The sequence below is a fragment of the Ostrinia nubilalis genome, chromosome 8, assembly GCF_963855985.1.
Source record: "Ostrinia nubilalis chromosome 8, ilOstNubi1.1, whole genome shotgun sequence".
Classification (NCBI taxonomy): Eukaryota; Metazoa; Arthropoda; class Insecta; order Lepidoptera; family Crambidae; genus Ostrinia; species Ostrinia nubilalis.
This window is the reverse complement of record NC_087095.1, coordinates 14,823,427-15,111,784: the sequence shown is the minus strand read 5'-3', so window position 1 is coordinate 15,111,784 and position 288,358 is coordinate 14,823,427. Positions and strand designations below refer to the sequence as shown.

The 288,358-nt window shown below is 38.0% G+C and overlaps 16 protein-coding genes and 1 long non-coding RNA gene across 32 annotated transcripts; 6 read left to right on the top strand and 11 right to left on the bottom strand.

Moving 5' to 3' along the window:
• Positions 1 to 7,288: 7,288 nt before the first annotated feature.
• On the top strand, positions 7,289 to 44,908 carry LOC135074008 (V-type proton ATPase 116 kDa subunit a 1-like). Its single transcript, XM_063968306.1, has 14 exons — positions 7,289 to 7,426; positions 11,036 to 11,169; positions 27,509 to 27,676; positions 28,081 to 28,404; positions 34,672 to 34,848; positions 36,172 to 36,384; positions 36,648 to 36,798; positions 37,123 to 37,496; positions 37,692 to 37,801; positions 37,898 to 38,025; positions 38,766 to 38,983; positions 39,826 to 39,997; positions 41,788 to 41,992; positions 42,587 to 44,908. The coding sequence occupies exons 2-14, from the start codon at positions 11,053 to 11,055 to the stop codon at positions 42,711 to 42,713; spliced, it is 2,484 nt and encodes an 827-aa protein (XP_063824376.1). The 5' UTR covers positions 7,289 to 7,426; positions 11,036 to 11,052; the 3' UTR covers positions 42,714 to 44,908.
• A 2,213-nt stretch (positions 44,909 to 47,121) lies between these two features.
• LOC135074010 (katanin p60 ATPase-containing subunit A1-like) lies at positions 47,122 to 59,327 on the bottom strand. 5 transcript variants are annotated; one of them, XM_063968314.1, is made up of 9 exons: positions 59,259 to 59,327; positions 58,360 to 58,623; positions 52,265 to 52,500; positions 51,500 to 51,978; positions 50,193 to 50,372; positions 49,740 to 49,882; positions 49,232 to 49,341; positions 48,527 to 48,653; positions 47,122 to 47,638 (listed from the first exon to the last, which is right to left on the bottom strand). In XM_063968314.1, exons 2-9 carry the CDS (start codon positions 58,527 to 58,529, stop codon positions 47,440 to 47,442), a joined length of 1,644 nt encoding a protein of 547 aa, XP_063824384.1. In that variant the 5' UTR covers positions 58,530 to 58,623; positions 59,259 to 59,327; the 3' UTR covers positions 47,122 to 47,439. The 5 variants fall into 5 exon arrangements, with proteins under 5 accessions (XP_063824384.1, XP_063824381.1, XP_063824382.1 ...); XM_063968311.1 differs by having other exon boundaries at positions 58,360 to 58,661; positions 59,185 to 59,318; XM_063968312.1 differs by having other exon boundaries at positions 59,185 to 59,318.
• Positions 59,328 to 59,923: 596 nt separating this feature from the next.
• LOC135074268 (venom allergen 3-like) lies at positions 59,924 to 66,012 on the bottom strand. Its single transcript, XM_063968553.1, has 8 exons — positions 65,818 to 66,012; positions 64,903 to 65,055; positions 64,192 to 64,288; positions 62,960 to 63,089; positions 62,617 to 62,707; positions 62,316 to 62,478; positions 60,733 to 60,812; positions 59,924 to 60,283 (listed from the first exon to the last, which is right to left on the bottom strand). The coding sequence occupies exons 1-8, from the start codon at positions 65,956 to 65,958 to the stop codon at positions 60,008 to 60,010; spliced, it is 1,131 nt and encodes a 376-aa protein (XP_063824623.1). The 5' UTR covers positions 65,959 to 66,012; the 3' UTR covers positions 59,924 to 60,007.
• On the bottom strand, positions 61,095 to 61,960 carry LOC135074269 (uncharacterized). Its single transcript, XR_010257793.1, has 3 exons — positions 61,520 to 61,960; positions 61,316 to 61,444; positions 61,095 to 61,241 (listed from the first exon to the last, which is right to left on the bottom strand). It is a non-coding gene; the product is annotated as an uncharacterized LOC135074269 (long non-coding RNA).
• Positions 66,013 to 67,746: 1,734 nt separating the features above from the next.
• Positions 67,747 to 82,975, bottom strand: LOC135074005 (sphingosine-1-phosphate lyase). Of its 4 annotated transcripts, none has more exons than XM_063968298.1 (11): positions 82,647 to 82,975; positions 81,979 to 82,116; positions 81,518 to 81,733; positions 80,996 to 81,204; positions 78,730 to 78,963; positions 76,331 to 76,540; positions 73,667 to 73,787; positions 72,883 to 73,000; positions 71,862 to 72,008; positions 70,183 to 70,303; positions 67,747 to 67,929 (listed from the first exon to the last, which is right to left on the bottom strand). In XM_063968298.1, exons 2-11 carry the CDS (start codon positions 82,112 to 82,114, stop codon positions 67,807 to 67,809), a joined length of 1,635 nt encoding a protein of 544 aa, XP_063824368.1. In that variant the 5' UTR covers positions 82,115 to 82,116; positions 82,647 to 82,975; the 3' UTR covers positions 67,747 to 67,806. The 4 variants fall into 4 exon arrangements, with proteins under 4 accessions (XP_063824368.1, XP_063824365.1, XP_063824366.1 ...); XM_063968295.1 differs by lacking the exon at positions 82,647 to 82,975 and adding an exon at positions 82,476 to 82,632; XM_063968296.1 differs by lacking the exon at positions 82,647 to 82,975 and adding an exon at positions 82,482 to 82,632.
• A 6,448-nt stretch (positions 82,976 to 89,423) lies between these two features.
• On the top strand, positions 89,424 to 97,890 carry LOC135074004 (ras suppressor protein 1). The gene is made up of 6 exons (XM_063968294.1): positions 89,424 to 89,621; positions 90,109 to 90,399; positions 90,488 to 90,570; positions 91,484 to 91,598; positions 92,882 to 93,014; positions 96,834 to 97,890. The coding sequence occupies exons 1-6, from the start codon at positions 89,471 to 89,473 to the stop codon at positions 96,919 to 96,921; spliced, it is 861 nt and encodes a 286-aa protein (XP_063824364.1). The 5' UTR covers positions 89,424 to 89,470; the 3' UTR covers positions 96,922 to 97,890.
• On the bottom strand, positions 97,220 to 107,624 carry LOC135074003 (nuclear envelope integral membrane protein). Its single transcript, XM_063968293.1, has 8 exons — positions 107,332 to 107,624; positions 106,845 to 106,969; positions 106,319 to 106,538; positions 105,768 to 105,934; positions 104,776 to 104,991; positions 103,395 to 103,519; positions 100,885 to 101,046; positions 97,220 to 99,151 (listed from the first exon to the last, which is right to left on the bottom strand). Exons 1-8 carry the CDS (start codon positions 107,414 to 107,416, stop codon positions 98,983 to 98,985), a joined length of 1,269 nt encoding a protein of 422 aa, XP_063824363.1. The 5' UTR covers positions 107,417 to 107,624; the 3' UTR covers positions 97,220 to 98,982.
• A 936-nt stretch (positions 107,625 to 108,560) lies between these two features.
• On the bottom strand, positions 108,561 to 203,546 carry LOC135074014 (myosin heavy chain 95F). Its single transcript, XM_063968319.1, has 25 exons — positions 203,355 to 203,546; positions 166,851 to 167,043; positions 164,549 to 164,622; positions 162,553 to 162,682; positions 161,644 to 161,808; positions 159,251 to 159,513; positions 158,064 to 158,213; positions 157,255 to 157,511; positions 155,605 to 155,762; positions 154,642 to 154,806; positions 153,854 to 153,977; positions 146,991 to 147,093; positions 146,366 to 146,563; positions 145,738 to 145,962; positions 143,473 to 143,680; positions 141,754 to 141,995; positions 126,275 to 126,387; positions 125,462 to 125,569; positions 124,859 to 124,996; positions 122,130 to 122,222; positions 118,372 to 118,492; positions 114,250 to 114,367; positions 113,057 to 113,248; positions 110,590 to 110,741; positions 108,561 to 109,531 (listed from the first exon to the last, which is right to left on the bottom strand). Exons 2-24 carry the CDS (start codon positions 167,035 to 167,037, stop codon positions 110,590 to 110,592), a joined length of 3,684 nt encoding a protein of 1,227 aa, XP_063824389.1. The 5' UTR covers positions 167,038 to 167,043; positions 203,355 to 203,546; the 3' UTR covers positions 108,561 to 109,531.
• On the top strand, positions 176,359 to 183,325 carry LOC135074266 (piggyBac transposable element-derived protein 4-like). The gene is made up of 7 exons (XM_063968552.1): positions 176,359 to 176,495; positions 178,347 to 178,421; positions 178,498 to 178,611; positions 179,576 to 179,650; positions 179,727 to 179,840; positions 180,152 to 180,255; positions 180,425 to 183,325. The coding sequence occupies exons 3-7, from the start codon at positions 178,502 to 178,504 to the stop codon at positions 182,257 to 182,259; spliced, it is 2,238 nt and encodes a 745-aa protein (XP_063824622.1). The 5' UTR covers positions 176,359 to 176,495; positions 178,347 to 178,421; positions 178,498 to 178,501; the 3' UTR covers positions 182,260 to 183,325.
• On the top strand, positions 189,544 to 190,059 carry LOC135074273 (uncharacterized). The gene has a single exon (XM_063968555.1). It carries the CDS (start codon positions 189,544 to 189,546, stop codon positions 190,057 to 190,059), a length of 516 nt encoding a protein of 171 aa, XP_063824625.1.
• LOC135074265 (myophilin-like) lies at positions 200,194 to 200,892 on the bottom strand. The gene has a single exon (XM_063968551.1). It carries the CDS (start codon positions 200,834 to 200,836, stop codon positions 200,273 to 200,275), a length of 564 nt encoding a protein of 187 aa, XP_063824621.1. The 5' UTR covers positions 200,837 to 200,892; the 3' UTR covers positions 200,194 to 200,272.
• A 3,272-nt stretch (positions 203,547 to 206,818) lies between the features above and the next one.
• Positions 206,819 to 231,725, top strand: LOC135074007 (FK506-binding protein 5). Of its 6 annotated transcripts, XM_063968299.1 has the most exons (26): positions 206,819 to 207,003; positions 217,191 to 217,373; positions 217,980 to 218,120; positions 218,369 to 218,401; positions 219,681 to 219,863; positions 220,146 to 220,289; positions 220,482 to 220,664; positions 220,910 to 221,041; positions 221,114 to 221,428; positions 221,615 to 221,929; positions 222,017 to 222,331; positions 222,412 to 222,600; positions 222,677 to 222,817; positions 222,902 to 223,222; positions 223,301 to 223,483; positions 226,680 to 226,811; positions 226,898 to 227,221; positions 227,351 to 227,539; positions 227,654 to 227,791; positions 228,035 to 228,130; positions 228,519 to 228,833; positions 228,907 to 229,063; positions 229,153 to 229,319; positions 229,402 to 229,728; positions 229,802 to 229,981; positions 230,056 to 231,725. In XM_063968299.1, the coding sequence occupies exons 1-26, from the start codon at positions 206,841 to 206,843 to the stop codon at positions 230,241 to 230,243; spliced, it is 5,154 nt and encodes a 1,717-aa protein (XP_063824369.1). In that variant the 5' UTR covers positions 206,819 to 206,840; the 3' UTR covers positions 230,244 to 231,725. The 6 variants fall into 6 exon arrangements, with proteins under 6 accessions (XP_063824369.1, XP_063824370.1, XP_063824372.1 ...); XM_063968300.1 differs by lacking the exon at positions 218,369 to 218,401; XM_063968302.1 differs by lacking the exon at positions 228,035 to 228,130.
• Positions 231,722 to 234,300, bottom strand: LOC135074013 (2-acylglycerol O-acyltransferase 2-like). The gene is made up of 5 exons (XM_063968318.1): positions 234,108 to 234,300; positions 233,690 to 233,915; positions 232,957 to 233,400; positions 232,462 to 232,661; positions 231,722 to 232,127 (listed from the first exon to the last, which is right to left on the bottom strand). Exons 2-5 carry the CDS (start codon positions 233,905 to 233,907, stop codon positions 231,970 to 231,972), a joined length of 1,020 nt encoding a protein of 339 aa, XP_063824388.1. The 5' UTR covers positions 233,908 to 233,915; positions 234,108 to 234,300; the 3' UTR covers positions 231,722 to 231,969.
• A 727-nt stretch (positions 234,301 to 235,027) lies between these two features.
• LOC135074012 (2-acylglycerol O-acyltransferase 1-like) lies at positions 235,028 to 242,149 on the bottom strand. Its single transcript, XM_063968316.1, has 5 exons — positions 242,017 to 242,149; positions 237,645 to 237,872; positions 236,785 to 237,228; positions 236,235 to 236,434; positions 235,028 to 235,784 (listed from the first exon to the last, which is right to left on the bottom strand). Exons 1-5 carry the CDS (start codon positions 242,058 to 242,060, stop codon positions 235,627 to 235,629), a joined length of 1,074 nt encoding a protein of 357 aa, XP_063824386.1. The 5' UTR covers positions 242,061 to 242,149; the 3' UTR covers positions 235,028 to 235,626.
• Positions 242,150 to 243,160: 1,011 nt separating this feature from the next.
• On the bottom strand, positions 243,161 to 244,633 carry LOC135074264 (uncharacterized). The gene is made up of 3 exons (XM_063968550.1): positions 244,216 to 244,633; positions 243,628 to 243,967; positions 243,161 to 243,405 (listed from the first exon to the last, which is right to left on the bottom strand). The coding sequence occupies exons 1-3, from the start codon at positions 244,436 to 244,438 to the stop codon at positions 243,249 to 243,251; spliced, it is 720 nt and encodes a 239-aa protein (XP_063824620.1). The 5' UTR covers positions 244,439 to 244,633; the 3' UTR covers positions 243,161 to 243,248.
• A 792-nt stretch (positions 244,634 to 245,425) lies between these two features.
• On the top strand, positions 245,426 to 265,584 carry LOC135074009 (set1/Ash2 histone methyltransferase complex subunit ASH2). Of its 4 annotated transcripts, none has more exons than XM_063968307.1 (11): positions 245,426 to 245,524; positions 245,631 to 245,766; positions 245,840 to 246,018; positions 246,177 to 246,324; positions 246,757 to 246,953; positions 258,216 to 258,430; positions 259,171 to 259,348; positions 260,936 to 261,092; positions 263,678 to 263,801; positions 264,350 to 264,604; positions 265,350 to 265,584. In XM_063968307.1, the coding sequence occupies exons 2-11, from the start codon at positions 245,678 to 245,680 to the stop codon at positions 265,452 to 265,454; spliced, it is 1,647 nt and encodes a 548-aa protein (XP_063824377.1). In that variant the 5' UTR covers positions 245,426 to 245,524; positions 245,631 to 245,677; the 3' UTR covers positions 265,455 to 265,584. The 4 variants fall into 4 exon arrangements, with proteins under 4 accessions (XP_063824377.1, XP_063824378.1, XP_063824379.1 ...); XM_063968308.1 differs by having other exon boundaries at positions 245,455 to 245,479; XM_063968309.1 differs by lacking the exons at positions 245,426 to 245,524; positions 245,631 to 245,766; positions 245,840 to 246,018; positions 246,177 to 246,324; positions 246,757 to 246,953 and adding an exon at positions 255,217 to 255,357.
• A 237-nt stretch (positions 265,585 to 265,821) lies between these two features.
• On the bottom strand, positions 265,822 to 266,787 carry LOC135074262 (bolA-like protein DDB_G0274169). Its single transcript, XM_063968548.1, has 3 exons — positions 266,660 to 266,787; positions 266,358 to 266,560; positions 265,822 to 266,051 (listed from the first exon to the last, which is right to left on the bottom strand). The coding sequence occupies exons 1-3, from the start codon at positions 266,709 to 266,711 to the stop codon at positions 265,902 to 265,904; spliced, it is 405 nt and encodes a 134-aa protein (XP_063824618.1). The 5' UTR covers positions 266,712 to 266,787; the 3' UTR covers positions 265,822 to 265,901.
• Positions 266,788 to 288,358: the final 21,571 nt, after the last annotated feature.

Genomic DNA, 288,358 nt, shown 5'->3' with positions numbered 1-288,358 from the left:
TGAATACTTTTTTACATGCTCAAGAAAAGATACACTATTATTATACTTTTTCATGCCATAAAGTTCATATAACGTATTTCGACTTTTGTATATTCCCTTAGTAGCCCAGTCACTAAACTTACATTTGGTATTTGGTTTTAATGGCTTTACCGTAAAAAATTTGTCATGTTCGGTTTTAATACATTCGAAAAGGTTATTGTAAAGAGCATCTGGGTCTCCCTGCACATACGGGACTAAATGCAATTTATTTTCAAGATTAATTTTAAAACGTTCTAGACGACTAATGGTTACAGGTCTACATACGGCATTTTTATTACTTTTATTATTCAAATTATTACAAATAAATTCTACTTTAATACCACAGTGATCTGACGTAAGATTGTGTATGACAGCTTTATTGTCAGGGACACAGCTAGAGAAAATATTATCTAGACAAGTAGCTGTGGTTTCCGTAATTCTAGTTGGTTCCTTAAATTGACTAAACAAATTAAATGACTTAAAAAGGGAAAGTAGTCTTACAGAATATGATGATGAGCTATCTAGTAAATTGACGTTAAAATCTCCACAAACTAAGACCTTTTTGTTGCTGTTACAAGTTTTATTAAGAGCATCCTCAATAGCCGCTTCAAAAATACCAAAGTCCCCAGAAGGGGGTCTATACACACATACAATGATGTAACTCTCAAGCTCGACACAGGAAATTTCGACAACACGCTCAACTGATAGCCCTACTACATCTTTGCGTTCTTTATATCTGATATTATTATTCACAAATATTAAGGAGCCTCCGTGAATGGCCGACTTCCTAAAAAACGCGCTACTTAACTGATAATTATCTATATGAAAAGAGCTTTCATATTTCTTTAGCCAGTGTTCAGTAATACACATTACATTAATATCAAAACTTTTTAAGAATAGCTCTATTTCTAAGACTTTGCTGGCCAAGCCTTGAATATTTTGATGAACAATCTTGAATGTTCCGGGCTTGGCCTTTGTCGAGTGCCTCAGTTTAAACAACTAGTAGTAGGTACAGTCATAATATTGTTACTATTTACATACTGAGATATCAAATTATTAGTACCCTGACTATGACCAGTTTTATGAATATAATTACATTTAATATTGTATGCAATCAATGAGGCTAATTTATTCTTCATTTTTTTAGAGAGATACATTGTATCTACAGTCAACTTAAAGCTAGAAATAAATTTATTTATGTCAAGAAGTAAAAGTGCGTCGCTATGACGATAAGTCAAGTTATACATAAGTATATTTAAATCAAATATGTTCTTGTTTATCTTATTTATATTATACCCTGAATTTACATAGGGTAAAGTACACAAAATTATCTTACATTTTTTTATCCTATTTTGCAAATCCAAGAGTTGGTCAATATTCTGAATTATACTCTTTTTATCTACAGAGTAACTATTACCATACATTATAATAACATTAGAGTTCTCATCTAATTCTTGGTTTTTACCAATTTCGTAAATTATCTCTGTCAGAAACCTGCCTGGATAGCAATAATTCAAGACTTGTGTATTCAAGTGCTCCCTGAGCATAGAACCTACCCCCTGACCAAGCTGATCAGAATAAATATAGGTTTTCCCTCCATTACCGGTATCACTAATTTTTTTAGACAAGGCAGTTTCATTAGTTTGGGATTCAGTGACTAATATGTCCTGCGCCGGCTCAGTTTGAATAGACTTTGGTATTGTAGTGGGCTGAAGGCCATTAATACAGTTACAAGACTGTTTTTTTGATAAGGTCTCAAAACGCTCAGTGTTGTAATTACATAGGTCAACAAGTTTGGATGTGGCCAGTACATGTTCATTGATTTGTTTCTGTGCCATTTCATATCGAGATTTAAACTGATTAAGATAAAGTTCCAAGTCATCTATTTTCTCATGTAAGATCAAAGTATTATCATCATACAACTTTTTGTTTTGTTCTATTTTTAAGTTGTATGATTTAAGCTTTTCTTTTAGAAGCTTAAAGCTTTTATATTATATCATATTTTATGAAGCTATTTTTATTGGTTTAAAAATATAAAGTCTCTTGAAGTTTCTTAACTACTTAACTTAATAATTAATTGAAGAGAGTGTGATAATGCATTTTTACATTACATTGTTTTGAATCCCACAATTCGTAGTATCAAATTGTCGAAAATGTTCAAACATATTTTAAAATCGGCTTTTACCCGTGGTCCCCCCAACATGTCCCCCTGGTGGGTCCACGGGTAATTTTTTTTACCCGTTGTCCCACCGTACTGAACAGTGTTTGCCAGTGGGTCTAAAAAAACCGTTTGAACTACTACTTTGAGACTACGTCAGACTCTTCTGGCGTAGTCTACTAGACTACACTGCACTCTCGCGAGGACTCGAATGGCACACGGGAACTTAGAATGTAATAATGGTAAAAATATAACACCGTATTTCGAAAATTCTGAATGTAAATCCGGAACTTTACAAATAAGATTAATAAATAAAATTCCACTTTCTTATCAATATAGGACTGCAGTTATTGCATATAATTGCCCTATTACGCCAATGGCTGTGCTATCGTGTGATGAATAGGTAATATTTTTGCAATGTAGTGTAAAAGCCTATTAGTTCTGCGTGCACGGTGATAATATTATTCCTGTTGTTTGTATTTATATATATAGTCGACCGTTTGGTGTAGTGGTTCGAAACGGACTACTATTCCGGAGGTAGCGGGTTCGATTCCCGCACAGTACAAACATTTATGTGCATGAACATATTTGTTTGTATTGGACTGGGTGTTTTCTATGTATAATAAGTATGTATTTACAAAAAAAAAAGTATTTAAGTATGTTTATATCCGTTGTCTAGTACCCATAGTACAAGCTTTGCTTAGTTTGGGACTAGAAGCACAGTGTAAAATGTCTAAGGATATTTATTTTATTTTATTTATTTATAGTTCTACCGAGAAATATTTCCCTGCCGCTTTGACATAACGATGAAGATAGATCTATCTGCCGAGTATAATTAGAGAGACAATTTCGTCGTACTTTCACGCAGGATACGGAAGAAAATGATAAAACTCATTAAAAAAAACATTTATTTATGCAAGTAGGCTTTAAAAAGCACTTTTACACGTCCCAGTATTAACTCTACCACCGCTTCAGGACAATAAATGGGCCAGTACTGGGTTACCCTGGGTACTGCTAACCCTGGGCTGCACCATCTGACTTAAAGGCTGGGTGGCACCATCTTAACTTCAACAAACGTCAACAATCTGTCAAACTCCATACAAAAAGCACCGGTCATGGTTATATTTATGGCTAAAGTATGGTGTTAACTATGACAAATATCAAAGGTCTGTCAAACTCCATCCCAACTACATTTGTTTATTAACACCGTAATAAAAACACAATCGTAATAAAAGACTGCGAAAGAGGGTAGACCGATATTCCTGCCCATAACATCTTACACGCAAGTTTCCTCAGTTACTCCGTGACCATGGCGCTTGCAACAGTGCCGAAATATCAGAAACTCAAAATTAAGGTACATACATGGTAGCAATCCCGTAAATAATTATCATTATTTTATAATAATCGGTTTTAATACATAGTTACTACGGTTAAAGTTAAGGTCACATCAAAACAATACAGGGAAAACTATAGTTATCAAGCATTTCGAAAAAATAAGTACAGATAAAACAGCGGAACCTAAATAGATATTATGTACTCGAAGTATACACGTGTCTAAAGAGGTTTACATTAAAATTAATTATTAATAACCTTGTATTTCTATTACCTAAAATTAATTATTATAACCAAAAATACTTTACAGTGTTGCTATCATTTTCCTGTAAACAATTTGATAGGTAGGTACTGCGGCATTGTAGTTCGCCCAAATTTTATATTTGCTTGCTTAAAATGTGCTTTTATGTAGTATGAACATTATCAATGACCCTTACTTTTTGTTGGTAGGAAAAAGATTTGACCAAAGAAAACCTGTGATTATTACTCTCTTATACATATAAATACTAGCTTTCCGCCCGCGGCTTTGAATTTTGTCTGTCACAGAAAAACTTTATCGCGCGCGTCTCTGTTTCAAAAACCGGGATAAAACTATCTTATGTCCTTTCCCGGGACTTAAACTATGTCCCTGCCAAATTTCATCAAAATCGGTTCAGAGACAGACAGACAGACAGACAGAGTTACTTTCGCATTTATAATATTAGTATACAGGGTGTTAGGTAAATGGGTATATGAGCCGACACTAGCCCATGTTAACATGGGCATATAAATGATATGGTGAAGTCAGAAAATTGATATCTTCATTTTAATTATTTTAATTTTCATACAAATCGGATTTTATAAAATTTATTTTGTAGATATGTCTAAAAACATGTAGGTGCTTTTATTTAAAATTCACACTGTTCAGTTAACTCTTTACTAACAAAGTGTGCTTTGACTAAACTCATTAGGAAAGTGGGGCATTAGTAGCGGCCTGACACGACCCATATTTTAAACTATGCAGCTAGGCAATATAGCTTAATGATGTCCTACTTTGTAAAAATCTAGCGCTTTTTCAAAACATATTTTAATGAGGGCTATCGTTTTAGCGCTCACCAGTTTGCGCCACTGTAGAGTAAGGTCCTGTTAATCGCCAGGGGTGCCAACTGTTAAGTATAAAAACGATAGCCCTCATTAGATACATTTCAAAATTGTTTAATATAGGTATGTAGGTAATTCTATCTATACGCCATAATGAAGTCACGTATTATATGTATGTCATGTATAACTAGTGAGTTTTACCCGGAATATCACTTTAAATAATAAATTTGTCATTCTAACAATTACCTCTAATGAATCACATTGTCCAAAATGACGCTTTTAAGATTCTTGTAGATACTTGGCAATGATTCAATTGTTAAACTGACTAGTATTAAAATTTTGTTTCGTTAATACGTAGAGTAGGCGCACACCGTTGATTTTTAGTTGGCCGATAGTTGTGCCCGATTTTAATTTGTATGAAGAATCGGCTAAATCGAATCGGCATAGTGTGCGCACTCCCATACATGCCCATACTGATCAACTGCCCAACTAAACTATCGGCCGACGAAAAATCAACGGTGTGCGCCTACTCTTACGCCCATAACATACAACAGAATGTAAAAAATATTAATTAGTTCATTTTCAAACTATTGTTGAGCTATAAAAGTCTCTAAGTTCAGTGTACCTCTCGGCAGTAAACTTTTCCAACTGTCTCCAAAGCACTGTTTATCAGTTTATTATATTGTAAAAACTGAAGAATAGTTTCAGGTTATTTTACACCTAATAAAGCTGAAAAATATCGTCCATGTGAGTGACACACTTAACCTGGTGCACGCAGAGGTCAAATGGTAGGTCAATTAGACCTCGCTCATGGACTAGCATAGAGTCACCATGGCTTGCATAAGATTCTGGCCGTTGACATTCTGTATTGGTGGATTAAAATTATGATGGGATAGTATTCGATTCACAAAGGTGTTAATTATTCGTCTACACTCTACAATATGGGTTGATAACAATCTAACTTGATCAACTTTATAAACTGCCGTAATATAGGTATCTGACATGACTCTACGTGTATTCTTTAGTGCTAACATCATAGTTGCCATCTATTTATATTATTTGTTGGTCACCTCTGGTAATCCTTTAGTCATTTTTAGCTGAAACATAAACTTGTCAGGATAAACGATTACGTGATTTTGAAGTTCCATTGTGTGTGATTCGAGTAATATGAGATGTCGATAGCTGAGTGCTCTTGAAGTCTAAATTAAAGGCATTGAGATATTATGTACTAAATCCCGGTCTGTGAGCACTTAGAATTTTGTCCAATGACCCCAAGCTATCCATCCTTATCGCTCGCGCGTAATTATATTGCTGTCACGACTGTGCGACGGGCGCCCGCAGTGAGTGTGCGAGCGCGACAGCAATAATTACGCGCGAGCGATAAGGATGGATAGCTTGGGGTCATTGGACAAAATTCTACGTGCTCGCAGGCCAGACTATACTAATATTACTTCAATGATAAAAAGTACTTAATTCTGTTAACACACCCCGTGTTCAAAGATTTACCTAATAAGTATCTTTACTCCTCTTTCTTTCTCGTAGGTATTAGATGATTTTATTACTTCTACAGGTATTCTATCAAGTGCCATTACTATTTCTATCAATCTTTGATAACGCTTATCATTATAGTTCATCAATCCCCTGCCAGTTGCCAACATAGAAGCGGTAAGACAATATTTATGTTAAGAGCATTAATTAACCTATCGGGCGCTCTATCCTATAATAGATTTCAAATACACAACCAACCAACCATCGTTCCAGTTTGTAGGATTTCTGATATCGATTTGTATAGACTCTATAGATACTCATTCACTCATCCATTTAGCACATCAAGCAAAAGACTGTAGGATCTTATGTGGTTATAATAAATGCTTTTTTCCAATGAAAATATAATTAGTATTTGTTGTACTGTTGATACTACTTTTATCCTTTTAAATAATTTCGACTAAATATGTACTAACGTTTTATTTTAATTATGTTTAGGTAAAAGAGTATACAATTAAAAGATAAAGTTGCGTCATTCGTGATATTAAATAAGGTAAGTTTTCCTCGTTACAAAATTTAGGCATACTTAACGTTGTGAATGTATCTTTTTTAACACAAATAAATAGTTAATACACTCAAACACAGTCAAAGGTAAATCCCCTATTTGGATACATATACATTTTAAGAATAAGAAGACCATAAAATTACTAAAAGATCATCAATGTAAACAAACAAACATAACTTATAGTATTGTATACGAGTAACTGCCTTTAGCTCTACATTATTGAAAGCTCAACTTTCATCACATATCTTTTCATTATTAATCACTACATAGTATAAAACTAAGTCACTTTCCACTGTCTGTCCTTGTGTATGCTTAGATCTTTAAAACTACGATCTTTTAATAGATAGAGTGATTCAAGAGGAAGGTTTTTAAGTATACTTAGCACCCGTGCAAAGCCGGGGCTGGTCGCTAGTGACATTATAAATAAAATAAAGAGCTCATTGATAAAATTACGGGGCCATTCCCACCTCTCGTTTCCAATGCTACTAAAACTCTTGTGTAGCCAATTTAAACGCCATTAGAGCTCCCAGGGGATGTTAAACTGTCACGGAACCAGTGACAAAATTGTTATTAAAAGTTTGGATAGTTTAATAACCAAATGCACTATCAATCCTGTGTTTTCATTAATCTAGATTGTCAGCGAGCGTTCGCGCGTCGTCCACCGCAGTCCGTGTGTCGCTCGCCAGTAGCGCAGTCGTGTATTGTTAGGCGCGATGCGGGCCTGAGTTCATACGAATGCAGTGCACATAATAGTGTTTACTATCGGATCTTACTAACACCAAAACAGAGTGAGTATATAATTAGATTTTTTCTAGAAAACATCACAAGATCTGTGTTGTTCGCAAAGATTTGTACAGTCGAACTTTAGGCGATTTCGACAAAAGAAGTAGCGTAGAATGTCAACAGAACCGATGATAGAGTTTAGAAAAAGTTTAAGGTTTATGGATTATCGGAAGGAATCAATGGGGATTCGGGACAATACTTTTGATAATCAGAGTACTATTTGGATGTGGTCCAGGTATAAAAATACAATGCCTAGCGTGTCGTCTCAGTGCAAGACTGTCTGGGTTTAGGGGTGTGCACTTTTCTTGCGACTTTCCTTTTGCATAAATTATTAATAAACATTCAAAAATTTTAAAAAATATGACTAAGCATCTGATATAATAACAATCGAATGATTGTTGTACAAATGTATTTGGCAATGTTTGATTTCATTGTTTACACCGACTGTTGTATGCACATTGCTAAAAGTTTAATATTAATAACATTGGCACTTTTACTGAATAGTAATTAATTTTAATATGAATAATTTTGCATTACTAAATACACTCAATAGAGTATCAGTGCGGTCAAGGTATTAATATTTTAATAATAAACACATCCAGGCCTTGTAAATAGATGCAGGCAAAAATTTCCACTGTGTCATTTGTGTGTTTAGTTCAATTGGCTTAATAAGACGAGCTGTATTTGCCAGCTACCACTGTCATTATATTATTTTAAGAGCATGCATATTTTTATGAAGCATATCCATATTAACAGTACAGTCAAAACAGTATGGTTTGTAAAAAAAATCATACTTATTAATGGTATGGTAACCTGCATCCCTGAAATTAAAACAGTTGCCTACGATTCTAATCCACGCAAGTGGAGCCGTAAAAAAGATTAGTATTTAAATAAAATGTAAAAAACTCTATTTACATGACACAAATCGCTTTCTTAATGTCATTTGCCAGACGACGAGCTTTTACATGTATAATAATCGCCGGCGCATTTCTATCAGGGTCACTGCCGTCGTTATTTATAAACAAACTCGCTTTTGACAGCCCTGGGCGGCCGGGTGACGCGGATGACACTATTTGTTGTATTGTAATCACACATACCTAACATTCACACATATTTTTGTATCAGACTGAGCGGGCTCGGGTCACTGTCAGGCATAAAGATCTTTGACGAGTGTATACTGTAGTTTGGTGGCAATACAGTTAGCATTCTTAACTATTTTACTGAGCATTCTTTCAGTATATTAATATGGGTCTTCAGTCGTACCTACCTATAAAGAGTGTTACATTGGTTCTTGCGTGATTTTGGACTTTTCCTTCTATATCTGTCTTGTGGGTAAGCAACCAGGGTCACAGAGGTCATCATATGTTTTTAATCCCAACATTCTGAGCTGCAGCTTTTCAGTATCGTATCTACTTCATCATCATCATTTCAGCCATAGGACGTCCACGGCCTGCATCCAGCGCCGTACTTTATGGGGTCGTCGGTCCACCTTGTAACGTTAGTTGATAACATACATAATTAATATTTCCATAATGAACCAAACAAGATCTTAAGGAAATTTTACAGTATCCTTTAGGAAATAGTTAAACACTCCTCTTATCGAAAACATCTACCAACATTGTTGAAGGCTGGGTTGCACCATCTTACTTTAACTTTGACAATCGTCAAAAATCTGTCAAACTCCATACAAAAAACACCGGTTATCGTTAAAGTTACGGTCAAAGTGAGGTGGTGCAACTCACCCTAAGAGATTACTAGTTACTGAACACAATCAATTAATGAGTCGCTAAAACAATTGCTTACGTACATACCTACCTACTGGATACAAGTGGGTGGTAAGTCCCACTTACTGTAGACACATGCATAAAACGTGTAATTTATTTGATGTTATCACTTTATGACCTGTCTAAAGAATGTGTTGATGTCGGTAAAATACTCAATTACCAAAAGAAAGGGAAAAACAATTACAACTTTCACTGTGATCATTAAAATTGAAAAAGTTGTATGTAGTTGTCAACAAACAAATGCTCTACTCCAGGGATGTCCAAACTACGGCCCGCGGGCCATACCCGGCCCGCCACTACCATCAATCCGGCCCGCGACAGCTTAAGACTAAGCCAATGTTTGCATGTGGGCAGAAAAAATAAAATGGTAATGGCCCTTGCACCATACCGAAAAAAATATTATGGCCCCAAGGCTTCAAAGTTTGGAGACCCCTGCTCACTCCATTGATGATTTTAGGCCTTGTTTATATCGGCAGCTTCGGTCACACATTTTTATGGGACAGGAGGCAAACAAGCAGACGGTTCACCTGATGGTAAATGATTACCGTCGCCCAAAGACACTGCAGTCCCGGGTACATAAAACCTTAAATTTTATTCTCAGCATGAACATTGATCTCATCACCAAGTTGACATTATTCTGCCCTTCCAAACTCGTTCCTCCTTTTTCCTTCAAGGTAACAAAAGGTAGCTTATGTCACAATCCCAGAACCAAAGTAGGTATCTATAGAATCGTAAAAAAATAAGTCAACTGTGAGCGTGGCCGCGTTTTTAATACTTTTTTATCCATTGGATAACGTTTCATTCTCGTATAATGAAAAAATATTTATATCATTAACAAGGTAATCGTATAATAATAATGTACTACAAGGAAAATTTTGTGTGAAATTGAGATCCTGTTTTACGGTTAAAGTTTTATTTCGTGATCACATGCTGACAAATAATTATATTATTAATTTTAAAGCATTTCTACTGATACGGGTGTTAATAATAACAAAATTAAATAGGTACCTATTCCATATTATAAGGAAACAAGAATATTATTTGGGTATTTTGTAACTAAATGAACTGTGTTAATAATACTTGGGAAAGATAACCTTGTAAATTAATATTTTGTGAATACAATTTTAGTTCATTATTACGTTATAAGTTTTCAATTGTTAAAATTATTGTAACCAGTTTTAAGTATATAATAAACCTACTTAACACTTCTAGCCTGCAGCTTTACCCGCGTGAATTTCGCTATAGACTTATCAAAAACAATATCATATCATATCAGAATGTATTTATTAGCATAATTATGTTTAATCAAGAAAGTTTAGTAGCCAAAATAAAATATTACATAATAATATTTAAAGTAAACTACTTAATTAACCTAAACTAAACCTAATTTAAAAATAAAAAATAAAATTAAATACAAGGCGTATAAATAAAAATTTCGTTTAATCCGCTGTCTTAGGGGAAGGTGCCCAGAAGGCTGGCCACATTGCCACGCTGGATGGCCAGGCTAATTCTTTGGCCAAGGTATAGGCCAGCCTTTGGATCGTAAGATGCCTCAACTAAACGTTTATCAGAATGGTGAAAGAATCGAAATCGGTGCAGTAATTTTTTAGCTTATATTTTGTTACAAGCATATGGGTATTTCATCTTTATAATATTAGGTGGATTGTATAAATTAGAACGTGACCTTGTTAGTGATAATTTTAAATAAATAAAACCTACTATTAATTATTACAATCAATATTTTTTATGCATGACAAGGTAAATGACCGCAAAAGTGAGATGCAATCTAGGAATATAGCAATTTTCTTTAATTTTTTGTTGTTCTTTCAGGTTCACAACTCACCACCATGGGGGCGCTGTTCCGGAGCGAGGAGATGGTGCTGTGCCAGCTCTTCGTGCAGCCCGAAGCTGCTTACATCTCCATGTACCAGCTGGGGGAAGCAGGCATCGCGCAGTTCAGAGATGTGAGTTAAAAAGCCATCTTCTACGCCAGGTGTTCCCTATCTTTTTAACCCCGCAGCGCACTTACTTCAGTAATATATAACGGCCCTACCTTTTGAAAAAGATACAGTCGTGAGACGGGCGGGTAAAAACATGGGAAGGGTAGGGTATCAACGATTTTCAAGCGCTATCGCGACGTAAAGGATTGACCTGCGCCCCTCTTTATTTTTTACGGCACACTAGGACACCGCGGCGCACACTTTGGGAACCCCTGGTCTTCACTGAATCTTTAGGCCATACGCTGAAATGTTAGGCCATACGATGAAACTTTAGATCACACGCTGAAATTAGGCCATGCGCTGAAACTTTAGGCCACACGCTGTAACTTTAGGCCATACGCTGAAACTTTAGGCCATACGCTGAAACTTTAGGCTATACGCTGAAACTTTAGGCCATACGCTGAAACTTTAGGCCATACGCTGAAACTTTAGGCTATACCCGGAAATTTAGGCCATACGCTGAAACTTTAGGCTACACGCTGAAACTTAAGACCATACGATGAAACTTTAGGCTATACGCTGAAACTTTAGGCCATACGCTGAAACTTTAGGCCATACGCTGAATATTTAGGACATACACTGAAACTTTTAGGCCGAATTCTGTAACCATCGTCTACGCTGAAGTTTATAAGCCATATTCTGAACTCATGGTGAAATATGAAAGTATCATTTTCATCGTCACTTAGCTCTACCCTGGTAAATTTGAGAGGCGTGTGTCCCCGCTCTTTAGCCGAAGGAAAAAGAAGATTGGGCCAACACTGCCTACACTGTTCAAATGGGTTGGGGGACTGCGGTGTTCGAAGTTGTTCCTTTTGCGACATTCACGCATAGAGTGAGGGTGATCTTATTTTGGATGCTTGTTCAAACAATAAATTTTAATTCCGAGGTTCTAGAAGTAGAATCAATCCTAAACTCAATTTAGTGTTAAGCAAGCATATCCAAGACATTTATCGGTTGAATCTAAATTAGATTCAGAGGCCAAACAAATAATAGAATATTTTAGCAAATGGATATTGGACATGTTAAATTCGGCCAACACGTAAAACATCTCGTGTCTCTGTTGAATAATTTTACATGCATTAAAACAGTTGAACTAGTATAACCTTAATATAAAATAGTATGCATGCACACGATTGATTCATTTATTTATTTAGTTGGTCCCATGACTTGAATAAAGTCACGTGAATAAAGAATGATGAAGGTCGTTGAATATTATTTACATACCGGTTACTTTCGACTGTACTCGTATTCATTACCTTTTGTTTTTTTTGCACTGGCCAGATTTTGTTTTGATCCAAAAATACATTACTACGATGTCTTAAGTTACTCATATGACGTGTACTGACAAGTAATAACTGGTCAAAGTGGCATTTTCCAGCCAGAATGTTTGCTTCTGAGGGCTCCTGACCCTACCTCTATGAGTCTAAGATAACGATCATCATTGTGAATTGTCATCAGCACATCATCAAAATAATACCTATTACAGCGACATGACATAAATATTATTAAATAAATAATAAACCTTTGGACAATTTCACACGGCGCCAGCCCCAAAGTAAGCAACATTAAATGCTTGTGTTATGGGTGCTAGCTTAACGGATATAGGTACTACTTAATATACTTTTTAAACACATACGACATACATATTATACATAGTAACGCCGCCCGTCACAGAAATTAAAATAGAACATTTCAATTTCTGCCCGGCTGGGAATCGAACCCGGGATCTCTCGGCATAATAGTCCGTTCTGAACCAAATCCCTACACCAAACGGCCGACATGATGCTTATCATGATGCAAACATGCAAAATGCGCCCAACTACCCAGCTGCTAACATACAAGAGGGTTCAGGCGACTGGGACCGCTACATAACAGGAACCGCGGTCCCAGTTGCGTAATTAGTTTTCATTTATTTACCACCCGTAATTTTAACCACATTTAAATCTAACTTGATTTTTCTGTTAACTGTCTTTTAAGCTTATCTAAGCTATGCAAGGCGACTGGGCGAGCCACGGCGAAACTAACTGAAGTGCGTGTTTACACATGTCTCGGTCAATTTCCCGCATAGTGTAACTGCGCTAATAAGATAAAAAATATTTGCGACCGTGTTTTCATCGTAACAACATCACAAAGCATGAACCCCATTTTACCCTAAACCCTTGTCGTTTTCGCGAAGAGAAAAAGTTTCACGAAAATGCCAATAGATGGAGCTGTTCGGCTTTAGATCGCGGTATCATTTGATTCTTTCCTCCAAGCTTAATACATCTTGTCTTGATACCCTCGATACAAGATAACTCGATCCTGTATATAGGATACGACACACTGATATACGTGAAAATTTTTTGAAGACGTATCCCTGGCATTTATGCTGGTTATACGTCGCTAAATACCTATTGGTAATAAATAAAATAAATAAATAAATTGTTTATTTTATCAAACACTAATTCTGGTACATCAAATAATTTTTTGTTAACAATAATTGTTGTTCTGAGTGTGCGATCTGGAGCCTAAACTAGGGCCACCCTGTATTTCAGGCCTCCAGATCCCCACTCGCGGATCACAATAAGATCTACGTTAAAGTTAAGTGGTAATGTTGTTACGAGCACTAACGGAGTGAGTACCCAGTACTTTATGATCCCTGCAACCTCATAGGCTATGCTCGGAGTTTCCCTGCGTGATGAATCAGAAATGAGGAGATCCGCAGAAGAACCAAAGTAACGAGTGGGCGGGGCACATAGCTCGTAGAGACGATGGCCGTTGGGGCAGGAAAGTTCTCGAGTGGCGACCACGGGCTTTAAGACGTAGCGTGGGCAGGCCTCCTACTAGGTGGACCGACGATCTGGTAAAGGTCGCGACAAGAGCCTGGATGCGGGCAGCGCAGGACCGTTCATTATGGAAAACCTTGGGGGAGGCCTTTGTCCAGCAGTGGACGTCATTTGGACGAACGAACGAACCTCATTATACAACGTCTTTATCCATCGACTTACTCATGAAACACTGTCAATAATAATACCCAAGAGTACATTATTTCAACCACAATACACTCATACCTAAACCAGTCACTAACTTATTCGGTCCATCAATCACGTAGCCCCAAATTAAAAAAAGCTTGTACTGTGGTGACTAGATAAAAGATAAGCATACATTAAGGGATCGATAAAATATCATACTTTAGGTATACATAAAACTATATGTACTCATAGACATAAAAGCACATGACTCTAGGATTAAGTGCTTTTGGATTATCACATAGGTACATACATATACACCCGTATTCACAAACGTTGCTTGCTTAAGTAGGTAAAGCAGCAAATCGAACGCACAGAGTTGAATAGAACTCTGTGATTGGTTCGTGTGTCACCCTGTCCGTCCACGCGCACTGTGACACCTCATAGTAATGTTTGTGAATAATACGGACGTTAGTTACAAGTAAGTTTATTTGATACTAGTAGGATTGGAACCCACACGTCAGCTGGATTTGTAGTCATAACTTGTAACAGATGATAACTGGCAACCTATATGAACTTTGCCATAACACAATATCAAATTAATGGCAAATAGCCAATTCCCCTGGGCTTTCCCCAATCAACAAAAATTGGATCAAATCAGTCTTTATAACCTTGAGCTTAAGCACTAAATTGTCATCAGTCACGCATAAATACTTACATTACTTACCAAATATAGAGGTATTAAAAGCGTATCAGGAAAATGCTAAACGAGTTTTGGATTTTGTGCTCATTAACAAATATGTGTCCAAACACTAAATAATAAATGTGTTTACTGCTGATTTAGGTACAGTATCAAATAACTAAATGTTCCAATTAGCAAATGAAGAGTACTTTTCCAAACATTTTATAATACCTAACACAAGCTTTTAATACGAGTGTACATTAACTAAAGTTCGCGTTGTATCTACTCTATACCAATATTATAAAGAACCCCTTATTACAAAAAGTTAGATTCTAGTTGAACCCTGGTTTAAATTGACATTTAGTGTGGAAATATAATTGTAAACCAGTGTTCGTCCCGGGTTTACCTTTTTTTTTTGTAATAAGGGGGAATTACTTTGTTTGTTTGAACGCGCTAATCTCAAGAACTACTGAACCGATTTCAAAAAATATTTCATCGTTGGTTAAAAACGTGATCCCTGAGTGCTATAGGCTATATAATGTACCACAGGCGAGGCCGGGGCGGACCGCTAGTTTGTAATAAGAATAGAGAGGTTATTACTATAATTACTATAATTTTTATAGCCGTCATTGTCATGCTGAATCCAATTGAATCTACTTTATTTCGTCGACGAGTTAATCATTATACGAGTAATTCTTTTAATTGGGATAGATTAGACGTCACTGTGTGAGTAGGTTTTGTGCACCTAATCTCGCTCAGTCCAGTAGTGATAGAACAGATATACATCATCATCATCATCATTTTCAGCCATAGGACGGTTAAATAGGAATTTAAGCTATGACTATGAAAACGACACTAAAAATCTAGTACCTAAAACAGATTCAATTCAGTGAGCTATATCTTTTAATGGATCATCCTAATCATACCAATTATATCCTATTACGAAACCGCTACTGACAAATGACGGCGACGGAGGCCAGCCAGCTGTTAAGTGGAAAAAGCACCGCTTTGCGTGAGATATAATCATATAGAGGCTCCTTAAGAGCAAAATGACGATTTGTAAGAACTATTTATTAGTCTAAACAAATAAAGAAATTTTGACTTTGACTTTGACTATATATTTCTGACTGCTGAAAACTGAAGGTTCGAAGGTTCTTCGAAGGTTCTTCTTTATGGGTGACAACTGGCATTAATATACCGAGGGAGGAGATATAACATGAAAAGTATGTACATACAGTGGAAAGAAAGAAGAATAGCTCAATTAAAGTGGGCACCTGTGGTGGGACATGAAAAACTGTCGCTTATAGTAAAAAGTAAAATAATTTAAACAATACTATGCAGAAATGAGATAAGATCAGCGATTTACATATTTCTTTAATCATTTCATCAACTGGAAATACAAGACACCTATCTAGTTGTCTACTAGACTAGAAATACGAGTACACTGCTTGACACGTACAGGCCTTCTTCATAGTAGCAGCTACTCTAGGCCGTTTACATCCTAACTAGTCTAGTTAGTCCATCAGTCCACCGGGTGGGAAGACTACCTTCACTGCGTTGTCCAGTTCATGGTCATCACCCCAGACCTGATAAGAACGTATTTCTGGTCATAGATATTGTTTATCTCTCCCAGTCATACCTACTGGAATATACAACGAGATTATTTGATGCTTCGTAAATTCCATGAATCTGTGCTAGGAATAGAACAAAACCTACGAATTCATCATCAACATCATCATTTCGCCCATAGGACGTCCATTGCTGAACATAGACCCAATGATTTCCACGACAGCCGGTTGGTGGCGGAATGCATCCAGCGCATTCCTGCTACCTTTATGAGGTCGTCGGTCCACCTTGTGGGTGGGTGTCCTACGCTGCGCTTTCCGGTACGTGAATTGAAACCTATGATTTGTCGCTAAATAAATATTTGAAAACTAATACTACGTTTGGTTTGGTAACTAAAAGTTCCGTACAGCGATACGAGCTCACCCTTTGACCTCTGCCTGATAAGAGTGGATATCAGACAAATATTACGCGACCCCGATAACGTTACGTAATGCGTTTGCTATGCTGCTCAGCTGTGTTTGTGTGCAGTAGTCCCATTGATATCTTTGGTCCTCTAATTGCAACTCTAAATATATCGATGAATAGGTCCCGGTTTCCATTCTCGCGTGGAGCTTTTATCAGCCCGAATGGTCTGGTGCTTAAACCTGGTTCGATTCAAATAATCCCTAAAAAGTATAAAATAGGGGTTTTACAACCCAAGGCTACATTCAGGTTTAGTATAAAGTTCTTTTTAACAAGAAAATGAAAAGTACTTTAAATTCAACTTGAATAATCCAGGAATAAAAACAATAAAGTAGTTTTTAAGAGCATTTGGCAGTAGATTTTAAGAAAACTAAACTAATGCGTAACTGCATTAAAAGAAGGGTACCTACTATATTGATGACATACTTGACTTATGGTCCTATGTCCCCTAGATGGGGCAGAGGGCGTCCACAACAGTCTTCCATCGCGTTCGGTCTTGAGCTATGTGTTTGATCTCGCTCCAAGTCTTGCCGACCTACTATTGATGAATACTCGTAGAATATAATTTACTAAGTTATGATGGAACTACTGGGTGCAATTTCTCAACTATGCCTGTGCATTTGCATTCGTTCAATAGAAACTGCCTGAGGATAAAAGGATCGTTATTGTATAAGGAGGTGGATGAACTACAGTACTCATTGTGTAAGCCACCGATAGTGCTATGATAACCATTATCTCTTTTAAGTGACAGTAATTGTCTGTTATTGGATATGTTATAAGGAAATGCAATTTTATGTTGTAAGTCTGATGGTTAAGAATTAAATTGCATTATATCTTTGCAGGACTGATCAATATGCTTTTTAATAAACTCGTTACCAGTATTTAAGCTAGGACCTCTGGAAAGAAAGCTACAGCTCTCTACCCATCAGAAGAATCATTATTCTTTCCCGTTTTCACCATCAATCCCTAATTTTTAAGAGACCCCTATGAAAACAAAATTTATGTTATGTTTATGGGGTCACTTAAAAATTAAGGATTGATGGTGAAAACGGGCATAACACTATCGATTCTGTTAAACTGCGTATCTTTTTTTTTTTTTTTTTTATGTGATAGGAGGCAAACGAGCAGACGGATCACCTGAGTAATATAAATATTAATCTTGCTAAATACCTTTCTAGCAACGATTGTCACGAAGTAATTGGTTAGGTAAGGTAAGGTTCACAATAATATAACGACAAGCTAAACATATAGCATCTTTAGGTGCGGGACTATTCCCATCTCTTGTTCTCACCGCTGCAACTTCTCCGTAGCCAGGATTTACAGCTTAGCAGCCATTAAAAACCCAACCAGTGAAGGTCAAGTTTGTACCGGGGAAAAGTTAAACAGTCATTGGACCCGTTATCAGAACATAGGAGGAGTTTTCAGCATCTTTAGGTAGCTTTTCGCAAAAATAAATGTACACCTGATGTGCTGTGGTCTTAAATGTTTTTTATCACTTCAATGAAAATACAATAACAAACAGTGAATAACAGAATGCAATTACACTCGTACAGACATCTCGGGATCATAAAACTGGATAAAACGACCTGTTTTGTAGTACATGCACGTTAAGACAACAACATGCCCCACTTCTACTGGCAAAGGTCACTGCCGTAAGGACGTCTGATAACCGCTAAGAGTGTTCTCTATTTAGTACAATCGCCAGCGCATGAAGCTACACATGACAAAATTTAAATATTTTGAACCGTATTCCCTAGATATAAAATTAAAATTAAATAGCACAAATTCTACTAACAAAATTAATTAGTGTTTGTTGTCAATTAATTTTGAATCTTACTTTAATATGTTTGAAATTCTTAACGTATTAAAAAAATGCTATTTTGTGGCAGGTTGATGTACGGTTCAGGCACTATGAATGAAATTGGGACATGTTTTACTCATATTTCTTCTGTTTTAATTTATTTCAAACTTAAAATTAATAAGTTTAGTTCTAGAATTAAACGAGGTCACGAGAAGTTGAGAGAAATAATTTCTTGTTTAAATCATTATCAAGTCAAGATACTAGCATACAATAATACCAGTACCTCTATTACGAAAAACTTTCGAGTTCGTTTCGTTGCGTATTCAAAGTGTCATCGAAAAATTTTGTATGAAAATTTAAACAGCGCCCCCTAGGGCGGCTATAATATAGGGGGCGCTGTTTAATTTTTCATACAAAATTTTTCGATGACACTTTGAATACGCAACGAAACGAACTCGAAAGTTTTTCGTAATAGAGGTACAGCTCTTCTTAGACTGAACAAACGAAACATTGTAATTACTGTGTATAAACAATAATCTTTAGTTTGGTTATTGTTTGTGTACTATTGTAGCTACGAGTATTAATAGCGACGTTTACTTGATAGATTTTGACTTGGTAGATGTCAGGTATACTAACATAAACACAATAGAATGTGAAGATGATTTGATGTTTCTTACTCCTTCACACAAAAACTACAGGACGGATACTGTTGAACTGTGTATTTTAAAGCTAATAGCACATAACGTCATAATCGTTAGTTAGGGTATGCAGTGACTAATAATTATTTATACTGGACACTTGGAAAGCTCCAAACTTAAAAAAACATAGGTAATTACTGACAAATATAACTCCAATCTAAATAAAATCTATAGGGCCAATAAAGGATCTATTTTAAGCCCGCATTCATTTGTTTTTCTGACGGTTCAATTCGGGGCTAATTTTAGTTTATAGTTCACTCTTCTAGGGAACCGGGACGTCACAGCAGCAGATGTTTACGATCAATCACATATTTGATGTAATGACACGCTTTAAGAAGTTCAAACACAGACAATACAATGTTTAAGCATTAATTGCTTGGCAATATAAAAACGCACCAGATTAAGACGTTTATATCTTGGTTAGAAATAGGTTAGGATTGACTGATAACTCAGAAAAACTTTATAGAGTCGATCAATCAATCCAAACGTATCGTAATATTATGGAACTAATACAAATTATTAAGTTTTATGACGAAAGTAATAAATATGGCCTAAAAAGGAAACTATAACCTCTGTGTATAATGCTACTTTTTGTAACTTTTGCATATTAATACAAGCATTATGTAACTTTTTTATTATTTATTTATTTTTATTAATTATACAAAATATCTTCGAGATGATGATGAAAGCAAACAAAAGACTATTTTAATAAACAACAATGTCTTTTTAAATGACAAAAAATAACTCCTCAAATAATAGGGATTGGAATTCTTATTTATTTTGATTAATTAAATTAGGTGGTATCTCCCAATGACCTTTGGCAGGATACCAGCATCATACAAAGTTGCAAGTTGAGATACATTAACTGCGGTATTAGCAATCAAACTGGCATTCCATACGCGCCAAGTTTGTCGTCAATCAAGTCTTTAAACGACTTTCATTCAGTTTTAACAGCAATAAAATTCATGATCAGTGTTTTAAAATATTAAACTTTATGTTATGTGTCATACAAAGGCTATAGGCCCCGTCCTCTGAATATTTTATTTATTACCAAAAGTATAAAATTGTGATGAGTTCTACATCCCATAAGGATCTTAGAACTCTATCACCATTATCCTAACCAAGGGAAATTTTATTCCCCATACAAAATTGCATACCCTATTTCACCTGTTAGTTTTTCACTACAAAAACTATTGGATAACCTGAAAGGCCGGAAAATCATTTCACAGTATCTAGGTCTACAAAGTTTTCACATTCATAATATTGTCATGAATCAGCAGAAATGTTTAGGCCACATGGGACGCCAGAGAGTAATTTCACAGTATTCATAGTTCATAAAGTTTTTGCATGTACGTAATATTAGAATTAATTAGTACTTAATTGCTTGAGCCAGATATTTTGGCTAACCTGGAAACCAGCAAATCATTTCCCTTGCCTACAGGATGTTTTATTTGCGTGAGCGCGCCGTCATTATGCACGCTGGGAGTGTCAAGTTCGTGACTCTCCTATTGATTGGGCTTGTGCCCTAGATTTGGGCCTTCCCGTGTTCCTTGCGTGACACCATTTTTGGCATTTGAGGTGAGTTACCTTATTGTCTCTGTTGGCGCAAAGATAATAGCGATGGAGTTTTTACAGGAATGAACTACAGGTACGTACTTTTTTAAAGAACTGGACGTGCCTGGAAATGTTGGTTAAGGGCGCGTTTCCACAGCAATCTAGTTGTACGGGATCTGGACTGTCGTGTGAACACACATAATCATCATCATCATCATTTCAGTCACGTCCACTGCTGAACACTTCCCCCAATGACTTCCATATCGCATGGTTTGTAGCGGCTTGCATCCAGCGCCTTCCTGCTACCTTTATCACTGACATAGTATGTTTGAAATTCTGATTACAAATTCGAATGGATCGGTATTTTGCGGGATTTACCGTAAACGGGATGTTCGTGTGAACGTATAGTAGAAACGGGATCCTGCAAAAAACGGGATATTACACAGATAGAACAAGCCCTAACAGGTAGGTAGAGTTTTATCAGCACTAGAATGAAGTATTTTTTTATTGGACGTGACTGGAATCTTTGATTAATGTGATCTATTCAATTGTGATCCCCATTTTAGTCAGCAGTACAATGCAATTTCGAATTCTTTTTCGAATCATTCGATAAACGATTTAGTTTATTCGAGGCCGTTTCGTCGTCGATTCGATTGAGTCAGCCTGATACAATTACAGTCAGTCAACATTATTACAACAGACTTATAAAATAAGAAAAAATAAAAATAACACTTTGGTGGATAGTACAAGTTAAGAATTTACATCCCAAATGTCTCTGCTTATTCACATACATTGCCTATGGGAGTAGTGTCAATGTAAAACGAGTAAAAACTATGGAGTCTATAGGCGTTCTGTCGTCATCCTTTACTACCTGAACGCCCGTGGACGTTCGTTCGTTCGTTTCAGCCGAAAGACGTCCACTGCTGGACAAAAGCCTCCCCCAAGGATTTCCACAAAGACCGGTCCTGCGCCGCTCGCATCCAGGCGCCTCCCGCGACCTTCACCAGATCGTCGGTCCACCTAGTGGGAGGCCTGCCCATGCTACGTCTTTCGGCACTCAAGCCTACGCCCGTGGACGTTACTGTCGATCAATGTGATAATACACGGTATAATATTGAATCGTAACATTGTTTAAGTATTGAGTTTTACACCAAAAATAAGTCTCTGTCTGTCGTAAGGTGACACACACAATAGGAAAAACATTGTCGTGAATGTGACCTTTGAATATAGGTACCTACATTGAATCAATAAATTATTCTCACATGGAAAATTTTACGAATCTGAGGACCGTCTGGATTATTGATTTGTGTGACTACGTCAGCTGCGGTTGCAAGTAAACGTGGCTGGATTTAAAGAGTTACACCACTTATGCCCGTTTTCACCATCAATCTCAAATTTTAAGTGACCCCAATGAAATCAAAATTATTCCTGTTATGTGTTACCATAGGGGTCACTTAAAAATTAGGGATTGATGGTGAAAACGGGCTTTAGACACCCACATTAGAAGAAGAAGAGAGAGAGAGAGAGAGAGAGAATAATTTAAAAAATTCTAGACATATACGCTGAAAAGCAGAAGTAGAGATTTTGAAAGAGACGTAAGCAAATATCAGAATGGAGAGCCATAAACTGAGACTTACTAAATGCGAAACTGCCTGTGTCGTTTTCACACTTAAACCACTTTTTACCCGACTGCACCAGAAAGAGGATTATGTTTTTAACTGATGCAGATGAAAGGTATTGAGATAGTTAACACAGGGATGAACATGGGATAGTTTTATCCCGTTTTTAAAAGGGTACACACGCGCGAAAAATGTTTTTAGCTAAGCTATAAACAAAAGCCGGTTGTAAATGTTTCAGATGTGAACCCTAATTAATTGTACCTTCGAAGTTTGGTTCGTATTTAATTCAGGGCACTAGTCGGCAGCCGATAGGTTAAGGTCACGGCGCTCGTTACAAATTCACGAAAACTTTTTATTGACAGCTCTGTTTGTTATGTTAGTACTTTCTAGAATGTGACTTTGATTGATTGCTATTGTAGGCTATTGTAGGCCCAGGTGTACGGGAATTTCGATCGCTGAGTAAGTGGCGAATAAAACCAATTTGCGACTTCAAATAACTATTGCAAATAGATGGGTATCGAGCGCGTTAGTAAACTATGCAAGGGAGCTCTGATTTATTTGTTAGTGCATATAGTATTTTGGTAATAAACAAATAAATAACATCAATTTGGTATCAAACAGTAATAATATTGAAAAGTACTCAATATCTAGAGTACTCAACTCTAAGAAACAATTTTGCGTTTAGTTAAGCAAGATACCATAATTATTGGAAACCAATAAAAGGACATATAGTATAAAAGATAAGTCTCTCTCTGTGCAAATGTAGGATCAAGAAATTCACTTATTAGACTAAGAGCTAGTGAAAGCCAGACCTATGTCATTTTATAAAAGCTGAAAGGTCGTCAGCGTATTCTGCCAATTTACTTAGTAATAATTAGAAGTAGTTTCCTCATCAGCCAGACAGTTTTGACAGTTCCAACTCTTTGCCAATCTTTTTAGGGTAGCTGCTAAAGTCACGATGACCCAAACTTCGTAATGCACCAACTTTCATACCTATATTGAGAGCATACGCTGACACTTTCAGCTTTTACAAAATGACGTAGGTCTGGCGTTCACTAGCTCTTAGTCTATAAGTATAAGCTAATAGATAGAAACTGCTTCACTTTAGAGGTTAAATCACTTAGGCTTGTTTACCCAGCTCTACTACTCTAGCTAAGTGCCACAATTTTGGCAACTAGAATACAGACGTCCAGGATTCCTTCATCCGGTGATGTCGTAACAATCTGTTCGCCTTCGCTGGGCAAAGACCCCGTACAATAGAGCAATCAGTGCGTCCGCTCAGACGGTTATTACCACTGATCCACTGCGGTAAAGTGAAGGCTAAACGTGATAGCAAACTTAAAGGGACTCCTCGCAAGGATTTAGATCTAAAGCAGTTTTCGGGTCCTAACGATATTAATAGAAATAAAAATCGCTTGCTGTATAAAAAAATAATTCTCGCCTCCTAATTACAATAGATTCTAAGATACGAGGTAATTGTGCGTTCACGGTGTCCCAAGGCGAGTGATTCGAGCCGATCGGTGCCGATGATGACGCTGTCATCACCAAGGGACCCCTTGGTTACGTTAGTCGTCGTTTGCCACCAGCACGTCTCCTTCCGCGTTTTGTTGGCTATATGATGATATTATCCAGTAAAGAAGTATTGATACAGCCTTAGGCAGTATACGTTTTTTTTAATTAAGGTTTGTTTTTTGCTGGTGCCCAAGAAACAGTTTTCTTTAAGCTTTGAATCGTAACATGGACCTCGTACAATAGAGCAATCAGTGCGTCCGCTCAGACGGCTATTACCACTGATCCACTAGTACTGCAGACAACACGTGATAGGTACAAAGGGACTCCTTTCAAGGATTAAAGTCTAAAGTGAAGATTTTTGACCTGAGGAATATCTCGACCGGGATCTCCAAGAGAATTATACGCTTTGTCACATCACAATAATGTCAATGTCATCCCTCCCGTGCCGCTACCATTCTACCTCAGACACTGACTGAGTGCTAGACCTTTAATAACAAAGTCCTAATCAATTCAGTTTTAAGCATTTGATTCCATACTTACCTATTCTCGTAAAATACCATACACTTTATGGACCCTTTTTATCCAGCTACGTGTCACGAAGTAGTTAACAGCCCTCTGATAAATCCTCCGCTCGAATATATTTTTTTTTTATAAATCTTTACAATACAACACAAGAAGTTATCAGAATAATAATATATGTACAGATAAACAAAACTTTATGGAAATTGCCATATTTACAAAACAGTTAGCAATCTCAAAGTATTCAAAATAATATCCTTAAGTGTTTATCGAAGACGTATCGAAAGCGAAGGGTTTGTAAGCAATGATACGTTACAATAATATTAGCCGACGGGCTCGGCCGCCGCGCCCATTGTCAAGAATCACTCTAATGTATGGAGGAAGACTCCAGAAACTTCTAAGGAAGAATAAAAAACGTAGGTGCGGATTACAAAACGAAGCCAAATATGCGTTTTAAACTCAAAGGTGACTGACTGACATAGTGATCTATCAACGCACAGCCCAAACCACTGGACGGATCGGGCTGAAATTTGCATGCAGGTAGATGTTATGAGGAAAGCATCCGCTAAGAAATGATTTTACGAAATTCTACCCCTAAGGGGGTAACACGGGATCAACGCGTACGAAGTCGCGGGCGGCCGCTAGTTTCAGGTATAAGGTAAGGATCGGTTGAATTACAATATGTCTACCGCAATTACACAAGGTAGACAGATGACCTCATAAAGCAGGAAGGCGATGGCTTCAGGCCGCTAGCAACCGGCCAGTATGAAAATCATTAGGGAAGACCTGTGTTCAGCTGTGGACAACAGACGTCCTATTGGATGAAATGATGATGATGATAACCAATCAAAACAAACAGAATTTTGTCTGAGATTTCAAGTTTTGGGCGTTGTTTCGAAATCTGAAACCGGTAATCTGAACTTTTTTCTTTATAACTAAAAAAGTAAGTGACCATACTACACTCTACTCGTATGTTGCTAAGGACTGGATTAAAACCGTTTAAGATTTCCCACGCATTCCAATGTCATTTTAAAGGCGATCTATTGAGGTCTAAAGTCAGTCGGCCGCTAGGAACCTAATAGTTGTAGTTACAGTCGTATATCACTCATTTGAGCACTGAAGTTATTGTTTTAATTGAAACGACAATGAACTGCCCACCATCCGGCTCGCTGGTAATAGGTTTGTTTGTGAAAAATGTTTCTGAATGAAAACTGCTGGAATGCCAACCTTTAATGAGCTGGCATATTATGTAAGACCATTGGCGTGTCTAGGGTTATTTTTCAGGGGTGTCCTATAGGTATATACTAGCGGCCGCCCGCGACTTCGTACGCGCGAATCCCGTTTTTCCCGCTAATTCCCGTTCCCGTGGGAATTTCGGGAACTCCTTTCTTAGTGCACCTCTACGGTACCTAAGCTACGTCCCTTCCAAATTTCAAGTGCCTACGTTTAGCCGTTTAGGCTGTGCGTTGATCTGTCAGTCAGTCAGTCAGTTTCTCCTTTTATATATTTAGATAACGTATAACGGCAACGACTATCCATAATATAAATGTTTAACGACGAAAAAGCTGTCCGAAATGTCTCAATCAGTATTACATATAGCCTTTAGAGCACGTTGTAATAAAAATACTAATCGGACAATCGTTCTGGAAAAAAATCGTTGATTTATTTTACTTAATGCGATGGGGGGCAGAAAAGTTTTCGAGTGGCGACCACGAGCCAGAAGACGTAATGTGGGCAGGCCTCCCAATAGGTGGACCGACGATCCAGATCCAGGCACCTGGATGCGGGAGGTGGAAATCCTTGGGGGAGGCCATTGCCCAGCAGTGGACGTCATTCGGCTGAAACAAACGAATGCGATGCCATCAGTTTGAAGGCCAGTTCCGGCCTACCCGTGTGGATTTATTATTGTATGTTTTGCGCAAATTTAAGCCTGTTCAAACCCAGTTAGAATCCTCCAGTCCGGGCATGAAATATTTATCATTTGTTCCGCTAACGCGTCCAGGGTCGGGCGCAAAGCTCCCTTGAGGCTAGATCACTACGCCATTGACAGAACACGTGGAAGGTAGAGTTTGAATTACAATGGATAGTACGTCATCGTGCGTAATAGTGGCATCCTTATCGAATATAACAGTCTATTTTCGGTGTAGGTGCGGGCGCCATAAATACGAATTGACATTTGTGCTACATTTATTATGTCGTTCACATAAACTACGGACGCGAAGCAAAACGAATAAGTGGATTTTGATAGGGAAGAATGACGCCTCGGTTACGCCATCGTTGGATATTGTTTATTATTATTGGATGTTACTACTGTCTTACTACAATCAGTTCTGGCATAGTTTTACTAACGATTCCTACAGTATCTACACACTTATTATTTCTGTCACCTTGAATTAAAAAGTAAACTTTATTTTAAAGATATGGTTTTATCAAATCTTTGTTTAATGTTTATTTGTAATTTTATTGGCAACCCATGGTCTACAGAAGATTGGTTTCTTTATTCAATTCGCACTTTCTCCATTACATTATCTGTGTCTCCTTCCTTTACTATATGTTTAGTGCTTGAATCAGTCAGTGCCTAAGACATGAGAGCGGCACGGGAGGGTAATTTTGTGACGGTCAAACGTCAGCTAACCTTCAGATTTGTATGCACTGTCACGTCATAATATAGATGACCCACGCTGAACTGTCCCACCATACTCAATGACAGGGGGGCGCTACCATCGTTCAACTATATGGTTTCCAACATGGCAAAAATCGGAACCAGCGAGCCGGTATTGACGGTGGCGCCCCGCTGTCAATGTCATGGATAGGACAGTTCAGTATTTTGGAACTATATCAGGTATCGCCTCAAATACCTCAAGCACTGAGTTAAGCTCTAGGCCAGTTTTTATTTAGTTATCAAATGTGTGTTGTAGTTCAACAAACATCTTTGTCCTCAGCTGAACCCCCACGTCAACGACTTCCAAAGGCGCTACGTCAGCGAGGTCAGACGATGCAGCGAGATGGAGAGGAAGCTCCGGTGGGTCAGCGGAGAGTTGCCAGAACCACCTCCTCCGCCCAAGCCTGGCCCTCGGTCGCTCAGTCCGAGGGAAATCAATATACTTGAGGTAAAAGAATCATTGGTCTTAGTAAGCTAGCGAAATTATAAATGTCAAAACCATCTTGCAGATTACACATCCCAGTAAGTAGTTCAAAAGTTCACACATGGTTTGTATCCCAAAAAAGAAACAAAACTATAAAAATTTTAAAAACCCCCGACACGAAAAGCTTATGTAAGTCAGACCCTTTATTCAGATCTTAATTTTTTATGTCACATTATTCTATTAAATAAGACCTTTCATTTGATACCCATTTTGAGGGAGTTGTTAAAAATATAATATGTTCCGACATTTTGTGGCGGCGGCCACCTTAGTCCGATTTTCATCAAACATAGCTAAAAACACTCCCGACTATTTCACCTTTAAAAAAAATCACCACTATTTCACACTTTTCAATTTTAATTGACTTTCAGGAAAGAATAGACTACATTGAATCAGAAATCCAAGAGATCACCAGAAACGCACAAAACCTGAAGACGGATTACTTATCCCTGATCGAGCTGAAGATCCTCATCGAAAAGACGCAGACCTTCTTCCAAGACCACTCAGCCCAGAAGAAGATTTCCACGTCTGTTGCGATATACAACAACGAAGCTCTGGGACACCTGGGGTTCATAGCTGGTGTGGTCGCGACACCCAGGGTGCCGTCTTTTGAGAGGATGCTATGGAGGATATCCCACGGGAACATATTCTTCAAGCAGTCCCAAATTGATCAGCCGTTGAAGGATCCTGTTACGGTGAGTTCTACACTCGCGAGCAAAAGTATGGAATCACTTACATGAAGTTGTTTCCACGCGATCTTGTGTACTAACGAATTTGTTAGTAACTAAAAAAGTAGCACCATTTTAAAGATTAAACTTTTAACTTTAAATTGATACCAAATTCATTTAAATCACACCGGTATTTAAAAAGATATCCCGGCTGATGTGAAGAAGTAAGAAAAAAGACATGTACCAACTGTTTGATACGTCGCGAGTTGCGGCCTATTTACCCCCTATAAAAGCACGTGTTTTCGGATTTTTGCGTTTACACGTTGATCCATACACATCTCGGCTTCTTTTGACTTTACCTGGGATTCTACACCTTCAAAAGCAGCACAAATCGTTGCACTATTGCAAGAAGGGCTAAGCCAGCGGGCTGTCGCACGTCAGCTCCACATAAGCCAGTCCTGGGTTTCAAAAGTTTTAAGACGCTTTCGGGAGACTGGTGGCTTTATCCCGAGACCAAGTTCTGAACATTGCCGGTGCACATCGCAGAGGGAAAACCGTTTTTTTCATGTCAACTTCTCTACGAAATCGTCATTTGACTGGTATCGACGTCCAGCAAGAGCTCAGAAATGTTCGTAGGATAGCTGTTAGAGAGTGGACAGTTCGTTTAAGATATGAGCAATAAAATTTGACTCCAAAAAGGCCTGCCACAGGCTGGAAACTGACGGCAGGTCGCCGACAAGCACGCTTTCAATTAGCTCGCACTCGGAAGGCAAGTAATGGAGGCGAGTTTTGTTATCCGATGAATGCAGACTGTTTTTGCAGTGCAGCAGTCGAAGAGGTCGGGTCTATAGACGGCCTGGGGAGCGATTTGTGCAGTCCTGGTTCGCTAAAACATTGGCTTATGGGGGTGGCTTGCTCGACTTCCCATCGAGATGTGTAGGAGCAAATTGAAAGCGTGCTTATCGGTGACCTGCCGTCAGTTTCAAGCCTGTGGTAGGCCTTTTTGGAGTCAAATTCTATTGTTTATATCTTAGACGAACTGTCCACTTGCTAACAGCTATCCTACGAACATTTCTGAGCTCTTGCTGGACGTGGATACCAGTCAAATGACGATTTCGTAGAGAAGTTGACATGAAAAAACGATTTTCCCTCTGCGATGTGCACCGGCAATGTTCAGAACTTGGTCTCGGGATAAAGCCACCAGTCTCCCGAAAGCGTCTTAAAACTTTCGAAACCCAGGACTGGCTTATGTGGAGCTGACGTGCGACAGCCCTCTGGCTGAGCCCTTCTTGCAATAGTGCAACGATTTGTGCTGCTTCTGAAGGTGTAGAATCCCAGGTAAAGTGTCAAAATAAGCGGAGATGTGTATGGATCAACGTGTGAAAGCAAAAATCCCAAAACACTTGCTTTTATGGGGGGTAAATAGGCCGCAACTCGCGACGTATCAGACAGTTGATACATGTCTTTTTCCTTACTTCTTTACATCAGCCGGGATATCTTTTTAAATACTGGTGTGATTTAAATGAATTTGGTATCAATTTAAAGTTAAAAGTTTAATCTTTAAAATGGTGCTACTTTTTTTGTTATTAACAAATTGGTTTGTACACAAGATCGCGTGGAAACAACTTCATGTAAGTGATTCCATACTTTTGCTCGCAAGTGTAGTTGTATTACCTACACTCAAAAAGTTTTCAGAAAAAAAAAGATAATTTTCTGATTTCATTTTATGAGTCAGGAATGAGGGCTATCGTTTTAGCGCTCACCAGTTAGCGCCACTGTAGAGTAAGGTCCTGTCACTTGCTATTAGCGAAGACAGTGGCACCAACTGGTGAGCGCTAAAGTGGTAGGAGGACTATCGCATTTGCACTCATCAAGATGGCGCCACTGTAGAGTAAGGTCCTGTCAATCGCCAGGGGTGCCAACTGTTAAGTATAAAAACGATAGCCCTCATTAAATACTCGTGTGTCTCATACTAACGTAATGTTTCATAACATCGTAAGGTTTGTCCCCGAACGAACATTCAACCATCAAAAGAGTAACCTTGATGACACCAAAACCTTATCTTTTCAAATAATGAAAAAGGATCTTCACGTGCCTTTGATTCTGACCTTCATGCCTAAGATAAAATATGAAATATACCTACTAAAACTTTGGTCGGTGATAAACCGACGAATTTCGATATCTAACAATCTACGCGAGCAAAACTGCTAACAGAAACTAGTCTTGCGTAATTACCCAATAATTTCCCTTCTAGTCAATTGCTCTAGCTAGTTCAATTAGTTACGATCGTTTTCTAGGAATTATGGCGGTCAACAAAGGGTTTTTAGATGTATTTTGCAACCGACCTTTAGTATTTCGTTTTTTTAAGAAATTGTCAGTTGATTCCCTATTAATAAAACTGTTGTAAAAATCTTAGAGGGGTTAAAATAGAGATTTTTCTAGGTTCCTACGCTTTCCTTCCTTATGCTTGTATCTGTCACCGTAAAATTGTGTATTCCGTTAGATTATAATTTGACGTAGTTAGATAACAATCTAACCTAACCTAACCCACTGTTAGTTTACAATCTCACGCGTAATATTATAAACTGACAGAGTTCCCAATTTCACGTTGACATATCTATCTCTACACTGAAATTCACCAAAATTGGTTACAATTTTAGGATACAAACGTAACAGACAGAGTTACGCCTAATTTCATTTGTGTGAATTACATAAAGTGTTGCCAGTATTTTACTTGCACCTTCCATGAAATTTTAATATATCAACCCCAGCTTTTACGTCGACCTTTGGCTGTGTTGACGAACTTGTAGAGGCCATTGCCCAAATATGCGGCAAATGTCATCGCCACGAATATAGAAGCCATACTCGACACGCCACTCCCTGATGTATTTGACTGGTATATTTAGAAAGAAATATGGAAGGTTATGCCTCAAATACAGATAACCATTCTTTTTTGTTGAAAGTTAAAAATTCCACACCAAAACAATAAGTAGGTAATTAACATAACATTATTTATTATCATTATGTCACAAGTAACATCCTTAAATTCAAATTCAATCAAATCAGACTTCCAAAATACAACAACAGACTGATTCCACATAGGTAACGAAATCTCTGCCCTGACCAAGAATCGTACCTGGCACTCAATAATGTCTATGATATTCAACTCGCCACTGCTCCATCGCGGCATCGACCTGTCACAAATAACTGATCATTAGCTCGTTGTTAAGCCTAAATGCTACACACATAGGGTGTTATTAACTACACTGGTAGAGCTCTTTAGTGTTAATTGCCTCCTCTTGATTACATCCAAAGTCGTGTTGTTATCTTTTGTCATCACAACTTCAATAAAATTAGATACATTGAGCTTCAAGAAAGAAGCCTGTTACTTTATAAAGTATCGCTTTTTGTCAGTACTTATGTAGAAAGTGGCACTCAGGCCTAACAACACTTTAAACTCAATAATAGATTCTAAAAACAGATTTGGTTAAATACATGAAGATGCCCTGGAAATGCATCAAGTTGGGAAGCGCTGGACACAGGCCGCTACCAATCGATCAACATGGAAAGCATTGGGGGGGCCTATGTTCAGCAGTGGACGTCCTATGGCTGAAATGATGATGATGATGACATCAAGATGATTCAACTGTTCCTGTAGATTTTGATTACACTTAAAATATTAAAGCCGGGTCTCCAGCGCGTGTCTTGCCCTATATAATCAACAAAAACATCTCAACATTCAACAAAATTGTCTACAAAAAATTTTGAATGTTGACATGGTTTTGTTGATTGTGTAGGACAAAAGGGGGTGTGTTCGGGAAAGCCTTCGAGTTGCAATAGTACCTTAAGTTTACCACCGTACTCTCTTTATTAAGGAACACTTCCGCTCTGATACATCGTTTGATAACGACGTTTGATATATCTACAATACCACGTTCAAACATAAAACAATTCGTAATAGTGCTTCCATTCATTCTATTCCATTCAATAATTCAATAGAACGCCGACATATCGTCATAACGTCGAATCGAATGCCGACATGGTGTCAAGGGTTTGATTCTAAAAACATTAACTGGTTTAGTCATCATGCCAGAATCATCCAAAATCATGATTACGCACAACAATCTTTCAAATGCATGCCAAAACTAAACAGCAGATAGTTTATTGTGCTCGAAAATAGTTCATGTTCATCATTAATATAGATGTGCGTCAAATTGTTTTATGTGGTACATAAACGCGGCCGTAAACCTTTGTCTCCGCGATATGACTATCAGTTATCACCGGCCATCATCACGGCCTAATAACTGTAGATAAATAACTAAAACTAGCAAGCAAACTAGTCCAAAGCTAGTAATAATATTAAAAGCTAAAATCTAACCACTCATATTGTAAACTAGGGACCCGCCCCGGCTCCGCACGACTGCATTGAATTTATATGTACCTACTGATACACCTTCTTCTTGAATCACTCTATCTATTGCTGAATACCTCATTAAAATCCGTTTAAAAATTTAAGCAAACAGACAGCGAGAGTGACTGTTTTAAAATTCATGTAGAGATTGAGACATCCCAACTAATATTATAAATGCGAAAGTAACTCTGTCTGTCTGTCTGTCTGTTACGCTTTCCCGCTTAAACCTCGCAACCGATTTTGATGAAATTTGGCATAGAGATAGTTTGAGTCCCGGGAAAGAACATAGGATAGTTTTTATCCCGGTTTTTGAAACAGGGACGCGCGCGATAAAGTTTTTCTGTGACAGACAAAATTCCACGCGGGCGAAGCCGCGGGCGGTAAGCTAGTATTGGTATAAAAAAAGCTAAACAGCATTCTAAAGCTGGTAGAAACTACACGTATTTAAAAAAAAACAATGAACGATTTCCAGTAAATTCTAGTCCTATTTTATGTAGTTTATAACGTTTAAAATGTAATGCGTATACGCACCTACACGTGTTCTTATCTAATTTAAAAATAGGTCAACAGTATTCTGCAATTTGTAAGGTGCGATCAGCTGATTTATAAGTGTTTTGCTGAAAGCAAATCCATTAGTGTAAAGAAAAACAAAGTCTTGTACGACCGACTTCTCTATTATATTATACCAATGGAAGGTTTCCTTATGCCAGAAACAAACTGTTGAAAGACACAAACCTAATTCTTAGGTGGCATGCCATAGAATAGCTTTTAACCTTGTGAAATACAACAAGGTAACATCGTTTTAACTCTTACTACTCTGCCTTTAAAGAACATATTTCAGCTGTAAAAGTCATTGAAGTTCTTCAATCGGTAGACGCAAAGAAATCATAGAAAACTGTTGCAAAAAAAAAATACGAACTCTAGTATAAATTACGATATAACAAAAAAATATTTGGGCAAAGCCCGCCCGACCTTCACCTTACCTAGATAAAATCATCAAGTCTAAAGTTTAGGCAGAGAAGTTGTACAATTTATTTATAGATCTTAAAACGTTCACATGTACTTAAGTATAGCTTACTAAAATGTCATCAAGAGTACCAATTCCGAACTAAAATCATTCTTTTCATTCTAAAAGTTGTATTCCAGCAGTAATTGCCGTATCAAACGAGTATTTCTATGTCAGCTCCGTGATTACCACATTGATGGTACCTATCTGTGGTAAGATCAAACGTAGTTATTAAAACGAAATCAGTAGCAAGGGGTGAGAACGCCACAAACCCTGTATTATGCGGTGGCGGGAAAGGACATGTGGTAGCCGGTCGTTGCCCTAAGTTTTTTATTGATTTTTCTATTCGTTAACTACTTGGAGCTTTTGTAAGCTCGTACAGTTAGGCTGGAACGCTTCTTTGTATCAAATCTGGTACTTAATGTTTGATTTAAAAATATTATTTGTGGGAATTATAATTAGTAAATCGAAGTTGTTTTAATGATACTACGACTAGTCATTTGCTGGTATTAGTGTCGGTCTTGTTGTTTTTTAGGAAACGATCAAACGATCGTTTCCTAAAAAACTCTTTAATTTTATTTAGAACTTTTTATTATTTTACTTTATTTAGAATTTTATTTTATTTACTGTAATCATGGGAAATGCCTTTCTTCCAATAGACTAATAAAAACTTTTCCTATAAACTTTTCTTAACTTTAAATACGCACTTTATTGTCGACTGACTGAGGATGACAATAAAGCTAACGAATAGTGATATTGTGAGTGATATTAGGACAAGCACACTTAACGGTTAGGGTAAAAAAAAGAATAACAGTCACTGATAAGAACTTGAGACGATAAGTGTTATTAACTTATCCATCCTGACCTTTGTTTCCAGGGTCACGAGCTCCAAAAGACAGTTTTCGTGGTGTTCTTCCACGGGGAGCAGATCAAGCTCCGCGTGAAGAAGGTCTGCCACGGGTTCCAGGCCACGCTGTACCCCTGCCCTGCCACCTTCAAGGAACAGCAGGAGATGCTGGCTGGCGTCGACACCAGGATTAAGGACTTGAAGATGGTATGATTTATAGTTGTACATAAGATCGTTCGTTTCAGCCAAATGAAGTCCACTGCTGGACAAAGGCCTCCTCCAAGGATTTCTACAACGACCGGTCCTGCGCCGCCCGTATCCAGGCACCTCTCGCGACCTTCACCAGATCGTCGGTTCACCTAGTGGGGGCCACACTACGTTGTCTGGGCCGTGGTCGCCACATATCTGCCCCATCGGCCATCAGCTTTATACAGTACTAGCTTTCCGCCCGCGGCTTCGCGCGCGTGGACTACATTATCTACATATTTTACGGAACCCTATTTTTTTCCAAAATAAAATTTAGCCTATGTTACTCGTGGATAATGTAGCTTTCGAATGGTGAAAGAATTTTAAAAAACGGTCCAGTAGTTTTTGAGCCTATTCATTACAACCAAACAAACAAACAAAGTTTTCCTCTTTATAATATTAGTGTAGATGATGTACGAACCCTTCATGAAAGCTTGTTATGAGTGGGTTCGTGGTCCTAAAGATATAAAATTGATCAAAATTCCGTCGTTTCTTAGCCTTATGAATAACTTTTATCCATCTATCGACTATTGCCAACTTTTCCATTCATTATCTTAGTACCTACTTAGGCATATTTATGTACATAGCCACAATAACAACTTAAAATAATGTTATCCGAGTGCAAACTCAATGTTACTAGAAATTTGTAAATACGAGTATCTTGTAAACAGTTATAAAAACTATGTAGGTATATCATTTACTCGGTAACTGATGACCTCATGCCATTTACTTCAACTGCTTATGATACCTTGACTTTCCACAGACTGCAGACTTTTTGTCGGCCGATAATTTAGTCAAGCTGTTAATCAGTATGAACATTTTTAAAAGTGCGCACATTACACCGAACTAGTATCGACTTTTTTTTATTCACAATGAGGAAGCTCTTGGCCTGTATCTCACCTGATGGTAAGTGATGATCAGGCCGAAGGTGGAAGCGAGCTTCACCCGGAATCCTCAACCAAGGAGGAACTGGCTATCTTACCTCTAACTGCCGGAACACAACTATGCCGTTAACATTGTTGTTATGGCGACAGACTTATATAAGATGGTGGTAGCTAGCCAGGCGGACTTAAAACAAGTCCTACCACCAACCAAACCGAACAGAAAAATCTGCCCCTATTGGGAATCGAACCCGGGACCTCTGCGTCTGAAGCAGGTGGGCTTACCACTAGACCATAGAGGCGTTTGACCTTCACTGACTGATTTAAATTAGAAGTAGACCAAACTATCGGCCGATAAAAAGTCTTTAGTCTACGGGGGCTCATATCCATTATCTGTTTCAAGGTTCTAGAACAAACGGAGCACCACCGGCGACTGGTCCTGGCTAACATAGCAAGAGACATCAGCACCTGGATGGTGGTAGTGAGGAAGGAGAAAGCCATCTACCACACTATGAACATGTTCAGCATGGATATTGTGAAGAAGTGTCTTATTGCTGAGTGCTGGGTGCCGAAACGGGACATGCCTTTGATGCAGAAGGCGTTGGACGATGGCGTGGTAAGAATTTTATTTGAAACCTCTACAGTTTTAAACAATAAAGAGTTTACTACAGTTCAAGTACCTACTTTAGACTCTCTACTAAGATACTACTGTAATCTAATTAATACCAGTGATTGAATACCTTTACCACAGACAATTTATTACCAGCCTTTACCAAGTTTTTACTTAATTTAAAGTAGTAGGTTAATGCAGAATGAATACATAGAATAAAATGAGTGTTAATTTAGCTTTATTTTTAATGTACCTAATTAACATTGCAGAAAGCAAGTGGCAGTCCAATCCCGTCCATACTGCACCACGTCCCCACCAGAGAAATACCACCGACGTTCAACAGGACCAACAAGTTCACTAGGGGCTTCCAGAACCTTATCGATTCCTATGGAATCGCCAGCTATAGAGAAGTTAATCCAGGTAAAGTATATTCCATTGTCCGACGAACCTTGTTTAGTTTTCTCTCAAGTTCCAGTAGTTACGGGACTATTTCCACCTCTCGTTACCGCCGCTGCAACTCCTGTATAGCCAGGATCTACAGCTTGACCGCCAATAAAAACCTAACCAGTGAAGGTCAAGTTTGTGCAGTGGGAAAGTGACTTGTCATTTGACCTGCAAGAAGGAATTTGAACTTTTGACACTAGTTTCACTCTATCTTTCTCCAAAGCTCTTCAACCATTAGAGTCGATTCAATTTATTTATTCTAGTTTTAACTATGTTCCTACATTTTCTTATCTATTTCAGCTTTGTACACAATTATAACATTCCCATTCTTATTCGCCGTAATGTTCGGGGACGTGGGCCACGGGCTCATCATGACAATATTCGCCGCCCTCCTCGTGATATACGAAAAGAGATTCGCGAAAGTGAAAACAGACAATGAAATATGGAACATATTCTTCGGTGGTCGGTACATTATACTTCTGATGGGTATATTCTCAATATACACTGGCTTGATATACAACGATTTTTTCTCGAAGTCGCTCAATATTTTCGGTAGCAGTTGGAAGAATGTGTACGACGGTGAGACATTAGAGAACCATAAAAGCCTTGCTTTGGACCCAGCGGAGTCTTACACGCAGTCTCCGTATCCTTTTGGATTGGATCCTGCATGGCAGGTGAGACAATCTTGCCCTATGTGTAAAAAATAACTATTCATAAAGCGGCTTTTCCATGTTTTTAACTAAACTAATATCACTCCGCTAGACATCCCTAGCTAATTTCTCTTTGGCGGTGGAAAACGGCCTTTATAGTTCTTAATCTCTATGTAATGTGGATGACGTCATTGCATTAAAGAAATATTTTCTTTGCAGTTTGCAGAAAACAACATTATATTCCTCAACTCCTACAAGATGAAGCTATCAATAATATTCGGAGTGATACACATGGCGTTCGGGGTGACATTGAGTGTGGTAAACTTCAAGTAATTAAGAGTATTCATAGAAATAGACTTAGTCGTGACCTTTTTTATTGTTTCATCGGTGATTTGGAAGATTAACCTTTTGGTTTTATATTACAGCTTCTTCAGGAAGACAGAAATGATATGGCTGCAGTACATCCCACAGATACTATTCTTGTTGCTGCTGTTTTGGTATTTGTGTATATTGATGTTCATGAAATGGACCATGTACTCTGCGGTGGCGACAGGTGATTATTGCAAACTCTTTGTCGCACTGCACTTCTCAATTAACAAGAAAAAAATCAACCCCGTGATTATTGTTGTTGTTTATACCACGGATATCTTAAACAAAAACAACAAAACACACACGTTAATTTCCAGACAGTAATTTGACCATTTTATTATGCCAATATCTACCAACTACTAACTGCATAGTTATAAAAAGACTGCGCATATTAAAAATAGAGCTGCAATTAGTATTTGCATACCACAACGTTAGAAGCCCCAGTGGAATTAAAAAGGAGTGCAGTCACGCAGGTTCTCTAGAGACCTTTGGGCTAAGTTGTGTGATTGTTGCAGTCACGAATGATTATACACAAGTAAAATAGTATCCAGAACTTACTGAGTAGTGTCTTATTATGCATCTTTTGCTATGAATGGATAATTAGATGGAGATTTATTTGCAAGAACTTCAGTCAAAAGGTTATTTTTCCTGCGAGATAGGTAAATGTTAGCGAGGCCTTCATTTGAATTTTGCATACATACCTACCTACTTATCACATGTAGGTGGGTACTAGTATGCAAATGTTGCAATGAATGAGAAGAGTGCATTCAATTAAAATATTTTATTTCTCCACTTATAGGTATTCGTACCTATTACCATTACACACATCTAGTTAAATGTTACCAGACCATACTTGACAGTGCAAAAAAAAAACAGTTTTTTAGAAGTCGTGAAAACAAACTTATGAAACCTCTTTATGTCCAGACCCAGCTTACGGCACCTCCTGCGCCCCGTCTGTGCTGATAATCTTCATCAACATGATGCTACTAAAGGAGTCTGAGTCAAAGGCACCCTGCCACGCGTACATGTATGATGGCCAGGATGGTCTCCAGAAGACTTTCTTGGTATTCGCCCTATTGTGCGTCCCGGTGATGCTGTTTGGGAAGCCAGTGTTTAACATACTGGCGGCTAAGAAACTAAGAGTGAGTGTGATGAGGACATTTTGCGTCCATCAGTTGGCGCCACTAAGGTCACTAGCTATGTAGTGGCGCCAACAGATGGACGCTTTACAATGGTTCTAATCCTGGTGAATGCAAATAGAATAATCCTGCTACAGCTTCAGCGGTCACCAGATGGCACCAGTGGATAGCCCACTAAGAAATAACAGGACTTAGGCCCTTTTCACATGTTCCGGTTGCCGGCTAACCGGCGCCGGGTACCCGGTGGTGAAGTGTATGGGCATGCCGGATTAATTACGCCGGAACATGTGAAAGCTACGTACCATGCCTATACACTTCACCACCGGATACCCGGCGCCAGTTAGCCGGCAACCGGGACGTGTGAAAAGGGCCTTACTCTACCTACAGTGATGTCAACTGGTGAATACAAGTCCATCAGTTGACGCCACTATTATATTAAGGTCACTAGCTATGCAGTAGTGGCGCCAACAGATGGACGCTTTACAATGGTGCTAATCCTGGTGAATGCAAATGCAATAATCCTGCTACAGCTTCAGCGGTTACCAGTTGGCACCATTTTTAGTTTACCCACTAAAAAGTTACAGAGCATTACTGTGCAGTTATGTCAACTGGTAAACGCAAATACGGTAGCCGTAGCCGTAACTGATTGATTCATTATTGTATGATTAGTGGTTCATGTAAAAAAAAATCATGAGTTTTTGTAAATTTTGGCTGTTCTGAATCTCAGTAATTACCTACTTCGTTTTGCGTCTAAGTTTTTGATGTACGTTAACGATTCAATATCAGAATCGTCTTTATTTCATTATAACTCAAAAGTCTATTGAGGTGTATCATATTTTTCTCAGAACTATCGGCAAGGGGTCGAAAGCGGTGACGTCACGCCTGAAGAGGAGCCGCAAGAGGCAGTGGGGGAGATGATGATCACGCAAGCCATCCACACCATCGAGTACGTGCTGGGGACAGTATCGCACACCGCCTCCTACCTGCGGCTGTGGGCTCTATCGCTGGCGCATGCTCGTGAGTTTACTATACTCAACATCAAATAAATCGCACCTTCCGCGACGCGAATTTTAAAGATTTTCTTCTGACACAATCATGGTGCTCTAACAATATTGGTGTTATTTGAAAGCCCAATAAATATCCTTAAATTTAATTTCCTAATAAATGATTAACATATACCATAAATGTGACTTGAAAAATGACCTCACTTTGGGCTCACCTGTGGGATCAATTAGACCAATTTTCATGGTTATAAAACCAGATAATGACCTCACGTGTCCTCTTTAACAGATGGATAACGATTAATCCCAACTTAACAGTTTTATAGCCATAAAAGTTGGCTCAAGCGTAACTACCTATTTTTCGAAGAAGTGACTCTGGATCCTACTAAAGACACATTTTTGGGGTAAAAACCTTTCCTTTAATGAAATTAAGTTTAGAACTAGGCTTTCAAATGGTACCAATGTTGGTGGGAAGTGAGGATGCATACTTTTGAAAAGTGCTTGTTGCGGGAGGTGCGATTTATTTGATGCCGAGTGTATTATCATTTATCTTGTATCCAGTGATAGAGAGTTGATAACTTTGTTTTGATTTTGTTTTAACGAGCTGACGGTGTAACGGTGTGGGAGAGGCTTAGTGGCTGGTGATGAAAAATGTGTGGTTTTTTATTTTAATTTTGTTTCTCTTTTTAGGGTTCCGTAGCCAAATGGCAAAAAACGGAACCCTTATAGATTCGTCATGTCTGTCTGTCTGTCCGTCCGTATGTCACAGCCATTTTTTTCCGAAACTATAAGAGCTATACTGTTGAAACTTGGTAGGTAGATGTATTCTGTGAACCGCATTAAGATTTTGATGCAAAAATAAAAAAATATTGGGGGCTCCCCATACTTAGAACTGAAACTCAAAAAATTTTTTTTCATCAAACACATACGTGTGGTGTATCTATGGATAGGTCTTCAAAAATGATATCGAGGTTTTTAAAATACTTTTTTTCTAAACCGAATAGTTTGCGTGACAGACGCTTCCAAAGTGGAAAAAAGTTGGTCCACCAAAAAACATATGATGTACTACTATAAAAACTACCAACGAAAATTGTTTTGACGAGATCTAGTAAGTAGTTTTTTTTAATACCTCGTAAATCGTAAACCGCTTATTACCGCATAATCTTTCATACAAATAACTTAAATTAAAAAAAATAATTAAATTCATAAATCAATGGTACGGAACCCTATGTGCGTGAGTCCGACACGCACTTGGCCGGTTTTTATATCACTGCACCTACCTATGTACGCTGTATTACTGTGCAGAAGACTGGCACCGGCTGAAAACCAGCGCTGCATGGACCTAGTGCCGTACAGCTTACGCTGAGCCGGATGCCCTTGTCACCTTATTCTTAATAGTTAAGCTGTGTTAATGTGTTTTTTTTTTGTTATGGTGACAATAAAGGTTTATTTATTTATCTCTCAACTCAGGTTCTAGGTTCTTCTACCGCGTGGGACACGTTACACGTTTTGTGTCCCTTTGTGTATTTATAGGATAGTTTAGATCCTATTGAACATACTAATTGTTGTTTTGATAGAAGAATCGAAAAGGAGTCATCCTATGCACACTGCTTAACAAGAACTTATGAACTTCTAACGTCGGTTTGTGGATAAAAAACGTCCTACATAATCCTACATTTTAGGAATCCCTATGTGGTTTATAATTCTGAAAGTAGTTTTAAGCAGAATACATATCAAATTATTTTCCAGGTCCTGTAATAGCTTAGGTATTCTACAGTTAATCTGGTAACTTATCTTAATTTCCAGAGCTATCAGCAGTGCTATGGCAGCGGGTGCTAAAAATGGGCATGGCGCCTCTGGATTCCGAAGGCCAAATGCTTAGCATTGGCTTCTCGATACTGCACGGGATAAAGATGTTCGTGATCTGGGGCGTATGGGCCTTCTTCACGCTGGCCATACTGGTGCTGATGGAGGGACTCTCGGCGTTCTTACACACGCTCAGGTTGCATTGGTGAGTGAAACCTAAGAATTTACTGTTTGCTGCTTTGAAGATGTTCGCAATTGTCAGAATTTTAGGGGTTCTCCACACTATAACAACTGTATTGATCCGAGGGTTAGTGTTCTTCCATACAATCTGGTTTTTACGTTTTTATTTTACGTTTACTGCCCTTCAAAGCTATACCTCGAAACTACTCAACCTTACTGGATGGGTTTCACTGGAAGTAAAACTGTTACAGAAGTTGCAATCGTGGTAAGATTATTATGTCCCGTTTTACCACTGTGTTTCTGTTGTCCCCATGATTTCAACACCAGAAAGATTGATCTTTTTTTTATGCTAGAAAAGGCAGGTATTTGAACCGCAATCGCACCTGATGTTAATTGAGATGCAGTCTAGGATGGTACATAATAATGCTGCCCTGTAAGTGCCTATTCACTCTCGCCTTGAAAAGGCCCGGATTATAATGTTCAGGAAAGACAGATCGTTACTACCTATCTACGTTTTCTTCTAAAATGTAATTGATAAGAACATAAGTAGATAACGTTAGTAAGTTACACTAAGTTACAGCGGTCTTTCGGTCCTACAGCTTGTCTTTCGTATTTCCAGGGTGGAGTTCATGAGCAAATTCTACGAGGGTCACGGGTACGCCTTCCTGCCGTTCTCCTTCTCAGCGATGCTGGAGCATGACGAAGATGAGAAACCCTCGGAAACCAACGGAGGCCCGCCGGAGTGACGCGGCCCTCCACGATATATCTCTAGCAATAATTAAACCAGTATCATCGAGTAAATTTTCCAAATTAGTTAAGATTAAGTTTGGCCAGAATGACAGAGGAATAATGGGGTCATCTGCAGAAAGAGATGGTAGCATTCAGGTAACCTATAAAAGGTACCTAACTAACGAATCTTTGCGAGTCTACACTAAAGGGCAAAATGAATCTGTAACAGAAGCAATCTCTTCAAAGGAACGCAAAATATGTAAAAATATGATTTGAAAGATTTCATTTATTTTAAATACATACACTGAAATAAAATGATCATGGTTAAAGGTCAACCCTCCACTTGCGGTACTCGCAAATTGGTAGATGCAAAAAATATTTTAAGACAAACGTATTTTTCTATTCAAGAAATAAAAGTCAAAATAGGCAAACTGGTAGAGTTGGAAGTAAGTATACCTATAAGATGACCCCTAAGAAACTGTAAGTAATCGATAGTGTGCTGTTGAGTTTAGATTAGAGCAAGTGTTTGTATTTTGAAATTATCGTTAGTACGAGTACATATTGTAATTTTAGCATTGTGTTCAATGAGCGACATGATATTATAGGGTTACATCTAATGACGCACGCCTGATAGAAAAATACAAGTGATCATATAAATGAATAGTTATATTTTTGTGCAATTTTAATATGTAATTTACAAGAATTTAATAGTGCCTTTATCAAATCAAGTGCTTTTCATCACATTATGTGGGACTCCGAGTAATCCATGTAGCAGGTAGCTTTCCCGAAAACCTCATGCGAATCATATTCTAAAGCCAGAACGCACAGATGAAAAAGAAATAGGTAGATATAGCTAAACCTAACGATGCAAAAATGAAATAGCCACACCTGGACCCAGCCAGGTAAAACCACTAATGCTGAGTTCACACGAATGTACAACACTTCAAAAAAACAGGAGGTTCTTAATTATTCAGTTATTTTTTTCCGTAAACTCGTCAATGAGAGGCGTAGTTTTAACGTAAATATGTAAACAAAACTATACTCAAATCAACATTACGCACAAAACATGGGCTACTTTTTGTGATACTTCATATTTTGATGAACTCGTTTTTAATATCGAGTCAAATATAAAAATATTCATTGATAAAAATCGTTTACGATTTAACAGATTCTTTGCATCTGAAATCAAGCCGAACCACAAGTAAAGAACTTCCTTCATGTACAGTATCGTGTGAGCTCAGCTTAATCTGAATGATTTTTTGGCTAGCAATATGATAAATGGTATTGAGCAATTGAACATGAGTGAATTGCATTAATCTACGTAATTTTTGTCAAGGATGTAGTTCGTAAAGGCATGATCTTGTGATAATATTCACATTAATTAAAGCTAATTAAAGTCACACACAATAGACTCGTAAACTGTAATGTAAGTGAATTGTTTAAACTAATATAATCGATAAGTTTAATAAAATATTAATTATTTTAATTTAATAAGAGTTTTTGTTACAATATTTTATTATTTCTATAATCGTTTAGCCAAAGAATTGTGTTTAAAGCGAGTTTGTTGAAGTTATTTTATGTAAATAAAATTTAATTGGTGCCTTTATATTTATAACAATAACAATGTAGTTCAGATTAAGCTTGTTCCTGGACAAATCTAAATTGTGAGGCTGAGTGATTAATAATAATACTTTTGTAAGGAATGTTTCTAATAGGTAACTCAAGTAGTAAATAATGATTTTCACAAGACAAAGATAATCCAACAAAACGCTTGTTTTTATTTTTTGGTACCCAACAAATGTTTTTTCATTCTTTCTAAAAGCCTCTAAACAAACTTTTGTTATAAGAGTGTTTTAGAGGAAAAATTGTATTGTAAATTAGATGCAACATAGTTTAAAAGTTTTGATATAGTCTCTCTATGAAAACTTTTGCACTTTCACATCATAATAATAAAAATTATGAAGAAAATCTTTGCATTGTGATTGTCATTAGAACGTCACTGAGGATCAAACTGTGTCTTTACTAAGAATTTCTACCACATATCATAATAAAAGAAACCAGCCGTAAACCTTATGGACTTTATTGACTTTATGTAGGTACACGATATCAAACCGCACATTACATAACAATTTACACCGGAATACGCAAACAGACAGAATAAATTACAACACTAACTTTACATCATTCCTCAATAAACGAGTTTTACCGATAATATTGTTTTTATCCTAATTAAACCCAGCAATTTTATACCAAAACAAAATAAAAATAAAGATGAAATGATAGCAATTATATTAAATGAAATATCATAGTACATTATGGTGACATATTTGTCTATATTTTATAACAGACAAAGCATAAAGTGATAATTTATAAATATTGAAATGATGAAGCTGTTGCTAAATTAATTAAAATATAAATTGCTTAAAGTATTTAACTACATGAAATCCAAGCAAAAATATAGTTTTAAAATATATTCGTTACTTACTACAATACTTGCCATTACGAGTGCTATACTTTACATTTACTGTTCCTAGCAAACAGGTGCTAATGAATAACTACAATAAATCCATCAGCATACGTGCTTCGATATAAAATTCAGTATAAAATCACTATAACGTTAACCCTCAATAGTTTTAATCTATGTTCTAAGCCTTCTAAGCTACTAGAGTAATTCACAGTCGTATACAGTGTGAGTCACGTTAAAGTGTACATATGAAAATAGATAAAACTAGACCTATTTTTATCGACAAAAAAGAGGTCAAAAAAATTTTGAGATTTTTTTTTAATTTTTTATAGAATTTTTTTTCTTCCAATTACTTATTGTAAAGAAAACGTAATAACTTTTAAACTAAGCGGTATATCCTGATAAAATAAAAACAGTAATAATGCTAAATAACAGGCGATACTAAAAAAATACATAAAATACACAAAAAAGGCCAACAAATAATAAAAAATTATACTTTTTGATAAAAATCTGCTTTAAAATTCGTGTTTTTTTGGTTATTTTATAAATTTATCCAAAAAATGCCCCTATAACAGGTGGTTTTTATTACTTTGTATTATTCTCTATCGTATTACATTCGTAAAACCAAAAATCGCATGTCTCTATCCCTATCACAACGTTTGCAATGATCGTTTGAACTAAGCCTCTCCGGGCGCGCCATTCAACGGTTCGTTAACTACGAAACTGAAAATGGCTCTAGATTTGTTATTTTGATAAAGAAAAGTTAGATTTCAAATAAAAACAAAAGATTTCTAAGTAAAATAAGCATTTTAGTTAAAATTAAAATTGTCTCTAACTGTAGCGGAGAATAATGTTGTGGCAGGCCTTTGTTCAAACGATCATAGCAAATGTTGTGATAGGGATAGAGACATGCAATTTTTGGTTTTAGAAAGATAATACGATAGAGAATAATACAAATTAATAAAAACCACCTGTTATAGGGGCATTTTTTGGAGAAATTTATAAAATAACCAAAAAAAACACGAATTTTAAAGCAGATTTTTATCAAAAAGTATAATTTTTTATTATTTGTTGGCCTTTTTTGTGTATTTTATGTATTTTTTTAGTATCGCCTGTTATTTAGCATTATTACTGTTTTTATTTTATCAGGATATACCGCTTAGTTTAAAAGTTATTACGTTTTCTTTACAATAAGTAATTGGAAGAAAAAAAATTCTATAAAAAATTAAAAAAAAATCTCAAAATTTTTTTGACCTCTTTTTTGTCGATAAAAATAGGTCTAGTTTTATCTATTTTCATATGTACACTTTAACGTGACTCACACTGTATAACAATTTCAACCTTATTCAATCCACTTTTAACACAAGAATCTTATGTTCAGTCTAAAATCACTAGTATTCAAATCACCAAAGTGTTCACTAAAATCTTTCTGAGTCTTTTGGAGCATCTACTTTCTAGAAAAAGGCTTGTTGGAATGTTAAATGTGTAAGATAACAACGCTGTGACGTGAGACCCTATTAATATCAAAATGCTGGTCGTCAATGATCAACCAACACGCGTGGCTTAAGAATTTGTCCTTTATCTTGAGAGAAGACCTAAACCTTCGTCTTGACTGTTCAAAGCAACTGCCACCCCAATGATTTAATAAATGTAATCCCACCGAAAACATTTTCATGTAAAATGTTGCCAAGACGAGACCATGATGGCTTGCATTGTGAAAAGGTAAGATCTGACGTAGAGCTAATTTTCTAAATCAACAAACAAACTTTGCATCTTATTCAAAATATTTGGCAAAGCCGTTTTGCTATCAACAAGAAATTATTCTACCAAACCAGTTGAAGAAAAAATCATTCCAGAATTCAACATTAGAGACCTAAGCCTAACTAACTATAGTGATGTAGGCTGACACGATGACCTTTTCGCTAACACATTGTAATTTATCATAATTACATTGTATATTATATATTATATATATAATTGATAGAGATATCAATCTCACTAAGATAACCTCGACCTAAATTTTACCCAGACACATAAAAAACTTAGACAGTATTCTTGATATTCTGATACGAGCGCGATCGTTTTTAGGTAGTCAAGTATCAAGACTTTCCCATAAAAAAACCTTGAATTTTATCAGGACTCACGTCAACAGCGCATCAACTATGCCCATCTAAACATCCAACACAGGTAACGTGACCTTTTTGTTCGCACAATGTGGTAAATGCTCCTCAAGCGTTACGTAGCTTTCGTAACAGCGCTCGCAGCGCTTTAGCTCGCCGCTAGGAGCACCCGTGCCGCTGCATCCAGCTCGTGTAGCGGGCTACGTCAGCCTGGGTGACGGTACGCTGGGTCTTCTCCATAGCGGCCTCCAAGTCGTTCATAGAGACAGGCGCTTCGAGCTCGGAACGCTTCAGCTGACGGATCTGGTCAGGACTCTTGCCGGCGATTTTGCGACGCATCGTCATCATTGCAGCGTCCCTGGAAACAAAAGATAAATTAAAACGCAGTATGCAATGTTTCAGATAAGTTTAGAGGACCAAGTTCCTTTAAGAAGACACTGCGAACGAGACATGAAAGAAAGTACAGCGCTACTGTAGATCGACATAGTCATAGTAGAATCACAGAATAATAATAAGTACTATGTACAGAAGTTTTACTTCGCGAAGGTATTTAAAAAAATGTATGCTCAATGTCATTAACAATATGGTGTAATTTAGCTTGTCTCAAGAGTCAAGCAAGTTTGTCAGAAGTTTTGTTGACAAACGTCAGTGATCGGTACTGCGCCGAAGCTATAGGGCTGACTTCGGTAAAATGATGTGACGTGAGGTGCCAATCTGCAGAAAATGGCGGAGGAAATACATTATTTAGCATGAATTATCATGAATAATATTAACTACTTATTTACCTCTCAGTGTCTTCAGGCAACTTAAAAAAGTACATTCTGTGTTTTTATTATTATTTAGGCAGTTAAATACTGCACAGTATTTAGTACACCATTTTCTTTATTTTTTTCCATCATACACAAGAATACGCGTGCGTGAGTCAATGTTCGCTCGTATGTGAGGCCTTGTCGAATAGTACTTTTGTAGGGGGCAATCGTGCGTGTTTTGTTTTCGATGTAAACTCGCGGAGATGAACAGGCCTGGTAGAATCGTCAATCATTATAGTTAAAAAGCTCTATCAAATGTTAACAGGACATCTGTCATACTCTTAAGGGACCGCACACTAAAGCTTCAGCCAAACCAACGCGTGCAGATCGCGTCGGCGATGGCGATCACTGCGCGTTCATATGCCATTGACAGGAGGCGCACATTTGACTTAAAACGTCCAATTTAAAAGAGCCCTTAATCTATAAGATTGTCTCACCTGCACAGATTGCAAATATCCGAACCGCTGTACCCATCGAGCTTCGTAGTAAGATCAGCGAAGTTAACATCGTCTGCCAACACTACTTCTCGAAGACACAAGTGCAATAGCTTAACCCTCGTCATTTCTGTAACAAATACATAAGTACAGATCGTTTGACCCCACCATTCTTCCGCTAATGTTTGTGTGTTATCGGTACACGCTAAATTATCTATGAGTGCACACGCATACTACAATAATGACGCTTGGATTGCTTGGATCAAACTCCCCGCACGTTTCCCTCGACCAAAAATTGGTGGGGAGCGTCTTCGTGGATGAAACAATCTATACAGATACACTGTACAGTCAAGGACACATCAGACTCATTTTTGTTCTAAAATAGCACCTAAACAAATACATAAGATGCCGCAGCAGGCCCCCCATAAGGTGGACCGACGATCTGTTGAAGGTCGTTGAAAGAATCTGGATGCGGGTAGCGCAGGACCGGTCGTTATTTATTTTATTTATTTATTTTATTTTACTTTATTCGGAAAACAAACAGTGTTAATTGACTTATTAACTATCTCAATATAAAGCTTTACACCAATTATATGTTTAATTATGGAAATCATTGGAGGAGGCCTTTGTCCAGCAGTGGACGTCATTTAGCTGAAACGAACGAACGAACGAAGATGCTACAGTCTTTATTAGAGATCTTACACATACCATCAGGGAGACCAATGTATATCCTCTTCTCAAATCGCCTTCTGAAAGCTTCGTCGATGTCCCAAGGGTGGTTTGTAGCCGCAAGCACCATTATTATTTTGTCTCGATTACTGGAAAAGAAAAGCTAAATTAAACCAGTTCTAAAGACTTGTACAAAACTTGCGTGTTAACTAAATCAAAGGTCGTCCTTCAGCAATCAGCTAGATGGTGATAGTGATACGCTACGCCGCCGCTAGAAATGTTGTGATGTTTAAAAGCTTATGTATGTTGTTACTATTGTAACCGGTTTTGAGACAAATAAATACCTTTTATCTATCTATCTATAGTTATTTTAAATAGCTGTCCTCTCTAGGTTATCTGAAAAAGATCGCTTCATAGCGCTTAAATTGTGCAGTCTCTTTTGTGTACGCGTATTTTTACTTTTCTTCTTTTGTGTTACCACACAATTATACCAAAGTGCTTATTATTTATCTATTAGTTTTTAGTATACTTTAGTTTGTGATCTTACAAAGCTGCCGCGAGTCCATCCATCTGTATCAGAAGCTCTGCCTTGAACCTGCGCGAGGCCTCGTGCTCCGAGTCGGCGCCTCGCACCGCGCACAGGGAGTCCACCTCATCCAGGAATATCGTGCTTGGGGCGTAGAAGGCTGCCTAGAAAACGAAAATAAAAATAATTACATTGAGTTCCTATTATTATGAACCCTTAAAGAGTCTGAGAAATTAATGTGACCCGAGTTTCTTGCACTGCTTCTTCTCAGACCTGGCCACAGTTTTGAAGAAGGGTTACAAAAATACTGGGATATGTAAAAGCTCTAATTAAATTGCAAACAAAACCATGCACAACTATTGGCTAAACGACCTATTCAGGTCGGTGTTTTAGTTAATACATGTTTGCATTATCTATAATCTTTTAGATTTAAACTTTACCAACTAATTGAAACTTTGTTATTGGAATAAATACCATATCAAACAAAAGCCGGACGAGTTTTTCAGAGTCCCCTCTGTACTTCGAAGTGAGGGTAGCTGATGAAACGTTGAAGAAGGTAGTCTTGCACTCAGTGGCGACCGCTCTGGCTAACAAAGTCTTCCCTGTTCCTGGAGGACCCGTGAGTAGCACGCCTTTCCACGGTCTTCTAATGCCCTGGACATTGAAAAATTGGATTAAATTAATTTATCAATTAAAGATAAGCATGAACATAAAGTCAAAAAAGGACAACTGCCCCATGTCATAAGTAGCCAGGCATAAGGTCTTCATAACGTCCATTTGCGACGACAGTATGACATTTCCAATTAGATTAACGTAAGAGTTGTCACACTATCGTCTCAAGAGGACGATGAGCTTTTCAAACAACTGTCACAAGTAAGATGAGGTAATAGTTACCGCTTTGACCACTGGGTGTGACAGCTAATAAATAAAAATAAAATATCAGACAACCACAATAACGTATTCTTCGGATTTCATTAGGACATTATAGAACAAAATTACTTTCGTATTTACTGTGTTATTTACAAAGAAAATTACCAAAGATCCGTTTGATCTAAATAATAATAAAATTATATAAATTCGTTTTTTGGTACTTCAACGAAAACCTATCAAATATGACCGTGTGCAACTAGCTAAAGACGCTCAATTCAAAAGGTAATTACAGTAACACATTAGTGATTACACTGACCTACTTTGCATATACGTTGGACATGTAAAGGGTTGTTTGAAACACTTTCAAGAAAGCCAAGCAAGTCCTAAAGGAGTAAAATGTCAGGACGATTATATCGCTCACGCGAATCTCCAATTTAAAGTAGGCTAATTCTGAGTTTGGTGTTACCTTTGTGGGCTTGGCTTTATTTGAGTAATCATGCTTTACGAGACTGTGTGCACTCGGCGTAAAAGTCCCTTATCGCTAGATATACAAATATTGATAAAGGTTATTTTACATCGGCTACATTTTGAGACGCAAGTTAGGTAATCACGTCAATGACACCACCAACAATTTTTAGGCTTATGTGAGGTCTACCGATAACCGAAACCTTGACTTTCCAGTTGGGTTCAAAATACAAGCTTATTCTTAGTTTCAGTTCTCCAAAATCAACTGTTCTGTTATTTGACATGAATAAAGGATATTTATTCATTTGAAAATAAAAATGAGTCACATAAGAGTCCATGCTATTCTTGTATCATGTGATTATTACTACCGAGAAGCTACCCATTACCTCAACTAGCAATTTCGAGTTTACAATTATCTAGTTAGTGTAATGTTTTGAGACCATTACCTTAAAATAGTCCGGCATCACGAGTGGCAAGACCATAGCTTCTTGCAGCACGGATTTGGCATCATCCAAACCAATTACATCTTTCCAACGAACGTCAGGGTTCTTCTGCAATATGTCCCTTTCTAGGGTCTCTACTAAATGCAGCTCGTACCCCGTCGCATCGAAAACCTTCTCATCTCTTTCCAACACCGCCACGTCTCCTTCTGTAGGTATATCGGTTTTTCTAACAGTGGGTTTTATCGGTATAAGGTGCCTCGCCCTACCTCTGGGCATGCGGTCCACCGATCGACATTTCCTACCGCTTCCTACTGAAGATGAAGTGGAGGATGTCTTCCTGGAGACGATGGAGGGGAGAGTGGGCTGGATGTTGGGGTCTCGACGTCGCAATGTGCCGGCCCACTTTTCTGTCGTCGGGTCATTTTGCTTTGAAGTGTCCATTGGTTGTATTTGGAAGGTGTATGCTTGTGTTGGCTTTACCACTGAAATGAATGACCTTTATTTAGTTTCTGAATATAAATCTTCAGAGTTTCTGTCACAATAGTTTCCAAACACAATATTTTGTGTAAGATAGTAAAAAAATGGATCCTAGAAGAACCTTAATCAAAACAAATAGTTGACCCACGCACGAGGCATGGTAATGAAGAAAAAACAACTGACTAGAATATTGTGCAGTTCCTTATCACTACTCAACTCATGATATAAAGGTTCAACTCAAAATTCTTTCACAATCAACATCTCTATCACCTGTTGATCTAATTATATTACCTTGTGTAGGGGGATGCCTAGTGCCATTCGCCATGTGTGTATCCGGAACGTTCTGCTTCGCCCTCTCTCTCCGCACTTCGCTCCGTTCTGTCCTCAGGCCATCCCTCGGAGGCTCGTTCTTGTCTCTGCCATCTCCACCACGCCTGGTTGACATCCGCGCGAAGCCAAATGGTTGCAGGCTCTCTGACATCATGCGGTCCATCATCCGGGCCATTTGGTGGAACCCTGACGATGGGCTGGAAAAAGTTTGAAAAAGAAGATTACGAAGGCCAACACATTATGGTAAAATGTTAATGGACAGCAGGAACAATATAGCGTCTAAGGATAGATGAAGAATATAAGATAAGCCACGATAGCCGAACGGTGAAGGGGTCGGACTGGCTGACTCGTGATCCGAGGAACGCGGGTTCGGTCCCCGCCGCCGCTCGACTATTGTTGTGAGCTCACTCGTGATACAAGCTACGTGATCTTTAAAAAAAATCTTATTTTTCAAGCAAAGAACTCCTTGAACTTATTAAATAATAAATACAAATACTTGTCGTACTTTGAGATGCATAATTAACAAAATACCTTTGCTCCAAATCCAATTATGTATTAAGAATTACACCCGTGGTTTAGATCATACATTGGGCCAGGACTTTTATAATAAAAACTATTATGGAACATTTTGAAATAAACATAAGTGCACCCACAGGCAGAAACAAGTCTTATAATTTTCAGACCTACGAATACCACCTACAAGTATAAACTTACATGTCAAGCGATCCTTGACTCTATTACATTTAATCACTTTCATAGCTCGAGGAAAGCCGTGATAAGAACACTATTAACTATAATGACGTTGGGAAAAGTATTTTCATTAATCATTACGACCACAAAAGTAATCAAATGTAGATAATGTGATAACATTTCTGCTACGAAATGCTACGAGACTACGAATGTAGTTAGTTTATTGTGGCTAAAGAACTGAACTCATGCATGAAGGTCCCGGGTTCGATCTTGGGCACACACAAAATTGGTGAAGAAATAACCATAAAGTAACAACATAGCAGTAATATTTACAGTAGTTTAGCTTTAACAACGTTTGACAATTAATAAAACCTATCCCCTTTTTCAAATCTATAGGAAAAGACTTTGAGAAAGATGTCCATGTCAGCAGGAACCGAGCACATATCTGTACCCACATTTCTATTCTCCTTAAATGAAATTAAAGCCAGAGGGGGTTGCTAGTAGTAACAATTTCCTTTTTGTACCTTCCTACAGATAGAAACATTTGTAGAAAACTTGTTCGTTGACAGTTTTCCTGATAACCACCAAAATAATCTATCATCTTTGAGCATCTGAAATGCTACGTACCCAAAAAACGGATCATGCTGGAAGTACTGTCTCAGTCCCGCCACGTTGGGGATCAACGTATCACCGAATCCAAAATCCATCCTGAGTCTCAGCACTCTTCTGACTTTTGCTAAGAACATAAGTAATTGTTTGTGTGTAGCATTCAAATGGAGGTCACTGTAGGTCACGGAAACATAATTTCTCAGGTATATAAGTATGGAAAGTGTGTCATTACTTTTGTTGAACCGGGCTGGAAAATATCGTGTGCTATTTGACAGGTCTGTTATGGTGCGGTTGCCATGGCAACGCGGTTGCGGAAACCGACCACTGACCGCGGCAATGGTTGCGTACGGCCGTACAAACTTATCAAATTTTCGGTCAAATTACATTTTTGTGATTCAACACCTTATTTCTTATGCAATAAAGCTCTTGGCCCCTTCGTCTTATAGAAGTTTATATTGGTGTTTGGATGAAAGGCTCTTGACTGTTCTACTTTTTTTTGACGTCATTACGTTTTATTTATAATGCGTTTGTTACATGTTTATTATTTCTTTAATAATGAACTTAATTTGGGAAAAGTTACAATTTAAAATAAATAAAATCTATATTACAGTACAAAAGACATAAACGAGCGCTAAAACAATAAAAAAATAACTTTCAAAAACGCAATTGAGTTTACCTACGCAAGTTGCAAATAAAAATCACGAAAAATCAAAATGATTACTTAGTTTTATAACTTTTGAATAGAATAAATGATAAAATCTAAAATAAGAACCTCTTGAAACATCGGATCTCATTCAAACATGTACGAGAGGTCTCAATCTTTTAAATTAGTGAGACTAATGGTTTCACATTCACATTCACTGAATACTTATTAAGTACAGTCCTTGGTCCAGCAGTGGACGTCTTTCGGCTGAAACGAACGAACAGTTGTATTATTTTTTATTCAATATTTTTACATAGGATGCAACTGTTACTGCAAAAGTGTACAGCCGAGAGGCATCTTAACACGTCCTCTATCATCTATGTGGTGAATTCCATATCTTGGGCACATACATCTTACTTCCCTCGAATAAGTTTAAATACCTGACCTAACTAACGTGAATCATCAGCGATATTTCCGCCTGAAAAACGGCTACACTGTTGCCAGGTACATCGTTGCAAATTGCTATCAGAGGTCAATAACTATTCCACATCGCATCGTCACCTACTTTGCAGCTTGCAAACTTCGACTTGCATTGGGGTAAACGAACCTAATGTTTACCAGTTGACGGAAGGAGGGTAGAGGGATGTGGGTCAAAGGTCGATGACTAGACACCATGAAAGGTCATCGACATACACTACTTTCCATTCATTCGATATGCAATCGATTGAGATTAATTGCCTTAAGATTATTGGTGTTACGGTTATGGATTGTTTCTAGCTAAATGTTCTTAACTAGTTTATGAAATTACTAGTTATTGAAGACGCTGTAATCAGGTGACATAAAAGTAACGTTTCCGCATCATGCTTGTAGAATACTTATCTAATAACTTTAAAACTATGTTACTAGACAGGTAAAGTTACCAATTAATAACCTAGTTACTTAATTTGTAACAATTACGTATTCTTACGAAAATGGGAAAGTAAAGTAATTAGAAATTGTAAGTATTTGTAACTAAAATGTTGCCAAAAATGAGGGGACAACTATTATGTTTTCCATTTCCTTTTGCAGATTATTGTTTCACAAAGTTCAAGTTTGAATACGAATATCTACAAAGGTGATAGAAAAAAATTATAAAGTTGATCTAATAGGTTCTTGAATGAGTATTAGCAAGACTGCTGCTACAGATGCCAAATATAGAAAGCGACACTCCAAAATTATGCTAAACAATTACAGTGCAGAATCCTTAAGCAGGATAACCCATTTAAAAGTCGATTCGTCTTCAGAATCATGTCAAAATCAATTTAGCAGCGAGGTGAATGAATACGAACTCCTTAAAACAGTTACGCCTACAGGACAATTTGGTTTATTGCGAATTGCCCACTCCCACGCAGGCGTCCATGGACAGTCAGTCATCTCTATAAAAACAACGTCTTTGTGATAATAAAATTATTATTAATTGGAGTTTATTGAATCAAGGATCTTGGCTGTAGTGATGCTATTCTTACGGAGCTTAGGGTTAAAAGCACTGCTAGACAAATGTCCAGGTTAGGACAATAACTCGCGGCTCCGTTTCCTAAGGCTCCCGAGGACAGCGTCGGGTTTTAGTGCATAGCCTTCTAGCGGGAAGAAACCCCGATAGGATACTTAGACCGGAATTCTCCGGACAAAACACTTCTCGACGGAAAAAACTAAACCGACTGAATTTAACGTACATGCTCTCTTAAAATTCGCTCTTAGTCTTTTGAAACAAATGGATAGACAACTGGGTAACAAATGCTATATTACCTACCAAATTACTAAAAATATAAGGCCAAGTAAAAGAGTTGAAGTAAGAACGTACATTCTTATAACAAACCTGATTGTATTTAAGTACATCATAAAGACATTGTCTGAAGTTTTATGACCATTTGTCAATTATCATTAATGTGGGTCGGAAACATTTACCTCGTTTATGTTATTGATGTTATGAGCCTCGAGATGAGTCATGCCCGTAAGTGCCCTTTATGCCTATTAATGTATTATTGTAAGGTTTTTGGACTTATTTATCATACAAAATACCAACAATAACTTGACAAAATACACATTGAACATATATCGATGTACGAGTACGAGTCCTGCATTCCCGTTGTCCCCGTGATTCTTGTCCCCATGACGGGGACAAAGGGAATTTAATAAAACAATAAAAAATACTTTCTTTTGTCCCCATTAATAAAGTGGACAATGGGAAGGAATTTCTGGCGTGCCGTTGTCCCCATGATGTTTATAGTCAAACGATTCTGAAACGTGTACCTAATCTCCTGCTAAATACTGATTCTCATTTTGATCAAACTGAACATTAGAGATATTACCTAACTGTTCTTTTCCATGCCTAATTGCCTATTGTATAATTATTAATACTGACGGGATTGCTACCATGTACCTTAATTTTGAGTTTCCGATATTTCGCCACTGTTGCAAGCGCCATGGTCAAGGAGTAACTCAAAATTAAGGTAGGTACATGGTAGCAATCCCGTCAGTAATAATAATTTGTTAGTGACCATGAAAGTTTAAAACAATATATTGCCCACTGTATGTTTTAACTAATATAATTTGTACACATGGTAAAATATTGAAACGCCATTTATCATAGCTTTTGTTAGTCACGACAAACGTAAAGTCTAGACCAAAATATGACTGTACCCAGTCATTACAGTCCTAACTCGTTATCAGAATGATCTATGATGTATGGTGGTTAGAGTGGTTTGTTAATAAACCTTGATATTCTAGTGGAGGAATGGTGCCTTATAGAAATGATAATTTATTCCGCTCTGAAAGTAGTTAACACGCCTGAAACATGTTACTTTTAATAAACAAAGTCAAGGTTTCTTGGTATTTAATTGGCACTTGAACTAAAATTGGGTTTTAATTCTTCTTTCTCCAGCAGTAAAAATGTCTTAGAATAGATGAGACAGTGAGATATATTATGAATTAACTCTACCCGACATATGAAAATGTAGAGCTTTGTCATTTGCTTTATCCACTTAGATAGCACGAATATTTTATTTACGAAAATAAATAGGAAGGGTAAATAAATAGGTTATTTTGTCCTCCAAATACCAATATAAGTACTTATCTCTATCTCAAATCAAAAGATGTATGAGGTATGTGAAGTCGGATGTTTGTAATTATGTTACACTCTTACTCGTATGTTGATAATGATTACTGACTGTTTACGAAGTCCTAGAAGGAGGGCGTGATGCTACTGCAGATTACAGCTTCAGTAAGACCATATTCTTCGGAGCTAGAGACGGCGTTTACAAGTACTACAGTACTTAATATTATTCTGTGGTACTACCCAGATTCACTATTAGCGAAAAAGTACGGTCCATTTAATTCTAAATTTCTCCTATTTATACTGGCATTATTCTTGAATAAAATTTATACATAACTTGAGATTATAAAAAGACCTCGCGTGCGATGTCAGTCTGTTCGCGAACTGCTTTATGGCCTACATTTTAATAACGAAATTACAAAACAAAAATAGCTGAGAATGATAGATTAAGCCTTCTTGACCTTATAAGCCGTTTCGAATACTTAATTTCTTACAATTGCGTCATTGTTTCTTTTACTATTTGTTTTCTATTGCCCTTGTTTACTTTTGTATGTTACACTAGCTTTCAGCCCGCGGCTTCGCCCGCGTGTAGTTTTTCGGATCCCGAGATTACCCCTTACAATTTAACAAATATACAAACACACAAACTTTACCTCTTTATAATATTAGTATTGATTATATTGGTATGAGATCTTGCCGTTGTGCTAAGGTACATAATATAGGCGAACCTAATATTACCTACAGTTATGTGGTACACGTTACACCTTTCGTTTGTTTACCTGAATCATGAACATGCGTGGGTCACGTCTTTTTTTCATGTATAGCGTGGTTCTAGTTTTATTGTAATAAGCTATTCTGCAATACAAGAAATTAAATAGTCATTTTGTTTCAGCTCCTGTAATTCTACCGATCCATAAGTCCATCAACCATACAATACCACGGTCTCGCAGTTTTTGAGGACTCAGCTCAAAGCCTGATGGCTTTTTTGGTAGACCAAAATAGAGTAATTGATCAGTATCTTACCATCCCAGGTCCCAAGCGGAGTGGAAGGCAGGATGCGCGCCCATAGCTCCTAGTGGCACTCCAAACCCAAACTCGATCTTGACGTCTTCCCCCCTCCGGGCACCCCACGACCCTCGGGCTGTCCCCTCACGAGGCTCGCTGGCCCCACTTTGCGATGCGTCATTCGTCATTAGGACGAATTCGTTCTAGACTGTCTGGTGCTACATACATGCACGGGTGCTATTTGATTACTAATTCCAGTTAGTATCAAATGCTAAGTGCTGTCTTTGAAGATTTCAAAACAGATTTGTATCTACTGAAATCTGACGCAAGTAACTTTAATTTAACTATTTATTCTACTACCATAAAACATTAATCCATTATATATACCTACTTATTATTACTTAGGAATATTCGAAGAAAATTTTGGAATAACACTCCAAATTGAACAAGGTTTTTCAGCTACTGAAACTGAATGCATAACAGTAGCTTATGATTCCCGTAACTTCCTTTCTGCATTGATTAACAATTCAATATTATTATTATTATTTCAATAATAACATATTATAACAATTCAAATGCCATGGTCACACAAATCCAGTCAATCAATGTCAATAGCAAGGACACCCGTAGCGTGCAGTTTAAAATAATTTCACTACTACTGAACTTATTTCTGCTTAATTAGCATTCCCATAGGAAAAATGATATATGTTGTCTATTATAGGTAGTATGTCCTCTATCTAAAAATAATTTATGAACTGATAAAACCCATCATAAGAGTCCCAAATTACTATTGCGTCAAAATTAATTTTAACAATTAAAACCTAGATATTTTAACAGACACACCACACAATTCTACTCATCCAAAAATGCACAAAAAATACTGAAGCCCGTGAGTTGAATGCGTTAAATATATTTACAGTCGTAATCCTATAGCCGTCGTGCTACGAAGCAGCGGTGCTACGAGCGAGCGGCCGGCCCGCGTGTCCACGACTGGCGGACGATGACCGACGCGTCGCGACGCTTATTACCCTTCTGGGTATGCCCTAAAAACCTTTTCAGCGTTAACGTAGACGGTAACGTACACACTTTTTAATTCGTCGCTGCTTCGAACAAAGCGCTCGTGTGGGGTTATCTTTCATGCATAAAGCTTCAAACAGAATTAGTCACTGTAATTAATATGAAGACTAGACTGGTGCATTACTTAATTGGTTTTAGTTAATTTTGCATATCGACATGGAAGTTTTACAGAAGGAATGCTTAAAAGTATTATGTAGAGAGATGTTTGAATTTCTCATTACTCTTACTAACGATACAAGGACTCATAAATGTTTTTATGCACCTGCATACGTTTTACACCTGTAAACTCTATTAACATATTAGGTTTTGAAATGAATTCAGGTCAGCTGGTAGAGAATGACTTATGGCATTAAGCTCGCCTTTTTGTACTGAACATTGTTGTGTGTGCAATAAAGTCTTTAAATAAATAAATAAAATAAATTTGTATGATATTTGTCTAAGTACTTTTTCCATAAATGGAATGTTGTTTTAAATTTTTCAGAAGTATACAAATTAAACTACAATATCATTTTGCCAATATTTATACAACTTTAAAATAAATACATTACAAAACACTAAACATAACAAAATACAACTATGTAATACCAAACTAAACGCACATTAACAAGAACTCGAAGCTAAACCAAACGTACGAAACAGCCAAAGAAACTCCTGAAGAAGTACTACTGCCCAGTATTTCGTTTTCGTAGGGCTTCAGGTAGGGCATGTACTTAAGCACCATGTTAAGCATAGGGCCCCTGTCGGTCTTGTTCTGGTCCGAGCCAGCATTCTGTACAGCTGGTCTATAATGTCTAACAGGATCTGGAGGCTGCGTGTTGTCTAATATGTCTGGTGGTGGTGGCACATCTCGTAACTCGCGACGCACCTTGAGAAATGGTAGACCATTGTTAGCTAAATCTTACTACCCAGTGATCATACTTATACTTTAAATTCAATAAATTGTTATTATTGTTATTGTTATTATATTATCTGTGCTTATACTAAGTATGTAGGATTAGAAATCTGCTTTTTAATTTAACAGATTAATGTAAAGTTGAGTGTAAGCGCTGGACGCAGGCTGCTCTACCAATCGATCAACATGGAAAGCTTTGGGGGAGGTCTATGTTCAGCAGTGGACGTCTTATGGCTGAAATGATGATGATTATGATGAATGTAGAGTTGCCTAAATGGTAAAATTGAGCATATTATACTGATGTGTAAAGAAAACATTAGAATAGAAAGTATTTATTTGTCTCAAAACATTTATTTATTACTATCAGTTTGATTTTTTTGTATTACTAGGTAGGTACTTATGTTAATTATAACGAGACTTACCTTCCCTGGTGTCGATCTGATCTCTTCGAGGTTACGCTCCATGCGATCCAAAGCTTCCTGTATCTCTCGTACAGTTTCAGCTGTTAACAAATTGATAATTTAGTAATTAAAAATGTATGACTGTAGTTCAGTTGGGTGAACTTCAAAATTTTACTTCTGAGTACATCAGATTGTTTGTGAAGAATTTCTTTTTGTTTGCTCTTCATGGCGCAACTTGCATTTAAAAGTTTCTTCCTTATACTTACGATCGGTAAGATAATCTTCATCTGGCCTCAAAGTGGAAAAAATGGCTGTCTCATTCATATTCCTCGTGATGTTCTTAAAGTAATCATAAGTCAGTGCCACCCGTTTGTTTGTGTTTGTGTGTTCTGTCAAAGAAAATCCTGAATTTTCTTGGCTAACATCATCGGACAAAGAAATATGTTGTTGCATCATAATTTCAGATGAAGAAGTTACGCTCTGTGACTCATCAATGCTGCTTGAATTTTCATGCTTCTCTGTTATATTTTCTGTGGAAATTACCCAAAATTAGCTTCTCTACAATTGCCATATTCCTTAATCTTTGGTACATTTAAATACGTACCGTAATTCATATTTAGAGATTCTGGCAAAGACGTTAGGTTTTCGTCTTGAACATCTAGCAGTGCATATTCCAAATAAACATCACGATCTATCTTTGCATGGTCTGGACTAGGTATATCTTCGTGAGGATCTGCAACACATGATGAGTCAATTTAAAATAATTGTTCAAGTGCTAATTTACTTATTCTTGATCGAAACAACTTACTAGTGTTTTCTGGTGGAGAATGAGTTCCAATATCGTTTAGTTCTTCAATATTGTAAGATTTTGGACGTCCGATTAAAATAGCTTTCTTTACAGGCTTGGTGACAATGGTGACATTATTCACAGCTTCTTCTATCTTCATCAAAAACTTCGTTGCATTTATAAACTTATGCGCATCATTTTCCATAAGTTCATTATCTATATGAACCACGTTCTCATCTAAACCCAGTGTTTCTATAATATCTCTCTTATGCACAACATTTTCGTAATGAGGGGTGGTGATTTTGTTATCCATTGTAACTACCGCTAACTTGGTGAGATACAGCTCGTCTAGACTTCCCAAATAGTTCAAAATTTCATTATCTTCTATTTCTAATACTATACTTAACAGAACATGGTCTTCTAAACTCATTGTGCCATCAACATCAGTAGATGCGTCCAATTTGCGTTCTGGAATATTCACACTTTCTTTGGATATATTTCTCATTTCGTTATTTTACGCAAAATTTTAGTTAAAAAGTTACTTAGGTATAGCGGTGCATTTATTATATTAACTTACCTCCACGTAGTAGGTATTAACTAGATGTCTAAAATGTACGATGTTCAAAGTCTAGGCAATACACCTAACTTGTGACCAAATGAATTATGGATGCCTGTGGTGCATACAGGTAATTACTTATGTGAAAAAGTGCATTAAAATGTACAGGTAAGTAGAAGTATCAACCGCCTGCCTCAAAAAGAAACTACTGCCACTAGCAACAAACTGACAAAACTACGTAGGTCATTTGATAGCTCTTACGAAAGTTGCAGAGTGTAGTCAATTCTGGGTCAGGCATGGATCGCGCGGGACAGGCAGTGGCGGGGGCTGCTGGGATCCACAGCGCCCTGGACTGCACGGGGCCCCGGGGCGCGAAGTTGCAGACCAACCGCTCTACGCTCCTCAACCGTCCGTTCAATTCCGACTAAAAATTCGTAAGATATATACTTATGACAATATTGCAGTACTTAAGTACAGATCTATGAATATCAGATGCCCTCATTTGAAAAACGATGTCTCTTGGCCATTTTTGACGAGACTATATTCATAATGATTGACTCACCATAAATCTACTCCGACCACAACCGACCATGTAGCTTCTTGCCCAAATCATTTGAGCGAAATCGCCGTAGAACGTGACGTTGCTCATAGGGCTGCAAAATTGAAAGCAAGCACTTCAAGAAAATGTTAGAAACTATCCATCTTATTTGTAAGCCACGATTGCAAAGAGACTGATGTTAAAACAAATAGAGAAATTCCAGAAACTGTCCATCTAGCCATTTAATAGCCATAGTATCAGAAAGTTTGAAGATCAAGAGCAATCATCATTTGTGTAACTCGGAATCTATCTCGATCCTATCGAGTGCTTTCAGGCACACACAGTACAAACAGGTATAAAAACTAACATCATGTAAGAAGTGACGTTCCCCTTGTATAAGATGCTCTGCATGTACCACATGTCGACCATGGACTCCACGCGAAGGCCCGGGGCTTCCCCGACCACTGACGCCACGCACTGCCCCACTGTAGTCGAATCTGGACATAAAGATAAGAGACCGTAACCGTAATATTATAACCAGTCAGTGCAGTAGTGAGTGATTGTGAGGGAGTGACTAGGAGTGCTCAGAGGGAAGGAGTGAGGGAGTTCGACCTTCGTCTAAGGGAGGGTTTTACATGGTCAGACGTATGGAGATCATTAGACTGACTCATAAATAAAATATGTTTCATTTATGTAAGGTAAACTAAGAAGGGGCATATAGTACGCAGAACTGACGGCCGATGGGGCAGCAAGGTTCTGGAGTGGATGCCACGTACTAGAGATGAGACGTATTTACTAGAACAGATCCACACACTAGGTATTTTACAGTACTAGGCGGCACCTATTCCAATTTTTTAAATACTTGATCCACCTAGTATTTTATAAATTACACGATTTCCGACCTTATCATCAAAGTAATAGAGGTTATTATTGCGTAATCCGTAGTCGTGTATTACGCGCACCTAGTATTTCTCGCTAAGCTTATGTGCGAACGTAAAGATTCACTCCGTCTCTGTCTGACCAAACAAATTTGAGGGCGACGAAGCAAACGCACACAAACGTAGTCAAACCATATTCATGTAAATAAGAAAAAATATGTAAATATTTTTATAAACCAAATTGATATCTTTTAAATACGCCAACTTTTAAGTTGACAGTCCTAAGCCTGTTGAAGTATGAAGGGAGGAATTATTATTCAATTTCAAATTGCATTATTCATACTACGGTTGTATCTTTAAAAAAAATGTATTTTAAAGTCATATTACGTGGATTAGTCCGCACTAGTCGCGTCAAGTATGCTAAATTACTACGTACTAGGTGGAATAGGTATTTGGATCGAGTATAAATAAATACTAGGAATAGGTGCACCTAGTATCAAATTTACCAAGTATAACCCATCTCTACACGTACCGTAAAGCGCAGCGTAGGACGTCCACCTACAACGTGGACCGACGACCTTATAAAGGTAGCGGAGAGGCGCTGGATGCAGGCCGCCACCAACCAGCCATTGTGGAAATCGGTCAGCAGTTGACATCCTATGGCTGAAATGATGATAATAATGATGATGAAACTGAGAAAAGATTAGGTGATAATATTTACAGAGGTCTCTACAAGCGTCTCGCTCGTCAGGCGTCCGCGGCGGCCGGCACTGGTCAGCCCACCGCTGGGCTTCACGAGCCAGTTCTTCCACCCAACGCTAGAAGCAGAAAAGTGTTAGAAACAATCAGTTAAGTAGTTATTACTTAGAAGGTGACGGTAAATGTGTGAGGTTGATAAGAGTAGTCTGAAAAAAAAGTATGTAACGGAACTTTAAACTTGAATACAATTAGTTATGTTTATGTTGATAATAACTTATGTTTTTGTTGATTAGTTAGTAAGAATAATGGATGGCTCAATAAAAATATTTTTTATTTTTGATTTTGAATTCTCTAGCCGAATTGACTCTAGCTAACAGTTTGCCTTATACCCACACGAGGACTCGGACGCACGATCCAATATGGACGGAGCGCGCGCGATTAGTGCGCGGTGCATAGTCCGGCTATGTACCATGTTCCAGCTACTTATTGATTCATAAAATAGAAACGGACTAGGAAATGTAGAGCAGGAAAGCCTCCCACTAGATGGACCGATGATCTGGCGAAGGTCGCGGGAAGCATTTGGATGCGGATTGCACAAGACCGATCCTTGTGGGGAAGTCCCTAGGGTAGGCCTTTGTCCAGCTGTGGATGAAAGTACTTTATCCAGCTGTGGATGGACATCATTCGGCTGAAACGAATGATGTTTGTTTATATGCTGGAATATGAATCGTACCAACTTGAGCATGTTCCCAGCAGGAGGCAGGCGCCGCAGTCGCCCGCTCGCGGCCTCGCTGCGCCGCCGGTTTAGTCGCGCGACTACCCGCACTTTCTCCTCGTTGGTGAGGTGTGCGTCCATGTACCCTCTGCATCTTTCGCTTGGGCCGGGCTATAGCATCAGTGAGCTTTAGATTGATTATGATGGAGCTACAGAAAACTAGATTTCATCATCATTTTCTGCCATAAGACGTCCACTGCTGAACACAGGCCTCCCCCAATGATTTCCACAAACTAAATTTGAGTTGCTCCAATTAGTTTCCAATTTTGTAAGGAGCGAAGGATTACACATGGGATTTAAGTTCCCTCTTCCTAAGATATGAGAGAACAACATTGCCGTGAACTAGGATTTACTACTTTCATACCATCCCAGCCCTAATTAATTTGATTCTCTAGAGCAGGGTTTCTCAATTAATGGGTCGCGACCCAGTGGTGGGTCGCGAGCGAACATTGAGTGGGCCCTGCCTGTAGAACGACACACCACCCTACCGATCCAACCGCTGGGCAGCGGGTGACAATTTGTACTTAAACTTTGTTATTTAAAAAGTCCTATTTTAGGTATATTGGTAACGGTTAAATTTCTTATAGGGTCCCGATTTTGGGAACTTGTATGAGATGAGTCGTAGCCCAGACAACTTTAGGAACCACTGCTCTAGAGAGAAATCTCGCTACATGGTACCATGTCGAACCAATGGGCCAATGGGCTCCATTAGGAAATACGATTCTGCTGTACTTTAGAGCTACACATGTGAGACAATGCGATGTTTTCTGGGCACAAGGATATCAAGCTGGACGTCTTGTCTACCTATACCGGAATTCCTGATTAGGCTGCGATATTTCCCTCCATATTCATACAAGCTGTTTAATTACTCACCTGAAACTGACAGAAGGTATGTGCATTGGTATGCCCACACATCTTGGCAGCGCAATAGTTGACGGAGCGCTGTGCTAGTAAGCCTTGAGCGAGGACTGCGTTGGCGACCAGTGTTAAGACCAACGCGACCGCCCACCGCATCTTCAACGGTTAATTTTGCCTAGCATTTTTACTTTGCGTTCACTTGCTCTTTGATTTTGATAGGTGACTTTGTCTGAATGACGTCTAGAACCGTAGAGCACGGGCATCAGCATAGTAGATAATCTTTTGGTTAAGGTTGTATCTATGTACGTAGTACTTATTATTATTCTGTGCTATGATGCCCATCTGCTTTTCTTATAGCTTTTCTTTGTTGTCAGTGATCGTGGTCATGGATCATGGTAATGGTAATCCTATAACACAGCACCGAACTTTGCCCCTCTTAGCCCATAAAACGTAAATTATACCAGCAAAGCTTATCAAACCCATTGTGATATTCACAAATTCAAAATAGAATCATACCAGTTCGGTTTAATCCATAGTTCAATCCAAGGTTCAATCAATAAAATATAATGTCATTCCCCATTATACATGCAATGCACATTGAGCTGTATGAAAAGTCCCTCAATCCAGGTTGTTATCAAGCGATGTTCCCACTATACAAAGTAGCACTAAGTTGTGAATTAAATCAAATAATAAAAACATACATTTTAAGGAATATATTTATTTTAATTAAATAACATCACATATTAACAATCAAAAAATAAAAATGTTTCACAAATATACATATTATTATAGCAGAATTCATTGAGCTATTCTGAGCTAATATAATCGTTGCGCGACTATTAAATGCATAATTATCATAATTGCATATTATTTACAATACTGAATACATAAACTGATTTTATGATCGACCTATTTTAATAATATTGATAATCCTTGAGTTAAGGATAGTTAAATACAAGATTAATGCCCGCTTTCACCATCAATCCCTAATTTTTAAGTGATCCCTATGTAAACAAAATTCTTGTTATGTTTTACCATAGGGGTCACTTAAAAATTAAGCATTGATGGTGAAAACGGGCATAAGTCTACTCAATTATAGACTTATGCTACGCCGCCACTGAGTCCACTTATGAAAAGTCGTTATAAACTAACATGAAAATAGTTATATCCCAAGAAAAGCGTGAAAAATGGAATTAAATTCCACTGTCAATAACAACCTTAAACACCACATCTATTTTGTATTAATATTATCTTGAATATCTTCAAGCAATCCACCTATTCAAAATATTTGTACACAAAGAAATATCAAATAAATTGTAAATATAAAAATAAACATGAAACGACTCGAATGTGTGACTTTTATCGGTGGCACTGTAAAACAAATTAATTTGATTTGTGTGTGGCACTTTCGACTAGAAAACTTTACAAAATATGTTTACTGTACTTATTTTATATACTGGCAATCACACAATACAAGTGTTACAATATAAAAAAATATAGGTATTTAAATTAATCGGTATTAAAAGTAATTTTGATGAAAGAATAATAAAATACAGTGGAGCAAAACATAATAATAAGGTTTAGGGATCGATTACAATTTGAATGTATACCACGCACGAATTTTAAACAATAGAAATTAATATTTACTTACTTGTACTACCCGTTTGCGCTAAGTTTGCCGGTCCGTGGAATGCGCGTCCCCTTAAACGCAATTAGTTAGTGATTAAACGTGATTAAGCAATTAAGTGTTTTATTTTACGCAAATACACAATTTTTATCAATATTAATAAATAAAAAATATTTTCAATACAGTTTGCTAGTTATAGACGCTTTCCTTCGAGTGACGTCATATCGCCAGCGGCAAACTTATCGCGAACGGATAGTAGGTATATACAATTGTGATATCTTAAATTGTTATAGGTACTAGCCTTGTTTTATTTGTAAAATAGTTACAAATATTTGTGATTATTTAAAACGCTTCAATAGGAATAGTAGTGGAATGCTTTATTTCTTCGCGTCTTCCTCAGACTGTTCGGGCAGGTAGTACATGGAGTCGATGAAGTATTTGGTGATGTCAGATACGAGGCTTCTGTCTGATATCTCTTGTGCGACACCGTAAATGGCCATCTGGAAATATTGTGGGTATGATTAATACCAGTGTTTTTCAACCTTTTTCATGACACGACCCCCCTAGTATAAAAAAATTTTGGCGACCCCCCGACCGTTCACTTTTTTTTTCATGCATTTTATAATGTTGCAAAGATGTTTGTAGGGACCGAATACTTCAATCCATACAACATTTGCATAATTAGATTTCGGAGTAATTTGTCTTTATAAGTTTTTTTTATTGAGGTAGTTTTTACGACCTTTCGCGACCCCCCTATAAAGGCTTGAACCGACCCACAGGTTGAAAAACACTGATTTATACAATAAAAATTAGAAGTTCGGTTCCTACCTCTTCGTATCTGTGACAATAACAACTTATTGCTTCAACAACACCAACGCGTTGGTGTGGTTGAAGCTTATTTGAATAGCATTGTCAGATTAGGGTTAATTCGTGGCCTTCTCAGAAAAACATTCAGGATTCGCCTTGTGCCTATAATTGAATTTTTGCTAGAAATTTTTCGACTTAAAAATGATTCTACATTATTTAGAACTCATCAGCTGCGATTGCTTGAGTAAAGCTTGCTTTTTTGTACACTCGCTTATTACAGGGTGACTTTTGTATCAGTATCCAAATTTTAATATAATAATCTATGAAGCGAAAGACAAAACACATATTTTTTATTTTTGTATCGTCCAGTACAAAAATGTCAAAATAAAGCACCCAGAAACAGTCTGAAAAAACACTTACACCGTGGTCACGGCTCACTCGCTTACGCACGCACACACGTACGCGCCTGCCCGCGCCGCATTTGATTCATTGCGATACGATTTATAAGTTGTCGATTTTCCCTTCATACTTTCACGGGCTTAGGACCGTCAAAATGCAAAAGATTTCAAAGTGGTAATTAGTTTTAATTAAACAGACTTACTAATTTATGGTAGAAAAATTAAATACCTACGACAATAATTACGCTATCAAAAAGAAAATAAAATCACCGAGAGCGGTAACACTACTTTTCTTGTGTACCTATTCGGGGGTATTTATCGTTATTTTCATGTGCAATAATTGAGATTGCTTACCAAACCTACCTAACCTAACAACAAACTAACAAATTATGAGTAGTTATTTTAATAATTGCCCAAAGTGCATACCATTTTTCTCCAGACAGACTTGCACGCTTTTGTACATTGTCTTTGAGTTTATTTAAAACTACAGTGTCATTTCGCACTTCGCGTCTCGTGTAGGTACTTACCTACTTGCTCGCGGATCTCGCTTCAGTTTGCCGCTAAAATCGTTCACCGGTTTGGCACTGTTGGGTTTAGTCCTTGGTTACGAAGTCGAGGTATTCCTCTGGGCCCGGTTCAAACTCTCTCCACTTAAAATGTAGCACCGAATCATTTCATAACACTCGCGCTGCGAATACATCGTTACGTTGACCGCACGACGGAACGATCGGCGCGCGCAGAGATGCGCGCGTCTCGTAATGGGTTGCGCGGGCGACTGATTGAAGCGCCGCGCGGCCAGGCCGGCCGGTCGAGCGTTGCCACACGTTGCCAGCTCTCCGCTCGACCAGCTCTCCCGCAAAATGTTTACGCGCTAAGCGCGGTAACCACACTACGTGATTAATTGGTTAGGAAAAAAATAGTTGATGTTAAAATTTGACCTACCTATTTTTTATTAAAAATGTCATCTATAAACAATACCTAATGTCAGGAAAAAATTTGGATACTGATACAAAAGTCACCCTGTATATTTTAAGCTTATAAACTTTCTTCTTTCCTACACTCCCCACGCTAGCCGAGCGGTTTGGGGTCGCTTGATGTTCGCATATTTGTCCCTTACGATGCTTGCATAAGTGAAGCAGCAAATCGAACGCACAGCGTTGAATAGAGCTCTGTGATTGGTTCGTGTGTCACCCTGTGCGTCCACGCGCACTGTGAGACCTCATAGTAATGTTTGTGAATACGGGCGTTAGAGAGCAACCAAGGGAAAAGTAGGCGTGGTCTACTTTTTCGCAAACACACAACTAGTAAAGTCCGGTCGCCGAGCAGATAGAATTTTGTCCAATAACCCCAAGCTACCCATCCTTATAGCTTGCGTGTATATTTCTGTCGCGCTCGCACACTCACTGCGGGCGCGCGTCGCACAGTCGCGACAGCATCATAATTACGCGCGAGCGATAAGGATGGGTAGCTTGGGGTCATTGGACGAAATTCCATCTGCTCAGTGACCGAACTTTAGCTATAATGTTACAATAAACAGTTGTATGTTACCTTTCCCTCCACAGGCCCGGAGGAGGTAGTAAGACACTCGTGCGCAGCGCTGCGTACGTCGGTCACGAAGCGGGAAGCCACGCCTTCCGCCGTGTGTGCGTGCGTTATGCAGATATGGATGCTGTAGACAAACAATAAAGTCAAAATTAAAATTTCTTTGTTTGTATAGAGTCTATACATTTGTTTGTATAGCAACATATGTTGCTCTTAAGGAACTTCTACATGTCTCATAAACTTTTTACCCTACCAGCGCTTCGAGACCAACATTTGGCAAGTGCTGAGAAGAAGCGCCGCAACAAACTCAGTCATCACTGTCTGCCGGTTAATATAAATAAATAGAATAATTAACTTTTAAAAAAAATAAAACCGACTTCAAATGCGTGAACACAAAAAAAAACTAAAAATTGAAAATATTGCGTATAAAAAAGTTTATCCCCAATTTTCCACCCTTGGGGGTGAAATATTTTCTTCAAATTCGCATGAAACCACCCTTTTGATAATACCTATTCAACAAAAAAATAATCGTTCAAATTGATTTATAATCGGCGGAGATATTGCGTATAAAAAAGTTCATCCCCAATTTTCCACCCTTGGGGGTTGTTTTTTCTATTATTAAATTTAAATGGGACCACCCTTGAGGTATTACCTATACGCAGAAAAAAGATTTGTTCAAATCGGTTCATAATTGGCGGAGTTATCGCGTAACAAACATAGAAAAAAAAAAAAAAACATACGGGTCGAATTGAGAACCTCCTCCTTTTTTTGAAGTCGGTTGAAAAGCAGTAGCAATATTACTCCTGTTACATTACAAAAAACATAATCTTCATTATCATGGTCCCTGCTAAAAACCAGCTTCAGCAGCTTGACAACTTGTGCAAAAAATCTGACAGGATTTTTGCCTCTTCAGCATTCTTAATTTTAGTAAAAAAACTAGCAACCGCCCGCGACTTCGTACGCGTGGATCCCGTTTTACCCCCTTAGGGGTGGAGTTTCGTAGAATCCTTTCTTAGCGGATGCCTACGTCATAACATCTACCTGTATGCCAAATGTCAGCCCGATCCGTCCAGTGGTTTGGGCTGTGCGTTGATAGATTACTATGTCAGTCAGTCAGTCACCTTTGAGTTATACATTTAGATTAAGAATATTTGTACCTAAATGTAAAATGTATTAAGTAATTCTATTATATTGTATTCGTTAACTAATAAATAACTAATGATTTCTTTCTTAAAGAAGAGAAGTCTCTCTCTATCTCATTGTTTATTTCTTTCATTGCCATTGTTTATTCGTCGTATATCGTCGGCCGTTTGGTGTAGTGGTTCAGAGCGGACTACTATGCTGAGAGGTCCCGGGTTCGATTCCCGGCCGGGCAGATATTGAAATGATGAATTTTAATTTCTGTGACGGGTCTGGGTGTTACTATGTATAATATGTATGTATTTAAAAAAAAAAAGTATATAAGTAGTATATCCGTTAAGCTAGCACCCATAACACAAGCATTAAGTTGCTTACTTTGGGGCTAGCTGGCGCTGTGTGAAATTGTCCAAAGATTATTTATTTATTTATTTATTCTCACCCAGAAGGGCTTGCCGTAAACATTTTTCTCTCTCTCTCTTTCTCTCTCTTTCTCTCTCTCTCCCTCTATTTTCTTTTTCTTTCTTGCTGTAGACATAAACACTCACCCTGAAGGGAACTGCAAGGCGTTCATACTCCATCCTTTCTTGTGCAGTAATTCAGCCAGCTTGAAGATGTCGAACCTCTTCGAGCCGAAAGCGATGACGGAGGTCGCTGGTTTACCGTAAATGAAGATGCCTTCGACTTTGCGTAACCTGTGTTTAAAAATATATTAGAATTTGCTTTTATCATGGACATTATTGCAGAATGAGAGTGTGGAAGCTTTTACATTGGCGTGCAACATTATTTTTCTAAATACAATAATAATACAAAATAACTATCACATACTAAACCCAGATAAAGTGAATGAAACATAGCTTTTGGTGAGCGAAACTTCATGAGAGTAAAGTTGCATTGGTATTCGCTAGTTTGTATCTTTGTCTATCCCAATAGAGACGGTATGGGAATCCAATTTAGGGAAATAAGTTTTTAACTTCACGACCATCGCTATAACACTAAGACCAGTCGCATAAGACCGAGTAAAAATTAATTTCTAGAGCTACTAAACAGCAAGTCGACGAATTCAAGTTTAAAGCTTCACAAGAACGTCACGGGCGTTATTTCACTTATGCCCATTGACTCATCTCATCAATGGGAATGCGTTGAATATTACCGAGTGTTCACACACTTCACATCACACGATTAAATAACACAACTTCCGTAGGCTGATAAAAACTTTATTAAACCAGTTATGCAAAACACCCTATAAAGTCCGAAAAAAATCTAATGTTAGCGTGAGTCAATTACGGTTCACGGTCAACGCCATCTATTAACGAAAATTGGAACTTAGTTCCGTGCGGGGGTGGCGCTACGAAAAGCGCAAATACATTTTATTTTATCTTAACCTTTGGCGTGCTATTGAGCCGCGCAAAACTGCACCCCCCAACTGCTACGGTTTTCAAATGATGTTTCAAAATGACAAAGTAGTCTTGTCTTAGATCTGAGACAAAGCAGTTGACAGAGGTTGCACAGATATGAGACAAAGCATAGGAATCTAAACACCGAGCAAATAGATTAAAGTGAACTCACTCCTGCTCCACGTATCGTGTGGTGGTGATAATCTCATCGGTCATTTGCACGTAGCGCGTCATTCCCACGTGCATCATGGTCGCCCAGCACGCCGCGATCAGACCGCCCGCGCGGCTGCCTGCAAAGACAACTAGTTAAAGAACTACCCTACAATAGGGATGTTTCCTGGGTAAAAAAGCAAGTTTTAATTAGTCCGTCAGTTAACTTATCAAAAAATACTCTACACGTATTTTTCACTTTTTCAAACTAATGAAAATTTAAAGAGATAAAGCTCGCCAAAGTTATAAGAAGAGGCCCGTGACGTCAATGAGTGCATAAAAGTGCCGCACTTTGTGACGTCGCGCGGAACTTCAACGCACCATAACTATGTAATTATATGTTAGATTGACAAATAAAAATATGTGTCCAATATTTTTTGATATTAAACATGACGGACTAAAAAAATTTTTTTAGGAAACTAGCCTAGTGTTAGTAAGCTACCCACCCTACAATAAAGTCAACAATTTTAGCCCTGAAATCTCTTTTTTCAATAGGGTAGTTGAGACTCCAGACAATGGGCGCTATCGTTTTTATACTTAACTCTAGAGAGACGCTATCTTGATGAGTGCAAACGCGATAGTCCTCTTACCGCTTCAGCGCTCACCAGATGGCGCCACTTAGCTATAACCCTCATTCAATAAAGATAGACTTCGCACGTTATCGGGACGACACCAAGACATTTTTAGGTGACGAATAATACCTTATAATTTTAACGCTACGCTAGTCCCTTAATTGCTAAACTCACCGTTGACAGTGGGTGAGCCGTATACGCCGCCGGGCCAGTCGGTCGTGACGGTATACTGGTAGTGCCGGTATTCCGGTTTGCGGTACAAAACCACTGAGGTGCCTTTTGGCGCATATCCGTACTGAAAAAAAAGTAAGTAAATTTTAATGACGTAACGTGTAGCGCTGATTTCACTGCATCTAATAATTAACTTTTAAAAAAATAAAACCGACTTCAAATGCGTGAACACAAAAAAAAAACTAAAAATTAAAAATATTGCGTATAAAAAAGTTCATCCCCAATTTTCCACCCTTGGGGGTGAAATATTTTCTTCAAATTCGCATGAAACCACCCTTTTGATAATACCTATTCAACAAAAAAATAATCGTTCAAATTGATTTATAATCGGCGGAGATATTGCGTATAAAAAAGTTCATCCCCAATTTTCCACCCTTGGGGGTTGTTTTTTCTATTATTAAATTTAAATGGGACCACCCTTGAGGTATTACCTATACGCCGAAAAAAGATTTGTTCAAATCGGTTCATAATTGGCGGAGTTATCGCGTAACAAACATAGAAAAAAAAAAAACATACGGGTCGAATTGAGAACCTTTTCCTTTTTTGAAGTCGGTTGAAAATTGTCTTTCATATCAACCAAAGAACATGCTTTGCAGAACAAAGTCCTTCCCCAAGAATTTCTACTACGTCACGTCCTGCGTAACGCTCGATTTCTACATGGGCACATCTTGTATGTAGGGGATTCCGATATAGTAGATATAAGGGAGGAACGGTTTTTTGTCTCGCCCATTGCCAGTTGTTTGACAATTTCGTCCTCTCTGGTTGACGAGATCTATAGGAAGACAGACTCCTCATTCCTGATTCGATCACGTTAGGAGAAATATAAATTGTATCATCAAAATAACTCAAAATCATGCAAAAAAAATGTATCGATACTAACGCAATCGGAAAGATAAAACGACAGTAGGTGGCTTACCTTATGCGTATCAGCTGACATGCTACAAACGCCAGGCAGTCGGAAATCAAATGTTGGTATATTATGGTGACCTGCATGTTCCATAAATGCACGAAGCCTCCCAGGCACGCGTCTACGTGCAAGGGGAACCCGTACTAGAGAGTAATGTCAGACAACGCCGCGATGTCAGACAACGCCGCGATGTTAGACAACGCCGCGATGTTAGACAACGCCGCGATGTTAGACAACGCCGCGATGTCAGACGACGCCGCGATGTCAGACAACGCCGCGATGTCAGACAACGCCGCGATGTCAGACAACGCCGCGATGTGAGATATAGATGACCCACGCTGAACTGTCCCACCAAACTCAATGACAGGGGGGCGCTACCATCGTTCAACTATATGGTTTCCAACATGGCAAAAGTCTGAACCAGCGATCCGGTATTGACGGTGGCGCCCCACTGTCAATGTCATCGACAGGACAGTCCAGTATTTTGGAACTATAACGTCGTAATGTCAGAAAAGGCCTCGATCGATGACGTCATCCATCGAACCGTAGGGGAAGTTATCCCAACTAATATTATAAATGCGAAAGTAACTCTGTCTGTCTGTCTGTCTGTTACGCTTTCCCGCTTAAACCTCGCAACCGATTTTGATGAAATTTGGCATAGAGATAGTTTGAGTCCCGGGAAAGAACATAGGATAGTTTTTATCCCGGTTTTTGAAACAGGGACGCGCGCGATAAAGTTTTTCTGTGACAGACAAAATTCCACGCGGGCGAAGCCGCGGGCGGAAAGCTAGTATTACATACATGTAAGAACCTATTATATGCATGTACCTATCTCTCCTAGAGCTGATGGCCGTTGGGGCAGAAAATGTCTCGAGTGGCGACCACGAGCCTGAATACGTAGTGTGGGCAGGCCTCCCACTAAGTGGACCGACGACCTGGTGAAGGTGACGGGAAGTACCTGGATGCGGGTAACGCTGGACCGGTTGTTGAACTCTTAGAGGAGGCTTTGTCTAGCAGTGAACGTCATTTGGCTGAAACGAGCGAATTTATCTCACCTTATGCGTATCAGCTGACATGCTACAAACGCCAGGCAGTCTGAAATCAAACGGTGGTACATGGTGACCCGCCCGTTCCATGAACGCCGCCACAAAGCCTCCCAGGCACGCGTCTACGTGCAAAGGCACGTCGTACTCAAGAGTAATGTCAGACAACGCCGCGATGTCAGACAACGCCGCGATGTCAGACAACGCCGCGATGTCAGACAACTCCGCGATGTCAGACAACGCCGCGATGTCAGACAACGCCGCGATGTCAGACAACGCCGCGATGTCAGACAACGCCGCGATGTCAGACAACGCCGCGATGTGAGATAACGTCGTAATGTCAGAAAAGGCCTCGTTCGATGACGTCATCCATCGAACCGTAGGGGAAGTTATATTACATATTATGTAAGAACCTATTATATGCATGTACTTATCTCACCTAGAGCTGATGGCCGTTGGGGCAGAAAATTTCTCGAGTGGCGACCACGAGCCTGAATACGTAGTGTGGGCAGGCCTCCCACTAAGTGGACCGACGACCTGGTGAAGGTGACGGGAAGTACCTGGATGCGGGTAACGCTGGACCGGTTGTTGAACTCTTAGAGGAGGCTTTGTCTAGCAGTGAACGTCATTTGGCTGAAACGAGCGAATTTATCTCACCTTATGGGTATCAGCTGACATGCTACAAACGCCAGGCAGTCGGAAATCAAATGTTGGTACATTGTGACCCGCACGTTCCATGAACGCCGCCACAAAGCCTCCCAGGCACGCGTCTACGTGCAAAGGCACGTCGTACTCAAGAGCGATGTCAGACAACGCCGCGATGTCGTCCATCGTTCCGTAGGGGAAGTTCGGCGCTGAGCCTACGATCTGGAAGAAATTGTTGATACGGTTAACACTTTTAATGCGGCCGAAACGCACTCATGCGATCTTTAAAAAAATACATCTGATGAATACAAATTACATTAATTAACATTTTGTCGGCCGCTTGGTGTAGTGGTTTGTCGGCCACTTGGTGTAGTGGTTCGAAACGGACTACTATTCCGGAGGTAGCGGGTTCGATTCCCGCACAGTACAAACATTTGTGTGCATGAACATATTTGTTTGTATTGGACTGGGTGTTTTCTATGTATAATAAGTATGTATTTACAAAAAAAAAGTATTTAAGTATGTTTATATCCGTTGTCTAGTACCCATAGTACAAGCTTTGCTTAGTTTGGGACTAAAAGCGCAGTGTAAAATGTCTAAGGATATTTATTTATTATTTATTTATTAATACACACAACAGTAGCACATGATATATGAGGGAAAAACTGGATTACGATGCTTAAGAGAAAGGAGAAAGAGAAAGCAAGAAGACCCATGGTGACGAAAATCATGATGCTGTTACTTACTACGCCTCTACGAGTAATACACAAATACCGTTCTGATTCTCCCAGTATTTATTTGACCAAGATAGAAATTAATAAGTACCTACCTCACACATTCACACTCTTCCTTCTGTTTCACACATCTTTACGTTCAGTTTCCCACTGATCTCCTACATAATTAATTAAGGGACAATATTATTTGATCCTCTAAAAACTAATTGATCTTTTTAATATGTGCACTTTTAAAAATAAATGATGTATTTTATTATATTTTATCTTTATATTAATTATTGGGTCTATATTAGATGATCTACGGATACATTATGAATGATCTTCATTTAAGGTAACATAATATTTATGTTTAACATACTCTTTTAATATTTGGTAAACAAAAATAATATTTGATCCTCTTTTTTAGTTATTGATCTTTAATTTTGTTAATTTGATGATTTTTATATCAAGTTTGCCTTTTAATATTGATCACCTAATAAATACATTTCGATCTATGTATAACTTAACTTTAAAATATATTTGATCTAACTAAAAATATTATTGGTTAATATTTTTTAATTAAAAAATATCTTTTAATTTACGCGGTACTTTGTGGTTGAGTGACAATCGTCCGTCATTGGTTACTGAGTTATCCAAGGGCTTAGCGGCCAATAACCAAGCAGAATGGTACATTGCCATGTTTGTTTAAATTACAAGCTTTGCTTAGTTTGGGACTAGAACTAGAGGAGCTATGTAAAATAATTTCTTACTTCTGTCATCCCTGAACCCGACATCATAATTTTTACCTCTTTATTTTTTTTCAAATCGCAAGGTTGATTTTCTCTTAGTATACCGATCTCGACCGTGATCAGTGACCATAAAGTCATCTGTCAACGGGTCGATTAGACACGATAAAAGCACTAAACGATATTTGTTTACTTTTAGTGCGACATCGGGTCGTAAGGACCTGATAAGTTTTTTTTTCCAAATATTTACTGTGTTTGACGAAACAATTGCAAAACAATAATATGTTTCTTTCGTACTACTGAAAAGACCGAATATATCCATCCCGCACCAACGCATCCAGCACCTAAGGTTAATTCGACCCGATAACGCAGTGTGAACGTGTTAAGTATGCTTTTTTAATAAAAAATAAATCTTTGAACATCAAGTGCCTTTAAATAGTTTCCATCCTTTGACTACAACTTAATAAAAATAAGTACCATAACATAATTATTTTGAAGATTATTTGATATAGACAAAAAATAATTTATACAAATCGAATTATTTAAAAAAGTATCACAATATTGAATATTTGATGCTCATTTCTTTTATTTTTGAGGACCAACAAGTAACGATCAGATATAATTTTTACATCTCAATAATTTTTTGCGTAGTTCAAAAGAGATTAAAATATCGATCGATTTCATTTATTTTATGTCTCAAAAAAAGAGGATCAATCATTAAAATAGATGACCATTTAGATTTTTTTAATTGCCGTTTTTGCTAATTTAAAAAGATCGTTTAAATACATGCCATTAATTAATCCATCATCCATAATAATCTTCATTCTTATGGTCAATAATCAGGATGGTCCATACCAGACAATTTTTTTAAGCAAGACGATTCAGACTCCGCCAGAAGAAAAACACCTTGGAAAACTAATAATGACGTGAAGTAATATGTTCCAACACTTACCAAGCAGGTCCTCCTGCCAATGGCCCTCTTGACCGCCGCGATATCAACACACAGCGTCTCAGGGTCAACTGGTACCGACTTCACAGATAATCCCAGGTATTGCGCAGCCTTATCAAAGGCGCAATGGACTGTAGTGGGCACCACTATCTGAGGGTTGGATATGCCCTTGTTGTAAGCGTAGTCTCTGAACGCTTTGCACGCCATCATGATGGATTCTGAACCGCCTGTTGTGACCTGGAACATATTTTAGCAATAGGTAAATAAATTAATAAATAAATATCCTTGGACATTTTACACTGCGCTTCTAGTCCCAAACTAAGCAAAGCTTGTACTATGGGTACTAGACAACGGATATAAACACACTTAAATACTTTTTTTTTTTGTAAATACATACATATTATACATAGAAAACACCCAGTCCAATACAAACAAATATGTTTATGCACACAAATGTTTGTACTGTGCGGGAATCGAACCCGCAACCTCCGGAATAGTAGTCCGTTTCGAACCACTACACCAAACGGCCGACAAAGGTATAGCTGTTCGATGTATATTAATGTAATATGTATACCTAGATGACAGCACATACATTTTTGTTGCACCTATTAACAAAATAATGACGCCCGAGACGCATCGAGCGTGACCTTGACCAGTCTTATTATCTACCAAATAAGTAGGTACTTTGGCTTTGTAACTGTGAAACTGTATGTGTCATAGAGTGTACATTACAACCAAGAAAAAATCGAAATAGCTCCTTTAAGACTATGCTACCCTGGTAGGCTAAACAGGAGGATTAAACATTACTTCAACATAATGTTTAATTTTTGTTGGCAAAGTATAGGTACACATGCTCATTTAGCTTACTCCCCATTTTGAGAAATCCCCATTTTGCGAACTCCACATTATGAGATTATCCACATTTTGAGAAGTATACTTTTTAAGAAATGTATTAATTATGTGTGTGAATTATGCTACTAAAGGAAAATACTCAGTGTGACACTGACTTTATGTACTTTTATTAAAAGGGGATTCTGATTAACACACGAGTTCACGGGGATCCCCTGGGGGATCGGGTTAGGGGATCCTAGTGGACGACATGTAAAATGCAGAATATACGGATGTACCAATTGACTCAATCATTACTATGTAGAACAAACAGGGCTTCTATTTGCTCACCGAATTTTTCTGGTGACCCTAAAATTTCGATTCATTTCCAAAATAATTTATTTGATTGACCTAAACTCAGACAAATATAGGCATAAAACGGTATTTAATTTGATTACAGATTTAATTATGGATATCAAATCATTTATCTTTTTTTGTGATTACTACTAGTGTGAAAATTACACAATATTTATTCATTATAATCTTTGCTCATTAGAAACCTAGATAAAATATCTTAATCTGACAAACAACAAGTCACCGAAAAAAATTCACAGTTGTAAAGAATGAGCGAATGCTCATTAGCATGTAAAGAAGTCACCTTGAAAAAGAATGGTTTAAAGAAATGGTTTGTAAAAGACTCAACATGGTTTTACGACAATGTTTTATGTTCCAAAAGATAATTAAAAGCAAGTGTCTGAAAAGCGATACGACTAAGTATAAATTACAATGGGCTTATCAACCATACAAGATTCGTTAGGTATTTTCTTACTTAACCAAACAAAAACATAAGATATTGTAATTTACTTAAATAACATATTTTTAAATTATTTATCTACCAAGCACTGCGTGCTTATTTGACAAAACAATTTTGTACATATTATTATGTAACAAAACAATAATAATTATGTATGGATAAATTCTATTGTAATATTTTTAAACTAAAACTCTGGCTATGTTATTTATACTCGTATACAGCTTAACTAGGAGCTTGTATTTTATACCTAGCAATGAGTGAGATTGGGGGAGGCCTATGTTCACCAGTCACTGGATGTCATATGGCTGAGATAATGATGATGATGATGGTGATGATGATGAATGAGAAAGATACCTGGCAAATGGTATTTTAAGATTTGTAAGGTAACTGCTTAAGGCAGGAAAGTTCTTTAGTGGCGACCACGAGCCGGAAGAAGTAGCGTGGGCAGGCCCCTCCACTAGGTGGACCGACGATCTGGTGAAGGTCACGGGAGATGCCTGGATGCGAGCGGCGCAGGACCGGTCTTTGTGGAAATCCTTGGCGGAGGCCTTTGTCCAGCAGTGGACGTCTTTCGGCTGTAGTGAACGAACGAACGAAGGTAACATACATCAAGTACAATCCACTCACCGTCCCACAACAGTTGTCGTCTCCATGGAACAAATTGGCAGCCATGCGCACTATTTCAGCCTCCATCTTGTTTACCCCAGGGAATACATCTGAGTGCAGTGGATTGGTGTACGCAGACAGAGCGTACGCATCGCAGGCGACTTTGGCAATCTCTTCGTTGGTGTGATACACTGCCCCGGACACATTGCCGTTCTTCCAGTCATAATTACCTGGAACGGTAACAATTATCTTTAAATTGTGAACAACGGAATAAAGTTTTAATTACTCAATCAACATTAACCTAATTAGAAATTCACCAATTGTTAAATATTTGTTGGTTAGAGCTGTTTCCCAATAAGAGAAAGGTTGTGGATTCAAGTCCTGCAGTATCGTTAAAGTTATAAATCAGGTTTAAAAGACATTAGCGTTATAATTGCAACAACAATTTACTTTAAATAGTTTCTTCAAGTTTTATATCTAATGGAAAATTACAGCTAGTAATTTAATAGACTAACAATTAAGCAGCCCTTATTTACTTCTTACCTAAGCTGAGGTGGTCTCTGACTTCTTCAGCCACTTGCTCAGGACTCAGCCCAGTAGCCGGCAGCTCTCTCCTAACCGTGACACCAGCCAAGCGTTTGTTGACGTCCTTTCGGAAATCTTTATTGATTTCTGCCATTTTCTTCTCTATAGTCTTCCTCACTATTGGTAATTGGCGCAGCCAATGGAAGAATTGTTTACGTAGTCTTGTGGTGGGGCCTAAAACAGAACGTAAAAAGTTTTAGATCATTAACTAAGGCTGGGTTGCACCATTTTACTTTAACTTTGACAAACGTCAAAAAGCTGTCAAAATGCATACAAAAAGCACCGGTTAACATCAAATTTACGGTCAAAGTTGGGTGGTGCAACCCAGCCTTAGTTGTATAATAATTTAGATAACTAATGAGGTAATTATTTCAAATCAAATCATTTGAAAAGTATAGGAAAACTGATGGAATACTTACTTTCTTTGGCATTGTAGAGACTGTGTGCCCAAACTAATGCTAGTATGGAGGAGGCGGTCATAGTTACGATCTGCCATGGCTCCTTCCCTTCGAAAAACCGGTTTACGGCTTTCAACGGCTGCGGACGCTCACTCATGGCTGCAACATTAATAACGGCAATAATTAAAAACTGGGACTTCTTTTCCTTAAATAAAAAAAAACCTTATCTAAACTTAAAATGTAGAATAATTTTACTTCGGAAAAAGTACTAAGTACGTAACTACAAAAGAATAGAATTATTCTAGTCAAATGTTAACAAAGACATTGTTACACAAAACAATAGCTAAACTAAAGATGTTTGTCTAATGCCCGTTTTCACCATCAATCCCCAATTTTTAAGTGACCCCTTTGAAAACAAAATTCCTGTCATGTGTTACCATAGGGATCACTTAAAAATTAGGGATTGATGGTGAAAACGGGCATAACTTTGCTGAAAGGAAAATGCATGAAAATTTTACCTTTACCTTTACAGATAACAGTGTCATGAAGTTCCTTAAACATTTTAATTTATTTAACTAAACTAAAACGAATTTTTAGCAGTCCTATTTACAGCAAAAAGTGCGAAGTTAACTAAGCACTACCTAAATAAAGGTCGGTGTATAATTAGTGCTAGTGGAGTTTGAACTTACCTAAGACAATCTGATTAAATATTTACACAAAATGAAATCTTATCTTCTATCCCTCGATCAATTCAGCTGTCAACCAGGCACATAATCTTGATAATTACCAAGATACTATTGGCCTCACTGATACAAAGAACACGACAACAGACGCGTTATGAGTCTGCAACGCGAGGCTCACTAATTAAAACAAAGGCCGATTAAACATTAATGATGATAACAAGAGAACGCTATACAGATTAATTAGACAGGAATGTTTTTAACGTGAAATACCTACAATACAACTCGATTTTTCGAACTCGAGCTCGAAGATCGACTCTCGGTCGCCGACACAACAAACGTCACTTTTCATAGTGATGTGACATACTGTTTCACTGTTTGTTACAATACGATAAAAGTGTGCGCTGATTATTTCCGTCGTCCCTGACTATACGAATGAGTATTACCTATGGAAAAGTACATTTAAATGATTGATTGTACAGTAGGTCTAGACAAGTGGCACTTTTTGATCGGAGCGAAAATTGAATCTGTTCACGGAGCGGTGTAGGTAGCTCCATACAAAAAACGGCCTTTCGTTTCGACCATCTTTTGACATTACAACTGCACAGAATAAGTAATAGTACCAAGGACAACTTTTACATTATGCGGGAAATTAGCCAAGTCAAGTCTTGGCTTGGCTAATTTCCGCATAATGTAAAAGCAGCATTTATGTTTTGCCACTTGTCTAGGGGGCAGAGGCCGGCAGAGCTCTTGGAGTATGAGTATTCTTTGGGGCAGAGCCCCTCTTGAGTCAAGTCTGAGTTGACCTTTCTTTTAAATAGTTACTTACTGACTAAAATGGGACTGATAAGCTTTTTCAATAGTTTTTAACCGACATGAACAAAAGGAGGTTTCTCAATTCGTTTTGTATGTATTTTTTCTTTATCAACACAGAAAAGTAATATTCGCTTTAAATCTGAGAGCCTTCACCATCACCACCAACTTCTTTTTTTTTTCTCAATAATTTTAATTTATTTGTCGAAAGTTATACATATTTTATGATTATCGACGTTGAAATTGGACACGCAATGGCACGTCCCAACTTATGTCAAATTTGACATAAGATAACGCATTCATAAAAAGCGAATGCGAAAATCTGTCGACCACCAATAGAAATTAGGTACTCATAGATTTATCCAATGAAATGTAAAACACAAAATAAATGACCAATCTGCATTGAGATTGAAGTACGTAATACAATCAAAAGCGTTTATTTAATAAAAGCGATAATTACTAATCCATTGCTGTTAATGTCAGGAACAGATACGATTTAACTCCATTAAAGCCTGCAATGTACACTGATACTCTTCACGATACGCCTACGCTTGCCAGTGGGTAGACACTTCTCATACAAAAACTAGTCTCTATATGTAGCAATTGATATACAACCTTATCCCTTAAGCAATAAAGTGCATTTTGGATTGATTTCACTATAGCAGGGGAACCCGCGGATCAATACCACCATACTAAAAATAATTGTTAGTGTCCTTATGTTGGTAGTATTGTTAGTTTGACAAATGAAAAAAAATGTCTGTCAATTGAGTTTGAGTTTTTAACCGGCGAATTGATTCGTGTGAAGTTATTTTCTCAGATTTGGTGCAATATTACTGTAAATAAACTTTTCTGTCGTTTACGTTGAGTTGATTAAGTTCCTCCGTATCGGGCGTGATAAAGTTTGCTGTTCAGTGTTATGTTTTTTGTGAGATAGAGACTCTTTTAAATAAGCTGTGTTTCAACTTCTACAGAAGTTTAAACTCTTATTTACTTTTCTGTTTAATGGGTATGTTATCTACTTACTTGAAATATTAGATCTATTACAAATCTATTTTTCATTAAAAACAACCCTATGTGATGAAAATGTAAATGTACTTTCAAAACTGGTAAATGCATGAACCAGGGCATTGACACTGGTTGGAGAGAAATTATAGGCTTTGTTTAATTAATACCTATTTCATTTTAGGCTTCTACTGATAATGGAGAGTAGAAACAACAAGAAGTGCGTTATTTGTAATAAGAGGCGAAGTCGTGGTGGATCACCCTTACTTTTGAGTAGGTTTCCTCTGGATTCTGACCGGTGAGTTTCTAATAACACTCATTTATTACAAGATAATTTTACTGATTGTGTAAACTTAAAGGCTGGGATTAATATTTTTAATCATACAGTAAATAACCATAACCAATTTTTAATTTCAGTATTTTGTTTCGTACTCTGCAAATGAATTGCATAACAATACTAAAAGAAATTAGTTGATGAATAAATTTCAGTTTGTTATTCTTTTTCTTTTCTAATAGGTATTTCTTATTTCAGTTGTCGAATGTGGGTTAAAAATGCTGGCTTAGAAGACTTAGCATATGTACCTATTGAAAAGTTACACCAACTGAAGTTTGTTTGTGGTGGGCACTTCACTCCTGAATCCTTCAATGCCAAAGGAACTCGGCTGAAGAACTCAGCTATTCCAACACTGGAATTGAGCAATCCCATCTTGCCAGATGAAGTTTTGACAGAGTTTCCTCTTCATGTAAAAGACTCCAATAAAGAAAACCTCAAGACAGGTATGATGATGACTTCAATTATTTTTTTTAAATTTAATTTACTATCTATCAATTTTTCTGAATTATTTAGATGTCTTAATTAATTTTCTTTGGTTTCCAAAACAAACCAACCGAATGCAATTTAACAAGGTTCTTTCTTTGTAACCACAAACATGTGTTGTATGCTTATCAATAAATAATATATAATTTCAATTATTAATAATATCTATACTTTGTTACAGTTCTTTATGATCATTCATATTGCATTCCAAAGAAGTCAAATCCAGTTGAACGAGGTATGTTTATCTAAAATTATACTAATAATATAAAAAGGAAATATTTAATTGTTTGTTTGTATTTGATCGGCTCCGTAACTCGAAGCCAAGATAGCCTAAAGTGCGGGTTAGAACCCCACAGCTTGAATATTGTAGTAAACCCACTCGTAACACAATTTAGCTTAGAATGTGTGTTGAGTTAGAGGGACTTTAGTAATTTGTGTAATACAAATTCTTCAAAAAAAGTACCGGACCAATTTGAAAAATTTTAGGCAATCTACATTAATTAGCCAGGTCAGCTAGTTTAATAATATTTATAAGCTAGTAATTTTTAATGTGAGCAAGACATGTACTAGACTGATTGTACCCTAAAGTTGGGTAAGAACATGACATTTTATTACCCAATTCACATTTCATTATCTGCTTTCAGTTCCCCTTACAACTACAACCAAACAACTAAATTCAACATGTTTGGGAGCTGTGGATATACCAGATTCTGGTATTTCTGCGAAAACAACTTTTGAACCTCTTCCTTCTACTTCCAATGCACCAGAACATATGACCTATAAACCCATTACTCATGGTAAGTGTACAAACTAATTATTTACCTTCTAAAATATGCCTTCCCTCAAACTAAAGAATGCCACCCTGGATGCGTTCTGCAGTCTGCAGTCAGGTCAAAATGAACTTATATGTACAACATTCTAGGTTTCTGTACATTTTATATTAATGCGATTTGACCGTGCGGATACGAACAAAGAACGCAAAGCACACGTGACTGATTGCCTTATCACGACCACTTACAGATTGTCTTGACATACCCGCAGACCGCATCCAGAATGCAGAACATTAAAACCTCTAAATGCCTTTAATTTAATATTATGTCATTGTTATTGAAGGTGGGCCCACGCTTCATATTTTATGAGAAGAGCTATCATTATCCTGTCTTTGCATTTTTTTAAAACTTGATAATGATTGATTGATTTGGAAATAATATGTTTCATAAAACAACAAAATAAATTTTAAACTAATTTGCATATTTATAATATTTCAGATGATAAAAACATTTGCCATCAAGATGCACAGGCAGAAATATTAGTCCACAGACCTAAGAAAAACATTGAAATGAAAGGTAAGATAAAACATACCTAATTTAAAAAACTAAGTAAAATTGCTGATTAATTAACCAATATTCAATTCAATTTGCTTTAATGTTGTTTTTTTTACTAATGGAAATGTTTTTATTACAGACACTTCATCAACATTTACAATTAAAGAGAAGAGGCTTTGGCGACAGTTACAAAATGCAAAAAAAACAATAAGGAATATAGCGAAGTCAAGAGTGAATTTAGACAAGTTAGATTCGGAAGTGCTGACATCGTTAGTAAAGGATGTAGTGCAGAATAACAAAAAAAAGTCACAAGGAAAAAGGTGGACTTTAGCCAACAAAATATATGCTTTGGCTATATTTAAACGGTCCCCTAAAGCATACCGCTATATGCAAAAGCTGTTTACGCTACCAAGCACTAAAACGCTCCAAAGGATTTTAAAAAATATACCAATGGAGCCTGGTATAAATAAAAATATAATTGATATGTTAGAGGCAAAAGCATCAAGTATGCCAAAGGAAAATAAATATTGCTCGTTAATATTTGACGAGATGGCGTTAAAGAAACGGATAATTTATAACGAAATTGCTGATAAAGTGGATGGCTACGTGGATTATGGAGAGGGCGAGAACATGGGACGAGAAAAGAAAATTGCAGACCATGCGTTAGTGTTTATGATACAGGGTGCTAAACATAAATACAAGCAATATATTGCGCACTATTTTGTGGAAGGCACAATATCAACAGCAAAACTGGCAAAAATTATATCGGACATCATCAAAAAATTAAAAGAAATCGGATTTATGGTTCTAACAACAGTTTGTGATCAGGGATCTACAAATATAGGAGCTCTTAACATGTTAAAAAGAAACTGTGGACAAGGCATAGATAGCAACTTTTTCTCTGTAAATAATGACAAAATTTTTATAATCTATGACATCCCTCACTTGTTCAAATCATTACGAAACAATTTCTTTAAAGTGGAAATATGTCTTTCGATGGAAAAATTGCACAATGGAGGCATTTGGTAGTTGCAGAAGAACACAACAGAAATTTTTTAAATTTTAAAAAACTGAATAGTACCATTGTAAATCCAACATTCAAAACTAAGATGAGGGTGAAGTATGCTGCGCATGCTCTGAGTAATACCGTGGCAGCTATTTTAAAAATGATGGCATGGAAAGAAGTTTCTGATTGCAATGATACAGCATTTGTGATTGAACAGTTAGATAAACTATTTGATTGTACAAATGGTCCATCATCTTTAAATGACGTAAAGAAAGGGATCCGGGAAAATGTTTCCACATCAAGTAATCACATTGAGTCTTGGACCTTTTATACTGATAAGTTAAAAACCATAAAATTTATAACAGCAGAAAACACGATACTAAAAAATGTTAAATGCGTAAAGGGATATCAAATATCTATCAAATCCTTAAACGATATTTGGGAAAAGTTAAAGAATGAAGGGTTTAAATATATGAACCTTAGACAGTTTAACCAAGACTCTCTGGAAAACTTATTTGGAATCATTAGGCAACACAGTGTAACCAATAGAAATCCCACTATCACGCACTTTACTGCAGCGCTTAAAACAAGCATGGTTACTGGGCTGAAAGTGCCTCATAGCAGAAGTGCTAATTGTGAAGCAGACAACAATAAACATATGCTGGAATATAAAGACATTTTAAAAACTAATTTAAAAACAACAGAAATAAAAATTAATGTTCAAGATTCCACAGACACTGAATTTTATCCTGTGTTGTCTATCCCGGACCCTGAAAACTTAGAACAGCCCATTGAAAATTTGTGTAGCCTTGAAAACCAACCAGTAGTATATGTAAGCGGGTATTTAGCTGCCAAACTATTACAGAACAGTTCTTGTTTAATTTGTGAAGAGTGTTTGAGCGTGAAAACTCCTGTTGACAATGATTTGTATGCATATATATCTCTTCGCGAATGGTGGCATGATAAAAAAAGTCTCGTTTATCCAACAATTCAATTATGTACCACCGTAAATGAAGCTAAACAATTTTATCATGACCATATTGCCGACCAGATATATATGGAAAATGTTGGAAAATTCATTTTCTTAATGTTGAGTACAAATTGTAATTTTAGTTGGTTTAAATGTCAACAACATAATAAAGAAATTTATGATAAGATGTTTAAAATATTAAGTTACCTTTTTCTAAGAAAAAGTTGTAAAATCATTAATGACAGCTTCATAAAAAGTGAAAACAATTTTGCTGACAAAAGTAAAAAAGCACAGCAACAAAGCATTGAAAAGTAATCTTAGGGCTGAGGTTCGATCAGCTGATAAGAAAATTAAAGATGTTTATAAATAAAAATCCTATTTTTTCTTAGAAAAAGTTGTGAAAATAAAAGTTTACAAAATTATCATTTCTGTACTTTGTTATAATTTTCAATAATTCCTCATGCCTACAACTGCTATGTCATGTTCAATACTTATTGTAATATACCTATTTTATTTCGAAATAAATAATTTACGTTACAAAACTTCGTTTTACTTACACATAGTATAAAATAAAAATAGTAATCATTAAAATATTGAAGGTTCCTATACTAGATATCGATATGCAATTACAACCCTAGCAAAGTATCGATAATCGATAAGTTATTACGAACGTCACTAATACTGTCAGAAAATAAGGCATTATGTTGGTAGCTCCGCCTGTAGTTTGTGCGGTTGGTAAAGATTTGCGGGTCGTTCTCTAAAATGCATATGTGTGCGTGAGCTCAAAAAATATCTATGGAGTGCCGTCTCTTACTCTTTTATGCTCTTTGACGCTTGCTGTCGAAATGTGTTTCATAGTACAGGTAGATAAAGCGAGGAGGAAAACATCTGTGAGGCATTATGAGTCATCATCCTCCAGTTTCGTGTATTCCAAACACAGCAAAGATGTCGAAAGCTAAAAAAGTGATTGAAGAAGCCAGGGAAATCAATAATCCCGAGATAGACTTGGTGGATAAAGGGATATCTAACCTCGAAGAAATACCTGGACTGTGTAAGTTCATAGCAAACTTGTTTTATCCTTTTTTAGAGCAAGTTACCTGTCCAACAAGTTTTGTACTTTTGTTGCAGTACATCTGTCATTCATGAAAACTTTACAACAGTTAAAACTTTGCTAACTTAGTTTATGAATGAAAAAATAATTGTTCCAAGAGGATCATGAATGTTAAAAAGATTTTAAAAGGCTGATTAATATTAATTTAAGGTATCCATTACTCATAGAAAATTATGATGCCATAGTCCAAAAATAAACAGCTATCAACCTACACCTACATTAAATTATTCCATAGAATTTGTTGTAATCAGCTTACCTATATTAACACAATTTTTTCCTGTAGGCCATGATATATTATTATTAGGTAGGAAATCATGGTAAAACTTATTAAACTCATACTTTATTGCATTTCACAGTGTAGATAAAGTTCTAATTATTTTTTTAAATGTATCAAAAAAGTTACATTACTCATATTTTAAATTTCCAGTCAACCTTGCCAACATAACCCGGTTATCGCTAAGTCACAACAAAATACAGACTGTGCCCGCTGCGTTAGCCAATTTGATGAACTTGGAGATCCTCAACCTAGCGAACAACCACATCGAGGAGCTACCATTGAGTCTGTCGTCGTTGCCCAAGCTACGCATCCTCAATGTATCACTCAACAGGCTGTATGGGTTGCCAAGAGGGTTCGGAGCCTTCCCAGTGTTGGAAATTTTGGACTTGACGTACAATAACTTGAATGAAAAGACACTGTCTGGAAACTTCTTTATGATGGGTTTGTATTTTATTTATTTGTTACCTAATAATTAATCATAAAATAAATTTTATTCTACATTATGTTCATGGTTATCTTTTTGTTCCAGAAAGTTTAAGAGCCCTGTATTTGGGTGATAATGACTTTGAATACTTGCCTAATGAAATTGGCAATTTGAAGAATTTACAAATTGTGAGTAAAGTTTCATTGTTATTTAAACACTTGTTTACTTCTAAAATAATTTACTACCTGCCACACCCATTACCTGGGTTTGATATGACTAATTTCAGTAAGGAAAAGGACAAGTGACAAATAATAAAGTCTGTAAAATAATTAATTGAAAATAATATTTCTTTTACTTTATTGAGAAAACAAACGATAAACATAAATAAATCAATAAAAAAAATAAATTATAAACAATTAACTTTGCCTTAATAGATTTTTTTATGTAAAACTTGGACTAAGTTTTTGTTACTCGCTTTCTTTTATTTTTAAAGTGACCTAAAGGATCTCAAAGGTCTCAGTTTGCATCTATTTTTTATGCTTGAAAAAATTGACTGCCTCAGGTTGGCACTGAACCCACGACCTTTCGGTTGCTAGGAGACTGCTCTGACTGCTGAGCTACGAAAACATTAGCAAGTTTTTACTTGGTCGTGGGTTCAATTCCCATCTTAAGCTGAGTTGCATCATCTTACTATAACTTTAACAAACGTCAAAATCTGTCAAATTTTATACAAAAAACACCGGTTATTGTTAAAGTTAGGTGGTCAACTTAGCCTAAGGCAGTCGATTTTTCCAAGATTGTTGTTTATACAGGGTGTTAGGTAAATGGGTATATGAGCCGACACTAGCCCATGCTAACATGGTATGGTGAAGTCAGAAATTTGATATCATAATTTTTTTTTTTAATTTACATACAAAATAAATTTTATAAAATCCGATTTTTATGAAAATGTAAATAATCAAAATGAAGATATCAATTTTCTAACTTCACCATACCATTTATATGCCCATGTTAACATGGGCTAGTGTCGGCTCATATACCCATTTACCTAACACCCTGTATATGAAAGGATCTAGTTTAAAATGCAATTCCATTATGCAGCTGTCGCTCCGTGAGAACGATCTGGTGGAAGTACCGCGCGAATTGGGTCAGCTGGGGCGCCTGCGCGAACTCCATCTGCAGGGCAACCGCCTCGTCGTGCTGCCGCCCGAGATCGGTGAGTTAGCATTTTTAGGGTTCCGTAGCCAAATGGCAAAAAACGGAACCCTTATAGATTCGTCATGTCTGTCTGTCTGTCCGTCCGTCCGTCCGTCTGTCCGTCCATATGTCACAGCCATTTTTTTCCGAAACTATAAGAGCTATACTGTTGAAACTTGGTAAGTACCTAGATGTATTCTGTGAACCGCATTAAGATTTTGATGCAAAAATAAAAAAATAATAATAAATATTGGGGGCTCCTCATACTTAGAACTGAAACTCAAAAATTTTTTTTTCGTCAAACACATACGTGTGGGGTATCTATGGATAGGTATTCAAAAATGATATCGAGGTTTCTAAAATACTTTTTTTCTAAACCGAATAGTTTGCGTGACAGACGCTTCCAAAGTGGAAAAAAGTTGGTCCCCCCCCCCTCTAACTTCTAAAATAAGAAAATGAAAAATCTAAAAAAAAAAATATGATGTAGATTACTATAAAAACTACCAACGAAAATTGTTTTGAACGAGATCTAGTAAGTAGTTTTTTTTTAATACCTCGTAAATCGTAAACCGCTTATTACCGCGTAATCTTTCATACAAATAACTTAAATTAAAAAATAATAATTTTAATTTCATAAATCAATGGTACAGAACCCTTTGTGCGTGAGTCCGACACGCACTTGGCCGGTTTTTTTAAACTGAACATGGCCTTGACAGGAACAGGGCTGTGCTCCTGCAATACCAGTGGCGGATTTACCAGTAGGCTGAGTAGTCTGAAGCCCAGGGCGGCAGATTTAGTCCACCACTGTGCAGCCATACAACTTGATGACAAACTGAGTAACTGCCTAATTTTCAAACTCCTTAAACTTCATAGTTAAGGTACTAATTGAAATATAAGATGTATTAAGTGAAATATAATGATTAAGATAAGGGACTTCAGAGATATTTCAACCGATAGATCTCGAAATTTTACATTGCATTAAGTCTTGTATTTTTTGGAGTTACGCAGTTTGAAAATTAGACTGACGAATATGTAATTAAAAGCGTTAGCATCATTAAAATTGCAAATACGACACCTGCTACAACCAAAACCTACACATCACTATCGAAGTTCAGTATCGCCCACGCACCCTGTATGGTAATTCTTGCCCTTGCTATACAAATCATTAAAAGACTTCAAACGCTTTCCGTGATCTAAATAACTGATTCAGATCATATTAAAATGAACTTTATTACTTGTGCTGCTGTGAGTAGGAAAATCGACCTTAAACACAAGTAAATACCAAACTTATTCCCATTACAGGTACCCTAGACCTGGCCAGCAATAAGGCGGTGCTTCGACTGGAGGGCAACTTCTGGGTGCCGCCCATCGAAGACCAGCTCAAGTTGGGCCCGTCCCATGTGTTGGATTATCTGCGCTCCGAGACCTACCGAGTGTAAGTTCAGGCTGATTTTATCTAAAAAAGTATGTAATTAGGAGCTAAAATGGTATGGAGCAATGGAGCCCGTCGAAGACCAGCTCTAGCTCCGAGACCTACAGAGTGTAAGCGCAGACCGATTTGAACGTAAGGTGTACGAGGGTGGTCTGAAAAGTTTCCGACCTCAACGTGAAGATGGCAGCACACATCAATTAAAGTCAGGGAATGTAATTGTGCATCTTTTGACAGCAACACTTCAAAGTTTCAGCCATTTTTGACGCGCGATTTTTATTTGAAAGTCGTTTGAGTGAGTCGATGTGAGTATTTTTGTGAAAATGGAAAAAATCGAGTATCGAGCTGTCATAAAATATTTGTTTTTGAAAGGGAATACCCCTACGCAAATCAAAGATGAGTTAGATTCTGTGTACGGGGACTCTTCACCGTCATTTACCACAGTAAAATTTTGGGCAGCCGAATTTAAACGTGGCCGTAATAGTCCAGTCATTTAAGCTTAAATTAGGTAAGAATCTCGGAATTAGAGATACCCAGCTGTAAGTCTGTAAATACTTGTATATTGACACCCTAAAAGTTGTCTCAAAACCTACATATGGTAGGGTGTAAGCAACTATTAAATTTTAAGGTCAAAGGTCACAAAAATCAGTTTTTTGCGCTTTTTTTGGAAATATCTCATTTCCTATGGGTTTTTTGCTATTTGTATTTATTATCAATATTGTAGAATACTAAATTCTCTACAAATTTTGTAAAAATTTTTTTTTTATACGGTGAACCGTTTTCGAGATAGAGGGCGGAGAGCGCGCGGTCACTGCATCACTTCAGGTCAACTTAAGCGGTTTAGGTTTTTCATACAAAAGGATTTTCCCGCTAATTCCCGTGGGAATTTCGGTAATTACTTGTTGTAAATAAGCTTTAAGTTTACTAAGGTACCTACATGCCAAATTTCAAGCGTCTAACTTCCGTTAAGCGTTTAGATTTTTCATACAAAAGGATTTTCCCGCTAATTCCTGTTCCCGTGGGAATTCCTAAGTAAACTATAACCTGCCCAGGTGTATGAAGAATAATTGTACCAAGTTTCGTTAAAATCCGTCGAGTAGTTTTTGTTTCTATAAGGAACATACAGACGGACAGACAGACAGACAAAAATTTTACTGATTGCATTTTTGGCATCAGTATCGATCACTAATCACCCCCTGATAGTTATTTTGAAAATATATTTCATGTATAGAATTCTGTCCGTCTGTATGTTCCTTATAGAAACAAAAACTACTCGACGGATTTTAACTAAACTTGGTACAATTATTCTTCATACACCTGGGCAGGTTATAGTATACTTAGGAATTCCCACGGGAACAGGAATTAGCGGGAAAATCCTTTTGTATGAAAAATCTAAACGCTTAACGGAAGTTAGACGCTTGAAATTTGGCATGTAGGTACCTTAGTAAACTCAAAGCTTAGTTACAACAAGGAATTCCCGAAATTCCCACAGGAATTAGCGGGAAAATCCTTTTGTATGAAAAATCTAAACCGCTTAAGTAGACCTGAAGTGATGCAGTGACCGCGCGCTCTCCGCCCTCTATCTCGAAAACGGTTCACCGTATAAAAAAAGTTTTTAAACAAAATTTGTAGAGAATTTAGTATTCTACAATATTGATAATAAATACAAATAGCAAAAAACCCACAGGAAATGAGATATTTCTAAAAAAAGCGCAAAAAACCGATTTTTGTGACCGTTGACCTTGAAATTTAATAGTTGCTTACACCCTACCATATGTAGGTTTTGAGACAACTTTTAGGGTGTCAATATACACGTATTTACAGACTTACAGCTGGGTATCTCGAATTCCGAGGTGAACTTACTATAATGACTGGACTAGTAAGAGCTTGGGAGATGATGAACGTTCGGGACGTCCAAAAACTGTAACTACTGACGATAACATCGCTAAAGTTCACCAAATGGTGTTAGACGACCGCCGAATTAAAGTGAGAGAGATAGCAGAGGCAATGAAAATGTCAAAAGAACGTGTTTGTCACATTTAAATCAAGATTTAGGCATGAGAAAGCTGTCCGCGCGTTGGGTGCCGCGTTTGCTAACGTCAGACCAACGACGTGTTCGAATGAACATTTCCAATGCTCTGTTGGCGCAGTTTAGGCGCAATAAATCCGAGTTTTCGCGCCGACTAATTACTGTAGATGAGACTATGTAGAAAAATAAAAATAAAGGACAGTGCCAGGGTCTGGACCAAGTGCTGCCCAGAATCAACCCATAGTGCATTTTGTTCCTCAGGCCTATACTAATGTGTAAACCGAAGCGCACTGAAATCTATCCCTGGAGTTAAGAGAAAAAAAGAGTTTTGTTTCGAATTATTTACATACAAAATATCATCGATGTATACGTACTACCCATAAGATTTCGCGATTTTGGCATTAAATAACACTCGCTATGTTGAACTTAACCATAATGCATCCGTACACGTTACTTTAGTGCGATTTAGACATTCTTTATAAACGATCAAGCGCTGTTTTAATTGTTTGGTAAGTTGACAGAAATTAATTATTTCCAAAATGAAGACAAGAAGTTTTAGTTCTCTATCCTTGCAAAAAATCAATTTATTGGTGTGTTACAATCGATTATTGAAGTTATTGTAAGCTAAAAGTTCTTGCTCCATTTTGGAAATAATTAATTTCTGTCAACTAACCAAACTACTGCAACAGCGCTTGATCGCTTATAAAGAATGTCGAAGTCGTACTAAAGTAAGGTCTACGGATGCAGTATGGTTAAGTTCAACATAGCGAGTGTTATTTAATGCCACAATCGCGAAATCTTATGCGTAGTAGGTATACATCGATGATATTTTGTATGTAAATAATTCAAAACAAAACTCTTTTTTTCTCTTAATTCCAGGGATAGATTTCAGTGCGCTCCGGTTTATAAATTAGTATTGGCCTGAGGAACAAAATGCACTATGGTTTCATTCTGGGCAGCACTTGGTCCAACTTCCATACATGGATTGGCAGTGTCCTTTTAAGAAAAAAAATCTTGTATCTATGTTAGGTCGGAAACTTTTCAGACCACCCTCGTATGTTGTTGAAAACACAAATCACACTCAAGTACGATTATTGCAATCGTTTTAATTTGCCGAAGGCATCTGCCGGTAGATCCCAATCGATTTTTTGTCAATAGAAGGAACCGAGAATATATGATTTTATTAGAATTGTAATAAAGCAATTTAAAAACACGTCGCGTCGCAGCGCCTACGAGTAAGCTTTATTTATACTAGACAGGTTGTATCTATCAGTAGTGCTCAGCGGCAAAAATCATTAGCACATCACATGGTTATTAAAAATTGTAAAACCAAAAGTTTACCTTCCTCATTACCTAGGCCATATCGGCTTATTCCACTATTCCCCGTTGACAATCCCCGTCAACTAACCGTAACAATGAACTAAAAAGTTAATTAATCCCCATTACGTTAAAAATAAAATCCTAAGCTCCAATGAGCTCCAATATCGTTTTTATACTTAACAGTTGGCACCCTTGGCGATTGATAGGACCTTACTCTACAGTGGCGCCATCTTGATGAGTGCAAATGCGATAGTCCTCCTACCACTTTCGCGCTCACCAGTTGGTGCCACTGTCTTCGCTACTAGCAAGTGACAGGACCTTACTCTACAGTGGCGCTAACTGGTGAGCGCTAAAACGATAGCCCTCATTGGCGTTAACGGGGATTGTCAACGGGGAATAGTGGAATAAGCCGCCATTTCTATTACTTCCAGGTATCTTGCGTATTAATAAATATTCACTATTTATATTACTTTCAGATTGTACAGCCGGCACATGTCAGCGAAGCCCCCGCCGCCGCCGCAGACCCTGGATAAGAGCAAGAAGGCCAGCCGCGCCAAGTCCTAAACCAAACCCTAACACTGGCTTACCCTGTAAAGCTATTTTCGTAAACCTATAAACTGTTAGATACTGGCAAGAGGCATAGCAACCATAAAAAAAGAAGGAAAAATTTGGTGGTGGCATTGATGACACCATATTTTGAACTTTAGTGACATGACGTAAGGTTCAAAACCACTGAACGATATTTTACGCTATAAGTTAAGGGTTAAGATGGCCGCTCACTGTGACCATTCGTGTGTAACTTTATTCTCGAACAAACTGCGCGAATGCTTGTAGTAAGTGACCACCTTTACAGCTTTATTTCTTTCGCTGATTTCATCATTTTTCAGAGATGAAAATTAATGAGCTGTTTATGCGAAAATAGTTTTACAGGGTAGGGCCTTACAACCTGTGCCATTCAAATATTTTACTGTTAGAAAAATCTGACTATAGGATCTATCTTCGTACAGTGTGTGTGTAATAGGTATCGTAAGCTTATGGATTCAGTAGTGTGCTTTGTAATTGATGTTTAAGAATTATTATTAATTTATTTTAATCGAATATTGTTCTGAAGGATTTATTTTATTATGGTTGATTTATAGCATTTTTGTGAAATATGTTGTGTTGATGACAAAATTATGTTATTTATGTATTGTTTTGTAAAGGCCCTTGGTAAACGAGCAATTTGATGTTTAACTTTTACTTACTTTTAGTTTAATTGCTAATATGATTTTAAAAAAATATTTAGTTAATCATCTTTATTATTCACACAAACCAAATAATTTAAATCAAAATGTCACAGAAATTATAGAGGAACTTAATTTACATATTTATACAACTGCATAAGAAATAAAAAGGCAAGTGCACTTATATACAAACATAAAATAACATATTTTTACACATGAAATGGTGCTTTTAAGAATGTATTAACATTGTGATAAGGTATAAAAATACACGTATGTGACAAATACTAATTAAATTATTACTAACAAGTAATATTTGTTTTCTTATAATACATAACTACCTACTCAGTCGATTTATTTATAAACATCCACTTTTATTGACATAGCAGACACTAATATTGTTGAGATCTTAATTCATTTTCTTACTTTTTTAAAGAAGAAATCTTAAAATTTGTGAGCAGTAGTTGTTTGTAATTAGTACACCATCACATCCTTTATAATGTCAATAAAAGTCTACATTTTTATAATAACAAATCAAATCACATACATAATGACTGTAAAAATGGAGACTCGCACATAAAGTCACGGAGTTTTTAAGGCAGTTTTTATCACAAATTATTTATTAACAACATCACAACTCAATTCATACGAAATACATTTTTGCGAAATATGGTAGTTGACACCACCCCAGTCTGTTGACATACTTTTTATGTCAAATAGTATAGATCACACTCCATTATTTTCCAGCCTATTGAGATGTAATAGGATTTTTAATTATTGGTTATTGGTGTCAACTACCGAATTGTCATTTATATGACATAGGAATGGGCATAGACAATCCATGATTAAATGGCGCCCAATGCGAGATCACAACATTATTTAATATTTTGTTGCCACTACTGGCCATAAGTACATTTGATCACTTATCACTTGTTTTCGGACAACACTATTTGATCACTCGGGACTATTCCCACCTCTCGTTCCCACCACTGCAACTCCTGTGTAGCCAGGATCTGCAGCTTGACCGCCACAAAAACCCAACCAATTAAGGACAAGTTTGTCCCGGGGGAAAGTTAAACTGTCATTGGACCCGCAACGAAATTAATCAGAAGAACATAGGAGGAGTTCGAAATTAAGGTTCGACTTCCCTCCATTGCAAAGCGGATGACAGGTGACAAACAGAGGTTTAAAACCTTTAAGAAAAGATTACTACTATTTGATCACTCGTCACTTGTTTCCGACTTGCCGACTAAGGCCCAGTTTTCACCAAGGCGGAGCAGAACTAGTGTTTCAGCTACGCACATACGCTCTCCGCTCTTCTTCGGTCCGCTTTGGTGGAAATAGCCTGCCCGCTTCGCCGTACATCTCTCATCTCCGCTCCGCTTCACTGTAGTGGAAACTGGGCCTAAAGCTCGTCGTCCGATATTTCATCGTCGTCGGATATCTCAAGACCGTTGCCGGTGGAGTTGGCTACGGGTCTCTTACGAGCCGAGTCCATGGAGAAAGCGTAGGATTCGAAGTCCATGATCTCCTCGTCGGACAAATGGGAGTTGCCTTCGACGAAGCTGGCGAATCTGGAATAGGTGTTTAAACATTAGACTGTTTTCAACCGACTTCAAAAAAGGAGGAGGTTCTCAATTCGACCCGTATGTTTTTTTTTTCTATGTTTGTTACGCGATAACTCCGCCAATTATGAACCGATTTGAACAAATCTTTTTTCGGCGTATAGGTAATAGGGTATACCCTCAAGGGTGGTCCCATTTAAATTTAATAATAGAAAAAACAACCCCCAAGGGTGGAAAATTGGGGATGAACTTTTTTATACGCAATATCTCCGCCGCCGATTATAAATCAATTTGAACGATTATTTTTTTGTTGAATAGGTATTATCAAAAGGGTGGTTTCATCCGAATTTGAAGAAAATATTTCACCCCCAAGGGTGGAAAACTGGGGATGAACTTTTTTATACGCAATATTTTTAATTTTTAGTTTTTTTTTGTGTTCACGCATTTGAAGTCGGTTTTATTTTTTTTAAAAGTTATCGTTGCAAAATATCACTTATGGCAGCTAAATAAGGTGCGTCACTTTTCGGTTTCACATTCGATTCATGTGTGGGGCATGATAGTTTCAGCTTACCTATTTCTGGTCATGTCGTCTCGTTCTATCGCAAATTAATGAGAGTGAAAGAAAAACGGAAATAGGTAGCTGGAACTACGGCCCACTTTACATGAATCCAAATCTAGAATAAAGGCTCGCGTGCACGTGTGACTTGTCGATTTGTGTTGTTGTTGTCAGTCACCCGTGTGCGCGCTCCCTAATATTATAAGCGTGAAAGTTGGTGAAGATGTTAAGCCGCTATTATGTACTAATAAATAATTCCCTTGCCTCGTGAGTGGCGAAGTAAAACTCCCTCTTTTTATAATGATAAAAAATGAAACGCTTTTCTAGCGACTAACTTACGTGTTAGGTTTGGTTCTTGTATAAACTGTGGGCGAGTGCGCGGGGCGGGGTGTGGACCTGCGGAGGGAGGGAGCTCAAGCATCTAATGTGGCGTGATCAGTGGTTAAATGAAATCGATAACACGATATAATGAAGTGCGAGGAATAGTATTATAATGCCATGCCATATGATTTATCTATGTCAACGTGAAATTGTAAACTGTCCAGTTTAAAATATAACGCGTGAGTTTGTAAAGTTTACAATGTAAACTAACAGTGGGTTAGGTATGATTGTAATCTAACTACGTCAGATTATAATCTGACGGAATCTACAATCGTACGGTGACATCTACAAAACATTTTCCCCCATTCCCGCCACCATAATCCAACCTTCATCAGTTCATAGTGTATGTCTGAATTTTCCAAAAGAGCATGTCTGAAGGTAGGTATACTTTATTTTGTCCATCAATAAAATCTATGTAAGCACATAATTTGGTAAATATTGGCTGTCTACATTCTTGAAACAAATACAATACCGCAAAGTTCATTTAAATGTTGCCTCAGTTTTGGCAATATTCCAAAAGTTGTTCGTACAGAAGCAAATGCCCAGTCCTCTTTGAGTCGAACAATTTTGGAAATATTTTTAAAGTTGTTTTAAAAGCCTGAAGTGAGTCTTAACTCCTAGAGTCAATCAATTTTGGCAATAATAATTATTACTGAATTTGCTTGTTCAAAAGTAACAAGCTACTCTTACCCTAGTATCGAGAAATTTTTCAGAACATTATTTATTTATTTTCTAAGAAAACCACCAACATATTCCCCAAACTGCGGCAACATCGAAATTCGGAACGTCGCGTATCGAATCTTACCGTCTCGAGTCGTGCAGCTTGAGCATGATCGACCACTGTGCGCAGTCGGGGCTGGCGCAGTGCTTGCGTAACTCTTCTAGAGCCTTCTTTGTCTCTCGAGCCCCTTCCTCGTAATATTCTTCGTTAGTGAGAAGGCGCCTTTGTGGGGGGAACTTGCGGAGCCTGGAAGGTAGCGATAAATTCAAATTTCTTTATTCATAAACAGGTGTTTTTACATTTATAGTATATTGCGATCGAGGAATTCTTTTAAGTAAATAAATACTTGTGGTAGAATATCCCCGCTCTCCATATTAATTTAACATTAATTGACAAGTATAAATAATAATTATTACATTAATTTGAATTTGATAAATGTTTAAGTTAAGCCTAGACGCAGACCACTGACTTATAGTAGGCCGATAGTTGGGCCCGATTCCATTTTATATCGGCTGATACCAAATCGGTGTAATGTGCGCACTTTCATACATCTTCATAGTGATCGACAGCCATAGCTGGGCACCGTTAATCAAATAGTTAACTTCGTTAATCGTTAAACCGTTAATAAAAAAATTAACTTCGTTAAATGTTAAAACGTTACATTTCGCAAGATTTAACGCAAGTTAACGTTAACCGTTAATCCGTTAACACATGACAATAAAACGAAAAAAATAATTGTACCTATGCAAGGTTCAAAAAATAATTTCGAAAGCTTGTATCGCGCGTGGAATTTATTTCTCTTTTATGTTTGCGCTACAAGCTTTCGAAATTATTTGAACCTTGCATAAGTACAATTATTTTTTTCGTTTTAGTACAACTGCATTTCAGAATAAAAGCTTGTTTTTAAAAAAGTTTTTTAATTATTATAATTTTATTTTACACTTTTTAGTAGTATCTCAATCTCAGAGCCTTGGTTCAATTACAATACAATTTAGCACCATAGTGCTCGAAAAGACAAATCCAACGAACCCAAATTCGATGCGATGCCGCCGTTTCATTTTAGGAGTTCCTATGGCCACCTCATGACTCCATCATCAGACCAGCTCAATGGTATCATAACATTGCATTGTCATCGTATTTACATAAGTATACCAAATTTCTAATTTGAGGAAAACTAGTCTTAAATTCAGATGCAAGAGTTGTCACACACATACTAACAAGAGTCGTTAGTGATCTGGTTACAAAAACTGTTGTTTTGGGTTCTGGAAGTTCTGGAAGCCCGAACGTACTTGTCAGAATGCGTTTTTCAGCGTGCCTGCTGTATCTTTTTGGTAAATAGTAGGTACTGGATTAACGATTAACGGACTTAGGATAATTTAACGGAAGTTAACGAGTCCGTTAACATTTTTTAAAGTTAACTTAAAAGTTAATCCGTTAATAGAAATGTTAACTTCGTTAATTAACGATTAACGGATTAACGAGTTAATGCCCAGCTATGTCGACAGCCCGACCCAACTATCGGCCAACTAAAAACCGGTGGTCTGCGCCTAGCCTAAAAATAATAGTTGTAAGTTTCTTTGTGAATGCTATAAATAAATAACAGTAATCTTTTGGCGTATGGTGGTTTCTTAAAGGTTTTAAACCTTTGTTTGTCACCTGTCATCCGCTTTGCAATGGAGGGAAGTCGAACCTTAATTTCGAACTCCTCCTATGTTCTTCTGATTAATTTCGTTGCGGGTCCAATGACAGTTTAACTTTCCCCCGGGACAAACTTGACCTTCATTGGTTGGGTTTTTGTGGCGGTCAAGCTGTAGATCCTGGCTACACAGGAGTTGCAGTGGTGGGAACGAGAGGTGGGAATAGTCCCGTTTTTTTGGCGTATGGTGCATGATAAACTACTACTCGCCTTTTCGGCTTATAGAAAGAACTAAGCGACCTTCCGGCCTATTAAAAAACTAATTAAATGAAACAACAGGAGGATGATTTGATAAGCAAAAATTATAATGTATAAATAACGAGAGTTGTAGTTAAGTGATAAATTGACTCAAAAGAACATTAGATAAATGTTCTTTTTAATGTTCTAATGGAAATACGGCCACTCTGATCAGGCTACTTTAATTATACAGTTTGAAATCTCTTGCAATGTTCGAAAACACTATTCTCATAGATTACCCAAGTCTGGTAGTAGGTAGTTATTAACCCTGTAAAAAGTAGCCAGCATCGCTTTAAGAAATTGGCTCAAAATAATGTGACTTCTAAGTATTTTTGAACCTACAAAACGTAATCAATACTTTAAGATATTAATTGGCTCAAAATGAAACGTCCCCTTTCAATAATAATTATTTTTTAGTAGGCGTTTCGCCCGGATTTTTAAAAGTATTAAAAACGGGTGCGAATCGACCTCTTTGAGAACTAGTAATCGCGATTTTAATACGTTTAATACATCCGGGCGAAACGCCTACTAAAAAAAAATTATTATTGAAAGGGGACGTTTCGCACATTCGTGCGAAGGAAAATCGTGCGAAACTACTACTAACCCAGCTGGTCGTGTAGGTTTTTGTGCGAAAATATTGAAAACTTCATAAGCCACTTACCAATATCCCCTAACAATACGAAGCAAGGACTCGGGGAAGTATTTAACGGCTAGAGACACCAGCACCACCGCCGCCGACGCCTCCCGGTAGTCGCTGCTGAAGAACACCGTCATCATGCCCACCCCCTGGAATGGATAAAGTCAAAATGTCTTTATTTGTATAGTAGACTATTTAAATACACTCGACATCAAATAAATCGCACCTCCCGCGACAAGCACTTTCAAACGTATGCATCCCCACTTCACACCAATATTGGTACCGTTTAAAAGCCTAGTTCTAAACTTCATTTCATTAAAGGAAAGTTTTTTACTCCAAAAAAGTGTCTCTAGAAGGATCCAGTCACTTCTTCAAAAAATAGGTAGTTACGCTTGAGCCAACTTTTATGGCTATAAAACTGTTTAAGTTGGGATTAATCGCTATCCATCTGTTAAGGAGGACACGTGAGATCATTATTTGGTTTTATAACCATAAAATTTGGTCTAATTGATCCCAGAGGTGAGCCCAAAGTGAGGTCATTTTTCAAGTAACATTTATGGTATATGTTAATCATTTATTAAGAAATTAAATGTGTTTTTCTTTAAGAATATTTATTGGGCTTTCAAATAACACCAATATTGTTGGGGCACCATGATTGTGTCAGAAGAAAATCTTTAAAGTTCGCGTCGCGGAAGGTGCGGTTTATTTGATGTTGAGTGTAGTACATACAAATCGTAAAATATTTTGCTCATGTCTCATAATATTTTTACCCTACCAGCGCCGCAACAAACTAAATTACAACTGCCGATTGATATAAATAAATAAAGAATTATTAAAGTCAAAGCACACGTCGCGTTGCGGCGCTGCAAAGATTTCGCCGTGTCGAGTAACGCGGCGCCGCGCTCGTGTGCCCGCCAGAGATTTATTTCTATGTAAGACGACGCAGCGACAACGCTCTGGCGTCGCATCGCCGGAGGATCGCATCGTGTGCTTTGGCTCTTAACGGATAAAGAACTTTATCAATGAAGTGGTAAAGGAGTGACGACAGCATATCAAACTAAACACAGTGGCATCTTATAAATCTTGTTGTAAACCAGGGTATATTTTTTTTTATAATAAAGATTATTACTTGCAATTTGTATTGCACAAATTACTAATAGTCCCTTTAGCCCCTCGTGGTAAGCTAAATAAGCTTGTGTTACGAGTGGGCTCACCACAATAGTCGAGCAGCGGTGGGATTCGAACCCGCGTTCCTCGGATCTCGAGTCGGCCAGCCCGACCACTTCGCCGTGGGGCTACTGTGGCAACAAAAATGTCTATTCTGATGTTTATATTGCAATTGAACATACCTAGAAAGGCTGATTTGATATCAATTCAAATAATAATTTATTATTCATTTTCAAACCTGCAAAGTCCACATAACGATGTTCTTGCTCCTCTCGTTTCTAGGCGGGCCGATTCTATAGCAAATCAGGAAGCTGACGAAGCTGACGATCGTGGTGTACCAAAACATGTATGTCTGGTACGACGCCACGATCGTGCGCAGGTTCTCCCAGACTTGCTGGAACACGTAGACGCCAACCGTCCAGCCGCCGATCAGGATGCCGTAGGTTAGGGTTTTCTGGAAGATTTTTAGAGTTTTAGAAATCAAATCAAAATCAAAAATATTTATTCAGTTTAGACCACAAGTGGCACTTATGAACGTCAAAATATAGTAAATAATAAAAAAAGAAAAGGTAGCCCTTATGAGGCACTTTACGTCTCCTTATCTTTTGGGCCCTACCAGCGCTTCAAGACAAACATATGGCAAGTGCTGAGAAGAAACGCCGTAACAAACTCAGTCACCACTAATTGCCAGGAATTATCTAACGGTAAGAATAACCAAATTCAAGTACATCAAATATGTGCAAATTCAAGTAAATTAGGTTAGGAAATTAGATGTCAAGTACTTTCTACTTGCTACAAATATGTATTACAAATGGGAATTCTTTTCTGGAATGAAATGAAATAGTTTATCAGTACATGTGCCCTTTCCAGGGCACGTACGTACACGTCCCAATAGCTTGCCCTACCACCACTTTGGGGCAACATAATATGGGCTGGTGCTGAAAAGTGGCGGAAGAAACTGAAGAAAGAAGACTGAGTTTCTTCTGTGTAAAAGACAAAAACTACTGAATGAATTTTGAGAAAACTACCATTCATCATCATCATTATTTCAGTCACAGAAAATCCACTGCTGAACATAGGCCTCCCCCAATGATTTCCATATTAACCAGTTGGTAGTGGCCTGCATTCAGCTACCATTATTATTAGCCAAATTACAATAATAATAAGATTAGTTGGTCTTTTTGTGATAAATGATATTTCAATTAGCAAGTCAATAAAAACGTTGCTTACCTTTGGTAACAGTTTACTGACATAGTAAACAATGACCATGAAAGATGCAAACACTCCGATGAAGATGCCACATAAGTAGAAGAACACTGTGTTCCCGCTCAGGGCCTTTGACGAATGGATGATCACTAGCCCGAGGATCATCAGCAGCACCCTCCATATATCAACTCCTAAAGGAAAATACAAATAAAATGGTTTTAATATAGTTGTTAATACAAAATCTTATTATTAATTGCAATTTTACATTAATATTTACTTAATAGCATGAGAAATTAAAAAAATTAAAACCACAACAGTATGATTGTCAATAATATGTTGCAATAATGAAAAATAATCAAAAATAGAAAATCTCCACATTCCATAAATACATTTTTTATTTTATTTTTCCAAAAGTGCTAAAATGCAACTACTGTACTTGGAAAAATCTGACCTTGGCAGTTCTTTGTGTGACTCAATAAGTGCTCCAGCAGGTTAGTCCATTAAAAAAGTAATTATAAAAACCTTGGTCTTCCTAAATTCCTTAAAAAAAACTAATTATGATAAGATAAACTTACTTATAACTTGCAACTCAATGCTGTGCCTCTGTTTAGTATTAATAGCCATGCATGTGGGAGTGAACAGATCCAGATACAACGACTTCTGAGCTCTCCGTTGAAACGGACTGATGACGGACGACCAGCCGTAACTGTCCTCGGTGTAGTCCTTGAACACTTCCTCTGGGTTCGTCCCAACATACTGGCTGAACTCATCATTGCTTTTTGTTTTCACATGGAACTGAAATGCATTCAATTTTATAGGTTATGACATTACAGCTATCTTATGTTAAAAAGGAGACTAAAAGATTTACAGTAGAATCTCGATTATCCAGATATCTGATTATCTGGACTCATTCTCCACGGTTATAATTACCTATTTGGGGTCTGGTGCCCTAAACCTATTGTAAAAAGTTAATTATTGTTTGATTTTACTTTGAAATCGATTATCCGGAATACCCCTGGTTTCAATTGATCTGGATAATCGGGATTCTACTGTATATTGTTATGAAAAATTACACATAAAATTCATTATTTATTCACTTACTTTGACTGTCTGGAATAGGGCTAGCAGATTTTTTGATATCCCAGGAAAGCAGTAAATATCAACTTTTTGTTTCATAGAAGATGGAGCTTCTCTCTCTATTGTAGTTGTCCCTTCTAACCAATGCACTGAAATCATTGTTACATTTTAAGATAAACTATTATTATTAATTACAAGGCAAACATTAAAGCTAAAATTTCAGCTCATGAGCTAGCAGGTCTTCTATATAAAGTGGTTGTAAATTCACAAGTTCTATTGTTTTTTCTCTCCCCAGCAGGTTACTAAATTGATAATAATGGAGCTACACTCATGTAGTCTAAAAAATACTTATGCATCATTCAAGAAATGTTTAGGTAGGTTTGTCGAAAAAATAAGACAGTTCTTAAGGATTTCCATCAAATATACACCTAAACTTAAAGTAGGTTGAAACAAGCTTATCAAGGCTAATGGTGATAAGCGTGCAAATTGTATAAAAGGACTGGAATCTTACCATCATAGTTCAAGCATTCTACGATATTACAGGATGCAAAAAACAACAACACCACGAAAATACGTGAGCCCCCGCGGAGATCCATCGCACCAAGTATTAAGAATCTCTCACTACGTAAATCTCTCAGAATTAAATCTTCAACATTATTTTGCACTAAGAATAGTCTTTTTTACAGAAACCAGTGTGATTATTAATTATTTTTTGCTTATTTTACAGTAGAAATAGTGGTTTTCACAAAAACCAAACACAACACCACTTTCGAGATTGTGCTACGAGCTGTCACTGTCAGTTAGACGTGACGTAAGTGACAGTGACAGTTAAGACAAGTTTAGTATAGATGACCCACGCTGAACTGTCCCGCCAAACTCAATGACAGGGGGGCGCTACCATCGTTCAACTATATGGTTTCCAACATGGCAAAAATCGGAACTAGCGATTCGGATTTCGGTATTGACGGTGGCGCCCCACTGTCAATGTCATGCACAGGACAGTTCAGTATTTTGGAACTATAGTAGCTAGGCGGGAAAAGAACAACAACTTTCTCAAGTGAAATCGATTAGACTATTAATCATGGAGGTATTAGCAATTAATCGATAAAAATTGGGGAGCATACGTTATATTTAAATTGTATTTACGTGAAAGAAACACTAAACAAACAGGCTTTTATACTTAGTGCTGCTTTTGATTATTAACTACTAGCTTTCCGCCCGCGGCTACGCTCGCGTGGAATTTTGTCTGTCACAGAAAAACTTTATCGCGGCGTCCCTGTTTCAAAAACCGGAATAAAAACTATCCTATGTCCTTTCCCGGTACTCAAACTATATCTATGCCAAATTTCATCAAAATCGGTTTAGTGGTTTAGGCGTGAAAGCGGGACAGACAGAGTTACTTTCGCATTTAGGTATAATATTAGTATAGATTTCATATGATTTTTCTTAAAAAATAATTATGCAGACACTGGGGTTAGCAATTCTATACTGTAAAATCTTATAAACTTATCAAAAGAAAATTCTGTTGTTTTTAAAAAGATCACCAATGGCTAACAAATTGGAAAAAGTGATCATAGTCCTCTGGTGGATTTTCTGGCCATACATTGAGATTGCAAACCTTATCACAACTAATAAAGTTTAATAATAGTTTTAATAGTTTTTTTACATAACTGCACGCTTTATAAAATCATACTTACATTCACTTTTAGTTCTAATGCGGACTAATCAAATAAAACAAACTTTCAAGTTATTATTTTTATTTGGTAAAGCATAAAAATACACAAATACAGAGGTCACGTACTAACTGCATCAAACTATAAGGCACTTTTAATACAATATGTCTCAAACTGTGAGATACGGGGTATAGGGTATTTACATAATTAAATGTAACTTGTTTGAACTGATTATCAATTAGGTGATTTCATTCTTAAGAAATAAGTAGGTCGAAAAGAACTTTTATTTACTATTTCTACAGATAAGTGCACCTATTTAATTCATAATATGTATTTTTCACTTGTACTATAATTTACTATTGGTACTTTATCAAGTAACCATAAATAATATTTTTTTGTTATTAAAATTTGTAAAAGTAAAGTCTTTTCCCGGAATGTTAATTTGTATTCCAAAGTTTAAGGCACTTCGGGACAATACTGATTGTTAAATTGTACATATTACAAAAAATAGCAGCTCTCCAGTCTTACATAATGACAAGGAATGCTTGGAATAAATACTATATTTCTCCTACAAAAACCTTAAATATAACCTGAATACCTCTCAAAATAATCACAGTTTACAAAATTAAACAAAGCATTTCATTTAAATTACATCTATCACTAAAACAGTTTAACTACACTGTATGTATGTACTAGTTTAATGTGCATTTTAAATGATTTCATTAGGACTTTTTTCACATAAATGTAGGCACGTGTGAATTTAATTTATTCTACTTATTACATATTATATTTTTTTGCTTTTGTAAATATATTATTTTTATATAGCTACCTCTGTCTACTATACGTGTTTTTTACGGTGGAACATTCTCGAATAAAATATATTGCACTAACATAATGTAGGAACCCGCGAAGGCACGTAACAAAGCACTTTGTATCTTATTTGTATGGAATTTTGAGACGAAATTCGTCGACAGCGCACGTATACGTTTGTTTCGATGGCGCGTATTCTGCAAGTTGTTGCTTGGAATGTTTGGGTATCTGTAAACAATAAATTAATAAAGTATAATTATTGTGGACGTAATAAATGGTTGTTTATATTATTTACTCGTTTGTAAATTATCATCTGCATTGAAGGGATTCAGAGAAGTACATAGATGCTTAGCATTGAACTCGTTTAATTTTATTTATTTTCTAAAAAAAAATACTTTTAATCCGTCAATTATCAAGAAATATTTGACACGTACCTATATTTCATTTGTCAATCAAACAAGTAATGACAAAATTATGGTGCGTTAAAGTTCCGCGTGACGTAACAAAGTGCGTTTTATCTCTTTCAGTTTTCATTAGTTTGAAGTAGTGAAGAATACGTTTCGAGTATTTTTTGATAGGTTAACTGACAGGCTAATTAAAACTCTTCTTTCCGAGCGGCGCAGGACCGTCTTTGTGGAAATCCTTGGGGGAGGCCTTTGTCCAGCAGCGGAAGTCTTTCGGCTGAAACGAACGAACTATTTATTGCTGCTTCTTCTCAGCACTGGCCCATTTATTGTCCCAAAGCAGTGGTAGGGTTAATACTGGGACGTGTAAAAGTGTTTTTTAAAGCCTATTTGCAAAAATAAGAGTTTTATGAGTTTTTACCCGACTGCGCCAGAAGGAGGGTTATGTTTTCGAGTGTATGAATGTATGTATGTATATTTCTTTGGCATGACCCAGCCTAAACGGCTTGACCGATTTTAGCGTGAGAGGTGTCATTAGATTCGTCTTAGAGTGAGGCGATTATCACACTGCGCCGCGCTCCGCCGCGGTCCACGTGATTTCATATAAAAAATCCCTCGCGCAGACGCGTTGTCAGTGTGTTGTGCCGCGCGTGTTTTCTATACAAACTGAGGTACTTCCATACAATGATTAAATCTGTCGTCCCGCGTACCGCGGCGGAGCGCGGTGCAGTGTGATAATCGCCTGACACTGGCTATATTAAAATTGAAAAAAAAAAAAAAAATGGCGGATTTTAGGCGCCATAATGTCTTCAAAAAAAAATTTTTTTTTCTAAAACCTATCGAGTGGGGTATTAAAATAATTTAGTTTTCTGGTTTATTTACCTAGCGCGCGCGCAGGTCGGGCGGCACGTATGGCGCGCCGGCGTGGCGGGCCCACTCGCGCTCGAACTCGTGCTCGAGGATCTCGGCGCCGCGCTTGCGCGTCAGACCCGTCTCCTCCAGGCTCAGCTCGCACATCTGCATGTCGTCCACGCCTGCAATTAACGACCTTGTTTAGTTGGAATAAGAGTTATTTTGCAAAAACGAATTGGCTGTCGATTGTCAAACATCTGCATGTCGTCCACGCCTGAAATTAACGCGGTTATTTAGTGGTGATAAGGGTTATTTTGCAAAAACGACGATTGTCAAACATCGCATGTCGTCCACGCCTGCAATATGCGGTTGCTTATGACGATGGGGTAAGGGCTATTTTGCAAAAACAAAATACGTAAGTTAAACATCTGCATGTCGTCCACGCCTACAATAATCGCGGTTATTTAGTTGGGATAAGGTTTAATTTTTAGAAACAAAATACGTAATTGTTAAACATTTGCATGTCGTCCACGCCTGAAATTAACGCGGTTATTTAGTGGTGATAAGGGTTATTTTGCAAAAACGACGATTGTCAAACATCTGCATGTCGTCCACGCCTGCAATATGCGGTTGCTTATGACGATGGGGTAAGGGTTATTTCACAAAAACGAAATACGTAAGTTAAACATCTGCATGTCGTCCACGCCTACAATAATCGCGGTTATTTAGTTGGGATAAGAGTTATTTTGCAAAAACGAATTGGCTGTCGATTGTCAAACATCTGCATGTCGTCCACGCCTGCAATAAACGCGGCTATTTACTTGGGATAAGGGTTATTTTGCAAAAACGAAATACGTAGTTGTTAAACATCTGGATGTCGTCCACGCCTGCAATAATCGCGGTTATTTAGTTGGGTTAAGGTTTAATTTGTAGAAACGAAATACGTAATTGTTAAACATCTGCATGTCGTCCACGCCTGCAATAAACAACCTTATTTAGTTAGGATAAGGTTTAATTTGTAGAAACGAAATACGTAATTGTTAAACATCTGCATGTCGTCCACGCTTGCAATAAACAACCTTATTTAGTTGGGATAAGGGTCATTTTGCAAAAACGAAATACGTAAGTTTAACATCTGCATGTCGTCCACGCCTGTAACAATCGCGGTTATTTAGTTGGAATAAGGGTTATTTTGCAAAAAACGAAATACGTAATTGTTAAACATCTGCATGTCGTCCACACCTGCAATAAACAACCTTGTTTAGTGGTGATAAAGGTTATTTTTGCAAAAACGAAATACGTAATTGTTAAACATCTGCATGTCGTCCACGCCTGCAATAAACGACCTTATTTAGTGGTGATAAGGGTTATTTTGCAAAAACAAAATACGTGGTTGTTAAACATCTGGATGTCGTCCACGCCTGCAATTAACGCGGTTATTTAGTTGGAATAAGGGTTATTTTGCAAAAACGAAATACGTAATTGTTTAACATTTGCATGTCGTCCACACCTGCAATAAACGACCTTATTTAGTTAGGATAAGGTTTAATTTGTAGAAACGAAATACACGTCGTATTAAGCCCGGTTGCGTATACATGGTGTTAGGTAAATGGGTATATGAGCCGAAACTAGCCCATGTTAACATGGTCATATAAATGGTATGGTGAAGTCAGAAAATTGATATCATCATTTTATTTTTTATAATTTTCATACAAAATTAATTTTATGAAATCCGATTTGTATGAAAAATAAAATAATTAAAATGAAGATATCAATTTTCTGACTTCACTATACCATTTATATGACCATGTTAACATGGGCTAGTGTCGGCTCATATACCCATTTACCTAACACCCTGTATAGAAATGCTACTTTAGTACGTCTCCATCAGCAGAGATAAACACGCGTAAATGCTGCTCCACCAATATGTTTGAGGCTGACGTACTGCAGTAGGATTTCTAGCACTTGAATCACAGAATTGTTCTAGAAAAGATAATTAGATACGTCTCTCTATGCAGAAAACGGGCGTCAGGTCCTCGAGTTACAAACCCCGCCCACTGCCCACTTGTGACGTCAACAGTACTAGCGTCTTATCCGGGTGTAGTTCCATCTGGCGCGCCACGTACTGGCCGTCGAATGATGAAAAGCCTAGTTTTCGGATTCCTCTATTCACTATTGAAGAACTTTTCTGATGATGCAACGAGCGTCAGTTCCACGAGCTATGTCCCCGCCCACGTGTGACGTCACTCACCGGCCTGCAGCAGGACGGGCGTCTTGTCCGGGTGTAGCTCCATCTGCCGCGCCACGTACTGCCCGTCGAAGTGCGCGTACCACCAGCCGCGCCGGTCGGCCGCGTCGCTGTGACGTCACTCACCGGCCTGCAGCAGGACGGGCGTCTTGTCCGGGTGTAGCTCCATCTGCCGCGCCACGTACTGCCCGTCGAAGTGCGCGTACCACCAGCCGCGCCGGTCGGCCGCGTCGCTGTGACGTCACTCACCGGCCTGCAGCAGGACGGGCGTCTTGTCCGGGTGTAGCTCCATCTGCCGCGCCACGTACTGCCCGTCGAAGTGCGCGTACCACCAGCCGCGCCGGTCGGCCGCGTCGCTGGTGGTTCGCACGAAGGGAATGCGGAAGTAGCGGTGCCGCGCGCCTAGGATCTCGCCCTTTTGCAGCATTCGGGGCGTTTTGGCTGAAAAATTAATTATACATCTACATACAAAAAAAAAATAGGTTTAGTTTAGGTTAATTAAGTAGTTAACTTTAAATATTATTATGTAATATTTTATTTTGGCAAATAAACTTTGGAAAATTATACATCTTTACGTCATCAGGTCGTTTGATCTCCACTGCAGGACGACGCAACTTTACCAGAATCAAAGGTATACAGGATTTAGCCTACACATTCCACACTAACCAGGGGGCCTAGTGTGAGTTTACGTCAAACGCATTTTGATGTCGACCGCGTAAAAAAGTGACATTAAATGTATGACGGATTGTACAGCGCCCCTAGCGGAAACGTTCAAGAACTAAAATTTTCATATATTTTTTTAACGCGCTCACTAGTGAGGACGTTCAGATGTAAACTCACACTCAGCCCACAGACGGGTTGTGGAGGCTGTAAGTTGTTAATGACAACCATGGATGGAGGGAGTGAGGGAACTTAGAAGGCTATTTCAGCCCCACTTTTCCGGTAAACGTCGTAAGAGGCGACTAAGGAAGAAATATGAGTACATTAAACCTCCTTAATCCGTCTGGTAATCGTGTCAAGTCAAGTCAAAATTTCTTTATTTGTTTAGACTAATAAATAGTTCTTACAAATCGTCATTTTGCTCTTAAGGAGCATCTACATGTCTCATAATCTTTTTACCCTACCAGCGCTTCGAGACCAACATTTGGCAAGTGCTGAGAAGAAGCGCCGCAACAAACTCAGTCACCACTGTCTGCCGGACAATGAAAGTGTCTTATAATGTGTAGGCTAAGTAATTAATTTGCTCCCGGTAAATTGAAGAGAGTGAAGACTAAATGTAGAGTGATTTTCATTCAGGTATTATAGTAGAAGCTTCAAATGATCCGATGACATGTAATTCTCATGAAATGGCTTAGACTTTTATCTGGTGTTGGCAAAATTAATACCGGCATATTTTAAACTTTAGTGCGATAACATAAGGTTCAAAACTAGTGTCATCTTACCGGCATCCATGATGGACTGCGGCGCGCGCTCCTGCTCGGCCATGGTGGTCTTGCGCGCGTTCTTCGCCTTCCACGCGTGGTACACCTTCAGGCGGCGGTGGAACTCGTGCCGGCACGCCTGGAGGAAATATGGAACATAGTTTTATAGTGACCCGATTATTATAATACAACAAACAGGATTCCGGTACGCGGCTTCCATTCCAGAACCTTGCTGCCTGACGACTGTCAGTTCTGCGTACTATATGTGCCCTGCCCATTGCCACTTCAGCTTGCTAATCCGTCATCGTAAAGGTAGCAGGAAGGCGCTGGACGCAGGCCGCTACCAACCGGGTAATATGGAAAGCATTGGGGGAGGCCTATGTTCAGCAGTGGACGTCCTATAGCTGAGATGATGATGATGATGAAACAGGATTCAAAATTAAGGAGGGGGTACACTACGTTCCCCAAAATAAACCAAAGAGAGTCAATCAAACAGCTGTAAAACAAATCCTTAGGTCTGTAATGAACAGCAAGTGGATGATATCTACGTCACTTTATCTGTGTGTGTGCCTTATTTCAATGAGACAACATGACAACTAAAATATTCGGTACCAAAATATATGCAAGGGATTGCGCCGCCAAGGTGTCCCGCTGAAATAAACACACCGATCTGAGCACTGTGGACCTTGGTTTTTTTTTTTTTTTTTTTTTTTTTTATGTGATAGGAGGCAAACGAGCAGACGGATCACCTGATGGTAAGTGATTACCGTCGCCCATAGACACCCGCAGACCCAGGGGCGTTACAGGTGCGTTGCCGGCCTTTAAGGTAAAGATACGCTCTCCTCTTGAAAGCTTGCAGGTCGTATCCGTCCGGAAACACCGCAGACGACAGTCCATTCCACAGTTTGGTTGTACGGGGCAGGAAGTTTCTAGAGAAACGTACTGTTGTGGACTGCCAACCATCTAAGTGATGGGGGTGGAAGTGCTGTCGGGTAGATCGGTGGCGAAAAGTGGCGGCAGGAATAAGTCCGGATAATTCTTCGGAGCACTCCCCGTGATACATGCGATAGAAGATGCACAGTGAGGATACATCTCTACGCAGCGCCAAGGGGTCAAGCCGATCCGAAATGTCCTGGCAGTCAACGATTCGAGCTGCTCTCCGTTCAATGCGGTCCAGAGGGAGAAGCTGGTACTGGGGCGCACCTGCCCAAAGATGAGAACAGTATTCCATATGAGGCCGAACTTGCGCCTTGTAAAGTTGCAGACGATGGGCTGGAGTGAAATACCGTCTCGATCTATTGAGCACACCAAGCTTCTTCGAGGCTAATTTAGCCTTACCCTCTAAATGACCACGGAACTGGACTTCGCTCGATATGTCGACACCAAGGATTCCGATATTGGCTGAGGCAGTTAGGGGAGTGCTCTCGAAACAGCGGGATACGACAAACGGCAACTTTTTGGCGGTGAACGCGCAAACTTGTGTCTTTGTAGGGTTAAATTGGACCAAATTGCGTCGACCCCAGTCTGAGACCTCCTTCAAGGAGGTTTCAATTTCGGACACAAGTTTGTTACGGCTCTCAATGACGTTCTCCCGAGAGATATTTGCGCGGCCGGTATAAGCGGCATCAACCGTGCTGTCGTCCGCATAGCAATGAATGCCGCTAATTTGCAGCATATCATTGATATGCAGAAGGAAGAGCGTAGGCGATAGCACACAGCCTTGGGGGACACCAGCATTCACAGACATAGAGTCTGAGCATTTGCTGTCGACAACGACCTTAATGCTTCTGTCTGCTAAAAAGCTGGCGACCCATCCGCATAATTTCTCGGGAAGCCCATAGGAAGGGAGCTTCGAAAGAAGCGCTTTGTGCCAAACCCGATCGAAGGCCTTCGCCATGTCCAAACTGACCGCCAATGCTTCCCCCTTAGTCTCGATCGCCTGTGCCCAACAATGTGTCAAGTAGACCAGAAGATCACCAGCCGAGCGACCTCCACGGAAACCGTACTGTCGGTCACTTAGCAACTGGTGGGCCTCTAGGTACCGAAGGAGCTGGCTGTTGATAATGGATTCCATTATCTTCGAGAACAAGGAGGTGATTGCTATCGGCCTATAGTTGGACGGATTTGAGCGGTCACCTTTTTTAGGGATCGGGTGCACCAAAGCTGTCCTCCATGAGGTCGGGACTATGCCAGAGAGGTAGGAGAGCCGAAAAAGGCGCGTTAAAACCGGTGCTAACTCTGGAGCGCACGTCCTCAGCACGATAGGAGGGATTCCATCGGGCCCACTCGACTTATGGATATCCAGGGAAAATAGAGCCAGGCGTACTGAGCTTTGGTGGAACCGGATATCCGGCATACAGCTCTCACACCTTGGTATAATCGGTGGCTCATGTCCCCCGTCATCCAGTGTCGAGTTGGACGCAAAGAGTTTGCCCAGAAGATCGGCTTTCTCCTTTGCATCGTGGGCCAACGAACCGTTTCCCATGTGCAGGGGTGGAAATGATGGCGTGCAGAAATTTCCTTGGATAGCTTTGGCAAGAGACCAGAACGCACGAGTTCCAGAAGGAAGACGCTCTAGCTTCCCACCAATTCTGCCAATGTGCTCCGACTTCGCCCTTGCAATGACTCTTTTGAAAGACCTAGAGGCAAAGTTAAACTCCTTTTTTATTGCGCTGGTGTTTTCATCCCGTAGCCTCGCTGCATTTGCCCAGGCTTGGTAGGATTCCTGCTTCCGGCGTAAAACCTTTTTGCAGGATTGACTAAACCAAGGCTGAGATTTGCCACCAATGGGAACAACAGAAGACGGTATGAAGAGTTCCATACCCTGCAGCACCACATCAGCAACAAGATCAGCAACGACGCTGGGATCATCCTGCGTGAAGCAAACCTGCCTCCAGGGGTAAGATGCGAAGAAGGACCGCATCTCATCCCAGTCTGCTGACCTGTAGTGCCACACGCGGCGACTGCATGCAACTCGTGGTCGCGGCGAGCACGTGAGTGGCACCGTACTCCGGATAAGGCAATGGTCCGAGGAGCCCAGAGGGGCGCCAACGGATAGCTGATAGCCATCCGGATGGGAAGTCAGCAGAAGGTCCAACAGTGAAGGTTCTTGGCTCTCTACATCTGGGATTCGCGTGGGCGTAGTAACCAGTTGTGTCAAGCCATATGCGAAGGCGAAGTCGTGAACAGATCTCCCTGCATGATCGGTTTTGCTCGATCCGAGCCATTCGGTGTGATGGGCGTTGAAATCGCCAAGTATCACGATCTCTGCAGAGGGGATCTGCTGCTGCACTGATTCTGCAGCCATTTGGACGTGCTCAATGAGTCGGTCAGTTTCGGCATCACCGCTATGGGACCTATAGAGGCAGGCGTAGACGCGGGGGTGGTCATCGCTGTCTACGCGGAGCCATAGGATGGAGAGGTCCCTGCTTTCGAGGTGGCTGAGGCGTCGAGAACTGATATTGCCCCCTACGTACACGCACACCCCGGCCCTAGGCACAAAGGCATGTTCCAGTTTATACCCAGGGTAGGAGAGATAAGATGTGTCCGCAGGAGACGATATCTGAGTCTCGGTTAAGAAAAGCAAGGCCGGCTTTGCTGTCTCAAGGTGGTGGTGAACAGCATTGAGGTTAGAGTGTAAGCCCCTGATATTGCAAAAGTCCACGGTCAGCGTGGCAGGGGGTGCCATGGTAAATTTGCTCTTGCCCCAGGTGTTGAGCGCGGTTTTGCCCTCCCCAGAGTACGAGGGGCGGCCTGGGCATCCACGCTCAGGTGTGTTGTGTCCTGAGCATGGATGTCCAGTGAGGGATTCTCCAACGCTAACGCAGCTGGTACCCTCCTGGGGTAAAATAGTTTTTAACTGCGCTATCATTGGGAGGTGGGGAGGGGGGGGGGGGGGGTTGGGCCTCCGGTACCCTCACTCACTCGGCGAAACACAACACAAGTGCTGCTTCACGCCGGTTTTCTGTGAGGCCGTGGTATCACTCCGGTCGAGCCGGCCCATTCGTGCCGAAGCATGGCTCTCCCACGGAAAAAGTAGTTGTAATAAGAGCACTTTTGCGTCAAATATTGTTACGTATATGTTTTTGTTGGATTATAGCATCTATAACAACAGCATACGATTGATTATATTATACTACTGACCTCCAGTAGCTCGATGTCGCACGAAGTATTGATGGTGTCGCGCAGTTCTGAGTACTTCCACTTGGACAGATCGTACTTCTGCTTGCCCTGCATGGCTTGCTGCATGCGTACGCGTTCCGATCTACGCACATTTTGTGAAAACTTGTAGTTTTGGTTATAATTTTGTGTACAACTTTAGGTGGAATTGTGTAAAGCAATCGTTATCATTTGACAGTTCATAACGTACGATTATTCTGTCAAACGCTGTGTTTATCTGACTATCGTACGTTATGAACTGTCAAATGATTACGATTGCTTTACACAATTCCACCTCTGATCGCGCTAACTGCGCACCTTGTTGGAATTCTCACCCGCACACCTCTACGCGTTCGTCCCGTCCGTACCAGAGCGAAGGCGTGACGTCACGGGTGTGAGGTGTGCAGTTAACTCGATCGGGTTATAATTATGTTTTAATTTCCAACTTTAGTTTTGGCAAAAGAACCGTCTCGATAAATTGTTTGAAAATCATGCTATTAAAATACTCAATGTAAGTAAGTATTTGATATTTGTTTTGTTGTCGATTGACATTATTTAATATTGTATTGCGTGATAGAGCATTGATAAGCTGATAAATCAAGCTATTATTGCATTATCGCGTGCCAATGTGTATGCATTGAAACATAGATTTCTTGTTACTAAAACGAAATCAATTGAAATTGATTAATTAACAACCCAAATAATTAAGCACGAAAACAAATATTAGCACATTTTTAATAAGTTATAAGGACAAGTAAGTAATATTTTAACACCACACGCATTAACTAATAAATACTTTAGTGATTAACTAAACTACGAAACTATTACCTGTTTAATTTTCTACACTAATACTGTCCATTATTTACATGCATCAAACGTGGCTCTGGATTATATTAATGCAATAGCTAAACTTATACAAGGTCTCACTCCTCTATTGGGCGCTGAAAAGAAATATTGACCAAGGCCGTTTTTGATGCTGTGTGCTTAGTGCGAGTTTGAATTGAACGTCATCGCTAACGAGTGCGTCAAAAAATCTATGAAAAAATATTACAGTACCTGATCTGGTTACTGTTACATTCAGAATAATTAACTTTTTTTAAAAAATATAACCGACTTCAAATGCGTGAACACAAAAAAAAAACTAAAAATTAAAAAATTTTGATAATACCTATTCAACAAAAAAATAATCGTTCAAATTGGTTCATAATCGGCGGAGATATTGCGTATAAAAAAGTTCATCCCCAATTTTACACCCTTGGGGGTGAAATATTTTCTTCAAATTCGCATGAAACCACCCTTTTGATAATACCTATTCAACAAAAAAACATCGTTCAAATTGGTTTATAATCGGCGGAGATATTGCGTATAAAAAAGTTCATCCCCAATTTTCCACCCTTGGGGGTTGTTTTTTTTATTATTAAATTTAAATGGGACCACCCTTGAGGTATTACCTATACGCCGAAAAAAGATTTGTTCAAATCGGTTCATAATTGACGGAGTTATCGCGTAACAAACATAGAAAAAAAAAAAACATACGGGTCGAATTGAGAACCTCCTCCTTTTTTTGAAGTCGGTTGATAAAAACGGATTACAATTTATACAGTAAGTATGTACTAACAGCATCACTGGACTCCACACTAGGATTCCCTGTGTCGTCTATGAAGATTTTAGTTCTTGAAAGTATCCGCTAGGGACGCTGTACCATCCGTCATACGTTTTATGTCATTTTTTATGCAGTCGCTAGCGAAAACATTTGTTGTAAACTCGCACTAAGGCCCCCTGAAGACTAACCGTAGTTCTACACGAATAAAAGACCCTGTGAAAGTTTAACCATTGCATGTTTATCCCTTTATATTACTTGCAGTATTGCAGTCTCATGCCTTTGCTACTGTTAATACACAACTAAAAACTAAACACAAATCCGTGCATACAGTAGAAGAGGGAAGCTGGGAAGTTAGCACAGTTAGTAGGTGTCAGTAAGGGTCCCCTTTCAATGCGACAATATGTCTTGAAATTTTATGTAACTAATCAGGACAATTGTAAATCTCTATTTGTCTCCCTCACTCCTATTAGCAGTATAAAAGGAAAAAGTACAGTGACGGAAAAAGTCGATTAACGGTCTTTTTTGTTGCTGGATCTCAAACGAATTATTTACCAGAGCCCTAATTCGTAAAGCCTTTTCTATCTAATAAATATTTTTACGAATTAGAGGCCTGTTGGTTGATTTCAAATGCAGAACTAGAAAGCAAATATGCAAAACTAGCTTCTATAGTTTAATACATTTAGATTAAACTTTGTAGCTACTCGGAAAGCATAGACGCTAAAGCCCAGTCCGTGAGCACGTAGAATTTTGTCCAATGACCCCAAGCTACCCATCCTTATCGCTCGCACGTAATTATATTGCTGTCGCGACTGTGCGACGGGCGCCCGCAGTGAGTGTGCGAGCGCGATAGCAACATAATTACGCGCGAGCGATAAGGATGAGTAGCTTGGGGTCATTGGACAAAATTCTACGTGCTCGCGGACCAGGCTTTAGTAATCCCCACCAAATCTTAGGGTCTAAAAGATAGTGTATCACCGAGTAAACCATAATTGAGCATTGAAAGGGGGCGTTAAGAAGGCGGCGTGCAGAGTAACGTGATCGTGTGGGTACCTGTTCAACTTATTCTCCCCGTTCACTGAGTCCATTGTGGGGAAACTGTGCAAACATACCACAATATTACTCGACGCTTCACAGCTTCGGAGCTTAATTCAACCGGACCGAGCGTAGAGGCTTGTTATGAATAGAAATAGTCATTAAACTACAAGGGGGCGTGGCTTAATAAGCCAAAGTATTATCTACAGACAACGGCACGCCAAAGAAAAACCTGGCATCTTAAACAGTACAACTCTTAAATAGTACAAGGGTCGATATTCTGCCAGAACATGAACAAGTTTCAACAATTATTTCAGAGCTGTGAAGCTAGAAATAATTTAAGGTTTATTATTTCTATTCATAACAAAAATAATCCCTGATTAATAAGAGGATCTTTTCCATATTTTTTTTTAATTTGCAAAAATATGGCAAGGAGATTATTTAATGTATTTAAGACCCTTTTATTAACAAAAGGATTAATCAAATCAGCCTTTTTGACGAAACTGAAAACGATAATAAATATGGCTCGTTCATAAGCTATTTACAAGAAGAAATATCGCGGTCCCGGTGTGCTAAAACGTTAAATATTACAGTGTTTTATTTTATATTATTAAATTTTATCGAATTATAAAAATGTACGGTTTGTAGCTCAAAAACTTTAGGAATTTGACGACACCTCTATGAGTCTCTTCACAGTCGTATAAAAACGCACGATTTAATTTTTCAAATGTGAAAGAATAAATTATGTCCAATACTTTTATCTAGAAAAGTGCAATATAAATGAACAACTGGCCGCCGTAACCTTGATTCCTAAATTTCATTTGTCTAGATTTCTCTTGTACAGTCAGCGTCAAATAGTTCGTGACACCCAAAGTGGCCAAAAAGTTCGCAACACGTCTTTGTTACAATTAGAATAAGGTAGTGTTGTCCACTTTGGGTGTCACGAAGTATTTGACGCCGACTGTACTGTATCCTTCGTTCAGTCACTTGTAATTTATTACTTTATTTTAACTAATTTGAGCTACGAGCCGTACTAATCGCGCGTCACGTATTCGTAAAAATTGCTAGGTCTTTGTACACGTGAATGTTTAGAGAATAATTTGTATACCTTCTAAGCTGAGGCGGAGATCCTTCGACGTGTCCGTTCGTTTCCTTTGCAAGTCGCACAGCCATTTCGTGGTCTCTTCTTTCTTGTTCTAACCTGTGATTGAAAACGATATGATTTTGATAAGTGTTTTTAGAGTAATGCAATTTGTTTTCAAAATTCTATTAACGTTCCGTTCAAACGCGTACAAATAGGTTTGAAAATAATTTATTGATAAAAGTACATAAACACCATAACACAATATGATATTCGCAGTACACAACTACACATAAATAGAGTTTATCTTACAAACTGAAATTAAATTAAACGGGTATAATATGACCTTCATTGGGTGCGTTTGGCGCAAGAAAAAAGTGCTTAGAAGAATTTGTTGTTAAAATGGCGATTGCTAAGAGGTAAGCGTTGCCGCCGCTAAAAAATAAATCAAACACGTCACTATTGAAGTTAGTATACGTGTCCTCGCCGACACAGCTGAATAGTTTGTTTTTCAGCGCTAGCAAGTGCTTCCAAGCCCTTTTTTCGCTAAACGCACCCATTGATTGGGTTTTTAGGGTTCCGTACCTCAAAAGGAAAAAACGGAACCCTTATAGGATCACTTTGTTGTCCGTCCGTCCGTCTGTCAAGACCCTTTTTCTCAGGAACGCGTGGAGGAATGAAGCTGAAATTTATATCAATTACTCAGGTCTACTGTCCCTTGAAGCTGTGAAAAAATCAAACTTCTAAGCCAACGCAATCAAAAGATACAGCCGTTTATGCCGCAAATTTTCGACACTTGCAAGGGAATCAAAACCTACAGGGTGCTTCCCGTGAACTCAGAATCTTGAAATTTGGTACGAAGCAACATCTTATAGCATAGATAAAGGAAAAATTACGAAAACCATAAATTTTTAGTTACATCACATAATATATATTTTTTTAATAATTTTAATCTTACTACCCATTTCCTCATAAACGCGTAGAGGTATTAAATTGAAATTCATACCAAATACTCAGGTCTATAATACCTTTAAGCTGTAACAAAATCAAACTTCTATGTCAACGCAATCAAAAGAAACAGCAATTTAAGCTGCATATTTTGAAACTCGCAAGTACTCGCAAGGGAATCAAAATCTAAAGGGTACTTCCAGTCGACCTAGAATCTTGAAATTTGGCATGAAGCAACGTTTTATAGCACACATAAAGGAAAAATTCCGAAAACCTTAAATTTTTAGTTACATTACAAAATATATATTTTTTAATAAATATAAACTTATTACTTTTTTCCTCATGAACGCGTAGAGCTATCAAGTTGAAATTCATATCAAATACTATAAAATAAAGGATTACTTAAACGATAAAGAGATCTTTGTCTTAAATTGATGCTCCTCCATCTTTCCCCATTGTAATGTTATGAATTTCATTTTGCAATAAAAATACCATAGTTATGACTCGATTGTCGTAATGAACGAACTTTGTAAACCTTGCAGGTTTGTACGGAACCCTCGGTGCGCGAGTCCGACTCGCACTTGGCCGGTTTTTATTGAAGGTCAAGCTGTAGATCTTGGCTACACAGGAGTTGGAGCGGTGGGGTCTAGGGTCTAACTGTAAATCCTGGCTACACAAGAGTTACAGTGGTGAGAACGAGAAGTGGGAATAATCCGTTCAATATCTTGCTGTACAGTGGTGTTATAACTACCTTTCCCTATTCTCCTGGTCAGCTTTGGCGGCTTCTTCTAACTGTTGCTGCAGCGTGCGCGCGGCGAGGCGGTCTTGCTCCTCCAGCCGGAGTCTCTCCGCTTCCTCCGCTTGCGCCGCGCCTCCATCTCCGCTTCGCTGTATAGCGGTGTTATAAGAGTCCTACCTTTCCCTGTTCTCCTGGTCCGCTTTAGCAGCTTCTTCTAACTGTTGCTGCAGCGTGCGCGCGGCGAGGCGGTCCTGCTCCTCTAGCCGAAGTCTCTCCGCTTTCTCCGCTTGCGCCGCGCCTCCTTCTCCGCTTCGCTGTATAGCGGTGTTATAAGAGTCCTACCTTTCCCTGTTCTCCTGGTCCGCTTTAGCAGCTTCTTCTAACTGTTGCTGCAGTGTGCGCGCGGCGAGACGGTCTTGCTCCTCGAGACGGAGCCTCTCCGCTTCCTCCGCTTGCGCCGTGCCTCCTTCTCCGCTTCGCTGTATAGCGGTGTTATAAGAGTCCTACCTTTCCCTGTTCTCCTGGTCGGCCTTGGCGGCTTCTTCTAACTGCTCCTCTAGCCGGAGTCGCTCCGCTTCCTCCGCTTGCGCCGTGCCTCCATCTCCGCTTCGCTGTATAGCGGTGTTATAAGAGTCCTACCTTTCCCTGCTCTCCTGGTCGGCCTTGGCGGCTTCTTCTAACTGCTCCTCTAGCCGGAGTCGCTCCGCTTCCTCCGCTTGCGCCGTGCCTCCATCTCCGCTTTGCTGTATAGCGGTGTTATAAGAGTCCTACCTTTCCCTGTTCTCCTGGTCGGCCTTGGCGGCTTCTTCTAACTGCTCCTCTAGCCGGAGTCGCTCCGCTTCCTCCGCTTGCGCCGTGCCTCCATCTCCGCTTTGCTGTATAGCGGTGTTATAAGAGTTCTACCTTTCCCTGTTCTCCTGGTCCGCTTTAGCAGCTTCTTCTAACTGCTGCTGCAGCGTTCGCTAGGCGAGGCGGTCCTGCTCCTCTAGACGGAGCCTCTCCGCTTCCTCCGCTTTGCGCCGCGCCTCCATCTCCGCTTTGCTGTATAGCGGTGTTATAAGAGTCCTACCTTTCCCTGTTCTCCTGGTCGGCCTTGGCGGCTTCTTCTAACTGCTGCTGTAGCGTGCGCGCGGCGAGGCGGTCTTGCTCTTCTAGTCGAAGCCTCTCCGCTTCCTCCGCTTTGCGCCGCGCCTCCATCTCCGCTTTGCTGTATAAGAGATATAATGGTTGCAAGAGCAGCTATTTTTCGCAGAACAGTTTTTGAGTCAGGGCAACTTAATATCTGGTTTACGACTCAAGCCTGAAATAGTGATCGAAAGTCGGCTCGAATTGCGTTGCATTGAGAGATTCTGATTTCATGGAGAAACATTTGAACCAATCTTAAGTCCATTTTATTTAATGTAGATTTAAACTTGAGAGTCAACACTTAAATTATTTATGGAAATACTTTACAGTAATATTTCACATCATTAAGGTCCGATTCGACCAAACTTTTATCCGAGAATAATTCCTGGTATAACTGGCACATTGACAGTTTCAGTATGGGAAATAATATGTCAAAATAACAAGTTTATTCTGAGATTAATATTTACTACTGTTTGGTCGAATCCACCCTTACTTAGTTAAGAGTTCTTAGTTCCAGAAATAATTCAAGTTTTGCTACACTACTCACAGCCTCCGGTTTTCTTCTTCTTGCCGAATGCGTTCCATTTCTAGCCGTTTGGCCTCTTCCGCCGCTCGCATCTCTGCTTCCATCTTACGCAGCCTTTCTTGTTCTTCCCTGTAAATAGATCGAGTATGAACTTAGTACGAAACTAACTAAAGCCTGGTCCGTGAGCACGTAGAATTTTGTCCAATGACCCCAAGCTACCCATCCTTATCGCTCGCGCGTAATTATGTTGCTGTCGCGCTCGCACACTCACTGCGGACGCCCGTCGCACAGTCGCGACAGCAATATAATTACGCGCGAGCGATAAGGATGGGTAGCTTGGGGTCATTGGACAAAATTCTATGTGCTAACGGACCAGGCTTTAGAAGCCATGATAGCCGAACGGTGAAGGGGTCGGACTGGCCGACTCGTGATCCGGGGAACCCGGGTTCAGTCCCCGCCGCTCGACTATTGTGGTGAGCTCACTCATGACACAAGTATATTTAGCTTAGTACGAGGGGCTAACGGGACTATTAGTAATTTGTGCAATACAAATTAAGACCCGTGTCTTTCTTTTTCTTTAGTTGAAATGGAACGCGAAAGTTTAAAATCGTAAGTTGTAAGTTACTAATCTTTAAAAAAAACTGAGCAAAAGAACAGTTTTCGCAGCTGTGAACCGCTATAGTAGGCATAACAATATAACTTCTGTGTTTGGGTTACTGTCGCGGAAAGTGTTAATGATATTTCTTAATTAAGACAATAAGACAGTGAACCCTATTGAATTGAAAGAGATTCAAAGCAATTACAATATCATAAATTAAAGTATTGTTGATGTACCTGTTCTTTTGGTCAACCATGGCCTTCTGCAACGAGGTCATCTGCATCTCGACGTCTTTGGTCAATTTGCTGTACAGTTGGTCGATTTCTGCTCGGGTTATTTTCTCGTTGCCCTGGAATTATTATTTTTTATTAATACCTAAACTAATAAAATCTCCTCTAGTCACTGACTGAGGTATTGGCACGTGAGGGTAGGGTTGCCAACATTTCATCAGCGAAATATAGTATTTTCCAAAATAAGGTGTAAAAAATATAGTACATTTAAAAAAAATATAGTATTTTATGAAAAAAACAAAAAAATAGACAAATATACATTTTTTAATTATTTACTTTTATAAAAACTATATTTTTTTGCTACAATTTTGCTATAATGATACACTACTTCTGTTTCTTTCTTCTCGCCACTTCGAATTCATAACCGAAAATATCCTTTCTGTAAATGCCGAAGTGGCGGGAATAGAGAGCAGGAATGAAATTACTTCAAATAATTTGGTAAGTCATTTTCAGTATTTTTTAAAATATGCTGCCATTTTTGGCCTGTAGTTTTGTCAGTGAAGTCACTACAGTCTTTTAATTTAGCAAAGATTTCATTCAATATCGTTATTTCAGAGTATAGATCGTCCATTTTGATACTCAATTTTTCTTGTAAATTTAGAACTTCTAATATTGTCTCACAGTCATTAAATGAAACCTCCTTTTTAAAATTTAATTTATTAAGATTAATCTATTATTAAGATAGTCTAAACATTTATCAAGAAATAGCAAAAAAATCTTTTGAATTCCATAACTTTCTGTGGGGGGGATTTTGCTTCTAATGATTGCAACATTTTTTTTGTTTTGTAACCAAAAAAAAATATCTTTTTGACGTTGTTCTAGCGCCGATTTTAAAATTGACATAATATGTTGTTATAAGGATAGAGACATGCAATTTTTAGTTTTACAAAAGTAATACGATAGAGAATAATACAAAGCAATAAAAACCACCTGTTATAGGGGCATTTTTTGGAGAAATTGATCAAATAACCAAAAAAACACGAATTTAAAAGCAGATTTTTTTTCAAAACGTATATTTTTTTATTATTTGTTGGCATTTTCTGGGTATTTTATGTATTTTATTAGTATCGCCTGTTATTTAGCATTATTATTGATTTTATTTTATCAGGATATACCTCTTAGTTTAAAAGTTATTAAGTTTTCTTTACGAGAAGTAATTGGAAGAAAAAAAATTCTATAAAAAATTTAAAAAAAATCTCAAAAATTTTTTGACCTCTTTTTTCTCGAAAAAAATAGGTCTAGTTTCACATATTTTCATATGTGCACTTTATCGTGACTCACACTGTATATTTTGGGGATCTTCAGTAATCCAGTCATACTCTCTTTCCCACTCCGGTTTATTTTATTTGGAGTCTTTTTGGTATTTTTCGTTTTTTAATCGGCGTTAGCGGCGCAATAGAATTTGACGCACTTTCGTTATCACTACCACTTTCCATACCTAATTTATATAAGATTTCAACTTTTCAAAAGAAATAACAACATCTAGTTGAAAACGATTCTGCCGATAAATAAAGCAGACCAAAATATCGTTTGACGACGATACATTTTACGTTGTCAATTTGACATTGACCAGTTCGTTACGTGCGATGGGGCGGAAAGGTTCTGGAATGGAGGCCGCGTACCGGAAAACGCAGCGTGGGACGTCCACCTACAAGGTGGACCGACGACATCGTAAAGGTAGCAGGAAAGGCGCTGGACGCAGGCCGCTACCAATCGATCAACATGGAAAGCATTGGGGGAGGCCTATGTTCAGCAGTGGACGTCCTATGGCTGAAATGATGAAGTTCGTTACGCAAGCGTTCGGATACATGCTACGTTCGGATACATGCTATCGCCAATCGGGTATGTTCACGGACCTTATCAAAGGAAATGGTACGTGCGCAATAGGTTATATGACTTAGCCATCTTAACAGTTAAAAGTTACTTTAAAGGCGCGTTCTTATTTTTTTAAATGAAGGATTTGTTTGTTAGATTTGTCGGTGTTGAAAATATAGTATTTTTGCGTACTATATATTTTTTCAACAGTATATAATAATAATAATAATAATAATAAATTATTTATTTTAATAAATTATTTATTTTTCTCCCATACATAACAAGCTTAATACTAACATTAATAAATACTTAAGTATATTTATACACAGATATGCTATAATATTGTATATGGGAGACTGGTACCCAAACTAGGAAAGACCTGTGTATATAGTACGCAGACCCGAAATATAGTACAATACTATATATTATAGTACGGTTGGCAACCCTACGTGAGGGTGACACGTCATAACGTGACGGAGCATACAAGTCTAAAGCACATCTCGCTGACGTTTGAAATCACAGAAACACCCTCTCGTGCCGCTAGACAAGTGGCACTTTTCGATCGAATCGAAAATAGAATCCGTTGTAACATACAAAAAAGGCTTCAGCTGTCCTACAACCGTGTCCATTTGCTTCAAGTTGTGGTGGAGTGATCTTGCCGATGGCCTTGTATCGCGGGATAACCTCAGATTCTTTTTTTATTTTTAGAACCATTGGCAAAGGCATAAAACATGGTAGGTAATCTTACATTGTTGGTGGCATAGGCATTTGTTTCAGGTTGTAGTGTAGTACAGTGATCTTCTCCTTGTTTAGATCTTGGTGACGCTTGCGCACGAGATTGCCCAGTGGCTTAAGAAAGTTTAAAAAACAAAAACAGTCAGTATTGTTTTTTAAACTTTATTTATTGCGTTGGCAAAGGCATAAAACATAAAATCTTACCTTGATAGTAGCGCATGCGCTCTTGATGGAATTCCTCAAGTTCTATTGCCTAGCCATGGATTGTTTTTTTTTTAATTTAAGAAAGCGTTGGCAAAGGCATAAAACATAAAATCTTACCTTGATAGTAGCGCATGCGCTCTTGATAGAATTCCTCAAGTTCTCGATATTCTTCTGTGCGCTATCTTTCTCCTTCTTCAGCTGTCCTACAACCGTGTCCATTTGCTTCAAGTTATGGTGGAGTGCGATGATCTTAGCAATGGCTTTGTATCTTGGCTGGTGGCGCTTGCGCAAGAGATTACCTCATAGTAGGGAATTTAGTGCAAGACCCCCTCCACTTTGGTATAGAAGGCTCATTTTTGCACCAGTTGTTCTTTGGGTGCTCCTGAGTAGATTTCCGTCGGTAGACATCGGGAGCCCCCCCTGTGGTAGCAGGGGGAGGGGGGGGGGGGGGGGCAAGTTTCCTTCTGCCGCGCTTCACTTTAAGGCCCATATCTTTTAAACTATGGGTATTAGGGCAAGTGTGGTGTCATTTTCGGATAATTAAAGGATGGCGAATTCATTTCTAGAACAAACTTTTTGCCTTTTCATACAAAAAAACAGAAATATTGAGTAAAATTCACAAAAACCAAAAAGTATTTTTTTAAATAAACGTCGTTTACTTTTAAACCATTGGAGATAATCTAATAAAAAAAATATGTCCTGAAAGCTACATTTATCAGGATTATAAATATACACCATTGTATGGTACTTTTTTCGAAAAAAGTAGGTGAAAAAAATTTTTTCTTCAGGACAAAGCGGGCGAATTTTGAAGCGCGTCGGAAAAAAATATTTATTTTATCCAAGAATTCATACTATTTGGTTCATAAGCAAGTAAAGATTATTATTTTAGAATTTATTTAGAGTTTCTGGCACATCATGCTACCATGATTTGTATTTTTTCTTCAATTAATTTTGAACTCTATGTGTAAGTCATAAGGTTGAAAATAGTTTAAATACATTTTATTATTGAAAATATCATAAGAAGAAAGCACTAAATAAAGAACTTGATTTTGTCTAAACGTCTAATGATTATTATTAGTATTTTAATTAACATTTTTATTTCTACATACTATTGTACCAGTGACTTAAAGGAAAGGTAAGTGTGAGGAAAGTGAGGATTGATATTATCATAGTACGGGAGATTATTTTTAGCACAAAGGCTACGGCTGTGACTAGAGATGGGTTTGTAGCCAGCTAGTTTGGATAATAACTGATTATTATCTATTAATAGCCATTATTAGCCATCCATTGGCTAGTAACCCTGCTATTAATAGTTTCTTACGTTTTTTCTTTCACCTTTAAAATCAAATCAATATTAAAATCAAATATTACTCAAAGAAACAAAAAGGAACTAAAATATTAAAAAACATCAAAGTAATTTATATAAACGACATTGTACCTAGTTAAAAAAAGAATCTAAATAATATAAAAGGAGATACTGACTGACTTAGTGACAGATCAACGCACAGCCTAAACGGCTAAACGTAGGCACTTGAAATTTGGAAGGGACGTAGCTTAAATACCGTAGAGGTGCACTAAGAAAGGAATTACCAAAATTCCCAAGGGAACGGGAATTAGCGGGAAAATCCTTTTGTATGAAAAATCTATACCGCTTAAGTTAGATGCTTGAAATTTGGCATGTAGGTACATTAGTAAACTTAAAGCTTAGTTACAACAAGGAATTCCCGAAATTCCCACGGTATTGGGAATTAGCTGGAAAATCCTTTTGTATGAAAAAAGTAAACCGCTTAAGTTACACGCTTGAAATTTGGCATGTAGATACCTTAGTAAACTGAAAGCTTAGTTACAACAAGGAATTCCCGAAATTCCCAGGGAAACGGGAATTACCGGGAAAATCCTTTTGTATGAAAAATCTAAACCGCTTAAGTTAGACGCTTGAAATTCGGCATGCAGGTACTTTAGTAAACTTAAAGCTTAGTTACAACAGGATTTTCCAAAATTCCCACGGGAACGGGAGATAGGAAAAAACATTTGTATGTAAAAATCTAAACCGCGTAAGATATATGACGGGGATAAAACGGGATCCACGTGTACGAAGTCGCGGGCGGCCGCTAGTACAGTACTAAGGTACCTGCATGCTAAAGGACATCATCCATTTTGGTCCAAAATCAAAAGTGCCGGCCAAAAAATAAAAGTGCTGTATTCTGATCGAATACGTCCGCCTTAGCATTTATTACTATGGCACCAAAGCCGTAGCACCACTGTGCATCGTAGTATTTGAGCTCTAAAAATATATGAAACGACTGACTTTGATCTCAAATACTACGATGCACAGTGGTGCTACAGCTTTGGTGTCATAGTAACAAATACTAAGGCGGACGTATTCTGTCAGAATACAGCACTTTTTTTTTTATTGGCCGACATTTTTGATTTTGAACAAAAAATGTATGAATCGTCGATGAATTTTAGATCTCAAATACTCGACGCGCAGTGGTGCTACAGCTTTGGTGCCATAGTAACAAATGCTAAGGCGGACGTATTCTGTCAGAAGACAGCACTTTTTGTTATTGGCCGACACTTTTGATTTTGAACAAAAAATGTATGAATCGTCGATGAATTTTAGATCTCAAATACTCGACGCATAGTGGTGCTACAGCTTTGGTGCCATAGTAACAAATGCTAAGGCGGACGTATTCTGTCAGAACACAGCACTTTTTTTTTATTGGCCGACACTTTTGATTTTGAACAAAAAATGTATGAATAATCGATGACTTTTAGATCTCAAATACTCGACGCACAGTGGAGCTACGGCTTTGGTGCCATAGTAAAAAATGCTAAGGCAGACGTATTCTGTCAGAATACAGCACTTTTTTTTGTTGGCCGGCACTTTTGATTTTGGACCAAAAATATATGAAACGTGGATGATGTCCTTTAAAGCGTCTAACTTAATCGGTTTAGATTTTTCATACCAAAGGATTTTCCCGTTAATTCCCGTTCCCGTAAGAATTTCGGGAATTCCTTTCTTAGTGCACCTCTACGGTACCTAAGCTACGTCCCTTCCAAATTTTAAGTGCATACGTTTAGCCGTTTAGGCTGTGCGTTGATATGTCACTAAGTCAGTCAGTTTCTCCTTTTATAATTATTTAGACTAGCGGCCGCCCGCGATTTCGTACGCGTGGATCCCGTTTTAGCCCCTACATCTATCTTACGCGGTTTAGATTTTTTCATACAAATGTTTTTTCCCACTAACTCCCGTTCCCGTGGGAATTTTGCAATATCCTCTTGTAACTAAGCTTTGAGTTTACTAAGGTACCTGCATGCCAAATTTCAAGCGTCTATCTTACGTGGTTTAGATTTTTTCATACAAATGTTTTTTCCCGCTAACTCCCGTTCCCGTGGGAATTTTGCAAATATCCTGTTGTAACTAAGCTTTGACTTTACTAAGGTACCTGCATGCCAAATTTCAAGCGTCTATCTTACGTGGTTTAGATTTTTTCATACAAATGTTTTTTTCCCGCTAACTCCCGTTCCCGTGGGAATTTTGCAATATCCTCTTGTAACTAAGCTTTAAGTTTACTAAGGTACCTGCATGCCAAATTTCAAACGTCTAACTTAAGCGGTTTAGATTTTTCATACAAAAGGATTTTCCCGCTAATTCCCGTGCCCGTGGGAATTTCAGGTATTCCTTTCTTAATGCACCTCTACGGTACCTAAGCTACGTTCCTTCCAAATTTCAAGTGCTAAATTTGTAAACTATGAAGGGATATGTTTAATCATTAGTATAACATTAATAGCAGGGTTACCATCTGAAATCGGCTATTATTGGCTATTAATGGCTAATAACTGCTTTTAATCCGTTACTAGCCAATTGCTATTAATCGGATTATTAGCACTTACCCATCTCTAGCTGTGACCATTATAGTTCTTTTTTCAGACATCACCAGCTTCTGTACTACTTCTTGCACTAGCATCTCACCTTTTCCAGGCAAGCTTCGGCAACTTTTTGCCTTTTCATACAAAAAAACAGAAATATTGAGTAAAATTCACAAAAACCAAAAAGTATTTTTTTAAATAAACGTCGTTTACTTTTAAACCATTGGAGATAATCTAATAAAAAAAATATGTCCTGAAAGCTACATTTATCAGGATTATAAATATATACCATTGTATGGTACTTCTTTCGAAAAAAGTAGGTGAAAAAAAATTTTTCTTCAGGACTAAGCGGGACAAAGAGATTATTTTTAGCACAAAGGCTACGGCTGTGACCATTATATGTAGTTGTTTTTTTGCACTAACATCTCACCTTTTCCAGGCAAGCTTCGGCAGCTACGGGTAATTGGTCCATGTAGGCTCCATGTTGCTATCGATTCTGGTCCACCCCCAACCAGTCAGGTAAAGGGAAGCCTGAGTCGGTTGCTTGCAACTGACCCTATACGCGAACCCCTTGAACCAACTAAATTTTAAATAACTTAAAAAAATCATAAGGACATAATTACTGCCCTTGATATACTGATACAAAACTGCCTAGGTTGGTGGGCATTTACAGCACTCGTTCATAGTCAAGCATGTAGTAATAGTAGGAGGTACTTGATCTAAAACAATACCAGTGGACTGAAAAAAACAGTGGATTGAGCTAATAAGTGGATAGATATTGAACAAGGGACAACTAGAAAAGAGGACCAAAATCCCAACAGAACAGCCTAATCAAAACGCAATATTTACATCCTGGGCCACAGCCAGGCAGCACTCAAACAAAGCCATTGCCTCAGTAAAGGTTGAGTCTAGAATTATTCTAGATGATGATCTTAAAGATGAACAAACTCTGAAGGCATGGCAAAGTGTCCCTGATGTGGGATACCTGGACATACAAGGATCGAATGCAAGGAGAGAGCCGACAGTCTAGCGAGACAAGGGTCAGAGACGATACCTATTGGGTCAGAACTGATAGTACCTTTATCTAAAAGCATAGGTACCTTATGGCCATAGAGCCATATCCAAGAAGCACAGGGCTGAATGGGAAAGCTCCAACGATATAACCCTCTCCAAATCATTCCTAAAGGGAAATACAGGGTCATGGAAAACTTATCAAAGGTAAGCCCAAGCAATTACAGGTACGCAAACTCGGCATTATGAAACGAACCACATGTCCCACAAAATGGGCCTAACAACAGAAGCTCTCGAGCATGTGGAATACATGTGGGGTCCATGAAACACTTAATACTGTAAGGATGGGTCTGCTTGGGTCAGCATATCCGGCATCAGAAGACTATTAGGTGGCTTTCACTCAGACGCTTACCTAACTCACTTACTCACTCACCTAACTAATGGATAGGATTTTTTTGGATGATAGGGAATAAAAAAGGGAGAATAAAGATCCTAATGGGTCGCTGTGGACTACGTTTAGGTGTGGCCATACATAAGATAACCCATACAGCTTTGTATCAGCATTGGCTACTGGCAGTATATCAAAGGGTTCGCGTATAGGATCAGTTGCAAGTAACCGACTCAGTCTTCCCTTTACGCGACTGGTTGGGGGTGGACCAGAGTCGATAGCAACATGGAGGCTACATACATGGACCAATTGACCAGCTGCCGAAGCTTGCCTGGAAAAGGTGAGATGCTAGTGCAAGAAGTAGTACAGAAGTTGGTGATGTCTGAAAAAAGAACTATAATGGTCACAGCCGTAGCCTTTGTGCTAAAAATAATCTCCCGTACTATGATAATATCAATCCTCACTTTCCTCACACTTACCTTTCCTTTAAGTCACTGGTACAATAGTATGTAGAAATAAAAATGTTAATTAAAATACTAATAATAATCATTAGACGTTTAGACAAAATCAAGTTCTTTATTTAGTGCTTTCTTCTTATGATATTTTCAATAATAAAATGTATTTAAACTATTTTCAACCTTATGACTTACACATAGAGTTCAAAATTAATTGAAGAAAAAATACAAATCATGGTAGCATGATGTGCCAGAAACTCTAAATAAATTCTAAAATAATAATCTTTACTTGCTTATGAACCAAATAGTATGAATTCTTGGATAAAATAAATATTTTTTTCCGACGCGCTTCAAAATTCGCCCGCTTTGTCCTGAAGAAAAAATTTTTTTCACCTACTTTTTTCGAAAAAAGTACCATACAATGGTGTATATTTATAATCCTGATAAATGTAGCTTTCAGGACATATTTTTTTTATTAGATTATCTATAATGGTTTAAAAGTAAACGACGTTTATTTAAAAAAATACTTTTTGGTTTTTGTGAATTTTACTCAATATTTCTGTTTTTTTTGTATGAAAAGGCAAAAAGTTTGTTCTAGAAATGAATTCGCCATCCTTTAATTATCCGAAAATGACACCACACTTGCCCTAATACCCATAGTTTAAAAGATATGGGCCTTAAAGTGAAGCGCGGCAGAAGGAAACTTGCCCCCCCCCCCTCCCCCTGCTACCACAGGGGGGGCTCCCGATGTCTACCGACGGAAATCTACTCAGGAGCACCCAAAGAACAACTGGTGCAAAAATGAGCCTTCTATACCAAAGTGGAGGGGTCTCCATACAAATCATTGCACTAAATTCCCTACTATCAGATTCTTTTGAATTTTTAGAACCATTGGCAAAGGCATAAAACATGGTAATCTTACATTGTTGGTGGCATAGGCATTTGTTTCAGGTTGTAGTGTAGTACAGTGATCTTCTCCTTGTTTAGATCTTGGTGACGCTTGCGCACGAGATTGCCCAGTGGCTTAAGAAAGTTTAAAAAACAAAAACAGTCAGTATTGTTTTTTAAACTTTATTAATTGCGTTGGCAAAGGCATAAAACATAAAATCTTACCTTGATAGTGGCACACGCGCTCTTAATGGAGTTCCTCAAGTTCTATGGCCTAGCCATGGATTGTTTTTTTTTTAATTTAAGAAAGCGTTGGCAAAGGCATAAAACATAAAATCTTACCTTGATAGTGGCACACGCGCTCTTGATAGAATTCCTCAAGTTCTCAATATTCTTCTGCGCGCTGTCTTTCTCCTTCTTCAGCTGTCCAACCACCGTGTCCATTTGCTTCAAGTTGTGGTGGAGAGCGGTGATCTTAGCGATGGCCTTGTATCGTGGCTGGTGGCATTTACGCATGAGGTAGCCACGGATATTTTTTTTACTTTTTTAATACGCTGGCAAAGGCATAAAACATGATAATCTTACCTTGAAAGTAGCGCAAGCGCTCTTGATGGAGTTCCTCAAATTCTATTGCCTAGCCATGGATTGTTTTTTTTTTAATTTAAGGAAGCGTTGGCAAAGGCATAAAACATAAAATCTTACCTTGATAGTAGCGCATGCGCTCTTGATGGAATTCCTCAAGTTCTCGATATTCTTCTGCGCACTGTCTTTCTCCTTCTTCAGCTGTCCAACCACCGTGTCCATTTGCTTCAAGTTGTGGTGGAGCGCGGTGATCTTGGCGATGGCCTTGTATCTCGGCTGGTGGCGCTTGCGCATGAGGTAGCCACGATTGTTTTTTTTTTAATTTTGAAGAAGTGTAGGCAAAGGCATAAAACATTAAATCTTACCTTTTTTTTTTTACTTTTTCTTTTTTAATACCTTGGCAAAGGCATAACACATGATAGTGGCACACGCGCTCTTAATGGAGTTCCTCAAGTTCTATGGCCTAGCCATGGATTGTTTTTTTTTTTAATTTAAGAAAGCGTTGGCAAAGGCATAAAACATGATAATCTTACCTTGATAGTAGCGCATGCGCTCTTGATGGAGTTCCTCAAGTTCTCGATATTCTTCTGCGCGCTGTCTTTCTCCTTCTTCAGCTGTCCAACCACCGTGTCCATTTGCTTCAAGTTGTGGTGGAGAGCAGTTATCTTAGCGATGGCCTTGTATCGCGGGATAACCTCAGATTATTTATTTTTATTTTTAGAACCATTGGCAAAGGCATAAAACATGGTAATCTTACATTGTTGGTGGCATAGGCATTTGTTTCAGGTTGTAGTGTAGTACAGTGATCTTCTCCTTGTTTAGATCTTGGTGACGCTTGCGCACGAGATTGCCCAGTGGCTTAAGAAAGTTTAAAAAACAAAAACAGTCAGTATTGTTTTTTAAACTTTATTAATTGCGTTGGCAAAGGCATAAAACATGATAATCTTACCTTGATAGTAGCGCATGCGCTCTTGATGGAATTCCTCAAGTTCCATTGCCTAGCCATGGATTGTTTTTTTTAATTTAAGAAAGCGTTGGCAAAGGCATAAAATATAAAATCTTACCTTGATAGTGGCACACGCGCTCTTGATGGAATTCCTCAAGTTCTCGATATTCTTCTGCGCGCTGTCTTTCTCCTTCTTCAGCTGTCCAACCACCGTGTCCATTTGCTTCAAGTTGTGGTGGAGCGCGGTGATCTTAGCGATGGCCTTGTATCGCGGGATAACCTCAGATTCTTTTTTTTATTTTTAGAACCATTGGCAAAGGCATAAAACATGGTAATCTTACATTGTTGGTGGCATAGGCATTTGTTTCAGGTTGTAGTGTAATACAGTGATCTTTTCCTTATTTAGATTTTGGTGACGCTTGCGCACGAGATTGCCCAGTGGCTTAAGAAAGTTTAAAAAACAAAAACATTCAGTATTGTTTTTTAAACTTTATTAATTGCGTTGGCAAAGGCATAAAACATAAAATCTTACCTTGATAGTAGCGCATGCGCTCTTGATGGAATTCCTCAAGTTCTCGATATTCTTCTGTGCGCTGTCTTTCTCCTTCTTCAGCTGTCCTACAACCGTGTCCATTTGCTTCAAGTTGTGATGGAATGATCTTGCCGATGACCTTGTATAGCGGGATAACCTCAGATTCTTTTTTTTATTTTTAGAACCATTGGCAAAGGCATAAAACATGGTAATCTTACATTGTTGGTCGCATGGGCATTTGTTTCAGGTTGTAGTGTAGTACAGTGATCTTCTCCTTGTTTAGATCTTGGCGGCGCTTGCGCATGAGGTAGCCACGATTATTTTTTTTAATTTTGAAGAAGTGTAGGCAAAGGCATAAAACATAAAATCTTACCTTGATAGTAGCGCATGCGCTCTTGATAGAATTCCTCAAGTTCTCGATATTCTTCTGCGCGCTGTCTTTCTCCTTCTTCAGCTGTCCTACAACCGTGTCCATTTGCTTCAAGTTGTGGTGGAGCGCGGTAATCTTAGCAATGGCCTTGTATCTTGGCTGGTGGCGTTTGCGCAAGAGATTACCTCAGATTCTTCTTTTTTTTATTTTTAGAACCATTGGCCAAGGCATAAAACATTGTAATCTCACATTGTTGGTGGCATAGGCATTTGTTTCAGGTTGTAGTGTAGTACAGTGATCTTCTCCTTGTTTAGATCTTGGTGACGCTTGCGCACGAGATTGCCCAGTGGCTTAAGAAAGTTTAAAAAACAAAAACAATCAGTATTGTTTTTTAAACTTTATTAATTGCGTTGGCAAAGGCATAAAACATAAAATCTTACCTTGATAGTGGCACACGCGCTCTTAATGGAGTTCCTCAAGTTCTATGGCCTAGCCATGGATTGTTCTTTTTTTAATTTAAGAAAGCGTTGGCAAAGGCATAAAACATGATAATCATACCTTGATAGTAGCGCAAGCGCTCTTGATGGAATTCCTCAAGTTCTCGATATTCTTCTGCGCACTGTTTTTCTCCTTCTTCAGCTGTCCAACCACCGTGTCCATTTGCTTCAAGTTGTGGTGGAGTGCGATGATCTTGGCAATGGCCTTGTATCGCGGCTGGCGGCATTTACGCACGAGGTAACCACGGATATTTTTTTTACTTTTTCTATTTTAATACCTTGGCAAAGGCATTAAAAAAGAACATGATAATCTTACCTTGATAGTGGCACACGCGCTCTTGATGGAGTTCCTCAAGTTCTATTGCCTAGCCATGGATTGTTTTTTTTTTAATTTAAGAAAGCGTTGGCAAAGGCATAAAACATGTTAATCTTACCTTGATAGTAGCACACGCGCTCTTGATGGAATTCCTCAAGTTCTCGATATTCTTTTGAGCGCTATCTTTCTCCTTCTTCAGCTGTCCAACCACCGTGTCCATTTGCTTCAAGTTGTGGTGGAGCGCGGTGATCTTAGCGATGGCCTTGTATCGCGGGATAACCTCAGATTATTTTATTTTTATAACCATTGGCAAAGGCATAAAACATGGTAATCTTACCTTGTTGGTGGCATAGGCATTTGTTTCAGGTTGTAGTGTAGTACAGTGATCTTCTCCTTGTTTAGATCTTGGTGACGCTTGCGCACGAGATTGCCCAGTGGCTTAAGAAAGTTTAAAAAACAAAAAACAATCAGTATTGTTTTTTAAACTTTATTAATTGCGTTGGCAAAGGCATAAAATATAAAATCTTACCTTGATAGTGGCACACGCGCTCTTAATGGAATTCCTCAAGTTCTATTGCCTAGCCATGGATTGTTTTTTTTTAATTTAAGAAAGCGTTGGCAAAGGCATAAAACGTAAAATCTTACCTTGATAGTAGCGCATGCGCTCTTGATAGAATTCCTCAAGTTCTAGATATTCTTCTGCGCGCTGTCTTTCTCTTTCTTCAGCTGTCCTACAACCGTGTCCATTTGCTTCAAGTTGTGGTGGAGCGCGGTGATCTTGGCAATGGCCTTGTATCGCGGCTGGTGGTGCTTGCGCAAGAGATTACCTCAGATTCTTTTTTTTTTAATTTTTAGAACCATTGGCAAAGGCATAAAACATTAAATCTTACCTTTTATACAGGGTGTTAGGTAAATGGGTATATGAGCCGACACTAGCCTATGTTAACATGGGCATATAAATGGTATAGTGAAGTCAGAAATTTGATATCATCATTTTAATTTTTTTAATATTCATACAAAATAAATTTTATAAAATCCGATTTGTATGAAAATAAAAATAATTAAAATGAAGATATCAATTTTCAATTTTTTTAATTTTTATACAAAATAAATTTTATAAATTCCGATTTGTATGAAAATTTAAATAATTAAAATGAAGATATCAATTTTCTGACTTCACCATACCATTTATATGACCATGTTAACATGGGCTAGTGTCGGCTCATATACCCATTTACCTAACACCCTGTATATTTTTTTTACTTTTTCTTTTTTAATACCTTGGCAAAGGCATAACACATGATAGTGGCACACGCGCTCTTGATGGAGTTCCTCAAGTTCTATTGCCTAGCCATGGATTGTTTTTTTTTAATTTAAGAAAGCGTTGGCAAAGGCATAAAACATGATAATCTTACCTTGATAGTAGCGCAAGCACTCTTGATGGAATTCCTCAAATTCTCGATATTTTTCTGCGCGCTGTCTTTCTCCTTCAGCTGTCCAACCACCGTGTCCATTTGCTTCAAATTGTGGTGGAGAGCAGTGATCTTAGCAATGGCTTTGTATCTTGGCTGGTGGCGCTTGCGCAAGAGATTACCTCAGATTCTTTTATTTTTAATTTTTAGAACCATTGGCAAAGGCATAAAACATGGTAATCTTACATTGTTGGTGGCATAGGCATTTGTTTCAGGTTGCAGTGTAGTACAGTGATCTTCTCCTTGTTTAGATCTTGGTGACGCTTGCGCACGAGATTGCCCAGTGGCTTAAGAAAGTTTAAAAAACAAAAACAATCAGTATTGTTTTTTTAACTTTATTAATTGCGTTGGCAAAGGCATAAAACATGATCTTACCTTGATAGTAGCGCACGCGCTCTTGATAGAATTCCTCAAGTTCTCGATATTCTTCTGCGCGCTGTCTTTCTCCTTCTTCAGCTGTCCTACAACCGTGTCCATTTGCTTCAAGTTGTGGTGGAGCGCGGTAATCTTAGCGATGGCCTTGTATCGCGGGATAACCTCAGATTCTTTTTTTTATTTTTAGAACCATTGGCAAAGGCATAAAACATGGTAATCTCACATTGTTGGTGGCATAGGCATTTGTTTCAGGTTGTAGTGTAGTACAGTGATCTTCTCCTTGTTTAGATCTTGGTGACGCTTGCGCACGAGATTGCCCAGTGGCTTAAGAAAGTTTAAAAAACAAAAACAATCAGTATTGTTTTTTAAACTTTATTAAATGCGTTGGCAAAACATAAAATCTTACCTTGATAGTAGCGCAAGCGCTCTTGATAGAATTTTTTTATTTTTTTTGATAACTTTATTCTCACCATAGTCAATTTACAGTGCAATAGGTAAACTTAAAAAACTAGGTACAATGAAGGTAGGCATAAAACATTTTATCTTACCTTGATAGTAGCGCATGCGCTCTTGATGGAATTCCTCAAGTTCTCGATATTCTTCTGCGCGCTGTCTTTCTCCTTCTTCAGCTGTCCAACCACCGTGTCCATTTGCTTCAAGTTGTGGTGGAGAGCAGTTATCTTAGCGATGGCCTTGTATCGTGGCTGGTGGCGCTTGCGCACGAGGTAGCCACGATTGTTTTTTTTTTAATTTTGAAGAAGTGTAGGCAAAGGCATAAAACATTAAATCTTACCTTTTATATATATTTTTTGACTTTTTCTTTTTTAATACCTTGGCAAAGGCATAACACATGATAGTGGCACACGCGCTCTTGATGGAGTTCCTCAAGTTCTATTGCCTAGCCATGGATTGTTTTTTTTTAATTTAAGGAAGCGTTGGCAAAGGCATAAAACATGATAATCTTACCTTGATAGTAGCACACGCGCTCTTGATGGAATTCCTCAAGTTCTCGATATTCTTCTGTGCGCTGTCTTTCTCCTTCTTCAGCTGCCCAACCACCGTGTCCATTTGCTTCAAGTTGTGGTGGAGAGCAGTTATCTTGGCGATGGCCTTGTATCTTGGCTGGTGGCGCTTGCGCACGAGATATCCACGGATCGTCTTCTGGACTTTGATGAGGCACTCGCGACGGTAGAGGATCTTGTTCTTCACTGTAATGATTTGTACAAATAGATTTGTTAGTGACGTCAGCAATCTGTCTACATTATTCTACAGAGGTTTATATGCATAAAAAAGCATTGTGTCAATTAATTGAGAATGTTACTAGGTATGCAAAATCACTTGAAACCTATGTTACAGTGAAGATTTTACATTTACAAATACATTAGTTTTTATTTCATTCAAAAATACCCAGTAGTTATGATTTTATAGGCATTCAAAGTTCGCTTAAATATTGAGTCCCGCCGACGGTCACGTGACCCCGTGTGACGTACATTCACAGCGTCCGCTCACTAGAAAACGGATATAAACATACTTAAATTTTTTTTTTTTGTAAATACAAACTTATTATACATATTAACACCCAGACCCATCACAGAAATTAAAATTGAACCAAACCCAAACTTGATGCGATTGTGTCGTTTTATTGCGAATTACCTTCCAGCTCCATCATTAGACCCCGATTACTATATAGAATTAAAATACTCATCAATACAAAACGAACGAGCCCAAACTCGATGCATTTAAGTCGTTTTATTATAGAGTTCCTATGGCCACCTTCCAGCTCCATCATCAGATCAGCTCCATGTCATCATAATATTGCATGGTCATCCAAATCACATGTGTTTGCGAAATTTCAGCTTAATCGGTTGCCTGGAAGTGGGTCTTAATTCAGCTTGCAAGATTCCACCCATACAAATATGAGCCAGTCACTGTAATATGACGTCACGCGCGTAAAATGGCGGGCCGGCCGCCGCCCGCACTTTTAAAATTCAATATCTTGGAAACTAATTGACGTATCGAAATAATTCTTTCACGTGTATTTTTTATTTTTAACAGAGAATACAGAAAGCTAAAAAACAAAATTAGTGAACATTCTTCATTGGTTAGGGACATTAAGCGCTTATTGTTGGGGACATTCAACCATAAATTTTTAAGGAAAATCAATATTGTTTAACATTTTAATACAGTATGAGAAGTTTGTTCCGAGGATGACTTTTGACATGAAGAATGAGCTTCCAAACAATAAAGCCATGTATTCATTAGGCAACATTTGTTAATAAACTGTTTATGACTAGTGTGAAACAAGTTTACCGTAAACACAGGTTTCTGAAACTTGGCCGTCCACACTTGCTCTCCATTCATAGCGGGGAGCACGGCAACATGTAGCACAAACAATGTTTCATCACCTATGTTTATGGACTGTTTAAAAACTGTTTACAGAGATGATAAAACATTATGAAACATTGTTTAAGAACAGTGTTTATCAACAAATGTTGCCTAATGAATACATGGCTTAAGGAAAAATGTAAAAAGCTTCTTTTTATTTTTCGATGTTTTTAACTTCCAAATGATCTAAATTGGATAAAGATATTTTGTATGATTTCAAGATAATGCGAATTAGTGAATGGCACAGAATAATGCAAACTACAGCTGCGAAATGTAGAATAAACTCGTTAAATCACTTACATTTAACAATAGACAGCACAGCGAATATGGAGCGTCTCCAGCGCGACTTGACCAGCCAGGCCAGGACCGAGTCCACGACCGCCTTAAGGTTCTCCGGGTCGGACTTCATGATGGCGTCGAACTCGGAATACTTGCCGGGCCGGAAGAACACGCGCGTCACGCCGAACTTGAAGTCCTTGTCCGAGAGACCGAAGCTGTGGATCATGGCCTGGAGAAAAGAATAGGTATAATATAAGACTCCGTAGACTACAGACTTTTAACGCTGCCACGAAATTCAGATCAAGCGCCGCAAGTGGAACTGGATTGGCCACACTCTCCGAAGGGATCCCGATCACATCCCTAAGCAGGCTCTGGATTGGAACCCCCAAGGAAAACACAAACGTGGTCGCCCCAAGCAAACTTGGCGGCGCACTGTGGCAGACGAGGCGAAGAATATCGGCAAGACTTGGAGCGAGATCAAGCGCGAAGCTCAAGACCGAACGCGATGGAGGACTGTTGTGGACGCCCTCTGCCCCATCTAGGGGACATAGGACCTTAAGTCAAGTCAACTAAGTCAGACTACAGACTTTTAGTCGGCCGATAGTTTGGTGGTGATAGATATCATTATCAGGTCACTACTAGGGCTTGCGTGCTGCATGCACTCGCCTATTACTTAATTACATGTGGCGTACAGTGTGGTTAAAGAGTGCCCTAAATGGATAGCCGTGTTCCATCAGCTGTAGTACGACTGTAGTACCGCCACTTTAGTATAAGAGATCGAATGTGTTAAACCACTGTTCTCACAGAACAACTTCGTCAACAGTCTCATCTAAGGAATTCTCTTCTATGATCTGAAGTTTCAACAGTAGATAAGAACTGTACATGGCGTGTAGGTCGTTGAAGGGTGCTCTAGACGGATATCCATGCTCCATCAGCTCTAGTACGGCTATAGTACCGCTGCAATACAGCTATATGAGTATACAAGAGATATTAAAGCCTACCAACCTCACAGAACAACTTCGGCGACAGTCCCCTCAGTTTCGGCGGCAAGTATGAACTGTACATGGCGTGTAGGTCGCTGAAGGGTGCTCGAGACGGATATCCATGCTCCATCAGCTTTAGAACAGCTGTAATACCGCTGCAATACAGCTATGTAAGTATCATATCAAAAATATTAAGACTACTGACCTCACAGAACAACTTCGGCGACAGTCCCCTTAGTTTCGGTGGCAAGTAAGAACTGTACATAGCGTGTAGGTCGTTGAAGGGTGCTCTAGACTGATATCCATGCTCCATCAGCTCTAGAACAGCTGTATTGCCGCTGCATAGCAGCTATGTAAGTATCATATCAAAAATATTAAGACTACTGACCTCACAGAACAACTTCGGCGACAGTCCCCTTAGTTTCGGCGGCAAGTATGAACTGTACATGGCGTGTAGATCGTTGAAGGGTGCTCTAGACTGATATCCATGCTCCATTAGCTCTTATACAGCTGTATTGCCGCTGCATAGCAGCTATGTAAGTATCATATCAAAAATATTAAGACTACTGACCTCACAGAACAACTTCGGCGACAGTCCCCTCAGTTTCGGCGGCAAGTATGAACTGTACATGGCGTGTAGGTCGTTGAAGGGTGCTCTAGACTGATATCCATGCTCCATTAGCTCTTATACAGCTGTAATACCGCTGCAATACAGCTATGTAAGTATCATATCGAACATATTAAGACTACTGACCTCACAGAACAACTTCGGCGACAGTCCCCTCAGTTTCGGCGGCAAGTAAGAACTGTACATGGCGTGTAGGTCGTTGAAGGGTGCTCTAGACTGATATCCATGCTCCATCAGCTCTAGAACAGCTGTATTGCCGCTGCATAGCAGCTATGTAAGTATCATATCAAAAATATTAAGACTACTGACCTCACAGAACAACTTCGGCGACAGTCCCCTCAGTTTCGGCGGCAAGTATGAACTGTACATGGCGTGTAGATCGTTGAAGGGTGCTCTAGACTGATATCCATGCTCCATTAGCTCTTATACAGCTGTATTGCCGCTGCATAGCAGCTATGTAAGTATCATATCAAAAATATTAAGACTACTGACCTCACAGAACAACTTCGGCGACAGTCCCCTCAGTTTCGGCGGCAAGTATGAACTGTACATGGCGTGTAGATCGTTGAAGGGTGCTCTAGACTGATATCCATGCTCCATTAGCTCTTATACAGCTGTAATACCGCTGCAATACAGCTATGTAAGTAACATATCAAACATATTAAGACTACTGACCTCACAGAACAACTTCGGCGACAATCCCCTCAGTTTCGGCGGCAAGTATGAACTGTACATAGCGTGTAGGTCGTTGAAGGGTGCTCTAGACGGATATCCGTGCTCCATCAGCTCTAGAACAGCGGTAGTACCGCTGCATTGCAGCTGGGTAAGGATGAGCGAGCCTTCGGTCTCGCGGCCCACCATACGGGAGTTGGGCTTGATGCAGCGGACGAAGTTTGTGCCCTGGAGATACAAAATACATAAAAAGTTGTAACGCTGAGGTTTGTTACTTAATACATTCTACGATAAAAGGTTGAGCTCAGTTTTAAAGCGTTGAGATATTGACATTGCCAATGGAAATTATTGTCATTGACACGGGAATGTCACGACGATTGTTTAACAGTTTTCGTACAGTGAAATGATGGATTTACAGTTAAAATATTGCTTGATCCAAATACAACTTTAAACCAATGAAATGAGTCCCAAAATCACTGATATAACACACTTCTTTCGAGTTTTGGATACGATACTGAACCAATGCCCTCAATTCTTGTTTTTTCTATTGATTGATTAAGCAAAAAAGTAAATAGTTAAAAAGAGAAGTAAATATATTACTCATGTTGTAATCTACAAGATCTAAACTTACATTCTCTTTGAGCTTATCCATAAGCAGCGCCAGTTGACTTTGGAACTTAGCGCCCACGGATATAAAGTTCAGTTTCCCCTTGGCGTTGTTGTTGTCAGTGTTTTGGAACAGCTGTTGGATGAGCGTACTCCTGGATTCTTGGACCAGAAACTCGAGCGATGCGTGGAGAGCGTCATTGTTCTTCTCTATGAATTGGCTCTGAAAAATAACAAATAACGTTAACGAATTTAGTTATTTCAATTGTTATTCTCTCTTTTATTACATTAATGTTGGCATTGCCATTAGATAAACCACTATAAGTGCTTGAAAAGAAAGAAAGAAGAGTCAATTTTCCAAACAAAAGTAAGCATTACAAAATAATCACAGGAGGAAAAACGTTAAATAAAAGATTTTAAACTTTCGCGTTCCATTTCAACTAAAATAGTAAGACACCGTTGGTCACAAGCAGTCAAGTGAGTCTGCTTGTGACCACGGCTGCAGCATATCAGCCGAAACGTCAAGCCGTGAGTGCATAATGTATCTCATTAATAATCGTCGCGTTAAGACTCGTGTCTTACTATTTTAGTTAAAAACGTTAAAATAAAAACATTAGGTATGGTAATAACAATATGTTATCAAACTTTACCGTAGTATAGCAGACGGCGCCGGCAAAATGTCTGAGCAGGAAGCCTTCATCGTCACGCAGAATGCGGTGTGCCTTCAGGCGCGATGTGCGGGGAAGTTGCAGCCTACAAACAGTAAAATAATACATTTATACAGAGTGTTAGGTAAATGGGTATATGAGCCGACACTAGCCCATGTTAACATGGGCATATAAATGGTATGGTGAAGTCAGAAAATTGATATCTTCATTTTAATTATTTTAATTTTCATACAAATCAGATTTTATAAATATTTTGTTATATGAAAATTAAAAAAAATTAAAATGATGATATCAATTTCACCCTGTAGAAGTTCAATATCCAGGCTGCTAAAATTAATATAAATGGGCCTTTTTATACCTTGACGTTTAGTTCTAAGCTATGAAAAACTTATACAGTCCGCGTCAAATATTTCGTGAACTTCGTGACGCCCAAAGTGGCCAAATGTTGACAACACAACCTTATTCCAACTGTAACAAAGACACGTTGCGAATTATTTGGCTACTTTGGGTGTCACGAACTATTTGACGCCGACTGTATACATACAAAATCAAAAATATTTATTCAATTTAGACCACAAGTGGCACTTATGAACGTCAAAATATAGTAAATAAAAAAAGGTAGCCCTTATGGGGCACTCAATATGTCTCCTTATCTTTTGGGACGGATTATATAAAAGTTTCTAATAAAAGTTTCTAATATATTATTTAGAAGCGTAAATTATAAAGGCAAGATGTGTTAACAATAACAGTAAGAAAAAAGAGCAAGATGTATATCAATAACAGTGGGCCCCAAACTAGGCATAGCCTGTATCTTGGTGGCCCAAACAGTGCAGTTTGCAAAATTAAAGTGACTGGCACAGCGCGGTACAGTTCAGCTATACCTAGGTGTAGTGAAACAGTCTATATAAACAAAAAAAAAAGGAAAAGGGAAAGAATAAACCAAAAATAAATAAAATAAAACAGTGCGTAACATTAGAACACCAGCATATTGTGTGTTTATGTGTTTTTTTTTTTTTGTCTGTGGTTCCTAAAAAGTTCTAATTAATTAAAAGATTTTCGGTTTCTGAGTAAGTTAATTCACCTATCCATCTCTTGAACTTAATTTTGGCTTCGAATAGCGTTTCGGGTATTGTGATGATTTTGCTAACTTTATTAAATATGTGTGCATGGAGAAATCGACTAAAACGACGTCCAAAAGTAGTTCTGATCATGGGAGTGGGTAAACGGTAAGTATTATTCCTGCTCTTATACAGGTGAATGGACTTGCTTTTATACGCATTCGTAAGTGCTCCCAGGACATAAAGTTGCCGGACGCTAAGGACTTTGGCCTCTACATATAGCTCGTCTGTGGGGAATCTTCGTGGTTTGCCAAGTAACACCTTCAGAACAGCCCTCTGAGCCCGCTCAAGTTCGATCATGATGGTCTTAGCAGCACAACCCCAAATGCCAACACAGTACTGCAACAGAGATTGGCAGAGTGATACATATACCATTCTACTAATGTCCATAGGTGCGCAACTTCGTAGTAGTTTCATCAAGTATATATACTTTCGTGTCCTTTTAGAGAGCAGCGCAATCTGTTCTTTGAACTTCAATTGTTGATCAATAATTATGCCAAGGTACCTAGCAGACTCTACTCTGTCAATCCTACTGCAGTTGCAGTCATTCGTAGGTGACATAGAAGCATGGCAATCAATGCTATGGATCTTCATCGATGTGTTGTCCGGGATATTAACGCGGTTAATTTGGAACATGATAAAGTTGGTTTTTTTGACGTTAAGAGTCAGGAGATTGTTGTCGAGCCAGTTGGACAGGATGCTCATCCCAGTCTCAGCAGCCCCCATGGTGTCATTCCAGTCCTTCCCGTGGAAAATAAGGACAGTGTCATCAGCATAACAAATGGCGTTGGATTGCGGTATGCAAAGTTCCAGGACATCGTTTATGTATAGGGTGAACAATGTTGGGCCCAGGACGCTACCTTGAGGAACACCGAAGTTGACCGGCAAGTGTTGGCTGACACTGCCTCCCCCAACCCTGACGAATTGCTGTCTGCCTGTTAAGTAGCTGACGAACCAGGCAAGTGGAGTACCCCTTACACCAAGACATTGTAGTTTTTTTAGTAGTATCGGTATCGAGACTGTGTCAAATGCCTTGGCTAAGTCTAGGAACACAGCAAGTGACCGAAGGCCCTTATCAAGATTGGAAGAGACAATGTCAGTAAGCAACTCAGTAGCCTGTTCAGTGGATCTGCCATGTCTAAACCCAAACTGCTGGTCCGAAAGCAGGTGGTGCTTTTCAATAAACTTTACCAAGCGGCTGTTCACAATTTTTTCAAGTATTTTTGAAGTAATCGGCAGCAAAGAGATTGGCCTGTAATTATCGGGTATTTCCTTTAGGCCATTCTTGTGGATGGGTGTTACAACTGCCGTTTTCCAATCACTCGGGAAACGTCCAGACTCCATGCTTAGGTTGCAAATGTATGTTAGCGGCTTTAGAATATGTTTCCTAATTTGTTTTAGTAATACAGGTTGCAGTCCGTCCGCACCCGGTGCCTTATAGTTATCAAGGTTTAAGATTAGGTCGCTTATTTCCTCTTCGTTGGCTGGATACAGGAACAGAGAATCCGCTGGCCCGCCTCGAAGACTCACGCTCTGGCAGAGATTATCTTCAGTTTTACAGAGCCTTTTGAGTATTTTGTCTGCCAGTTTTTTGCCCACAGATACAAAATGTTCATTGCAGCAGTCCATTGATAACTTTGGATTTTCTTTAGATGTTAACAGTTCTTGGTTTTCGCTATCTTGTGTCGGTATTTGGCAGATGTCTTTGATCACTCTCCAAAGTGCCTTGGGATTTTTTTTGTTATTTTCTAGCTCACGCCTCTCGTAATCGGTTTTCCGTTTGTGCAGAATCTGAGAACAAAAGTTTCTGTATCGGGTGTACGTTTTCTTAAGTTGATCGTTATCAGGAAACAGTCTTACCTGCGAGTGCAAAGAGTCCCGGTGCTTTATGCATCGGATTAGGCCCGGAGTTACCCACGGCTTTATGTTGAATTTTGTGCGGCTTACTTTGACCTCCTGAGTATGTCTGCGAACTATGTCCGTGATCAGATTGTGAAATTGTGATACAGCCTCGTCGATCTCGTTGCTGGAGGTGACCTGAGCCCAGTCTAGAAGTTCAACCTCTTCGACAATCTTATAGTAATCTATTTTGAGCTTCACTCTATTCCTGACAGTAGTCTCTTTTTTTATATTGTTGAGACCCAAGAGTACAATGTCGTGATCTGTGATTGAAGACCGGCAGATTATCCCAAGCACTGATGTTCTAGATCAGCGGTACTCAACCTTTTTTTTATACGGGCCACAAACACGGTTTAGTCATGATGTCGCGGGCCGCAAGCAGAAATAATTTAGGAGTAAAAAGAATTAGTTTTCCAAAATTACTTTAATGGTCGAGAAAGTGAAGGTAGTTACAATAAAATTAAAAATATTAGCCAAGATAACGATAAGACAGAAACTAAAATTTTGAAAAATAGTAATAACAGATGTAAATCATTCAATGTGATGTTTGAAACTGTGAACGCTTTTTCATTACTTTGTCCAGATCTGGCTTGTCGCTGCACGCTAACCTTATTACATCATCCAGGTGAGAATCTGTAAGTTTGTTCCTATACAAGTTCTTTATGTATTTCATTTTTGAGAATGACGACTCACACAGGTACGTAGACCCAAAAAATGTTAATAAGGTTTGGGCACTTCTCTGAACCATTTTATATTTTTGGGGAACAATGCTCCAAAATTCTACATATTCTTTGTTTTCCCTTTTTTCTTTAAACAGAACTTCTAGGTTGGTGTCATTTTTAAAATCGATGAATTCATCAAACAACTGTGAATAATTACAGTTTAAAACTGAAGCCAACTCACCAATAGTTGTTGTTTCTAAATGCCATGGATTTTCTACCAGTAACAAACATTTTCTTATTTTTCTTAGATCCTGAAATCTTTTTTGGAACTCGTTTAACAGTGCAGTTATATAATCCAAAAATATAACACAGTTTTTCTCAGAAATGTTGGAAAGGTCTTCTGTGGTCTTTAACATAGTGGAAAAATTTTGCAGATTTTTGTTCTGTAATTCTTTATAAAAAATACTTATCTTTTCTTCAAAAGCAAATACTGTATTGGCCATATTGGAGACTATCTTATCCTTACCTTGCAAACTCTGATTCACATTATTTAATTTTTCTGTGATATCACAAAGAAAAGCTAAAAGACACCACCATTCATCCTGTTGTAATTCAGGGTAAATTTTATTATTTTGGTCTAAAAAAAGCATTATTTCATGGCGTAAAGAAAAAAACCTTTCCAAAACTTTTCCTCTACTAAGCCATCGCACCGAGGTATGTAAAAGGACGTCGCTATACTCGCTTTTTAATTCTTCCAAAAGACTTGTAAATTTTCTGTGGTTCAATTCTTTTGCTCGTATATAATTGACAATATTGATTACTGTCTTCATTACTGCTTCTAAATCGGGATTCACAGCACGCGCGATCAAGTTTTCTTGATGGATAAAGCAGTGAAATGTCACTAAATTAGTTAAATTATATTTTTTCTTAAACAACGCAATAAATCCATTTTCGGACCCAGTCATTGAAGGACAGCCATCTGTACAAACACACACAATTTTTTTAATGTCAATATCATTCTGCTCTAAATAATTGCAAATAGTATCAAGGTAATCTATGCCTCGGGTTTGACCTTTCATTGATAAAAATTTCAAAAATTGTTCGACAATTAGATTATTCTCGGTACAATATCTAACAAACAACGAGCATTGCGATGTAGCTGAAATATCGGTACTGGAATCGAAAGCCAAACTAAAAAACTTGCACTTTCTCAGGTTATCCAAAACATCTTCATGAATATATTTAGAAATGTCTTCAATACGCCTCGTACAGGTTGAGTCGGAAAGCTGTATTTTTTTTATATCAGCTAGTATTTGTTTCTTGTTACTGAATTGAGAATGTTACTAGGTATGCAAAATCACTTGAAACCTATGTTACAGTTAAGCTTTTACATTTACAAATATATTAGTTTTTATTTCATTCAAAAATACCCAGTAGTTATGATTTTATAGGCATTCAAAGTTCGCTTAAATATTGAGTCCCGCCGACGGTCACGTGACCCCGTGTGACGTACATTCACAGCGTCCGCTCACTAGAAAACGGATATAAACATACTTACATAATTTTTTTTTGTAAATACAAACTTATTATACATATTAACACCCAGACCCATCACAGAAATTAAAATTGAACCAAACCCAAACTTGATGCGATTGTGTCATTTTATTGCGAATTACCTTCCAGCTCCATCATTAGACCCCGATTACTATATAGAATTAAAATACTCATCAATACAAAACGAACGAGCCCAAACTCGATGCATTTAAGTCGTTTTATTATAGAGTTCCTATGGCCACCTTCCAGCTCCATCATCAGATCAGCTCCATGTCATCATAATATTGCATGGTCATCCAAATCACATGTGTTTGCGAAATTTCAGCTTAATCGGTTGCCTGGAAGTGGGTCTTAATTCAGTTTGCAAGATTCCACCCATACAAATATGAGCCAGTCGTTGTAATATGACGTCACGCGCATAAAATGGTGGGCCGGCCGCCGCCCGCACTTTTAAAATTCAATATCTTGGAAACTAATTGACGTACCGAAATAATTCTTTCACGTGTATTTTTTATTTTTAACAGAGAATACAGAAAGCTAAAAAACAAAATTAGTGAACATTCTTCATTTATCAAAAAGTATATCAGCAGCACTAACAAAGCATTCTTTTACGATTTCTGCATCTGTAAAAGGTTTCATATGCTTACCAAGAATGTAACAAATTTCGTATGATGCCTTAGTTACCGCGGAGTTTTGTGACAATGCAACAGACATAACATTCTGTTGTTGATTTAATGATCTCTTAAAAAACTGCAATTTTTCATTTCTTAAAGACGATCCAGGAGGAAACGTGTCGTTGAACGAATTATGTTTTGTAGTAAAATGACGAGAAATATTGTATTTCTTCAATGTAATACTTTCACGACATATCAAACAAGTAGCTGCACTGTTTTTGTTAGGCACAACAAAATATTCAGTTTCCCACTCATCTTGAAACAATCTATTTTCATCAGATATCTTTCGTTTATACTTAGAAGATACTCCTGACATTGTTTTTAAATTAAAACAATAACGAAACACTGAACAACTTCAATAAGTCAAACTCAAAACAAGTTGCAACCGGCAAACAGAACGACACGCGCTCACGTAGAAGAGGGATTCCCGCTCGCGGACCTCCCTTTCTGCCAAACACTCACTGGATGGAACGCACCGCCGACCGCGGCCGGCTATCTAGTTACCTATTGTTTTTCTCTGCTGCTCGTGCACTATTTCGCCGACGCGTCGCGAATGGGCGCGAAATTCAAAATAGTATACAATTATCTCTGAGTGTACGCGGGCCACTGATAAAGGCCCGGCGGGCCACATGCGGCCCGCGGGCCGCAGGTTGAGTATAGCTGTTCTAGATGATCTAACAAAGGCGTGATCTAAGCACGCTTTCCCTCTAGTTGGGGCATTGATAGCCGGAAGGAGGCCGTGTTCCGCCATTAAACATTGGTATACTGTATGTGTGGCGCAGGGAGTCAAATCCAGCAAATCAATGTTCATATCACCCATCACTATGACTGGCACTTTCTATTCCAGACTGTTGAGAGTGACGTCTAATGAATTCGTAGTAGAGTATATGGAACAACAACCCAAATAGTGACTGTATTGTTAGTAACAAGAATAATACCTGTTATTGTTGGTTCCCAGTTGTTTGTGCACCGAGTGAGTGAAGTGTCCAAACTCAGGTTTCGGCAGTTTCGATTCTTCGTCCAGCAAGTGGAAAACGCCGTGGTTCTTGCTTTCGATCAAATCTGTTAGAAAATATACCACTTTATTGTATGATCTTTGTATGTAGCTTTCAGGTAAATGCAAAATTTTGGATATGTGGTTTTAGAGGATTCTGCCGAATAAATTCAATTTGTAAGAAATATACCTATTCATCGAGTTGGAGATTATTTCTGAAATAAATATATCCGAGAAACGATATAATTTCTAGTGAGAAAAGTTTTTTCAGTTGTATAGAAGCTGTGTGGTTCAGACAGAGTAAGAGTAGGCGCACACCGTTGATTTTTAGTTGGCCGATAGTTGTGCCCGATTTCAAATTGTATGAAGAATCGGCCAAATCGAATCGGCGTAGTGTGCGCACTTCCATATATGCCCATACTGATCAACAGCCCGACTAAACTATCGGCCGACGAAAAATCAACGGTGTGCGCCTACTCTTAAATAGGTCGCGAGAGAAAGAAAGAGTGGGGTCTTTCCAAGGAGATAACTAAATGAGAAATATGCGAAAGTAACCCCGTATGATCAGCATAGGGAGTTTAGGCCAATGAAATTGGAGGGGGCCGTGTTCCTTCAATGACGAATATGACCAGATAATGATGAAAGAAGGTGATGTGAAAATCAATGGGGGAGTCCTTGAACGTCCTGTAGCTGAAATGATGATGATGATGATGATGATGAAGCGTGCCTTACCGATGCAGTCCTGGTTGTCCACAAAGCGAATTTCTGGAACATTGAGTCCTTCGCGGCGGTAGAGGTCCTGTTCGTTCTTGAGGATGCGCTCGTTGAAGAACTGCTGCAGCTTCTCGTTGCAGTAGTTGATGCAGAACTGCTCGAAGCTGTTCATTTGGAAGTACTCTGCGGCAAATACTTACAGTTAATGGACGTTACGTGGTGCAATATTTTTTGGAATGAGGCGACAATAGCCCTTATGGTGTCGGCATCGGAATTGCCAAACGCTAGTTCGAACCCCGTCAAACTCTAGATACTCTATTGTGAACCCGCTTAAATTAGGAGTTTTTCAATCAAGCTAAATAATATGCTTGCGTTTGGAGGGGTTAACAGAGATATACAGGGTGTTAGGTAAATGGGTATATGAGCCGACACTAGCCCATGTTAACGTGGGCATATAAATGGTATGGTGAAGTCAGAATTTTGATATCATCATTTTATTTTTTTTAATTTTCATACAAAATAAATTTTATAAAATCCGATTTGTATGAAAAATAAATAATTAAATGGTATGGTGAAGTCAGAAAATTGATATCTTCATATCAATTTTCTGACTTCACCATACCATTTATATGACCATGTTAACATGGGCTAGTGTCGGCTGTAGATCGTTTCATCCACAAATACACGTCCCACCATTCACCATTCCGCTAATGTTTGAGTGTTATCGATACACGCTAAATTATCCATGAGTGCACACGCACACTACAATAATGACGTTCGGATTGCTCGGATCACACTCCCCGCACCCCGCGCTTCCCTCAACCAAAAATTGGCAAGGCGCGTCTTCGTGGATAAAACGATCTATATACTCTTTAAAAATTACATTTAGAAACATGTCCACATCTTATTGATTCCTTATCAGTATTTCTAACCTAAATATCAAAGTAATAAGGCCTAGATTTAAAAACAAGATTATCTCACCAAACCCAGCAATATCCAGTACACCGATATAGTACGCAGACGCCTGGAAAGGGATACTGGTGTTGATGCGATGCACGATGTAGTCGAACAGACGGCTGTATACCGCTTTGGCGAGCGCGTCCCGAGCGTTGTTCGCTTCGTACGTCTTTAACGGCACCCTGCAATTAAAAAGAGATCTTGGTAGATTGGGAATAGAGTCCAATTTTGGATTCGCAAAAAGAAGTTCGAAAATCGAAGTTATTTTTCAGAGCTGGCTGGTATTCACCAGTTAAAGACATATTATGAATATTAAAAAACATATTTTTTGACAAAAGGCTCACATTGTTTGAATATACTTTTGTTAATATTAATTATTTTTTATATCATTAGATTTGTACCACTATACTAGACGTATTGGTCAATCAAACCGCTTCGGAAGACAACTTACATAATAGGAGTTCCTTTGATTCCTCCCCTGGAATTCTGCATAAGTCTGGACAGCAGAGCCATCCTCAGTTCTCCTAATCTACTCTTGGCAGAGATGTAACGGTGGCCAAGGCCGCTTCTGATACTGATCAGACCCCACTAAAAGACACTACTTACATGATAGCAGTTCCTTTGATTCCTCCCCTGGAATTCTGCATAAGTCTGGACACCAGAGCCATCCTTAATTCCCCTCCATCTACTCCTAGCAGAGATGCAGCAGTGGCCAAAGCCGCTTCTGATTTAGACCCCACTAAAAGACACAACTTACACGATATCAGTTCCTTTGATGCCTCCCCTGGAACTGTGCATAAGTCTAGACACCAGAGCCATCCTTAATTCTCCTCCATCTACCCCCAGTAACGAGGCAGCAGTAGCCAGATCCGCATTTGATTCAGTTAATAAGGCACAAAGACACAACTTACATGATAGCAGTTCCCTTGATGCCTCCCCTCGAACTCTGCATAAGTCTGGACACCAGAGCCATCCTTAATTCTCCTCCATCTACTCTTAGCAGAGATGCAGCAGTGGCTAAAGCCACTTCTGATGCTGGTTAGAAGCACAGATACCACTCACATGATAGCAGTTCCTTTGATTCCTCCCCTGGAACTCTGCATAAGTCTGGACACCAGAGCCATCCTTGATTCTCCTCCATCTACCCCTAGTAATGAGGCAGCAGTGGCCAGAGCCGCATTTGATTCAGTTAATACGGCACAATGATACAACTTACATGATAGCAGTCCCACTTGATGCCTCCCTTCAAGTTCTGCATAAGTCTGGACACAAGAGCCATCCTAAATTCTCCTCATCTACCCCCCAGTAATGAAGCAGCAATGGCCAAAGCCGCTTCTGATTTAGACCCCACTAAAAGACACAACTTACATGATAGCAGTTCCTTTGATGCCTCCCCTCGAACTCTGCATAAGTCTGGACACCAGAGCCATCCTTAATTCCCCTCCATCTACTCCTAGCAGAGACGCAGCAGTGGCCAGAGCCGCATTTGATTCAGTTAATAAGGCACAAAGACACAACTTACATGATAGCAGTTCCTTTGATGCCTCCTCTGGAACTCTGCATAAATCTGGACACCAGAGCCATCCTTAATTCTCCTCCATCTACCCCCCAGTAATGAAGCAGCAATGGCCAAAGCCGCTTCTGATTTAGACCCCACTAAAAGACACAACTTACATGATAGCAGTTCCTTTGATGCCTCCTCTGGAACTCTGCATAAGTCTGGACACCAGAGCCATCCTTAATTCCCCTCCATCTACCCCCAGTAAGGAGGCAGCAGTGGCCAAAGCCTTTTCTGAAGCAGGCGAGACTCCACACCCGCCTCTCGGTCCTGTGTCCTCTTCAAACTCAATGTTGCCAAGATGGAGGACGGCAGCTACTATCGAGTAGACCGTCTTCTTTTCGTCTTCTGTTAGACCGACGCGGGTTAGTGCCTGATGGGAGAAAAAATTGATTTAACTCATGTTTCTGAGACAATAAATTACTAGGTGCGAAGTTTCTGTCGCATTGACGATGAGGTTCCGAATTTTGCGTCAGAAAAGGTTTGAAATACAACTGGACTTTGCACATAAATCATGGGAAAATGCGGGCAGCTGGACTAGACACGTGGAAACCCACGGGTTCCATATCCAATCGTTCATTTATTAAGTAAGCTCCCAAAGAGCACTCTTACACGTCCCAACCCTACCACTGTTTGCGGACAGTAATATGGGCCAGCATTGAGAAGAATCAGCGCAAGAAATTTGATTAGCAGACCATCGATTTTTCGTCGACCGATAGTTTAGTCGGGCAGTCGATCAGTATGGGCATGTATGGAAGTGCGCACATTACACCGATTCGATTTGGCCGATTCTTCATACAAATTAAAATCGGGCCCAACTATCGGCCAACTAAAAATCGGTGGTCTGCGCCTAGGTTTAAAATAAGTGAATACTTGATGTCAAGGGTTGTTAAAACTTCTTTAGGAAGTAAATAATCGATTTTACCTGGTGCAGTCTCTGGAAGTCTTCGACGTCATCCAGTATGGGGTCCCGAAGCCCACCTTTAGCGGTCTGCTGCTTGGACTTCTGGCTCGCGGTGATTTTCTTCTCCGACGCTGCCGACGTGAAGTATTGAGTGCATCCATTCTTCAGGTACTGTCAATTGAAAATGTTTTTGCAATTAGTGTACCTAGGTTACTCCGAGAGCTACCCAGGGCCGGGTTTTTATTGCATTCTTTAGAAGTTTACAATCGTCCGTCATTTATGTAGGTAGGTGTTTTTTTTTTAAACCAAGCACAACACAGTCTTTTACGGTTTTTTGCCGATTGTTTTTGTTGAAATACACTTCACCTTAGTCATTTATTTAGAGAAATAACACAGTTTTAGGGTTTGCACTATTGTCATAATAATTATGTACACAATTTTGGATAGTTTCAATACACTGATTTTTGCCAATTGTTTTTGTTTAAAATTCACTTCACAGTCATTTTCTTTTGAGAAATAACACTCACAGTTCTTATGTCTGTGCGTAACGTTCATAAACACAGATTTTAATCGTTTCAATACACTGAATTTTTGCCGATTGTTGTATTGTTTAAAATTCACTTACTACTACCTTATAATCCCCTTTGGTGCAGATCGCTGGGCACTTCTAGGCTGGATAGTAAAAATCGCATAATTTGATTCTTGCTTCATTTCCATCTTTTCCCAAAAACAAGGTCCCAGCTTATCTGGATAGCTATTTAAGGCTTCGTAGCACGCACGTACAGCAAGGAAAGCATTTGTTTCATGAATTTGAGGAATTTTTAACCTTCTTGCAAAGATACTAAGGCACATTATATGGACCCAGGTCCAGGACTTAAAGTGTTGTGGGATTTCTAACTTTCTTCTAAAGGCATTAACATTCATATATCCTAAACACACGTAGTCATCTGGCTTGGTGATATTCAAAGCTGATCTCAGCTCTGACCGCCTACGACTTGGTATTTATTGCTGAAGTGGACCTCCATGAACTTGCCGAATCAAGCGGATGGAATAGGAGGATGCTAAGATTTTGTGCGATTTCTAACCTGGTAGTAATCCGGCGTTATGTTCAAGGTGATGCGCCGACACACACTCCGTAGCCTGACTAAGATTTTGTAGAATTTCTTACCTTTTTGCAAAGATAATAAGGCTCAAAATCCAACACCCACCTGGTAGTCATCCGGCTTGGTGATATTCAAAGCTGATCTCAGCTCTGGCGGTGCGCCGGCGCACAGCAAGTAAAACACATGGTAGTTCCTCTCCTCAGCGCTCTGCGTACAAATACGCGACTTCTCCAGAAGGTAGTGCGAGATGTGACCACCAACGACTTGGTATTTGTTGCTGAAGTGAACCTCCATGAACTTGCCGAATCGGGAACTGTTGTTGTTCCGAGTGGTTTTCGCGTTACCGAACGCTTCGAGGATCGGGTTGGCTGTGGAGATTGATTTCAAAGTTATTGAAGGTTGCTATGGCTATACTAGCTAGTTGCATGAAATAGGTCTTGCTTATTTTATGATCATGGCTTATATGGTCATAGTGGTGACCCAATGTCACTTATTCGACCAAAGGAATGTATTTTTATTTATTTGAAAACAATACCATGGTATTAAGTAGATGCAGTGTAGAATAGTGTGGTGTTGTGTTCGCAATTTTTTGCTAACCAATATTGGGAGTAGTTCTACATATAACCACGATATTTAGTGTGGACGTTATAGCTACCTACATATTAAGTCATGTCAGAAAATATCGGAAAAATACGATAATTTTTATTTTATTCTTAATAAATTGTTATAACCTTTGACTAAATGTGCAATGAAACATACACTTTTCCTCTGACGTAGCACGAGTACAGTTAATTAATCAAATTGACCTTGCCAGCTTATGTTTCTGCTGGTTCATTCACATACTTGTTTTTTGTACTTACTACGATTAAGTATATCTAGATAAGCAAATAATAGTAACAATGTACTGTAAGGAGAATAAAATATGCAGGTTAAAATACCTACATCTTGTGCAAAAATTAACATAAGTATTTTAGTTACTACGTAATAATCACATGATAATTTCGTGATTATGATCTTATCCTAACCTATCCTACATCATTATTATTTCTGGAAAAGTGTTATCTATAACAGTTTATTAACAATGACATCATTGATATTTATTATTATGTACCAAGTAATCTTTATAGCGGTTTTACCTAATATGACAGCATATTTTAAGTAGCATGAAACAGTAGTCAGCCTTGGCAACATGACATTCTGTCTAGTTACAACTGTAGACGGGTCTTGTCAATCAATGATTTTAGAACAGATAAGTGACGATTTTTAACCAACAAATAAGGGAATATTCCATCTCGTTCCCATCGCTGCAACTCCTGTGTAGCCAGGATCTACAGCCTGACCGCCAATCAGTGAAGGTCAAGTGTATCCCGGAGGAATGTTCTGTCATTGGACCCGTAACTTAACCATTTTGATTATATTCTCATAGGAGGAGCTCGAAGTTAAAGTTGGACTTTCTTCTAGTGTCAGTCAAAATCAATCAATAGTATTTTTAAACAAATGCTACATTTATGTGTAGTGGTTCATTTAATGTAGTCCCCTATTATATCCTAGTGTCAACAGTGGCGTAGCTAGGTAACCAAGGGCTCTGGGGCAAATAAAAAATGGGGTCTCACTGCAATCTAAACTGGTTAGGTTTTATCACGTTTGTTGACATTAAGCTTACGTACTCCTAATACAGCTTTCGAATTTCTCTCTATTTATTTTGAAAATGGGAGAAGTTTTCAAAGTTCAGTTCAATTGAGATTTTCTGGTAAGGATTCGGGGGCCCCCTGAGCTTGGGGGCCCCTTAGTAGCTACGCCCCTGAGTGTCAAGCATACTATAAATAAATACGTCAATCGGACCACCGACATAACTGGCCTTCTTAATAAAGTACAAAATTTTTCAGAGAATCGGGTTAATTCAAGCCTACAATGCCCTCTAGTGTAAAGTCGACAGCACACTCAGACTACACATTTTTTTTGCAAAGTAGACTGTATTACAACGAGATAAAACGCCACTATGTTTAGCTTGTGTGCTGTTGTCCGTATCTAAGACTTAATGGACAAGTTTCGTGATGTTGAAAACATTAGATTTCACTGAATGGGATTATAATATAGACCAAAACTAAAAAGCCGGTGAAGTTATTTTTGAAATCCATCAAGAAATGGCTGAGATATTAATTATTTAAATTACCTCCATATTTTCCCGTGGAACTTAAACATAGGCGGTGCCGTGACGTCAGGCCACCTGTTCAAGTTTCAATCACAATGCTTACCACCCCTAACGCATTGTCGAGAATGACACCATAATGTCCAAGTCTTATTTTTTGTAATTCAAATAACTGTCGTGACTACTTCGAATCAAAATGGCGCGAATTTTGTTATGCGCAACTTTAGGGCCTTGTAACTTTTGTATTTGTAGAGATATTTTCATGATTCTTTCACAATTATTATTAGTTTTACTTATATTTTCAAGTTTTATTAAAAGAACAAAATTGGAAACTTGTCCACTGACTCACCATCTAGAATCTTTTGCTCCACCGGCCCGGCGCCCTTAGCCCAAAGGTCGCACAGGTATTTCAATATGTACTTAGTGGACTCAGTCTTGCCGGCACCGGACTCCCCTGAGACTATAATCGACTGGGACTGCTTGAAAGACTTCATGTCACGGAACGCTTTGTCGGCTGCGGAAAAATAACAAAATTATTGTTGAATTAATAAAGTAGATATAATGTAGTTTATTCGTTGATAAATACGGACGTTACTTTTGAATCAGTTGTCAAATAATTATCGTCGTTTATGTTACACGAAAAATTGAATTTGATTTCGATATATCGGTTTAATTTGTGTCTGTCATGTCACCAATGTTTTTTATGCAGAACAAGGCAGATGTTATGAGTGAGATGCTGTCTAGGATGGTACATATCTGTCCTGTAAGTGCTTATTCACTCTCGCCTTGAAAAGGCCCGGTATTAATGTACATATTACAAGTCTAACGCTGACTCAGTCTGTGCCTGAGGTATGGAAACGGCACGGGAGGTTTTTGTGGCGTCAAACGTCAGCAAGACTTCAGATGTGCTTCAGAGTAGTATGCTCGAGAGGTGACATTTATGTGCCGCTCCCATACCTAGACACTGATTCAGTCATGCATTATTAGACTTGTAGGTAGACATCACAAATCAAACAAATACAAGTTTTGTTTAATCGTATTCTACAGCTTAATAAAAACAAAGAAGAAAATTTAATAAAGATTTTAAACTTTCGCGTTCCATTTCCGCTGCGATGCTGCAGCCTGCTTGTGACCACGGCTGCAGCATCGCAGCCGAAACGTCAAGCCGTGAGTACATAATGTAACTCATTAATAAACGTCGCGTTAAGACCCGTGTCTTACTGTTTTAGTTGAAATTTAATAAAGGGTTTATAAATACCTATGGCAAAGACATGTGGTGGTAGTTCTCCCAAGGACCTGCCCTGGTATTTCTTGATCGTGGTGGAAGAATACATGTCGGGTATATCTTCGTACGGGTTCACGGCTAGAAGGATATTTGCCACGTATGTCTGTAACAAAATATGATACATGCATTTAATTAAAGATAATTTACTACGGTGCTGATTTAGTCGGCCGTTTGATGTAGTGGTTCGGAACGGACTACTTTCCGAGAGGTCCCGGGTTCGATTCCCGGCCGGGCAAAAATTGAAATGATGAATTTTAATTTCTGTGATGGGGCTGGGTGTTACTATGTATAATAAGTATGTATTGACAAAAAAAAAAGTATGTAAGTATGTTTATATCCGTTGTAATACCCATAATACAAGCTTTGCTTAGTTTGGGACTAGAACTAGAAGCGTAGTATGTCCAAGGATATTTATTTAACTGTCTGAATTTGATCTCTCTTATTTTGACATTTAGAAAAAAAACCTCGGTATACCTATAAGAAATACATGAAGAGTTACTAGTTAACAACACCTAGTATTGAAGTTTTTGTAACGGTTTAAATTATGTAATCAATTTGGTCTAATTTTTGATGATAGATGAAATTCACATTGATAAGTGAAAGGTTTTATTATTATGTAGGTGCATGCCTGAATGAATAACTGTGCTATTATTGTGTTTGTTAATTAATAAACTGTGTAACAATAATTTGTAATTTATGTATCCTTTTCAGCATCGAAATACAGACCTTTCTCAATATATTTGAAGTTGAACATTATGTTAACCGCGTCTAAGTTTACGCGCATTGCTACACAGCACTGCAGTCGGTCTACTGTAAAAGTGTCTACTCGTCTCTTTCACTCACAATTGCAAGACAGTACGAGCGAGAGAGAGGGTTAGAAATGATATCGAAATGGTTTTGAAGGGTATACCTCTGCAGTATGTAAGGTGTGCTAATTTTATGGCCTTCCATTCAATCAGAAGCGGCCTTCGTAGTGCTTCGAATACCCGTATAGCAAAGAATTTTACTTGGGTAATAAATAAGTATGAATCGAAAATTTTACCTAATTAAATTACACACATACGCATATTTATTTTTAGATTTATGAAATGCCATAGTGTTTTATGCCCTAATTAATTAAACTGGCTTAAAATAACGACTCTGTCAATTTGACATAACACACATTATTCGTTTATGTTGTTAGTTAACATAAAGTTAATGTTCCGAATGCACATGTGTATAATATTATACAATATTTATACTAATGCGCAATCAAATAAGTAGGTGTTATCTGCGCACGATGCAGGCGAATAACTTCAAGGTGAAAAACTTGAACGTTAAGTATGCACACAGTCTAAATAGACCAGCTAGCAAACTAATTTGATTGCTATCTAAATTTATGACACTATACTGGTTATACTTATTGTTTTTAGAAAGGATATCATAGCCACCAGCAACAATATCTTCGTGTACAAGGAAGATGAGGCCAATAGAATTTGATAAGCGTATTTCATGGATTTTTTTTGGTATAGGTACTTTAATGACAGGTCACTAATGCCCAGAGATTTGCACGCTTAATAAAATCAAAAAATACTTTTATCTACTTCTTTAGACTTATTAAATTAGCTCTCACAAATAGTTGAATCGTATCGTACTTCGATGTCTCATTTATTCTGCATGCTGATGTGAGTCAGTGATTAAAATTGTGACGCAAAAATACATACAAAAAGGCTATTGTTTCTAGCATTATTACATGAAGACATTAGGTATTTAAATACAATCGAGTGAAACAGTAAATAAATAACAATGGGACTGATTATAAAACTACTTTGCCACACTCGAATAACGAACGTCACTGCATCTTATCAAGGTGTCCTCGTGTCCAACTCTAAATACGTCACACACTCGTCAGCTTGCTGTGGCTGTTCTACCCACGCTGTGTATTTACCAGCGCAATATGAGTCACGGTGCAATCGATTGTTTCACTTACATAAATCTTGTTCTTCTTGTATCGTGTTAGGATGTTGTTCAGCAGCGTGGCCTCGTTCAGAAACATCAGCTCGCCTGAAAAGAGCACGTTCGTGTCAATGATTGGTATGGTCTAAATGGATTGCAATAGCAGGTAATTACATAATTGGTGGTTACGAAATCTAAGAAGTTAAATATGATTTACCGGTAGAATGATATAGAAAGAACGGGGTATTTTGACATACTGTTTTCTTCAGTAATTTAGATAAAGAGACTAATAGACGATTTAGGATTCGTTCGATTTATAATTAAATGTTTTTTGCAAAAAAATGGAAATATCTCTTTAGCCATTTCAGCTCAACAAGGGAATCAACTTATAGGCTATCGAAATCCCAAACATTTGTAGTGCATCGGGAAGACGGTGCCTTCAGTCTTATCAGCTCTAAATTACAATTATCTATATCATTGTTCTCCTGCTTGTTGTCTAACAAGAAGTCGAAACCTTTAGCTTTAGCCTTATCCTCTGAACAAAGACGTCAGAGAAATCAACTTACTTGTCCTTAGCGGGAACATACTTGTCCAGCGGGAAGAAATATTCTTATCCTCTGATTCTGAACAGCCCTCTGAAGAAAGGGACTTTTGAGGCAGCAACTCACAGTTATCGTCCACATCCTTGTGCGGGTCTCCCGCCGGGGATATGTCCTCGAAGCTGCAGACCCGGCGCGGGTACTTGTTATCCAGCGGGAAGACGTAGTCTTGCCCTTACAAAAAAGGACCTTTAGAGGAAGCATTGCTTTAGAAGGAGCTACTTACAGTCATTGTCCAGTCTACATCCTTGTGCGGGTCTCCCGCCGAGAATATGTCCTCGAACCTGAAGATGGAGCCTTTAGCTTTAGCCTTATCCTCGGAACAAAGGAACTTTCGGCTATTTAAGGGAAGAAAGGAACCAACTCACAGTTATCGTCCACATCCTTGTGCGGGTCTCCTGCCGGGGATATGTCCTCGAAGCTGCAGACCCGGCGTGGGTACTTAATGTCCAATAGGTCAAGCAGACCCAACGCGGATACTTAATGTCCAATAGGTCAACGCCATATGTCTTACATGGCCTGTTAATAGTCCTATCAGCTCTTTAAGGGGAGAAGGAAACCAACTCACAGTTATCGTCCACATCCTTGTGCGGGTCCCCCGCCGGGAATATATCCTCGAAGCTGCAGACCCGGCGCGGGTACTTGTTGTCCAGCGGGAACACGCCTCCTCGCCCATCAGCTCGTGCAGGCGGGCGAGCACGAACCCCTCGTTCGGTTACTAATAGTTGTAGTCGACATCTCACTTACTTGTTGTCCATAAGGAAGACGGTGCCTTCAGTCCTATCAGCTCAGCAAGTATTTATAGTGTTATCGTCCCTATCCTTATTCTCCCGATTGTTTACCAGCAAGAACAACAAGGACCCTATAGTCCTTTCCTTTGCTCAACAAAAACACTTTGGACGAATCAACTTACAGTTATCGTCCACATCTTTGTGCGGGTCCCCCGCCGGGAATATGTCCTCGAAGCTGCAGACCCGGCGCGGGTACTTGTTGTCCAGCGGGAACACGTCCGCCTCCTCGCCCATCAGCTCGTGTAGGCGGGCGAGGTTGTGGCTAACGAGGAGACGTGTCCTATTAATAGTCCTATCGCTCTTTAAGGGAACCAACTTACAGTTATCGTCCACATCCTTGTAAGGGTCTCCGGCAGGGAACATGTCCTCGAAGAGTCCAGACCCAGCGTGAGATCTTCATATCCATCGGGAAGAAGAAAGCTTTAGTTATCCTCTGAATAAAGAAACTATGGAGGAAGCTACTTACCCATCCTTGCAGACCCGGCGCGGGAACTTATTGTCCAGCGGGAAGATTATTTATTCTTATCCTCTGAACAGCTCTATTCCCTGAAGAAAGAGACTTTAGAGGCAGCTACTTACAGTTATCGTCCACATCTTTGTGCGGGTCCCCCGCCGGGAATATGTCCTCGAAGCTGCAGACCCGGCGCGGGTACTTGTTGTCCAGCGGGAACACGTCCGCCTCCTCGCCCATCAGCTCGTGCAAGCGGGCGAGGTTGTGGCCAACGAGGAGACGTATCCTATTAATAGTCCTATCGCTCTTTTGTAAGAAGCACTTACAGTTATCGTCCAGTCCAAATCCTTGTGCGAGTCTCTCGCCGGGAATATGTCTTCGAAGCTGCAGACCCAACGCGGGTACTTAATGCCCAATAGGTCAACGCCACATGTCTTTTACATGGCCTGTTAATGGTCCTATCAGCTCTTTAAGGGAAAAAGGATACCAACTTACAGTTATCGTCCACATCTTTGTGCGGGTCCCCCGCCGGGAATATATCCTCGAAGCTGCAGACCCGGCGCGGGTACTTGTTGTCCAGCGGGAACACGTCCGCCTCCTCGCCCATCAGCTCGTGCAGGCGGGCGAGCACGAACCCCTCGTTCGGGTCCCGGACCCATACCAGCTGCTTGTCAATCGTCATTGTTCACTGCAACAAGAATTGTGAGATTAAGAATCTTCAGGAACTAAACTCCACGCCGTCAGTTCTGCGTGCTATGTGCCCTGCCCGTTGCCACTTTAGCTTGCTAATCCGTCGGGCTATGTCAGCGACTTTAGTTCGTTTACGGATCTCCTCATTTCTGATTCGATCTCGTAAAGAAACCATAGCACGCTGACGACATCATAAAGGTAGCAAGGAAGCGCTGGACGCAGGCCGCTACCAACCGGGCAATATGGAAAGCATTGGGGGAGGCCTATGTTCAGCAGTGGACGTCCTATGGCTGAGGTGATGATGATGATGATTATCACAAGTAATCACAACCACAGGAGGAGTGGGGGTGGTCTGGCCAGTGTGGGGATTGACGAGTTAAGGCCAGATCCGTCATTTATCTCTGCTTCTGATCGTGCTCCAGCAGTAAAGAATAAAGAACCTTTTTATGACAATTAATCTCTGAGCAGTTTCAAATAAAACTAAATCTCACTGTCACTTTTTATGAACGTGTTCCGGTTAAATCTTTCGGTTTCAAAGGCTTTCGTGCTAAGACGATATTAATTTGTGAAGATAACAAACAGTAATTAGATTATTATTTGATACCTACACCGCGCTTAATGTTTTTATTTATGTAATTATAGTAATTAACAACGTAATTAAGAAGAAACGCCTTTCATGTATTAATTTATTAGAGTTATTATTATGTTGTTAAATGTCGGTAATACATTAATGGATTAATTTGAAATAACAAACCAGACGCTTCTTAATAACAAATAAACGTGCAATATGTAATAACCAAAGCCATATGTTGCCACACTCACTTCGGAGGCACTCAACCGATCGCGGCTGTGAGCTGTGACTCACTGTCGCTTAGGACAAGTTCATAAAATAATTATAGACGCTTTAGAGACACAAAGGAAACGGCTCTGTAGTAGTACATAAATACGAACGTTTTATTTTAATCAGGAATGAAATCAATTCATTTAATAACGCTACGTTCTTCTCAGAATGATGGACAGACATATGGTGCTTATGGCTCACGCTCTGCATACACAAGTAACAACATCTTAATTACAAACAGATCACGACTGCACTCCCATGATAATCGCAATATAAATAAACCCGACGTCTCGAATACAAAGGAAGAAGGAAACGCACGTGAGCATAACATTCAGTCCAATAAGCACAATAATAAAGTTATATCATAAGTTGTAACAAATTCTGTTGTTACAGTTACACTTGATACGATAGAATATGATTAACTCACTTTCGTGACGAGCAAGCATAATGTAGCGCGTGACGCAATGGCTCGAGATAAAAACAGTGGTCATGCCCGGAGTGGTCACGGTAGACGGCTGGCGGAAGCAAAAAATGGAAAGAGTCGTACTGCACATAACAGCCAACATGAGCTTTTAGGAGCAGTTATGGCAAATGGTTACGACCTTAACGAGGCAAACGTACCAGCTTGCTTTTTCTGCACACTCATTTCAAATTATGATTCTTGAGACTTTCAAACGGATGATTAATCAAATAAAAGGGAAAGTCAAAACTACAGCTGATAAGTTCAACATGATAAAAGAAGAAAAACAAAGTAACACTTGAACAGGATAATTTTCAAGAAATTTCCACGAACTCTAAAACAAAGATTATGGTCACGGCGACAAAGTTAATCGGTGAAAGTCCCGCCGAAATAAAAACACTTATCAAAAGTGTCGTAATAGATAAATTGGCTACAAAACTATTGTCACGTACCGTAACGACTTTTTTATGACAGGACAGATTATTGCGGTAACCGCGCAGGTTACGATTTTGTGAATTTTAATTGCCAGTTGCAACGAAAACGAAATTGAAGGTAATGCTGTTTACGAAACGCGGCGTTACAATTAGTGTAATTAATAATAATCCGAAACGGATATTAAATAACTATGTAGCGCAAATGAATGAATGAAAAATATTGGTAACAAAATAAGTGGCATGGAAGCAAAAATGTATGAATAAACAATGTAAAACTAGCGTAAATAAACGGGCAGAAATTATAGAGATCAGCGAGAGGAAACCAGTGAGCAAACGAAAGCGTACGATTTCGACTAAATTACCATGGGACTATACAGTCGTGAACAATTTCATCGACGGAAAAGAAAAACTACACTTCGCTACGCCCCGTTTGCAATAAGAAAGTCCAAAAATGTGAATGATTGATAAGCGTTTAAGATTTTATTACATAGGAAATGGCTACTTTAAACTACTCGGTAGACATTCACTTTTATTACAGAAATCAAATTATTGTAATCAAATCAAATCAAAATTATCTTTATTTGTTTAGACTAATTAAATTAGTTCTTGCAAATCGTCAAATGCTCTTAAGGAGCCTATACATGTCTCATTCTTTTTTTGCCCTATCAGCGCTTCGAGACAAACATTTGGCAAGTGCTGAGAAGAAGCGCCGCAACAAACTCAGTCACCACTGTCTGCCGGTTTAAAAATATAAAAAAATATAAAAAAGTAGGAAGTTACATACATTCAGAAGCAAGTTACTTACCACGCGCTCCCGTTGATAGAAGGTGGCCTTTAAGACGCCCATCTAGCACGAGACCGCGTGGCAGTTTTGAATATATTTCTTTAGTGCCGTGCTAATTTCTAGGTTAATTTTTGCGTTTTGATACATATATTGAAGCAAAAGCTTTATTTTGAAGCAAAAGATTATACCTGTGCACTTTAATTCAAACGTTAGTAGATGCTGATTGACGATCAAAATAAGCATTAAGTGACAGATTTTTAGATGAAATGAATGAGTAATTGGATTTGAGAATAATCTATTGACCTACTTCCTTACTTCTAATCCCCGAATAGTTGAACGATCGACTGAAACCTATCAACGGAATAACATTTACTATGACCCAAATAGGAGCAGTAATCTTATCTAGTAGAAATGAACAAGCATGGGTGCAATTTGTAGCAGTCTTGACGATGAATGAAATCAAACAGAAGTGCAGTGGACGGATGCAATAATTGTGAAATTGCGCTTCACCCAGCGAAGACGATGTCCATGGGAGAGTTGTTTAGAATTTTTTGCTCGTTCACAACCATCATTATGATCATTTTCTAGTTTTAAAAGACAAAGACAGCTACTGCTCTTTGACACTGCATTGATAAAGCTGATTTCACAATATGATTATAATTCTCATTCGAAATCGTGGGTATAGAAAAAGTAGAAACTCAGTTTAAAATTAATGATAGTGACGTACAGAATTTCCTATTCATTCAGAATGCCCGAGAAAATTTATTGTTACTATTCATTCAGGTGATTTTGATTAATGTACCATTTGCAAAGCTGAAATCTCGATTCAGAATGATAATTAATTTTAATGATTATAACGCCACTATGAAGGTCGAAGCGTATTGTATCACGCGACATTTCCTCGAAGCTGTACAAGTTGACGAAGCTGGTGATGTGTCGACGAATGGTTTGTACCTAATTGTTCCCAACAATGACCCGATTACAATATTCGTGGGATCAGAGCAGACGTTGCGTGATGAACTGATGAATGCACGCATTGCCGCTTGCAATTAGCGAGCGTTTATCTCGCCCGACTTGTTACATATAAATCCGGTATCCTTCCGTTTGGCCAAATTACTTTTCGCCAAATTTCACTTCGCAAACAACTTATCGCAAAAGTTTCATTTCCCAAATGAACTTTTAGCAACTGTACTTTTCGCAACTAATTCATTTGGTCAAATTATCATTTGGTAAAATTTTACTTGGCAAATGTTTATATAGCAAATGTTTTATTTTGCCAAGTATTATATCCCAAATAATTTGTTTGGTCAAATTGACACTTCACATACTTACCCACCGATACCCACAAATCAAAGCATAAGGCACATGATCATGGTTTTTACAAGAATTTTATGTAAAACAAAGAGAGTGCAGAAAATAGTATGGTTGCAAAAAATAGGTATTGCAGAAAATAGTAGGTTAGGTTAGGTTAGAACAGTGACCCTATGCGCGAAGGCGTCTTTCCATTCTATACATAGCCAGAACGCAAGGGTGTGAAACTAATCGAGTATAGTTTGGATGTGACTTTTTTTACTAAGCTCCTCCAAACTATACACGACCAGTACGCATACGCTGCGTACTGCTCGCGTATACTTTGTAGTGACTTAGGTCATTTATCTTACTCCAAAATATACATCGTCAGTACGCATACGGACTAATCATGTATGTATTGTAATAAGTTCGCGATTACAATGTATACGCGAGTACTTAGTTGCATGCTCGTCATTTTGACTTATTTACCTCTCTTTCTATTACATATTAATTCATAACTGCGTGTCTACTTTAAACATTGAATCAATTTCGACACGTGCCATTGTTTTGATAAAGAGCTTTTTGGTGTTTCATATTCTGCCATAGAAAATATATTTGTTTTGGGGCTGAATAACTCTGAAATTAAGAATTATGTATGTGAAAATGATTTTTGTTCTTGAGATAAAAGCTTATAAATAAAAATGAATATCCCTGGACATTTTACACTGCGCTTCTAGTCCCAAACTAAGCAAAGCTTGTACTATGGGTACTAGATAACGGATATAAACATACTTAAATACTTTTTTTGTAAATACATACTTATTATACATAGAAGACACCCAGTCCAATACAAACAAATATCAAAATATGTTCATGCACACAAATTAATGTTTGTACTGTGCGGGAATCGAACCCGCTACCTCCGGAACAGTTATCCGTTTCGAACCACTACACCGAACGGTCGACAATTTTAGTTAATAATGCACGTTTAACTTTCTTCATTCACTCTCACTAATAAATAATTGTTATTTAATTTGAAATCTACCTAATCAATTTAATTTCAGAAACCACTTACATTAGTGTTATAAATCTAGATTTATTATAATAATATGTAGATTCAGTAAAATAATAATATTTTATGTAAAAATTAATGAATTTAAAAATGGCATCACCGTACGTGATCTACATAGGTATTTCTTATTTCTAATCTCGAGGACAAAGCACGAGCATAATATCTAATAAATGTACCTAATAATTTTAAATATAATTCCATATTTTATTAAATCAAATAAACTAAACACACTCTAGTCAACTGTAAGTGGTGTAGTATAGTTTGGAGCGAAGACGGAATCCATCCACGACACAAACTATACACGATCAGTACGCAAAATTCGTGTATAGTTTGTAGTGACCGACTTACAAAGAGACACTCCAAAATATACACGAGCAGTTTCCTATGGGTGCGTTCTGGCCATGTATAGAACGGAAAGACGCTGCGCGAAGGCGAGCGAAGCGTGCCGCGGCAGCGGCCGCCGAGCGCTAGAATTACCTCTATTGTTAATGAATCATTTGGAAATGTCGATAAAAAGAATGAAATAAAAAAAATAATTTAGAACAAATTTTATATTAACTACCCATTAAGCAAAATAATAACCACAAGCTAATTTGTATTCCATTCTATGCACCAATCAAATTATTTTGTAAATAGTTTTTCGTGAAATATTTTTGCCAAATGAAACATTTGGCAAAACATACTTTGCCAAACAAAAATTTGCTAAACAATAATATGCCAAAAACGACATTTGCGAATTAAAAGTTTGCAATAAGTTGTTTTGCCAAATGAGAATTTGCCAAATGAAAATTTGCGAAACGTTGTTTGCGATGTGATAATTTGGGAAACGTTTTTTGGCCAAACATTAGTAATCCTATAAATCCACATGACATTAGTGAACGAGTAGCACAAATACTTCGAAGAAATGTACGAGTAAGCATGAATGGCAATCAAAGCAAGTAACACTTTGATGAAGATAATATTACAACAGTTACAAGAATAAAGGGAAAAATAAATAGTAATAAAAGTGTCCATGACAGTTGCGTTTTCAGCGGAAAATCCGTACGTTTTTCCGTTGGTCTTGATCACAGCGCAGTTTTGACGTCACTGCGGTCGTTTAGAAGATGACTGTGTTAGGTGTTAGTCAAACAAATTAGAAAGTTCAAGGTTAAGCATATTCAGATGCGAACTGTTGGTTATTTATAAAACTGCGATTAATATACATAGCTTTATCTTTGTTAGATGCGTCATCAGGTGCAAGCAGCGACATCTTTGTATCTGCGTAGCAGATAGGATTCTATGACAGAACTTCATACATTTTTGTTTAGGTAAAAATAGTTTCGAAGTGTAAAGTCTAGACAACAATACCATGTTAATCGTACAGTGTACAACTTGGTAACGGAATGACGGATACTCAATCAATAATTCTTGTATCACCAAACAGATAAGAGACTTAGCACAGTATCAACGTCACAGATAATCGACAAAACAATGCTTTAGCCCCAGACAGCAGACCCTGGATTACGGTCAAAGCACCCATGAAGGTGACAGTTATCAATTTTTAGAACGAAGTCGCGATGCCGTCGAGTCATTGAACCTCGACATTATTAGATGCCATGAACACCATTTTACTCAGCCAATTTGGTAGACCTTTAAAATGTGCTGTGGCGTTTTCACCCTAAGGGGTAGATGTTTAGAGCTATTTTCAGAAGGTGGAGGTGAAATAATGGGGAAGGCTATGAGGTGACCTCGATGGCTCAAACTGTGCCATTTCCAGCAAATGGGTGGTGAGAGTGACCGCACCTATCATTTCCTTGTGTCAACTGGTTTGATTAATGAGGCAAACCCACGGAGATTGCTGCAGATCTATTAGATTGGAAGTTGCCATTATCTATGGATAAATTAAAGAGAACTTAAATATTTGAAAATTAGTGTCAGCTCTGAAAATTGAACAGGCTAATTTCATTCACTTTAGAAGCTATGATACGTTGACTAGACATTGAAAACGAAAACAAACAGGGAATAAGTAGCTAAAAATGTATTGCAAATTATGTTAATTATGTAATGAATTTCTTGGCTCTGTTATCTGTAACGTTTTGGCAATAATTATCATTTGCGGTCATAACCCTATGACCCTATTAGGTACCCACCTAGGACTAAGCGCCTAATAAATAGATGCGCTTTTAATTTTTCCTCATTAGACGTGACAAAATTAACAACAACTGCAGATCGTGTTATCCTCGAGCTACTTTACTTACTGTGTATCAAATGTTCCAGAAAGAATTTAAAACGTACCAAATCAAACACAGTTCACAGTTCCCACACAGTATCGTGGGTTATGCTCTCGCAACAGCCACGGCCACGATTTTGTTCTACACAATGATAATACAAACAAAAGTGAGAGAATACACGAACGCACACGGCACGTTGTTACATTATGTGCAGTGAGCTTGTGTGGGAGGTTTATGCTTATGCAAATTTTAACCAATTTATTTAACGTGCGTACATAACATACATACTGCGAAAGCATGGTCTTTTTATACTAGTCGAAATTAAAATAAGCAAGGCTCATGGTAATGAGTTGTTTTGTTACCATTATGTATTATGTGGTGGTACCCACAATTTTGTTGGTGAAAACAATGAGATCGAATAACCGCTTTTGAAACAAGTAAAAGTAGGACCAATATGTGAAAATAACAATGAGCGAGTTGTAGAGTAGTAATTCTGAATCGATCAAATTGCAATTTTAACGCAGAAATAACTTCTAAATGAAGTGTCTACCAAAACCTTCACGTTGAGAACATTAATTTGATCTCCAACTGCAAAAGGGGAAAATTCAGATGTAGGTACTATAGCATGAACTGTCACAGCCGGCCCCCATGATTCATGGGTTGTGGCGTGCGCATCTAAATTGCTATTAACATCACCAGTCGACCCGCGATTTGTGATTCCTTTGTGCGGATAATTTTATTGTAAGAATTTTAAGTGGAACACTCATACAGGGAAAGCAAGCTTAGACGTGACGTAAGATGTTTCTAGATTATTCGAATATTGTAAACGAAAAATTATTAATCACTCTTGTAGCGGAGTTTTGGGCTCACACTGTGTAGGTTTGTTGTCGTCACGATAAGAAGAGGAAGAAGAAGAACGAAAAAATTAGTTTATGAAAGTGCCAAGATTATGAAACGTCGAAGATTGTCTGCACCGACTCCAAAAGTATCAATCATGGTATACATAAATATTATTTGTCCTAATAAATAAGATTGTTGATTATTTTTATACTTTTAAGTTTATGTTTTTTGGAGTCGGTTTTTTTTTTTATAAAAATTAACTTATTGCTTTTTAGTTACTTATTACTACCTTGATGTTACCACTGAAGGTAGGCAGTACATTGAGACTATATTCTTCATGTCAAATGTAAAATAATATTCCCTACCAAAATACAGGTTACCATATCGGCACCTTAAAAACATGAAAGAATAAAACTGTTGGTCTATTTGTACCTATAATATTTAAAGAATTATCCTCCAACTCCTAAGCGTTAAGGAGTTGTACGTACCATGACCAGTTCATCATGATGAGATGATGACTATCTGATGCAAACACTTGAATAACTTTAGAAACTATACTTATCTATAAAATTAAAAGAATTATTCTCCAACTCCTAAGCATTAAGGAGTTTTACCTTCTATCATCAGCTCATCAATATGAGATGATGATTTCCATGAGCAAATACTTGAATAACTTTAGGAAACGTTTGATAAACGATATACGTGCCTATAAAATTTGGGGGTTGCCCTCGATTTCCCTAGGATCCCATCATCAGATCCTGACGTGGCGCGTGGTGACAATGGGACCACCTCGGAAGTATACCCTATCGAACAAAAAAAGAATTTTGAAAATCGGGACGGAGTAATCGGTGAACATACATAGAAAAAAAAAACATACATGTAGGATATGAGTGCGAAACGGAACGTAAGGATGTGTGAAAGAGAAGGAAGAGTGTGTGAGTGTGACGTACGACGACGTGTAGACGAACGACGATTGTTTTGAATTACTATTTTTATTATTTTCTATCTTGGGCAAATAAATACGTGGGAATTAGAACTGCATTTCAATTACTACATACATACAGTCGAACATATAACCTCCTCCTTTTTTGAGTCGGTTAAAAATAAGGTTCGTGAACTTCAAATCAAATTAGTTTTCTGCTTCAATGCATTTTAAAATAATGTTCCCCTCAAGCGATCTGCGGCGGGAGCCGCCGCGTGAAATTAGCTCTAAAGTGATTTGGGTCATTTGGGGTGGGGCGGCTGCCGCCGCAAAACACTTGGGAGCCAGGTGCGGGGCCTGCCATTTAAAAAATATACTTCTATCCCTTTCGTACGAAAGTAATAATGCTTAAGAATGAAAGAGCTAGCTATATGTTCATGTTACTACGCTTGCTTTTCGAACAAAATTTTTATTTATCTGTGTTTTAAGATGACGCGCTTCATTCTGGTGGCCGGCGCCGAGTCGATTTGTTATCGTGATTTCGTGATACAATAATAGTGAAATATAAGTGAATTTGTTGTCGAATAACTGAATAAAGTAAGTAGATTATATTAGTATTGTATTAAAACCACAGGAATGTGCTTTCGCACTATAAAATAAACCCTGCTAAGCTTCCAAAGCCCTGAAATTACTAAGGACCGAATTCACCGACTTTTAAAACGGCTGTTTAACACTTCGTCACGTTGGACGCCACGCAGCTCACCGGTGAGCCTCGAACAATACCTACAATTTCCATTGTGTCTAGCATCTCGGCGTTCAATGTGTTAACCGTCGTTTTGTACCATTTGTTGGACACATGGTATTTTTTCTATGAGTTTGGCTGCAACAGTTGCATCATTGTTTAGAATTTCGCTGGTTTTGAGAATAGATAAACAAACATGCAGTCAGTGTTCAATGTATTAATTGATAACTATCAAGATCACTACTAAGTCTTCTTAAAAATCTTGAAATTCTTGAAGATATAGAGACCAGACCAAGGCGACCTAGAGGCTAGATGACAAAATATCAATTATTATTTGTCCGTCAGACAGATATTAGAAAATATTAGACTCAAAAATACCATCTCTTTTTCACAGCAGTGTTACATTGAGTTGAAATGGCGCGTTACGTCACGCCTATATATTTTTTACTCAAAGTGACGTCACGTGTCATTTCATCTCAATATAATCAATAATACCTACTGTAATTATTCAAATGAAAAAATACGTGTCCATTTTTTATTATCTGTCTGACGGACTAAATAGAATTTCGATTTCATTACCAAGTCATCATCCCAATTCACAACAAACAAACATAACATTAACACCATCTTTATTCAACACGGAGAATAAAATTTGCACGAGTGGCATTTGACAGCAGCGCCGTGACGCCCGTGACGTTATTACGCATCCAAATTGAACACTACAGGCTAGCATAATGATCCCAATGCGTTCACGAACTTCTTACGTTGAAAGTGTTTTATATTATGCTACTAAATGTAAATGTAAAACCAAGAAATTTTGTACTTTGCAAGGATAATTTGTTATAAAATAGATTGTAGAATATAAAATAGCCTCTAATAAAGCTCGTATGAAGAAAAAGAAATTATTTGTTATATTTTTTTCAACGATGACATTGGCATTAATGACATAACCATTTTAACGTGTTCCGAAACATTCAGTACACGTAATGAAATATTTAAAATTGAACCTTTAAAACTTAATGTTTTGTGAAAATTAATACACAGTATTTTATTTTACATTATTATTAAATTTTAAAAATAAATGGGCTTTGTAATATAATTTCACTAAGTAAAGATAAAATTAATCATAATTACGGAAGTTACGGACTGTATAATCCGGCTGTATCTCCAGGTCACATAGCAGCTGTAATAGACATTTAGGTACATACATTTACCAATTTTGGTGATAAATAGGCATTTTGTATTAGTTTTTGTATAACGCCTGAACAAAAACAAAGGGTAATATTTTGGTGTTATACATAAATTTCGAATATAAAAAATATATAATTTAACTAATTAAGACATGACAAAAAAAACTGAACTATGTCTCGTTTCTGTCGGGCCTGGGTCACAGATGACCGTTCTTCTTTGGGAATAAAAATAAATAAAAACAAAAATATCAATTTAAAAAAAGGTAGCTCACTTAGGGTTAAATGGGCGAACTTGTATTCTTAAAATGACCTTACCTATACATACACCCACGAAGTTTGTCTAACCTTCCGCCAAACACCCTGTATAATAATAATATGGTTTTAGGTTTGATTCAAGTCACAAAGAAAGTAGAGCAGAGATGTCGACATCAGCCATTGCGTAAAAATAAACATATAGTTTTAACAATCCTCCTTTCCATAACCTTCAGTTTTTCTCTAAAACTTTTTTTTTTTCAGGTTTAAACGTGGTGAGTCACATCACACCAGTGAAGGTGAAACTGAGGAGATAATTCAGGACCCATCACCTGCCGCGTAAGTATATATTTTTTAATTTAAATAAAAAGTACCTTCATGTGATTATTTTACCAAAAGCAGAATGTTCTTTTAGATTTATGTCTTGTGGTGGTAGTGGTACCAGCACGCCTTCGAATAATACACCGAAGCACAAACGTTCGAGGATTGAGTCCACAAAGGAGATAATTCAGGTCCCATCACCTGCCATGTAAGTAACTATTTTTTTATTTAAATAACTAGCTTTCCGCCCGCGGCTTCGCCCGCGTGGAATTTTGTCTGTCACAGAAAAACAATATCGCGCGCGTATTTGCTCACCGTTTAGACCTACCCTGGACTACGACAAACATTTTAAAACCAAAATCAGCTCAATCGGCCCAGCCGTTCTCGAGTTTTAATCAGACTAACGAACATTAATTCATTTATAATATATATTTATAGATAGATATTAGTTTTTGTATAACGCCTGAACAAAAACTTTTTTGGTGTTATACATAAATTTCGAATATAAAAAATATATAATTTAACTAATTAAGACATGACAAAAAACTGAGGTATGTCTCGTTTCTGTCGGGCCTGGGTCACAGATGACCGTTCTTCTTTGGGAATAAAAATAAATACAAACAAAAATATCAATTTAAAAAAAGGTAGCTCACTTAGGGTTAAATGGGCGAACTTGTATTTTTAAAATGACCTTACCTATATATTTATAGATAGATATTAGTTTTTGTATAACGCCTGAACAAAAACTTTTTTGGTGTTATACATAAATTTCGAATATAAAAAATATATAATTTAACTAATTAAGACATGACAAAAAAACTCAGGTATGTCTCGTTTCTGTCGGGCCTGGGTCACAGATGACCGTTCTTCTTTGGGAATAAAAATAAATAAAAACAAAAATATCAATTTAAAAAAAGGTAGCTCACTTAGGGTTAAATGGGCGAACTTGTATTTTTAAAATGACCTTACCTATACAATACACCCACGAAGTTTGTCTAACCTTCCGCCAAACACCCTGTATAATAATAATATGGTTTTAGGTTTGATTCAAGTCACGAAGAAAGTAGAGCAGAGATGTCGACATCAGCCATTGCGTAAAAATAAACATATAGTTTTAACGATCCTCCTTTCATAACCTTCAGTTTTTCTCTAAAACTATTTTTTTTTTTCAGGTTTAAACGTGGTGAGTCACATCACACCAGTGAAGGTGAAACTGAGGAGATAATTCAGGACCCATCACCTGCCGCGTAAGTATATATTTTTTAATTTAAATAAAAAGTACCTTCATGTGATTATTTTACCAAAAGCAGAATGTTCTTTTAGATTTATGTCTTGTGGTGGTAGTGGTACCAGCACGCCTTCGAATAATACACCGAAGCACAAACGTTCGAGGATTGAGTCCACAAAGGAGATAATTCAGGTCCCATCACCTGCCATGTAAGTAACTATTTTTTTATTTAAATAACTAGCTTTCCGCCCGCGGCTTCGCACGCGTGGAATTTTGTCTGTCACAGAAAAACAATATCGCGCGCGTATTTGCTCACCGTTTAGACCTACCCTGGACTACGACAAACATTTTAAAACCAAAATCAGCTCAATCGGCCCAGCCGTTCTCGAGTTTTAATCAGACTAACGAACATCAATTCATTTTTATTTATAAAGAAGATAGAAGATATATAAGTACCTTCATGACGTGATCATTTTACCAAAAGCAGAATGTTCTTTTAGATTTATTTTATGTCTTGTAGTGGTACCAGTATGACTTCGAATAATACACCGAAGCAAAAACGTTCGAGGATCGAGTCCACAAAGCCGCTTACGGACCAGGATCTAAGTGATTGGCTTCACTATGGTAAGATTTTTTAATATCAATATTTATACGTGTCCGTAAATATTTCTCTCTGCATGTGTTGGCTAGGTTTAACTTTCGTTCGTGATGTTACTACAACTATCACATTTACAGATTTTCAGTTTTTGGTTTGAGTATGGAAAGTTTAGATAACCCAAGATTTTTGTCTTAGGGAGCGAGGACGATAGTGACGACAGTGTGGAAGAAGACAATCAGCCCCTATTAGGCGTCTGTTCTAGGGTGAAATTGGAAAGGGAGATGCTTGACATGGAAAACGAGGAGGAAGAGGAAGTGCCAAATGTGATTCAACCTGTCACCCCGTACGCTGTAGATCAGTTAAAGTACGAACCCTGTGAAGACGAAGACGAAGAGGAAGAAGCCAAACCAAATGTCATTCGACCCGCCTCCCCGATCACAGAAAATGAAATCGATCTCGAGCCCCGTGGTTTATTTGATTTTAAGTGGAAGCCCTTCTCTCAAGGAGAACACATACCTCCCAAGGAGCGGAGGGAGAAATTTACTGGCGAGTCACCTGGGCCCGTCCGAGAATTTCCGACTCCATATGACGCATTTACCGCCATATGGACTCGGGAATTCATGGAGGAGATAGCAGTCCAGACGAATTTTTATGCCCAGCAGGTTGCTGAAAGTCGCATGGCCCGTGACGACCTAATGCTGAACAGCAGAATCGCAAAGTGGGTGGACACTTCAGCTGATGAATTGTACACCTACTTTGCGATTATTTTGGCCACTGGTCTTTGCATCAAAACTGACCAAAAAGAGTATTTTGAGTCAAGCAATAAACAGGGCATCACAACAACACCATATTTTTCCAATTATATGAAGTACCATAGACTATTACTGTTAAATAAATTTATACATTTTGCTAATAACACTGAGAACCTGACAGGCCTAACGCGTCCCCAGGCAAAACTATTTAAGATAGAGCCAATAATTACCCACTTAAATAATAAATTCCAGGAGCTCTATCGTCTAGGGCAAAACATTGCTTTAGACGAATCTTTGACACAGTGGAAGGGACGGCTAAGCATTAAGCAATTTATTAAAAATAAAGTGGCTTCCACTGGAATTAAAAGTTATGAAGTTTGTGAAAGCCAAACTGGGTACCTGTATAGATTTAAAGTGCACGCGGGTCACGGTGAACAAAAACGACATGATGATAACCCTGTATCAGGTATAATTCCATCCCTTGTTCTTGAGCTAATAAAAGGGCTCGAGAATAAAGGACACACCTTGTGGATGGACAACTATTACAACAGTCCACCACTTGCCCGTGTCCTTAAATCTTTAGGGATCGATTGTGTTGGCACATTGCGGACAAACCGCAAATGTGTGCCTCAAGAATTGGCAAACCTGAAAGAAACGGACATGGCGAGGGGTCAAATCTCTGCTTTCACGAGTGGGGACATCGACATCTTGGTATGGCGGGATACCAATCGTGTAGCGATGATATCTACGTACCATGGTGTCGGCGTTCACACTGTGGAAGAAAAGACTAAGCCCACTGTAGTTTGCGACTACAACTTATTTATGGGAGGCGTCGACAAGAAGGACCAGATGCTGAGTACCTATCCTTTGGAAAGGAAGCGTACTAGCATTTGGTACAAAAAGTTTTTTCGGCGCCTCCTAAATGTAAGTGTACTAAATGCATATGTTCTGCACAAAAATAATACACAAGAGGGTGCTAATGTCTCGCACAGGTCTTTTCGTCAGAAATTGATTAAACAACTTCTGGAAAACCATTTCAAGGGACCTGAAATCAAAACGGCTGTTGTTTCATCCGACCTCGGAACACCTGTGCTTTCCCAGGAGGTGTTAAACCACTTCCCGATGGAGTACGGGATAATTCCTGGTTGCGCCAAAAACAACCGTATCCGACGGACTTGTGTGGTTTGCCATAAGCGTCAATCATATTACTGTCCGGCCTGCGACAAACCCCTCTGCATCACATGCACCAAATTATATCACAGTAGGCCTAGGAAATAAGGCATGCAAAAATTTCGGTTTAGTTTAGGTTTATTTTCATATACATTGTATCATTGTATGGCAAGCGACCGCGAATATACAGTTTTTTAAACACGTGTATTTGGGGTTTTCTCATTCTCGTTGATTAACTACTTTGGAAAACTACTCTGCCCTATACTGCGTGTGTTTTGACACGCACTTGACCAAATTTATTAAGTACTTTTTGTCGCATAACGAATAATTCGTTCGTTCGTCGTGAATGTGAATAATACATGCATTTTATCTATCTTCCTTCTTAAATAAATCGGTTGAAGAAAACTGATTCTTAGCAACATTTGACCCAAACATGCAAACATTGCAAAATTATTAAAAGCATGTAGGTAAAAGTCGTAGGTAAGTAATAAAGTAGTAGACGGCAGCAGTAGCTGCTCGCGCTAAATGCTGCCGTCTGATCCCAAGAGATTATCTCGTAGGGCTGCTTAATTTCATCCTAGACTGCATCCCACTTAACATCAGGTGCGATTGTGGTCAAATAACTGCCTTGTTATGCATAAAAAAACTACATCTCAACCTCTAAATACACATTCTATTAAGCAACCACTACCCTTGCTTAGTTTGGGACTAGATGGCTCTGTGTAGTCCTGTGTCTTCTAGGTGGGCCCGCTAGGGAATATGCTCTCCGGCGGGCCCACTTTGAATTAATGTTTACAACAAAACTATAGATATACATTTTTTTAAGTTAAGGCTACAATTATATACATTTTTTATACATTTCTTTCGTACCTATTCTATGTACCTACGATCTGGGGGCACGGCAGTGCCCCCACCAAGTCGAGCAAAAAAGCGGCACGGCCGTACCATCCTTTTCTCGAAGCAATTCAGGCCATTTTCGACTGCCTGTAACTTCGTTGTGGATAAAACTAGAAGGCTGAATTTTCATTAGCTATGCAGGCATTGTAAAGACACGGTATATTTAAAATTTCATTCAATTTGAACCAGTAGTTTAGGAATTATAACGGGTCAAAGTTACTTAATTTTGTCACTCACTGACTCACTGACTCACCGATCATCAAAATTCTAAGGCACTTCTAGCAGACCTAGAAGCTTTGTAGCGTTGCAGTTTGTTGTTTTTTCACAAATTAATATTTCTTCTCAATATTCTGATTTTGGATACCACTAGCGACATCTATTGGCGTGATTTAGAATTAATTTGCAATAGATGGCGCTTTTTGCTCAGTTAATTGAAATATACTTTGATGAAACATTTCCTAGTGTTTTTATATTGATTATTCTATTTTTCAAATAGAATATTTTCAGTGTTCTGGAAATTGTTTTCATCATGGTTTTATTAGTACAGTATTTACTTTTTCAAACGGCGAAACGAAACGTATCGCGATGTCTATGACAGAGCGGCTGTCAGTGGAGCTGTCAAAAGACTTAGGAATTTGTCGATCGTGCGCAACCGCAATTTGATTATTTTCGGGAATGTAATTCCTTTTATTTCAAATCGGGTGGTGCAAAATGCATCCACGATAATTTCTTGATGAATAAATAAAAATAACACACATGAGGTAAGTTCCCGTCGGAGAATTTATTTATTTTTCGTGATTGATATTTTTCGTATTCCAGTACGTGGTTATTTCATGTGATCGTTTCTTTCAGGGATTCCCTAAATCCTGTTCGGTTGAGGGTATTGGGATGCTGAAGACTGTGAGTGAAGCTCAGATTAGCGAACGGTCTTCATGCGGGAATTTCAGATTTCATAATTTTACAAATGTTTATAGTTCTAACATTTCATAGATTTCATATTTTACAATATTTTGTAGTTTAAACAATTTCAAATTTCGTATTTTACAATTTCATATTTTACGATTTTACATTTCATATTTTAGATATTTCAATATTTCATATTGATTTCTATAATTATTACTCCTTTCTGAACTGCTGATCTCTTCGCATTTCCTCCTTGTCATCAAACCTCTGTCTCTGCAAGAGTTTGAACGCTTTCCTGTCGAGAAAATGCAAGAGCTTCATCTGGTACTGCGCGCTTGAGGCCGTGGAGGACGCTGCTTGTAGCCTAAAAGTGTGCGAGACCCGTTAGACCCCGGAAGAAGAGAGGAACGTTCAGGGTAACGGCTTATAACCGCATGGCTTCCAAGGTACCCACTTTTCCATCCTTCAAGTAGGAGTCTTTCCGACCTGACATCGCGCAGTTATCTTAACTAGTAGAGTCTTTTAATATTTAGGCTGAGTTTTAAGAAATTTGTAGTGGCAATAATATTCACCAAACCGAACCTAATTAACGACCCTGAATCCCTTGAGATTGGCACTATTACAGTAGTTATTATAATATCGTAATTGTTAACTATATAGGAGCATACGAGATAAAAATAAATTGTGTCAATTGAGAGGGAGCTGTTTTATTTACATTTTCTAATTTCACACAAGGAACGGTAACTTATATAAATTTCTGCAAGCCGGACAACCTCTTTTCCACGTGCAGACAATTCACCATCTTCTCTGTCTGCACCGGTGGCGGTTCAATTCCAGTCACCAAGCCGCCAGGAAAAAATCCTTTCTTGCAGTGGCGCCCCTCTTTGGTGTTTATTATTGCCACCCATTTTGTAAAAGGTTTATGGGTGGATGGTTAATAAAAGAAGCGACATTGTTTGCTGACTATCCTCTCATACACTTTTGTATAGATATTTTAATATTGTAATTAGGGAATTTCTCATGTTGTGTGTTGTGTTTGTCCTGTATTTTATTTTTGTGGCCCACATTTTGTTAACAACATAAACTTATAACCTATTTATAACAGAGCGTACTTACTCTTATTTATGAGGAACTACATAATGTTTGGTTATTTTGTTGAGTTGAAACTTGTTTTATAGTTGGGACAAGTAAGTAACATTTTTATTGTTAGGTTATCAATCTAGTATACCTACACTGCTTTTGTGTTTCTTTATGTAAACATATAACCCGTTACTTACTTTAATTTTAATTAATTTTTCAAGGACAAACACTTTTGTTGAAATTTAAAATTAGTTTATGTAATAGGATAACAAAGTACCTATTTACCTGTTATTTTGTACTAAGGTAACAATTTCCTTTGTGTCACTGCGGACATATAACATTAATTTGAAGTTACCTAGTACATTGTTTTTTTTGGTAATTATTTACATACTTGTTTATTACTTGTATTTTTTTTAAACAATAACATTATTGTTGTTATTGTGTGTTTTAGAACATAAGTGAGAGGTTTTATCCAATCTTGTAAGGTGCCATTCTCAACAAATTTGACAATTTAAATTCATTTTCATTCAAAAATTTTTAAATAATATTTTTGCCACTTAGTTTATTTTACACATAGCTTTTTACAATGGATACCAAAACGGTTTACTACCATTCATTATTACGCGACGAACTTATTTATGAGATAACTGTTCGATCTGAGTCTCCGGAAGATACAGTTCCCAAAATGAAAAAACAACTTAAGTCATTGTGTTCTGAGTTTAGTCCTGAGGAAATTATTGATGAAGAACTTAAACCTAGTGTGGAATTGCCCAATATTTCTGGCAAGTTAAAGGAATTACAATCACACTTAGATAATTTCAAGAAGACTAAGGAGCGGTATCAGCTGACTCGTGCGAAGGCTTTGTATTGCCACTTGCTTCACCGACTGGATAGGCTAGCAGCGTGTAAGGAAACTGTTGACGCAGCTATTCATGCTAGCTTAAAACAGAAGTTGAACTTGTGCTTTTCAGTTTTAGAAGGCTTCGTCACAAACAAATCAGATGGCGAATCTAGTTCCAATTTATACTCAGACGATTGTAGGGAAACTGTTGTTGTGGACCAGTCATCAAAGGTAAATATTTTAAATTGGAACATAAAGTTTTCAGTTGATTCCAGTGTGCATTCCTTTTTGGAATTAGTTAATGAACGCGCGACAGCTTTTGGTGTTTCTGATAGTATTTTATTTAAGTCGGCGTTTTGTTTTTTCCATGATCAAACACTCTTATGGTATAGAGGTGTCAAAGATCAGGTCTCGTCGTGGAAGGAACTAAGTGAATTATTGGTTGAGGAGTTTGCACCTGCAGATTATGACTATAGGTTGATAGGAGAAATTCGTTCTCGTACACAAGGTCAGGATGAACCTACCCACATTTATTTCGCTATTATGAATGGAATGTTTTCGCGTTTGAAACGGCCATTTTCTGAACAAGATAAGATTGAGATCTTGTTACATAATATTAGGCCTATCTATGCTGAATTGTTAGCTTTACACGACTTCGACACTGTTGCTGACCTCAAAGATAAATGTCGTAAAATTGAAGTAAGACGTCAGCAAACTAGTACCTTCAATGAACCATCTAAACAGCCGTGTATGAATCCGGAGTACACTTACAAGGGTAAATCACCAAAGCCTGTTACTGCTGTCACACAACCACCCTTTTCTGACAGTAAACCAACTTCTAACAAAAAACTATTGTGTTTGAAGTGTAAGGCAAATACACATAGTACAAAATACTGTACGGATAAACGGTTGCTATGTTTTAAGTGTGGTGAAGTAGGGTACACTACTAAAAATTGTGCTAAGTGTAAAAGTGCTACCAATTCAAAAAACTAGCAGGTAACCGAAGTAATGTTATTTCAGAAGATGTCGAACCTTCTGAAAATAAACAATGGTTAGACATTGTTGATTCTTATTTCAAAAACAACAACGTTACTTCGGTTTTGTTTAAACCTAATATAAATGATGTTCGGCCATATTTGAACGTGAACATTTTAGACATGACTGTTTGCGGACTATTGGATTCTGGAGCTGCAATTTCAATTATTGGTAACGGAGCACACCAACGTTTCATTGATCTGGGTTACTCTTTGGATGAGTCGTGTGCATCAACGGTTACTGTTGCTGATGGGTCTTTCTGTAGCACTATAGGAACCATCACATTACCTATTACATTTAAGGACGTCACAAAGGTAATTACATTTTATGTCATTCCTTCAATTGTCTCTGATGTCATTTTAGGAGTAGACTTTTGGAAAAATTTTAAATTAATGCCAGAGATTTTTCAAAATATTTGTTACGTAGAGGCACCTAAAAATTTTATTAAAACTTCAGCTAACATTGACAAGCCTATAAATTTTATTCAGTCTTTTGAAAACTTAAACTTGGAACAACGTGAATTGGCAGACAGGATGATCAAACAGTTTCATAGTGTTTCTTTTGAAAACAAGGGCTTAGGTAGGACGGATCTTATTGAGCACACAATAAACACAGGCGAAGCTTCACCGATTAAGTGTAGGCCATATCCCATGTCACCTGAGAAATCTAAGGAGTTACATAAGGAGGTAGATAAGATGCTGGAGCTAGATGTTATTACACCTAGTGAAAGTCCGTGGAATAATCCCGTACTTATGGTTCCTAAATCTGACGGTTCATGGCGATTTTGTTTAGACTGCCGTAAACTTAATGCAGTCACTAAAGGTGATGCTTACGCTATCCCGTACATACCTCAAATTTTAGACAGCCTTAGAAATGCTAAGTACATCAGTTCTGTGGATTTTAAATCTAGTTTCTGGCAAATTAAATTAGACGAACAGTCACAAGAGAAAACTAGTTTCACTGTTCCAGGGAGAGGCTTGTTCAAATTTAAAGTAATGCCATTTGGTCTTTGCGGAGCACCTGCTCGTCAGCAAAGATTGATGGATATGTTGTTCGGAACGCCTTTTTGTAGTGACATAACTAAAGGAATGATCTTTTGTTACGTTGATGACGTCATAATAGTTGCAGAGGACTTCAATACGCATTTATTATTATTACAGCGACTGCACCAACGTATCCAAAGTGCAAATTTGACAATAAACTTCGAAAAAAGTAAATTTTTTAGACAGTCGCTGAAATATTTAGGGTACATCGTTGATGAGTATGGTTTGAGGACAGACCCAGACAAAGTGCGTGCAATTCTTGATTTCCCGGTACCAAAAACTTCGAAAGAGGTTAAAATGTTTATTGGCACTTGTTCTTGGTACCGTCGGTTCATCCGGAATTTTGCATCCATTGCTGCGCCTTTGAATGCCCTCACCAGTACTAAGACTAAATTTTTGTGGAACCCAGCTGCACAAGAGGCTTTTGAATCTTTAAAAAATTGTTTGGTCTCTGCTCCAGTTTTAGCATGCCCAGATTTTGAGAAGCCCTTTTCTGTTCATTGCGATGCGTCAAGTTACGGCATAGGTGGTATGCTAACCCAGACAGTAGACGGGAATGACCATCCTATTGCATATATTAGTAGATCACTTAATAAGAATGAACGTAACTACAGTGCAACCGAAAGGGAAGCACTAGCGGTAGTTTTTGCGGTAGAGAAATTTGAACCGTACCTAGGCACCAGACCATTTAAGGTTATTACGGATCATGCTTCCCTTAAATGGTTCATGAACTTAGAGAACCCGACAGGTCGTTTAGCTCGTTGGGGATGTCGTCTGTCCCAATACAATTTTACTATCGAGCATCGTAGGGGGAAGGATAATGTTGTCCCAGACGCTCTCTCGCGTTTATTGAATGTAGATGCTATAGATACCTCAGTTTCAGTAGACGTTGATGACGAGTGGTATAATAAAGTGATACATGGTTGCACGGCTTATCCAAAGAACTACCCCAACTATCGCATTGAAAATGGGAAACTGTACAGGCTTAGTAAAGGTAAATATACCCTGACACAGGAGTTTGACTGGAAAGAAGTTGTGTCCAAGTCCAAGAGGAAAGCAGTCATCGCCGAGAACCACGAACCTCCGACTTCAGCACACTTTGGTGTATTCAAAACACACCGAAGATTGAGCCTGAGGTATTATTGGCCGGGGATGTACCGCGACGTCATGGACTTCGTAAAAAATTGCACAACTTGTTCCGCGTACAAACACAAGACTACCTTGACACCTGGACTCATGGGTCAGCCTAAGCAATGTTTCAGACCATTTCAAGCTTTGTCGATAGACTTAGTCGGACCTTTGCCTAGATCCCGATCAGGTTACATTCATCTGTTAGTGGTCACTTGCTGTTTTTCAAAATATACAATGCTATTTCCCTTGAGACGCGCGACTAGCGCAGCTGTGGCCAAGGCGTTCGAGAACTATGTTCTCCTGGCTCATGGAATTCCTGAAACCGTAATTACCGACAATGGGGTTCAATTTACGGGATCGGAGTTTCGTAGCCTGTTGGAGAAATATAACGTCCCTCGTGTACATTACGGTCCTAGATACACGCCACAGATAAACTTGGTCGAAAGGTATAACAAAACAGTAATGACTGCCGTATCTTCGTACGTGAAAGAAGATCATAGAACCTGGGATCTCAATTTGTTTAAGATTCAGTTCGCACTTAACAGTGCTGTGAACGAATCTACCGAATTTACACCGTTCTTTTTGGTTCATGGCAGAGAACCTATAATAAATGGCTCCTTTTATAAACAAACGGACGATTGCGAGTATGAAGTTGCTATGCCAAGAGAAGACTATGCAGGGGAGTTTGGCGTCTTGAAGGAAGTGTTCGAGAAGGTACGTTCGCATTTACTGAAGGCCCACGCTACGAACACCAGGTACTACAACCTCAGAAGACGTAACGTCAAACTTTCAGAGGGTCAGGAGGTGTGGCGCAAAACGTACATTCAGAGTGACGCTGAGAAGTTCAAGGCTACCAAGCTTGCCCCAAAGTACGAGAAGTGCATTGTCAAGAAGGTACTATCTCCGCTTGTTTACGAATTAATTGCTCACAATGGCAAGCCTCTCGGTACTTGGCATATCAAGGACATCAAGGTTTAATCCTTGTCTTTTGTTTTCACCCTCAGTTCGCCGAATAGTTTTCTTTGCCAGGGTTCTCAGCCGTAGGACTTGTTTCACAAGTGTTGTTTGGTATTCTACCAACAATGACGCCAAGGCTACTTTTCCCTTTTAGGGAAACCTTTAGGTTAGTTTTTTTTTGTGATCGCCCCATTTAGGGTATGCGATTTATTTTTCTTTTTTCGAGTGGACAAGTATCTGCTGTATACTTGCCTCGTGTTTTTTTTCTCTGTGACTTTATAGTCCAGATTTTTGTTTCCAGGGATGACATCATGTGTTTTGAGCACTATTCCCTGTGGTTGTGTTTTGTTGCGATGACGTCCAATTATATTGTGATCAGCGACGTTTTATTCTGCGGTTTTATAACCCAGGCATTTTTATTTTATTTTAGCAAATAATGTTAGTTATGGCCGAAATAGCCTAACAACGTTTTGGAAAAAGAACGAGTAGAATTGCATGTCAAGTTCTACTTTACTGGGGAAATCGAGTACCACTGGTTCACAGTTGGGACTTTATGGGGAATTTTGGATGCTCGGAAAGGAGAGATTTTTTTTGGCTGGTAGAACATCAGTCCTGGTAGATGGATTATTTTGGTTTGGTATTGCTTTTGTGAAAGTTTAGTTATAGTTAGTAAGTTAGTTTTTTTTCTCAATTGGACTTTTTGGGGGTCTTTCTGGTGTAAAGATTCACTTATTTTTTTTTTCTCTTATTTTCAGTTTGTAGTTCGCTGAGGGCAGCTCAGATTCTTTCTCCGTGCGAATGTCTAGGGGGGAGGGTATTGTAGCGTTGCAGTTTGTTGTTTTTTCACAAATTAATATTTCTTCTCAATATTCTGATTTTGGATACCACTAGCGACATCTATTGGCGTGATTTAGAATTAATTTGCAATAGATGGCGCTTTTTGCTCAGTTAATTGAAATATACTTTGATGAAACATTTCCTAGTGTTTTTATATTGATTATTCTATTTTTCAAATAGAATATTTTCAGTGTTCTGGAAATTGTTTTCATCATGGTTTTATTAGTACAGTATTTACTTTTTCAAACGGCGAAACGAAACGTATCGCGATGTCTATGACAGAGCGGCTGTCAGTGGAGCTGTCAAAAGACTTAGGAATTTGTCGATCGTGCGCAACCGCAATTTGATTATTTTCGGGAATGTAATTCCTTTTATTTCAAATCGGGTGGTGCAAAATGCATCCACGATAATTTCTTGATGAATAAATAAAAATAACACACATGAGGTAAGTTCCCGTCGGAGAATTTATTTATTTTTCGTGATTGATATTTTTCGTATTCCAGTACGTGGTTATTTCATGTGATCGTTTCTTTCAGGGATTCCCTAAATCCTGTTCGGTTGAGGGTATTGGGATGCTGAAGACTGTGAGTGAAGCTCAGATTAGCGAACGGTCTTCATGCGGGAATTTCAGATTTCATAATTTTACAAATGTTTATAGTTCTAACATTTCATAGATTTCATATTTTACAATATTTTGTAGTTTAAACAATTTCAAATTTCGTATTTTACAATTTCATATTTTACGATTTTACATTTCATATTTTAGATATTTCAATATTTCATATTGATTTCTATAATTATTACTCCTTTCTGAACTGCTGATCTCTTCGCATTTCCTCCTTGTCATCAAACCTCTGTCTCTGCAAGAGTTTGAACGCTTTCCTGTCGAGAAAATGCAAGAGCTTCATCTGGTACTGCGCGCTTGAGGCCGTGGAGGACGCTGCTTGTAGCCTAAAAGTGTGCGAGACCCGTTAGACCCCGGAAGAAGAGAGGAACGTTCAGGGTAACGGCTTATAACCGCATGGCTTCCAAGGTACCCACTTTTCCATCCTTCAAGTAGGAGTCTTTCCGACCTGACATCGCGCAGTTATCTTAACTAGTAGAGTCTTTTAATATTTAGGCTGAGTTTTAAGAAATTTGTAGTGGCAATAATATTCACCAAACCGAACCTAATTAACGACCCTGAATCCCTTGAGATTGGCACTATTACAGTAGTTATTATAATATCGTAATTGTTAACTATATAGGAGCATACGAGATAAAAATAAATTGTGTCAATTGAGAGGGAGCTGTTTTATTTACATTTTCTAATTTCACACAAGGAACGGTAACTTATATAAATTTCTGCAAGCCGGACAACCTCTTTTTCACGTGCAGACAACTCACCATCTTCTCCGTCTGCACCGGTGGCGGTTCAATTCCAGTCACAAAGCCGCCAGGAAAAAATCCTTTCTTGCAGCTTCAAATTTGGAATATAAGTAGTGTTTGGTGTATGAATCAAGGAAAAACTAAAATATTTGGGGGCACGGTAGTGCAACCGCCAAGTCGAGTAAAATTTTTCAATTTCGGTCCAGTTTTCTAGATACATAACTGCTGTCTACAAAATACAAAAAGAAATGAGATTTGGGGGCACGGTAGTGCAACCGCCAAGTCGAGTAAAATTTTTCAATTTCGGTCCAGTTTTCTAGATACATAACTGCTGTCTACAAAATACAAAAAGAAATGAGATCCCATCAAAAACAATACTTGTCAAAAAAACCAAGTCTCGCAACTCAGTTGTTCTACGGTAAAAAGTTGTGAGATCCATGTAATACCAAGTCCAGGCCAGGAAATCTTTAACGTTTTACATAAATATATTGACTTGGCCATCGCATGAAAACACGTGTAAATTAAATTATTTAGTGCGATGGCCAAGTCAATAATTTATGTAAAACGTTAAAGATTTCCTGGCCTGGACTTGGTATTACATGGATCTCACAACTTTTTACCGTAGAACAACTGAGTTGCGAGACTTGGTTTTTTTGACAAGTATTGTTTTTGATGGGTAAGGTGGTCCCGCCCCAGAGCATGACACGGAATACCACTTTTTATTTAATGTTATTAATGAAAATACTCTGAAATTCACATTCCTGCCAAATAATATAAAATAGGTATTCCGCCGGAGACGTATCCATACTTACCTAGAGCTTTCGTGATTTGGCTTTGTGTATGGCAGATTGTGTACTTTTTAACTCGTGATATTTTTCATTTTATTAATCACTGTCAAAAACTATCACTGTTTACGGAAAGGACATTTAATCTTGTGTTTGCTACAATAATCATATTTTTAAACAAATAAGTAACCCCTTTAGACGATTTTGTAGGGCACTCATTTCGAGTTTCAGATTTATGTGTGTTTATACTAACTTGCACAATTTTGCTCATTAATACTTGAACTGTGGTTTATAGTTAGTTCGTACATATAACTAATAAATTATGATCAGTTTTTAAACAAATGACGCAGTAGAAGCGAGGTATGGAACGTTAAGTGAAGAGTGTTTTTGGTTTAAGTTTTTAGCATGTCTTTTTGGGTAGTGATAAAGATGGATGTATTTTGTTGTTTAAATGCTTTGGAAATGTATTTTTGTTTATAATAAACGTATATAATGTAATTAACTTTGTAAATAAATGTTACTGTGTCACATTACTCTTTTAATTTTAATTCAAGTTAAATCACAAAAAGTAACAAAAATGAAAAAAAAAAAATTCTTTCAAGTAAGCTTAGTACCAAAAATATACAGGGTGTCCCGTAATGCAACGTCAAGCCGGAACTGGGTGTTGAGGCAAGTTTAAATTTTTATTTTGAAATTTTTTTTGGGAATAATGTATTTTTTTCATCCAAGCTGGAGCAGCTGGTTTTGTAATTTTGATAACAATTTAGAGAAACATTATTCAGGGTTACATAACAAAAAAAAATTTGGAAAAGGTGAAGATTTGTGGCAACACGAGTAAAAAGACCGTCACCGGGAGTAGATTTTTTTTTTAAATGCCTATTATTTTGACAAAATGCCACATAGATTTTTTTTTATATTTTTCTGATAACCAGCATAACTTGCCTCAACACCCAGTTCCGGCTTGACGTTGCATTACGGAACACCCTGTATATATGTATTTGAGAGCCTTAAAAGTTACACCACTAGATGGGAAAAATATTATCCAGATTCCAAAAATGTGACTTGATAAAGGTTTAGTATGTAATGGTAATAATGATAAGCCAATTTAGGGACAGACTGCGCTTAGGTATTTTTATGCCGCGCGAGCGGGAAGTGCCCGAGCACTTGTCGCACAAACGCCCTCGCGCCGAAAATCGCATGACTCTACTTTTCAAACTTACACTATTTAGTTTAGAATTCATTTAGCCAGAAGTTTTAGGTCATTTTAAGTCAAGGGCAACTAGGTACCTGTGTTTTCACAAAGGGAGTAATTTTAGCAATCTTAAACAATTAAATGACTGCAAAGCAATATCTCCAATGATAACAAATGCGTCTGCTATTAGCCACACACTATCTTATCTCAAGGTTCAGACAGAATGAAAAATCTTACAGATATTAATTTCCATGACATTGCTCGCTTTTCCACGAAAATGGAGACAAAACGTAATTATAATCGTCTCGTCTAATTAGCATTTTGTCTGCCTACCGCATGCAGCGAGCAAGTGAATAATGTGAACCAACCAAGGTCAAGAATTACTTTTCTCACATAAACAGGTTTCGTGCTGCATTTATTTTTATTCAAACCTCTAATTAAATGGAAAGAATGTGGATAATTTGTTGAAGAATATGGCGTCATATTCAGGACTTGTTTTTAGTGCTGAAGCATTTGTGATTGTGATTCAGACGTTACCTAATGAAAGTGTACGACAAAATTTTTTAAATCAGAAATCGACGTCCACCTGTCGAAGAAATCAATCACAGAATCGAAATGTTTGTCGAATAAAAACACAAGTTCATAACAGGAAGACGTTAATAATGACTTGCTATGATGAATACTGGTCACATCGACTAAACTTTGACATGAGTAACAACAACTGTAGTAACTAGAGCTAGAGACGTAATTATTTTCTAACGACATTTTCACAGCACTTTCACGCCTCAGGGGAATGCGGTAGATCATTAAAATATGATGTTTGCTGAAGGCGATAACATCGAGCAAACCTGCGCCTGCGACTAGGAGCGATGAACGCACTGATTACGCATAACTTGAACGACCCGTCGGTGTGGGAGGCATAATGAACACCTGCCATTAAGTTGCTTCAAATAGATCCGGTCCTTCCACAGGTTCTGATATAACAACTCAGCAATACTAGTTTATAAACAGCAGTTGAGTACTTTGCGTCCCTGGATTTCAATATGTATATTTTCTTATGGAAAAATACAAGCAGCATAACCAAACATAACGGGTTTAACTCAGAAAGAAAATTTCTAATCTTACATAATATAACTTAATGTTTAGCTGACAAATTGTTTAAACTATCTGCGAGCTCTTCCTCGATTGTTTCAAGCTCATGATAAGTAGCAAATGGATTTTAATTTAAATCTACATAGAAGAAGAATAAGTGTGTCACGCTCAAAGTAACTAGCTCAAACAGCAAGTAGAGTGCAACACTGAATGCGAAAAGCGGAATTGAAAGAAATAGTTTGAAGCACGATCATTCCAACGAACCACGCGTTTCTCGAAGAAAGACAAGTTGTGCAACTTCTAACGTATACATCTCATGTGCACGTTAAAATACAAAAAGATGTAACAAAAGGTAAAAGGTACCTAAGCGCAAAATAGAGGTCTACCATACCAACTCTCTCTACCAATTCTGGACTCTACCAAAAGTCAAGTATGGTAACATTTGGCTAATTTACCGGAATTCTGAAGTATTCTGCGGTACAAATAGTTGCGGTATTCATAATTGAAAAGCCGTAACTACAAGTTCGTCTCGCATTATGAAATTATGGTCGATTAAATATTCCCATCACGCAACGGTTCGGCTTGACCGTGCGTTTGACGTAACGTGTTTAGTTCGAGTATAAAGAAAGGTACGATGTTAGTCACCGTGTTCCCTCAATGCCAAGGTTGGGGCATCGCATTCGGCGGTACTCAAAACTGGTTGTAAGTCGGTCACCGCTGGCTCGGCCTCTTCTGGCCAACGCAACGGTCCGCGACCGGTAAATTCGCTCCGCTAATCCGAAGTGACTCTTTTCTGTCGACGAGCGATTGCATTATACAGTTAATATCAAAATGCACTACCAGTTCCAACGGATCTTGTAATCATGCGATGCAAATTCCTGCGGATTTCTTTTGACTACGCTCCATTCAAATGCAAATCGCCGTGTTATTTATAGATATTTTCTGCTTGAATGATCTTTTCACATCACTTATTCAATAGGTAGCTTTATAAGAAGCCAGTTTCAATCAGAATTATTTAATATTTATGTGGACGCGCGTTTTAAATACCCATGATTATCGTCCTTAGAATTCTGATAACCAGTAGAGACGCCGATAGTTATTTTTATCTACGAGTAAAGTATTTATGATTGCAGCGATCGCGATAGAACAACTTGTTGAAATCACACGGATCTCGAAAATAATAAAAAGATAACTGCTCTACAATCTGTATGGTCATTTAAAGTGGCGTAAAGTACAGATACGATCTGGTGCATCGTCAGTCGTCACTCATCGCCTTCGCTAGAGAAAGTAAGACTGTAACAAATTATGGCATAGGGAAAAACTGCATAATTACATTGTTAACGTAAGCGATACAAGATGCCGCGCCGCGATATGTGAACAACAAGCCTGACGATCGACGACATGGAACGGTTTTGGTATTTCCGCAAAAACTTTATGGTCGTTTTAATTAACGTACTATTAATGTAACATTATAAGTGACCACGAAATTATCACCAGATTCGACAATTGAATCAATATTTTGTAGCAAAAGTAGTTTCAATTGAAAGAGATTAGTTACAGAAGATTAAAAGATTGAAATTTCATGGGAAATAAAAGGGGCATTGCGACTTTTCTCCGAATATATCCGAAAAGACATTTTGCGATCGCAATGCAAAGTTTCTAAAGGCCCCAAAAGACCGCTACCAACCAGCTTTTGGGGAAATCATTGAGGGTAACCTATGTTTAGCAGTGGACGTCCTATGGCTGAAATGATAATGATGGTAAATGCAAAGTTACTAGAAACTTTCTGAAATTTTCTTTATCAGGACTTCGACCATCGCATTCAGCTGAAATATACTTCAGGCTAATTACACCATGACGATGGCGCATCAGAGACAATTGGCAGTAGCTGATGTCAAGCAATGAGGTCAAGCCGTATCAATATGTGCAGGTTAACGAATAAATCATCGCCGGGGCGCACAGGGCCATATCAATTGATGCCCCTCGCTGCTGATGACGCGCGGGAAACCTCGCAGCTGTAGGGAACTGCGCAGGATCGGTCTGAAACTGACTATAACCGGCGACGAAAATAATAGCCAGTCAAGCAACAATCGCTCAAACAAAAACAATAAACAATAATTCGAAATTTTTATCGCCGTTTTAAAAATAACGCCGAACAAAGTTACCCAACCACGGTAAGTAGACTGTGATAAACTTTGTCTTTTCAACCGACTTCAAAAAAGGAGGAGGTTCTCAATTCGACCCGTATGTTTTTTTTTTTTTCTATGTTTGTTACGCGATAACTCCGCCAATTATGAACCGATTTGAACAAATCTTTTTTCGGCGTATAGGTAATACCTCAAGGGTGGTCCCATTTAAATTTAATAATAGAAAAAACAACCCCCAAGGGTGGAAAATTGGGGATGAACTTTTTTATACGCAATATCTCCGCCGATTATAAATCAATTTGAACGATTATTTTTTTGTTGAATAGGTATTATCAAAAGGGTGGTTTCATGCGAATTTGAAGAAAATATTTCACCCCTAAGGGTGGAAAATTGGGGATGAACTTTTTTATACGCAATATTTTTAATTTTTAGTTTTTTTTTGTGTTCACGCATTTGAAGTCGGTTTTATTTTTTAAAAAAGTTAATTATTGACGTTACGCAACCGTGAAACATCCGAACAGACTGAAGTAGTAATATCTCAGCTGTTTTATACGCAACACAACGGAGACTCGGCGGAAACATAACATTTAATTTACTGTTTAATTTGCTGCCATTAAAATTCATGAGATCGTTTTTGCTATTCCTATTCATTTATTTTGCAATGTTGTAAAATGGGTCACGTCAGAGTTGATTTATTATCTAGAGTGCATTTGCGGGCCACTTTCTCCGGTTAATCGCGCTGCAGCTTCCAGGCGTTATATTCTAATGATGAATTAAGTGAAGCTTTCTCGTACGTGCGTAATCTGGGATAAATGGTAGTGGTAAAGATTGAGTGAGTGCGTTCAAAGCGGATAGTATCCCGTTAGTGGCAGATAATCTCCGAGCCGATTGAGTAACGGTACCGAGCCCACGGGCCGGGCTCCGGTCAAGACGGGCAGGCAAGCAAGGCGAAGGCGCTGTACCGTGGCGTCCGTCAACAGAAGCCTTGCAAGAGCGATCGATATCGCGTTACGTGGGAATACAGCTAGAGTACTGCTTATTATGAACACTTTCCGTATTTACCAAACTATTTTTACAATCTATTAATGAAACTATGTCGAAATAAAGACATTACGAACAGGATTGCCTTTTACGTCGACAATTATTTTGATGGTAACTGACGTTAACAAACAGCGGACGCGCACTTTCTAAATCCTTACCTCTCTGGTTAAAGTTGCCAAATCATCAATACTATGTCAATCATTACCAGTGGGAATACTGAGTCATGTTTTAAGATGCACTTTCACTGTTTGCTGAAGCACTTTAATGCAGCTTACATGTAAGTAATTGGAGGGAAAGCTCAGTATCAGCTACGGCGAGGATAACAACGTTTCTAAATTATCTTAAGCTCTAGACTAGCATCTAGATTCTAGAATCAAGCTTTCGATATAATTCGTTCAACTAATCGAGAATATTCTGTGAAGAAAAACTTTAAACAAAACCATGATTATTTCCATAGTTCGACTTGGTTCTCATGAACTAAGTACCTGAAGTAAAATAAAATGCTTTCTGCATCTGCTCTGCTGAATCATTCAGTGTAATCGTGCGCATATTAAATTATATTATTTAAATAAAATACACCACACATTCTATATTAGTCTGTTCTAAGAAATGGTGCCTCCATTATGAGTGAGCATGTAATATGGCAACAGTTTGTTTGTACAAATGTTTAAGAACATTTCGTTGTTGGAATAAACAAAGTTAGCGGGGGTCACTGTCAACGCTCGGAGCATTATGGATTTGAATATCGATCTTGCATGTGTTACTTCTATCTCTTTTCTTTTTGACCAATAAGAGTGAGTGAGTGAGACTCCATGTTATGGTTATGCTAGGGTTCGGATGTCCGTGTTTCCGTTGACTATCGGCGCGTGACCGTGCCTTCCGTTGTTGGGGTGCTGACATTTACCAGCGTTGTTTTAACTGCGATGACGTCATCGGCCAACAAAAACCGTCTGGTCGAGTAATCATTGCGACGCTTAGTTCCAACCGGTACCAAGCTATAGGTAATTAATTTTGCAATCGACACCAGAACTAAACGAGTAATTTTTCGTACCGATCAATCAACAAGATATTATGTACATACTTTGTACTGCATGTTGATCGGCAGTTAAATGTTATCTTACGTAAAGCATCGGATAATGCAATTTGAAGTATCTCCTTACATAGGTTGCGTGACGAGGATCGCAGACCAATAAGTCCCGTACATAATTTGTGACAAACCAAAATCAGAGGAGGTTTCCTTTGCTAGGTAACGGATGGTATTTTCGAGTTAGATCGATACTCGAGCCATGACGCAAGAAAACTTTGCTTACATTCTATACATTGGGGTATCATCGATAAAAATTTAATTACAAAATTGCTTTTAAGCCCAACTGTTCCGTTTCTTTCATGTATTTCATAAGCATTCTAGGACACTTAAGAGCCGAGGATATTTTTGTTTTATGTAAAAAATATTGTAGCTTTAGTGAAAATTTTGGGTTCCTTGAAATTCCTATTAAGTCCCTGAAGACACACTGACACACATTAATTGAACATGTTACTAAGCTAGATTAAAATAAAAGATATAAATTGCAATAGGTAACATTCCAGCCCGATAAAAATGCGACAGTCTTATCTTATCATCATCATCATTACTCGCTGCCCAAGGTGTTGCCAATCTGAACACTAAATACCAAGGAATAAAAATAAAATAAAATTTTACAAAACTGAAAAACATTTATTACGTAATAAAATAATTTACAAATAATACAAAATAAAAAATATTTCCCAAATTATCACATTTGACGCCTGTTCCCAAACGAAATGCCACTTTGTTGACCTTTGTTGGTGCCGTACTGCAGGGAAATTACGTTTTGGCCCGACTTCAACTGTTCCTCGGAGAAGTTGCGCACATTCTTTTCGGCTTCCTTGGGCCCGATGGAGGGCTTGCCGTAGTTACCAGCCTTTCTACCGAGCGACTGCAGGCAGATGAGCACGGAATAAAGGTTCTGCTTCTCCCACAGGTCGATCGTCTGGAAAGTTTCCTGCGGAGGCACGCCCAATTTCTTAGCCGCTTCTAGGAACGCGTTGATGTTCTCCATGCATTTGAACGCCATGGTGGACTGGTTGATTTTCTTCACCGATCCCTCTTCGATGGCGTTGACGAGTTTGCAGAGGAGGGTGCCATCTTTGAGCACCGCGTAGACGTTTTCTGCGTCGCCAGAGGTATTAGATGGCTCGCCGGTCAGCTCCTTGACCCACTCCAGGATCTCCTGGCCGATGTCGTCGTTGTACTTGCTATTGATGCGCGCCTGGGCGTCGGCGTTGATGCCAGATTTGTTCGCGCGGTACTCGGCCATTTCTGTGCTGTCAGGTTTGCGGACACGTAACCACTGAACGCCGCCCGATAAGCACTCTTACAATATCACTATCATAATACTTTTGATAGCGATTATCGCGTACCACGAAAGCATTTAAAGTATATGATTCTATTCCACTTTATCGGGTGGTATAAATGATGATTAATAAATTGCTACAATTGCTGGCCATAAAACTGTTTGATATTGGCTTGAACAACTTAGGGAATCATTAGGCACATACTTTGATTAACAATACGTTTATACGCTATAATTGTTATTGACCAATATTTATGGACAAATTACTAAGGCACACCTATAGACCATTCTAGAAAGCCGATCAGTTTATCGGTTTCATACACGATTGGTAGATTTTATGAACGATAGCTGATAGTAACAAAGCACCGACATAATTATACATAATGAATAAGTTTGTGTCCCTCTTTTTCGATGAGTACGAACATTAGAGTGGGTAGATAGGTACTAGGATTAGCTCAGGATTTCGAAATAGCTAAAGGCTAACGTTGGCAAAAGCTTAGTGATGCGTGCATGCGTATTCAATCAATAGCGATTCAGCTGAACCGCAATTACACGTAACAATTCCGACAGGTTTGGAGGAGAAGCTTCATCACAGGAACTTTCGGCCTGGAGGTTTTAGCCTAGGCGCAGACCAGCGACTTTTAGTTGCCCGATAGTTGGGTCGGGCTGTTAATCAGTATGGAGATGTATGGAAGTGCGCACATTACACCGATTTAGTATCGGCCGATTCTTCATACAAATTAAAATCGTCGGCCAACTAGAAGTCGGTTGTCTGCGCTTAGGCTTAGATGACGTCCCTAAAATTCTCCGAAGCGTATTTACGACAGCAGTCGGTCGGCTGCAGCCGTCATTTTCCGACACTAGAGGGGAATCTCCACAACTTACATTTTCCAATTGGCAAGTGGTGTTGCATTGTTAGTGAACAGCCTTGTTTCGTGGCACAGATATGCAATTTTTATTGTGTTTTATTGTCTGCCGAAACACAATGGCCATACGGCAGATTGCTGCGAACAAAGACTATCACAGAATAGCCTGATAAAATCGCACAAACAATTTTCAGCTGATAGCAGGCTTACCTTCAATATTTAGTTTCATAAGAATAATTGATTGAAAATAAATTGGAGCTAATGATTACTGGTTTAAAATATCATTATTTAAAAAGTAATTAAGAATCATTGCATAATTAATGCTCTACTCATAACATAACTGCTCATAATGTCTTTTACTACTGGCCCTTACTTTTTCTATTGAAGATATGGAAGACCTGGATTACTGGATTTAAAATCTATCTATCCTGAGTTTTGCTAGTAGATGGCCTAAATGAAGTCATACCACAGAATTATAAATGGTCAGAACAACATTTCAACACATTATGAGACTTACCTATTACAAAAAGTTAAATGCCCGTTGAACAGTTGTTAATAATTGTCATTTAGTAATTTTAGACATCTGTAAATAAACACAAACAAGTGGAATTTTTAACATGTTATGAATAACATGTAAAGAAAATACCTTCAAGGGAATAAAACAAATAGTAAACCAGATTCTATACAACAAAACAATCATTGAGCAAAAAATGTTTGTTTGTCTACATTCTCTGCATTTAGTATCTAATGCAGAAAGGTGGTACAGATGCATATCTGTATTAATTATTTCTTCAAATTTCATTTTGTTTCTCAGTGGACATTGAAGAGAAGAAACTAAGATGATTAGGTAATTTTAATGAAACTGATAATAATTTCGAAGAATAGGATTGGTAAAATAAACTGCAAGTGCCCTTGTAAAAACTTTTATTTCATTTATAAACTTATTTGTAGCAGTAAATATAAAATGAAATAAACTGAAATCAAGTAGGCATGTAACAAAGAATATCTCGTAAAAATGTATTATCGGTACAGATACCTACGTCTATAATCACAGGATTTTTTCAAATAGCAAATTACATATTTTATGTAGTAGACATTTCACAAGAAATACTACCCAGATAGTTATTTAGGATTATTCTAGTAAAAATGACAAAAGTTAACAAAATTAATCTGCCAACAGAACTTAATCTATCTGGCTATCAACTTATCAGAGCACCTTTGTTAAATGTAATTAAATATTCTATGAATAACGTAAGTATCACTGATTACTAAGATTGGTATTGTAGATACTAGAGAGGCGAGTGATAGAGGTTTAGTAACAAAGTTGGACAACAAATAAGTTTTATTGTTTCTTTTCTTTTATGATGTGGCACAAACAAAATTCCCTGCAACTATTCGTGATTTTCAAACTCACTTTAGTTCTAAAGGATTTACCTTCTATGTAAATCGACAAAACAAGTTTGAATCCAATAAGATTCTAATAAGTGTCACGTCTGATACGTAGTGAAATGACTAAGCAATGGTAGTAGGTATTTTCGTGATAAGATCATAGTCAAATAAAATAGGTGAAACAAAGGTACGCAGGTAACTTTGCAAAAATAGCAATACAAACTTACCGAAATCTATGTAGAAATGAATAAATCCACTTAACACAATTCGCAAACGATTAGCAGTCAATGAGCATTGTATTTTTCACAAAACACTTCACATTCACGAGTTAAACTTTTATTTTATGCAGTAAGCAGCAAGCCGACCGGTCTCGCCACAAGAATTTTGTTGACAGCGCTCGAAAAACTAAGTTACCTTTCGTTCAGAAATGCGCCATGTTTGTCCCCCACCACGTGACATTTCAAATTTATTATCTGTGCTTGATTTCTATTGGCTGGTTACAGAAACGTGGAAGTGGTGGAAGTTATAGGGATGTTCGCACACATTAAATCGATAAAAATTGTTCGACAGCTTATCTGATTACTTACAGACGCGCTTCTTCGATTTCTTCGATTCTGCGATACGGATTGGTCAAAACAGCTGACGTCAGTTTGTTTGACCAATCCATATCGCAGAATCGAAGAAATCGAAGAAGCGCGTCTGTATTGGAGACGTTAAAAATTAGCGTAATCGGGGCACGACTGTATCAACTGTACAATACGTTTTCGGTTCTTGAATACTATTTGAGATTTTTCTCTCCCAGTTCTATGACCTAGTGTAATTTTTATGCACCTATTGCCATTTAAGTTTGGTAAATAAGCGGGATAAATTGTTTACGGGCAAATCGGAAATGAGGAGAACCAAATAATAATTTTTCTCATTTCTGATGACTGATTGATACTGATCTAATTATTAAAAGAAAATAATAATAGTAAATTCATAACAGGACTAAAAAAGCTATTACTACGAAATGCTATTACACCATAAAAGAATATTTAGACGATAAAATTCATTAGCGATCTACCTAAACTATAATTTTCTATCTATGATAAAAAGAAGCCTCCTCTCTTATACATTTTTAGTTCGCAGCGCCCAACAGGGTCCTTAATGATCTCCAAATATAACTATGTAACACCTAAATGTACGGTCAACAGCACGTCAACGTAAACACTGTGGTATCTTACGTAGTTGTTATACGGGTGACTTTGCAACGAAAATGTATAGCTTGATGTGCTGTCGACTGTACTATTAAGGAAGCAATAAACGTATTGAGTATTGATAGTTTATATTCGTGTAAACTATTGCAGTAAGCACAACACTATTTCACTCATTGAAGTTTTGACAGCTTTCGTTCAGAAATCGGATGTTTTTGATTATTTATAAAATAAAAGGCAGTTTCGTAAAAAAAGAAATATTTATAATTTCATTTGACTAGGTTGTATTTACTTATTACTTGCAAAGGAAATTAGAGGCCGGTAAAAAAAAAGTAAATAAATGCAAAATTAACGAATTCGGCTACGGGATACTCTCTCATCTGTGGCTACGAATACCTAACTGCCTACTTATACTCCATAAATATTTACATAACTTTTTACTACCTAGTAGGACTGCTGCTTTATTAATTTTGAATACGAATACAATGTAAAAAATCAATTTATCTAATATTTTATTCTTTCAATCTTCCCATAGGCCTACTTAATTAATTGAGTTATATTATTGCTCTACGCGTTCCCAGAATTAAAGCATTTTTTTATGTATTTATCTATATGCTTATTAAATTTTGTAATGTATGTATACCTTCTACAAGCCCAATAGACCCTATTAAAATAAAATAAATTATAATCATCATCATCATTTTAGCAACCTCCACTGTTGGACAAAGGCTTCTCTCGATTTCCATAACGACCGGTGCTATAATATGCTACCTGCAACTGTACTTCCCGCTTTAATTTTCTTTACCATACTTTACCTTGTAATTCTTGTAAATACTTAATAAATCGAAACAATAATAAACGCCTTTTGTAAATGAACGAGCAATGAACGTTTGTAATATCTGGTTGCAAAAACTGATAAGGCGTTAAACTTTAAACTTCTATGAACATTAAGTTCATCATAAAAATAATGTTTTTTGACCGCAATGTCCGCAATCGCACCTGGTGTTAATGAGATGCAGTCTCGAATGGTATAAAATAATAACATAATAATCTGCCTTGTAAGTGCCTATTCAATAGTGTTCGGGAAAGAGAGCACCAGACAGCGTGTTGCGGCCCTACTCGCGCCTCATCATTTTCCAATAGCAATATCTACTTCTAATGTAAATGTCACATAACTTTTGTCAGTCAATACTTTATATCGAGTTAAACATTGTGTAAAATCACTTCTCTTTTGGATTCCGATCGAACAACATCAAAATTGTAACGTCTCAAGAATACAACGAAATAAGCAGTTTCCGAGTTTTATTTATAAAATTCCATCGCGTCTGCAAGGCGCGAACACAGCGAATTCCAGTCCCTAGCTCAAAGCAGTGTGAGATTGTGGAATGTTGACAATGTAGGGATAGTACTCTAACCTACGTCTGGTTCACCGGTGATGGAATGGGGCTGGCGGAATTAGGTCGTGTAATTCCTTGGCACATTCTACGAAGTGTAGCCTGTAGAGAACCGTTAGAGATGCTTTTGACCACCTTTTGAAGGAAGAGTTCCTGAAGCGACGCTTCAACAAGGGTAGGGCTGTCGATTAGTCTTCTGGCACGCATTTCATCGAATCCAAAGCCGTCAAACGTTTCTTGGCAGAGCCGTCCCAGAGGCGGCAACAGTATTCCATGCAAGGTCGGATCTGTGCTTTATATAACTGCAGCCTCAGTTTCTTGGAGAAGTAGAAGAAGGAGCCTTGCCAGTAAGATGCTGTTACCTCGTATTCTCCCTGAACTCCCTTCCTTTTTAAGTACATACCTAAGATACCTGAGGTAGCCTACATTAATTTTAAACAAGCTTACTTATATGAAGGTATTTACAAAAAAATAAGACTCTTCTTCTGAGGCTGATTGCTGTCATTAGCGTACTTAAGTATTTAGGTTTATTTTTCAGTGGTACCTGGCTCCTGACATGCCTTGTGGCCGATGGATACGGGGGTGCGTTTAAGTCTCATAGCCATAAGTGAGTACTATTGGTTCATTAATTGACTATCAATTGACTATCATCTTCGAATATAATCCAACATCCTGGGGTGGGCACTAGACTTTTGCATACTAATAACCCTGGGTTGTTCTCACATTAACTTTAACAAACGTTAGGTAAGTCTGTCAAATAAACTTCATACAAAAACACCGGTTATAACTGTCATGGTTAAAGTTAAGGTGGTGCCATAAGTAATATTATGGTTAATAATAAGTTAAAAAAAAATTAAATTATAGAAATGAATAAATTACTCTTTACGCAATTTATTAATTTCTTTAATTAAAAAAAAAACTACGAAGTGCTTCACGTGGAGTGTGAAACCAGGAAGCAATGAAGTGAGCAGTGTTAGGTTAGTTCCGAGTTCCGGGCGGGCGGCTTCGGGCGACAGCGCGGCGGTCGCATGTAAACAAGCCTGAAGCGAGCGCGCATGCGTGTGGGGCGCGCGGCCGGGCGGGCGGGCGGCGCGTGCGCACGGCTCAGTCCGCGCGCGCCCTCGCCATGGCTCGGTGGCTGAAGGCCCTGGCGGTGCTGCTACTGCTCGCCGCGGCCGACGCGCGCAAATCGCCCGCTCCCACAAAACACGAACCCCAGATCGAGGAGGTCACCGCCAAACAACTCGAACGCGTGCTGGAAGACAAGGACTTCGTCGCGGTGTACTGGTGTAAGTGCCGCATTCGCCCGCCGCTCGCCGACCGGCGCGTGTCTCCGCTAATTTTGCGAGGCTCGGCGCTGGCCGGACGCCAACACCCGTGGCGAAACGTCTGCGACGGCGCCCGTCCAAATGGGTTACCCTCGAGTTAATGATCTTCGGACGGGCCGGCGGGAAGACCGCCTCGCCGCAGCCGCATGATATTTTCGAAGCTCGATTCGCGAGTTATGCAACCCAGCCGCGGAGACAATAAAACTTGACCCGCCCGGCTCGGCCGTCGGCGCGGCCTAAAATGGTGGCGTGTCTCGTTTTCCACCGTTCCACGATGCTGCGAAGGTCGCGGCGCCTACGCCGGGCCGGGCTCGGCTAAAACTAGTGTGTGGTCGCCATGCGCCGCTTGGACGTGCTCTGTTACGTGCTCTCGGCATTCTAGACTATTTCTATTGTCACAGATGTTTGTTGACATCGCATTCCTCGGATGCCTCTTGAGAAAAGTGCATTTTGTGAGTGAGGACGCGTTGCCGCCCGCCGGCACACGACTATCAGTTACTCGACACTGCTATCTATATTCGTTGCTGTCTGCAATGCATCTCTCACTCACTGCGAGGATGCACTGGCTAGACACAAAAAGTGCAATAAATCTCTGTCGAAGCGCACGATTGCAAGATTGTTTCTTGGCTGATGCACTAGATTGTTCTGAGCTAACTATACCTACACTGCCATGAGTTGATTAGTGGTTCCCCCTCATTAACAGAACGTTTTACTGTCCAAAAGCTTTGAATTCGCGACGATGACATTAATGGCATCAATGATGTTAATGATGATATCAACAAACGTAAACAAAACATTAATGACGTAGTTTGTATCATGATCATAGCTAACTACTGAAGTGAGTCTGAAATAATGAAAGACCTACAGCTTCAGTTAACAACAAACCAAGCGAAAATTTTCCAAATCCTCTCTAGTTTTGCTACAAAAGAATTAAAAGCCAACGACCTTCCTTAAATTTAAAATCGCAATCTTACTGAAAGAGCTCAGCATGCTATTGCTATAGTATCCTCCAAAAAATGTTACGAAAATAGGCCTCGAAGTAACAGGGTTTGTTATAGAAAAGACACATAATTACGAAAACGGTCCCGTACAACTGTTTCTCTTGGATAACATCCAAAATCAAGAATGTTATCATTAATTCGTGGATTAATGAAAACGAGACAGTCTTCTAAGAAGAATACAATAATTTTGCACGTAGCACTTAACGAAATCTTCCGTTCTTGCTTGTATTTTCATGCTCTTTGATGCACCAAAATCTTTCTATACTATGTGCCTGTTTGGTTGGTAACAAGCAAATTGTTATTATTGGTGTTTACAGATTCAATTAATTATGTAGAGCTCATTACTCAACTGCAATCCTTGTTAACTTCATAAACAGCTGTCACTTTATCGACGTCTTCCTGCTTCTGCAATTCATCAGCTAAGATTGATGGATTATTTTGGCTTTTGGGTTTCATATTTGTTTGTATTGGACGCTAATCTTTACGCACGTGTATGTTAATTACCTTTTCGTCGTATATTAAGGCCGAGTTGCAAAACCTAACTTTAACGGTAATGAAAACGATAACCGGTGTTTTTGTTCGGAGTTTGACAGATTTTTGACGTTTGTCACAGTTAAAGTAAGATGTTGCAACCCAGTCTAAAGTCGTATTACTTTGTGTAGAGCAACAACAGCAATATTTAAAGTGCACTTTACTTTATTGACAAGACAATATCTGCTTGCTCTACTCCTCGTTGCTTTGAGCTTGAGGCCTTTCTATCTATGAAAATATTATCCTAATAATTTTTCCATTGTATCAATACTTGTGAAGATAGTATCGAGTAGGTAACCGTTAGTTAGGTTAAATGTAGAGTTCCTAATATTTTCATGTGACCGATCTATTGATTCTTGTAAGTTTGTTAGTGCAGAACATAACTAAATAAAACAGATTGGTTGGATTCTAAAATCTATCGCGTGTCATACAACTAGAGCTGCTAGTTTTGAAGAAAAAGTGTCCAGACAAATGGCACTAATCATCGCAATCATTTTTAAAATTAGCCAAGCATATTGTATAAACAATCCAGATTTCATGATTTGGATCAATAACAACTGCTGGTATTTTCCATATCAGCTTCTCTATCATACACGTCCCATGTTATCTACCCACGTTGAAGTAGCAATGAAAAATAAAAATATAAAATAATGTCAGAAAAAGACAAGATGGAAAAGCTTGCGGTGATCTCAAAGATTTTGAGAGCCTATTGATTTTGATTCCGCAGCTCGAGTTATATTATTTTGAGAGACTGCCGATATTATCTACAATTATAATATTATAAAGAGGAAAACTTTGTTTGTTTGGTTGTAATGAATAGGCTCAAAAACTACTGGACCGTTTTTAAAAATTCTTTCACCATTCGAAAGCTACATCATCCACGAGTAACATAGGCTAAATTTTATTTTGGAAAAAAATAGGGTTCCGTAAAATATGTAAATAATGTAGTCCACGCGCGCGAAGCCGTGGGCGAAATGCTAGTCATTCATAAACAGCATGTAAATCTGTAAAGCTACATACAGTGTTTTTTAACCACTGCGGGGAAGCTTTTTGTATCTCACTTGATGAAAGGTGAGATGATGCGAAACACATGACATACGGGATGATTTCTACTGTGGATAAACTATCTATTGTTTTAGTAGTAATGTAGTTTTTAGTAGTGTTGTGAACATAAAATGATTGATCCATACAGATGATTGTCGAGTATCGACATTTATTAATTATTGTTATGAGAGTTACTCGTAATGATTTATTGTTGTAAACAAAAACAACTTAACTACCTACTTACTGTTTCATTGAACACTTTTTTTCATTCATTCAACTGAATATAGCTGCAGCATCATTCTCAGATAATGTCGGTTAATCTGGATAATATGAATCAGTGGGCTTAAAAATAAATACACCATAAGTAAGTATGAGTCCAGAGCACCATTGCTTTCAGAGATATTTTTAATTTTATTATGTACACGTTATGCCCGCGGGTTCGTGCATGGAAATCGTTTTCAGATCGCACAATTTATGATTCCTATGTTACTTTGGAATCAACGAACTATTTAATAAGATAGTCAAACAAAATCGACATCAAGCATCGTAAACGCGCATGTGTGTACTTATGTTGCTATGTTGATTATACTATTTATGTTATTAGGTTCGATGAAAGTAAGTAGCTTTAGACCCAAGTTTGCACCCTTGAAAACCCTGTGCTACCCCCACTTTTGTGGTTAAATCGCAAACTATGCATTTTTGGATAAAATTATTTAGGAGCCCTTTAAAGTCCATGGAAATTGTAACAAATTAAGCCTAACCTAGCTATACAGGGTGTTAGGTAAATGGGTATATGAGCCGACACTAGCCCATGTTAACATGGGCATATAAATGGTACGGTGAAGTCAGAAAATTGATATCTTAATTTTAAATATTTTAATTTTCATACAAATCGGATTTTATAAAAAATATTTTGTATGAAAAAAAAAAATGATAATATCAATTTTCTGACTTCACCATACCATTTATATGCCCATGTTAACATGGGCTAGTGTCGGCTCATATACCCATTTACCTAACACCCTGTATAAGTAAACCTTAACCAATCTATGGTCCTTTGAAGATGATACATTTGTCTTATTAAGTACGAGTAGAGAGTTGCTTATTCATTTCGAAAACATTTTGGCATACCTAGTAGAGCTCTGCTCTTTATTTATGTAATGCAACATAATGCTAAGAAATATTAAACCTTGGGCGCCTTATTTCCAAAGATCACAGCTCTATTGTTTTAAAAAAAATTAAGTTTCTTAATTTGATTCCCAAAGGGTCGCGGCATCAAAAATTAAAAAGTATTTTATGAACGTTTTACATGGACCCGATGGGAAAAGAAGAGCAATAGAGTCGTGGAGCTTTGGGAATAAGCCCATTTTTTAGGGTTCCGTAGCCAAATGGCAAAAAACGGAACCCTTATAGATTCGTCATGTCTGTCTGTCTGTCCGTCCGTATGTCACAGCCATTTTTTTCCGAAACTATAAGAGCTATACTTTTGAAACTTGGTAAGTAGATGTATTCTATGAACCGCATTAAGATTTTGATACTTGAACTGAAACTCAAAAATTTTTTTTTCGTCAATCACATACGTGTGGGGTATCTATGGATAGGTCTTCAAAAATGATATCGAGGTTTTTAAAATACTTTTTTTCTAAACCGAATAGTTTGCGTGACAGACGCTTCCAAAGTGGAAAAAAGTTGGTCCCCCCCCTCTAACTTCTAAAATAAGAAAATAAAAAATAAAAAAAAACATATGATGTACATTACTATAAAAACTACCAACGAAAATTGTTTTGAACGAGATCTAGTAAGTAGTTTTTTTTAATACCTCGTAAATCGTAAACCGCTTATTACCGCGTAATCTTTCATACAAATAACTTAAATAAAAAAAAAATAATTTCATAAATCAATGGTACGGAACCCTTTGTGCGTGCCGGTTTTATGTATTACGATGTTCCTTATTTATTTAATGTATGACCACTTTGTATATTTACTTACCCAATTTGAACCGAAAGAAAAATCTAAAATAGAATGTTTCGCCATATCAATGTAACTAGGGAGATATTATTTGTTCTCATTCTATACGTAACAGCACATGAAGACGCTCTGAAATAGAGAGTCTAAGAAGTTGTAATAAGGGTGACTTTGCAAAAAGACTGCTGAATTACTTACATACGTAGGCTAAGGTAATTTCAAGGGCAAATATATTTTTGGATAGAGTATTGATTGCTTGTTAAACAAAAACTTCTTAACGAGATTTATTTTTGTTGATTCCAGTTAGGTACCAAAACTAATATTGAATATCAAAACCAATATCAAAACCAAAATTATTATAAAACAAAAGGTAACTAATTAATCATTACCAGGACCAGGATTTTACCAGGACACGACATTACCTTTGACACTATGATCGTTGGAATTCAATGTTTCATGTAGGAAGCCTAGAGAATCATCTTAGGGAATTGTGAATTTTCCAGTATTTCCCGTTTCCGCTGTCTATAACTAATGTACACACTCCATTGACTTCTTTTCTCATCACTGTAACCATTTATTTTGCTTTGTAATGGTGTCTCTATAACCCAAAGGCCAGCTCTAACACGAAGCTCTGATGGCGGTAAAATCAGTTTTGAGATAATAATCTATTGATATTATAATAATGTGATAAGCAATCACTTGATTACTGTCTTAATCTAATCTAAAAAAAATCTTTAGATATTATGCATTTTCAACGCATGATCTTTTGTGCATTTCTGTATGCTAATATCGTAGTTCTCCAACTCCACTGAAATCTACAATTAAGTCTGAAATGTTGCAAATATGAATATATAGAAAGCCTAATGTTAAAATCGCTCTAGTCAATCTAGTTGTTGCATTTTTTGTACCTATGTAGCGGAAAATTTTTGTAGAGCTAGTTTTAGGTAGGTTGAATAGCAATCTATTCGGATCGTAACAGATTTAAAAAATAAGACTACCTATGGACTTTTAACTCATTCATCGTATTTGTCTCTGTTTGACGAATGTATTTTTACAGTGTATCATTGTTATACAGATTTTATCGTACGTTTTGAACTGTCAAATGAATACGATTGCTTTGTAAGTATTAAAAACTCCATATTCTAGCAGTACCCATTTAAACTATTGATAATAGGGCTGTTTGGACCGCGGTGTGTCAGTCCAATTCGTGAGATACCTGTCATTCTTGGCGACGTAGACTTGCGGCAGGTCTAGCCCACACATTGGAGAAGCATATAAATAAAATAGTATTTCAAGTCATAAATCGCGAATGCTCAAGGCTGCATCATTATCAGACGCCGGGTGACTGACGTTATGATGACACAGACGGTGACGGCGCAGGCGCAGGCAAAAGTCATGGCCGCTCACCGCCTGCTGATTTTCGTAAATAGCATTACTGAAAGTCAAACAAATAGACGGTTGACTGAATTTCAGGTTCACTGTTTTGAATTGAATTCCATTTGATGCAACTAGAATAGTTGACTGAATTCAATAACGCATGTCAAGAATATTTTAGGCACCTAAGTTTGATTTCATTTCAGTTCATTGGGATGTGTGTCTTCTTTTATTTCTAACCAGCTTAATGAAAATGCACTTAATGATTCCTCATATTCCAAACATGAGAAATGATGGATTCCTATAACTTTCATCCCTTTATTTCGTCTGGATGCAGGTTGAAATGATAGCTCTACATTTCTAAAATATTGTTAGCTTAACCCTTAATTCGACGACGTGCGATATACTTCCCATTGAACGAAAATAAATCTCCGTAAAAAAATTGACCGTATATCTTGAACTCAAGGTGTTTATTTGCTCCCTGAACTATCTAACTATGCTGTCAAAAATCAGCAAGGCACCAATATCGATGAGACGCGAGCAATCTCCAATAATATGACGGAGAGGAAGGGCCCGCTGTGCGGGCTCTCGGTAAATTGCATTTTATTCATTATTTTACGGCTTAATACTCTTGTAATATTATTAAAAACTATAGATAGGATACCTGCGAAGCTACTTACAATGTATTTACTGTCATACAGAGTTTTGTTTTCGTTTTACGACACCTATAACTTGCATGTCCTGTATACTTCCCGTCGTCGAATTACTAGTAAAGTAACTGCTAAATACTATGTCCAGTATTCATCCCGTTGTCAAATTGTTAGAAAATTAACTTTTGTGGGTTTTGATAATAATATTTTAGGGATCCACACATAAAATGTTTTCTGCCTCACTATGTACCGTTTTTCAGAGTATCAACTCTAAAAAACAAGCCTTAGTAGCATTGGTGCCGCCTAACACTACTCCTTTTCATATAGATACTGGTTTTTATGAGAAAATTGTTTTTCTCACCCTGCTTTTCCATCAGTTCTTGCATAGAGCACATGAATATAGACAGCTAAATCTTTAACTTTGTCTTACTCGAGGGAATAATGCCAGAGGCATGGACCAGAAGCGTTGTGGTACCCTTATTCAAGAAAGGGGATAACACCTTACTGAAGAATTATAGTCCCATCACGCTTTCGAGCCATATCTACAAGTTTTTATGCGAGGGTTATTACATGCTGGTGTCCGAGAAGTCTTTGTAACCATAAACCACATCCATACACTGCGGCAGGGTTATACAGAAGACCAAAGAGTATTACTTGCCATAACGCTTGGCGTACGTGGACTATGAGGAGGCTTTCGATTTGATTGAAGCTTGAGCAGTGCTGTAGTCTTTCCAGAGAGCTTCCGTATTGACCCTTGGTGCTGAAGTGCTTGCACAAAACGCCACCTTGATGGCGGTCCAAGTGCAGGACAAGAAATCAGCAACAGGTCCAAGTGTGTTCCCAGTAATCACATAATGGTACCTACTGAAAGGTTACTTCTCACAATAAGCCCTCTCTATATCACAGCATGACATGGAGAGGGCTGTGCTTGGTATTTCTGTGCGACATCTAATGAGAAGATCCGTAAAAGAACTAAAATCACTGATATAACCTTATGGATTAGCATGCTGAAGTGGCAATGGGCAGGGCGCACATCACGCAGAACTGATGGCTGATGGCTACAACAAGGTTCTAGTATGGAGGCAACGTGCCGACAACCGCTGCGTGGGAGGTCCACTCACAAGGTGGACAGATGAACCCATAAAGGTAGCAGGAAGGCGCAGGATACAGAGTGACTATCAGATTGGCCGGTTGTTAGCCCACTTGCCAACCTGATAATCATTGGGGGAGGACAATGTTCATTAGTGGACGTCATAAAGCTGAAATTATGATGATGATAATTAATATTTTATTACGGAACCACTTGTTTCTTTTTTCTGTCTCTTCGACAACGGGAAGTATACTGGACATGGTTGGAGAGCGTCACTTTCTTATGAACTTGGCAACGTCCAGTATACTGGACATAGGTTTTTCAGGAAACTGAAATAGTTAGATTTTTTTGGGTATTTTTTCTGGGGTCCTAGACAAGCTAAGAAACGAAATCAGTAACTGTTTTATAAATTTAACTAAAAAAAAATTCCGTCGAATGAAGGGTTAAGATTCCTTAGAGTGAAATCAGACATTGATTTTTTTTTAAAAACTTCAAAATATCTACACGGTGCGTTTATCCTCGAGTTGAATACAAAGATCAATGTCTTGTGTCAATTCATTATTGTGGATCGTAGGTCATAATGAATATTTTGCCCTCCACATAATATAAGTCGCCCTCAAGATTTGTAGCATGTTGCAGAGCCGTAAAATGATTTCATTGTCTCTAGCTGAAGCCGGTCTCTTACGAGTCAGTTAATTTTAGTTTTCTAATTTTGCTTCTTCCCATTAACACTAAAGTTAGATGGTTGCCGACTCTAGTTGCCAGACGCTCTAAGCGAATTGCATTGCTATCTTGTAATATTTTTCGTAATTATTTCTGATGTGTGATGTTGGTGTAACTTAAATAAGTCTATTCCAATAGATGTAATCTCCAGATTTAATGAGAAATGTGTTTAATCCCCAAAGAGCTACGCCTAGCTGCTTCAAAAAATTTTAACACTGAAGGAAGATAGTTATCATTTTTTTTCTGGCGTTCACCTCTCGATATAAATTTTTAAAACAACTTGAAAAAATCGATCTGCCTAAGGTGGGAATTGAACCCAACTGAAACTGAACTAACTGAAAGTAGATGTATTGAATCTTGAATACCCGCAAAGATTCATTTCAGAAATCACGAGATGTTTGTTTATCATTATATCCTTCAAAATGATTATTTAAGGAAACAATAACTTTCAAAATTAATTAATAGCTCATCAGTGCTGTACGGATGTTACAATAACTTGATTTTATTACTGGGAATATCACTGTGCGAATACACCTCGAATAAAACAAGATCATCCAGCAACAATAACACGAAATTACATCTGGAGTTAACCCAACTGTGATAAATACTTCACTGGGACAAGTTATTTACAAACATCCTCTCAGTCTGAACCGCAACGTGGAACCGAAATCCTGACCTGTTAACGTTATGGAATTTGTTACGCAATGCATGAATGAAGCCGAAAACCGTGAAGAACTGATCATTTATAATCATGAAAGTGATTAGGTTACGTCTGAGGGCTCTGAGGCTATTAAAGCTGTAGAGCAACGTTTCTTAACCTTTTTTGTCCACGGACCTCTTAGAAAATCAAGTTCAATTTTTAATTTCAATTACGAGACTTTTGGTGGCATTTATTTACGATTTTTAAATGGTCCATAGATGAGGCTATGGACGGACCCCCATACATTTGCTCCCAGACCCCCAGGGGCCACGGAGCCCACGGCCACAGGTTAAGAAACACTGCTGTAGAGTAAAGAGATACCAAAGATTCAACCGTTCACGGCCCAAAAAGTGTCGTAAGTAATTTTAATTCGTCATCTGCTAAAGATCCTGATAAAAATAGCACTGAAATACCATGCACCGTAACATTAGGTGTAGACGACTATGTTGCAGCAAATACACTAAATCATAAAGCTCAAGCAGTTAAATTAGCAGCTACACCACAAATTAGACCGTCAGACCAAGCCGGCCGTGAAATGGCTACATCGTAAACTTTCGGCCTTACATTTATTAGTTTTATGTGTTTATTTACAATAGCAAGCGCTATATTTCAGCAATTAAAAGTTCACCTAATTGGAAACATTGTGGGAACGTTTACCGAGCTACTATAGCTACTTTTTATTAGACGCATAGAATAAACTCTATGGCTACAAACATTACTAAGATTTAACAACCCAAAGGCGTTTAAAATTCCAAGAAAATAGTGAATAGAATGCTTCTGGATAAATTTTGCCAGCTGGCTCTCAACTTCTCGGATGATAACTTATTGACGATGATATTGTTCGAGAATATGAGAGGGGTAGAACTAGGCTAGAAATACCGAAGAGCAAGCGAAGAAAAGAGTAGACCATAAGTCTTTAAGAGCTCATGGCACTGATCAATCAATGGAAAAGGCTAGTTGCTGAGAGTAGGTACCAGTTGAAGTAATCAGGTCGATTTTATCTCTAAACAATATGCATTAAGGACATACTTCAGCTATAACCCACGTAACACAATAAATGTCTATTTCAGATGCGAGAAGCTGCGTGACATGTGATAAAGTATTAGAAGAGCTAGAGAAGATTGACGATGACACCGACACGTTCGGTGTCGACTTCGTCAAGATCAACGACAAGCGACTCGCTAAGCAGTATGGCATCACGAAGTTCCCCGCCCTCACGTACTTCCGTGAGAAGGAGCCGATCATATACGAAGGTAGGTTTCGACTACCGATAGCATTGAAAGTAAATGAAACGAAAAAAGAGAATAAAGGTCAATTACACAGTGAAGCTACAGTTCCGTCAATGTTCGCTAAGATCTGTATCAGTGCTACAGTGTTGCGTTTGTACAATATTGTGCAGGTCCTGTGACGGAACTGTGACTTCACTAATATGTGTGAATCAAATTTTAATACAAATATAGTGGTTCTAAAGAGGGCAGGCACCATTCATCAAAGTTTTCTTCTATTGATGATGAAAAAGATGCTTAGTACAGAATGTGTGAAAACACAGGAAAGATAAACCATTTCAATGCTGCAAAAGCATTAAACACCTTTACTATTTGTACTGGCAAGTACGCAAGTTCTCACTGCGAGTATATTAATCTATTTTATAGCTTCAAACTTCAGCAAAACTAAGGTTTTGAATCGTAAAAAAGCAAGATCTATTTGACTGAACGTTAAACATAAACATTCTGACAAAACACATTCCCATGGAATACATCCTCACCTCTTGAGTTATCGGTATTTACCAATACGTGTTACGATAGCAAAAAGAGTAATTCAGCACCACATAAAAGTAAATCAATCTTTAAACGTTGTAGGAGATCTCATGGACGAAGAAAGCGTCCTGGATTTCTTGACGAGTTTAGAAGCAATGGACCTTCCTGACCGGATAGAAGAAGTGAACCAAAAGATCCTGGGAAAGATCATCGAGGACACAGACTACGTAGCCGTTCTCTTCTGTAAGTACCCGCGTGTTCTCAGTGTTTTGTTCTTCATAGTCTTTATGAGCTATTGTGATAAATTCGTTTTCAAGAGCCATTTCAACTAACATTCCGGCCGATGCCGATCTGTAAAATCTTGTAATGTAGTTCTGTCAAATATTGTGTACGTAGTTTTTATCTGTCGCCTTTACTTGCTCATCGTAATTGTCTAGTAAAGGTTAGAGTCTGTACATTGTGCCGTGTGTTTGACTGTGTTTTTGACGTAGGTCCTGATCACAAAAGTTGCGGCCCTTCAAACAGTAAGTAAGACCAGATGGCGGCATGCTCCTTTCAATGTCAGTTTGGCTGGACCTCTTCTCGCTTTGTAGAATAGATATTTGTACGATTTTATGTTTCAGACGCGCTTCACGCTTTTCAGTGTCTCTTATCTGGCAAGAGAGTCTTATCGAATCGAAAATCCTGTTACGAAGTCAGCTCCTGTTATTCTAAACGAACAATTGATGACGAATGCATCTAATTAAATATTTGGCACAGACACAAGAAATCGATGCAGTAATATGAGTTAATATGACTCAGTGGGCATATCATTACATATCAAGTAATCATATCAATATGTTGAAGTTAATTGTTACATTCAATCTTCAGCTGTTCCAGTAACATACTTGTAGTTTCATCTATCCATAAATCTGTCTCTATCTATTCATTAACGGGGTTTCTGTTCGAGTCGAGATCGGTTTCAGGATTATAAGCCGTTAGCGTCTGTCTGATGTAAGGGAAAGCCAGAATCAAAAACGCGTTTGCATTATCGGGCGGTGAGGCTATCTATTTCGGGCGAGCTATTTGCGTCTCGCCAGCAAGCTCGGATTGACGGACCGACCTGTCACGCCGACGACGACGTCAACTGTACATTTTCTCTCCTTAACGACCGCAAAAACTATTAAAATCTCATCTATTCCTAACACCAAAACAATGGACTTTACGATCGACGTACTGTACATCATAAAATTATAATAACTGACCAGATGACCTTGACCCAAATTTTTGATGGAAAATCACACTGTTCACGGTAGAGCATGTCTTAGAGAAGTTGTTTACGTATCCTATTTATATCTGTCAACATCTTAAACTCTATACAATGTTAATCGATTGGCGTTCACCTGTGTTTTAATGAAACAAACATTCCATAGAATAGCTGTGGTAACACCGGTGAGGCCTGAAACGGCGGTAGTTTAGAATGTTTTAATGTTGTTAAGTCTCGCCCATGTAAGATTGTTTGGTATGCAGAGCTGAGTACATAAAAATAGTTCCCGCTTCTTTATTCTATTTATGCAAGACGTATGTCTACTCCATAAACTAGACTGAGGCATCTCAGATTCCAACGCCAACATACATTCTGCACGATACAAGCTTCATAACTTACACACACTAAACTTTCCGTTATAGCACCGACCCAGTTCATGAGCAACGCACCTAACAGCACAGCTTCAACTCCTATGGCATGGGGAAGACAACGGAAGGATTAAAGGCTACGTTCCGTGGTTGTTCATAAAATTCAGCAGATTCTCCGAAATGTTTCAGATAAGCCTGAATGCAAGAAATGTGCGAAAGCTCTCCAAGAGCTAGAGAACATTGACGACGAAGCGGACCAGCTCGGGATTGGTTTTGTGAAGATCCACGATGAGGACCTGGCCGAGGAGTACAGTCTTGGCGAGCTGCCAAGACTGGTGTACTACAGGCATCAAATACCTATTATCTATGAAGGTTCGTGACTCATTTTCGCGGTTACTGACGTTTGTATTACGAAATGCGCCAGAGATTTTGAACGTGGTGTTTTGCGTCATCGAATATTTTTCCTTTTCCGTGTCGTGTTTTAAATATCACGTCATGGGTGTTCTAAAAACACGTCTAGACTTTTTTTTAATAAAAATATCTTTTTATTTTTCTTCTTTCCTTAAATTAATATTTACATCTAGTAAAAAAGATTGATTGATCTTTTCATAAGCGAATCATCACTAATTAAACTTTCTCCTTTACATTTTCCAGGAGAATTGAGCAGAGAAGAGGATGTGCTGGAGTGGCTCATAGCGAACAAGTCGACGGGAGATGAGGAGGACATCATCGAGGACGTCACCGCGAAGACCTTGAACACCCTCATCGGGAATGTGGACAACCTTGTTGTGCTATTCTGTGAGTAGGATTTTCCATAAAAGATACATGTTAAATTATACTTTGAGATGAACTTGCTCTTCGATTGTAGTAAATGAGGATACCTATTCAAAGGAAATGATAATATTATTTTATTGGCAAATTGCAAGATAAAATAGAAATTCAATTAAAACAAGGATGATTCTAATGAGGAATATTTCATCAACCTTTCAGACGACCACGGCGACGATGAGTCAATGACGGTGCTGGCTGAGCTGGAGAAGATAGACGATGACTGCGACCGCCACGGCATCCAGTTCGTCAAGATCGACGACGTGAAGGCTGCCAAGGCTTTCGGCATTGACAACATTCCGTCCATCGTCTACTTCGAGAAGCAGATCCCCAACGTTTACGATGGTAAGAACCTTGATGATTCTCATCAACAATTCTCAAATAGCAAGCGGATTAATAGCTGTTTATATTTATAAAGTAATGATCTTATAAATCTTCGAGGATAAATTGTACTTTTGTGTAGGTGGAATTATTCATTTCGAGTACATACATAACATTTTGTTCCAAAGTATCTTTTTATTCAGTCATAACAAAACCCACCTGTTCTGCGAATGTGAAAGTTGACCTTGAAAATAATTTGAACATTACAGGAGATCTGGAGAATGAGGAAGAAATCTTAGAGTGGCTGGTAGACCAACTGGAAAAGGACGAGATTGAAGATGTCACCGATGAAATGTTAGATCGTCTGGTCAAGGATGGAAAGACAGTCGCCGTGTTATTCTGTAAGTTTTGTAAAAATCAACATCCACCACTCACACTGTGAACCTGTTTTTAATTATATTCCGTTTTCGCAGATGATAATAACGACCGCAAATCACAGAAAGTATTAACCGAATTGGAAAACATTGACGATGAATGTGATCAACTTGGCATTGCATTTGTGAAAATTGATAACGATGAGGAAGCAAAAGAATATGGAATCGAAAAGCTGCCTACTTTGCTGTACTTTGAAAAGGGTATTCCAACTTACTACGAAGGCAACCTAGAAGAAGAAGAGAAAGTTCTGGAATGGCTCAGGTACCAGACGGAGAGCGATGAAATCGAAGACATCACTGATGAGATGTTGGATTTGATCATCGACAAAATGCAATACGTCGCGGTGCTGTTCTGTAAGTATTTTTTCTGACATTTGTTACGGCCTTAACATTGGTCAAACACTTGAAACTATGCCAAGTCTTTAAATTACTTTGCCGCTCAGAAATTGTTCAGTAATAATTCAAACTTCTAATTTAGTTTTTACTATTCTGTCAAGAACTGGCATATAAATGAAATACAGTTTATCAAATTTATTTCAGACGACAAGGATCAGAAAAAGAGCCAGAAGATCTTATCTGAATTGGAAAACATCGATGATGAGTGTGATCAAAATGACATCGCTTTCGTTAAAATAGATGATGACAAAGAAGCTAAAGAATATGGCATTGAAACGATTCCAACAATGGTGTTCTTTGAGAAAGGTATCCCTCACATCTATGAGGGTGACTTGATGAAAGAAGACGAACTGCTGGGTTGGTTACTTCACCAAAAAAGACACAGCGAAATTCCAGAAGTAACAGATGAAATGATGGACAAACTTATTGAGAGCACACCTTATTTGGCTGTTATTTTCTGTAAGTATTTTTTGCCTACATCTGTGTATGTGAAATGACTTTTTGTAAGCACTGTAATTAATTTATGATTATGAATTTACTTGACAGACGATAAGGATGATAAGCAAGACATCAGGATCTTAAACGAACTTGAAAACATCGATGATGAACTGGAAAAGGAAGGCATTGTTATAGTGAGAATGGATAACGAAGCAGAAGCTAAAGAGTTTGGAATCGATCATCTTCCTACTCTAGTGTACTTTGAAGAAAATATCCCAGCGATATACGAAGGAGATCTGATGAATGAAGATGAAGTGTTAGAATGGCTTATTGAGCAAAAGAATAGTGCAACTATTGAAGAGGTTACCGATGAAATTTTGACTGATCTTATCGAAGAACACGAATATGTCGTTGTATACTTTAGTGAGTACTATCAAATACATACCTACCTATTAAAATATTGTCAATGAGCTAGGGATGTAATTTTTTTTTACTTATTTTAGGTGGTAACTGCGAAGAAGGTGAAGAATGTGACAATATCTTGGACGAACTAGAGAACATCGATGACGAGCTGGATGAAACCGGTATCATTTTCGTAACCACTGAAGATATTTCTTTGGCCAAGAAATACGGGATCAAGACCTTCCCTACGCTTGTGTTCTTTAGAAACAAGGACCCGCTGATTTACAAGGGTAAAAACAAATTCTTTTAAAGCAAAAACAAATTAGTGGAAAAACAAATGCTCTAATTATTCATGATTTGACACAGGTGACATCGAGGATGAGGACGAAGTTCTGTCATGGTTGACTGATGAGAATACACTGGAGATCCCTGGAAAGATCGAAGAAGTTAACTCAAGAATGTTAGAAAAGATTTTGGAAGAAAACGACCACGTTGTTGTCTTTTTCTGTAAGATTTTTATTCATATCTTAATGTTTAGACATAATGAATAGTTTATGATATTCAATATAATATTTATTCATCGTATTGCAGACAAGGAAGGCGATAAGAAATCACAGAAGATATTGAGTGAGTTGGAGAACATCGATGACGAATGTGAAGAGAAAGATATCGATTTCGTGAAGACTTCAGATGAAGGTATCGACAAGGAGTACGATCTTTCAGACCTGCCCGCATTGGCTTTCTACAGGCACAAGTTCAGGACCATTTACGAAGGGGACTTAATGCATGAAGAAGCCATTTTGAAATGGGTGTTGGAGCTTCACGACTCCCAGCCAGACATCATTGAAAATGTCGATAGAAAGACTTTGAAGGACCTCATTAACGACGTGGAACATCTAGCTGTGTTTTTCTGTATGTATCTATGCTTTTCACGAGTATTTATTGAAAATGTGGCCTTAATGGACCCTAATGTTATGTATTTGTTTTTAGATAATGACGATTGTGACACTTGTGATGAAATCCTGGAGGAACTTGAAACAATTGACGATGATACTGACAAACATGGAATTCAGTTTGTAAAGTCCAAAGATGCTAAATTGGCATCAGACATTGGCATTTTCAGCTTCCCAGCATTGGTCTACTATGAAACTGGTGTGCCAATCATGTATGATGGTAAGGTTTTTTTTTCTTTTTGTAATGAATAACATTATTGTTAACTTTTGTTTATGAAGGAGATACTTGTGAATATTACAATCACTTCTCATAGACAATAAATTAACGAAGTCTTTTACATGTAGCTCCAAGGAATAATATCTTACGACTGTGTCCTGTTTATAGGTGACTTAAAGAACGAAAATAAGGTTCTGCAGTGGCTTGTAGATCAGAAAAGTAAGAATCCACATCCATTTAAATAAATTTCTATATTATCTACCTACTTAATTATGATCAAAAGATTTTATAATATTAAAATTGTTGAGACGCAAAATATTACGTGCATGACATCATTCTCGAAATCTTTACAATAAAATGTACTATTTTACGCCTTAAATGCTGGATGTTTGAGCTGTGTCATTTTGCATGACAGTTACTAATGCCTGCAGGTGAAGATAGCCACCGCCAAAAATATAAAGCTAATACTAAATCGAAGGCCAGTGCAGATGGTGATAAACAGTCCTCGGGGTTTCGGAGCAAAGCTGATGTAGGAACAGCTAGTAAGAATACGCCTAAAAATGCAAAACCTGCAGAGTGGAAGACTATGGGAACACTCAAAGTTAGGTTTCCCGGAGAAAAACCACGTAATCCTGGCAAGAACGCCGTGAAACATAATATGAAGGATGATGATGACAACAACGATGATGACGATAATAACGACGACGAAGACGATGATAATGATGATAACGACGATGACGACGACGATGACGACGACGACGAAGACGATGAAGATGACGACGACGACGATGATGATGACGATGACAATGACGATGACGACGATGATGATGACAATAATGACGATGAAGATGACAATGACAAAAATGAGGACAAAATAAGTAAAATAAAAAGCCTTTTTAAATTAAACGCCGCTAGAGATAAACCCACTTGGAAAACAGTTGGAAAATTAAAAATTCGTTACCCGGCGACCAAATCTAGTAAAAATTCAAAATTAGACAGTGATGATGACGACGACGATGACAATGACGACGATGACGATGATGACGATGACGACGATGACGGTGATGACAATGATGACGATGACGACGATGATGACGACGACGATGACGATGATGACGATGATGACAATGAGACTGAAGTAGATGATGAGGGTGATGATGATGAGGATGATGATGACGATGACAATGATGACGACGACGAGAATGGCTCTGATGAGGATGATGATGACGATGAGGAGGATAATGATGAAGATGACGACGAAGACGATGATGAAGATAATAACAAAAGCAAAAAAGAAAAACGAAGTGCAAATAATAAGAGTGTGCGTCATCGAAAAGCAAATGATGATGATGAAGATGACGAAGACGACGAAGATGATGATGATGATGAAGATGACGATGATGACGACGACGATGACGACGACGCTGAAGATGATAGTTTTTTTGGTAGAATAAAACGAATGTTTACAGGTAATGAGTATTAGCGTTGGACCCCGAGAACCCTGCACGGAGGCACGGACCCACTACCCGTCACACATCTGCATGGTCGAATACGGAACCCGCATGGGTCCTAGCATAAGCTGTCGCCTGCAGTCATTCGCGAACGCTTACCTACCTAAATGTTTTCAATCTTATTCTTACTAACATCCATCTAGACTTAACGGCGCGATAACTTTAAATGCACAGTATTAACTTTGTATATTACCTTTAATGCGGGTTTAAAACAACAGATTTTTACTGACTGCAGGCGATCGCTGTTTCTACATTGGATTGGGGGCGAAACCGGCTGTCCCAAAAATGACTTATGAACCCTACCAGTGCTGTCCTACTAAAGTCCAAAGCCCGACCAAAGTAGCCAAAGCCACGCCGACCAAGGTGCCGCCCAAGAAACTGGACAAGGGGAGGGACAAACTGCAGCCCGTGAAGCCGGCCAAGGGCAAAAACAAGGCGCTGGCCAAGCCAGACAAGCCGTCCAAGGGGAAAAAAGGTTTATTCGAGTCTGACAATATTTGGTGGTGGTAAACAACTAGTCAATTACTTACTGTAATATCGCCCGGTATTACTGTGAGTAAGCGTGCACGCGAGGCGTCAAGTGGACACGAATGTTACCGTTATAGTTTTCGATCCTTGTCGAATTTAATGTCACCTCATCTAATATACATAGTCTGGTCTAACGTTGCATCGTTTGCCATTGCACATTAACACGCTAGCTTTATAACCTCGTGTCCCTTGGTCCCCGCAAGCACTTAACAGGGTTGAATGTTGTAACATGTAGCATATGGACTGCTTTCGCTTCTCTTTCAAAACCAGACAAACACGCGAAAGCAGTCCACATTGGTTCATCCTTCTCAAAGTATTATGCTTTACTGTAAATTCAAGAACACTAAAAACTAAATATTGGGATGTCTAGAGACATCATATAGGTGTACAAATCGTTATTAAGATTGTTATTTGATTCCAATATTTAGAAATTAAAGTTAAAAACATCAAACATAAGGCATTTCTAATTGTATTTTGCCGTGCCATCTTGAAAGACTTATTGTTGTAAGGATTTCATGTTCATATAGTTTTCTAGTTCTCATGGAATCTCATTATTTTGTAATACATTTATTAAAAAAGCTACTTATCTTTTAGATTTTTTAATCTATAGTTCATATTCTTTTGTATCAACAACTTTAATATTCTGTCTTACAAAAATGCAGTGCCAAGTTTATCTCTCTGTAAATCATTTTCATTTTGCAAATTAAGTATCGGAAAGTGGTAGACGGGTTGGGAAATCATCTTATTCTGGGATCTCCCTCTCGAACACGAATGTGGCTTGAATAAGATCATCCTCCATGTCGTCTAGTGCTTTTCGCTTGCAAAAGTGCCGGCGTTGTGTGACAATATGTCGATATGTAAGTTGTATTGGTTGGCCGAAAATTCGCATGGATGTTTATTTATTATTGTTACGTTGAATTGTTGAGTCGGCGCTATCAATCTTTTGTTAAATAAATACATTTTTCTATTAAGTTCTGTCATTACTCATTTTACACACGAATGATGTCAGCATGGTATTGCTGTAGTTGTATCCGCGCATGCCATTTATTGGATGTATAATGGTGAGTTCCTAAATTTTAATGAAATGGATGTGGTTTCTTTAAAACATATTGTTTTAGCAATTACTTTTCAGCATTTTGTAATAGACTAAAATATTTTAGGAAATCTATTGGATGAGTCTGAGGTCTTGGATTGGATGGTCAAACAAAAAGAAGATGAGAGTATAGAAGAAATAGACCGAGACAAATTGTTCAAATATATTGAGACAAAGGAGTTTTTGGCTGTTGTTTTCTGTAAGTAGCATTTTTGTGTAGGCATGAGTATGTCAGTGGGAGCAAATAAACATCGAAAGATCATGACACAGAAAATTTCCTTTTAGACAAAGACGATGATCCAGGAAGTCCAAGGGTCCTCCGCCATATTGAATTGATTGACGATGAAGCAGCAGAATACGGAATAAAAATAGTTAAGTGCAGTGACAGACTGATGGCTAAAAAGTATGGATTCCGCAATCCGCCTGGGATCACTTACTTCAGAAAAGGCAAATACATCAATTACGATGGAGATATTGACGACGAAGAAGAAATATTAGATTGGCTGACAAACCCTGAAAACATGGAACTAACTGATCACATAGAAAAAGTCAACAGAAAAATGTTTCAGAAAATAAGACAAACATCGGATTATGTCGCCGTATTCTTTTGTGAGTATTTTGTACTTCGATAAATAAACAGAAATCGAGATACATTTACAAGTTTTCACAAAATTATAGATAAAGATTGTAAATTTTCGCTCATAGTCCCAATTATATTGCACATATCACATGTTTTAGACAGTAATGACTGCAAACAGTGCCCCAGAGTGCTGGCTGAGATAGAGCACATTGACGATGACGCCGACGGCGCGGGCATCAACTTCGTGAAGATAAACGACTGGCAGATGGCTAAGGAGTACGGAGTCTTCGCTCTCCCAGCAGTTCTGTTCTTCAAAATGGGATCTAAGGATCCTGTCATCTTTGCCGGTAAGTAATTTGTTATGCATCATCATGTCATCATAAAATTGTAGATTGCAGAGAGGGGCGATTTCCCCAATTTCTTTTTAGGCAGCGTCTCATAGTTTCATATTTTAATTTTAGGCGATCTTTATGACGAACATCAACTGCTGAATTGGCTATTGACTCAGAAAAACCCGGCTGGTGACGTAATTGAAGCCTTGGAAGGGCAAGATCTGCTCAACTTAATTGAGGAATCAGGGTCTTTAGCGGTATACTTCTGTAAGTTGCTTATTGAACTACAGCCACAGTTGTACACTTCACAAATTAACACGACTATGATCTACGTGTGTCAACTACAATAATCATGTCAAAAGGGTATTTGACGAGAAATAATGTTAAAAATATTTAAGGTACTAAGTTCAATAACACAGCATGTGAAAAACAGAACAGTCAATGACGCTATAACATAACACATCTCTGCTTACTGTTATGTAACTCTATTAACTTGTTGCTTTTTAATAGGGAACAAAACATTGTGTGAGATTTGCAATTCAAAAGCAATGAGAAAGGCGATGAAAAAGAAAGACCACGAGGAGGAAGAGGGGCAGGATCAAGAGGGTACTCATATTGTGCAGTCGATGCCTTTTGGGAATTTATCCCGGTGTTCAATAGTGCCCCGCCATTGTCCTTTAACTTACCCAATATTTTCTAGTAGCATGCAGCATGTTTTCTTTATAGTGTAGGATTCTGTACTTTAGCCAACATTATCAAAGACGTCCACGAACTCTGTCTGATTTCTAGATGTTACACAAATTCCTTTGTTGTATTGTCGCACTGTGATGTCTTTTTTGGCCAATAGTTTTAGTTTAGAGACATTCATTTGCACAATTCCAATAGAATCCTTTTAGTTATAATGCATTATACGGAACAAATGAATCCTCCATGGGAGATTGCTCACAAATCGTCATAGCAACCTAACTGGCAATAGACCTTGGTGGTGTTTCAGACGGCCCCGACTGCGAGCAGTGCGCGGGCATATTGGAAGAACTGGAGAACATTGATGATGACTGTGACCGCCACGGCATCAAGTTTGTCAAAACACAAGACTACTCAATAGCTGAATCCTACGGAGTTACAGATTTTCCAGTATTAGTATATTTCGAAAGCAATGTGCCTAACGTGTACGAAGGGTCTTTAGCTGAGGAAGAAGAAGTACTTCAATGGCTGATTACGCAGAAAACAGAAGATCGTATAGAACTGATTACCAGAGTAATGTTGGAAAAAATGGTTGAAGAGACACAATATTTAGCAGTCTATTTCTGTAAGTATAAAACCTGATTCATGACTGTTACTATAAATTGTTTATAGTTTTTCAGTAATAATTTGTTTTTCAGATAAATTAAACTGTCACATCTGCGATCATATCTTAGAGGGATTGGAGAGTATTGATGATGAATGCGACGTTTACGGTATACACATGGTCAAGATACAAGATCCACAACTGGCCAAAAGATATTCTATCAAAACTTTCCCCGCTATGGTCTATTTTAGGTAAAGTAGAATAACGCGAGTAAACAAGTGTATCAAAAGCCGAATAATGCGACTCAAGTAACTTAAGGTCATATTTTCTTTCTTTGCAGGAACGGCAACCCACTTCTATTCGAAGGAGATTTACAAAATGAAGAATCTATCCTCGAATGGCTTATAGATGATGATAATCGAGAACTGGCAGATGAAATTGAATCAGTCAACGAAAGAATGTTGGAAAGACTGCTTTACGAATCTCACTTACTGGTTGTCTTTTTCTGTAAGTCTTAATTTTTTCTCGTTTTCAGGCGCAGAACAGAATCATTCAGTTGTTTGTCAATATAAGGGGAATATTTTTTCAGATGATGATGAAGATTGTCCAGAATGCGAAGAGATTTTGGAATCCTTGGAACAAATTGATGGTGAAGTCGACCAGTTTGGTATTGATTTCGTTAAGATCGCAAGTCCAGAAGCAGCTGCCAAGTACAACGTTGTCAACATACCCACACTCATATATTTCCGCAAACAAGTACCTATGCTCTACGACGGAGACCTACACCAAGTTGACAGAATCCTGCAATGGTTGACATCTCAGGACGTTTTTGAAATTAAAAATGAAATTGAGGAAGTCAACCGGAAAATGCTGGATAAACTTTTGGAAGAAAATGAATTCTTGGCTGTTTATTTCTGTAAGTAATCTTTCGCTTACGAAGTACCTATTAAAATCTCTCTTCTCAGTAGTTAACTTTACTTTTCTTGTAGACGAAAAATCTGCTGAGAGTCGTGCTGTATTGGACAAGTTGGAAAACATTGATAGCGAAACAGATAATTTGGACATCACTTTTGTGAAAATGCAAGATCCTCGGTATGCGCGCAAATGGGGCGTTACTAAACTTCCAGCAATCGTTTACTTTAGGAAACGATTCCCCAGTATTTATAGAGGTAAGGATATTATTGAGACTTTAAAATCTGTACTGGTAAGATTCGAAACTCATGTGCTAATTTGGTCAATTCAGGCGACATCATGTCGGAAGACGAAGTACTGGAGTGGCTGAGAAAGAACCGATTTAGACAGCCCGAGCTGAACATCTTTATGTATGCGTTGATCGCCCTGTCGATAGCGTTCATAATGTACACTGCGTTCCTGCTGCAGTGCTTCAAGCCGACACCGCCGGCGCCCACGCCGCACCCGAAGCAAGCGTGAGCTCTCCGCTTCAAAGACTTTAACCTATTTTTCTCTAGGTTTTCTCTGTTATGACGTCTCGGCCGCACCAGGCCTCGATCGACTCTTGACTACGACTTTACGATCTGCCCGCTTCTAGTGATCTATAACAAAAATCTTCCCTCTGAAGATTTCATTCTGCGGATGGATCAAATCTAATTTAGACAATTACACGTTCTTGGGATCAAACTTTTACTTTGATAGAGTTTTAGAATACGAATGCCTAAATTTAGTACGGATTATGTGACAGAACGATTACTGGATTGACTTTTTTAATAATAGGACAGATTCTTTAGACGTTAAATTAATGGTATTTGTGAGACGTTTCTTTTATGTGAAATTGATTTGACTTTACTAATAATAACTGCCTCCTTGTTAGTTTTCTTTTCTGTGTATGGCATTTTGATTTTTTACTGTTAACTTTGTTAAGACTGTGCAATCTATTCGGTAGCAATATCTGTATGATATTTGGTGTGAGATTACCGTTTTCCAGTGTGTCCATGTCCATTTCAAGAACAATTATTTCTTTTCGTATGGGATCTGTCCATTTACTTTTAATGACGTTCATAGCCTCTTAGATTTCGTTGTCTCTGTTAAGTTTGTGTTAGGTTTTCGGAGCTTCTGAATGATGCCACTTTTGCTAAATGTTTAATTTTAATTGGCTCGGATTGTTATGTTAACTAACATTGAAAACAACATTTCTTATGGGAAGGGATCGCAAATTATTAACTAAATAAAAAATATTTGTTTTAGCTACAAAGTTTGCGTTAATTTTTGAGATTGGTTAAAGCAAGTTAATATTCCGTAAATTAGAAGGGTTAAAGATAACTGAGTGGCTTTATTCATAAACTCCAGATTTTTTGCGTGAGTGTTCGCTGGGCGGGATCTGCGGGTCAGAACAAGATCCTTTTATTTTTCATTCACCAGAAATATACCGAGTACAAGGTTACGTAAACGGTTGTAGTCTTGTTTGTATACGATCCAAGAAAAAAAGCCTCCTGTGTTGATCCGCTGACTGAGGCCCGCATGCTACTACGGTACTTTAACGACTTCTTTTATTTTTCCTAAGACTTTAGCAAACTCCTTCGTCTATTTACTGTCATTTTAATTACTAGATACCTTATCAATTTTCGAGCTGCTTAAAATACCGAATACAAGATTAATTTAGTGTAATTTCAAATGATAAAATAGCATTATATTAGATGTAAGTAGTCCAATAACTAACCGATAACGAAGTCCAAAGTAACGTAGCTTCATGCCTATTATGTATCATTCCCGCTCTCTCAGTATGTATAAATTGTTGTGTATAATTATAATGATACCTTCATTAATGAAACGTTAAGGGAAATATGAAGTTAATGAAACTAAATGCTCAAAAGAGTTAGTGGTGCGCGAAGACGCGCGCATTCGTTAAATTGTATATAAAATGTAAATATATAAAATGAATAAAAATTGTAAAACTGTTGTGATATTTTATTGAAATTTCTTACCATTAGCTGTGTAGGTAATTTATGCTGATTTTTTACCCAAATTTCCGTGCTAAGAGCATTTCATTGATGTCTGTCATCATTGACGGCTCTTTGGTAAAAATCTTCTGGATTGCCATTTGCTCAGCAGAGGTTTTCGTTGGATTTTACCAAATACTATTCCCCATCACCCGTACTTTGGTAAAAATCGTTCGATTATCTGATAACTACTAAGGATTTCTTCACCCGATTACGAGTTTCACATTCTCATGATTGGTGATGTACTTCGCCTTCTCAGTTTCGAATAGTTCGGTAAGCTTGTCCATAAATGTAGCGTGTAGAGCGTCCACTTCTTCTGTCGAAGGCTCTAGGTTCCTTTCCACGTGTATTGGGGCTCCCACTGAAACAAACGCATAAGTATTTTGTAACACTGAAGTGATGACTTACACTTAACTGGTTTGGTCTATTTAGCTGCTATAAGGCTCGAAACATCTATAACTAAAGGCTGAAATCAAGTGTTTTGCTAACTCTATATTAAAATCCAGCGCAGGAAATTCTTAGTATAGCTGGCGAGCTTTACTAGAGGGTGCTCTACCTAATTTCACTAAGCCTAGAGAAGTGTTCAGCCTACTTTCAGTTTAAAAACTAATTGTTTAGTTATCGGTATTCCATGATTACCTATCATGCTAAATATTGTTAAAACATACTAATTTATAAATTCTGATAAAGCTTACCAACAACAGTAATTGGTCTCCGGAATGGCAAAATACCAAAGGAATACTGGAATACGCCTCGCCCAATCGGGAAGACGGGAATAAAGCCAGTGACCTGACTGACCCATTTGTGCCATCTCCTCATCAGAGTGCCCTCAGGATAGTTAAAATCCCGGAACAGGTCCGTCTCGCCGAATGACAATACTGGCACGAGAGAAGCACTGAAATTAACAAGACAGTTTTAAAAAAACTTATTTTATAATCTACACGCGTGTAGTGATTTTTTGTCTATCAACTTTTAAATTAATGCACGACAAAGCCTAGGTAGATGAAATATAGCACGACATTGATCAAAGGTGAGGTGACTGACTTTATGTAGGTATATTCGAATAATTTTTTGATATTTTTTCTTAGTGAACGCTAACCATATTTCCAAGTGAACTTGTTTTATACGTGGTGAGTGAGTTAGGTAGTTGTAGTCTTGTTAAAATCAACATGATGTTGTTTGCTACATACCCTGTCATCAAGGCGACTCGAACAAATCCTTTCCTGTTCCGCAGCTTCACGTTGTACTCTCCAGGATGTGTGTCAAGTAGTTCCGCAGTTCCACCCACAGCGAGAGTCACACATTTCCCCTTCTGTTTCTTCGGATTAAGCAAGTATAGCAGACTTTGCATAGAAGAAGAACAGCCTCCCCAAGCAAGGAACAGTTCTCTCAAAACAGGAATGATCAGGCGCTCTCTCAATGTGATCATGTTAACGGTAAGCCCGGGGAAGGTCTTGTAGAAGTCTAGGGCATTTGTGCCGAATGCCCCGAAGGCGCCGAAGGTGACCACTCCGTGAGGGAAGCAGCCTAGGATGTAGTTCTTGGAAGGGTCTAGCTCAGCCGTCTTGACGAGCTTCACAGGAAAGTAGTCGCAGTAGTATCGCCACACGGGTAAGTTACGGACCCAGTTTGATCTGAAATCATATCAAGCCTTTAAGTGTTGTTGATCAAACTCGTAATCACCGAATGAGTCATATCAAATTACTTATAGCTAAACTCTATTAGTCGCTGGTAATGACAACAGAAAAAAATATTAATTCTTCTATCATCAGGACGATAGGACCGATAATGATGGTGGACAACATTATTTTTATCTGGATTGATTCAAGGTTTGAGGAGCATCTAATTGCCACATCCACTGTCACCAGCCAAGCAACTGAGTAGGTAGGTAGGTCAAATAATTTTAAACTAGAAAGAACTTACATCCGTCCACCTCGATTGCAAACTTCAATGTCGTAGATCATCCACATTAGGTACAAGATGGCTACCCACCAGTATTCCGAGTAGAGCAATTTGTAAAGCAGATATTGGGTAAAGGGCACTCCTATTACGAAGATAAGGCACATGCCGAGTATGGCAAGCGTTTGCAGGCGCCTTTTTAACGGCACGTCTAGTGGAGCCCATTGGATTTTTGGGAACATTGTTGTTTCTGGAAAGAAAATATAAATCAATAGTAAAATGATGCACACAATCATGACCATGAGGTCCATTAAGCAATCAAGCAATAAACGATTGAGTATTATCTTAACTTATGAAAGTTACGATAATACTCAATCGTTTATTGCTTAATCACATTGATCTCATTGCAGGTAGACCTACTATAGGTACTTTACTTACTTACCCGGACACAATTTTTGTTAAAAGAAACAAAGGTTCAAACACAGATAATGATTTTCCTTCTGTCACTATAACTTCGCAAGCACGGTAACTTTTTGTCTTCCATGAGATTTAATTTTATTTTTTGAGAGACCTAGTCATCACTCATCCATCACTTATGAAAACTGACTGAAAGACTTTGAGGTCACGTTTTTAGTATGCCGCAGTTAAATTAAAAACGATCATATTGTACTAGTTAATAACTTTGAATAATCACTACGTAGTTTGGGCCCTAGTAGGTATATTCTGTGGCCCTAGGAAGAAGTTTTCAAGGTTTTTTCAACAGGGAAACTAGCGCCAATAAGTTTCTGCGAAAGATTGAAATTTACGCGCGTGAAGTTGCGGGCAAAATCTAGTTCTTGAATAAAATTGTTAAAGGTCTACTGGCGGAAAATGCTTTCAGTATCAAGTCCTCCTTTTGTAAGTTTCGTAAATAAATAAAAAAATCCGAATAACAATGTAAATAACCATCGTTACGGAACACTTGCTTAATTTGCTGCTTGAAACTGACAATTTTTTGTTAAAATATGTATATTTTATGCATGATTAGTTATGGATACATAGTGTTAGTGGTTTTTTGTTGGGAATTTTTTTATTTGAAGCGGTATTTTAAGAGTTATTTTCTCGTAGGTATAGTTAGTTACTATTTTGGAGAAAGGCTAGGTATGAAAATCATCGCTTTTTCAAGTGCTGTTGCTTCGCATTACAATATAAAATTGCGAATAGAAAAAAACGCGAGTGTTTCTTTTCTCGTTTGTTACCAAGTAAGTAGGTACGTACGCAGTGTATGTTTAGGGCTTCACTCATCTTTCATTGTAAAATGAAATAATATAAGTAGGTATCTAAACTTCTAGAGGATAAACTTAGCACGATATAATAATTCAATTAAAGATAACAAAATATTTATTTAGGTAATAATTAATCTATTATTACAATTCAAGCAAAATCATGGTATGGTTTTATGCTAACAATCTAATAGTAAATAATTATGTGGTCCAACTTATGGCATTCTAGTGCTACAGATTTTTTAAATGTAAGACTAAATAATCAATCATAGTACCGGCTTGTAATTAAATTATTTTTAAAGTGACGAATCATAAAACACTAACAATAATAATTACACATCGTATAAAAAACACTTTACTTCTTAAGTAATTACCTCATAAATCAGTCTATTCTATCATAATAAAAAAAATTGTGAACACAAAGACACTTCATAGGTAGGTACTTATCAATTAAGTATAATTAAAATTGCACTCCTAATGAGTGCAATTAATCCTTGCAAAATATTACTTATTTATTAATGGCATGCACTCAGTCAGTCAAAATGCCAAAGGAATGGCCACGACAAAAAATGCTCGTGACAAAATAAAAGTTTAGAATCGAATAATGAGCGCAAAATCGAATCCTGAAGGTAGATCCTAATTAGTTGCTGGACATCTTAAACTTGAATACCCTGTACAGTAAAGTGGATTTTGTGATATTTATGTGATGACTAGTTTCACGTTCTTGTGGTTGGGGAGGTATTTCGCCTTCTCCTTGTCGAACAGTTCCACCAGCTTCTGCGTGAACTCGGCGTGGACCGCGTCCACTTCTTCCTGGGACGGGTCTAAGTTCTTCTTCACTTCGAGTGGGGTACCAACTGGAAAGGAAAACGAGGGATTTACTGACCGTTTTATTGGCACGCTTACAAGCTCTACTTTTTACTTAAATAAAGTAACTAGGTGCAACCCAAACTATCATAATTTTATTGTATTGCAAGTCTAGGCGCAGACCATCGATTTTTCGTCGGCCGATAAGTTTCGTCGGGCAGTTGATCAGTACGGGTATGTATGGAAGTGCGCACATTACACCGATTTGTTATCGGCTGATTCTTCATACAAATTAGAATCGGGCCCAACTACCGGCCGTTGAAAAATCGATGGTCTTGCGCTTTAGTAGTGTTTAGTTTGCAGGTGCTTTGTATTACGAGTATTATGTTTTGAGAAAAAACTTATATTAACAAACACAATAAAGGCTTCTATCAAACCAAAAGTATGTATTACCAAAATATTCTGTAAATAATGGAAGGAAATACTCATAAGAAACTTACCGACAGTAGTAATAGGAGATCTAAGAGGAACAACCCCAAAAGAGTACTGGAAGACTCCTCTCCCGATCGGGAACATGGGGGAGATGCCGGTGATCTGCCGGACCTTCTCCTGGAAGCGTCTCAGCAGGCCATCTTCAGGGTTATTTAGAGGTCGGAACACGTCAGTTTCGCCGAAGGAGAACACTGGCACTAGAGGTGCGCTGGGAAGAAAGAAAGAAATATTTTTGTCACTAGAGACATGTAAGGGATAATATTGATGCATGAACGAAGGGCGTGATCAAAATGGCTTACAAAGTTACAATGTCTCACGTTTTGTTCCCAAACATGTCTTTTAGTGGCATCGCAAATATTTTTTTCACCGAATCACGGTTTAGGGTTTTGAATAAAACTAGCTACTTAATTGGCAATCCTTTGGAACACTGCATGTCTCTATTTTACCCTTCACAGATACCTACTAAGTTAAAAGATAGCAACAAAATTATCTTTCAAACACTTTAGGTACACTTAAAGGTAAGTTTATTAAAGTTACACAGTTTACAATCAGACTCACCCCGACAACATAGCGACGCGAATAAAACCTTTCCTCCTGCTCAAAATCACTTTATATTCCCCAGGGTGCGAGTCTAACGCTTCTGCAGCGCCTCCTACTATGAGTGCAACGCATTTGCCCTGATATTTCTTCAGGTCCAACAAATGCAGCAAACTCTCTCTGGAAGACGAGCAGCCTCCCAACGCCAGGATCAGATCTCTGAAGAAAGGCACCAGGAAGTGGCCTCCAAGCGTGATCATGTTACAAGTCATTCCTGGGAACACTTTGTAAAAGTCTAGAGCGTTGGTGGCAAAGGCCCCAAAGGCTCCAGAACTGACCACCCCATGGGGGAAACAGGCGAAGAGGTAGTTCTTGGAGGGATCCAGTTCTGCTGTCTTGACCAGCTTGATGGGGAAGTAGTCGCGGTAATAGCGCCACCACGACCAGTTGCGGACCCACTCGAATCTGAAATCGAAGGGATGGTGTGCAATTTACATTGAACTGTAGAAACACTTAAACAGATATAGAAATAAGAAAGTTTTTGTTACGTAACTATTTTTAAGCTGAGTTGCACCACTTAACTTTAACGGTAACTATGACGATAACCGGCGATTTTTGACGTTTGTAAAAGTTAAAGTAAGGTGGTGCAACCCAGCCTTAGAATAGCTACACACAGCCACACTGTTAACTATCCATTTCCGTTTTTGATCTCGCTCTAATCAAATGGTGATTCTTTGCGATAGAACGAGACAACATGACAGGCAATGGATAGTTAACACTGTTGCCGATGGTACATCGTCAGTTTCATAAAAAAAAACTTGCTTTTTTAAACAATGGTGGTTAAGTATAGTTAGTGCTTTGTTTGACGTTTGAATACTTACTTTCGACCACCTCGCTGGCAGATCTCAATATCGTTCAGCATCCAAACAGCGTACAGGATACCCAGGAACCAGTAGGAAGAATATAACAACTGTATGGCCAGGTAGATTGCCAGCGCTTCCCCAAACAGCACGAGACAGATCCAGCCAGTCGCAGCCAGGGTCTGCAGACGCCTGTTCATGGGCAGGTTGGTGGGAGCCCATTGTACTCCTAGGACGTCTGATATGGTTCTGGAAATTAGAGCAGAGAAAACTTTATAGCACACATTAAAAGAAAGGCAACCTTAATGCCCTGTACTTATAGCATTCTGTTTAAGGCAACCAATTAGGTAATTCATCAGTTAGGAATAAATTAATGTACCTACCTACTATTTATCTAGACTTATCGAGTCGATATTGTTTATCAAGGAGTTTGAAGTTTCGAAGAAATTGACAAACGAATTAACGTACGCCTGATCGGTAGAAATAAATAATCTTCTAAAGCCGATTAAGCTAGTAATGTTTACGCAGGCGTTACTGTGAGCGGCTAATCTTACTCAGTCAGTGTTATCATAAAATAGTAAGGTGTTATATAGGTTGTAGGTGGCTAATCATATATCAATTAGGTTTTGTACCTCGTGTCTACTTATTATCATCATCACTATCTATCTAATGATATAGCTAACTTTTATGATAGCATGTAGAACATCCGTTTCTTGTACCTAACCATAGGGTAGGTAGGTAGGTATATATTGCGAAAGAGTCGTGAATTTTCATACTTAACTAGTACTCGGATAAGCATTCTTTCCTTTGTTAAAGTTACCTACTACCTGCGTTACTACATAGGTATCTGGATTATTTCTTTACTTATCAGTCAAACAGCACAAACGCACAAGGAAAGTTATGCAATGCGTTTACCTACTTTACTTACTTAAAAAATTGTTATCGGAAATACTACATGTTTTATCGGAAGAATTGTAGATTTCTCGACATACTTATTATCGCCGTTGGATTCGGGTAACGACAATGCTATGCAAGTTACCTACCCAGGTATTGTAGGTTCGTATAATCTCTTTACATCCAGTCAATTTTTAGTAAAGTTCAAAAATAGTGTTCTGAACAATATTACCTTTCATAGGTTTCTTTTGCGTTATAGACTTTTACAGACGTTGCAGGTAGATTACACTAAATTATAAAAAAAACTTGAAAAAATAGACTGCGTAAGGCCGGAATGATCGAACATCGAACCCACGACCTTTCGCTTGCCGGACGACGACTTCTCTTCCATCTGAGCTAAGTACTTGCTACTATTAAGTATTCTGTGCTACGCCTGGCATGTTACAGGGTTTTTACATACATAAATCGTACCTAAGTATATCGGTTTTTTGAGCAACTTCGATGTGAACAATAAAACTACACGCTCACGCATCATTAGAATGATCATTATTAGAGATGAAACGGATATCCGGTAACTATCCGGTAGGCCGGATATCCGGCCTAAATTTACTATCCGGCCGGATACCGGATAGTAACTCACTATCCGGCCGGATACCGGATATTAAAAAACTACGACAATTTCCTATCAATAAAATGAAATACATTAATCTTTCAGGTAAACATCAATAAAATGGCTTATAATAATGACGGCTTTTATTTAAAGTCCAAAAATTACAAAAAAGCCATATTAAGGCCTTTTAAAAATTTAATTAATTTCTTTTTCTGGGCTATTCACTCTAATGACGAATACATAATTTAGTAGTAAATATCTGTTAATGTCGAAATATTGCCAAATAAAATAGGCGATCTTTTTTAGGGTTCCGTAGCCAAATGGCAAAAAAACGGAATCCTTATAGATTCGTCATGTCTGTCTGTCCGTTTTTCATCAAACACATACGTGTGAGGTATCTATAGATAGGTCTTCAAAAATTTTATAAAAAAAATTAAAAACGACTCCAAAAAACCTACACTAAAAAAGTACTTTTGGAGTCGGTGCAGGCAAACTTTACATGTTTCATAATCTTGGCACCGACTCCAAAAGTATCAATCATGGTATACCTACATAAATATTAATAATTCGTCCTAATAAATAAGTAGGTAATTAGTAATTATTTTTCTACTTTTTTAGTGTAGGTTTTTTGGAGTCGGTTTTAATTTTTTCTATAAAATTTTACTTATTTCTTGCTTTTTAGTTAACTAATTATTACCTTGATGTTACCACTGAAGGTAGGCAGTACATTGAGACCATATTCTTAATGTATATTATAAAAAAGTTCATCCCCAATTTTCCACCCTTGGGGGTGAAATATTTTCTTCAAATTCACATGAAACCACTCTTTTGATAATACCTATTCAACAAAAAAATAATCGTTCAAATTGGTTCATAATCGGCGGAGATATTGCGTATAAAAAAGTTCATCCCCAATTTTCCACCCTTGGGGGTTGTTTTTTTATTATTAAATTTAAATGGGACCACCCTTGAGGTATTACCTATACGCTGAAAAAAGATTTGTTCAAATCGGTTCATAATTGGCGGAGTTATCGCGTAACAAACATAGAAAAAAAAAAAAAAACATACTGGTCGAATTGAGAACCTCCTCCTTTTTTTGAAGTCGGTTGAAAATGATATCGAGGTTTCTAAATTTTTTTTTCTAAACCGAATAGTTTGCGTGACAGACGCTTCCAAAGTGGAAAAAAGTTGGTCCCCCCCCCCCCTCTAACTTCTAAAATAAGAAAATGAAAAATCTAAAAAAAAACATGATGTACACACTCCCACACTGTTAACTATCCGTTTTTGCTCTCGCTCTAATCAAATGGCGATTATTTGCGATAGAACGAGATGACATGACTTTCAATGGGCAGTTAACACTGTTGGCGATAGTACATTACTATAAAAACTACTAATTATTTTGAACGAGATCTAGTAAGTAGTTTTTTTTTAATACCTCGTAAATCGTAAACCGCTTATTACCGCGTAATCTTTCATACAAATAACTTAAATTAAAAAAAAAAAATCATAAATCAATGGTACGGAACCCTTTGTGCGTGAGTCCGACACGCACTTGGTCGGTTTTTATTTCACTGATGGTCTGTTGCCATGATGCAGTTCAGTCAGATTACGCAGCAATAAACTAATTTAATTTTCGCTATTCAATCACACACTCACGATGGCAACCGATATCGCCCGAATTGATCTGCCCCCTAGACAAGTGGCAAAATCTGACATTCTATTCGGACTGATTCGATTTTCGAAAAGTGTGACTAGTCTAGTCTACTAATAGACCCACTGATTGCGTTCGAAGCACCTGTGCGGCGCTAAACTCGTCACAACATGCAACGAGACAATGGGCCAACTATCCGGCCGCCGGATATCCGGCTATCCGGCCTAGCAGCTGGCCGGATATCCGGCTATCCGGCCTAGCAGCTGGCCGGATATCCGGTATCCGGTATCCGGCCAAACGACTATCCGTTTCATCTCTAATCATTATCAACGGTCAATTAATACCTAAGTATCAATTTATCATAGTAGGTAGGTACTTATGTGTATATCTATGTTTATTACTAAACATTTCCGCGAGAGACCGGTCATTGTCAAGGATCAAAGTTTATTGTATGAGCAAGTTATGATTTACGTATCACTGCAGTTATATGTTATAAATAAAATAATATTTGGTTCGTCTGACTGATTACTCATACTTATCGATGACTTTGTTATTCTGCACTGCCAAATATTTTGTTTAAAATAATCTTTGGACACTAGTGAAAAAAAAACAGTTTATCTTAGTGGTCATGCATGTTATTTTGTTAAGACTGTAACTTTCTGAATTATTAAAGTAAAATACATTTAATTTTGACCCAAACATGGGCCGACATATTTACCCGACTGCGCCAGAAGGAGGGTTACTTATTTGTATTGATCTTTGTAAAAAGTATTTTTGCTATATCTATTTTCCTGATAGGCAGGATAATTTGATAAGAATCCTACAAGCCTACATGCGATAACTTAGGTCCTACTCTTGGACGTTCGTCCAAGGTCCTACTATCTGTGTAGTGGTCTCTGTAAAGTGTAGGACAGCAAGCACATTATCAGATCAAAGCCTTTTTAAAACCAGTTCCTTTGACCTAGCAAAGTCATTCACTAACTCTGTTATGTTTAGTTGATTACTCCTACCAAGACATCGTAAACAAGTTTGTGTTATTTTTGTTTACTTAACCGCAAGACCACGCCGTCCGTGGCCGTCACGCGGTCACCATTTACAAACTCGTATTAAAAATATTTAACAGGATGTCTTCTGGAAGACCACATTAAAAGCAATTAAAAGATAATTACTTAAACCAACTTGTAATTTTAGAAAAAAATTGTCTGTAAAAATGAGGAAGCGTTAACTGATACACTTACTGAAACCATGTCGAAAATAACCGTAGAATTTGGTGCCAGTCCATGGTAACAGATGGTTAAAAAATAGGCCACACACACACACCCGCACTACACACTGGCACTATAACGACTAAACTAATCTCTCACGATTCACGGTTTGTGTGAATCATATAGTGGCATAAGTATGTACGGTACGCGACGATTAAATATTATTTATATTTTATTGCTTTTCAATTCACTGTAGGCGTTTTAAACGCATGTTTATTGCATTGTTATTTTAAAATTTTAATGTGGGGGTAGATAACAAAACCAGTTTTGAGATCATGGCTTGGGAGTTTAGAACAGCTAAGTATTGCGTCAACTTGTTATCGTATGTCTTTCAGGAAGGTAGGCAGGATAAATTAATTTGACATTGTTAGTTGAGTAGGTACGTCTACGCCGCGTCAAGTCATCCAATTAAATTAATTGCATGGATTTACGAGTACCTACTCATTTCATGATTGAGGCACATTGAGGTGACTTTACGTATGTACACACACTTTCATGTTATTCATTTAGTATACGCACAGAAATGGCACATCGTCGTTCGTAGTTTCAGTCAAAAGAAATACACAGCTGGGCAAAGGCCTCCTCCACCAAGGATTTTTACAAGGACCGGTCTCGCCCTGTTAGCATGATAGGTGCCAGGTGCCTTTCGCAAACCGCACAAAAAATACATACGGTCGTCGCACATAAAACTGACCATAAAACATTTTAAGTGAGAGTAACGCTCAGAAAGTAAGAATAACGATTTTTATGTTGACCCGATCGGGAATCGAACTTTTTCTCTTTTGGCCGTTAAAATTAAATTACAAAACCGGGTGCAAAGTGCACTTTCTCAAGGTTTAGGCACTAAACTTTAATATGTAAGCTTCTTGCATACATAATATGGTTGGTGGGATTGTCTTTGTGAATCACTGTTTATCTTTTGTTACCAGCGTTTAATTTGTTTTCAGCCTATGTCCAAAGGTAAATGACTATTGGCAGATAAATATGACTTGGCTCATAATAATTAACAAACATTAAAGGACAGATTGTATGTATATGAAATTATGTCATTGTATTGTCAATGTAGAGTATGTATGGAAATAATACTGGATTTAGTAGAAATCAATGAAACATTCCAAATTATTTAACAATTAAAAATAATTTATTCAAACCAATAATGAAAACAATGTAACAATTTCAGTTCAAAAGTAATAATTAATAAAACACTAATCATAATCACTATTAATGATCTCTCGGAAACCCTTAATCCGCTGTTCTGTCTCCTTTATGCTGTCTTTCAGGTCTTTGTGGATTTCGCTGTAGGCCTTTATAGACTGGTTGGTTTCAGTGAAGATGTTCTGCAGGATTTGTAGATGAAGAATCCTAGAAAAAGAAAACATATCATATTATTTTGCATTTTAGAACAATTATAATGCCATCTGGGGTCTACATAAATTGGATGAAACCTCATTTCAATAAATAATCATGATCTTGTGTCTTAAAGTCTTAGCATCCAAAGTGAAAACAAGTCAATAATAAATAGCTTCAATAAAATCACATGAAATCATGGTATTTCAAATTCTCAAGGTTACAGTAAATACTTACTTCGATTTTAAATCCAAAATCCTAGTTTTCAAAGTGAGAAATTCGCTTGAGCTATCACTGAACATAGAAACGTCATTAATTCGGTGGTTCAGCCATTCCATCATCAGTTCCACCTTCTCATTCTCCTGTTCTTTAAGCGTATTCAGCTTTTGGTCTAGACTCTCTTGTAGCTGTTTGACTTGGTTTTGACTGGACTTCTTCTGGTTATTTGTGCTTTGTCTAAGACGTTCCAGTTCTGCAGTGAATGTGGGCAGCTTGTTCTGGATCTTATGAACGATAGCTTGGTTGAGCTCCGCTTGCTCTTCGAAATTTAATTCGGCAGCTGTATTGTGCATAAAGCCTGAAAGTGAAAACCAATCTATTATTGAACTGGCTTTTAAGTAAGGACTAGCACTAAATTTAGACTCTACTTTGTAAGCACATAGATAAAACTTTTAATGGACTAGTAATGGTGATTAATTTACTGCTCCTTTGGCTATAAACTCGCCATTACCTACTTCTTAGTAATAAGGCAATAAGACGATAGTGGTAGTAGTAAGGAGGTAAGAATCTAGAATAAAAGTTAGAAGTAGTTTATAAAAGGTTTACCCAATAAAGTTGAAGTACTTTCATCAGCAGTACTAAGTTTGTGTAAGCTGGTGTGGTGTGTCAGGTCACAGTCAGCTATGATTCTCTTCACTTTTCCTTTCAACTTCGTAGATAATTTGCCATCAGGCTCACTGCAGAGTTCCTTTATTAACTCGAGAAGGATATTTTCTTGAGGAGTTTTGAGCTCTATGCGTAAATCTTCAGTGCTTGTGACCGAATCCATATTTCGCGAGCCAGCACGCAGTTTCTTTTTTTATTTGATTATTTATTTCAGCAGAAATAGTAAATGAAGGTCACAAAACTCACAAAAGCCAAAAAAAACACGTAAAACCAAATTCCCAAAAACAAACAGTCAAACAGAAAGATTCGAAATTCAAACTAAATGTTGCCATCTTCTAATTCTGCTTACCCCTTCTACGCGATAAAATTATCAGCGCCTTTCTAGTCAATCAGTCAAAATGAGACATTTCAAAATATCGTGATCTCTTTAGATTTTTAACGTTTCACACACGATGTCCCATTAGAAGCGGTTGTTATTTATTTATTTATTTATTTTATTACGTATACAAAACAGGACAATGTCCTAAGCAATACAATGACAATATGAAATAAAAAGCAAAACCAGACATTATCCCAAAGCATGTATACACAACATGGAATATTGCCAAGCAGTAATGTTGTTGTAAAAATCATGCAAATGAATCTAAGCCTAAAAATATTACAATTTTATTAAAAATATAGTTAGTTAAATTAATGTTACAGTCAGTTAACATTTTCTAAAAGGATGCCAATTGTTGACTTTTTGAATCGAGGTAAATTATCATTAAATATATTACGTTACGTTATGGCGCAGCAAGAGATGAGTACCACAAGTACCACAACCCACAAGTATTCTACTTGATTTTACTCATGGAGGTACCAACTACCAAGCCGATGATTTTATTTATTGACTTTCAAAGGGATGTTTTTTTATCCTGGCAGCTCTGTTGTCATGACAACGAATTTTTTTCAACTTGACATTTCTGTGATCGTTTAGAAATTATTTGTGTTTATCTCGCTATGTCTAGTAACGGTATGATATAACAAATAACGTTAATATTATTTGGTCACGTAATATTATTTTCGCCAATGGCATCTTGAGCCATAACTCTATTCGGAGTTTTGTCCAATGAACGGGCAGTTTGATTATGAAACATGTATTCTCATTGGCTATAAAATTGTAGTTGGATTTTTAAATAAAGAATTTCTACTTGTTTGTTGTACTGTGCGTGCTTTTCGTAAATCGACTAAATAATTAAGGTTTTTGCAAGTAAATTTCATTATTTTAATGTTTTTATCTGTTAAAAATGGCTTAATATTATTTATACTTTAGTGTGGAGTAAGTGTTTTGTCAAAAATGTTTTCGACATCCTCAGAAACAACAAAGAAACCGAGCGCCGCTGATGTAGTTTCTACTGTAAACATGCAATCTGAATCTCAAAAAGCAATGGATAGTATTGATAAAATCGGCAAACACAAGCAATCTGGAGAATCTCAAGGGTCCTGCTATTGGTATGTTGATAAACTTCATTGAATATTAAAATTGTCTTGATGGGGTGTAAGACCTTAACCTCTTTTGTTTTAGCGGGAAAGATAGAAATCTCAACATCGCAGAGCTGCTGTGTGCATCTTGCAATCGGTGGTTTCACGAATCATGCATCGGTTATCAGTTGGGGAAGCTGGTTCCTTTCATGACAAACTACTTGTTTATTTGCAAGAACTGTTCACCAACTGGCTTGGAAACTTTCAAGAAGAATCAAGCTCGTAAGTTAACAACAATCAAGACCTAAGAAAATTAGGAATTTGTCTTTTGTTTGTGTTTAAATTGAAGTTTGAAACACAATCTAATGTTAGGGATAGATCACTGTTGTTGCAAGGAACTGTAATAAATTAATCAACATAATATTTTGAATTTCTTACAGCATTTCCTCAAATGTGTCTTACGGCAATAGCTAATTTAAGACAAGAAAGTGTGAAAGACGGAAGCAACAAGATGTTATTTAGTAAAGACCGTGAGATTATACCGTACATTGATCAGTATTGGGAAGCCATGACTACAATGCCTAGAAGGTAACTATTCACTGATTATTTAACCTCTCAGCCCCCAAGCAGTAGCCGGCTACCGCGTAACAATGAGGGTTTTCGCGATTGAAACATCCGCCAGATGGCAATGCGTAGACAGGAGGTCCAAATGTTTAAATATTTTTGTCCAAATATTTTTGACATGAAATTGACAGATATGTCAAAATCCACCAATCATGCAGCATTTGGACCTCCCGTCTACGTATTGCCATCTGGCGGATTTTTCAATCGCGAAAACCCTCATTGATTATTATCTATTGTGACTGGATTTGCGGAGCCTGAAGGATTAAGAATCAAATTGTAATTTTTATTTTAGTCTATTTTAAACAATGTAAAATGAAGAACAGCCCAACGGCTAGCCAAAACATATTATTACTACCCTAAAATTTGGGATGTATTTCTAATTTTAAATACTTTCAGAGTGACCCAGTCATGGTACGCAACCGTCCAAAGGGCCCTCATCAAAGACATCCAAGTTCTCTTCACGTACGAAGAGGACCAGACTCAGGGCTCCATGTATGGCCTGTTCAACATGGAGCTGACTGCGATCAAGCCGAACTACGAAGCGATGATCAAACAAGGTCAGCTCAAAGTTACCGACATGGGAATAGCAACCAGTGAGTTATTTTTGTTGTTTTTTTCTATTTTATCTTCTATCTATATACACTCGACGTCAAATAAATCGCACCTCCCGCGACAAGCATCTTCAAACGTATGCATCCCCACTTCCCACCAATATTGGTACCATTTAAAAGCCTAGTTCTAACCTTCATTTAATTAAAGGAAAGGTTTTTACCCCAAAAATGTGTCTTTAGAAGGATCCAGAGTCACTTCTTCAAAAAATAGATAGTTACGCTAGAGCCAACTTTAATGGCTATAAAACTGTTAAGTTGGGTTTAATTGCTATCCATCTGTTAAAGAGGACACGTGAAATCGTTATTTGGTTTTATAACTATAAAAATTGGTCTAATTGATCCCATAGGTGGGCCCAAAGTGAGGTATTTTTTCAAGTCACATTTATGGTATATGTTAATCATTTATTAAGAAATTAAATGTGTTTTTCTTTAAGGATATTTATTGGGCTTTCAAATAACACCAATATTGTTGGGGTACCATGATTGTGTCAGAAGAAAATCGTTAAAGTTCGCGTCGCGGAAGGTGCGGTTTATTTGATGTTGAGTATATATAAAAGAAAGTCGTGTTAGTTACTCCACTTATAACTCAAGAACGGCTGAACCGATTTAGCTGAAAATTGTCAGGGAGGTAGTTAAGAGCCAGGAGAAGGACATAGGATACTTTTTATCCCGCTCGAAATAAAAAAAAAGTCTGCTTATTTATTGTCATTAAGGCGGAACAAAGTTCGCCGGGTCAGCTAGTTTATGATAAAGAGAAACTGTTTAGACTTGACACTCATAAATGACTTTGACACTAAAGTTAGTGTTCAGTGTTTGACTTGACGCTCATTGAAAAGGCAAGAAATTGTTATTTCCAATAGAAAAATCCTAATTTCCAATAATATTAGGTGACTAAAATGTTTGGTCACAGCAGTATATTATACCCCCAAAGTAAGTCTTTATTTATTCAATTGGTTTTAGATTATGACACAGATACCCATTGAAGGCCCATTGGCCATTGGTTTACTAATAATCCAGCTGTTTGAGGCTGTTTCATTTAAAATTTTTGCTTATTTCCTTTTAAATTACATCTGTTTGTAAGTACATGAATATCCTAACAAGAGTTGATAAAGATGCTATAATCTCTCATGTTTTGTATTTCCTAGCTGTACAAGATTTTTAGAATACAATTCTTCCTTGAGTCGTTAAAGTAATACTTTAAAACTAGCACAGTTGCATGAACTTCTAACAGAAATAAACCTGACTTGACTTTGGTACCATGCAGTTGTTAGTCCTCCCTAGTGACTACAAGTCTTGAATTTTAGTTATTATTGTTTTCAAGGATACCATAATAGTCCAGTCAAATTAGACATGAACCCTGCAATAATTCGCATACAGCTGAAAATTGGTATGAATGTTCGGAGCACCATTATGAATTAACTGTGAAAAGTCCCCTTCAATCCGACATGTGCTAAAAAAAAAATTCAAGGTCAAACTTAAAAAATACGGGTTTTTGAGATTTTCAGCCCAACGGTAAGTTTTATCACAAAAATATGTATGACAAGGTTTAAGACCATACAATTATCTATCAAAATTGTCTATACACTTTCTCCTAAGAGTCAGCGTTTCTCAGATTCGATGATCCGAAGAGTCAAAAAAGTGTTATTTTCATAACGGTCTTACACTTAAATCCAATGTGATATCGCCTCGTGCCACGACTCAGCATTGTATCATGATGTGTTGTCGACGTCGAATATAAAATGATCAACCTCAATGTCGTTTGTCATCTTTAATTGTCGGAAAATGTTTGCAACTTAGACGAAGGACTGCACCGTGAGTTTCTAAGATACGAAGTTTTCGTGTCTATTATGTTTAAGAGCTCTTATATGCACACGACACTACTCTACTTGTAACTCTATGGTCACTCTTTTAGCCCGGTCAAGTCAGAAAATCCAGGTTATAATAATTCGCATAGAGCTGAAAATTTGTGTGAATGTTGAGAACACCATCCTAAATGAAATGTCAAAAGTCCCCAACGATCCGTCATTTGAAAAAAAAAAATTACGAAGTCCAAGTTTTTTGCATTTTTCCGCCAAACAGTAAACTTATCATAAGAAATGAAAAGAAATAGTAGTAGATAATAAAATTATCTATTAAAATTGTCAATGCCCCTTTTTCCTAAGAGTCACCGTGTATGTGGTAACAATGCAAAAAGTTGGAGAATTCGCATTATGTTATGTGGAGTACTTAACTCCACAACTTCAACTCTATTAAAATAGTTTTGAATTTAACAGGATAACAAATACATCTTAAAAAAGGCCTACTGGGGAAACCTGGTAAAAATAATGCGCCAAATAACCCTCATAGGTGTTGTGGAAACATGTGCATATAACGAGAACATCTTAACTAACTTTTTGAATCGTTCTACCTCATAATCGGTGACTCGTAGGAAAAAGAGGTAAAAACAATTTTAATAGATAATTTTATGATCTACTATTATTTCATATCTATTTTTATGATAAGTTTACTACTTGGCCAAAAAATGCAAAAAACTTGGGACTTCGAAAACTTTTTTTTTAATGACGGATCGTCGGGGACTTTTGACATATCATTTAGGATGGTGTTCTCAACATTAACACAAATTTTCAGCTCTATGCGAATTATTATAATCTGGACTGTCTAACTTGGTCGAGCTATAAGAGTGACCATAGAGTTATAAGTGGAATAGTGACGTGTGCATATAAGAGCTTTTAAACATAATCGACACGAAAACTTCGTATCTTAGAAACTCACGGTGCAGTCCTTCGTCAAAGTTGCACCCATTTTTCGATAATTAAAGATGACAGACGACATTGAGGTTGATCATTTTATATTCGACGTCGACAACACATCATGATACAATGCTGAGTCGCGGCACGAGGCGATATCACATTGGATTTAAGTGTAAGACCGTTATGAAAATAACACTTTTTTGACTCTTCGGATCATCGAATCTCAGAAACGCTGACTCTTAGGAGAAAGTGTATAGACAATTTTGATAGATAATTGTATGGTCTTAAACCTTGTCATACATATTTTTGTGATAAAACTTACCGTTTGGCTGAAAATCTCAAATACCCGTATTTTTTAAGTTTGACCTTGAATATTTTTTTTAGCACATGTCATATCGATGGGGACTTTTCACAGTTAATTCATAATGGTGCTCCGAACATTCGTGCCAATTTTCAGCTGTATGCGAATTATTGCAGGGTTCATGTCTAATTTGACTGGACTATAATTTGTATTTCAGTTTCGATTGCTAACAGAGTGAGTACCTAAAATTAAGGCTTGGTATTTCTGCTAAAGTAGGTATTTCGCGCTGTCAAAATCTGCGCGCGCAATACTTCGCCGAAGACAGCGCGCCAAAGAGCTCTCGCGGCTACACAGTATAGAAATACGCAGTTTAGAAATACGCAGTTGGTTAGGTTAGGTTGACTTCCTTCCGTTCAAGCGTCACACTCACAGCACTTTCTAATACAAATCATATCCAAGTGATACAAATTAAAACAACTTTCAAAATTTTTGGGAATACATTTTAGAATCGAATAAATATAGAATACTAGCTTTCCGCCCGCGGCTTCGCCCGCGTGGAATTTTGTCTGTCACAGAAAAACTTTATCGCGCGCGTCCCTGTTTCAAAAACCGGGATAAAAACTATCCTATGTTCTTTCCCGGGACTCAAACTATCTCTATGCCAAATTTCATCAAAATCGGTTGCGAGGTTTAAGCGGGAAAGCGTAACAGACAGACAGACAGACAGACAGACAGACAGACAGACAGACAGACAGACAGACAGAGTTACTTTCGCATTTATAATATTAGTTGGGATAACTGCCAAAGTAAACACGGTTCAAAGAGGCGTGGCATCACCCGACCTTCCGGAAGTTCCGCGCCGGCTAAAAGAATTTCAAGATTACGTCACCCGACCTATCGGTAGATCCTCGGGAGCTTGAGCGATTGGAAAAACATTTTATGATCAGTTACTCGTAATAGCGATTATTTAGAGCTTGGATAATAAATTATAGTTGTTGCAATTCACAAAGCTTTGCATGTGGTTAATTACATTAATCAGTACACGTATCAATTTTGTTCAGTCTTTTTGTTTATTAATAAATAAAAATATCATACTAAAATTGCATACATATTTGTTTGTATTGGTCTGGGTGTTTTCTTTCCATAATTTATGTATAACGTATGTACGGGGCTCTGTATCAAAAATCACTATGAGCAATAAGCATCACACACGGTTACCTGGAGTGCATTACCGCAGCAAAAAGCTTGCCATCTTAAATGAACGGTATAATATCGAGGTTTCGTCAGTACAGTTGCGAACAAAGGTGTTTGTGTAGTGTAGTTGAGTTGAGAGGTCAGATTATTGAAATAATAAAACGAACATTTTATTTTTTAAATACATTTTAAAAATAATTTACATTACAGATAACAATGAGAGGATGACATTGCAAGGTGGTGCCAGTCCAGTCTTAAATCCGTTGATATATGCTGCATCTGCCATGTTTTTGGCTAAAAGATTCTTCTATCTTGCAGTTTAGACTTTTATTACAGACCTCAGACAGTATTTTTGGAAAACTTTTACGCATGGTGGAGGAAGGGACGCTCTAGAGACTCAAGTCTACTAGGGCACTATTTAAGTTGTGAGCCTCGACAACATAACGTGTTGTTAGACGACATCTGATACTTTTAATGAAAAGTTTGACATTTTTGACTACAACCTTATTCAAAACTTTTTATCATTTGAGCAAGTTTTGTATTATTAACATTGAATTGAAAATTATCTTGACTACAAAAACATGGAATTGACTTGCGGAAATTTTCGCGCGAAGATTTATTATGACTTTCGACGTGGTTAATCAATACAAAACTAAAGCGGTCAGCTAAATTTCCTTTTGGTGATAAAGATCTGTCCTTTACCATTGTAAAACGCTAGTTTAAGAAGTATAATATTGTATGTCATTGGCTCACCAGTGAACTTTGCGAAACTCGTCTAAAATGACTAATAGTGGCGGAAAACATTGATGTTGTCAGAAAAATGGAAGAGAAACCTCGTCATGTGATATATCGTAGGATTGAGATAATCCTAGGCATTAATTCCACTAGCACTAATAAAATATTGTATGACCATATTGTGGTTAATACGTTTTTTTCTCGCTGGATGTCACAAAATTTTTCAAACACTCAATAGGACGCTTGTGTCGTTTAGTCCTTGGAAATGTTTGATAAATACGTTTAAAAAGCTTTAAAAGCCGTTTTTAAAATTGTGACAGTTGACGAATTAAGGATCTATGCATAATCATCCTGAAAATAAACAGCTATCGACTATGGAGGTGTTTTAAGATGAACCAATCCCAACAAAAGTCCCATGCGCTCGGAACACTTTGAAACTTACGGTCGCCTATTTTTCCGAAATATCCTATTATATGACAGAAACGTCACTAGAGAAATTAAGAATGGTTAATTCTTAATAGTAAACAGCCACTTTTTTTCCAAAAGTCTTCAGTTTAATAAGGGTAACTGACCAGCATAGTCGAATCGCCATTCGTGACGAAAATGTGAGCTTTTACACGTCTCGTCAAACAACTGACTATTTGAACACTCAAAATATGAAATAAACAGGGCCAACGCTACAAAATTCTTGCTTGGATTCTAAACACTTCTTTTGGTACCCATAATTATATTAAAATTAAATGCGTGAACAGCGATTTATGTAGCCAGAAGCAACTGTGGATGCGGTCAAAAACCATGCTTTGGAGGTGCCTCAAGCTGAGTGGAAAAAATGCTATGAAAAGTGTTTCGGACACATTAAAAAGTACGTAAATCATGAAAGACAATACCAATAAACGCAATAAATACCATTTTAATAATAAACTACTTTGTTTTCATAGTTAGGCTCACAACTTAAATAGTGTCCCACGTAGAAGGAGTCACATGAACTCCAAGTTTTAAATCCGTTGACATCTGCTGCATCTGCCATCTTTTTGGCTAGAAGATTCTTCTATCTTGCAGCTTAGACCTTTAGCTACAGACCTTAGACAGTATTTTTGAAACATTCTTACGCATGGTGGAGGAAGGGACGTCCTAGAGCAGTGGTTCTTAACCGGTGGTCCGCGGACCACTGGTGGTCCCTGGAGGCATTCCAAGTGGTCCACGATGTGCACTTGCACACCTTGGTCAAAACCACTTTTAACTGATTTTTGCAGTCAAACTGGTTTTGACCGATTATGAGGTGGTCCCTGACAAGACAGAAATTTGGTAAAATGGTCCCTCATGACTTAAAGGTTAAGAACCACTGCTCTAGAGACTCAAAACTACAAGGATACACATGAACTCCAGTTTTAAATCCGTTGATATCTGCTGCATCTGCCATGTTTTTGGCTATAAGATTCTTCTATCTTACGGCTTAGACCTTTAGCTACAGACCTTAGACAGTATTTTTGTGAAAATTCTTACGCATGGTGGAGGAAGGGACGCTCTAGACACTTAAGTCTACAAGGAGTCACATGAACTCCAGTTTTAAATCCGTTGACATCTGCTGCATCTGCCATCTTTTTGGCTAGAAGATTCTTCTATCTTGCAGCTTAGACCTTTAGCTACAGACCTTAGACAGTATTTTTGTGAAAATTCTTACGCATGGTGGAGGAAGAGACGCTCTAGAGACTCAAGTCTACAAGGAGTCATATGAACTCCAGTTTTAAATCCGTTTACATCTGCTGCATCTGCCATCTTTTTGGCTAGAAGATTCTTCTATCTTACAGCTTAGACCTTTAGCTACAGACCTTAGACAGTATTTTTTATTATTTATTTGTGTCAGTGTGCTCTTCTAAAGAGTGTAAGACGATTGTATGTAGGTACTATTAAAATGTAATTTTAACTCATTGGTTTTGTCTCATATTTGAGGAATGTACTATGTATCATGAGTAGAGTCTTCGTTTAAAAGGATGCGAACAATTTAAATTTCAATAGGTAGACAAAATTGATAATTTTTAATTATCAAAAATTTAAGCTTTCTCCAGTAACACTGATATTATTATACTGTGACTCATCAAAGTCATCATTGTCAAAAATATTGACAAATCGCGAACTGTCACGGCCAAAAAACTGACACGCGTCCGACCTCCGTAAGCGCCACCGCGCGACTGATTGAGATTGTCCAAGCCGTCATGGACGATTTTTTCCACATTTTTTAACATAGTAACTAAATAAGACGCAATATAAAAATTTCATCCGTTAAAAGCCCTCAAGTTATTTCTGAACTTTAGTTTAGTAAAAGATTTAGAATCTCAAATCGCTTATTTTAAAAATAAAACCATAAATAGAAAACGAATAGAGGTAACTTTGGGAATTTATTCTATCGAGTCAACTTCATCAAATCGTGTTTCCATCCGTTAATAGCCCTAGAAAATATCCTGAACTATGCCCAATAAAAATCTTAGCCTTTAATTTTACTGTTTAGTACCTCAAAAATGAAAAATGAAAACCTCATTTTCGCCATTTTCTCTGCTACCCGGCCTTAAGGTTTAAATTATTTCTATCTCTACTACAAGTTGACTAGAAATTGCAGTGTGGTGTTGTGTAGTGATGGAGAATGAACAAACAGGTTAGGTTTTGCACTGACTTAATTTTAAAGTATTCTAAATTCCTTTTTTTTTACTATTTTTGTGCTACTACAATATCATATTTTTTGTGTGTAACTGAGATCAGCTAAACATAGCTCTCCCCTTTTATTATTTTTTTATTATTTTTATGACTGCATAAAGAAAAACACTGGAGTTGTCTAATTTTTCTTTCACACTTTTCACTTCTTTTCTTTCATAACTACTTTAAAAACTAGTTGTTTGGGTACTTATAAAAATGTTCATGTATTTTATTTATTTAAATTGTTATGGTCCAGCCATTCTGACCTTTATAAACATCTTTTAACACGTAATAATGATTTGTATCCAGGGCAATGACTCACCGTACGTGCTTAGAGCGCTAATGCACCTTTTATGTGATCAATTGGCAGACACAGTCTGGCCAGTTTCGTGGCGAGTAACGCATTTTCTTACCAAATCCCCATAACGGAGCCGTCGAGTTTGGATGTGCGCCAGAACTGAAAAACTAACGCATACAGCCATATCATGCGCGGTGCACATATAAAAATATATCCAGACATGTACTGAATAATGACATTGTTTCCCGCACAGTGGTGTTTGTAAACACGCCGCACGCACACAGCGCCGCGGCCGTATGGGACGCGGTTGTGTGTTACCTTGATAAGTCTCACATAGGCACCGTCGCTTTAGCGTGCGATTTCTCCTCTATTGATTTTAGATTTAAATTGTTCACTCAATCACCTTGAACTTTATGGCTGGTGAGTTTTTATTTTTTTAATTTTCGGTTTTATTACTGCGACTGTGGAACACCGTTATCTGTTATCGCGTCAGTAGCCTTGAGCCAGTGTTTACCCAATATGTATTAATTGTAGTTATGTACAGTTGAAGGGCGCTCGTTACAGGAAAAATATGTTCCACTCTTGTTGGTTTTGCTTCACTAATGTTTTCTTGTGTAGACGTATTTAGGTGTCGCACACCAATGACCGTCTTCATTATCTTATCAACGGTTTGCACCGAAAAGTTCGTTTTACATTGAGTTCAGATATCGGTGAATCGACATGGATAGTAAGTCCTTAGGATATAGCAATTTATTTATATTCAGGCAATAACAATTAGGCAATTTATTTTTAATTTTGAAGATAATTTCGATTGATGATAAGCGTACGTTAAATTTTCCAATCGGGTCACAAATACTTAAATACACAGGTTTCTACGCATTAGATAAGTCCCCGAAGTTCTAAAAATAACACGGATCGATAAAATTCCACAGGTCACTGTAATACTTAGCGAATTAACCACAGTCTCTACATCCAGACAGGCTGGAGTTTTTGCCTCATTCATAATTTCTAGTACTTATTTAATAGCACAACTTTTCCACGGGCCCTACGCGACATTTGAGTTCGTATTCCCAAAGATGTAAGGTTGAATATGAGATATTGTCACCGCGTATGATGTCTCGGGTCTCGCATAAGTAATCGTTTCCTTTCCCCCAGCGAGCAGTAGCGGTGCATAATCGTCAAGACACGGGTATTACGCATCCATTGTCTTTAGTATTATGTTTGTACGGATTGCCTTTTACGTCACATTGTGGTGGCAGCCGAAGACATGCTGATGTTCAAATGTCAACAAACTGTAAACTGCGTAGCACAACTGGGCGTGGTGTACTGATTTTTAGATGACATACTTATATTTTGTAGAAATTGTAACGCACACTGAACGAATCTCGCTGTTATTAGCGATCCAATGAAACGTTCAGTACGTGACCTAATTGTTTACCGTCCAATCGACATCAAAAGACTGCTCATTGTATCGAAGAATGTTTTGAACATTAAAAATAACTTAATCAATATTACTGTCGCTCCTCCGTTTAGTAGACGATTCATAGAGCATCGAGGTCACCCGTTGGATCTTATCTTTGGAATATTGACATAGAGCCTTACTACCGAATGAAGTCTTTTGGTTTATTGTAAAAGCATTTTGGATATTATGCTGTAACGTAAAATTACCATAAACCTGTACTTAGAGGAAAAAAGGTAAAAACGTGTTTATTTTGCTCCAGTTCTTATCGTTCGTTATCGTTACTAGTTTTAAAGTATTCAATATTATATTATTATACTTAGTGACCAAATAAATTTTGATATTTTTCACGTCTTGCAAACAAGTCCATGCACCGGTAGATGGCAGTCTTAATTGTTTTAAAGTACATTTGCCAAAAACTGGCTGAAAACATTTCATTCTCGTTTTTTACAAGAATCCTTTAGGTTTTTCTTAAAAACACGTTCTTTCACGCCGAAGAAATATAATACTAATTAGCTGCGAATCTAATTATTTTCCGGTTAATTAAAGTAGGTTGCGATCTACAAGATAATAACCGGTGCAAGATGTGAAATGCAAAAGCGGACGGTGTCATTTCAACCAGTTGTGGTGCACTACTCCAAGTCTTAGAATAAGCCCTTATTACAACGATCCTACTAATATTATAAATGCGAAAGTTTGGATGTTTGTTACTCTTTCACGCAAAAATTACTGAACGGATTTTGATGAAACTTTACAGTATTATTGTTTATAACCCAGAATAACAGCTATAATTTATGACGATCTGTGACAAAGTAAATTTCGCGCGGGTGAAGCCGCGGGCAAAAGCTAGTAATTAATTAGTTTGTGGCAAGACAGTATGCGCAAGTACGGCTAATTTTGTTTATGAACTAATATTTCAAAAACATTTTTTACTTCAATCTTTCTACAAACAACCGAAAAAATCATCGCGTTATTCGTGATCAAGAGTTTTTTCGTCAAGAATCGAGACTATACTTTCTGATTCCATTTTAAGTCGCACTTTACATTTTATAAATAAAACATACCAGCTTGTTCCGCGATGTGTAAACGTCGGTAAATAAGTAATAATAGCCGAGTAATTTCTTTAAAAAAGTGTAATTTCAATTGTTTGTGGAATTTCTCGTGGAATCATTCTAGAGTGATTGAAGAGTTCAGAACATAGCGTGAGTCTGCTGGCATATTCAAGTGACGCATAAATTAATACAGCTGCATTTGGAGCGTAAGAACCACAAAACAGTCCGTTTTGTGTAAGAATTCCCACTCACACACGTATTTGTATACCAAGTCCAATACTCCTAAATATGTAATATACTATCGGCAACAGTTTCAGCTACCCATTTGTCATGTCCTCTCGTTCTATCGCAAAGAATCACCATTTGAAGAGCGAGAGAAAAAACGGAAATGGGTAGCTAGAACTGTGACTGATAGTATGTACTTCCAAATAAGGAAGTTATTGATGAAACATACGCCTCCTAAAATGCATCGTCTGCAACTTAACTTACTGGTAGTTACCACGTGGAGATAACTTCCATCTACGTGACGTAAGGCCCACCTACCCCACCTATCCCTTGTTCTACTTAGGGAAGATACGACCAAACAAGAGTTAATTAATCTCAGAATAAATCATCAGTTTTGACATATTTCCCATACTGAAACCGTCAATGTGCCAGTTGTACCAGGAGCTATTCTCGGATAAAAGTTTGGTCGAATCGGGCCTTAATAGTTTTACATGGGACGTGTTTCTGTTCCCAACCTAAACCAAAATATTATTTCTTCCCAGTCCCTCTGGCAGGCAACGTAAAGGGGCGGCAAGGCAAGCGGCGCCCTGCAGTGGGAGGCCTGGACGCCGGCGCCCCAGTTGGCAAGAAGGGGCGCTCGGCCGACTTAAGTGCCCTGAAGCTGCCTTCACATGGGTACCCCACGGAGCACCCTTTCAATAAGGACGGGTACCGGTACATACTCGCCGAACCGGACCCCCACGCGCCTTTTAGACAAGTAAGTAATTTGTAGCAAATATAAGATAAAGTCCGGTCGCCGAGCACGTAGAACTTCGTCCAATGACCCCAAGCTACCCATCCTTCGCGCGTAATTATATTGCTGTCGCGCTCGCACACTCACGAACAGTCCTGACAGCAATATAATTACGCGCGAAGGATGGGTAGCTTGGTGTCATTGGACGATATTCTACGTGCTCGGCGACCGGAATTTAGTATAGGGGCGCCTTGTGGTGGGGGGCCAGACGCCGGCGCCCCAGTCGGCAAGAAGGGGCGTTCGGCTGACCAAGACAAGTAATTAATTAGGTTAGGTGAAAAATTAATTCGTTCTGGTCGTTCAGTTCAAAGGAATAAAGATTCCATCGTTCTGCGGTATCAAAAGCTTGCAGGAATCTCCCATTCTAAGGCTGCGTTTCCACCAGAGAGATTTGCGAAGATGCTTAGCGAGGGATGTGTTTGTAAAGAACCAATAGAATCGCTTCATTCACCTCGCATCTCTGGTGGAAACGCAGCCTAAGGCTCGGTTTTCACCAAAGCAGAGAGAAGATATGTGATTGAATAATCAACCAGAACCCGAACCGAAATTTAGAGAAGAAGTAATGTGAAAATAAAGAAATCTTATGGTTATTCACATACTTTTCTTCTCTATCAAATACATTCTTTGATAAAAACTGAATCTTATACGTCGTTCTGCTAAAAGCCTTACGAAACCAGTCCAAAGTTTACGTTCTTCCATTGCAGGAGTTCGACGAAAGCAACGAATGGAGCGGCAAACCGATACCCGGGTGGTTGTACCGATCCCTATGCCCGGGTATCGTGTTACTAGCACTGCACGACAGAGCACCACAGCTGAAGATATCCGAAGACCGTTTAGCTGTGACTGGGGAGAAAGGATACTGCATGGTGCGAGCTACGCATGGTGAGTGAATCATCATGACTATTTATGTATAACTAGCTGACCCGGCGAACTTCGTACCGCCTTAGCGTAGAGATTTTCTTTATATTTTTTTCCGTAAAAACCTTGTACAGAGTATTAGAAAACTACAAAGAAAAAATCAGCCAAATCGGTCAAGCCGTTTTCATGTTATGTCGTGACAACGGAAAACGGGTTTTATTTTTATACAGGGTGTTAGGTAAATGGGTATATGAGCCGACATTAGCCCATGTTAACATGGGCATATAAATGGTATGGTGAAGTCAGAAATTTGATATCATCATTTTATTTTTTTTAATTTTCATACAAAATAAATTTTATTAAATCCGATTTGTATGAAAATTAAAATACTACGTACAGAAGTTTTACTTCGCGAAGGTATTTAAAAAAATGTATGCTCAATGTCATTAACAATATGGTGTAATTTAGCTTGTCTCAAGAGTCAAGCAAGTTTGTCAGAAGTTTTGTTGACAAACGTCAGTGATCGGTACTGCGCCGAAGCTATAGGGCTGACTTCGGTAAAATGATGTGACGTGAGGTGCCAATCTGCAGAAAATGGCGGAGGAAATACATGATTTAGCATGAATTATCATGAATAATATTAACTACTTATTTACCTCTCAGTGTCTTGAGGCAACTTAAAAAAGTACATTCTGTGTTTTTATTATTATTTAGGCAGTTAAATACTGCACAGTATTTAGTACACCATTTTCTTTATTTTCTTCCATCATACACAAGAATACGCGTGCGTGAGTCAATGTTCGCTCGTATGTGAGGCCTTGTCGAATAGTACTCTTGTAGGGGGCAATCGTGCGTGTTTTGTTTTCGATGTAAACTCGCGGAGATGAACAGGCCTGCTAACACCCTGTATATATAGATTATACAGGGTGTTTGGTAAATGGGTATATGAGCCGACACTAGCCCATGTTAACATGGGCATATAAATGGTATGGTGAAGTCAGAAATTTGATATCATCATTTTATTTTTTTTAATTTTCATACAAAATAAAATTTATAAAATCTGATTTGTATGAAAATTAAAATAATTAAAATAAAGATATTAATTTTCTGACTTCACCATACCATTTATATGACCATGTTAACATAGGCCAGTGTCGGCTCATATACCCATTTACCTAACACCCTGTATAGTATAGATTTGTACCTACCTAGTTAAGTTTCTTTCATGTTCAATCTTACGAAAGGCTAGAAGGCAATTTTTTATTTTTAGTTGCGTCTAAAACTGGGCCTAACACGTTGGTTCCGACACCATTCGTCCAACATTTGGATCTAGAAATAGTTTGTCCCAACGTTGGTGCCAATAATATTTGTTGGAAGATTGAATTTTGGGACCCAGCACAGAGCTTGTAATCGCCGCGCCGCTCGCTTCTAGAGACGGCACGCTTATCAATCTCCTTATAAATGAAGCGTAGCGGGTGCGCGGCGAATCCATGATCTGTGGGGCCCAATGTGTGGAGCCGAAATCTTGCCATAGCGGAAGTATTGGAGTTACAACTTGTTATACTTTCGCTTCGGCTATGGGGTTAAACAGCTTCTATTGGTTGTCGGCAGGCGTGTCCCGCGGCTGCTGGTACTGGGAGGCGAGCGTGGAGGAGATGCCTGAAGGCGCGGCCACGCGGCTGGGCTGGGCGCGGCGCTACGCCAACCTGCAGGCGCCGCTCGGATACGACAAGTTCGGCTACTCCTGGCGAAGCCGCAAAGGCACCAGGTACATTCCAGGCAGGGACATATGATATAACCCATATGATATGATATGACCATACGACCTGTTGTAGTACTGAACTACTGACGATGTGTTCGAATGTCCAATTTAAGGATAATAAGGATACGTCATACGTCAGTAAGTCACATCATACCCACTGCGGGTATGATGTGACATTAAGCGACACGGATTCCGTTCGTAAATCGTTCTCCTAGGAAAACGGGTAACTAAAAACCGCAAGGAAATTGCCTCTAGGGTACACGTGTACCGATGACCGACATGAAAGCGTCACGGGAAAAGGCTGGATGCTGAGTGTCCAAATGCGGTCAGCGCCAAAATGCGGGCTGCGCAGCGCAGGAGCGCGACCAGCCGTGAAGAATTCTTCAAGGAACATTCTTTGATTACAACTATTGTCCAATCTCTAGTCCTGTCAAACTATCACATGTTATCCGCACTATCCTACAGTGCACGTATAGTTCTTGCAACTCACGAAGGCGAATGAGCTTTACTTATGTACATTACACTATCGTTATGTATATGCACATAACGATAGTGTAATGTCCATCAAAACGAACAGTGACGAGTCACCACCACATATACAGGGTGTTAGGTATACCTAAATTCTTTAGAAATTTCCTTATACAGTGTGAGTCACGTTAAAGTGTACATATGAAAATAGATGAAACTAGACCTATTTTTATCGACAAAAAAGAGGTTAAAAAATTTTTGAGATTTTTTTTTTATTTTTTATAGAATTCTTTTTCTTCCAATTACGTATTATAAAGAAAACGTAATAACTTATAAACTAAGCGGTATATCGTGATAAAATAAAAACATTAATAATGCTAAATAACAGGCAATACTAAAAAAATACATAAAATACACAGAAAAGGCCAACAAATAATAAAAAATGACACTTTTTGAAAAAAATCTGCTTTTAAATTCGTGTTTTTTTGGTTATTTGATAAATTTCTCCAAAAAATGCCCCTATAACCGGTGGTTTTTAATTTTTTGTATTATTCTCTATCGTATTACCTTCGTAAAACCAAAAATCGCATGTCTCTATCCCTATCACAACGTTTGCAATGATCGTTTGAACTAAGCCTCTCCGGGCGCGCCATTCAACGCTTCGTTAACAATGAAACTGAAAATGGCTCTAGATTTGTAATTTTGATAAAGACAAGTTAGATTTCAAATAAAAACAAAAGATTTCGAAGTAAAATAAGCATTTTAGTTAAAATTAAAATTGTCTCTACCTGTAGCGGAGAATAATGTTGTGGCAGGCCTTTATTCAAACGATCATAGCAAATGTTGTGATAGGGATAGAGACATGCGATTTTTGGTTTTACAAAGATAATACAATAGAGAATAATAAAAAGTAATAAAAACCACCGGTTATAGGGGCATTTTTTGGAGAAATTTATCAAATAACCAAAAAAACACGAATTTAAAAGCAGATTTTTTTCAAAAAGTATCATTTTTTATTATTTGTTGGCCTTTTTTGTGTATTTTATGTATTTTTTTTAGTATCGCTTGTTATTTAGCATTATTACTGTTTTTATTTTATCAAGATATACCGCTTAGTTTAAAAGTTATTACGTTTTCTTTACAATAAGTAATTGGGAGAAAAAAAATTCTATAAAAAAATTAAAAAAAATCTCAAAAAATTTCTGACCTCTTTTTTGTCGATAAAAATAGGTCTAGTTTCATCTATTTTCATATGTACACTTTAACGTGACTCACACTGTATGTAAACAAACACTTCTGCACACAATTACACCATAATCACTTACGTGTTCATAATATCATACACATTATTTCACAAGCCCATGTAACCAACTTTATTCTCACGATTATAAAAGTTTGGAATCAATCTTTAAACAAATTATTTTAGCAAAATATGTGGACGATGAAAATTTGTGAGACTTGTCAAATTGACTTGAAGTTTAAAATTATTTGTTATCTCCATGTTGTCTCTGACACATCAGTGTTGTAACCTGTAAGTCATAGACAATAGTCGGTAAATTTAATCGATTTTATTTCAATTATTCAATCATTTTTATTACTGATTGCATTAAAATAGATTTAAATAGGGTCTTAATCAACAATGTATTTTTTCTTCATTGAATGTACTACTAATTGTTTAATGCATTGCTTTATAAAGTATTATAAATTCTTTCTATAGGTACGTAAGTACTACAATAATTTCAATCCGCGATTAACGAGAGGTTTTGTCGCCTCACTAGGGCACAGATTAAAAATGTTTTAATGTCAGTTGGCCATATTTGTTTACATATAGGGAAATTTCTAAAGAATCCGACTTTAAATGGTTATATGAGCCGACACTAGCCCATGTTAATAATTTTCATACAAAATTAATTTTACAAAATCCGATTTGTATGAAAAATAAAATAATTAAAATGAAGATGTCAATTTTCTGACTTCACCATACCATTTATATGACCATGTTAACATTGGCTAGTGTCGGCTCATATACCCATTTATCTAACACCCTGTATAAATGTAATGCTCACTCGCTTTTGTGAATTGCAACAGCTCTTATAATAATGAAATAATATTTATGCCGTTAGATTCCACGAGTCCCGCGGCAAGCACTATAGTTCCGGCGGTTACGGCGAGGGCGACACGCTGGGCTTCCTGGTGCGCTTACCAGACAGCCGCCGCGAGTATACGCCCAACACTTACAAGGACCGCGTGAGTACCTACCTGCTCTCCAGTAGGCCTAGGATGCATGCCACGATAAACTTTTATCGATTTTGCACGATGAGCCCATACATTTGTCGTCTGAAATCATTGATGAGATCATGGCGCGGCAGCGGCAAGCAATAGCGCTCACGTTCACAAAATACGCAAACGAAATTTGTTTACACATACAACTATGCTTTAAAACTCGTTTAGGAGGTTTGTTTCACGCGGATTTTACGCTGCGGGACATACGCAATTTGAGTTGTAGTTTTTTGTGGGTTGCATAACGGTACCGCACTGGGGTCACCCTGCGTCACTTGTGCGTTTATTATCACGATTTACTATGAAATTGTTTGTGCGAACTACACGTCGATACCTGACGAAATGGCACAGAACAGGCCAGAGTCGAGATTCTTATCGTCCCAAGAATTATTGTGGGTCGTTTTATTTTCAGCGGAAGCGTGAGCAAATCCACAAGACACTAAAAACCGTCATCACATCGTAATATCCAAAACGCAGTCGACATTCACCTCATAGAACTGTATTTCCAATTCCAGCCTCTAGTCAAATTCAAGAGCCACCTCTACTATGAAGATAAGGACAACATCCAAGAATCTCTGAACAATCTCAAGCCTCTCCCGGGCAGCAAGATATACTTCTTCAAGAATGGCGAGTGCCAGGGCGAGGCATTCGCAGATATATACCAGGGCTGCTACTACCCGTCTGTGTCGTTGCATAAGAACGTCACTGTTAGCGTCAACTTTGGCCCCAACTTCAAGTATCCGCCTCCGATTGAATACAACTATCGACCGGTGAGTATGCTAATAAAGCCCTATTTTTCAAATAGGCCCAGAACACACGGTGAAACGCAATTGCAACGAAACTGCAACTTCTAGTTACTTTTGAGTTGCATCTAAGTTTCTGTCATAGATTCCGTTGAGAGACCACACACGCGACCAGTTTGAAACCGATTTGAAATGAAATTGCAATTGCGTTTCACCGTATGTTGTGGGCCATACGCTACGACTTTGACAATGCATATTTACAAGTTCTATTTATTATAGTATGTCTCGCAAAACGGCGTGCCTCTCGGCATAGGATTTCTAAGAGTGCTATTATAAGAAGAAAACCCGTTTCATGGATGATTCAAGGGATCAAATACAAAAATTGGACACTAGAATCAAACCTATCGTCTTAGACAGCCCGTTTCCCATATTATCATGTAGTTAAAGTTCAGTCTATCTTATAAATTGTAACCTACCTAATTATTGGGCATATAATACGCCATCGTATGATTTGTTTCTTGCTATGCAAAGTGCAATACGCTGTCGCGAACTTTAGATAAAAAATCCTACTTCCTAATATTATAAATGCGAAAGTTTGTATGGATGTCTAGATGTCAACATGTTTGTTCCTCTTTCACGCAAAAACTACTGGAGGGATTTTGATGAAACTTTACAGTATTATTGTTTATAACCCAGAATAATTTATGACAATTTGTGACAAACTAAATTTAAAGCAAGTAAATTAATAAAAGGTGACTTTTTTCAACTTCAGATGTCCGAGAAAGCAGAAGAAGCTATATGCGAGCAGACCATGGCCGACCTGCTATACCTTACCGAGAAGGAGGGAAAGCTACGCCTAGACAACTTCAACCTCTGATACAACTAACACCGTTCCGGCGGTGTGTGTGACTGGACACTGTGTGTGAATGTGCTGGTGATAGTGCTGATTATGTATGAGTAAGAGTAATTATGTATGTATTAATATTAAATAATATTTTACAATTCTTTTTGGAGAATTTTATTTATGCAATCTATTTTAGTCCCTCAATACATGTAGGTAGCGTAAAGTAACAACGCCCCCACCACACTTGCGCTAAAAACAAACCTATTTTGATACTCGATGTCGATACCTACTGTAAATTGCAATTTAAGACGTTTGACTATTCCATCAGCTCAATTTCTAGACAAAGTTGGTGTTTCAATCTAAAAATGAAAATATACATTAAGAATTAAAAGTTGCAGACTTCCATAAAATAAACAATTTACTGTTCTAGTACATACATATTATTATTATTTATTAATAATTCTAAAATTAAGTAACCTATTATTTCCCAAAACCGCCTCTGCAGTTAGGACTGCTCTCCACCACTTTGTCACTTTCGTCCCATTGCGTTGGTGTCTTGGCTATGATGGATAAAGCATGGACTCCGGTATGCAGTTCTTCTTTGAGAAGGTCATTCACTAGTCTGTGTCGCTGAAAAAAAATTAATTCTAGAATTGTATAAATTGTGGATTTAAAATCATAAACTGCATTGTTATTTTTCTGATAACATTTTATAGACAAGATGTAGCTTGACCTGTCTACAAGATACACTGGAATTTATATAGATCTTACTCTTATTACTCTTTGGGCATGTTATGTGAATCGGCAAGGACATTGAGTAGGAACAAAGACAATCCATTCAGGTTTTTTGTTAAAGAGGGCCCTTATTGGCAGAGTTCAATTTATGAAACAAACCATGATAATACATATCTTAAGCTTTAAAACCATTATAGTTACCTTGATCAATGGCAAGCCGTCGAATTTATCAGATACGACTACAACTTTGAAGTGCGTCTCCGCGCCTTTAGGCACATTATGCATGTACGACTCGTTTATAACATCCAGATGTTTCGCTTCTAAAGCCGACTGCAGCTTGCTTCGAATTGTACCTTCCACTACTCCTAGTGCTGATGACATCTTCCTTGTAACATTCAGGGAACCTGAAGTAGATAATGTTACAAATTAACACTAGAATTACGCACAAATTATGAACGTTTTGCTAACCTTCTGAACTATTATAAAACGTAATTGAATCTTACCCAATCGTAAAATATTTTGCATAGATTTAATGCCTCGCGAAATCAGCACCATATGAAATATTTTTGATGTATTTTTACTACAAAAAGTAAAGTTGCTCAAAAGAAAACAGTAATCAGCTGTGCAGACCGCGAAACATAGAGAAAAGTAATACATAGGAAATAGAGAACCCTCTCTGTCAAATTTTTGAGCCTACTAATTGACAGCCTGGTGTTAAATTCCCTGTACTTAACCTACGTACGTAACGCTCACATACATACATAGTACACGCACACATACATACATAAAGTCCACGCACACATACACACAGTTCACGCACACATAGGCCCTCATAACCTTCAAAGAATTATTGTTTTTATGATGTACAATGTAGAATTTTTTCAAAACCATTATTTTGAAAATATTTATCTTTATGGTGTACGTATTGTATTATTTTCAAAACAATGGATTTGGAAAAATTCTACATTGCACATGGAAATGCAAATAAGTAAACAAAAACTTTTGAATTTAATAATTTTACTTTATTTATGAACACACATAATATTATACACCAAAAGCGTCTTTTCGCAAAGTTTTCAACAACACTAAAAAAGCATTTGCACATTGAGAAAACTCAGATCACTTGTGAACATAACAGAAAGTTTCTTCGCGATTCACGAAGGAACGAACAAAACTCCGATGAACCAGAACAGCAGCAGGTACGAAGGAATGAACTTGAATTTGACTCGACGACTCTTTAATACTTTAATAGGGCCACAGAAAACTTAAATGATGGCTAAGAAAACAAGAATGCATTTAACATAACAAAAACAACACCGGCCATTTTGGAGGAAAAACAAAGTTGCCATATGTTAAATAGTAATTTCTACTACTCTATTATGTAAATTATAACAAAAATGACAATGTTCAGTTTTAAATTAAAACAAATTAATTTCATTTAAAAAAAGTTTTCACATTGTAATTAACAATATTCTCAAATATATTTTAATTAAGAAAAAAATGAAAATATGAAGGAAACAGGAGCAGCGACATCTAGAGCGTTTTAGGGTAGTTAAAAAGTATTTGAATTTATTCACCGATGTCGCTGTTTGGAAGCAAGTTTCACTTCGATGACCGTTGTATGGAAGTTTCCACACCCTGCCGCAAAATGTCAATAAAGTGTTACTGTGACATTTTCAATGACATTGACGTTTTGCATTGCGTTCAAAAATATTTTAATGTGAAAATAACGTAACCGTTACATGGTATTTCTGAAACGAATCAGTCTTGGAGAGGGAAGGAAGAGGAAGCAGCGTTTACTTATAAAACATTACTTTTTAACATTCATTTTTTAAAATAAATATTATCAAACAGTCAAAATGTATGTTTCAGCTGTGGTTTCAGAATATGCGTGCAGTGGTGGACGCACGCTACCATAAATTTTTCAAAGCAAATAAAAATATTTTCCGTCCGGTCAAACTATTCCCACTTCAATACCCAATTCCCACACAAATATCCACAGAGGCGCAGTGCGAGTTTATTAACTGTTGGCCACAAATATTGTTTTTTCCTTTGTAGTATTATTTTATTATTTTATTATTTCTGCCTCCGAATCTACGCTAAAATGAAAACTACGCTAGCACTGTCGTTGTGTCTACAAATAAAGTCCGGCAAAATATCGAGCTTCACAATTTTATTGGATTTGACGGATTGATTTTTCATTCGCCCATACGAGCACGGAGTTTGTTCCCCTTCCTATTCGCGTGATGTATAGGGTGATAAAATAATAAACGCTTTTCTTTTTCACTTTGCGCCCTCTTTGCGGCATTTTTATGTTGGCCTCAATGTTATATGTTTTAAATGATAGTTGTTGCGTACTAAAGCAGGTAGTTTGGTAAGTATTGAATAAAATAATATTAGTAATAATTTGTAATTATTATGATATTGAACAGCACTGCGAGAAGGGAGCATAATTAATAAGTTACCTTAATACCTACCACTCGGTTTTAGCTTAGAACGTGCCACGTAAAAAAAATATGAAAAGTAAGAAGATGCAACGGATTAGCAAGCTAAAGTGGCAATGGGCAGGGCACTTAGCATGCAGAACTGATGGGGCAGCAAGGTTCTGCAATGAAGGTCTCGTGCCGGTAAGCACAGCGTAGGTCGTCCAGTCCAACAGTGGACGTCCTGTGGCTGAAATGATGAATGAAGAAGGTATGTGCTGATTTGGTTATTCGAGTAAGTGACTGCTTAAATTACTATTTGCGAAAGGGTCCCATTCTTGTAGGTTTTCGGGAATGTGAGTGACAGGCAGGTAATATTTTGTATCAACCGTATGCTGAAATACTGTAGAATAAATAAATAGCCTAGACACGCCACAATAAGGCAGATATTGCCGGCATCTTAGAACATAAGCCAGTCATTCGCCTGCAGCCGGCTGTTCCGGCGCGCGACACTGCACTATTTCCATGAGCTTGAGTCCTAGAGACAAGCCTCAAACAAATACTTTTACGTAGATTTTTTTTAAGTTAGTTTAGGTATTTTAATTTATCATCAGCAGATGCGACTAATTAAAAGGGTTACCTGCGTGGTTTGACGAAGTATAAAGTACTAAGTAAACTTCTCCTAATAACAGTTTTGCGTAAGTAGCTATGAGAAGTAGAAATTGTAAATGTAGAAATCGCATTATAACGTTACGTTAACTTTGAGTTAGAAGATAATCTACCAAGCAAGGAAATAATAGTTCTTATCGAATCAATCTGAACAACTTCCTTTGCCTTAAGAAACTTGGAAATCTGTTGAGTGTTTTGAGCCATCATCAAGGGTCATTTTTTTTGTTACTTTTTCGTTATTTAGAAAACATACAGCTTATTCTTTAACACATTACAATATACAATTTATTTAGGGGACTCTCTCATATTAACCAGAGGCAAATGGAGGATTTGGCCTACACTCTACGCTCTGGCCAGACCTGGGTTTGAGAGACCGTATGGTGCTACTACTATCAAACGTTACAAAAAAATGCACAAATCCATTGATGCAATATTGAATTTATTGAGTTAGTAAAGTAGGAGCATGTCTCTAGGACTAGCGAGCGAGTTCCGTAGCAGCCCGGCAGCTGACAGGCGGATATTGAAACCACACGTGCTCCGTGCGTGGTGCGCGCGCGTCGCTTACCCCACATCTTTATCTAGGGCGGTTGGATAACACGCTAGTTTTGTTCCTCTATTCTAGACGATAACCAAGCTGAATTTCTGCTTGAGAAAAAGTTTAATAACGCAAACCAACTTTGTTCTCCTAAATTATTAAGTAAATAACCATTAAAAATTCATCACTTACTTAGGTATATTGTAAATCAACTAAAAGAATTTAACAAATAAAATGTAAAAATGTAACTCACCCCAAAAAAAAGCACACCGTCTTGAAACTGCAGTAATCCAAAAGCACCTTTTGCAAGGCATAACAAAAGCTCATATTAAAAAATCCACTCCTTCTGAAGTGTAGAACTCTAGATCGATTTGAACCCTTTGCAAAACATGTTTTATATTAGCTAAATCTCCTCAACTTTACCTAATAAATTGTTGTAGTAAAAAACTACCATACCAACCAGTGTTCCACTTCTGATTCAGCCAGTGATTCGAATCGGATTCTACTTTCTCCTAACCGCTAGACTACGAAGGTGTTCACAATTGCCCATGATACGGCATCGTCGTGCGGATGAGAGCGATCGTTTAAATCCCACTTACCTGTTTATTCGTTTCGGCCGCAACTAACAATAAACGCAATTTAAACGTGCTCGACTCAGCCAGTCAGGGTTGCTATGTTTTTTAAACTTTCTGAAATCGAGTGTGTTTATTTATTTTTATTTCATTGTCAGGTCCATGTGGGTGGACCAGTTTCAGGGCAATTCATTGAATAAACTTGTAACGATATACTATCAGCCAGTTTGCCTTACTACTTAGTTGTTTAAAAAAAAATAGGGCATAGTCTTGTACCTTATCTTTCATTTATCTATGATGGCCTTACAGACACCGTATTGTAGTCATCAACCAATAATGCACGTCGTAATTAGGTATTGTCATTTTGTCTAATAATCTAATTTTGTAATAAAGATCTTGGGCCGCAAAAATTCCAGACATTTCCTGGTTCCAGAAGACTCTGGTAGGTATCCTTGTTCAACCCTGGAATTTGTCGCGCTTGTGCAAGCAGCTGTAATATCCGCCGCGGCTTCTCGCGGAGCGCTGAATATATTGTACGCTTACATCCGCTGCTTTCACACCTTTTAAAACCATCCGAATGTTTGTTACGATGATCTTGGTGAACTTAAAGGCCTCCAGATAGGTACAGTACAGGTATTTGATACAATGATCTTCTAAACGTAATTCTTTTTAATGGGTGGAACGTCACGCTTCACTTCCGCCTACCAAATTGACCTAATATTAATTAAGTAATTTAAGTAGGTACATTTTACTTATTGATTTCCAAAAATTCTAAATGTGATTTTACTAATATGAATACTTTATTAATGTATAAAGTAACACAGAGAGAGTAATATAATTGTGCCCTTGAGTCGTTGGTCAATTTTAAATAGCTCTCTGACTTGCTTCTGCGACTCTACATGTGCGTTTTGTTCTATGACAAAAAAGATTTATGTAACGAAATTATGAAATTGGTTACATATCCTACTTTAGTGCACTGTGTTTTTGTTTACCCCTTGCTTGGGGAGCGTCGGCCAAGCTGCTACACTATGAGATACCAGCTCCGGCGATATTTCCGTAAAACGTGAAATATTTGCGCTGCTTGATACCCACGATTTTTAACCTAGATCCTTAATTTATAAGAATGGTCTGTTCCGTGAAATATGCTATGTTTTTGCCGGTGCTGTACCTATATTAATAACTGTTTCAATGTATTTTGTTTACAAAGCGGAGTTTCAAAATTTTTGCATTTTGTATCCCCAGCAATGAAGCAAAACGTAAATTTCTGACCCTGCAAGACCACCTATTTCGCTGGATCGCTCTATAAACAACACAAAGTTCTACATAATGATGATTGGTGCTGACAGAAAAAGTGGGGTGTGTATAGTATAATATTTTATCCATAAGTCAGCCCTCTTCAAATAGTCTTCCCTGTTCCCCAAAGGAAGCAGATACATTAGCTCTTCGCTTGTATCATCGATGCTACTTGCGATCCCCGATGTGCCCACGTTTTACATTTGTCACTTTAGTATTATATTTCAATGGCGCACTCCGTAAAAGGTGTTTTCATAACACGTAATGGATTCAAATCGATCGTCTCGGACGTAGGGACAAACGGAGAGAGGTAGGGCTGATATTTTGAGAAAAATCAACTAAGATAAAAAAGAACTAAAGTACCTAGTTAATACAGAGAAAAATAGTGAAGTTAGTAGATACTAAGTATAAATAAAGTTCATTGGCTAATACATCAACAAAAGAAGGCACACGGTAATTTCTAATTGTATCAATTTGCAGCAATTCGTAGAGATGAAACGTGCCCAAATTATTCTAACGAAACGATTGTAAGTACCAGTTTGTTCAACCCTTTCAGTCCCAACTATGTGGGGGTCCACATAGTTAAGACTATACAGTGTGAGTCACGTTAAAGTGTACATATGAAAATAGATGAAACTAGATCTATTTTTATCGACAAAAAAGAGGTCAAAATTTTTTTGAGATTTTTTTAAAAAAATTTATAGAATTTTTTTCTTCCAATTACTTATTGTAAAGAAAACGTAATAACTTTTAAACTAAGCGGTATATCCTGATAAAATAAAAACAGTAATAATGCTAAATAACAGGCAATACTAAAAAAATACATAAAATACACAAAAAAGGCCAACAAATAATAAAAAATGATAATTTTTGAAAAAAATCTGCTTAAAAATTCGTGTTTTTTTTGGTTATTTGATAAATTTCTCCAAAAAATGCCCCTATAACTGGTGGTTTTTATTACTTTGTATTATTCTCTATCGTATTATCTATGTAAAACCAAAAATCGCATGTCTCTATCCCTATCACAACATTTGCTATGATCGTTTGAACAAGGGCCTGCCACAACATTATTCTCCGCTACAGGTAGAGACAATTTTAATTTTAACTAAAATGCTTATTTTACTTCGAAATCTTTTGTTTTTATTTGAAATCTAACTTGTCTTTATCAAAATTACAAATCTAGAGCCATTTTCAGTTTTATTGTTAACGAAGCGTTGAATGGCGCGCCCGGAGAGGCTTAGTTCAAACGATCATTGCAAACGTTGTGATAGGGATAGAGACATGCGATTTTTGGTTTTACGAAGGTAATACGATAGAGAATAATACAAAGTAATAAAAACTACCAGTTATAGGGGCATTTTTTGGAGAAATTTATCAAATAACCAAAAAAACACGAATTTTTAAGCAGATTTTTTCAAAAAGTATAATTTTTTATTATTTTTTGGCCTTTTTTGAGTATTTTATGTATTTTTTTAGTATCGCCTGTTATTTAGCATTATTACTGTTTTTATTTTATTAGGATATACCACTTAGTTTAAAAGTTATTACGTTTTCTTTACATTAAGTAATTGGAAGAAAAAAAATTCTATAAAAAATTAAAAAAAAATCTCAAAAATTTTTTGACCTCTTTTTTGTCGATAAAAACAGGTCTAGTTTTATCTATTTTCATATGTACACTTTAACGTGACTCACACTGTATAGTTGGGAAAGCAGGGTTGCTTATTAAGAGCGGCGGTACATTTTTAAATTACTACCTATAACTTGACGCCTGAGTGGCTCTTCCAAAAATCTTCAGCAAAGAAGCAGTTTCTGGAATTTCTCGGAGCCAGAGACAGCCCTGAGTTGACCGCTGTCAAAGTACATAAATACATCATGGCTGGAGGCAGAAGCCAGGGCGCGGCATTTGCATTGAGGACCGTGTTAATGGACTGTCCTCCGAGAGGCTAACCCGAACCCTTGTGCCATAATCCATCAATGTGGGAAAAATAGGTACGAAACACTTTAGGAAGACTTTCAGTAAGGCGATTCATTTCACATGAAACAGACCTTAAAATTTTGAGACACTGAAATACAAAAACTATGTATTACTATGTAATATAATATGCAATTAGTAAGTAGGTAGGTCTCGGGGTAAAGTGGGTAAGCGGGTAAACCGTCTTATGTTATGTGGGTCTCCGCTCTCTCCTAGCCCGTAATTTTCGTTCCCAATAGGTTTTACTTTACTTTACACCCACAAGGTGGACCGACGACATCATAAAGGTAGCACTAGCAGGGAAGCGCTGGACGCAGGCCGCCGCTACCAATCGATCAACGATCAACATGAAAAGCATTGGGGGAGGCCTATGTTCAACAGTGGGCGTCCTATGGCTGAAATGATGATGATGAGGTTTTACTTTATTCATTATCAATATGAACTTTTACATTATGGTTTTGTAATAAATTATTGACCTATTTAAGTACCTAAGTATAGCTGTTAATCACTTCTTTAGAAAATTATTGACTTTTGCAGTTCGTTTGTTTGTATACGTCTTGTTTTCGTTTCCGTTTTGACTACGTTATCGCTGCTTTCCGAGTTAAAATAATGCAAAGAATTATGTATTATGATATCTTTATTAAATCAAAATCCACAACGAATTTACGAAGGCATTTGTTGATTACCTTGACGACTCTCTAAGAGTATTTTCCGACCTGTTTACCTTGAAGGCATAGGTTACGCCTGAATTGTCTAAGTAAGCTCATTACATCAGTGATCAAGTGACTTTACTACCCTTTGTGTGATTAACGCGAGCTTTACGCTAAAGCTCAGAATTCCGATGAATTCTTGCCTCATATTATCAAAAAGTAAATGCTCTGAAAAGGGCTTAAATCCCTAAAACATTAATCAAGAATTGAATTTGCTAAAATATATTCTAAGAGTTAAAATTAGAGGATGACTTTCGCCTGGCAAAACATATTTTATATATTTTTTTATCATAAAATAGCATATATCTTAGGTGCTTACTAACAACCTAAGTTTTATTTCTTTTTTGAAATTATTATGGAGTAAAAGGACGAATAAGTAACTGTTATTAAATTCTCATTTTCAGTTAAATATTGAAATGTGTTAGTAAGTAAACTTACCTATTTCATAAAGTTTTTCTTAGAATAACGTGAACTGAAATAAATACTTCAAGGAATAGGATCATTATGGAAATAAATATCAAAAACAAAGATATAAAACAAGGAAGAACAAAGGCAGCAATAAATTACGAATATTTAGATACTTATCTTTTTATTACGTCTCGCCGGGGTGTATAGAAATTGGCTTGTCTCCAACGTGGCCTACGGGTTCATGTCAATAATCTTTCCCCTTAATATTTACCTTTTGTACCATAGAATTTTTACACTTAAGTACATTAAATGAGGGATTGTACAAGTGAGTGGTAAAAAGGAAAGTCCGAGTGGAGGGGATGGAAGGTCCAAGATTGTTTTCAGAAAGATGATTTGATAAGCGATTTTTTGTGTTAATTTTTACAGTGAAAATGGAACGCAAAGCCTTCGACGGATTGATAGAGCATTCCAGATGGCTATCATGGTTCATTAATTCTAATACCAGTGTAACTTCAGTAGTTTTGTTACAACGCACCCGATAGTCGAAGATTGAAGTTTTTGGAGAATATGCAACTACGAAGAAAGATATTCGAAAGATGTTTGTTTCGAGAGGACCTCATAACCATAATGGCTCATAATGAGGGACTCTTCCTATTCCACCATCGACAAGGCTCAGCAAACCTCAAAATAATGCGATCTCAATGTTATAGATGGCCGTCTTACATCATTGCGCGTTACAGTTCCGCCCAAAGACATTTCTGTTTTTCCGTAATGGTATTAGTTTTTTGTCTCTAGAGAGTTATCTCTAATATTCGATTGTTTATGACAGTTGTTTTGAGGGAAAAGGTTTTTTCAATAATATTGTGAACAAAAATGTTTTTAAAAGTATGATTGTACTCGTAGTACTAGTCTTAAACATTCAGAGACGAAATAGACGGGTTCTTTTTTTAGATATTTTCAGTAAATATGTAGTCAAGTCTTCGATTTATCTTTAACTGCAACCGAAGCCACTTCAATTTGCACTTTCGCCTTTTATGTAGATTGTTTTGATGCAAAGCTCAATAAAACTGTATTTTTTATGGAAACGAATCAAAACAAACATAAAACTAGTGTAAGAATCTATTTCTTTTTATTTATGTCCGAGGCCGAGACGTCAAGGCGTTGAAGGGTGAATTTATGTTTGATTTGTCCGAGGGTCAACAATCCGAGATACATAAACTATAGCAGAAAGCAAACTGAACTACATGCATCTGTTTTGCTTATTTGCGTTTACTATCTGGTTAGGAGTAAGCATTTTCATTGAATTTAAAAAAATATTTTTATTTAAAGTAGTTGTATTGACTTCCTAATTACTTTTGGATTCCCGTCATTTCAAATTCGAGATTGGAACGCCACGACAAAAGACGCTGGCGTTCTTTTTTTAAATCATTTTATTGACCAATAGAAAGTTGGCAGAAGTTGGAATTTTCGCTGTCACTGTCATTTTTGTGAAAATATTTCATTCTGTAACAGCTATCCATAATTTTTTGTCACGATTTTCAATACTGAACTGTCGAAATACTCAAACTGAAGTGCTAACCGCTCAAATATTGTGATGTGTATCGTGTAAACTCAAGTCTAGTGCGAGTCGGTGGTATTTTCCAAGGAGTCAAGGAGATCTTCATAGGAAATCAGTTGGTCAAACCTCGTTCTTCTTACAAGATCTGGCTGAAGGGGTATTTCGATCTGTTCTGCAGGTTGGTGTTTCGCTGTAACTATAAATTGATCTAACAGAATCCTACGCACTGTTACAACTACTAACTTAAAGGTCACTGAAAGAATGCGGGTAGGACCGGTCGTTATGGAAATCCTTGGGGGAGGCGTTTGTCCAGCAGTGGACGTCATTTGTCTGAAACGACATATAAATTAGCTTAGATTTCACTATTTTTTGGTGCTTGCGTCACTCTCCATCCCCGTTATCTGTTATCAGTGGTTGACGTAAAGCACTGGTGGGCAAGCTGTTAATAAAAGTTAGTGTTTAGTCCAGCTATACGTCACTTGGCCCGGGGGAGCGGAGTTACGACCCGGGCTGGGTCGGAGGATTCAATAAAGAATTGAAATGTATTTTCCGTTGGAATTGTGTGTAGCGTGCGGGGAATACGTAGGGATGCGACGCAAATATGGAATTGCGTATAGTATTGCAATAAAATAAATTGCGTGAAGAAATCATTTACATGAGAATATAGTTTTGGTTCAGTGTGCCTACCATGAGTTTACGTTAGGTGAGCTCGCTAGCGAATACGTCAAAAAATTCTATGAAGATTTTATTTCTTGAAAGTAGCCGCTAGGGGCGCTGCACAATATGTCATACATTTAAATGTCATTTTTTTACGCAGTCGCTAGCGAGCACACCTAACGTAAACTCATGGTAGGCACACAGTTCAGTCTTGAGGGGTTTTTATCCTTACGTATGAGGTAATCAAGAAGTACACAAGTTCGCTCCCATTGGGCGTTGTCCTTATTCTGGATCAATGTTGAAAATGTTCAAAAGTAAGAGGCTTTTGTGTGGCATACAAGCTTAGGTGATGAAAGTGATGTTTAATATGGAAATATCATTTTAAAACAGTGTTCAACAAGCGTGTAGCTTTTTATTAGTAATTTATTTATTAGTTTATGTATACGTGTATTATTTCTCATAGTAGACGTATACATTTAAAAAGGTCACTGTATTCAGAATGTCTTGTGGCAGCCCTTAAACGGTTCTGATTGTGGCCGCGGATGAATGTCCAGTATTGATTGCTCCATAACAACACTGAAACATAAAGTTGATCTCACAAATCACAAATCTCTCTCAAGAATTTTAATAAAGATATAAATAACTTTCAAATTAGCAACATGAGTGAGTGTTTTGAGTCAATCTGTAAGCTTATCATCATCATTTCAGCCACAAGACTTCCAATGCTGAACATACGCCTCCCTCAATGATTTCCATGTTAAATCTGTAAGTTCACTTGCAAAATATAAAGTAAATACATAACTATTCACAAGTTTCCGAAACGTAATTTATGCACTCATAACATTATCATGCACTGAAAGTATCTCAGCGTCAGTACAGAAATAAAATCTCCTCTTTATTAAGGTCCATAAATTGAAAAGCCACATTAGCATGCGAGAGACGAGCATAGACTAGAATTGCTCCAGTATTTTAAAAACTCTGAATATGCATCCAGCGTTCGGCGCACAATGAACGAGGGTTGCTCTTACTACTAAATCCTTTAACTTAGGCTGGTTGCACCATATTTCTTTAACTTTCTTCTTCTTATTCGTTACGCTCTTGGCAGAGCGGTCGGTGTCACGTTGAGGCGTTGTTCACATCGGTTGTAGAAACGGATACAACTCTCCCACTGCTGCTTTCACTTGGTCGGTCCAGTGCATTTGTGACCTGCCACGCGATCGGGTTCCTTCGACTTTAACTTTAACAAGCGTCAAAAATTTGTCAAACTCCAGTCAAGGTTAGGTTATGAAAATCAGCCTAAGTTGCCTGTATCTAATAGGTGCATACTGCAGGTATCTAGGTATAAGGTACTTTACTCTTATTTTTGGACATTTATTAATTACTTCTCCTCTCAGGATATTTAGTCTTTACTGCAGGACTGGAGGACGACCCCCTCTAATTTTTTACCAAAGGCAAATTGGTTAGTTAATGATTTGTAGATACAAAGTTCTTAAAAGAAGAAAACTCACTAAAACAAAACACTCGGACACGATCCTTGCAACACCGAGAATATTCGGAAAATCCTTGCCATACGGGAAATTGTGAGTTTGTCGGCAAGGCATAATCTAAGCAAATTACCCCTCGGGTGTCTTAATCGGGCCTGAGCGAAGACGGGGCACTAATTACAGCAGCGACTGTATGCGGAGGCTCTTTATCGTTTTTGGGTGAGGCGGCCATTGCGCGAGTTCATAAGGACTCCGTGTGGATGGTAGGGCTGATACGGCAGCTCATTTGAATAAAGAATCTATATTTCTATACTATCTATATCTATACTAATATTATAAATGCGAAAGTTACTCTGTCTGTCTGTCTTGCTTTCACACCTAAACCACTGAACCGATTTTGATGAAATTTGGCACAGAGATAGTTTGAGTACCGGGAAAGGACAAAGGATAGTTTTTATCCCGGTTTTTGAAACAGGGACGCGCGCGATAAAGTTTTTCTGTGACAGACAAAATTCCACGCGGGCTAAGCCGCGGGCTGAAAGCTAGTAATAAATATGGGACATTGTACACTCCGCCATCCACTATACTCAGAGCTAAAGCATTCAATGCGTTGCGGCTACCGCAAAGATTTTTCCACCGCCGCGCCGCCGCAACGCATCGTGTGCTTTGGCTCTAAGGAATAAGAATAAGAATAAGAATAAATTTATTACTTAATAAAACTTAGCCTAGATACATTTGATTTCACTTACTTAAATTAAGGTTAGTGTGCGAAGGTAAAATTATTAATACCTAAACTAAGCAAAATTGTTTGCCTGTGTCTTAGGTATTTTATTAAAAGTAGGTTAGTGCATACTAAACATTATCACAATAACAGTGTGTAACTAAATATAAATACATTTCTATTCTTAATTACTAAGCATTATTTTTACCTTGATCTAAATTAAGTTAAAATCTGTAACAGGTTTTCAGTTTCGTCATAGGTTTTATTTTTTAGCCAATCTTGTATGATTTTTTTGCATGCGACTTTATTCATAGGGTAAATACATAGAGACTGGTTTATTCTATTGTACAATAAGCTACCTAGATAACAGAAGAATTTCATCGTATGTGATCTTCTGATTTGTTCAGTAGAACACACGATATCAGCTCGTCGTTTGCTGGTTTGGAGTGCCGGGTTGTAGGGTGTTAATGAATGTTTTTTAGTAACTGTTAGTAGGATGAAGAGCTGCCGCACCGAAAGAACGTCGCATTCAGCAAGGAGCTCTGCAGTCGGAAAGCGTATAGGTCGGAAAGTGCTGACTTTTAGAACGGCTCTTTGTGCTCTCTCTAGACTAAGCATTGTGGTTTTATGAGTACCTCCCCATGAAGTTATGCAGTACGTTAATAATGACTGACATAGAGTTAAATATATCGATTTAAGAAGATAGCCGCTTGCGACGTGTCGGAGATTCTTAAAAACATAAATCAATTTTCTCACTCTAGCTGTAAGTGACTCGATGTGCGTTTTAAAATTTAAGTGTTTATCGATAATGACACCTAGGTACTTCATATTATCTGTGCTACGGAGCTTAGGGCATGTACACGAGTCAGTACGGTCCGGGCACAGATGAGCTGTTATGGTATGTGTGTCTGGAATGGGTTGGGATATTGAATTAAAGGAAAATGTCATATATTTTGTTTTGTCGATGTTGAGTGTTAGTAAGTTATTTCTAAGCCACTCGGTGACCAAATTGAAACCCGTTTGAGCTAATTTGAATGTTTCTTCCCAGGTGTCTGCGCTAATAAGTAGTGCGGTGTCATCAGCATAGGATATTATCTTTGCGTTTCCGGCAAGAGGAAGTTGGCATAATTCATTGATATATGTGAGGAATAATAAGGGACCCAATATACTTCCTTGTGGAACACCAAATTCGACAGTGAGTTCGTCACTAACTGCATCATCTACCATGACACGTTGTGTCCTTTTTGAAAGATAATCTTTAATGAGTTTATGCGAAATTCCTCTTATTCCCAGTTCGTATACCTTCTCGAGAAGTATGTTTTGCGAGACTGTATCGAAAGCTTTAGCAAGGTCCAGGAAAATGACTAAGCACTTTTTTTGAGCGTCAAGTTGTCTTATAATGTAGTCAGTGACTTGGTGTACTGCGTCGTCTGTTGACCTGTTAGATCTAAAGCCATATTGGGTGTCTGCTAGAAGTCTGTTTTTCTCTAGGTATTCCACAAGTCTGTTGTAGATAAGTCTTTCTAAGATCTTAGAGATTGAAGGTAGTATAGCAATGGGGCGATAATTATTGACGCAGTTTTTATCTCCATTTTTATGTATAGGACGAATTAGTGCCCTTTTCAATACATGAGGAAACGTTCCTGTAGACAGACATTTATTGAAAATATATGTAAGCGGAGGAATAAGATGCTTTTTGAATTGTTTAAGAAATGAGCAAGATATGTTATCAATTCCTGTGGCACAGTCATTTCTCAGAGACATGATGAGTTGTTCAACTTCGGCTTCGTCAGTGTCAAGTAGGGCAAATGAGTTCAAAACAGGTAATTTAGGAAGATACTTGGTGTAGGAAATAGGTTGAGTGAGACTGCTTTTAGCTTTTTCCGCTAAATTTTTGCCAATATTGACAAAGAAACCGTTTACACTATCAAGGGAATGTGCAGCAGAAGCAGAATTAGCGATGAGTTGCTGAGCGGACGATTTATTTTTAGTTGTATTAGTAATGCTTTTGATGACTTTCCACAATTTCTTTTTGTCATGACCTGCATTATAGATTTGAGTCTTTTCATATTGCCGTTTTAACTTTTTTAGTAAATTATTACAAAAATTCCGGTATCTGTAGTAGATTACTTTATGATTTTCATTTCCGGGATTCTGTCTGGATTGTATGTGGAGTTTATCGCGGTGTCTTATACAACGTAGGAGTCCAGGAGTTATCCACGGCTTAAGGACTTTATTACGGCGTTTAGATACAACTGTGCGTGTATTAGTCTTAATTATCCTTGTTAAGGATGATATAAGATATTCAGTCGCATTATTAATATCATGTGTTTGGTATATAGGACTCAGATCTAGGTTATCTAGATCATGTGTCACAGTTTCATAATGCAACTTTGAGCGTTTTACTATTGCGTAGGTTTTTTCGTAGCGCCGTTGCAGACACAGCAACAAGGAATTATGGTCAGTCAAGGTTGAGTTTAGTACTAAAGTTTTTATTGGGATGTTAGTCTTAGCTAAAATATGATCTAAGCAATTATCTTTTCTAGTCGGATGTAAATGTGTAGGTAGGTACCCTAAGAATGCTGTAAGGGTAAGGTATTCCGAGGCATTGCGGTCCACATTCCCCGGCTTAATATCGATATTTATGTCTCCCACAACAAATACATTTTTAAAGGAGTTTAATTGTTCTAAAATTACACTAAGTGATTCTAAGAAGTTAGTAATATTATGGTTAGAGGGAGAGCGATATATAGCAACTATCGCGGTGTCATTATTTATCTTTGTGATGAGGCAGTTGGCATCTAAAAAGTCAGGTTCCTCTACAGTTAAATTGCTTATGTTACTTTTTATGTACAAAGTGACACCGTCGTTTTGCAATACATTAGTTTTGTTAGTAGAGTGCGATTGGTACCCAGGTATTTGAGGAATAGATGGTGCCGAGGATAACCAGCATTCAGTTAAAACTATGATATCAACGTAGACTTCTATTTGACTTAGTAACGTTAACAAGCCATCAAAATTACAGTTAATGCTACGGATGTTCTGAATAAAAATATTATGACTATGCTTAATATTACTAATGTACGAGGAACACGAGTGAGGGTCACATATTCGTGATTCATACTCATACGAAGAATCTAATTCGTTATATAAATCAAGAGTTACTTTACCCATCCTTGTCCTGCCTTATACTGGCCTTTGTGGCGCTCTAGGCGCCCTCATAGTCAATTGAACTTAAGTATCTTGCTTCAGCGATTTTCCTGGCAGGGCAGCTCTCTTCTCCCGTTTTATGCTGGCTTGGTTTGTTAAAACGCCGGCACGTGGCACAGGTCGCAGGTTCTTCTAATTTTGAGCATTCTTTGATTGAATGCCCAGCGCAACCACAGTGCCCGCAGGTGGACGATGTTTCTCTGCAGAACTTCGCCGAGTGTCCATATTGTTGACACTTGTAACATCTGGTTACAAGTGTGTAGTCTCTGACTGGGCAAGAGGTCCAATTTATGTAGGCTCTCTCCTGTTCTATGAGGATTTTTCTTAGTTCAGAGGTGAGTTCCAAGACATAATTGCAGTAGGGACCGTCTTTTTTGCCAGTTTTGTGGCTCAGTTTTATGGAGCTTGAGAACTTACTGTGGTCCATGTGTTGATATTTACCCGCGATGTTTTGCTCATACAGACATTGAAAAACGTCCTTGTCTGATGTATTGGTGGGTACTCCTAGCAATATCACCTTAGGCTTCCGTTTCGTGGACTCTTCGACTTTGAGACCTGAAGTTTTCAGAAGTTCTGACTTTCTCAGCTTCTCAAGATCATTTTTGCCTTCAGCGCTGATTATGATACCTCCTCCTCTGGTTTTTCTCATCCCTCGGATATGAAGTTTCAACTCGTCCGGCTTGATGATTGACTGAATTAGTTCCTTTGTCTCTTCGCTCGTTTTATCCTTGCCTGCCGGGTAAACGGCTATACTACTGGTGCTTGGTGGTCTTGCTATAGTGCTCTTACTTGTTCTCACTACGTCAGCAAAAGATATGTTAGGTTGCTGAGCCTTTGGGGCGGAGCGAATGCAGGCTTTTAGATCCTCGATCTGATCTTCTAGTTGGGCAGATGACTCCTTTTGTTCAGTTAAAGTATTGATCATTGTTTGGGCTGATATGTATTTTTGTTTCAGGGACTGATATTGCACAGCTAGTTGAGACACGCCGCTTATCACTTTTCTGCTGTTGTTGCTGATTCTCAGTTTCTGGTCCGAGTTCAATTTGCCTTCTGCTGATATATTGCATATTTCTTTAAGGCATAGTTCAATGGACGATATCCATTGCTGGATTTCTTGGGTTGATACAACCTCGACGACTGATGGTGTGGGGGTTGAATCTCTCTCAGTTGATCTCCTCTGCGGTGGAGGCGGGCTTCGGCTAGTCATTTTACTTCTATTGAAGGGACAATCCATTGTTTTATTACAATTCAGTAAACAACACTGTAACACTTAGTAAGTGTGTCAGAGCGTGCATGACGGACATACGCTGACACAACTTTATTCTGACACAGATTTATAGACTGTATTGTGAAAATTATACAATAATTGCAGATGGCACGTCCATCTGCAACCGATGCACGAATAATATGAAGAATGCCAATATACTATGAGTACCAGGCAGCGAATATATACTACAAACCGATATTATTAGTGGCGGGGCATGTCTTATAGAATTGATAGTTGTTAGGTCGATAAATAAACGGAAGACTACATTACGTAGTTGGGCTCTACTAAAAGTCGCAGAAATCACATTTGTCCTTCCTTTGGGAGGCCGTTGTCCAGAAGAGGCGAAAGAGTCAGTGCGAAAGATACTGTCAACTTGTAAAATAACGTTACGTTCATATCTTCACTTCAAAACCAATTGTTAGGACTTTTGATGTAGAGTTAGATATGGACCTGACAAAAGTACAAAAGCTCTGTTATACTAAGTTATGTAAAGTAAATTATGAATTCACAGGCGAGTGCCATCCCTGCGCTAATATAGGATGGCTTCAATTTACAAGGAAAGTTAATTTCAGGGGAAACCATAAGAGCTATAATGGCTAAGCCCTCCAATAACAATTGGCAGGAAGGTATATTTAAATTTAATTAATAAGCGAGCTCAAAGAGTCGGCGACTGTGGCTTTGCGGCGCCATTTTGTGCAAATTCATTATGAGCAGGTTCAACTTTTTCGTTAATTAGAATGATATGTGTGCCCCTTCATTTCTTCGTAAAGGGTTATTAGAATATCTTGTTTTATGAATGTATTTCTAGACATGATTATTTCAAAGACTGGTAATTATTGGCTGGTACAGTTTAGTAGTTATAATCTTTATGATACTTTCAAGTTGATTGCTTATCGCTCTCATCGCTCTCGCTGTTGTAGAACTACCCATTCATAAATTAAAAGTACCTTAATGAAAAAGGGCTACTATAAAGTCAATGATTATTTAAAAGATAAAAATGTTTGGGATGCGTTACTGCCTAGCTCGCATACATATTTATAACTTTGTACATTTCAAAGCCTGTAAACCTTTGAAAAAGAGGCTGACAATAGTGTCTGAGTTTCTTGCGCTGCTTCTTCTCACCACTGGCCCATTTATTGTCCTGAAGCAGTGGTAGGGTTAATACTGGGACGTGTAAAAGTGCTTTTTTAAAGCCTATTTACAGAAATAAATGAGTTTTATGAGTTTCATTATCGGGGCACGCGATCATCTTTTTTCCTTCTGTGTGCAAATTAAGTTCCAAAAATGTCGATTAAGCTTACAATAGGTTAGTTACAGGAACAGCGATCCAATAGCTAACCTAGTGACGCTGGCCGGAAATTGAAAGTGCTTATTTTTATTCGCTTTTTTAGTTAACAAAGATACAACAATAGTTGACAAGACTGACGTAAAGTTATTTTTATGGTCACTAAAATACTGATTTTTTGAATCAAACCTAATAATCTTACTAAATAATGACTCAAAAATAAATCCCTATTCTAGAGTAAGATATTAAGAAGTCACTTTAAAACAACAAGACAATGCCTTTTGAGAACCGATTCTCTTGTTATTCCGGTCTCCCCCGCAGCATTTAACGGTAAATAAACCTCGAACAAGTAAACATTTACAAATGCTCCTTTACAAGTTAAATCGGGTGCAAAGCCAATAAGCGAGTAATCAGGTGCATCCATAGTATTGTTACAGAGGGTATTTTCCACCTTGAGGATATAATTTGAGCGAAAACAAATTGGTGTGATAAAAATAATAATAAACATCTTTAAAATGAGGCAGTTTAGTCAATGATTTTCGCGCGTGTTCACATACATTACTATGAGGTCTCACAGTGCGCGTGGACGCAAAGGGTCACATACGTACCAATCGCAGAGCTCTATTAAAACGCTGTGCGTTCGATTTGCTGCTTCACTTAAACGAGTATCATTTGTGCATATGGGCGTTTATTTAGGGGCCTCACCTACGTCTCTGTAGTCAGATCAATGTACTTTGCTTTCAAAAAACAGTTTCGATCAAATAAGGTCAGAATTTAATACCTACAGAAGTTTTGTCATTATCTTGGGAGATAATGTTTTTAGAAACAATACTTAGCCGATTTGGTTAATAGTTTAATCTTCATTTTATGTACTTTATAAAACACAATTCCTTTTGTTTGGATCTTAAAAGGCTATACAAAGAACATGATGAGTTTAATCTTGCACGCAGTTTATAATCAAGATTGATGCCGAAGGGCCACCACTCAATGAAAGCACTAAGCAATAGATCAATGAGACCAGGATGTAGATCCAGGCTACACAGGAGTTGCAGTGGTGGGAACGAGAGATTTGACTATTTTATTTCCATTAAGCGATAACGATAACTTCAGGAGTGTGAAACATCAGTCTAACTCTATGGTATTTAGTATTTAATTCTTCTTCTATAGTCATCATCCTAGTGTTGAACCCTTGTATTTGGCATGGCTCAATTGGATCACCGGCTAAAAATGCCTCCTGAAGCATGGATAGTTCCTTTCGGACAAGCAAGTTGAATCAAGTGATGATCTAACTAGACTGGACACAATACACAAAGCTTTTTTGAGTTGTACGAAGAGAATTACATTTTGCCCTTTTTCTGACATCACACAAAAAGTTTTTAAAACATTTCCTGTGTAACTATAGCACAATTTCAGTGTTTATCAATTGATCATACTGACTATACCTGTCGTATAAACACAGCTCGCAATTATTTTAATATCTCCCTGTTAGACGAAACGGCCTTCGTTGTTCTCATTTAATTAAAACTAAAGCAAATAATTGAAAAGGCTACCGAGCTGGCCAAGTGAGTGAATTCGTTTCACAAAACCATCTTTGTTGTGTGATGTTTACTTTCAACAGTTCTGTATTTGATATTTATTTGGGCAGAATAATAATAGTTGCTATTCAGGAGGACCTGCAGACGATGGGTGCGATACTTTAGTCTTAAGTAATTAGTTTTAATACAAAGCAAAATCACTCTACTAATTGTATTTTATAATTAACAAAGTGAAAATTCACATCTACCTTCGTTGTGGTTTGTTCTAAGAAAACGGGTGTATCAGAGAATTGCTAAATTAAACAAAAAGTCACACACACTTCTTTGCACTTTATTCTTCTTACACGTGTATGTCAATTGTCGTTGTACGAGTATTTTTTCTCATTTCTGATACAATTCTAATCCCCTAATGGATTCCTGAGTATAACTCTACGTTTACTAAGGCTGAGAACTTTCTAAAACGCGTGAATTTGGTTGAGGCTGAAATTCCCAATGCTGCCTGTCAAGTTTTGGGTTATTGACCTGAAGTTTTTATATTTGTTCTGCTGTGCCGAAGCCACACGTTCGTTCGTTTCAGCCAAATGACGTCCACTGATGGACAAAGACCTGCCCAATTATCTAAAATCACCGGTCCTGCGCTGCCCGCATCCAAGTACTTGCCGCAACCTTCACCAGATCCTCGGACCACCTAGTGGGAGCACTGCCCATACTATATCTTCACCACTCGAAATCTTGGAGCTACGACGCTAGAATACAATGCTTAAGAGCGTTGTCACATTTTTCATGCAGAAATCGAGAATTTGGCAGATTTCGAAATGATTTTAGTCATATAATTTATTGTTATAGCTTCTTTTGACTTATATCATCGTAATTATCATACGTTTTTACGGAATGTCTATTGACAAAATCTCGTTCAAATTGGATTTTTGCCTACGAAAACAGCGAATTTCGAAAGCCCGATTTCCAGGTAACTCGCGAAGGCACAACTTTGAACTAATATTACAACAAATTTATTTCTAAGTAAGAAGATAGAATGCATTCATTAGAATAAGCATACCCTGAAGAAGAAAGTGTATTGAGAAAATTTTGATGTTTAATTCATTAAAATGCATTTTTATCATGTCTAAGATAGTCAAAATTCGAGAAAATTACTGCAAGAAAACAGGTCAGATCTCATAATCTAAAAGTCATTTGGCAACATAAACTACTTTATACTTAAGAAGAAACATAGTACTATTATTGTGTGAAAAAGAAAAAATATCTATCTTCAATCTTCAAATGAAAAATTAATTTGAAAATACTATAAAATCGGGTGCATCAAATGGCATAAATCAGTCGTGCTTTGGCACTCGTAGACGCCGGGTCTATGTCAGTTGACTGCCCACTGACGTATATGCGTCACGCGTGATTTTTTCGTAAATTGTAGTATGATTGAGTACTTTTGATCCGCAAGTATTTTTAATTTATTTGTTTAGGTAAATCGGACTTGTAATTTCTTTCTTTTCAAACTTTTTATTATTTTACTTACAGAATATGGGTAGAATAGATAAAAGATATTATTATGGTATCTGTTTGGTCAGGAAAAAATAAATGACTAATAAAAATTTTAACAGGGTGTCAAAACATTAGTCTATGCTATTGTGTTTCTACCAACATAAAATATACTCTTCCTTACTAATAAAAGTTGAATAGCGTCTGTATGGTCACACAACGCTTCGTCATGTTTTTCCGAAAGTTCAATTACTGACGACTGAATGAAAGAATTGGTGCGTAACTATTCATCTGATATTAAACGTTTAGTAATAAAGGGGTAGGTCAGGTAAATGGCAAATCCACCAGCGGTCACTCGATGACACTTAGACAAATAGTTTTATAAAACGTCAACTAAGTTGGTTAGGTATTT

What these genes read in the sequence shown, in the direction of transcription:
- LOC135074008 (XM_063968306.1), top strand. Translation starts at nt 11,053, where the DNA reads ATGGGGGCGCTGTTCCGGAGCGAGGAGATGGTGCTGTGCCAGCTCTTC. An exon ending in TTGAGTGTGGTAAACTTCAA is followed by an intron (nt 37,802 to 37,897) that starts GTAATTAAGAGT and finishes TTTATATTACAG; the next exon opens with CTTCTTCAGGAAGACAGAAA. An exon ending in TCTATCGCTGGCGCATGCTC is followed by an intron (nt 39,998 to 41,787) that starts GTGAGTTTACTA and finishes CTTAATTTCCAG; the next exon opens with AGCTATCAGCAGTGCTATGG.
- LOC135074010 (XM_063968314.1), bottom strand. Translation starts at nt 58,529, where the DNA reads ATGACGAATGACGCATCGCAAAGTGGGGCCAGCGAGCCTCGTGAGGGG. An exon ending in TCCGCTTGGGACCTGGGATG is followed by an intron (nt 52,501 to 58,359) that starts GTAAGATACTGA and finishes AACTTTTTCCAG; the next exon opens with CCCATCGTCAGGGTTCCACC. An exon ending in GATATTTGCAATCTGTGCAG is followed by an intron (nt 47,639 to 48,526) that starts GTGAGACAATCT and finishes TTTTGTTTCCAG; the next exon opens with GGACGCTGCAATGATGACGA.
- LOC135074268 (XM_063968553.1), bottom strand. Translation starts at nt 65,958, where the DNA reads ATGCGGTGGGCGGTCGCGTTGGTCTTAACACTGGTCGCCAACGCAGTC. An exon ending in AGACGCTTGTAGAGACCTCT is followed by an intron (nt 63,090 to 64,191) that starts GTAAATATTATC and finishes CTTTATGTCCAG; the next exon opens with ATTCGACTACAGTGGGGCAG. An exon ending in GTGGTCGGAGTAGATTTATG is followed by an intron (nt 62,479 to 62,616) that starts GTGAGTCAATCA and finishes ACGAATTTTTAG; the next exon opens with TCGGAATTGAACGGACGGTT.
- LOC135074005 (XM_063968295.1), bottom strand. Translation starts at nt 82,518, where the DNA reads ATGTTTAAGGAACTTCATGACACTGTTATCTGTAAAGGTAAAG. An exon ending in CGGCTCACCCACTGTCAACG is followed by an intron (nt 73,001 to 73,666) that starts GTGAGTTTAGCA and finishes TTGTCTTTGCAG; the next exon opens with GCAGCCGCGCGGGCGGTCTG. An exon ending in GCCTTGCAGTTCCCTTCAGG is followed by an intron (nt 70,304 to 71,861) that starts GTGAGTGTTTAT and finishes GTTTGTCTACAG; the next exon opens with CATCCATATCTGCATAACGC.
- LOC135074004 (XM_063968294.1), top strand. Translation starts at nt 89,471, where the DNA reads ATGAGTCATCATCCTCCAGTTTCGTGTATTCCAAACACAGCAAAGATG. An exon ending in ATTTGAAGAATTTACAAATT is followed by an intron (nt 90,571 to 91,483) that starts GTGAGTAAAGTT and finishes TCCATTATGCAG; the next exon opens with CTGTCGCTCCGTGAGAACGA. An exon ending in CGCTCCGAGACCTACCGAGT is followed by an intron (nt 93,015 to 96,833) that starts GTAAGTTCAGGC and finishes TATTACTTTCAG; the next exon opens with ATTGTACAGCCGGCACATGT.
- LOC135074003 (XM_063968293.1), bottom strand. Translation starts at nt 107,416, where the DNA reads ATGGATCTCCGCGGGGGCTCACGTATTTTCGTGGTGTTGTTGTTTTTT. An exon ending in CATTGAGTTGCAAGTTATAA is followed by an intron (nt 105,935 to 106,318) that starts GTAAGTTTATCT and finishes ATTTTCCTTTAG; the next exon opens with GAGTTGATATATGGAGGGTG. An exon ending in TCGTTATGTGGACTTTGCAG is followed by an intron (nt 103,520 to 104,775) that starts GTTTGAAAATGA and finishes TATCCATTCCAG; the next exon opens with GGGGTGGGCATGATGACGGT.
- LOC135074014 (XM_063968319.1), bottom strand. Translation starts at nt 167,037, where the DNA reads ATGACGATTGACAAGCAGCTGGTATGGGTCCGGGACCCGAACGAGGGG. An exon ending in GGACAACCAGGACTGCATCG is followed by an intron (nt 153,978 to 154,641) that starts GTAAGGCACGCT and finishes ATTTTCTAACAG; the next exon opens with ATTTGATCGAAAGCAAGAAC. An exon ending in GCGCCGTCTGCTATACTACG is followed by an intron (nt 146,564 to 146,990) that starts GTAAAGTTTGAT and finishes GTTATTTTTCAG; the next exon opens with AGCCAATTCATAGAGAAGAA.
- LOC135074266 (XM_063968552.1), top strand. Translation starts at nt 178,502, where the DNA reads ATGTCTTGTGGTGGTAGTGGTACCAGCACGCCTTCGAATAATACACCG. An exon ending in CAGGTCCCATCACCTGCCAT is followed by an intron (nt 178,612 to 179,575) that starts GTAAGTAACTAT and finishes TTTTTTTTTCAG; the next exon opens with GTTTAAACGTGGTGAGTCAC. An exon ending in CAGGTCCCATCACCTGCCAT is followed by an intron (nt 179,841 to 180,151) that starts GTAAGTAACTAT and finishes TATGTCTTGTAG; the next exon opens with TGGTACCAGTATGACTTCGA.
- LOC135074273 (XM_063968555.1), top strand. Translation starts at nt 189,544, where the DNA reads ATGACTGCCGTATCTTCGTACGTGAAAGAAGATCATAGAACCTGGGAT.
- LOC135074265 (XM_063968551.1), bottom strand. Translation starts at nt 200,836, where the DNA reads ATGGCCGAGTACCGCGCGAACAAATCTGGCATCAACGCCGACGCCCAG.
- LOC135074007 (XM_063968299.1), top strand. Translation starts at nt 206,841, where the DNA reads ATGGCTCGGTGGCTGAAGGCCCTGGCGGTGCTGCTACTGCTCGCCGCG. An exon ending in CTACGTAGCCGTTCTCTTCT is followed by an intron (nt 218,121 to 218,368) that starts GTAAGTACCCGC and finishes TTTTTGACGTAG; the next exon opens with GTCCTGATCACAAAAGTTGC. An exon ending in ATATTTAGCAGTCTATTTCT is followed by an intron (nt 228,834 to 228,906) that starts GTAAGTATAAAA and finishes TTTGTTTTTCAG; the next exon opens with ATAAATTAAACTGTCACATC.
- LOC135074013 (XM_063968318.1), bottom strand. Translation starts at nt 233,907, where the DNA reads ATGTTCCCAAAAATCCAATGGGCTCCACTAGACGTGCCGTTAAAAAGG. An exon ending in TGCAATCGAGGTGGACGGAT is followed by an intron (nt 233,401 to 233,689) that starts GTAAGTTCTTTC and finishes ATATGATTTCAG; the next exon opens with ATCAAACTGGGTCCGTAACT. An exon ending in CGAGTCGCCTTGATGACAGG is followed by an intron (nt 232,662 to 232,956) that starts GTATGTAGCAAA and finishes TGTTAATTTCAG; the next exon opens with TGCTTCTCTCGTGCCAGTAT.
- LOC135074012 (XM_063968316.1), bottom strand. Translation starts at nt 242,060, where the DNA reads ATGGACTGGCACCAAATTCTACGGTTATTTTCGACATGGTTTCA. An exon ending in TTATTTTCGACATGGTTTCA is followed by an intron (nt 237,873 to 242,016) that starts GTAAGTGTATCA and finishes TCTAATTTCCAG; the next exon opens with AACCATATCAGACGTCCTAG. An exon ending in CGCGTCGCTATGTTGTCGGG is followed by an intron (nt 236,435 to 236,784) that starts GTGAGTCTGATT and finishes CTTTCTTCCCAG; the next exon opens with CGCACCTCTAGTGCCAGTGT.
- LOC135074264 (XM_063968550.1), bottom strand. Translation starts at nt 244,438, where the DNA reads ATGGATTCGGTCACAAGCACTGAAGATTTACGCATAGAGCTCAAAACT. An exon ending in AAGTACTTCAACTTTATTGG is followed by an intron (nt 243,968 to 244,215) that starts GTAAACCTTTTA and finishes TTTCACTTTCAG; the next exon opens with GCTTTATGCACAATACAGCT. An exon ending in ATTTTGGATTTAAAATCGAA is followed by an intron (nt 243,406 to 243,627) that starts GTAAGTATTTAC and finishes TTCTTTTTCTAG; the next exon opens with GATTCTTCATCTACAAATCC.
- LOC135074009 (XM_063968307.1), top strand. Translation starts at nt 245,678, where the DNA reads ATGCAATCTGAATCTCAAAAAGCAATGGATAGTATTGATAAAATCGGC. An exon ending in ATGACTACAATGCCTAGAAG is followed by an intron (nt 246,325 to 246,756) that starts GTAACTATTCAC and finishes AAATACTTTCAG; the next exon opens with AGTGACCCAGTCATGGTACG. An exon ending in CGACATGGGAATAGCAACCA is followed by an intron (nt 246,954 to 258,215) that starts GTGAGTTATTTT and finishes ATTTCTTCCCAG; the next exon opens with TCCCTCTGGCAGGCAACGTA.
- LOC135074262 (XM_063968548.1), bottom strand. Translation starts at nt 266,711, where the DNA reads ATGGTGCTGATTTCGCGAGGCATTAAATCTATGCAAAATATTTTACGA. An exon ending in GCAAAATATTTTACGATTGG is followed by an intron (nt 266,561 to 266,659) that starts GTAAGATTCAAT and finishes TATCTACTTCAG; the next exon opens with GTTCCCTGAATGTTACAAGG. An exon ending in ACGGCTTGCCATTGATCAAG is followed by an intron (nt 266,052 to 266,357) that starts GTAACTATAATG and finishes ATTTTTTTTCAG; the next exon opens with CGACACAGACTAGTGAATGA.